General features: G+C 37.1%; 2 protein-coding genes across 9 annotated transcripts; one reads left to right on the forward strand and one right to left on the reverse strand.

The window, feature by feature from the left end:
- Nucleotides 1-20,076: 20,076 nt before the first annotated feature.
- Nucleotides 20,077-147,603, reverse strand: LOC131043495 (protein SIEL). Its single transcript, XM_057976709.2, has 8 exons — nucleotides 146,767-147,603; nucleotides 136,868-136,945; nucleotides 44,516-44,770; nucleotides 44,188-44,379; nucleotides 23,774-23,914; nucleotides 23,357-23,446; nucleotides 21,507-22,081; nucleotides 20,077-21,128 (listed from the first exon to the last, which is right to left on the reverse strand). The coding sequence occupies exons 1-8, from the start codon at nucleotides 147,505-147,507 to the stop codon at nucleotides 20,216-20,218; spliced, it is 2,985 nt and encodes a 994-aa protein (XP_057832692.1). The 5' UTR covers nucleotides 147,508-147,603; the 3' UTR covers nucleotides 20,077-20,215.
- Nucleotides 147,604-237,119: 89,516 nt separating this feature from the next.
- Nucleotides 237,120-246,495, forward strand: LOC131043497 (pentatricopeptide repeat-containing protein At1g71060, mitochondrial). Of its 8 annotated transcripts, none has more exons than XM_057976717.2 (6): nucleotides 237,120-237,359; nucleotides 238,132-238,467; nucleotides 238,650-240,219; nucleotides 240,352-240,582; nucleotides 240,730-241,050; nucleotides 246,354-246,495. In XM_057976717.2, the coding sequence occupies exons 2-4, from the start codon at nucleotides 238,414-238,416 to the stop codon at nucleotides 240,381-240,383; spliced, it is 1,656 nt and encodes a 551-aa protein (XP_057832700.1). In that variant the 5' UTR covers nucleotides 237,120-237,359; nucleotides 238,132-238,413; the 3' UTR covers nucleotides 240,384-240,582; nucleotides 240,730-241,050; nucleotides 246,354-246,495. The 8 variants fall into 8 exon arrangements, with proteins under 8 accessions (XP_057832700.1, XP_057832697.1, XP_057832698.1 ...); XM_057976714.2 differs by lacking the exon at nucleotides 246,354-246,495 and adding an exon at nucleotides 237,445-237,630 and having other exon boundaries at nucleotides 240,730-241,331; XM_057976715.2 differs by lacking the exon at nucleotides 246,354-246,495 and adding an exon at nucleotides 237,445-237,630 and having other exon boundaries at nucleotides 238,386-238,467; nucleotides 240,730-241,331.
- Nucleotides 246,496-288,358: the final 41,863 nt, after the last annotated feature.

The following is a 288,358-nucleotide window of genomic DNA, read 5'->3' on the forward strand; positions in this document are numbered from 1 at the left end:
TTAAGGTTAAGTTACAATTAAATTAGGGGAAACTATTGAGCTAGGGTTAAGGTTGGGTTAAGGTTAGTTTGCAATTTGGGTTAGGTTTTAGTAAAGGCTTAAATACTAAGGTTTAATTAAATTTAAGATTAGGGTTCAATTTATGTTAAAAAATAAATATACCATTTACAGGGTTAGGATTAAATTATGGTTAGAATTCAAATAAGGTAAGGTTCAAGATTAGGTTAGGGTTAGGGTTAAATAAGGGTTAAGGTTATGGTTAGGGTTGGACTTAAAGTGGAGTCAACATTCAATTAGAATTATGATTAGGGTTTAATTAGGGTTAAGTATAAGGTTAATATTATCTATTGAGTTATGATTATGGTTAAAGTTAGAATTGGATTTGGGGCTAAGGTTAGAATAAGAATTAGAGATATGATTAGGATTAGCATAGAATTATGGTTAAGGTTTGGGATAGGGTTTAATTAAAGTTAAATTTGAGGTTAAGAGTTATAGGAGGAATCTTTGAGTTAGGGTTAAATTATGATTATAGTTCCATTATCATTAGGGTTAGGGTTTAGTTAGGATTAGGATTTAAGTTTAATGAGGGTTATGATTAAGGTAAGGTTAGAGATCAATTAGAGGAAATTATCAAGTTAGGCTTAGGGTTTAATTAGGTAATTTTAAGGTTAGTTTTCAATTTGGGTTGGGGTTTACTAAGAGCTAAAATATTGGATTTTAATTATATTGAAGATTATAAATTTAATTACGATTAGGGTCAAGGTCAGTGTTAGTTTAAAATATGATTAGAGTGAAATCAAGGTTAGGGTTAGATTTTAACTAGAGATTAATTAGAGTTAATCTTAAAGTGATAAATTCTTCTTGATAAGATATCTTTCGGCGTATTTTACCTAAATTTTTTAAATATAGGTATACTAGTTATACCCAGAGGCATCTATAATAACATCAAAATGTTCGTAAACAAAAATTCAATTATGAAACAATTTGACATGCAAATGACCGGTAAATGCATGAAATATGTCAACTTTTGATTTTTGTGGAGATGTTATTTTATTACTCCAAATAAAATGGAACCCTCACCACTTGTCTCCAACTATATGAAACCGTTCCATTCAAATGATAGTGGAAGAGTGCCATACTAAGCAACTCTATTATTATCCATATTTGTTGAACTCTTGTTTACTAGTATATCTATATTTTAAAAATATAGATAAATTATGTTGAGAGATATCATATAATAGAAAGGAATCTGACGATTGCAGCAATATTATTAGTATACAAGAATTTCAAAAATATGGATAATAATAATGTTGCAATAATTAGATTCCCTTCTATTATAAGATATCTCTCAGCATAATTTACCTATATTTATGTCGAGAGGCATCTACAATGACATCAAAATGTTCATAAACAAAATTCTATTTTTGAAACAATTTGACATGCAAATGACGGATAAATGCGTGAAATTTTTTGCATGCAAGGACTTTAATGGATTTGTATTCTTGGTGTTTTAATATTTTAGGACATTTATTTTATAGATGATTCTCTTCTATTATAAGATATGTCGAGTTATTCATATTTTTCAAAATCTTGTATGCTACTAATATTGTTGCAATCGTCAGATTCCCTTCTATTATAGATATACTAGTTATTATGTGGAGAGGCATCTACAATGACATTAAAATGTTCGTAAACAAAAATCCATTTGTGAAACAATTTGACATGCAAATGACAAGTAAATGCATGAAATATGCCATGTTTTAGCTTTTGTGGAGGTGTTATTTTATTACTCCAAATAAAATAGAATTGTCGCCACTTGTCTCCAACTAGATTCACAGCTTTCTGCATGCAAAACTTTAATGGATTTGTATTCTTGGTGTTTATTATTTTAGAAAAACATTTATTTTACAGATGATTCTCTTCTATTATAAGATCTCTCAGCGTATTTTACATATATTTTTAAAATATAGGTATACTAGTTATGCTGAGAGGCATCTACAATGACATCAAAATGTCTGTAAACAAAAATTCAATTTTGAAACAATTTGACATGCAAATGACGGGTAAATGCATGAAATATAACCCTCGCCACTTGTCTCCAACTATATGAAACCATTACATTTACATTCCCTTCTATTATAAGATATCTCTCAGCATAATTTACGTATATTTTTTAAATATAGATATACTAATCTCTCAATGAAGTTCTTGTAAAATACTAAACACCAAGAATACAAATCCATTAAAGTCCATGTGAATCTAACTGGAGAGGGTTCTATTTTATTTGGAGTAATAAAATAACACCTCCACAAAAGCAATAGCTGAAAAACTGACAACACGTAGAAGTGTCAAACCAATACCAAAACGTTTCCTTTTCGCATCTGCCAAAACCAAACTCCAGACCACTTTACAGGATCAGCTCCAGCCAATAACCACGTGACACACCAGCCTCATAAGACCCTGGACCATTTGAACAAAGATACAACAAGGCTTACATGAAGATAAGAACAAGGAGATACACAACAATATGAAGCTGAAACACATACAGCTCAGCTCAGACTACCACTCAGGTAGCACAACAGCAAATTTTGAAACTGAGTAGCAGGCCGTTGACATCAATGACAGAAACAGTCAACAGGGCGATGGGATTGAATTGGTCAACTGGGATACATCATCTACTGAGGAACAGCAACAAGAAAAATGTGAAGTTGAGAGCAATTTATGACAGGAAAATGGGAGATAAGATATAAGCGAAACAGAAACCAATGTTGACACAGAGAGAATTAATATGGAGACAATGCATAGAAATGTGATGAACGCCCTGCACCAGTTGGAAATGACAGAATAGAAGGGTTGGAGGATGTAATTAACATAGAGTTCTCTACAGTCTCGGACTTTGAAGGTGATCATTATGTTGCTTATGTGAGAGGTCCTCAAAATAGAAACCAGCAAGACAAGTGCCAATAATGATTGTACAGGCCAAAGTGAATCGTATTACATCAGTAATGCACATGAGAATGAGCCATCATTGTCAGTTGTTCTTGAAAGTGAATCTGAAAGGAACATGACAATAGCCCATTTTGCTTTGAATGGTACTACAAGTCATGTTGACTATGTTGCTCAAATATTTGTTTAAGTTTGTAGGCTTCAGTAGATATTGTCGAATGTTGTTTTCTTTTGCAAATATAATATTCATCTGAGTAGCGTTTCTCATCTTTCTAGGGTAAGTGGATTTCAAGTCAAAAGTTAATCATTTGTTCATTAGTATATCAATAAGTGTATTGAGGCGTTGGTGGATTTTCTTTCATTAGCATATGCATTATTTTTTATTTGTTTCAAATTTTTTTTTTTTTTCATATTTCTTACATGGTTATGTGTAGAATTTTTTTCATATTTCTTACATGGTTATGTGTGAATGTTAGTAGTTTGTCTTTTCTAATTTCTAATCAAAGCATACTTTGAAAATTCAAAATTATATCTCTTTGAAATGACATATTTTGTTGTAGATTTTGTGTTTTTGAAGTTGCAGATCTGACATTTTCGCGTTTGCGCGTATTGGAATCACGTTTTGATTTTCTGTCGCGTCTGTGACCCCTGTAGTCGCATTTGCGTTCGACATTATTTTACTTTTTTTGCAGATTGCAGGGTCGCGCCTGTGTGCCTGAAACATGTATGTGCATCCTTTAATCGCGTATGTGTTCTAGATCCGCGTCTGTGTTGCCTAAGTGCTTCTGCGAGGGTTTTAGGCACGTTTGTGATCTTTAACCGCGTCTGTGTTAGGTTTAATCACGTATGTGATTCTAATTTTGCATTTTTTATTTTTGTTCCAATTTTAAGGCTTTAGTTCGTCATTGGGATTTCAGATTTTGTTTATTCGAGCTAACATCTTGTGATCTAGCTAACACATTGGTGAAGCTTGTCCTTGAAGCAACACATCTTGTCGAAGACCCCTTTTTCACAAAGTCTTTTGGATCTAAAATTTACCTAACTTGTGTGTTTGGAGGAGGGGTATTATTGCAAAACTACTAACAAATCTTTGTTGCATAATTTTGGCAAGAGTTTATTATCTTTATTCTCTGCCTTGTTTTCATAGATTATCAAACAATTCAATTGGTGCACTAAAATTGAACAAATGTCTTTTGTGTCTTGAGCAATAGGCTCTTTTTGCTTAATCCCTAGAGGGCCTGTCTCCCCGTGTGCTCATTAGGACTACTAGTGAGGAGAGAACGACCCAAGTGGTAGCGTGGAAAACCCACCTCTTCCGAACCACTATAAATAACTGTATCCATGGTGAAAGCCATGGGTAACGTGTGCTGATTAGTTCATACCGACATTATGTCTCCCCATAAACCCATTTGATCAAATGTATTTGATCAGTTGTAAGGCGTAACCCCTACCGGCTAGGGAGCCTTCTGTATTTACAGAGCTGAAAGTGCCGCATGTATGGCAACACGAACGGATGCCCTTACTAGCACCTTTTTGTTTTAGAAAGCCAAAATCCTTCTAGTTGTTGGGGCAGGAGGTCGGACCTCTGGAGCGGCCCACACACATACGATTCTTAGTAGAGATACAAAGTTCGCCACGGGGAGTTTTCGTGGGGACTGATGTTTGGCTTCCCCGGAGAAGTGAGTGCCGAGGGTGTGTCCAGTGGGGTCAAGCATCTAAGTATCCGCTCTGAATAGCGTAGCCTTGGGGCAAACCCCATGTGGGATCAACAACTATTGTCCTGGCCAACCATAAGAATTGTGCTTGTCTTCTTTTAAATTTTCAAACATTCAAGATCAAACATCAAAACATTGTGTCTTTTGTGTCTTCAAGTGTATGCAAAACACTTACTCGGCAATAACTCTTTTGACCCAAAATTTTAAAAAACTTGACAATTACTCGACAATTTTATCGAACGTTTAATATACATAAATGTTTTAAAATATTCTTCAGAAACACACATATTACTAAATTTGTTGAGCATATTACTTATTTCCATCATATATAAATCATAATTAGATTTTAAGACATACCATGACCAAAAACTAAGCTCAACTCCAAATGAGTTATATAATGCCACTTCCACTAGCCATGCCATATGTAGAAGTTGCCTCATCAAAAGAGCTTTTTGGCAAGTTGTATAATAATAACGTCTAAGTAGGCGTGCACTCAAGAGTTAAATCCCAATTCCTCGTTATCCCCTCATTGTAATCAAATTTTTTATTTGATAGATTTCAATAATTAATGGGGATTTGGGAGTGGAGACCCCAATGCGGATGGGAAGTGCCCCTCATGGGGGTTCGAGGGCAACAACTGTAGCAGGGTCAAGGAGCAACACCCCTTGTGTGGGGTTTGGGGGTAACACCCCCAACAGGTTCGAGGGGCAGCCCAACCCAAATTAACGCCTTTGAAACCTTTACCACCAAGGAAGATCATGTTTTTTAATTGCTAGAAAGAAAAATAAATTATATGAATTTGGAGGAGCTTTTAAAACAAAAACTCGTGATCTTTTGAATTTACTCGAGAGTTTTATAGGAAAAAATCGCTAAGAGTTTATCAAAAACTCGTCGGAGACTTTTTGGGATAGTAACTCTTTTAGCATTTTGACTCGGGAGTACTCACGATTCAAAAGAGTTTTTGGAGAGTTTTCCATCTATATATAGAGCTACATGAATTTAGTGCATTCTTAGAATCGTATACTTCTAATAAGGATTTTGTTAAAATTTATCAAAACTTCATTTACTAGTAAACTAGTTCAAGATTTCTAGTTATACAATGGACTCTTTTACGACCTTGGACACTTGTATAGTCCACATTAGGAAAAAAAAAATAGAAATTGATATGGGAGGCTCAATTAAGAAAATGTTGTTACATATTTTGAATCCAAGAAGAGTCTTCCAATGTTGAAAAATTACTTCTTTTGGCCACCCCTCAAGTCCTCAAGATAGAAACCAGCAAGACAAATGCCAATAATGATTGTACAGGCCAAAAAGAATTGTATTACATCAGTAATACACATGAGAATGAGCCATCATTGTCAGTTGTTCTTGAAACTGAATCTGAAAGGAACGTGACAATAGCCCATTTTGCTTTGAATGGTACTACAAGTCATGTTGACTATGTTGCTCAAATATTTGTTTGAGTTTGTAGGCTTCAGTAGATATTGTCGAATGTTGTTTTCTTTTGCAAACATAATATTCATCTGAGTAGTGTTTCTCATCTTTCTAGGGTAAGTGGATTTCAAGTCAAAAGTTAATCATTTGTTCATTAGTATATCAATAAGTGTATTGAGGCGTTGGTGGATTTTCTTTCATTAGCATGTGCATTATTTTTTATTTGTTTCAAATTCTTTTTTTTTTTCATATTTCTTACATGGTTATGTGTGAATGTTAGTAGTTTGTCTTTTCTAATTTCTAATCAAAGCATACTTTGAAAATTCAAAATTATATCTCTTTGAAATAACATATTTTGTTGCAGATTTTGTGTTTTTGAAGTTGCAGATCTGACATTTTTGCGTTTGCGCGTATTGGAATCACGTTTTGATTTTTTGTCGCGTCTGTGACCTCTGTAGTTGCGTTTGCATTCGACATTATTTTACTTTTTTTGCAGATTGCAAGGTCGCGCCTGTGTGCCTGAAACACGTATGTGCATCCTTTAATCGCGTCTGTGTTCTAGATCCACGTCTGTGTTTCCTAAGTGCGTCTGCGAGGGTTTTAGGCGTGTTTGTGATCTTTAACCGTGTCTGCGTTAGGTTTAATCGCGTCTGTGTTTCTAATTTTGCATTTTTTTATTTTTGTTCCAGTTTTAGGGCTTTAGTTCATCATTGGGATTTCAGATCTAGTTTATTTGAGCTAATATCTTGTGATCTAGCTAACAAATTGGTGAAGCTTGTCCTTGAAGCAACACATCTTGTCGAAGACCCCTTTTTCACAAAGTCTTTTGGATCTAAAATTTACCTAACTTGTGTGCTTGGAGGAGGGGTATTATTGCAAAACTACTAACAAATCTTTGTTGCATAATTTTGGCAAGAGTTTATTATTTTTATTCTCTGCCTTGTTTTCATAGATTATCAAACACTTCAATTGGTGCACTAAAATTGAACCAATGTCTTTTGTGTCTTGAGCAATAGGCTCTTTTTGCTTAATCCCTAAAGGGCCTGTCTCCCCGTGTGCTCATTAGGACTACTAGTGAGGAGAGAACGACCCAAGTGGTAGCGTGGAAAACCCACCTCTTCCGAACCACTATAAATAACTGTATCCATGGTGAAAGCCATGGGTAACATGTGCTGATTAGTTCATACCGACACTATGTCTCCCCATAAACCCGTTTGATCAAATTTATTTGATCAGTTGTAAGGCGTAACCCCTACCGGCTGGGGAGCCTTCTGTATTTACAGAGCTGAAAGTGCCGCATGTATGGCCACACGAATGGATGCCTTTACTAGCACCTTTTTGTTTTAGAAAGCCAAAATCCTTCTAGTTGTTGGGGCAGGAGGTCGGACCTCTGGAGCGGCCCACACACATACCGTTCTTAGTAGAGATACAAAGTTCGCCACAAGGAGTTTTCATGGGGACTGATGTTTGGCTGCCCCGGAGAAGTTAGTGCCAAGGGTGGATCTAGTGGGGTCAAGCATCTAAGTATCTGCTCTAAATAGTGTAGCCTCGGGGGAAACCCCATGTGGGATCAACAACTATTGTCACGGCCAACCATAAGAATTGTGCTTGTCTTTTTTTAAATATTCAAACATTCAAGATCAAACATCAAAACATTGTGTCTTTTGTGTCTTCAAGTGTATGCAAAACACTTACTCGACAATAACTCTTTTGACCCAAAATTTTAAAAAACTTGACAATAACTCGACAATTTTATCAAACATTTAATATACATAAATGTTTTAAAATATTCTTTAGAAACATACATATTACTAAATTTGTTGAGCATATTACTTATTTCCATCATATATAAATCATAATTAGAATTTGAGACATACCATGACCAAAAACTAATTTCAACTCTAAATGAGTTATATAATGTCACTTCCACTAGCCATGTCATATGTAGAAGTTGCCTCATCTAAAGAGATTTTTGGCACGTTGTTTAATAATAACATCTAAGAAGGCGTGCACTCAAGAGTTAAATCCCAATTCCTCGTTATCCCCTCGTTGTAATCAAATTTTTTATTTGATAGATTCCAATAACTAATGGGGATTTGGCAGTGGAGACCCCAATGCGAATGGGAAGTGCCCCTCATGGGGGTTCGGGGGCAACAACTGTAGTAGGGTCAAGGAGAAACACCCCTTGTGTGGGGTTTGGGGGCAACGCCTTCAACGGGTTCAAGGGGCAGCCCAACCCAAATTAACGCCTTTGAAACCTTTACCACCAAGGAAGATCATGTTTTTTAATTGCTAGAAAGAAAAATAAATTATATGAATTTTGAGGAGCTTGTAAAACAAAAAATCATGATCTTTTTTATTTACTCGATAGTTTTACAGGAAAAAAATCGCTAAGAGTTTATGAAAAACTCGTTGGAGAGTTTTTGGGCTAGTAACTCTTTTAGCATTTTGACTCAAAAGTACTCACGATTCAAAAGAGTTTTTGGAGAGTTTTTCATCTATATATAGAGCTACACAATTTCTTAGGATTAGCAAACTTCTGTATTCGAGGTTTGTACTTGATTTCTCACATGTGACATGGCCACTAAGCCAAGTTACAATAGGTGATGACAAAGCAAGATTCATCTTAATAGCTTCACAATAGAAAGCATTTGAAGAACTAAAATGTATACTATATTTTTTGTCAGCCATTGTACTACTAGATCTTCAACAACCAATCAAGACAAAGAATACAGTTGTATTTGAGTATCCAATTGGGGAAATTCTCACTCAAATGGTCCTCTAGCTACATGCCCCAATAATACATTCATTGCATCAACCAAAAATTAATAACTTCCCAACATATGATATTAAAGTCTTTATGTCATTTTTCAAGCATGTAAGCATTGGGAATATTATACATTAGGTAAGGAGAATGTGATCGACATAGATCACAACTTTCATTTTTTGCAAACACAACACAAGTTGTAACAAGAGAGACATCAAAAATATATTAAGCACAATGGAACAATCAAACTAGTTGTAAATTACCTAATTCATTTACGAATTCAAGCTCTTCTCTCTATTCTTGATGTTTTTGGACATGAATTTAGTGCATTCTTAGAATTGTATACTTCTAATAAGGATTTTGTGAAAATTTATCAAAACTTGATTTACTAGTAAACTAGTTCAAGATTTTTAGTTATGCAATGGACTCTTTTATGACCTTGGACACTTGTATAGTCCACATTAGGAAAAAAAAAAATAGAAATTGATATGGGAGGCTCAATTAAGAAAATGTTGTAACATATTTTGAAGTCAAGAAGAGTCTGCCAATGTTGAAAAATTACTTCTTTTGGCCACCCCTCAAGTCACATGTTAGTAAATGCATCATCATATATCTCATGTAGTTGACTAGTAAGTCATCGAAAACCTATGTGTATGCATACATTTGTTTGTTGTGAAGAAATCTTGTGAATCTATTTCCATGGACTTCCTCTCAAGATACTCTATAATCAAACTTGGTAATGATTTTTCAAAATGACAATTTTTCATTCCTTATAAGAAAACCATCACAAATCTAGAAATAACTCATCTATATTTTCAAAATGCATGGATTCACTTGGAAATCCCAAAATCTATCATTTCATATAGATTCATTAGGTTCTTGAGTAGTTTTTAGAATAAATACTTTGGCCTGTGTTAGATATAAGATTTAGCAACTCCACCACACTCCATCCCCAAATTCATGGACAAATAGAGGATCCTAATTGGATGATATTGATCTTCTCAAAATATACAATTCAAAGAAGTGGAACACTTGGGATTTTTTTCCTTTATTCAACACAATTACAATAGAGATCTATATAATTCTATACCACACAAACCTTTTTAGTTTTGCTTGTATTTTTGTTGTCACCCATTGATGTTGCTTATCATGTTTCTTTGTCGTCTATAACAACTCTAACTCAAAGAGAAGTTGACAAAGTTATTCAATTCATTGAACACATTCAACAAACTTCCCAAGTGAAGACCATTATGCAATAGGCTACTACAAATTATAAGAAAGGTCAAGACAAGTATAGGACACCACACACTCTCCAATTTGGTGACCAAATATAGCTGCATCTGCAAAAAGAGATATTATCAATACCTTACCACAAGCTTTGTCTACTTCAATATTAGCCTTATACAATCACCGAGCTTGTAGGAGATAATGCAATTGAGTTCATTCTACCACCTACCTTGGGTTACATTGACTTTTCAATGTGAAACTTGTAGCATCATAAATTGTAACCCTACACAATTTACACCACCTTTTGTACCCCTATTTTAGTGTGTCCTATCTTAGCTCTCTCCTAGGTCCATTTTTGTCCTTTTCACCTTCACTCTGATTTCATTTGTTTGCACGAAGAACTAAACCTATGCCTTGGACTATGCACCCTAATCTCTCACTTGCCTTTCCTATTTTTGGTGGACCATGGTGCCCAGTACATCTTGGTCCCAAGACCAAGGCGCTTGGGGCATCTTGTTCCTCCTTAAATAGGACCTAATTTAAATATGTCAATGCACTTTCTCATCCCAATGATTTAAGTTCTGAGTGTCTCAATTTCACCGTTGGAGGTCAACCTAATCGATAAATTACCTTGGGAACCCTATATAAGAGCATTCCTCCTATTCATTTTCATCTAAGACATCTATCACTTACACCCATCATTTGTGTTTCAACATCAAGAATCTTCAAGCATTCAAAGTAACATTCCATCCCAACATATTCTTCAAGCATTTCAACATCATGGACCAACAAATCTAAATCAATATTCATGCAAGCGTGTGTGTTTGATTAGGTCATGCATGTGTTCAATTCAAATTAAGGGTTATTTCCAAACTTGGGGTCTAATTTAGGTAAACTCCTATCAACAACACTATTTCCCTTCTTTCTTTATGTAGGTGATAGATCTAGGAGTCACAAACGAAGATTCCAACAAAGGAGATGATGACAATCAGTTTTGACTTTTGTAGAGGTGAAAATCAAAGGACCAAGTCGCCACGGGGGCTTCACTTTGTGAACTTGTGTTATATCGCATGTGTTCATGGCATACTAAAGAGTCCCCCTATTTTCAAAAAATATTGCCCTAAACTCTTTTTTTGTCACCCCCTCCCAATACATATCCTGAATTAAAAGCCCCCCTATTTTCACTAAATATTGCATTTTTTCATAGCTCGAATTAAAAACCCCCTATTTTCACCAATAGGCAATATATTGTACCCTCATTTTTGGGATATTAAACCCCCCAATATGAATGCACCTGATATAATATTGCCTAGCCAGTGAAGCCCCCATGCAAGTCACCCAATGCCACACGGCCCCCAAGGATTTCCAATAAACTTCTAGGAACATATTTTGAGCGACATCCTGATTCCAAAAGATTCATGTCTATCTACATTTGACATCAAGGACTAGGACGCCCAAAGCCACACAGTCCTACACTTTTGGGTCAAATTAGTTGTCACAAGTGCTTCTTTGTTTCTTCTACTCAAACTTAGTTTCGTGTCTGCATTCTATGTTTGAAACTTGTTGTTCTTGTTGTTTGATGTCAACTCTCTATCATTTACCCTAGATCTAGCATTCAAATACACTCAAATCAATTTCAACTAACAAAGGAAAAAGAGCTTGATCTGCATTCAATCCTTTTGCATTGGATCAATTAATTTTTTCCTTCCTTTAATATTTTGTTTGGAAAGTTAGGTCATTTCCTAGTTTACAAGACTTGACTTCTGACCCCTAATTTTCCATCCAATATATTTTGGTGAACTCGACGCTTTTACACATTTCTAATTTGGCATTTTTAGGTCTTATTATTCATAATGGAATTTGCAAAATCTAATTTGTTTTCTATTTCACATATGATTACACTATTTGCTAGCTATTTTTATCAAAATCATGTGTTGGATAATAGTTTCTTCCATTTCATGTTGCTTGCATTCTTTCATAGTACTTTCACATATTGCATAATAAGGGTTTCAACAATACTTCCTACTTATAAATCATTTTTCAAGGCTTTTATCCATGTTTCATGTTGTTATACAATAACATTTTTAAGAAGATTAATGCAATATGTGGATAATACCTTTGACAATCCTATAGATGACATTGAAAAGACTGGCACTTGTACCTCTCTTAAGGTATCTTTTGTTAATGAGGAAAGAATCAATACTCCTATCAATGATATCTCTAATGGAGGCAACATTGAAGAGCAACATTGAACCATCCTCTTCTCATAAAGATACTTTAGCACAAGGCGAGCAAGGTAAACATGTTCATCTTAATACAATCTCTCTAGATCCTCCTTATTCTCCTAGAGCTCATCTTAATTATCAACATATTTTGAGGCAAGATGATATTTTGCATTCTATCCATGACCTATCTCCTAATATAGCATTGAGCAAATATGAAGCCTTAGATGATATGAATAGTGATGATAGAAAGGACAATCTTCCTACAAAGGATATTCCTTCCTCATCTATTCATCCCTTTGGATATTCAACATGTCCTTACATAGAAAATTCCAAAGAAATTCATAACGTGAACCCTTCTCCTTCACAATTAAAAAACATCCTATGAGGTTGGCTATGACATTATTTCAAAAGAAGGCTATAGTGGACAAGGACTTTAAAAAATGGAACAAATAATTAATTAAAGTCCCTATAGATCCTCCTTCACAATGCACTAGAGAAGGTGTAGGATTTCCTCGTCCTTCCTTATCAATTCCCCTACTACAAGAACAAAATCATGATTTTCTTACTCAGTAAGACATAAAGCCCATCTCGAGCAATGACCGCTTGAAAATAACACAACGAATCTTTTGGAGATAAATTTGATAAAAATGTTGAATTCTCCTCTATAAACTTCAAAAATAGTCTCAAACAAGGTGATCGCAATAAATATTGTCTATATCATTGCACTCATTCTCATTCTCTTGCTAACTATAGAGTTTTCAAACAATTTATTCAAGATTTATATGATAGAGCTCATATTCATCTCACATCGGATCTCATGCTTTTTCTTGATATGAAAATAGTGCCTTAGCACCCCTGAAGAGCACACGATTATACTGAGAGGGGGGGGTGAATCAGTATAATGAAACATTTCAATTTAATATGATTAAGTTATTCAAGACAATTATGCACATAAATACAATAACAAAAGAATTTGAGTGGAAACCCAATGAGGGAGAAAACCACTAAAATGAATATTGTATATTTATATTTCTTTTACAATGTTTGTGAGCACCAACCCACTGGAAGCACCAACCTCCTAATTATGTTTTGTGAGCACCAACCCACTGGAAGCACCAACTACCAAATCTGAACTTTGTGAGCACCAACCCACTGGAAGCACCAACTACCAAATCTGAACTTTGTGAGCACCAACCCACTGGAAGCACCAACTCCCACTTTTGTGAGCACCAACCCACTTCACATATATCTGATTTTCACCTTTACAATGTTGATGTACCAACTGATGATGGATTATATTCTTCTCAAATTTCCTTTTTCAAACTGTTACAATGTTGATCATGAATCTGTCACAAAAACTGATTATAAACTCTTATAAATCTAAATGCTTCATAAGTCTGCTAAACTCTGCTTCATAAAGTCTTCACAAATATACTCATAGAATATTCACAAATCTGTACATGGAGTCTTCATAAATCTCCTTTATATCTGCATATACATATTCGTAAATTTTCCTGTGTATGATTGATCTTCACACGCACACTCTTGTGTTTGATTATATTTCCAAAATTACACACTCTATTCTGTTAGTAACTTATTATATTTCCAGCATCATACACCTTGCCAACGCTATGACACACGTATTCTTTCCACCCTCTATATTTTTCACCATAAATCTGAAATAGCATTCATACAATTGTCTTACTTAATCCGGTGCACATATTATATTTGATTGTCTTCTTCACACCGCACACCTGTAAGCAGCACTCTACACACATCCACCTTACACACTTAACATATTCTTCATACAGATATAGCGATATTCCTCCTTATAACATTATAAAAAATTCTCCTTTTTTATTTTTAGTCACACTTATTTTTCCAGCATATATATTTTCTCGCACACTTTCACAAGAGGTGTGAACTCTTTCCAAAGAGTGATCCTTATTCAAAACAAATTAAACTTTATTTAATATCCTCTAAAACAACTCGCACCTCTTCATACGTATTGTTGCCTTAACCGAATGGGTTGTCCTTTTAGAAGCTTGTTTATATTATTTAAATCGTTGCTTCTTATAATGGCTATTAAAATAACCAATACCTTTTCATTAAGCGTTGCCTCAATAGGATTTGTTAATGCTTTTAATTTTAAATTCAAATCACTGCTTTGTCTTTGCCTTTGAATAAGACAAAATAGATTTTGTCTTTTAGGAAAATACTTTTGCCTTTATTCACAAGATAAAGAGATCGTAGCTTTCTATTTTTACTTAATCGCACCTTTTACAATTTAACTTATTTCCAATTTCGTCTCATGTGCAATTTGTCTTATTCTTTCTTTGTCTTATTCATTTTTGTCTTGCGTTGAATTAAGTCACTAGACTCCTTGGCCATGTCAGCGTATCACTTGATGAGTCGGTTGTGTAAGACATATACACATGACTTGATTATTATCGAGTTTCTTCTAAACACGATTTTTATTATAGACGTATCTATAAAACAAATTTAAATTGCATTCTCCTTTACAAAAAAAATTTTTCTATTTCATACATGTTCGATGTAAGTTTGAATCAAATCATATCTTCTGTTTCTGCAAACTGCTGGGCATTCTGTATCCATTGTTTGAATACTCCTTCTGTAGATATCGATCATACATATAAGTTTATACACCAGTATGCATCATTGTTGTGTGAGTCCCTTCTTGATATGTTGTCGTTGATACAGATTGAGACTGTATTATAATCAAGCCATACACAAAAATACATAGTCACTGATACACAGTTTCTGAGAACATTGTGGCTTTATCACTGCACACAGTATAGATTCATTAAATAGCCTGATTGTTGCTGATAATAATCCTTTGTTTCTGCTGCATATTTATATCCTGAGAGGATGGCTGAACATACTATAAAGTATAAACTAATATGTAATGTACAACATACTTAATTTGATCATCATCAACCGGCATAATAATTCAAACTTGTATAAGTTAACAATCATCTAAGCATCATCCAATATGTTCATCATCCTCCAAATTCCTTTGACATCAATGACAATATTTCTATCACTCCCTTCGTCCTATTATGTTGCTCCTTACTATTTGATATTAGTAGCATACATTAGTGAGGGCTCTTTTCGTGGTGGTACAACTTCAGATACAATCATACTTAGACAACAACATAATAGTCTTTCTTCCTCGTCTTTGTGCTTGGGGGCCAAGAATAACATTTCAATCCTCTCTTTTTCCTTTCAAATGTTGCCTTTTCCTTCATTGAGTTGCATTTTTCATAACTTGAGGTCCTTTCTTACATAGAGTGGTCCTCCACGCAACTACATATATGTTGCTTGGTTGGACTTGTTCTTTGTTTGAGATGGTACATTTTCTTATGAACAATCTCTCCTCAACGAATGTGTGCAATCTTTTACTAAGAATCCACTTTTTCCTAGCAATGGGAAAGAGTGTATTCTTAGTTTCCTTCTCCTTCCAGAGATGTTATCTTTATTAAAGATCTCTTTTTTTGGAGGTAAATATCTTTATGTAAAGATCTTGTCCTCCAGGCATCCCTCAAAAGGATCTATTTACACTTGTTGCAAGATATCTCTTTTATAGCTATTTTTTCCTTTCTCATAAGAGTTATGCCTCTTTAGCTTGGAGTTATGTACATCGCTGCCTAAAGCATATCTCCTTGGTGATGAAGGTATGTATCCTTGTTTCTATCTTTTCCTTAAGACATCAACATAGGGCTATGTTGAAATCTTAAGAGGTGGGGCATACATCATGGTCTCCTTGCAACTTATGTTTGATTCAAGATGAGGATTTCTTTGCATACAATGCTTTGCTTGGTTATCCTTTTCAAATTCAAGTTGCATGATGCATTGCTTGGTTATCCTTTCTCAATTCAAGTTTGTGAATTTCCTTACGAACAATGTGTTTTATTTGGTTATCCATGTCTTGGACGAGATGTACATGCTCAAAACCAAACCAAAGTCTTAGACAGGATGTTTCATTCCCAAAACCAAACATTTTTTATTATATGTCTTAGATGGGGCATACATGATCGAAACCAGACCAATGTCTTAGACAAGATGTTTCATTCTCAAAACCAAACATTCTCTATTATGCGTCTTATATAGGTTGTTGCATGCTCGAAATTAGACCAAAAGTCTTAGATGAGGTGCTTCATTCCTAAAACCAAACAATGTCATAGCAGGATGAGTTGAGTTGACTAGCATAATGCAATTTGTTAGACCTTTTGACTCTTCCTTCCTACATGGTCACACAACATAACATAGCTTGTTGTCCCATGAGAATCCATGTTTTCGTGCATCACCTGGCATAACATAGCTTGCTAGCTCGTAGAATCCATGTTCCCTCTTTCGTTTTCCTCTCATGGATCACCTAGCATAACACAACTTGCTAGCCCATGGAAGCCATGCTTTTCCTTTTCTCTCCCCCATGAACCCATAACCATAGCATACCTTGCTAGTTGTTCAATCATGGTTCATCAATCTTGATGTGTCCTCTTACTCTTTCCATGTGACCATTTGTGCTCTTGCAATGGCATTCTGAGAATGATATTAGCGGTTGAGACACTTTGACTATCGAGGTCTCTTCAACTAGTTGACTTAGACTTTGTTTTTAGTATTAAGTTGTCTTTTATTTTTGTCTTGTGTGTCCTTGCATATGATTGTATGAGTTAAGATCCTAAGCTTGGGAGCTTGTTTCCTCGAATCTAGTGATGTCTTGTCTCTTTATGATCTTGCTCCTAGTTGCCTATCTCTCTCTATCTCTCTTTCTGCTACTTTATCGTGATTGTGCACATAAGCTCGTACTCCCTCTAAAGTAGGGGCTAGATGTAGCATCATAAATTGTAACCCTACACAATTTACACCACCTTTTGTGCCCCTGCTTTAGTGTGTCATATCTTAGTTCTCTCCCAAGTCCATTTTAGGTCTTTTCACCTTGAATCTAATGTCATTTGTCCGCACTAAGATCTAAACCCATGCCTTGAACTGTGCAACATGATCGGACCTAATTTAGATATGTTGGTGCACTTTCCTACCTTGATGATTTTGGTTCTCAGTGTCTGAATTTGACCATTGGAGGTCGGTCTAATTGGTAAATCACCTTGGGAACCCTATATAAGAACATTCCTCGTACTCATTTTCATCTAAGACGTATGTCACTTACACCCATCATTTGTGTGTCAACATCATGGAGCAGTAAATCTACATCAATTTTTATCCAAGCATGTGTGTTTGATTACGTCATTCATGTTCATGTTATGTCAAGTCATGTTATTGCATCAAGACTTGTGATCAAAAGAACATTGCATCATCATCCATTATCAATTGCAGCAGATATGAGGTATATCATCTAGCATTTACTTGATTATTTTCATTTCAAGTTCAATTCAATTTAAGGGTTAATTCCAAACCCAAGGTTTGACCTAGGCAAACCCCCTATCAACAACACTTTTTCCCTTCTTTCTATGTGTAGGCAACAAATTCAAGAGCCATAGAAGAAGATTTCGGCAAAGGATATGATGACGATCAATTCTAACTTTTGTAGAGGCAAAAATCGAAGGACCGAGTTACCCAGTGCCACACAAACTCAAGAGGTTCCTAGAAGATTCCGAACGACATCTTAATTCCAAAATATTCATGTTTGTCTGCATCTAAAATCAAGGACCAAAACGCCCTAAGCCACACAATCCTGCACTTTTGGGTTGAATTTGTTGTTGCAAGTACTTCTTTGTTTCTTCTGCTCAAACTTGGCTCTATGTCTGCATTTTGTGTCTATGACTTGTTGTTTTATGTCAACTCTCTATCATTCACCCTAGATCTAGCATTCAAATCAATTTCAACTAAACAAAGGATAAGAACTTGATCTACATTCAATCCTTTATGCATTGGACCAATAGAGTTCTTCCTTCCTTCAATGTTTTACTTGGAAAGTTAGGTCATTTCCTTGTTTACAAGATTTAACTTGTGAAACCCTAATTTTCCATCCAATGCAAAACTATTGCATCCATACTTTCCTCCTTTGTCAATTATTCAAATGCCATAAACACATCAACAAATAGAGATCAACTTGGAATGCAGTACACTAACAAAATTGGATCAAGTCATTGATGTCAAGGTCAAATGAACAAGGCAACAAGATGTCGCTATCTTCCAAGTTGTTAAAACAAATCAAGTTCTTTTCCGAGTAAAATGGTTCACAAAAGCTCAAGTTACAAGTAAATTTCCACTTCTTTTATTGTACCTACCTACAATGGGGACCAATGGTCTTCGAGGAGGATCAAGGCCACTCAATCAAATTGCAAATCTAGGGTGTTGAATTGCAAATTATGTGGTTTAATCAACAAGATCCTCATCCTAGTCAACACCCTTGGTCCAAACTACACACCATAAACCACATCAATAGTACTGCACAACTCAATCTATGTTGGAAATTGTGAGCAATTGTGACACTTGCAATGGAATGTGAACAATCACTTTCCAACTAATGTGTCACTTTCCTCTATTATATAAATATGCAGTCATTCTTTATAAGGTTAGATATTCCCAATAAAGAATATCCATAAGGAGATAGACAACTACTTTACCCTCACAAGTCATGTAAAAAACTAAGCACAAGACCATCTTGATGTTACAATTCTAATTGTTTGTTCTATATTTTTGTTGTTCAATTTTCTTTTCTTTTTTTCCCTTCTTTTCTTTGTGTTGATTCCATGTTTAGGATACTTTCCTGGTTGATATAAGTGGTGAAATCATATTCTTCGTGTGTGTATCGCATCCATTGTTAATAGTAGCTTATTGTGGATTCTGGTTTGTCATGGCCACATTTTACTTGAGCTATATGGCAGTCTCAATAAATTACATCACCATATCCCAGTATCAGATTTACATACACGTAATTGGGGTAAGAATTGTATTTAGCAATTAGCAACAAACCCATTTTAAGCACAATAAGTTTCTGATCTTAAAACGCAACATCCGTTACCTAAGAGCATTATAAAATTCATAATTGTTAACAATTTGAAAAAACTTATGGTAGTGGATCCCAACATATGAAAATGGTATGGACAAGTGATTGAAATTTTTTTTAAGGCCAAAATTGGCAATCGATCTAAATTTAATCATCAAACAACAATACACTGCTAGCCTAAATATTTCCATGCACAACACTAGTATGGGAATTTTCGTGTAGAATTGAAGATGACAAGCAATAGCAAAGTCGTATAAAGGCACACATTGTTACCTATTATCTGTGTTTAATCCAAGTGAAATGACAAAAAATTGTTGGAATGAAAAACAATGTAGACTAGGCAAATAGCACAAATTAAAGGTAGCTTGTTTCGAGTAAAATAGCATAAAACAAAAGTAACTGAGCCACAACATCTAGTAAGCGAATATCCCTATAAAAATGTTTTTCAATACTTGTATTAATGAACAAACCCAAAAAATCCATTACCCAATATCAAGAAAGGATTTACACTTAATTTTTATATTAATCTACGAATGATTTGCATGTTATTTCATACATGTATACACTGAATACGTACCAGGATTTGTGCAAATGCCAAAAATACATAAATAGCATACACTATTGGGGTATTTTTTCCTGATGACCAAAGAAAAGATATGGCTGTCAACAATATGTTACCATGATATTGTTCCATGATATAATTGTCAACTAATCAATTTTTCTCGTGAGGTTACCATTGTCATTGCAAAATCTTACAACTAGATATCATACACAGAATGAAAAATTAACTGATTTAGACAATGAAACAAATCTTTGTGCACAAGGAAGAGAAGAATGAAATCCATTATAAATGCATAGGCATTATTTTTGTTAAAGGACTAAAATTTCAAATATATGATTTTTCTTATTAAACAGATGCAACCAAATTAATTTTTTCCACATTGGATAGTAATAAAAGATCCCCTTTTGGACCAGCCTGACATGATAAGACTCTCTCATCATCCAAGGAGCACTCCATCATAACAGAAATTTCTAAGTAACATGAAGCAACTTTTACTGTGGAATAAAAAGGCAAAGTGATTGTGCCCTGTTTGGATCCATCAAGACCTTGAAATTCGCTGACATCTATGAGATCATACTGTATAGATTTGGCCAGAACCATTACCAACCAAATGCTGCACTCACTTGTTACATTATGCAATGTCATGTGCACTGTGATTCCAATAGGCAATCCGGGTACAAACCTAAAAGGTTGCTCATAGCAACTATTTGGAACAATTAAAACTGCTCTAATCTCTTCAAGTTCTTTTCCCAGGGGAATGGACTGTATGGAAAAGTGTTCAGGTAGTTCTTGAACAAATTTTAGAAAACATAATGATTTGACATTCTCATCAGAAAGTGATTTCTTGATTTTCCATAAAAAGGGTGAATGACTCAATCCATCTCCTTTATAGAGAAGCTCCGCACAACAAATTACAGATGTCAATCTTTTAAATACATAAGAAGATAAATTTACTCCTAATAAGGACAACCTCAAAATATAAATGAGGGCATTAAGCTCAAGTATGCGCAGCTCCTGTTCTTCAGATAACCCAAGAAAACAATTTCCCAATCTTTTTATTGTGTTCTCTATTTTTTTCAGAATGCACTGTGATGCATCTATTCCAGATGGAGATATTTGTTGGCAGCCTCTAGGACTCAAGTTGGCCCAAAGCTTAAATAAAAAATAAATGGAACGTATATAGAGAGAAGCAAAAGATATCACTGAGATAGGCTCTTCAAAATTTCTTTCAATCTTCCGCAATGCTTCTTTGCACTCACTGTTTTCCAATCAAACTGTGAGAATATACTTCAAGAAATTCCAGGCAAAAGAAACATACAAGACAAAGTAACAAAAAAATGAATTACAACGACCTATACCCCATCCACAAAATACTGCACTTATAATGTCGATTATATACCAACCCACCTGATATTAAGATGGGTGTGTACTCATTTATTAGGTTTACACCATCAAGTAAGCTTCGAGACATTCAAAAAGAATTAACAGTGATGCAAAGAAAAGGAATTAAATTGCATTCATGCACACAATAATATGCATAATACATGCTGCACCCGATAATTTGCCAATGCTTAAATCTGCAACTAATCTAATAAGTCAGAGCACACAAAAGAAAAGTTCAAGGGGAGATTCTCACCCCAAATTCTTGAGGACACCAATTAATCCCTTTTGCTTAAGCAAAGACCAGGCCCCAGAAACCGTCTTGAGAATATTTTCGGCTGAACATAGGATCTCACTTTGATATGAAGAATAAACTTTCCCTTTTGCCTTTTCAGACGCATCAGAGACATTTGTTGATGCTTCACAATTTAACAATTTGTTTGCAGATCCATCCTTCATATCTAAAGCCTTGATATTTGCTTCTGAATCACTTGTTTCACTTCCAAAGTTTTGATCACTTCTAAGGCCCATGGCATTGCCCTCTTCATCATTTGGAATTTTGGACAATGATGCAACCATCTCGTCACAATTGCTGTTTCCTGAGCTTCCTTGCTTATCATCTAATTGTGAATTTTTCACATTTGCACTTGTAGTTGATCCAAACAGAGTGAGAGGAAACTTGTAATGGAAATAGTTTGCATATGAAATCAACTTTTGAGGAATTTGAAAGGAGATTCCAACATTTGAGATTTGTGCTGCCAACATTAAAATCAACAACGCTGGCATATGAGGATGATCCAAACCTGATTCTCCATTTGAATAAGATGTTAACTGCAGTCATGGACCACATATCATTATTTGAAAGCCTCTTCTAATTATTAAACTGCAAATATCTATCTTAACATAAAGGTCCAAAACCACTGGCACCACTGATATTGCCTAAAAGTGAACTCATTATTGTTAATCATTCCTTCTCTCCGGACAGAACAGAAGCCCAAACAAAATTGAAACAACAGAAGATAGCATGAACACGGAAGCTGTGAACACAATTGGTTTCCAAATGTTCTATACTATTACTGAGATAATTTTTTCAACAAAAATTAGGGGTTATCAAATGCAATATATTGGAAGGCAGTGCAAGAAGGCTTATTGAAAGTTAAAATTCATTTTGTATATAGGGATATTAGATTACTTCATGTTTGACATTACTCTTAAGTCAATTATATTTTTATTTTAATCAACCTGGAATTTAATGTATCCAATTAGAATAGTTCAACCTTGGAGTTTAAGCTTAAAAAAAATTATATGGTTTTTCTAATATGTAAAACTATTAGTATTTGTGATGACTCAAAAAATTCAATACAAATTTTATCAACTATTTTGTTTATATTCTGGTTTCTGTGGGCTAATCATAGGCATAACCCAAACAGTAAATTTTAAAGAAGCAGATTGAAGACATTAGATAAAAGAAAGTTGCAATCAAAGTTGAGTTTGAAGAGCTTGTAGAATTGTGGTTTCAAGAAGAGCAAAAACTCTTTAGAACAATGATGAGGAAAATTTGGATGAAGTACTTGCAATTGGATCAAAAGACAAACATAGACAGTCACAGTAATAGAAAAATCAAAAAGAAGTTACAAGAGCTCGAGTCAAAAGGAAAGAAAGATGCATTTACACCATAAAATATAAGGAAAACAGAAGTTGTTTCTGTAAAAAGCCAAATCTTATAATGAAAGATGGCTCAACAGGAAACAATTGTTTTTGTTTCAATAATTGGACTTCTGATCCAGTTTCTTAACAATTCAAGCAAATTGGTCTTGTTTTAGATAATAATGTGAAATCCTGCCTAAAACACAAAGGGACCTAGAAATCTCTGATTTCAACTTTTTCCATCTGCATAGAGACCGGGAGAATGAGACAACAAAGCAAAGCTGAGAATAATAAAATATGTCCATTAAAAAGTGACCCAACAGAACACTGAATAATCTTACAAAAGCAAATGCTAAATTTCTGCATAAATTCTTTGGCTTGACAGAATATAGATGTGCTGTGGATTTTGCCTTGACAAATAATAGAACACTGAATAATCTTACAAAAGTAAATGCTAACCTTCTGAACAAATTCATTGCTGGAACAAACTACAAATGTGCTGTGCGTTTTGCCAATGTGATACATAACAGATATGATATCTTTCTCATCCTGCAATGATGAAATGTCACTTGTCAAAGATTATACAAGTTTGAAATCACATCATCCCTGATTTCTTACTCAAATAGCCGCATCCTGTGCAGGCTAAAATAGGAAATATGATCCATTTATCTGTCTCCATTACTCATGATAATACTCCAATATAAACTCTTGTACTAATTCATTATACTATAAAAAATTTCAACATGAATTCTTTTCCGATTCTAGTTTCGTAGCCTGTACTGCGAGTTAATCTTGTTCAAAGGCAGACATTTTGATTTATAAAGATGGGAACAACAGCTATCTTAGTAGAATAGAATATGAAGAAATAATAAAAACCTGTGGATGCTTGTCCAAATTTTCGATAAGGGCATTAAATGACATTTTAAACATTGATATGCTCGGTAATTTCATATGACCAAGAAGCCTCCTTGCTCCAGAACGTATATCAGCATTGATGTCTTCCAGCATACCAAGAAACTGCAAAAGCAGTATAGAAATTTAAATTGCATAAAATAAATAACATGGGGATTATTGCTCTTTCAAATTTGAAACTAAACAATCGCCATAAATGATTGAGATAAAATAAAACTGACCTTCACATAAGCTAGAATGAAAACAAAATAGCTGATGTCTTGCACACATGTAAACGTTTGAAAAAGATAGAATGTTAAGGTGGTTTGACTACAAAGTGTTTTTCAATTTAGATTGAAACCTCCAAGCTTCTAATTACTTAGATGCATGATTGCAAAGACCTATGTTTCAAGATAACATTGAATTGTCCCGGTATGAACACAGGCACAGAAGATTTATTAAAAGGAATCAGGTCCTTTGATTGTACAAAGCATTTCATGTAGAAAATATCTTTAAAATGAAAAGTAGGATAACCTAATCAGTAAAGTTGATGAATACATATTATAAAATCAGTCATATTTATCATATTTGACTTCTATTACAAATCCTATAAAAAGTTTGGCCCATATATATATGCCCGTGGAACATCAGAGTCAAAACTGAAGGTTTGTGTTTTTAACTTTTTTAATTCTGATCTTGTTCGGTTGTTTCCGCAACTCAAGTGATTTATTGCGTTTTAATTTAATTATTTCACTTAAGTTGCTTAATTTTATAAAATAATTTAAAAAGCAACCTAATGTGATAGCTCGTTGAAAAGGGAATTAAAAGTTCCAAATCGTCGATGCTTGAAAAAGGGACATTGCATATCAAATATAATTATTATTTCATAAAAAGGGTCTTTTGAAGCATAGAAAGGGTTATTTTATTAAAAAATGGATTTAAAAATATATCTTCTAGAAAGTTCGGCAGAACAAGTATAAAAGAGATTTAGAGAGCTCATTTGGCATGCAAATCATTTTATTTCCTCTTGTGCAACCCTTGTGGTTCTATGAAATTGAACTTGATTCATCTCAACCTTCTTGAGGATGAAAACCCTCTTGGAGAAGAATAGTCACAGTGGTGAAAGATCCTCCATGGTTAATACTATGTAATTCATTCAGAGTCACAGTTTGTGCAGGAAAAGTTTGCAGGTTGATTTACTTCAAAATCTACACTTGTGTGGAACGTTGGTAAATGTTGTTCAATTTACAATTCAATATGCAAGATGTATTCTAATTTTATTCTTTATATCTATGTATTATCTATCTCTATTATAATTCTGACTATCTTCTTTGTTTGGCAGGTAAGAGGAGTATTTATCGATTTCAATATCCTCTTCACAACTACCAAATGATATATATATATGAGAGGGGAGGATCAAGCAGTGCCTTGACCGGTCATGTCTTATGGACGTAACCGATCAAGACACTACTTGATCGCACCCCTTTGCATATGTTAACAACCGGTGTTTTAATTATTTACCAGCCCGATATTAATCGGGGTTCACGTAACATAATATACATGCCAATCGGTATTAACGGTGTTGTTTGGCGTGGCATGTTAACCGATAGTAATCGGTGTCTATGTTAACCGACACCGATCACTAACTAAAGGTTGTATATATTAAACGGTGCATACTATGCCACCCGATAGCAACTCGATAATCTTATTTCATTTGCTGGGAACACATCCGATATAGATCGGGATAGATGGTTAACTTGATAACTATCATTTATCACCAATGTGCCATGCCATAATATGATTATCGATATTGATATAAATGAGGAATGATTATCAAATAAAATAGCTTGAAGTTTTCTTATAGTATAATCGATGGGATAAATGATTGAATGAGAGACTTCATTTATCTCTCATTCAATCATTTATCTTACCGTAGCTACCATGCATTAACACTCCCCTTAGGTAGGTAAGATAAATGAGAGCAGTGTATCAAGCATCACAATTGAAATGATAGTTAGCATTCTTTACACAATCTAACTTTCTAGGAAATCATATCACCTAATCACATGATATGAAGTATCACCTAAACACGTGATACAAAAGTCCATCACATCAATCTTGTGATGATAGGATATCACCTTAGCAGGTGATATCAGTATTGCCTAAGCACGCAATACTTAAGGATAATCATATGAGAAAATATTCAATTCTCATCTTTATCCAAGTTGTGGTAGGTGCACTAACATTTCATATAAATGTTTTACCACAACACAATCATGGCTCATCCATGATACACCAGAGATCCAACATGATAACTGGTTTGGACATTATAAGATCGTCACCTTATAATGTCTCCATACAAGTGTTCATTATCTTGAGAGATCGTCACCTCTTAGATATGAACTCAGGGGATAAAAATCCAAAATGTCCTATCATGACAAAGAAGTTTACACATTAAACATCTTATTGATATGTAAATACAGATTACAAAGCAAATTACCTTTCTATCATAACTAAACCTTTTCTGAAGTGATCAACCTTCACCCTGGAAAGAGGTTTGGTCAGAATATTTGTCGTTTGATCTCCTGTACAAACATTTTCTAATTGAATTACATTTTTGTCTACCATATCTCGCACATAGTGGTATGGGATCTCAATATGCTTGGATCTGTCATGGAACATTGGGTTAACTGAAAGTTTTATGCAGCTCTGATTGTCATAGTGTATAATAGTGGGTTTCATAGGCTCTCCAAACAACCCCACAAGCAACTTTCTAAGCCAAACTGCCTCTCGAGCAGCCATAGAAGCTGCAATGTATTCTGCCTCGGTGGAGCTTTGTGCTACAGAGGACTGCTTCTTGCTGATCCAAGATATCATGGCTGAACCCAAACTGAAGCAACACCCTGAGGTGCTTTTTCTGTAAGTTACACTTCCAACCCAATCTGAATCTGTAAATCCATGTAGGTTTATGTCAACTTTCTCATATTTGAGACCAAGGTTTAGAGTACCTTGTAGGTATCTCATGATGTGCTTTACTGCAACCAGGTGTATCTCCTTAGGTTCACACATGAACTGACTTAAGGCATTAACTGCATAACATATATCTAGCCTTGTATTCACCAGGTACATCAGGGACCCAATCATCTGTCTGTATTGAGTAGAGTTAGTGGGTTGTGACTCTGCTGCTGCTTCTTTAAGTTTATGTAAATTGGTTTCCATAGGAGAGGTCATGGGCCTACAGTTTAGCATTCTGAATCTCTTCAATATATCCAAGCTATACTTTCCTTGGTTTAGTATAATGTTGTCAGAATTCTGCCAATCCTAGGAAGTAATGAAGGAGTCCTAAGTCCTTCATATCAAATTCTTTGGATAGATCTTTCTTGCATTGATCTATAAGACGATCATTTCATGTGATTAATAAGTCATCAACATATAAAATCAACATTAGCATATCACCTTTATTTCTTTTGTAGTAGAGATTAGGATCTGCATCATTTTTAGAAAAGCCTAGTCCTGAGAGATAGGTGTCAATTCTTTCATACCAGGCCCTGGGAGCCTGTTTAAGCCCATAGAGAGCTTTCTTGAGTCTACACACATGAGACTCTGCACCATAAATTTCAAACTCTTCAGGTTGCTCTAGATAGACTTCTTCTGAGATCTCACCATTTAGAAATGTTGTCTTAACATCCATCTGGTGTACCTTCCACCCCTTAGCTGCTGCAATGGCTAATACAGCTCTTACTGATGTATATCTGGCAACAGGTGCCAAAGTTTCTTCATAATCTATTCCTTCTCTTTGAGAGAACCCTCTAGCTACAAATCTAGCCTTGTGTTTTTCAATACTACCATCTACAGCATGTTTGATCTTAAAAAAGCCATTTAGATGAAACAACAGATTTCTTAGTTGGCCTAGGAACAATCTCCCAAACATCATTTTTCATAATGGACTGATACTCTTCAGACATGGCATCCTTCCATACTTGATGTTCAAGAGCCTCTGATACATTGTTTGGTTCGGCTTTAGAGAGAGCATTCATAAGGGCAACATAGCTAGTGAATTTGTTAGGCCTTTTGCTTTCCCTAAAGGTTCCTGGAGGAGCAACAAACTTCTAAGCTTCTACTACAGTTTTGGTGGCCCATAGTGGTTTTTTCTTGAGGTTTTCTCTAGGTGGACTTTGAGTTTCACTTATAGTTTCCTCAGGATTCTCCCTCTAAAGCTCAGGAGTAGGATCTCTATCTATGCTAGGGGTGGGGATATAGACTTCAGGGTTTAGAGAGCTTTTGTCATGTCCCCTCTTTAGCTCTGTCTAGCAGAGACATGTGAGTTAGCCTATTATGGAGTCTTGTAGGTTGGCAATGGTGGATAGAGACTCAGTCAGGATATTCAGTGTTTGGATTTGGTGTTTCTGGCAGTAGTAGACTAGTTTGGAGCAGTTCCTTGATTTTAGGAGGCAGTTCCTACATTTTAGGAGGCAGTTCCTACTTTTTAGGAGGTTGTGACAGCGTCCATGGTTGGGGTTCCATGAGACCATTCCTTGGTTTCAGTTTCAGGAGATTTGGGTGTGTTTCCTAGTTTCTAGGAGCATCCCTAGATTTTAGGGATGAGACTGCCAGTTGATCCATGATTTCCGACATCAATCACAGACAGGTGACAGGTTCCGTTTCAGACTTTTGGAGTCATTCGAGCATTCTGCAGCTATTTGGGTTATATTTTTAATATATTTAAATATTTCCTAAGTTAGCGTTTAATTAATTAAATAAGGCTATGTTTATAGCCATTTTAAAGCAATAAGGGGTTTTTGGTTTCATCTGGATGCATATGCCCATGTGTTATAGCTCGTTGGAAAGGTCTTGAACTTTTCTAAATGTTTCCCATTTGTCAGGGACCCTTTTGATGAACGGAATTCTTTTATATTAAAAAAGTGGCGTTTTCTCTATACTTGGCGACTAAAAATGAGAAATAAGACTTTATAAGCCTAAGCGCACTTTTCATACACTTTTAGGGTTCGAGCTAGAGTGAAGGAGTTATAAGGAGATGGTAACCTAATTATCAAGTATCTTTTACACATTTCATCTTTGATTTGGAGAATTTGCTCTGGAGAGCGATTCAGCATCTGGGACGAAAACCCCAGGATCTTGCCTGTCTGGGACGTAGCCCCCAGCACAGTGGTTATTTGGTTCTTGCATTCAGTTTTCAGTGCCTTAGAGTTGGTACGACATCTTTTCTGGAGGATTCAGTGAACAGAGTTAGGGTTCAGCGTGGAGATTGGGGTTTTTAGCTTGGCATCACCTAACAGCCGTACGGCTGTACTTTGCAGCCATTTCTATTCCCACGTGGAGCTATGTAAGAGCTTTGGATGTTTGTCGCAGCTTCCTTCTTGATTTCAGTATTCACTCTTCATTCAAGTTGGACTCATTGCTTATTGTAATCTTCCTGGAATTGTTTGGAATCACTATCTGGACAATTATTTGATTTAAATAAATCAGAAATCTGCTTGGTACGATTCTGATTTGGCTGTGTATGAACATTTATTTCCAGTACTCTTCTCATGTACTTGTTCTTCAATTATTACTTGCTGAAAAACTATTAAAAACACAAAAATAAACAAGCCTTCTGCAACTTCTGTCTATTCTCTAAAACCATCAAAGGAAACACAGGAAAATATAGTTTATTAATTTAAAAACTACAGCAGATCAGCAAGGGGATCCATCAGGGATCTTTCAGTGGTATCAGAGCCTGCATCCTGCCAGCCTGTAGGGTTTATGAGAAATTGTCACATCTGGGTACTGGATAAAAAGTTTTGATAATTCACTTCAGCATCTAGATACTGGATAAAAGGTTTTGATAATTCATATCAGCAACTGGGTAGTTGTCAGCCTACACATTTATGCTTACAGTTGACAGCTGGTAAGACAATACGCTGGCCAAAGTCCCAAAATTGTTGAGAACAAACTTTTATTTCGACCTCCGGGATCCGTTGGGATATCGGTTTAGTTACAGGTAAATACCATGGCTAGAACTAAAATTGGGCACTCAAAAGTTTCATCTTCTCCAGCACGTAAAAGTAGGATGCCTCCTGCCAAGATATTTAATGATAAAGTTATGAGCAGCTATCATCAGTATTGTTCTCTTCCTAAGATGATACGTGAGCTCCTTTCCTTCACACAATTTATGGGTGTACCCGGAGCAGACAAAGATAACTTGGTAGCTACAAGTTCAGATCAGTGGCAAAGAAGGAAAGAAGAATCAAGGGTGCAGGAATCAGGAATGGACAGAGAACTTTCATTTAGGGGTAATATACCTCTACATAAGAATGTTTTGGTGCCCTCAAGTTCCGATGAGTGGGACAAGAATTTATGTGATGGTTTTGTTAGACATGTGGATTCAACTCAAGGAGACATTAGGACAGCTTTGGATAATGAATTGTCCTCACCTTCCATGCAAGGGATTTCCCAAGAGGCAACTGATTTAGAGGTTAGCAATTCTGATTTTTATGACAGGAGTGAGGTACCTTTGCATCAGCTTGAGGTATCAATGTCTACACTTGTACAAGATGGTGCCAATGGGCTGTCACATGAAGGTATTCAAAATTCAGGTACCAATGATGCTTGGAATGTTAAGAACTCATATCATCATGATTCTGATTTTATAGATCAGACCTTAGAATCCAGCCCAGTATGTTCTCTTAGTAGCACTGGACCCCAAGATCGTGAGCCAGTGGGTTGTGCGGACACATGGGATGCAGAAGAGAGTGATGACAGTGCATTTTCAGCAGTATCATCATTGACGGATGTGGTGTTCTCAGAGGCACAGAGCAGCAATACTTTGGATGAGGTTGTATCCATGGCCGAGTGCATACACGATGTTGACTACAGAGAGGTACAGGATACAGATACAACTTCTTTCCACAATGTAGATTTTGAGTTTGTACAGGTACAGGAGAGCCAACATTCTCAGACTCCTCATCACCTGATTGGACAACTCAAGGTTGATGACAGGCGTATAGACACAGTTATTGAGCATTTCGATGTCGCTCGCCAGTTGTTGGCTACACATAGTTGGAGCACCCTCATGATTGATGAGCAGGGCAGCAATGATTTTTCCTTACCAAAGTTTCATGCTCTTTATGGAGCCATTGGGATATTGAAGCATGAGTATTTACAGTTAGTGGCTGACCGAGATTATCTCCTTCAAAGGGATTTTATTTGTTATGGTGCTTTGTTGAGGGAAGAGGAGGAAGTTGATATCCTCTCTCAGGAGCGTGAGGCGACTGTTGTTGCATGGGAGGATACCCAGCTGTCCCTTCAGGAAGGGAACTCCAGATTGGAGGAGCTTTCTGATAGATTGAGAGTGGCACAGACATCATCAGCGATAGATACAGTACAGTGTTCTAATGTGACACTACGAGATTCACCAGAGAGTTGTGATTTGACTCACGATATTACTCCATCATTGTTTTCACAGGCGACTAGCAGTTTATCAGTTGGTTGGGAGTATGATACCCCTGTTGACTTGTTTCCTTCTCTGGAAAGCAAATCTTCTTTTACACCTCTTACAGCTGACGAGGGAAACCAGTATGTTTCACCGCAGAGCCACAGTGCTCAGTTGAGGTGTATTATGGATTTTGGATCTCAAGCATATGAGTTGTCTTCGAATTCATGGTTTGAGAGCAGTTGGAGTGATGATGAGTTTGATGGACAAGATTATGACATAGAGCCATTGAGTGAGCCTACGAGAGTCCATTTAGATTACCTCGCAAGGAGTGCACTTCATTTCTCTTTTAGTCCGATTGTAGATGATTGGATGGCTCGCAGATGTGAGTTGGTTCGGGACTTATACTATCCGTGTTGCGATAGTGCTCTCCCATCTTCAGAGGATAGAGTTATTGATTGCAGGCACCTGATCCAGCAGTTTGGGATGGATTGTTTGCGGGATCAGCAAACAATCAACCGTTATGATGAGCAGCGACTGTCAGAGTTTTTCATCTCCTTGACACAGAGACTTCATCCAGGATCATGGGGGAAGGATGATGCATGGATTAGCAGGTGTGTTGTTGTGAATGGTTATCACAGGTGTGAGAGTTTCACAGTGGCTTGAGAGAGACACGGTATCGAGGATGCCTCTTACTATCATTGTCTCTTCATGACAGATGGATGTGGATTTAGTTTTATTTGGGATCCAGGTGTTGATTTATTTGATACAACATCTTATAGGGATTATAGTATGTTGCTCCAGATATTAAGATTATATGGCACTTATATCAGAGGAGAGCAGCAGGAGCAGTTTATGTCCTACAGGTGGTTTGTGTGGGATCATGGTATAGACATGTGTAATACCTTTCTTTCGTGGATCCTACATAGGTTGCTTCACTTCAGATGTATAGATGTAGTCGTGGGTGTACAGTGGTTGTTGATACTTGGACGATATGTTCGGAATTTCATGAGGATGGAGCTGGAGTTTACCCACTATCCATCTCAGTTTATCGAGCAAAGTGGGACGACAGTTGATCCACAGGTTGATTGTCATTAGATAGCTGACGTGGATGAGTTATGTGATGTTACTGCTAGTGAGTACTTTGAGCCAGTTGATGTGGCAGTTTCACCTGATTCTCTAGACAGGGTGATTGTTTCATTGCTGGTTGGTGATTACATATTTTTAGATGCCAGCCTGGACAGTGATGATTCTAGTCAGTATTATATATTGTCTAGTGAGTTGGCATTAGATCTTCCGGCACATCAGCAGCAGTGTGTGGCAGTTGTGTGTCACTTGTGTCAGATGGGGTCAGATCACAGAGGGTCTTCCATGGATTGGCATTCATTGGATATTATGACAGATGTTATGCATGTTGGTGATCACCGACACACTAGTGATCTTGGCATTTATGGATATTTGATCTATGGAGATGATATAGTTTTCCATTGCTCACTTGAGGTATTCAGCGGGAGCTATGCTTCGCTCTGGGACCCAGGCAGTGTTGATTTGACAGCACAGGTGCTTCAGTGTTTTGAGGAGCCATTCCAGACTGGGGTATTGCATGTTGTTGATATCAGAGATGAGCAGCAGTTACATGCAATGATTTGTTTACGTCTTATTTGGGATGGCGGAGGATCGGTGTTTCAGTTGCTTGTGGGCAAGCATCTCCGAGAGGGGAGGACTGCCATGTCCCCTCTTTAGCTCTGTCTAGTAGAGACATGTGAGTTAGCCTATTATGGAGACTTGTAGGTTGGCAATGGCGAATAGAGACTCAGTCAGGATATTCAGTGTTTGGATTTGGTGTTTCTGGCAGTAGTAGACCAGTTTGGAGCAATTCCTTGATTTTAGGAGGCAGTTCCTACATTTTAGAAGGCAGATCCTACTTTTAGGAGGTTGTGACAGCGTCAAGGGTTGGGGTTCCATGAGACCATTCCTTGGTTTTAGTTTCAGGAGATTTGGGTGTGTTTCCTAGTTTCTAGGAGCATCCCTAGATTTTAGGGATGAGACTGCCAGTTGATCCATGATTTCCGACATCAGTCACAGACAGGTGACAGGTTCTGTTTCAGACTTTTGGAGTCATTTGAGCCTTCTGCAACTATTTGGGTTATATTTTTAATATATTTAAATATTTCCTAAGTTAACGTTTAATTAATTAAATAAGGCTATGTTTATAGCCATTTTGGAGTAATAAGGGGTTTTTGGCATCATCTGGATGCATATGCTCATGTGTTATAGCTCGTTGGAAAGGTCTTGAACTTTTCTAAATGTTTCCCATTTGTCAGGGACCCTTTTGATGAACGGAATTCTTTTATATTAAAAAAGTGGCGTTTTCTCTATACTTGGCGACTAAAAATGAGAAATAAGACTTTATAAGCCTAAGCGCACTTTTCATACACTTTTAGGGTTCGAGCTAGAGGGAAGGAGTTATAAGGAGATGGTAACCTAATTATCAAGTATCTTTTACACATTTCATCTTTGATTTGGAGAATTTGCTCTGAAGAGCGATTCAGCATCTAGGACGAAAACCCTAGGGTCTTGCCTGTCTGGGACGTAGCCCCCAGCATAGTGGTTATTTGGTTCTTGCATTCAGTTTTCAATGCCTTAGAGTTGGTACGACATCTTTTCTGGAGGATTCAGTGAACAGAGTTAGGGTTCAGCATGGAGATTGGGGTTTTTAGCTTGGCATCACCTAACAGCCTGTTGACGTGTATTTTGTACACTATCAAACACAGAATAAAATACCTAAAGGTACCTTATCCTCTCTTGAGTAAAGCCTCTGATTGCTGAAGATATCGCGAAAAAGGATCAATCAGGATGACTCCAAGGTTCTTTGATGTAGGGTCTCTACGTGTGGATAAGCTCTCTGTGGTATGATGTGATTTGTTGTAATCACAAGGGGATAAGCTCCCTGTGGTATGATGCATATCAATGAAGAAGCGACAATTGAAGTTAAGCTTAAGCTGAATGATTCCAGTTGACTACACAAGGCAAGTCTGCAATCAACAAACTGCTAGTAGTATGGATATACGAATTCCACCATCAATCAAGCACATTTCTTCCACTCATCTAATAACATGAAATCAAATACGAGAAGTATAGAGACCATGCAAATTGTCGAATCGACCCATAAATTTCACCATTTCTTCAATGAAGTTACAAGTCTTTTACAACAACATCTTGGCAACAATCTTTGCCTTCTCTCTCTACTCTACTCTAATTGCTATTCTATCAACTAGCTAATCACCTTCTAACTACTCTCTATCTGTCTTCTAACTGCCTCCAACTATATTCTAACTCTTTCTAATTGCCTTTACAAAATGAAATGCCAGGGCTTATATAGTGCCCTCAATACAATTCGATGGCTTAGATCAATTCGAGATCAATGGCCAAGATTCAACAATGAAAACCCTAATTAGGGTTTTTTACAACCATTACATAACATTTAATGCTTGACCAATGATAAAATTGTATTGCTTGGACACATGTCCTCTCTAGAAAATTCCACCAATGGATAGCTGGGGTAGGTACATCGGAGTTTGTGCCACCTTCCATGAGTTAGGTACATTGAATCTGGAAATGCTGAGGTGGACCACACTGACTCGAGAAGTGATGACTAGGATGCCACCTCGTCTGACACTTGTAACTTGGTAGATATTCAACTTGATGTTGTTGAGAAGCTAGCTTTAATTAATTCATCTGGAACTATCTGCTTCTTCAACGAACCCTTGTTCTGACTTCTTGCGTCCTTGATGTGCAGGATGATTGATGTACCTCGCCTTGGAATACTAGATTGGAAAAGGTCGCCCTTATCTTGATGATGCTAGATCGAAGAAGGTCGTCCTTGTCGATGCTAGACTGGAGGTCGCCCTTGTCCTTGCTTGATCGTCCTTGATGAGAACCTGCCGACTTGTAGATCTTTCGAGCTTGAGAGTCGCCATCTTGATACCTACACAACATTTCACAATTAATAATATATCTTGAAGTGTAGAAATTAGGATTCAAAAGGAAGATTTAAGATTTTAATTAGGAAACTTCATGATAAATCTTGAGTTATCATTTCCTAATTAACCATGTAATACTTAGATTTTTCCAAAAAATGTCTAAAAAATCAAACCTTGAATAAGGGTGTCAAGATGATTTTGCCATACCTCCTCTTGAGAATTAACTCTAAGAAATGATGTAAAAATAGATGAATTTTGCTAGGCAAAGTGTAGATCAAAGCTCTCCCTTGGATAAAATGCACCTCCTTTAGCTTGGAAAAGAACTCCACCTTCCTCTTCAAAAATCTGGAAATTCGCCTTCAAATACCTTCAAAACATCTGGAATTTATCCTCCAATCTAGCAAGAAATACGCCTCTCCAATAGCCTTCAAGATGAATTTCGCCCTCCTTAGTCTCCACACTCGGTAGAAATTCGCTCCACTCCTCTGGATTTCGTTCCTCAGATTGCCCTCCAATTTCGCACTTAGGAAAGGATGATTGAATGATTTAAATTGTGAAAAAACACCTTCAATATATAGAGCGCTCACCTTCTACTTACCCATGAGGCCGACTTGATGAAAATAGGCCAAAAAATAAATAAAATTAAAAAGGAAAAGGCCGACTTAATAAAAATGATACCTCAAGCGTTCCCTTTTTTAATTTTAATTTAATAAGAATTAATTTCAAATGCCTCAATTAATAAAAAAAATCGATTTTCTAAGGCTCAAATTAATTATTAAATACCCATGCACCTTTATTAAATGCCAATTTAATTAAAAATTTTAAAATATTTCGAAGTTTATGATTTTGGCATTTCATGCGATTTGGAGGATATCAACGCTCAAATGTGGTGAAAAAATAATGAATGCCACTAACTTCGCCCTAGTCCCTTGGAGAGGGACAGCAGCGCCTTTTCACTTTTGTCCTCAATCCTTCATTTTTTAAATGCCAATTCACGTTGTGGGGCTAGCAATGATCCCTTTCGTCCCTTCAGTGCATGTTCAACTCGTTTTTTGTAAGGCAAAATTGATGTTCTAGAGATTTTCGCCCTGGTCCTTCAGTGAGGGACAGGAGCGCCTTTTGCATCCATTGTGCAAATTCTTGATCATATCAACCTCAAGGCATTTTAAACATCATTTCAAATTCGCGCCTTGGCTTAGATTTGTCCAAACTTGGCAAGAAGGACTGGATATTAGGTTTTTCGCCCTGGTCCCTTGGAGAGGGACAAGGGCGATTTTGCAAATCCAAGCTTATCTGTCCTTTCTTAGCCTTCCAAATTATATTCAATGGATAAATCATGTTTTCCTTGGTCTCCTCAAATCATAAAATTGTCTTGATCCTGCAAGAACAGTGCAAATTTGAAATTCAAGCTCCGGTCCTTCAGTGAGGGACAGGAGCGAGTTTTGTCTTCTAGGCCAAAATGCTTCACTTTTCACCATGAAATGTCTTGGCTAAGGAAGATATCATCTTGTTACACGCCATGAATAAGAGTTCAAGTCTAAGAAAGGTCTAAAAATGTGTATATAAAGAAAATCGCTCTGGTCCCTTGGTGAGGGACAGGAGCGCCTTTACCTTTGTAGACAAAAACTCCATCATTTCATTGTCAAGTCTGGATGCTCTATCATGCTCATTTCGTCCTTCACCATGCCTTTGATGTTCCAATTTGACCAAACAAGGTTAGGAATGACTCAAATAAACCTTTTCGCCCTGGACCCTTGGTGAGGGACAGGAGCGCTTCGCCTTGGACCCTTGGAGAGGGACAGGAGCGAAATTCGCTCTGGATCCTCAGTGAAGGACAGGAGCGAAATTTGACTTTTTGAACTCTCTATCAGGATAATTTTTATGGAATATAACATTTAAGTATAAGATAAGTTATATTCCATATATACTTTCAGGATGTTTGAGAGTGGTTTCAGACCTCCAGGAGTTATATTGCAAAATCTAGTTTTTTGAGGTTTTTCAGTTTCCAGACTTAGTCAAATTTCAGGATCAGGACTTTCAGACTTAGCCAAATTTCAGGATCAAGACTTCACTCTAGCAGGACCTACTATCCTATTGATCTCCCCGACAGCACTCAAAATGCAAAAGCCAACTAACAAAACCCTAAAAGACCTTAAAAAAAAAAAACCCTAAAAAGCAAAAAAAACAGGGGTCCCCATTTGCAATGGTGTGATGTGTGAAAACATCACAACACAGCCGTACGGCTGTACTTTGCAGCCATTTCTCTTCCCACGTGGAGCTATGTAAGAGCTTTGGATGTTTGCCGCAGCTTCCTTCTTGATTTCAGTATTCACTCTTCATTCAGGTTGGACTCATTGCTTATTGCAATCTTCCTGGAATTGTTTGGAATCACTATCTGGACAATTATTTGATTTAAATAAATCAGAAATCTGCTTGGTACGATTCTGATTTGGCTGTGTTTGAACATTTATTTCCAGTACTCTTTTCATGTACTTGTTCTTCAATTATTACTTGCTGAAAAACTATCAAAAACACAAAAATAAACAAACCTTCTGCAACTTCTGTCTATTCTCTAAAACCATCAAAGGAAACACAATATAGTTTATTAATTTAAAAACTACAGCAGATCAGCAAGGGGATCCATCAGGGATCTTTCAGCTTTGGGCTCTTTTGAAGGCTAAGTCTTCTTCAAAGATCACATCCTTGCTTAGTTCAATATTCTTTTGACCAGGTATATAGATCCTCTAAGCCTTGGAGGTTTCACTATATCCTACAAAGATTCCCTTTTTTCCCAAAAGGCTCTAGTTTTAATCTTTTCTCCTTAGATACATGAATATAGACAGGGCATCCAAATATCCTAAGGTGGCTAATATCAGGTTTTGATTTAGTAAAGACTTCCTCAAGGGTCTTATCTTCAAGATGAGAGTGGGGACATTTGTTTTGAATATATACAATAGTGCTAGTTGCTTCTGCCCAAAGATTGATATTTAGATTCTGATCAAGAATCATAGCTTTGGCAGCTTCAACTATTGTCCTGTTTTTCCTTTCAGCTATCCCATTTTGTTGGGGGTTATAAGGTATTGTTAACTCCCTCTTAATCCCTGAATTTTTACAAAACTCTTTCAATATTTCTAATGTGTATTCCCCCCCATTGTCAGTTCTTAGGGTTTTAATTTTATTTCCTAAGTAGTTCTTTGTTAGTGATTTGAATTCTTTAAACCTATTAAGGATCTCTTCTGATTCTTTACATTTCAGAAAGTAGATCCAAGTTTTCCTAGAGTAGTCATCAACAAATATTACATAATACAAAAATCCCCCCAATGAAGGCATGGACATAGGTCCACATACATCAGAATGAACTAACTCTAAAATTTTACTTGTTTTCCTAGTACTATTCTGAAAAGCACCCTTAGTATTTTTACCTAGGGCACATCCTGTGCATGCCCCTGAATGATATTGCTTTAACTTAGGTAGACCTGTGACAAGGTCTCCCATTGATGATAAAGCTCTAAAATTAAGGTGGCCTAGTCTTCTATGCCAGATTTCATTGGCATCTGTGGTCTCATGAATTAGGGCTAAGTTGGGCTCTGTACATAGCTCATACAAATAGCCTTGTCTTTGACCAATTGTTTTAGCTTTCTTGATGGATGAGTTCTTTGGCCAAGCCAATACTTTGTTGTCCATGAAGGTTACTCTGTATCCATTGTCCTCCAGTGCTGATATTGAGACTAGATTTCTCTTGATGACTGGAACATATAGCACTCCTCTAAGTTGTAATGATACACCCGACTTTAGTTTGATGGTGCAGGTTCCAACTCCTTTGACAGGCATTGTAGAGTCATCTCCGATAGTTACTTCCTCATCATTTTCCTCTTTCATTGAGTCTAGTACTTCTCTGAATCCTGTGATGTGTCTGGATGAGCCACTGTCAATCACCCAGGAGTACACTTTATTTGATGCTTGATTTGTGAGTGCTGAATAGAGCACATACTTCTCGGAGTCCTCTTCTCTTTTGGATTTTCCTGTTTTGGCAAATGTGGCCTGTTTAGCTCTTTCTGGACATTTGGCAACATAGTGCCCAAATTTGTCACATCTGTAACACTGAATCTGAGAGAGGTCCTTTTTGAAGGAGTTCTTGCCGTGACGACCTTTTCTCTTCCTGAATTGCTTCTGTCAGGTTCAGTCTCAGGTTCTTTAGTTTCAGTCTTTACAAATGATCCGACTTTATTTTCTTTTAGAATCATTTGAATTCTGAATTTCCATGCGGAGAAGTCATCACCTCCTCCGAGTTTGTCTTCAAATCTGATAGCGCTAGCCATTGTAAGGATTGAGATGTTGAATATATGCTTGATTTGAATTTTACGTAAAATTGAACAGCCTCAAGTTCGATTTAACTACAGCTCTGATACCATGTAAATGTTGTTCAATTTACAATTCAATATGCAAGATGTATTCTAATTTTATTCTTTATATCTATGTATTATCTATCTCTATTATAATTCTGACTATCTTCTTTGTTTGGCAGGTAAGAGGAGTATTTATCGATTTCAATATCCTCTTCACAAATACCAAATGATATATATATATGAGAGGGGAGGATCAAGCAGTGCCTTGACCGGTCATGTCTTATGGACATGACCGATCAAGACACTACTTGATCACATCCCTTTGCATATGTTAACAACCGGTGTTTTAATTATTTACCAGCCCGATATTAATCGGGGTTCACGTAACATAATATATATGCCAATCGGTATTAACGATGTTGTTTGGTGTGGCATATTAACCGATAGTAATTGGTGTCTAAGTTAACGGACACCAATCACTAACTAAAGGTTGTATATATTAAACGGTGCATACTATGCCACCCGATAGCAACTCGATAATCTTATTTCATTTGCTGGGAACACATCCGACATAGATAGGGATAGATGGTTAACCTGATAACTATCGTTTATCACCAATGTGCCATGCCATAATATGATTATCGATATTGATATAAATGAGGAATGATTATCAAATAAAATAGCTTGAAGTTTTCTTAATAGTATAATCGATAGGATAAATGATTGAATGAGAGACTTCATTTATCTCTCATTCAATCATTTATCTTACCATAGCTACCATGCATTAACAGTTGCCAGATGATGGATTGCTACAGCTAAAAGCATATATAAAAAGAACAATGTTGGAAACATGTGGAACGGTCATTTGTTATGGAGGTTTCTTTGGGGGGTGATTGTGTTGGTAAAAGCCATGATTTGAATGGTCGAGCTTGGCCACGCTGGTATTGCATGTTCTATGCCTTTTGAGAGGACATTGGAGGTGGAAAGGGTTGAGATGCAGCTGATAGGGCAGATTTTACTACATATGTGAGGTTGCAGCAGTCATAAAGGATGATATGTGGCAATTAGGGGGCAAACGAATCCATTTTTGAAGACTATAGTGAAGGCAAGATATGGATGCTATTATTGGTGGATTCTACAGGCAGATTTCTGAGTTTAGCATCTACAGATTTCATTTGTGAAGCTATAGCAATTAAACATTGTTGTTTAGAGAGGACTAAAGTTGTGTACTGGCAGATATACTCATAGTCTCATCTACAACACTCTTATTTCAAGCTACAGTAGCATATATTTGTGTGACAGCGGTTTAATATCACTGTGAGCCATTTTCTTTGGCATTGTAACACTGTTCTTGTAATCAGAACTTCGTAACAGCAAGCATATCAATTTAAAATCAATATAATGCTAGAGGTTGAGGTTAGATTGTCATTATCTATTAGATTCCTTTAGGCATGTATATGTTTGACAAAATAATATTTCATTTCCTTTGGCAATATTGTGCAAACCTAGTTGGAATACATTTCTATATGCTTGCTTAACTTTCTGAAAACAAGACACATTGAAATACGTTGAAACCAACAAAATACAGTGTTTGACAAAATGGCTGCATGATGGAAGATAGGAAACTTTGTGGCTGTTGGAAAAAAAAATTGGTTTCAATTTAGGGGGTGACTACAGCCACAATCCTTTCTAACTCCTCAGGTTCCCCTTATTACCATCAATTTCAAGAAATAAAGTGGCAGCAAATAATGCTAGGTCCCAAAGACTTCAAAGAATGAATTGATCCCTCATATGTTCTCACACCTCCTCTCCAAAGACTTGCCATTTGGTTTCTTTTGTGTACGGTCAACTGAATTATCAAAATTCATATATATTTGACTCCTTCAAATTTTCAATGTAGTCATTTGATTCATTTGAAAGTGACAGTCACTATATGAATCTAGTATGGCAATATATAACTCACCAATATAATATTCTGAATTGTTCTGAAATTCGCAAATTCTTGTAGAAATTCTGAATTGTTCTAGAAATCCATACCGAGTCATCAGGGTTAAAGATCCAGTGATTTATGGATCAGCCTTCTTCCCTTCTTCTGACTTTGATTACATATAAACATATATAAATCCAACTTTAGCCACCACCATATCTTCATTTAATCTATTTTTCACATGTCTTTCAAAGCTTTAACACATGAGATCCAAAAAATGGCTCTCCACCATTAAACTACTAAGTTACAAACATGAATTCAATTAAACACCACTTAGACAGTGCTCTAAGACGACCTTCTTTATGGCCTCCTTCAAGATCTAAATCTAAAAATGCATATCCTTGTGTTTCTCAGAGCAATCAATAGCTCTAAGAGAGTAGGAATCAATTGGCCATCTAACAACAATATTAATAAGCGGTCGAAATTGAATATCAATCCACCCATCCATGACAATGGAGCAACCTATCCTAATCCTGTTTGTCTCATGTTTTCCATTAGTAAGTTCACTTTGGAAAAACTATTTCTTGAGGGAGATATGCAATTTGTATTTTCCAAGGGAGTAAAAACAAATTAATCGTGTTTGTTTTCTTCAACAAGTCTTTCAAATATGGAGAGCGTGTTCAATGCTTTGAAAGACATGGGCATAAAAGAATTTGGCTACAAAATCATCAGCATCCTATAATTCAAGCAAATTCAAAAACCTTGCCACCATACTTTGCCCATCAATAGTAGTAGCCTTACTCTTCCCACTATCAAAACTCTCTCCTCTCGCATCCCTACTAGCAACAGATAACATTGGAATACTTCAGAATAAAAGCTGCAGATAAACCCTTTTATCTTTGCTCCACTCTGCTCAACCAGCCTACTGATTTCAACCCTCTTTGCCAAAGTTATATCCTTACAAACCCTCACCCAGTGTCCAAGATCATCTAATAAACAGTGCCCAACCTAGTTTTAACTCCCACTAAAATCAGTTTTGCATATGTGACAGCCAATGTTTACTCCCCCTGAATTTTTGGATTTAGTTTTTCCCAAAATGGTGAGATTAAGGGTTTTACAGAATAGAAAAATCCTTTTGCATACATATTGACAATCGTTCAAAGTCATGAAAAGGGATTTGGTGCAGCAGTGCTTGTATTTTCTGAAGAAACCCCAGCACTTGCTTCAACTTCATTCACACCATCGTTCATTTCATTAATCTCTATTTCATACATATCATTGCTTCTTATTTTGATTAAACTTCAAGACACTAAAATTTGTGACAGTAAACTGGGTGGGAAAAAGCAGCAGAAAACAATTCCTTAAGATGTTTGACAAAACCAAAAATATCTAAAAACAAATTAAAACTATTGAGTGCGACTTACCTTTCAATGAACCTAGATGTGGAAAGTGACTGAAAATCTTCTTTAGACCTCCCTTCTTGTTCACTCTTTTTCTCATCTTCTCAACTGCAAACATCGGAAATTGGTAGCCAGATATGACTTAGGGTAATGGGACTAGCGATTTATGTTTTCAGGGTTATAAAAGGAGTGGAGGAGGGCTTGTGCCCCTGCCCCACTTCCCCACCCCCCTATACTCACCACACTTTTTTAATTGTTTTTCTTAACAAACTGTTTTCCTTTTAGTTTATTTTTGACATTGAGAGCAATTGACCATTCCCAGAACAGTTGAGGGACATTTCAAACATCCCCAGCTGTCCTGGGGATGTACATAAGTCCTGCCCTTATGGACAGCATCCCAGGAAGGCATACCCAACTTCCCCAAAGACGGGAATAGCCAGGAAAATACCCCTACCATCTTGCTATCCCAGGACACCAATCAAGTATAACATGACTAATACAAAACTCAGGGCATTCAAATATTTGCACTTACTGTCAGGTAGAATTATCTATGACTGATTGGTTATTTTAAATGGCAAATCGATTTTCATTTTTCTATAATTGATAAAGCAAAAGAAGTGAGGCGAACATGCAATGCCCATGAAGAACACTGTTAATTATTTTGGGCATGCAGAATCTTATATCTACTCATTTGTTTTGATTTGAATTAAATATTACTTCACTCTTCAACTGAAACATACTGTTCAAATATAATACTTATTAATTAAGAAATTATAAGCACATCACAACTGATGCTCATAATGGTAGGTAAATAAATTCTACCTAACTTAATATATCTTTAATTTTAGTAAACAACTATTTGCTGTACTTCTCCACTAGCCTTTTTCTGAAATTGATTATATTTGACCATATTAAACAGATTAAAAAGGGAAGAAACCCCTGTAATATTCCCATCCAATAAGGGCGATACTGATTAAAGAGAAGGTTGACAATCAATATGAAAATCTTTTTTACTATATAAATACAAATGAACAAATAAAAGCTTTTACTTAATTCCCAGGGCAGAAATCAAAGAAAAGAAAGATTACAATAATGATGTCTCCATGTGGGACAATACATGACAAAATTAATTCCAAAATGCCAACGCTGGAGGCAAAAAACTTTCACTTTTGATTGAAGGTTCTGTCCAATAATTCAAATACCTAATGCAAATTTTACTAAGAAAATAAAAAAAATTTTAACTATCCTTCCATGTGACTTCAAGAAATTAATCGGGGTAAAAAGAGACTATAAAAGGAATATGACAAGTACCATATGCATGTGTTTTTCCTGCACTCTCAAGTGATCAAGCTGAGCCATGTGAAGCAAACCATGCAATGTATGCATGCGAACCTCAAGAGAATCATCATTCAGCATATCCATCAATAAATCCAGTGCACCATCAGCAAATTGCTTAGAGAAGCCACTAAGCCTTACCAAAGAATGAATGGTGGCCACACGAACCTACAAAGGCAAAGACAGATTTATTGTTTAACTTAGTGGATACCGTGTTGAGTATAAATGTGGCCTATGAAAACTATGTCTCCATCAAGAAGATCTGCGTGCAGATTTCTTGCAACAAATCTAAACCAATTATTACCTCAAAGAATTCATCCTCAACTCCATGAAGAAAAGCTCCAGCAGCACTAAGGGTGAGAAGATTAAATTCTTCACCACAGTCCAGCGGATCCTTGACATCTTGAATTCCACTAGTTAATTTCTTTGTTGCTTTCCCCAAAATCTTCTTACTAAGTGCTTGGAGCAACACATTCTCAGATAAAGGCCCCATTTCCCCGAGTGCTTCAAGTGCTTCACTTCTCACTCTCATATTCATATCCCTTGAGAGAGTGCACAGCTGCATTAGAAGTGTAAACATTTACACAATAAATCTTATAATGAAAAGTATTTGAGAATGCCTTGATATCAATAGAAACAAAACATCTGGCAATAGACAGCAAAATCACAAGAATTAGAAACTAAACGATGATTTTATGTCAATTAAATTCTAAAATACAAATCTTATGTCGGTAACATACACATTAATACGACATGAATTCAATCCAATCACATTTAATTTAAGGAAACGAGATTTTTCTGAAGAATAAAGTGATTCATAATTTATAAAAGGTTGAATGTCAACATGTCACATTTGTCAATCAAAACAAGAAACATTGCAAACTTCGTGACACCATTACAATGGATTCTATGTTGACATAACATGACATATATTGCCTTTGGCTTATCCGTCTTACAAATAGTAAAATAGAGAATATTTAATTTAGCACAATTCGAGGTCACATGTAAAGCAATTTTGCTCTAATAACTTTACCATATAGAAACTAGCATAGTTCAAGGACAGCATATGCATAGAACATAGGATGATGATAAGGCACTGAAGTTGTGGAAAGTTGGAAACAACTAGCAAGAACAAACTTCTTTTGATGGGAAAACCCTTTACGGTCATATCTCCCAAACATGAAAAACCAAAGTTACCGATTCAGGTACGGATACGGATACGGATACGGAATTGGGTACGGATTCACGAAATCAGCAAAAAAAAATTAAAAAATTCCACGGGTACGGGTACATCCGTATATATATATATATATATATATATATATATATATATATGTTCAAACATCAAAATTATATATGTGTGTGTGTTCAAACATCAAAATTATAAAATATAATTATATAATTTATAAACTATCACTACCATTATTGATTATTACAATAATACTTGTTACAATACATACAAATATGAAATATACAATCTGGCTTTCCATACATAAATCATGAATCATAAATCCATAATTGCCAATGCCAATAAATATTCATATATCGTAAATGTGATATCATATTCATAATTTGCAAAAAAGATAATATTCAAGTTTCAAAATGTGAAAATGTCATGACACTAATAATTCAAATTTCAAGCCATCTATAGGATATAAACTCCATATTCATCTTCATCTGAAGCATCCAACCCAAGCCCAAGGTCATCAAGTGGTCTTCACCTTCGAAGAAAAATGCAAAAACTTCAAAAACCTGGTTGTAGAGAAAAAAAACTTCAAAAATGCAAATGAAATGAGCTGAACTAATGTTTTGATGCATTTCAAGGGGCAAAATTAGGGTTTAGAGGTTTAAAAAAAGTGTTTTTTATTGTTTTTTGGAGCTTTATGACCCGTGGGCCTCGTTTTTGGGAACTATTGATGTGTTTTTTGTACACGACCAAACACAGAATAAAATACCTAAAGGTACCTTATCCTCTCTTGAACAAAGTTTCCCGAATGTTGAAGATATCGCAGAAGGATCAATCGAAGAAACTCCAAGGCTCTGTTATGTAGGTTCTCTACGTGTGGATAAGCTCTTTGCGGTACGATGTGATTTTGCTAGAATCACAAGGGGACTTACATTCGACAACCTGAACGTCTGATTTGCTTTGGATATTGCTGAAACGTGAGATTTTACTGGTCCTAGATTTTGGAAAAAAGGAAAAAGGAGAAGGGTTGAAACGAGATCTATTTCTAATACTAAGAATGTAAGAGCAATGAATGACCTTTGATGAAATTCTAACTAAGTCTTGCTTTGACATCCCAGGACCATCTCCACAAGGTTAGTGCGATCTTCTAAGGAAAGCTTTATGATGTTTAGATGACCGCTACAGGCATGGACACCATCAAGCTGATGCATATCAATGAAGAAGCGACAATTGAAGTTAAGCTTAATCTGAATGATTCCAGTTGACTACACAAGGCAATTCTGCAATCAACAAACTGCTAGTAGTATGGATATACAAATTTCACCATCGATCATACACATTTCTTCCACTCGTCTAATAACATGAAATCAAATTTGAGAAGTGTAGAGACCATGCAAATTGTTGAATCGACCGATAGAATTCACCATTTCTTCAATGAAGTTTACAAGTCCTTTACAACAACATCTTGGCAACAATCTTTGCCTTCTCTTTCTATTCTACTCTAACTATTTCCTACTCTCTGACTATTCACTACTATCTATTCTCTATTAACCCACTATTAACTCTTAGCTAACTATTCTCTATCAACCCACTATTAACCTTTACAAATGAGGAGCCAGGGCTTATATAGAGAAACCCTTTACAAATAGACAGCTCTGATTGATTTAGAATCAATGGCTAGGATTACAAGATAGAAACCCTAATTAGGGTTTGTTACAACAAACTTCCTTAGCCAATTAGAAAATTACATTTCGGGAGCGAGGACCAATAGGAAGCAGGGGTAGGTTCCTCGAAGTTTGTGTCGTCCCCGATGAGTCAAGTACATTGAATCTGGACATGCTGAGGTGGACCAATCCAACTGGAGGAATGATGACTAGGATGCCACCTTGTCTGACACTTGTAACTTGGTTGATGTTCAATTTGATGAAGCTGAGAAGCTAACTTTAATTAACTCTTCTGAAACTATCTGCTTCTTCAACGTACCCTGGTACCGACCTTGGTTGATTCTCCTCTGTCTTTGATGTGTTTGATGAATGGAGTACCTCTCCTTGACTCCCATGTGTCTGATGAAATTTCCTGATTTTCAAGTCATCCTTTTCCGGAAGTACACCTCCGCCTGGGAGTGTTGGCAAAGCCTTTCTTGGTCATCTTGTGATTCCTTAGTGTGGCGAAGTGAAGGGCTTTGGAGATAGCTGGCAATTCCTTGAACACCTTGAGTCTTCCAATGCTTCAAAGCACCTTGAGTCTTCCCTTTTGCCTGTAGAACGTCCTTGACAATGATGGACTGGAAGTGCTCGTCCTTGATGATGTTGGACTGGAAGAGGTCGTCCTTGATGATGCTGGACTAGTTTTCTCCATCTGCAAAATAAACCAAAAGGTGATTAAGTACATATGACATATTCATTTCAACAAAGCATTTTCACCTTAAATCATCAACAAGAAGACTTTAAAATAAAGTTTGTTCAAAATCCTTCCCAGAGACGGGCCCTATAAGAATTTTGCCCTCGACCCTTTGGAAGGGTCAGGAGCGAATTTTGCATTCCTGGCTCAAATTCTTCTCACTTTGTGACCATACTTGCTTAGATACATGTCCAAGGATGCCCTCATCCTCAACCAACACCAAGCTTGATGTAAATTTGGGGCAAAATAGAGGTTTTAAGAATTTCGCTCTGACCCTTTGGAAGGGTCAGGAGCGAAATTTGCATTTTAGGACAAAATCTATCATGTCTCTACTCCAAAATGCCTTCCAAGGCAAGCATATACTAGTCTTCTCTCCTCTAAAGCCTAGGAATCCACAACATGACCTTCGTCATGAGCAAATTAGGTGAGATTGAGGATTTCGCCCTAGACCCTTTGGAAGGGTTAGGAGCGAATTTCCTGATCTTGGACAAAATACTCACTTCTTTCACTCACAACCCCCTCTAAGGCATGCTTGAGGCAATCTTTTAAGCCCAGTCTACCTTGATCACTATCTTGGTCTAGCACAAATTTGAAGGAAAAAAGAGATTTTGTGAATTTCGCCCTGGACCCTTTGGAAGGGTCGGGAGCGAAACTCAAGTTTTAGGCTTGATCTTATACTTACTTTACCTCAATTCACTTTACAAGGCAAGAATACCTCACTCCACCTTCAACCATGCCATAGGCATTAAATTTTTAGCTTCACTCAAGGAGGAAAAGGGTGGTTTGAAGAATTTCGCTCTGGACCCATTGGAAGGGTCAAGAGCGAATTCATGATTTGCTTGTTTTCCTTCACCAAGGTCCATCTTTTTCACTTTCTATACTTGGACTCTCATCCTTGGATCCCTCTCCCATGCTTGCAACATTTTGCTTGACCTCAAAATGACTAGAAAAGAGAATTTCGCTAGAAATCATGGCCAGGGACGGGACCCATAATGGATTTCGCCCTGGACCCTTTGGAAGGGTCAGGAGCGAATTTCTTCCTCTAGCCCAAAATCATTATTTTTGGAGACAACAATCCATTCAAGGGCTTCTACCATCTTTGTCTAGTGTAGTATCCCTTGCTTATGTATGGAAGAATTGATGATTTTGATTCAAGGAATATTGTCCAACAAGTTACATACAATCTACAACTAAGCACTTTACTGATTTGCAAAGTATATAGGAAACATATATCAATTTAACTACCAAGGGAACAACTTAATTTTTCATCAATACTAGAATTGACATTATGTCAAATAGATGTCATACATGCTTCAGAAATATGGGAGTTTGAAGTATACAACTGTTGCAATTAATTTCTGATCACTATTTCAGACTTTCTAAGATAGACAATGACATTCATTGATACATGAACAAAGATGTAAGTTTGCAACTGATCTCTAAATCGAACCTTGACAAGATAGGATTCCAATTAAGCACACTTGAATTGGCTGAGTACCAATTCCGAAGAGCAACCCTTCAGAGGATCTTTCACCCCCTCAGTTATGCAATCACTTGGGAGGTATCGTTCCCAATGATTCAGCTGAATACTTGCAGACCTTCAAGCTCCACAAATGCTCAAGTAGATGCACTAGAGAAAATAAACTTGGATGCCAAATGAGAGACCCATGGGGTCTATTTATTCACTTTTTAGAATCTTCCTCTAGAAGCCTCTTAACTTTCTAGAAGTATCCATAATAGAATCTTCCTCTAGAAGCCTCTTAACTTTCTAGAAGTATCCATAACTTTCTAGAAGTATCCATAATAGAATCTTCCTCTAGAAGCCTCTTAACTTTCTAGAAGTATCCATAATATTCTTATAAAATCTCATTGCACTTTTTAGATAAAAAAGTAACTTTATAAAATAAAAAGTGCACCTCAATTTAAAAATATAACACCTTGGCCCCAAATAATAAAATATAATGTCTCCAAGAGCATAATGAGCCATCCATTCACCAAATAAACGCCAAAATGACTCTCTCACCACAACCATCTGCCTACGAGAGTCTGGAATAGGCAAATCCATGTAAAGTGTCATGTCATACTAAAGAGGGGACATGACAGTCCGCCCCTCCTGAAATTGCTTGGCCTCAAGCAATCTCAATGCAGGATGCTGCAGAATGGCTTCACCCTCCCAAGTAGCATCCTCAATAGGTAGATCCTTCCACTTAATCAGGTACTCTCTGATCACTCGCCTGCGAAGCTGCTTCTCTCTGCTATCCAAGATGGATTCTGGAACCAAGATCAACTTCCCCTCATCATCCAAGGGAGGTAATACTGCAGAAGGCACCACACTCTGACCCAACGCCTTCTTGAGGCGTGACACATGGAATACATTATGCACTCTGCTATTTGCGGGAAGCTCCAACTCATAAGCCACCTCACCAACCTTCCTGATAATCCTGAATGGTCCATAGTAACGTGGCTTGAGTTTCTCTGCACCACTCTTCTTGAGAGTGGACTGCCTGTATGGCTGCAACATGAGGTAAACCATATCATTCACCTCAAAACTGCGCTCAGTCCTCTTCTGGTTTGCATATTGTTTCTGCTGGTTCTGAGCTCTAGCAATATTGTCTCTAAGAGTCGCAACTATGTCCTTACTCTCCTGTAGTAACTCACCTGCACTAGGTACTCGACTGTCACCCAACACTAAATCCAAAAAACTGGGTGCCTCATAACCGTAAAGTGCCCTGAAGGGTGTCATCTGTATGGTCATGTGGTATGTAGTGTTGTAGCAATACTCACAGAGATATATCAATCTGATCCAAGCTCGCTGCTGAGCTGCCACATAATTCCTCAAATACCCTTCCACCCATTTGTTCACAATCTCCGTTTGACCATCGGTCTATGGGTGATAACTGGTGCTAAGTGTAAGCTCAGTGCCACACAACCAGAATACCTCCCGCCAGAAGTGACTCATGAAGCGGCTGTCCCTGTCACTCACAATGTTCTGAGGCAAACCATGTAATCTGAAAACCTCCCTGAAGAAGACCTTTGCCACCTGAGCTGCTGAGTACGTAGTAGTGATAGGGAAGAAGTGAGCATATTTTGTCAGCCTATCCACCACCACATAGATACAATCACGCCCCTGGACCTTGGGCAAGCCCGTGATAAAATCCATGGAGATGCACTCCCACTTCCTGTCAGGAATAGGAAGTGGCTGTAGGAGCCATGCTGGATAAGTGTGCTCTTGTTTGTTCTGCTGGCAAACAAGACACTCACGCACATACTGCAAAACATCAGCCTTAAGCCCCTTCCAAGTGAACCGCTCCCGAACTAACCTGTAAGTCTTGAAATACCCGGGATGGCCTGCTGTAGGTGAATCATGGAGTGCTCTCAAAATCAACCGCTTCACTTTCGATCCTGGGACTAAGTAAATTCTGTTCTTGTAAATGATCAAACCATCTACAAGAGTGTACTTGGTGTCAATCGCTGTCCCCTCCACTATATCAGACGCCCATGTGTCTTTGGCATATTCTGCTACAATCAAGTGTCGCCAATCCTCTGATATCTGAATCATAGAAGTGAGGTGTGGCCTACGAGATAAAGCATCTGCAACAACATTCTGTGTCCCCTTAACATATGTGATATCAAAATCATAGGCCTGTAACTTACTCACCCACTTCTGCTGACGATCATTCAGGTCCCGCTGTCCCAAAAAGTGCCTCAAACTGTTATGATCAGTTTTAATACAAAATTTGCTGCCCACAAGATACTGTCTGAATTTGGCCAAGGCATGCATGATTGCCAACATCTCCTTATCATAAATGCTAAATGATTGCTCAGGCCCCCTAAGTTTCCTACTCTCATAAGCAATAGGGTGCTTGTCCTGCATGAGTACAGCACCAACTCCCTCTCCCAATGCATCACATTGAAGCTCAAATGGCTTCGTAAAATCAGGTAGTGCTAGAACTGGGCATGAAGTCATTATCTCCTTGAATCTTGTGCCTCCGGAGTCCACACAAATGCCCCTTTCTTCAACAAAGCTGTCATAGGTGCTGCGTGCCGTGACTAGCCACTGACGAATCTGCGATAAAAACCACATAGACCAAGGAACCCCTCAACTGTGTAAGGTTCTCTGGTGGAGGCCAATCAACAATAGCGCGGATCTTTTCAGGATCCATCCGCACTCCATCCGCACTAATGCTGTGTCCTAAGTATAGAAGCTCAGTCATGCCTAAATCGCACTTGGACTCCTTAGCATACAAGGACTCCTTCTGCAATATGCTCAATACTGTCTCCAGATGCTCAAGATGTTCCTGCCATGATCTGCTGTATACCAAAATGTCATCAAAGAACACCAGTAGAAATTTCCTTAGTTGATGGTGAAAAACCTTGTTCATCGTGGACTGGAAAGTGGTAGGTGCATTAGTCAAACCAAAAGGCATGACTACAAACTCAAAATGCCCACAATGACATCTGAAAGCAGTTTTCTCAATGTCCTGCTCTCTCACTCTGATCTGATGATATCCTGATCTCAAATCAATCTTTGAGAAATAACAAGCCCCATGCAATTCATCTATCAACTCATCAATGCGTGGGATAGGATATCTGTTCTTAATGGTTCTCTTGTTTAACACCCTGTAATCAATACACATCCGAAGAGTACCATCCTTCTTTTTAACCAAAACAACAGAAGATGCAAAAGGTGACTTACTAGGTCGGATGTGTCCCATTGCTAGCAACTCCTTGATGGTCCTCTCGATCTCATCCTTGAGTCGCTTTGGGTGCCGGTATGGTGTGATCATGACAGGCTTAGCGCCTTCCTCCAGCTCGATAATGTGCTCAATGCCTCTGTCTGGTGGCCTGCCTGGTGGAATCTCGCTGAATACCTTCTCATACTTGATTCTCAATTTCTGAATATCCGGATGATATTCAGTCTTATGTTGCCCCTCCTGGGGAGGCATCAAGGTGCATATTGCCGCCCACTCTATATCATCATGCCTGGCTAATCTCTCCATCCGCCTAAATGAGATAGTCCTGATATCACCATTACGGATAGCCTTCAGCACGTGAGTCCTGCCATCCACCTCGAATCGTAGCTCCATATCCTTCAGTCTCAGGGTAACCTCCTCCAAAGAATGTAGCCATTGCATCCCAAGTACTATGTCCATGTCACCCATGTTGACCACATGGTAATCCGCCTTGAACTCATAGTTGTTCAGGCATAGGGGTAGATCACGCACCATCCTGTCACATCGAAGTGTATATCCATCAGCCACCTTAACTCTCAATCCCTCAAACTCCTCAGTGATGAGTCCACGTTTCTCCACAAAGCGTGCATCAATAAAATTATGCGTGGCACCTGTATCTAATAGTGTAATAACCTTCTGTCCAGCCAAGACACCTCTAAGTCTGAAAGATCCCTCTCTCTGAATACTAGATAGACATGCCTCTGGTTCCTCCTTCTGTTCAGCATTATCTACCTCCTGTTCTTGCTCTGCATCATCAGGATCATGGTATTGTGAGCTATCTGAGTCTGAGCCCTCGTAATAAGCCCACATCACCCTATTGGCCTTTCCCTTAGGCCTCATAGGATAGTCATGTCCAAACTCATAGGGACCCTTGCAAAAGAAGCATAACTTCTTCTTATGCAAGTCATTAAGTGTCTCCCTATCCAGAGGTGTAGCTGACTTGCCCTTTGTGTCATCAACCTTTTCCTTACCTTTGTTGAATCCCCCTCTATTATCTCTGAATGATGAAGAGCCCTTCGAACCAAACCTATTTGCTGGCGCTGCAAGTTCCATGCTACGAGCTTTCTTCATGGCTTCCTGTAATGTGAGAGGATCAAAGGCCTTAACCCACCCCTTGAGTGGTTCAGTCAACCCTTCTGTAAATAAAATGACTAGCCTCCGCTCTGAAATATCAGGTACCATTACTGCAAGCTTTTGGAAGTCATTAATAAACTGCTCTAAACCTCCTGTCTGTCTGAGTTGTGCTAATTCCCGGAAATACACCTCAGGATCCTTCTTATCAAACCTTTCTATCAGCTTATCCACGAACTCCTGGTAAGTGGTTACCTGATTGTGCTGCAACGTGATCATGTCGTGCATCCACCAATCATGAGCTGCCCCGTCCAGGTGTAAAGTGGCATACTTGAGTGCTTCGAATTCTGTCATAGTCTTCAAAGATAAAAAGGTATCCACTTTATGAATCCATGCCCGAGCAGTCATTTTCCCACTTCCATCAAATGTGGGTAATGTCAACTTGTTAGTGACCTGTTGCGATTCACTCTGTTTTTCCACCTGTTTCTGTCTGTTAGCCCTATAATTCAGATACCTATCAAAAGTCCACCCATTCTGTACATATCCTGGTAAATCTTCCCACTCTTGCCTTGCCAGTTTGAGCTCATCTCTAATATCTCTTTCCAAATCATTAGGTGTGGGTGGTGGTGTTTCCGGACGGAATGTAGGACGTGTGGGTCTATTTGTTGTGGTAGACCGTGTTCCCTATTCGTGTTGTGATCCTGCTATGCTCCTGTCATCACGGTCATCATTATGGTCATTTCTCCTATTCCCCCTAACCAAATGGCGCATCAAAGCTTCAATGTTCTGTAGGGTTCTATCCTGGGTTGTGGCCATTTGTTCCAAACGTTGCATAATCTCATCATCCCTCCTGTTTCTAGGTGGGCTTTGTGATTGCCTATCACCCATGTCCTTACCTGGTGTAAATAGAGCCCTGCTACCTCTGTTGTAAACTTGATTGTACGGTGACCGCATAAACCCTATCAGGCTGGCAGGAAACCGCTCTGATACCACTGTAGTATCCCTTGCTTATGTATGGAAGAATTGATGATTTTGATTCAAGGAATATTGTCCAACAAGTTACATACAATCTACAACTAAGCACTTTACTGATTTGCAAAGTATATAGGAAACATATATCAATTTAACTACCAAGGGAACAACTTAATTTTTCATCAATACTAGAATTGACATTATGTCAAATAGATGTCATACATGCTTCAGAAATATGAGAGTTTGAAGTATACAACTGTTGCAATTAATTTCTGATCACTATTTCAGACTTTCTAAGATAGACAATGACATTCATTGATACATGAACAAAGATGTAAGTTTGCAACTGATCTCTAAATCGAACCTTGACAAGATAGGATTCCAATTAAGCACACTTGAATTGGCTGAGTACCAATTCCGAAGAGCAACCCTTCAGAGGATCTTTCACCCCCTCAGTTATGCAATCACTTGGGAGGTATCGTTCCCAATGATTCAGCTGAATACTTGCAGACCTTCAAGCTCCACAAATGCTCAAGTAGATGCACTAGAGAAAATAAATTTGGATGCCAAATGAGAGACCCATGGGGTCTATTTATTCACTTTTTAGAATCTTCCTCTAGAAGCCTCTTAACTTTCTAGAAGTATCCATAATAGAATCTTCCTCTAGAAGCCTCTTAACTTTCTAGAAGTATCCATAACTTTCTAGAAGTATCCATAATAGAATCTTCCTCTAGAAGCCTCTTAACTTTCTAGAAGTATCCATAATATTCTTATAAAATCTCATTGCACTTTTTAGATAAAAAAGTAACTTTATAAAATAAAAAGTGCACCTCAATTTAAAAATATAACACCTTGGCCCCAAATAATAAAATATAATGTCTCCAAGAGCATAATGAGCCATCCATTCACCAAATAAACGCCAAAATGACTCTCTCACCACAACCATCTGCCTACGAGAGTCTGGAATAGGCAAATCCACGTAAAGTGTCATGTCATACTAAAGAGGGGACATGACATCTAGGCCTGGCTTGGCACAAATATGAAAGGAATAGGTAGATTTTAGAATTTCGCTCTGGACCCTTTGGAAGGGTCAAGAGCGAAATTCATGATTTGAGCTTATTTTCTCATTCTCTCAACTCTAATCCACCTCCAAGACCAAGGATACATCACCTCACTCCTATCTAGGCCATAAAAACCAAAAACTTAACTTGATTTGCAAGGAAAATAGGTGATCCTAGGAATTTCGCTCTGGACCCTTTGGAAGGGTCAAGAGCGAAATTCATGATTTGCTCAATTCCTTCATGTTCACGGATCACTAGCAACTCAAAGTTTTGCTCAAGGACGTCTCCAATCTTACCCCATCCTGACCCACACTTGACTTACAATAAAATTGAGAAAAAAGGGTGGTTTTGGGGAATTTCGCTCTGGACCCTCTGGAAGGGTCAAGAGCGAAATTCACACTCTAGGTTTGATATTTCATTTCTTGAACTCCAATCTACATTACCAAGCAAAAATACATCACTCCACTTCCATATATGCCATAGGAACCAAAGTTTTGACCTCATCCAAGGAGAAAATAGGTGCTTTGAAGAATTTCGCTCTGGACCCTTTGGAAGAGTCAGGAGCGAAATTCACAGTCTAGGACAAAATCCTTCACATTCTTACATCCCATCACTTCAAAACTAGAATGTTGGTCCAAACAAGGAAGGAAATGAGGTTTATGGGAAATTTCGCTCTGGACCCTCTGGAAGGGTCAGGAGCGAAATTTCATTCTTGGACAAAAATCCTTACTTTTCAATGCTTTCATTCACTTCTCAAGGCAAGAACACATCAATCCACCTTCCAACATGCCTTAGACTCCAACACTTAGCCAAAATTAGGAAGGAAATATGAGGATTTTCGCTCTGGACCCTCTGGAAGGGTCAGGAGCGAAAATCTTGATTTATCCAATTCTCTCTCAAACTTGATCAATCTCAAGGTCCTTTCAAACTCTATTCATCATTTTAGGCAAGATAGAAGGTCAGATGGAAGATTTCACTCTGGACCCTTTGGAAGGGTCAGGAGCGAAATTTCCATTCTAGGTTGATTTTCACCATTTCATCGCCTCAAACTTCTTTCAAAGGCTAGAACAGCTCAAGGTCACTGGAACCACGCCTTAGAAGTCCAAAACTCGGCCATAACAAGGAAGAAAATGGGTGTTTTCAAGAATTTCGCTCTAGGCCCTTTGGAAGGGTCAGGAGCGAAATTCCTTCTTTAGGCTAATTTCCATCATTTTGTAGTCTTAAACCTCCTCTCCAAGGCAAACATGCATCCAAGTCTCCCCAACTACGCCTCAAAAATCCAAAACTTGGCCATATGAAAGAGAAAAATAGAGGAAAAGGTGAATTTCGCTTTGGACCCTTTGGAAGGGTCAGGACCGAAATTCCCCTTTTGAGCTAATTTCTTACTTATTTTCTCCTCTTCATACCTTGGACAAACTTCATTAGGCCTCCTTCCATCACGATCACATGAATTTGCTCTTCAAGTTGACATCTAGCCCAAGAATTTGGTGAAAAATAGGGTTTTACATGAATTTCGCTCTAGACCCTTTGTAAGGGTCAGGAGCAAAATTCCTCCTTGAGCTCAAATCCTGGCTTCATTTTCACTTTTCTTCATTTACACAAGTGCTTTTACCTTCATTCAAACCTAGGAAACTATTAGCTCAGAGCTTGGGTCGAGGTGGAGTGTCTTGCAGAGAAATTCGCTCTGGACCCTTTGGAAGGGTCAGGAGCGAAATTCATTTTTGGGCTTAATTCACCTTCTTTTCCACTTGACTTTGCCTTAGTCTTGATCTTTGATTCATTTCCTTCCATGTCCTAGCCAAATTTGTCCAACTCAGACCTTTAGATATGATATTCACTCACCAAGCAAGACACAATTAGCAACAAGAGCAAAACCAGGCCCTAAGGAAGACTTTCAAAGAAACCTTAACCCGAAGCATCCACTGACTCACCTTTAGCTAAAACAGAGCCTGCTATCTTAGTGATCCCTCTGGCAACACTCATAATGCAAAGGCTAACAGACAAAACACTAAAAGACCTAGAAAAACAAACCCCAGAAAGCAAAAGGTAGGGGTCCCCATTTGCAATGGGACGATGTGTGAATACGTCACAACAGGAACCCATGGGCCTTGGTTCCCCTAGGTTCCCCGTGGATTCCTCCCAGGTCCTTCCCAGCTGGCTAGGTCCTGCGTGGTAGGACCCACAGAGGACCCAGCCACCTGGGAAGGACCTGGGAGGAATCCACCAGGAATCAAGCTCGAACCAGGACCCGAACAGAATCTAAATCAAGATCTAGGGCTTTTTGGGAAGAATTGATAACTTAGTAAAAAACTCTTACTAGGCAATAACTCTTTTGGCCCAAAATTTTTCAAAACTCAAGACTCGGTAAAAATTCAGGAAAAAATCGGCAAAAACTCAACAAATTTATCAAGCATTTGAAAGTATAGATTTCTTAAAATATTCTTGAAAAACACACATATACACTAAATTTGTAGAACATATTACTGATTTCCATCATATATAAATGAGCATTTGAGTTAAATACATATCATATACCAAAAAATAAGTGCAACCTCTAAATAAATTTAAGTTCAATACATATTATAGAGGATTTGTGTTCCTTGAATCTCCTTTCTGTAGAATTATAGTTCTCCTCTACTCGACATCTTCCACAAAATAAATACTTTGTTCAATAGCTGTCATTGGCATGTGCACACAAAGCCTTTCAATTTTTTCAACTCATGTCAAACACATTGATAAACGAATAAATCGATTTTCAGATCATCTCATGCGTAAAGTTATTTGAGAATTTCTCCCGATTTTTTGTGGTTTTTTCCAATAAATCACCCCTATTTTCTCAAAAGAACGCCAAAGAGTTTTTTGCAGATTAAATCGTGGCCATAAATGACTTGCAATAAATCGGGAGTTTAACGATTTTTTGCAGATTTTTTCATCTATGATATCTCCAATTGAAGAATTTTCAAAACTCTAGAAATATACTTGAAATCCTTTTTTCTAGTTGATCATGATTCTTAATAGAATCTGTGTTGATTTCATAAATGATGTTCTATTTTTGGGTCATCCTTGCTAACTGGAGAGAACATTTATAAAATATAAACCGGCATAGTTATATTTTCAGTTTTTTTTACTTATGAATATTTCTTGTAGTGATGAATTGATGACATTAATATATGCACTGTAGCATGTATGTAGCAAGGATTTTCAACCATGAAAATTTTATTAAAAAGAGACGTAATTACTAGCAAAAACAAATTTCATTTGATGGAGATTCTAGAGTCAGGAACCACAGATTTGTGCAATTCATGACACTAGCAGCCCAAACAGTAACTACAAGAAGGTGAAACAGTTCTTGTTTCAAAATGCTTATTTGATTAGTCGAAAGCCTTTGACAATCATTATACTTCTTTCTTTCAACTTTTCCTTCCCTTTGTTTTCTACATTATTGACATTTTTACCTCTTTCTTCGACAATTCCAATGGAAAAGAACTTTAAGAACCAGAAATTGCCACTGTTAAATCCCAATCTACTTGTTTGTCCAAAAGGTCTGGTATTCTCACTCTTTCACCCAACCGTGCTTTGTCTCACTTTTTGAACTTTCAAAAAATTGACAACCCCTACAAATTTTTACTCAAAATTTGTAGTTTTCTTCTTTAAGGCATGTTTTACGAGGCAAAAATACTCACATTTGTTAATGTCAAATCATCAATGGGTGTTTTTGCCATCGTAGTCCAAGTTTCAGTTGATTTTTGCTTTCATTTGCCTAGCTTTTTGTGCAATTTCAGGTTTTGAGTTCCTCACTACAAGTAGATTTTTGCTTTCATTTGCTTGGTTTTTTGTGCAATTTCAGGTTTTGAGTTCCTAACTACAAGGAGGAACTTTTTGTTGTCATTGCAAGTAAAGTCACTAAAAGTAGAAACTTTTTGCACTCACTGCAAGTAGGAACTTTTTGGTGCGATTGCAAGTAAGTTTCTTGTAACTTGCAATGGGGGTTCTAAGACCTGAATTGCAAGTAGGTCTCTTGTAACTTGCAATGAGGGTTCTAAGACTCGAATTGCAAGTAAGTTTCATGTAACTTGCAATGGGGGTTCCAAGACCCGATTGCAAGTATGAAGGTGCTCATCTTTCTATTGCAAGTTGTGATTACTTGCAATCGGGTTTCTAAGACCCAATTACAAGTCTTTCTATTGTCTTTGCAAGCATGTAACCCGATTTCCTTCATTGCAAGTATTCCTTCCAAGTTTGTTGCTTGCATTATTTGATTGCAAGTTGGTTCCTTTTGTGCAAGCATGTTCTTCAGATTCGATGCCTTCATATTTCACTTGCAATTAAGGTTTCAAGACCCGATTGCAAGCTTATATCCACATTGCTGTCTTGTTTCATTTCATACTTGCAATCGGGTTTCCAAGACCTGATTCCAAGGGGTTTCAATGCATGTAAGGACAGCAAACAAGAGCCAGTGCTTTCATATGTTGATGACAGCAGTAATGTAAAATGAAGAGAATACATTGTCATATGCATAGAGAGGGTCAAAATATCATGAACCATTAAGCAGAGAGGACTTGACAAATTAAGAAGTAATGCAGCAGATAAATGCATTGTTACGATGCATTGTAGCAGCGCTATGTGGTAAAAAGCAGTGATTTTCACTATCACAGTGGCCAACACAAAATGTTAATTATCTTCAAGTTCAGTGGTTGATCTTCATGAGGTCCCTATCATTACCATTCATGGTCAAATGATGCAAGTTGCTGCTCTTGGATAAATAAATTCACCGATGTCAAATACTTCAAGTGCCAGCATCTTGTAGCAGCATGAAGACCTCTTAGACAGAGGATGATGTAAATAAACTCGTGTCTCAGACACCTAGATTAGTTTCAATTATGCATTTGTAATTTCCCTTTTACAAATTACATGTAATGTCAAAAATTGTAATTGCAAGTAGTCACATTACTTGCATTCTTGTAACTTGTAATTTCATGTAAGCAAATTACAAGTCGAAAGACAGTAGGACTGTTATTTGGAATAAGTCATAGTTAGTTGTGCAAAAAGTCTCAGTTAGTTAGGCTTCTCCCACATTTTGCTCTCAACCCCTCTCCTATATATACACGAGGGTGCCCATTGTATTTTTATCTTTTTTAGCAAGCAAGAAAATTCTGCAGAAATTTGCAATCATGAGACTTTGTGCTTTATACTTGTAAACTGTTTTTCTCAAGTAATATCAAGAAGGTTTTGAGCTTCAAACTTTGTGTTGAAGGCATACCCTTATATCCATTGTGTTCTTATGTCATAGTGGCATATTTTCTGCGTTTGCTTGAGGTTGTAGCTAGATTGTTGAAACGAGCTTTAACCTGATTTCTTGCAGACGTTGTGCTGCAAATAGTGAGGGTTGAATTGGTACAGTTAAGTGTTAAAATCTAAGAAGAGTTGCAAGACTTTGTGCTTGTGGTTATTCCCATTTGAAGTAGTGCATTGTATTTGCAGACATTGTGCTATTATATGTTGTACGTTGTTATCATATTAATCATTCTAAAAGGTAGATAGGAAAACAGACAAGTGAAGACTTTGAGCTTTGTGTCTATATTCCCATCCCGGGGAAGTGACGGAAGACTTTGTGCTTTCATGGAAACTTCGCTTCCTTTTATATAAGCATCTTTGTAGTAGTAGTTTTCATAGGTTTTTGTATTTGTTACTCTAGTTGCAATTTCTTTTCTGAAAAAAAAAAAAAGAAAAAAGAATATCATCTTTTCTGAAGAAAGAGAAAAAGATGTCCTACCCAAGTTAAATTAGTGTTTAGTTTGTAATAGTAGGAAAGGGGGAGCCTTCCCTTAAATTATGAGAGTTTTTAACTCACATGCTATGGCTAAAACCACAATTTTGCACATCTTCCAGGTGTACAAAATTTTCAACCAACATTGTGCTTTCAAGAATGTATTGAATTTCAATGTAAGAAGTGTCTCGAACTTTACTGATTTATTTAAGAAAGGCTACAGCTCCAACTCCACACTGTCCAGCCCTCCTGGCCTTGTATTTGTGCAGCCCATAACAAGCCCAGCCCATGAACACAATATGTCTTCCAAACCAACACCTGCTATTCCCAATAGACCCTACTAGCAATATCAACAGCACTAAGCAAATCCACAAAGAATTTCCTTCCAAATCCTCCTTGATTAAATCAATGATACTCTATTCAGACTGGTGCCTAAAATGGAAGCGCAAGGTGCTGACATTGCTATGCTTTAGCAATGCATTTTAGTTATTCACACTTGCATCCAATGATGAAAGGACAATTAAATAATACTTCAGAACTGCATAAGACAACCAATGGAGTGCCTCTATTTGTGGAGGATCAATTATAATTTATAATTATAACTTATAATCCTTTACTCAACAGATTGGTGAGATTTAAATGCAAGTAAAAAATTGGAGAAATCTAGCTGAATGCCTTCAACAAATACTCATCAAAGGCCTCTAAAAGGTAACAGCTAGCCTAAACCATAGCAACCTGCACTTCCACAAAGAGACCATTCCAAAAGAAATAGATCTTAATAACCAACTCCTGTGCAATCAGCAGCTTAAAATCCTTAAGATGAAGCTGGAAATCTGTCCTTCTTCCCTGGAAAGGCTACCCCAACAGCCATAAAGTAAGGATCACTCACTCTAGCAGCTTACAATATTGAAACATCTCTTACAAATCTCTGCATTACAAAGTTTTTTTTTTAATGTTCTTTCAAGCAGATTTTCTTAAGTACTCCTTGCTAAATCAGCCTAATGGTTATTTGTAATATGTTCTTTCAAGCAGATTTTTTCTATTTATAGGCCTGTATCACTTGGCCTTTTCACCTTTTACAGGGTCGTAGGCACTTTTTATTTTATCTTTTATCAAAAAACATGTTTTGCTCTAGATTTTTCCTATTTTATGCACCTCTTTATAGTATCATATTCAAGAGTGATTGTGCACCAAAGTGATCAGCTCATGGAACCCTCACCCATGTGCTACACCCTCAAGATGAAGAGTAGTGAATTGAATGGCCTCAACCTTCATCATGGGTCTCAATGATAAAAATGTGTCCAATTTTTGTATCCAAGAAAGTGCACTACACTTATTTGATCATGTTAATTTGCTTGTTGTCTCATCTTAGCTCTATGACCACCCTTGTTTTTCTTCAAGCTCATAAAATTAGTGAGTGATATGGCCTTCTTAATTTCAGCTAGTAGGAGTCTATACTCCTCGTAATTGGCCACTATAGCAATGAAGTCTGGACTTTTGGCTCAACAACTACCTCTCCCCTACAAATGAAATTTGGTTGGAAAGGCCTCATAGTAAAACCTGCAACTATTCTCTAGGCATTTTGGTAAACGTTTGCCCTTGATGAGCTAACTCAATTATTGTGTGCCCTTGATATGTTGTTATTTTGCATATTTAAAACTAACTATACCATCATATTCATCCCTATTATTTTGACACATTACCTCCTTGTCTTTCTAAGATATCCATGTGTCCTGTTGTCTTGTAATAATTTTCAATTGATCGAAATCTTTCCTCCTTTCCCTTTGGTAAAATGTCAATTCCCTGTCAAATCCATGGATGAAATCAAGTCTAAAAACTTTCACAAGAATCTTTTTCCCATAGATAGCAAGAAAATTGTGTAAAATCCCCTACTAGGATATTTTATCCAAACCTGAGGTTATCACCATTTTAGCTTGACGGGCATTTTGTCAAACACTTTGCATTCAATATTCTCACCAACCAATTTTGACAATTTGCAAATTTCAAACTTTCTCTTCCTAGGTATTTTATAAAATAATTAACTGATAGTAAGAACGAAGCGGGCTCGTCCTTTCCCTGGTAAATGACCACTGGGTATTTTACTTGATTATTGACATCTTGATCCTTTTCTTCTCGTCTTCCTTGGACAAGTTCTTTCTTTAGTGAAGTCTGTGGGAGTTCATTTGTCAAAACCTCTTCCCGGAATATGTCCATGTCCCTGAGAACTTCTAGCATTAGCTCTCCTTGTTTTGAAACTTCAGACGATGTTTGGACCATTCCCACAAAATTAGGAGGTTGTTGTGGAGCATCAATTAGCATTTCTTGTTCGTCTTGAATAAAGTTTGTATTTGCTGGAGCATGGGGTACACTTATGTTCAGCATGTTTTGTGAAGTACTCCTTGGGGCAACAACTGCAGTCAAACTACCTAGGAGTGTGTTGGTGTCTGTTTTATCATCTACCAAACATTAGGATAGGATACCCGAAGGTATTCTATCCTCTCCTGAAAAATCACTACTGATTCCAAGGTCTATATGTGCAAACAAGCGACTTTAGTGGAATAGCTTCTTGGGTAGTGTATGCTGAAATTTTCAAGGGGGACTTACATTTGACAAGTATTCTTGAACTGCTGGACTTAGATGGATATAGCAATTTAGGCTCTTCTTTCTTTTTTTTTTGGGATTTTCTGGGATTTAGACTTTCAAAAGAAAGGGAAAAGAGATAGGGTTCAAGAAGGCTAATCTAATCCTACGAATTCTGGAGACGGTATCAACTAGATGCTTTCGAGAAACCAAACCTTGCTTCGCCACACTAGGGACAACTACACAAGGCCGGTGCAATCTTCAATGGGTTGTGCTTATGATCGAGATGTTGGGATGCAAAGGGGATGGGCTCAGACTAACTTTGCACGGTAGAATGGAAATCATCCATTTACCAAAAGTATGAGCGGAAATACACCATCAATTGATACTTATCAAATCCTTCATTCAAATTAATAAGAATGAAAGCAAATCTAAATTATTTCTAACTAAGTGTTGAGGCAATTGAAACCATGCAAATCATTCAAATAATAGAGATTACAAAGCAGCGCACATGCAATATATTACCTGGAAATGACCTTAAGCAACAATACATCAAAAAACCTCACCCTTTTCAAATGAGAGGAGGCAACCTTATATAGTTTCTCAAAAATAAATGAATGGTCGAGATCAAACAATGATCAAGGGCCAAGATTGAAAGTCCTAAACCCTAATTAGGGTTTCCCGAAATACTATCAGTTCAAGCAAATGAAAGAGTGACAAGTGGCGCAGCTACTAATTTTACTGAGGTGAGTGGCCACTTTCCTCTTTCAGAGATTCAACGTATCTGGACACCACAAGCTTGACCTCCTCCATGGTGACACTTGGCAAACCGCCAATCTAGAAGTCGATGAGATCCACATCGTCGGCGCATGTGGCAAGGATGCCTTCCCACTCCACTGCTTGGGTGAGGAAGTTGTCATCGATGGAGAGGAAGTTTGCAATCTTCGAAAGATCGCCTTTGTTAATCATCCCTGAATCTCGGAAGAAGCTTGTCTAAATCCTGGCTCTCAAGTTCTCTGCTTGTAAATGCTTCTCCCTTAGGCTTTCCTTCTGCCAGATCTCTGATGCCACACGGAATACCTTGCCCAGGATCTCTCTAACCCTTGCCTTTGTCTCAAAACACTTGGTCTTGGATTTCTTCAGAACCTCAATCCGAGTGACCAAAGCATAGTACCACATGCCGAAGTCGTACCTGTCTCCTGTCTGTATGATGTCTGCATATCCACTAAGCTCTTCTTTGACATACCTCGGATAACCTTCAGGTGAGGGAGTATTTCATTCTGAATTTCATCCACTTCTTCCCAATTGGATGATAGATCCTGGATACGATCAATCAACAAAGAAGTTGCCTCATGTGCTGATACTAAGTTTTCTACCAGGGTGTCAGCACATATCACAGCGTCTGAAATCCACTCCTTTTCTTGAGTGTATGATCCCTTCATCTCATCATACTCCTTCATTGATCCTTGCTGAAGAGGCTGTGGTGGAGTAGCTGGGACCTCATGGTTGAGTGGGCTGGTAAGATGGAGAACATACTTCCTCCACTACTGGTTCTCTTCTTCCACTTTCTTCCTCTTTTCTTTCTCATGAGCCAGCCTCATCTTTAGAACGTTACAGGAGTCGTCAAAATATTGGATCTCCTAGTCCTGGGTAGGCTTACCCATCTCTATGGTGGTAATCTTGTAGTCATCTGCGGTGACATTGTCCCTAGTCTTCCCTTCTTTGGGCACTGCTATATGGACTGTCCTGAATCCGGCATTGTCTCTCTGAATCAGGGAAAACTTCCTCGCTGGTTTGGGCAGTTTAGCTATAGCGGGTTCATTCGCCTTCTCCAGGAATGTTGCGGTAACCTCCTCGGTTGAGGGGACATCCTTGGGAACCTTGGCCTTTATCCTTGCTCTCAGCCAATCAGGAATGGTTGATTGTTCTACAGTGTTCTGATCAAACTCATCATCTGCTTCTCCTAGGTTCGCTAGTATGCCATCCAAGAAGATTGTAGGGGCTTCATCCTGCCCCCTGTCTGGAGTTCGGAAGACCTTCTCCACCACTTCCTCAACTAGCTGGGAAAGCACTCTTACTTCATCATCACTCACATAGATGTTCATCTCTTGTTCCCCAATTGTACTCTGATCAGGCGCAATGGAAGCAGCACTGAGGATGGAGTGACTTTCGCTGGATTCTCTTCTCTCAACTACAGCCCTTTTTCCTGTGCACTTTGTGGAGCTTCCACCCAACTCCTTTCTCTTTCGAGATCCAACACTTTCTGGATTCCGAGCATCACCGGCGGAGGTACAAAGGTGGACGGTCAGAGTATCATCTACTCCCATTAATTCATAAGTTAGAACCACACCTTTGGCCTTCAACTGTTTTGTCTTTTCAGACGCCCACCACCTTGAATACTCAACCACCGACCTCATGAGGTTTGCTAGATCTGATTTTTCTCCCTCTGTCCAATCTATCAAGACTAAAGGTTCATTCTTCATCTTCTCAAAACCCGGCTGCTGAAGTTCTAGGCTTTCTTCTACCTGATCGGCAACTTTGAATATTTCCGTTGCTCTAACCATACTTAAAGGAATTCTTGACCAGAACCTCTTCCAGATCTCGAAACTATCGGCTGCATTAGCCCAGTAGTCTTCCAGATCCAGTCTGTGCTCAAACGTTGTCCCTTTGATCTTCTTTATCCTATGGAATGGATCGAAATCCTTTCTTGCCTTGTATTGGTAGAAGGGATACCAGGCCAGTTCTTTCTCAGCGGTAGCTGGAGCCTGTGATGATGGACATGTTTCCAGCCCATTACCAATTGTAAGTGAGGATGTCCCTGCCTTCTTCTGCTTATCCTTTTGAATCACTATATACTCCTCCAATTGTCTCACAACCTCGAGCAACACCACTCGATTGGTAGGGTAAGCTGGAAGCTTGTATGGAGGACCAGAGAATCCCTGAATTCGGAGGTAAGTGAACTTTGGATATTGGATGTACCAACACCCGAACTGACTGATGAAGTCCATAGACTCTTGAGAGAGCCTCTAGTGCAGGCCACCTTGAAGGGTCCAGGTAATGTGCATCAGGAAGGCATCATTCACCCTTTTGAAATGGAACTTCTCCTCCATATGGAGCTGGGGATAGCAATCATATACCGGAAATTGGTTCTCCTTGTTCCCAACTTCTCCTCTACAAGTGAGACCTTTGTACCTGTAGGTCCTGGCTAAAGAATAGAACAAGAAAGAACTCATGAAGAAAGTCCTATTCGCCTCCAGATTCCTTAGCTGGCTGTCTAGGTTGTCGCTGATCATACGAGCCCAGTCTATCATTTTTACTCCATTGATTATTTCATTAATGAAATAATACATCCATGGTTCGAATGGAGCTCCCTGAGGATTTCCTATTATTCTATTGAGCAAGACAATCATGTCCCCAATGTCCTCCTTGAAGTATGCTCGCACTAGGCTCTTTCTCTGGAGTTTGGAGGCGCCCTTCCTCGGCTTGTCTAGCCAAGAATGATTAACTATGGCATCATATTCTTCCAGGTGATCATGGTACAGACTATCAGCTTCGTCCTTGGTCATATATACTGTGTTGTGGTACTCAGGGATCCTGAAGGCCTCTCTGATGGCCTCATCGCTGAAATTCGCCAACACTCTTCCATCAGGTGCAACAATATCCTTACTGATGGGGTTGTAGTGTTTGGCACATTCAACTACTAGTTCATTGCACTACATGGTGGGGAGGAAGCCGGCAACGTGCATGATACCACTCTTCATCATTTTTCGCGCAATGGTGGTAGGCACAAGGTTGTTCAAACCAAACATTCGCTTCTTAAACTCCCTCAAATTGATGTGTCCGAGGTTGGTGTCGCTGATGTTCTTCCACTTGGAAGTCATCCTCGACTTTGGAGGAGCATCTTTATCTACCTGGAACTTCATGGTGCTTAAGACCTGCAGATGAATGATGAAAACTTTAAGTTAGAAAAATTCTGCAAAATTTCGAAAAAAATAACGGGGCCGCGAAATGACTTGAGTGTTGGAAAATTTTCCATTTTTCACTCTCATACTTAGCCACAAAAATTGAATTTTCACCTCCAAACCTTCAGCCTTGAGGTCGATTGAAGTCACCGTCAAGTGTCAAAACTTAAAAAAAATTCATACTTAGCCAAAAAAAATGATTTTCTTTCTCCAAAATTTTCGAAAAAATCATTTATTAAATTCTGGAAAATATTCAGAAAATTCACAATTTTAATTTCACCTCTGACTTGGATAGGAGTAAGGCTAGACTTTTCTCCAAGATATTGAGAAAATTCAAAAAAGATGCCTTTCTCCAGAAATCTGTAAGCCTTCTGCCAAAAATATTATCCCACTTCCAGCAATATCTAGAATTTCCTCCAGATGATCTTCAAACTGACATACTTTACTAAGCTCTCCTTAGTAATTTTGAACTTCTTGGTGTAATAATGAATTTGATAATGAAGTATTTGTAGACAAGGTTTAAGCAAAACCCCTAAAATCATCCAACTCATACTTCTAATTCTAAAAAAAAACTTTCCATTTTGATTTAAGTTTGAAGATATTCATTAATCCTCCAATATTCCCTTTCAAAAAAACTTTCCATTTTGAATTAATATCTCAATAACTTTTTAATATTCTCTCAATATTCTCAAAAAAAACTTTCCATTTTGGATTTATTTTGAGGATTTCTTTTTTTATTTAGATATTTCTTCATTTTGGATTTAATTTTGAAATCTCTGGGGATTTTGTGACATCATGTTGACTTTGTTTGACCTTCCATGTGTAGGTTGATTTTTTGAATTTTATTTCCATCTTTTTCAAATTTTGGCGGACTTTGCCAACCTCTCCAAGGTATGGCGGACTTTGGCTAGAACTCCTTCACCTTGGGCAGACTTTGGAGACCTCTCCTCAGGACCCTCCTAGCCTATGGCGGACTTTAGGCATCTCTTCTAGCCTATTGCGGACTTTAGGCATCTCTTCTAGCCTATGGCGGACTTTGGATGTTGCTCCCAAGGCATGGCGGACTTTGGTGTTGACTCCTCCTTGGGCGAACTTTAGGCAAGGCTCTCCACATTGGGCGGACTTTGGTGGTCTCTCGTCTTGGGCGGACTTTGGAGACACCTCCTCGTGGCTCTCTATTAAAGTGAAAATTTGACTAAGGCATTGGGGCGGACTTTGACCCTTGCTCCCACATGACCTCCATCAAGTTGGGGCGGACTTTAGCCTTAGCACCTTCATGGTCTCCTTCCTCCTTGGGCGGACTTCAACCTTAGCACCCATGTGACCTCTCCAACCTTGGGCAGACTTCAACCTTAGCCCCTTCATGGCTTCTTAAGCTTTGGCAGACTTTGGCTTGGCCTCTTTATGGCTCTCTATTAAAGTGAAAATTTGACTAAGGCATTGGGGCGGACTTTGACCCTTGCTCCCACATGACCTCCATCAAGGTGGGGCGGACTTTAGCCTTAGCACCTTCATGGTCTCCTTCCTCCTTGGGCGGACTTCAACCTTAGCACCCATGTGACCTCTCCAACCTTGGGCGGACTTCAACCTTAGCCCCTTCATGGCTTCTTAAGCTTTGGCGGACTTTGGCTTGGCCTCTTCATGGCCCCTTCAACCCATGGCGGACTTTAACCTTAGCACCCACATGACCTCCATTATGCAGGGCGGACTTGGAGCTTGGCACCCACGTAGCCTCTTCATCCTTGGGCGGACTTCAACCCTTGCTCCTCCATGACCTTCTTAGGTGGGGCGGACTTTAACCCTTGCTCCTCCATGGTCTCTTAGGTGGGGCGGACTTTAGAGTGGGCACCCATGTGACCTCCCTAAGGCATGGCGGACTTTGATGAGAGCACCCACACAGCCTCCTAAGGCATGGCGGACTTCATGCAAGGCTCCTTCATGGCCTCTTCAACCTTCGTGATGGGGTTTTAACCTGCAGAAACACTTCAAAACCCTTGTTAGCCAGACTTAGAAGAATTTTCAAAGAAATTTCAAAATTTCACAGTTTAATCTAATTTAACCGGATTAACTTGAAATTTGAAATCCGTGCTTAGGTGGATCATCTGAAAAAGCAAAAAGCCTAAAATCTGGGGATTCAGCTTTTTAGATCAAAACTTGGAATTTTCGGGTTCCAGTCGAAGCTGGTCAGTAGTACAAGTGTAAACCTTAGGTTTGCATCCTGAAAAAGCAAAAAGCCCAAAATCTAGGGATTTAGCTTTTTTAGGTCAAAACTTGGAATTTTTGAGTTCCGGTCGAAGCGGGTCAGTGGTGCAAGTGTAAACCCTAGGTTTGCATCCCGAAAAAGCAAAAAGCCTAAAATCTAGGGATTTAGCTTTTTTAGGTCAAAACTTGGAATTTTTGAGTTCCGGTCGAAGCGGGTCAGTGGTGCAAGTGTAAACCCTAGGTTCCCATTCCAAAAAAGCAAAAAGCAGACATCCCTAAAAAATAGGGAAAACTTTCTAAAAATAGCCATACCGAGGATTGGGCTAAAAATGCCAAAAACGAAACTTCCTAAAAAATAGGAAAAAGCAAAAAAGCAAACTTTCTAAAAATAGAAAGTTGTCCAAATTCGTCCAAATCAATTGCGATCTTCGTCCTTTGTCCTCTCTAAGCACTCTGGTGGTGTTCACACTTCGGAATCACATAACTTGCAAAAAACTAACTTTCAATCGTCAGGGCCTGAAATGTTATGAACTGGACAAGGCTTGGTGAAACTGCAGCAAAAGGTCACAGGATACTAACAAAATCCTAGAAAGCAACAAAAGAGAGGGTCCCCATTTGCAATGGGGCAATGTGTGAAAAAAGGTCACAACAGAGTGTTTCTCGAATCTCGAGAATTCTCATTAGCTCGATCAGGGGTAAGCAGACCTTTATCTTTTTAAATTCTTCCAACATGTATGAACTTAATCTTTTCAACTCTTCTCTGGGGCGATCTTTCGTCTGTGTTTGTGATTGCTCCACTTGAGGGGTTGCTTGTCACCTTTGTTCCACTTGTGGTACAGTAGCTTGTCTCGTCCCATTTGATTGGACATTTTGTTGGCAATGTTCAGGTGAGTCTCTAGGAAGAGATGGCACATTAGTAGCATTTGGATTTGGTGGAGTCTGAAAATTATTCGGAGGAATGGACGTGGTTAAGGGCTCATTTTGGCGAGTATTCCTCTGAGTTTACGGACATCTATTGAAATACTTGCACTTCTCTGGTTCCTTCTACCAATACACTGTTAGACAATGCAGGGAAACTATAACCATTAATTTTAGATGATTGATTTGATGGGATATGAGTTTCTGATCCAGCTTGGTATTGTGGTGCCTCCACTGGGCCATTTGAGGATGCAGGTGGGAATCTTTGGTTAGGCTAGTACGATACGTACTCTTGGGACGAAAACTTAACATTTTCAAGGACAAGGGCCTGGTCATATCTTGGTGCGGGGACCAATTCATATCCTATCACTTGAGGATCTTTTGCTTCTGAATTCCTCTTCTCACTCCTAAAAATATTTGTTGCTACTTGGAATTCATGGCAATGTAATTCAGAATGCTGATCAGTATTGTGCAATCTACACCATCTCAATAATGCTGCTTTGGCTAGGAACACCTTGTCTGCGGGACGATTGTCAGCAACAGGTTGATTATCTAAGGGAGACGACACAGTACCGTTGTTAGGTCCAGTATTCCATGTTTTCCTCTGGAATGCTTGATTGTTGTTGCGCAAACCTTGATTATTTCCTTGACAATTAGGATTATTCCCTTGATTACCTCCTTGGTATCTGGAAGAACCTTGACCTTGGTAATTCCCTTGATGTGACTAATAGTTTCTTTGCATACTTTGTATTTGATTATTCTGACTTCTCAAATACGTGACCTCAGCTGACAGTTTCTTGACCTGGTCAATCAATTCTTTCATTTCATCCTTCTCTTCTTGGGTTCGAACTAAGGTCATTGCATTTTGAAGATACACTGGTTGTGGCGGTGGTGCTTGAGAAATAGGTCCTCCAGGGTGAAGAACTAATTGATTATTTGGGGTGGGAACCGGATTCATCACAGGTGTATGCTGAGCCTATGCTCGATTGATATCTTGAACTTGGTTATGAATAGTTGGATTTCCCAAATAGTTGAGTGGTCTTGAAGCAAAACCTACTCCTAGATCATTGCTGATTGTAACTGCTGCAGTATATGCTTCCTTTAAATTGTTTGGGGCCGGATTCTTTGACTTTACAAACATTGAGGTGAGGCGATCCAAAGCTGCATGATAAACTTGTTGTGTCGCGGCATTGTCCAAGTTGTAAGGATCTTGCAACCTGGTGTAGGCCTTGTAGAATCCATTGTTGAACGTGCTAATTGGTTCATGCTCTTGTCTCTTCACTTCCATGAATTGTCTATATAAATCTGTTGGAGAAATTGGCGCCCTGAATTTTTCTAAGAAAGCATTCTTCATTTGTTGCCAATTGCGAATAGAGTCAGCTGGCAAGTGGATATACCAATAAGAGGCTTCTTCATCAAAAGTATACAAGAACAGCCTGCAAGCAACATCTTCTTCTTGGATATCTCTATTCTGAAAGAGATCTTCAAATATTTTGATATGTTCATCCGCAGTGCGGCTTAGATCACTAGTATGAAACTTGGAACAAAATTGTTCTGGGTTCTTAGGCATGTCATGGTAAACATTAAAGGTCATAGGCGATGCATTAGTTGGACACCATGCCATTGGAACATTTGTCTAATGAACTCTTGTTTGAATCTACTGAGTAACCGGTGATGGGACTACTAGAGCTGTGTGAACTTGAGTTTCTTGAACCGAGGCTCCTAGAACTAGGATTTCCTAGGTAACTCTTGGGATTGAAACTTTCAGGGCTGGTGTTTGGAACAAACTGATGGATTTTCTTCTACACTTGATGCAACTATTCTTTTCCTTTGCTTGGCTCTGGTAGAAGACTCTAATTCTACAAACTCTTTGGATGAGCTTGGAGTTGATCGCAGAACTCTCCAAAATTTGTCTAGTGAGAAAGAATTAATGCAATCCAGCGTGACTTTCCTTAATTTTGTTGAGGGTTTGCAAGTGTTGGCTGAGGTTGTGCGGTAGCTAGTTGAGGTGCTTGAGCGGGAGCTAGCTGAGGTGCTTGCTCTCTTTGTAGACAGAGTTCTCTTCGAATATTAGCCTCAATGCGTAATGTTATTTCTTCTTCTTCCTCAAGAATAAAGCACATTCGATGCCCGCCAAGAGTGTTTCTTTTTACTTTCCACGCTAGATTGTACAATTCTGTAACGACGTTTTCTTGCTCGTCGTAGAAACCCAAGTTTGGTTGTAGTACAGGTTCAAGATCTCTACTTGGTTCAGGAGGAGTGATTGGAAGCACCATTTTGCATCATGTTAACAGAACTCGGATTTATTGGGGATCGGTAGGTGTTGATTGATTGACTGGTTCAAGAGCTTGTCGTTGTATATCTTCAAGAATTTGTCATTGAAGAGCCATGAATCTCTGTTCCTCCAAATCTCTTTCAATTGCCGTGTCAACTTGTTGACCCTTTCCTTCCTCCTGAGCAATAACCTGACTCACTTGTCTGAATTTAGTATAATCTGTCTGAGACTTCCAAGCAAGTGAACGTAATTGAGAAATAATGTCCGTTTGTCCTGGCTCTGGTTGTTCAAATGGTAGATCAAAAGGAAACTCATGTGACAACACCATACTGCATCATGTCTACTACCTCAACTTGTGAGCAATTCGTTGTTGTTTCTCGGCCCTCCTTCTAGAGCCAATTTATGTTGGTGTATGTTTTATCATTCACCCAACATTAGAATAAAATATCAAGGACACTCTACCCTCTCTTGAACATAATCACTACGTGTGCCAAGATTGCAAAGAAAGACCACACAACGACTCCAAGGTTTATATGTTTAACGGGCGACTTTAGAAGGGGGACTTACGCTCAACCAAAATAGAAGGTGGACTTACGCTCAACTGATATTGATCACAAGTTAGGACTTAGACGAATATAACAATGAATGCTCTCTTTTTTTTGGATTTTCAGTTTTGGACTTCAAAAAAGGATAAAAAGGATGAGGGTTTAGAAGTTCTAAGCTACTCCTAAGAACTCGAGAGACGGTAAAGGTTAGGTGAAACCAATCAACGATACTTTGTTTCGCCACACCACGGACAATGAGACAAAGTAGGTGCAATCTTCTAAGGTTGTGCTTGAGATTTTTAGACTACCAACGATACCATCCAACGAACAATATTCAACCAAAGTAGAAGTTAAGCATCCACGATATAAGCTCAGACTAACTTTACACATTGAATAAAAATCATCTATTCAAAGAAAGTATGAGCAATAGTTTCACCAACCTATACTATCAAATCCTTCATCCATTTAACAACTTTGAAAGAAAATTTACACTAAACAAAACTATTCTATGTTGAAGAAAGATATGCAACAATGCAACCATATGATAATAATAAGGCTTCAAAGCAAACTACAAATGCACTTGTATTATTAAAATAGTTCTAAGCAACAATTTCATAAATCTCTCCACAACAATGAAATGAGAGAATGAAAGTTTATATAGAGTTTCTAAAAACAAATGGAAGGCCGAGATCGATATAAGATCAACGACTGAGATTAAGACAACACAACCCTAGATAGAGTTTCCCAAAATAAAACCAAAGACAAATGCATGTTAGACAAGTGGCGTGAGGAGCTATCTTTTAGGAAGGCACATCCTTATCCTCTTGAGTGGCAATATGTTCAATGAACCTAGACACGATCAGGCCAACCTATTCCATGGTGACATGTGGCAGCATATTGATCCTGTATTCCCATCCGTCCAAGTCGTCTGCACAAGCTGCAAATGCAATCTCCCATTCCAACTCCTGTCTTTGGAAGGCATCCCGGATGGACAAGAAATTCAATGCCTTAGTCAAATTCTGCTTCAAGACTGGTCCGGTGATGGCAAAGAAAATTTCCTGAGTTCTATGTTTGAGATTTTCCGACTGCATATCATTTTCTCGGATGGTCTCCTTCTCAAGTACATTTGCAGCTACAAGGAAGATTTTATTCGGAATCTCTCTTATCTATTCCTCAGCTCTGATACCATCAACCTTCACTTTTTCCAGGACTTCACTTCGTGCAACCAATGCCCAATGCCATCCGTTGAAATCATATGCAGATCTTGCTGCAATTATCTTTCCATCAATCAATTCTTGTTTAGGAATCCCTTTCAATACTCTAAGGCATGGGATAATTCTATCCTAAACATCCTGAAGGTCAACCCATGCTTCTACCATGCTCGCAATTCTGGAGAGTAAAGAGGTTTGCCTGTATGTTAGGATCATTTTGTCCACAAATGTGGCTACTTATTCTCTTTTGCTTGCCATCCATTCTTTAGTCTCTCTTGCCGTCACTTTTTCTTCTTCAAAATTTTCATTTACTTCTTGCGAGAAATTCAAAAGTGGAGGAGCTGCTGGATTACCTTGGTTCAGTGGCTTAGTCAAGTGCTAAATGTATTCCTTCAGGCACTCAATTTCCTTTTTGTATTCTCTCTTCTTTCCTACCTCTTTGTCCAGTCTTGCCTTCATGGAAGCAACTAAATTGTCTAAGTCTTCCACCTCTTGACCCTTTGTAGTTGGTCTTAGGTCAAAAGTGGTAATTTCATACTCCTGATGAGTAATATCTTCTCTTGACTTGTCCACTTTTGGTACAGCAATCTGAACTATGCGGCAGCCTGTCTCATCTCTCTAGATTGTGGAAAACTTCCTGGCAGGCTTCTTTGCAGCGATCTTCCCTAATTTGACAAGGAAATCTGTTGTGTCATCTTCTTCCTGGACTACTTCCATAGGTACCTTTATCTTCAATCTTTCCTTCAACCAATCAGGAATCGTAGGTTGTTCAATCCCTTCCTCTTCCTGATTACTCTCTTCACATGGAATATCCTAAGCTCCTCGAAGAGCGGAAATCATTCCCTCTTGAAATTCATCGAATATCCATTTCATTATCTGATTCTAATATCTCTGTATCTTGAGGAGATGGTGGTTCTTCCTCCTGCTGGATTGACATCACATTTCCCTAATGGATTGGAGAAGGAAATTCTACTAATGGCTAATCCTCAATAGTCAATATATCATTCACATTTCTGGATGCTGCAGAATGGGATGGCTCTGATCTTCACTTCTTTTGAACAAGCTGCTCATTAACAACCTTCTTTCCTTCTGTCGTCGAAGAGCCTTCAATTGCTTCCTTTTCCGAGAGTTGATACTTTCAATTGGCTCAACATTTTGGGATGCTTCTGCATTCGAAGAATATGACTCCATTTCGCTTATCAATTTATAAGAGTCAAATTTCTTTGCCTTAGCACTTGGACTTGCTGATCAACCCACCACTGTGAATATTTGACAACTGGCCGCATCAAGGTGGCTAGATCTGCGAGCTCTGGTTCTGACCATCGTACAGGAGGAAGAGGCCAATTCTCATCAAAGCGCGGTTGAACATATTCTCCATCATCCTCTAATTGATCCGGCACACGGAAGAGCTCAGTTGCTCTGATCAAGCTTACTGACAATCTAGACCATAGTGTTTTCCCGATGTCATACTCGTCTGCAGCATTCGCCCAAAAATCTTCCAAACCAACCCTATGTCTGTATTTTTCTCCATTCACCGATCCAATATGATTATGAGGATCGAAATCAGCCCCAGATCAGTAAAGTGTGGATGGATACCACTTCATTTCCAACCTGGCACCTTCAGCTCCCTGCGCTATAAGACTCCAACATATTTCCAATGAAAAATGGAAAGGAAATGGCTGCTTTCTGCTTGGTTCTTTGGAAGCCTTGATACGTTTCCAATTGCCTCAAAACTTCTAGCAAGATCATTCTATTAGTAGGATAGATTGGAAGTTGATACGGACATCCGGTAAATCCCTAGACTCTTATGTATGTGAATCTTGGAAACTGGATAAACCAGGATCCATACTTTCTTATCAAGCTCTTGGCTTCTAGAGTGAGCCTCTGATGGGTTCCTCCTTGCAATGTTCTGGTGATATACATCAAGAACGCATAATTTACCTGCTTGAAGTAAGCCTTCTCGGTAAGCTATAGCTGCAGATAGTAGTCATAGGACTTAAATTCATTTTCACCATTGCCTATTATGCCTTTGCAAATCAATCCACTGTATATGTAGTTTCTTGCCAACAGATAGACAATGTACGAGCTCATGTAAAAGGACTTCATCCTTTCCAAATGCTTTAGTTGCTCATTTAGGTTGTCACTGATAATCCTAGACCAATTGAACATTTTGACTCCAGAGGTGATCTCGTCAATAAAATAATACATCCATGTTTTGAATGGCGCACCCTAAGGGCTGCCCATTACTCTATTCAGCAGTAAAATGATATCACCATATTCCTCCTTGAAGTCCGTGCAAAGCAATTTCTTTGATACTTTCTTGAGGATGAGCCTTGGCTCCTCTAACCATGACTTATTGACATTTGTCGCGTAGAGCTCAAGATGGTCTTCATAGAGTCCCCTGGTTTCTTCTCTAGTTTTATAGGAAGTCCGGTTGTAATTTGGTATCCCAAATGCTTCCTGGATGGCTAACTCTCCAAGATGAGCCAATACTCTTCCATCTGGTGCAACAATTTCTCTCTCTTGGGCATTGTAGTGCATGGCACATTCAACCATAAGCTCAGCACATTCCATAGCTAGTGGAAATCCAGCTGCTTGGACAATGCCATTTCTCATCAACCGGCGAGCAATAGGTGTTGGCAAAAATCCATCTTGCCCATACATTCTCCTCTTGAAATCTTTGAAGTCCACGTGCCCGAGATTGGTGTCTTTAATGTTTTTCCATTTGGAATTAATTTTTTATTCAGGTTGCACTCCTTTACTAGCAAACTTCATCTAGGCTTTCCTTGAAGGTCCTCCTTTAGTTGTCATCAACCTACGATAAACATGAAAAATTTAACATTACTTTTCAAGAAAATTTAAAGTTTTATCTCTGATTTTTGGACCTTTTGCTTGAAAATTCCACTTTCAGCCTGTCAAAAAGCTAAATTTCTGTGAAAAAAATCAGAATGAAAATGGATGAATTTGGCTAAACACTTAGCAGATTTCGTGAAATAAATGATTAAGACGGAAGAAGAACGAAAGAAATCAGTCAAAAATATGAATTTTTTGAACTTCTAGAATTTACTTTTGACTGATTTTGGTGAAAATCTGCCTTCAACTCAAAAAATTTTGTCTTCAACTCAGAAAAATCACCTTATTTTCTTGAAATTATGTCCTTCAACTCAGAAATTTTACTTTATTCTTTGTCTTCCACTTTAAAAATTCTTCCTTGAGAGAGAGAAAACTCCTTTGCAATCGAACTTCAATCTTCAAACTTGATAATGAATTGAAAGTGACAAGTTGAATAGATATAGAGTTGAAGAGTTTGAATTTTAGAAACTTCATGTTTTCTTGTTTTTTCGTTTTTTTTTGTTTTTTTTATTGCCTCCAAAATGGAAAGTTTCTATTCCTCACTCATGGTGCCATCCTTAGCCAAAATATCCTTCTTTGAATGAGTTGGCGAGGAATCTTCTAGACTCTTCTCTCGAGTTCAATAATTTTCTAAGTGAGTTTTTCGAAAAAATTTCTCTCTGAGAAAATAATTCAAGTGTTGGATTGACTTATCAACCTCCAAACTTGTTTGACCCTTCGTCAAAGGTGGATTTCATGTGCTTGATGCCATGTTTATCTATTTCTCTAGCCATTTCTTCCCTTCTTCATGGCGAATTCGGTCTTCTTTATGCCATACTCTACCTAGGCAGACTTCATTGATTGCATGCCATTCTTGTTTATAGCTAGGTGGACTTTAACACTTCTTGGACATTCTTTTCAAGTGCTAGGCGGACTTCATGAGCCTTTGGACATTGCTCCAAGGTTGGGTGGACTTTAACATTGCTTTGCCAAGCTTCACTTGGTCATGGCGGACTTTAGCCTTGGCTTGCCATATATACCTTTGGCAGGGCGAATTTCATGGATGTTGTGCCACTTTTTCTTTGACCCTTAGGCGGATTTGAACATTTGCAAGCCAAATTCATCAAGTGTTGGGCGGAGTTCAACCCTTTTGTGCCATGGCAGACTTCAAGAATCATGTGCCATTTTTGCCTTTGGCATGGTGGACTTGATACCTTGTTTGCATATGCTAGGGCAGACTTGATGATTTGTTATGTCCTCTTGCGTCCTTCCTTGCACAGTCTACAATTGACCTTGCCCTTGGTACAGACACTTAACAGACTTTCTTGCCATTATGCATGTTTATCTGGAACATTTGGAACAAACCCTTGCCTAGAGATTTCACCTTGCTTTTTACACTTGGAGACACAAAATTTTGATTTTGAAGACATGACCCGAGGGATCCAATCCTAGGTCAACTTTCAAAAAAACTGAAAAAAGAAAAAAGCAGGCCAAAAAAACTACTTCCCGGATTGGTCCCAAAGTGCCAAAAATCAAAAAAGCAGAATTCCTCAAAAATAGGATGGTGTCAAAATTGACCCTAAGCAATTGCGATCTTCGTCCTTCAGGCCTTGAGTGCTTTGGTGGTGTCCAGACACAATTTTGAGCATGAATTCCCCATTTGACTCGGATGATTTCTCAAAAACCATAACTCCAAACTATCAAAGAAATGGATTTATGAAATTGCAAAGCTAAGAGAAAACCCTAAAAAGCAAACAATTGGGGGTACCCATTTGCAATGGGGCGATGTGTGAAATAGGTCACAACACGTCCCTCCATTAGGAATCTGACCACAGGCTCAAAACTCCAAAAGAGAAAATAAACAATATTCAAAATGAATGCCTTTTGTCTCCTCAGCCTCCTTTTATAACCTTTTGCAAAACTTCCCAAATAATAAACATAAAATCACTCCAAAATATTAATATCATTTTCCTCATGAAAGTGACTTTCTATTTTTATTGATTTTTATTTTGGCACAAGGAAAAATCACTTAATTAAAATAAAATATTCAACTATTAATTATAATTAATTAAATACAAGTTGCCCAAAAATATTAATTTAGACAACTTATTTTAACTAATTTATTTATTTTATCTTTGCATGCCGGGGCCAAAAATGGGAACATAACAATTTGCTATCATACCACTGAAATTCCTTAAAAAAATTCATGATTCCCAAAAATTATTTTCCTTTTGTATTTTCGACAAACTGATTTTTTTATTTTTTTTCCAATTTTAAATAACAAGCATTGTCCACACTTTTTTATTTGAATAAATAATTCATAATGTATAAATAACCACTTAACTAAATTCAAACAATATATTATAATGAGAATTCAAAGCACCTGATATTGCTGAACTGGAGATTGTGTGCTAGCCCAAAAACACAATTAAAGTTTCTCTGCAACTGAATTGGCTGGTGGCTAGCTGACTAGTGGAAAGATAGCAAAAACCATCACTAAAAATATATCCTTTAAGCCCAGTGATGCACATTACAAAGGCCTTTTTATTGTTTTGTTGGCATACAGCCAGTCCCCCTCCACGTCACCTCTTAAACAACAACTAATTACTTCTTTTCTAATAGCAACAGATTTATTTGGAGTTGTTCTCAATCTAGATTTAAGCCAGATGGAGGAATATTACTGGCAACGAACAAGGAAGACCAAATAAGCTGAATACAACCCTTCAAGCCAACATACAAACAAGGCGTGGTTGCAAAGGAGGCATGGAAGCTGCTGCAAATCACATGCCAGCTGAAATAGACCAGCCGCCCTATTGAAACCCCCAATATGCATGCTTAATCTTCAAGTCAAGAAGATGTGTCTTCTACCTCTGACAATCTCTGTGCAATCCTGGATAAATCCACTGTCAACTCCTACTGAGGGCTACGTCCCAGCAAGCTCAGACCTGGGGTTTGCATCCCAGACCAAAATCACTCTTCTAGAGCAATTCCCAAATTCGCAAGTTTCAAAATGATCAAAGATGCTATCAATTAGGTTTTCATCTCCTTATAACACCTTTCCCTTTGCAAGTTGAACCCTAAAGAATAATAAAGCTTGTACTTTATAATTAAAGTGACACTTTCCCAATTATGGCATCAAACTATAGAAAAATATCACTTTATTGCAAATAAATAGCTTCAAGCATCCAAAAAGACTCTGGGAGGTGAGAATCATGTAGCAAAGTTCAAGACCTTTCCATTGAGCTATAACACATAGGCATATCAAACCAGATGAAGCCAAAAACCCCTTATTACTCCGAAATGGCTATATACATAGCCTTATTTTAATTTATTTAATCGCTAACTTAGGAAATATTTAAATATATTAAAATATTTCCATAGATCCAATAATAGCCCAAAATAACCAACCAAACATGAATCTGACTTTGTCACCTATCTATGACTGATGCCGGACAAGATGGGCCAACTGGCAGTCCCATCCCTAAAATCTAGGGATACTCCTAGAAACTAGAAAACACACCCAATCTTCCTGAAACTGAAACCATGGTATGGTCCCGTGGAACCTCAAATATGGAAACTGCCACAACCTCCTAAAAAGTTGAATTGTGTTTTCCAAATATTTTAATTTTTTTATGTTTTTTCCAGCCAACCCTAAAAAGTAATTAAAAATTACTAATTTTTTAATTTTATTTTCACAATTCATATTTTTTCCTTTACAATTATTTGTTATCTTTTAGGTAATTAATATTTCTTTAAATTGAATATTCAATATTTTCACTTTATGATTTTTATTTGTTCTTTTTCCCAATGCAATAATTATAATTGTCCCTTTTTTGGACACTTAGTAAAACTTTATTATATTATTCCCCTGCAAATCTTCCCTCCAACCTACTGTGAATAAAGGTAGGTTTCAGGTTCTCCAATTCAACTTACTTCATAAAAGGGGACATTACAAGGTATGACACCAATCTACTAGTGAAACAGTGATTCTATAGTTCTCCTATGCTCCAAATGTATATGCTGGTCATCAAACAAAGCCAATTGTTTTGCCCATATGGAATTTCCATATTGTATCAATTTGTAAACTAAATGTTAGTTGTTTCTCATTCATCAACCAAAATTTAAGCATAAAACTTGTCACTTGTAATCCATTTTTGAGTCCTTGATGCAGGTAGTTGTGGGGCTTAAGAATGGAGTTTTTCAAGCACAACAAATGAAGCAAGAACATAAATTGAGATACAAGGAAAGGCAATGAAGTGTCAAGGCATAGGAACAGTCATTGAGGTTTCTAATACACAACTTATTAAAAAAGGGTACTTAAGGCAATTTCAAATCAACAAAAGGTACAGAAGTGATTTAGAGCACACCAAAGATGGAGAATTTCATGCATAGGTGGAGGTTGAAAACACTCAAAGATATCTTTCAAGTGCCCACATCTGAGCCAATGATAAGAAATATCACTTTAGAGTAAATTTCAAGTGAAATAAGAGCTTCACATATCAAGATACGTGCTTTTTTGGGTTAAAAAATACTACCAAGTTAAAAACTGCACTTGTGTCACTTAAGTAAAAAGTGAAAGGCTATAGCAAGTCAACTTCAAATTATAACATAGAGCAAACTTTTTCACGTAACTGACAATGTCAAATTCAACTTTATGGACAAAAGTAACTTAGGTAAAATTTCAAACATGAAAAAAGTGCAATGAGGCCTCAAAAGGGATGCCTCATTCACTTAAAAGTGAAATTTCAAACATGAAAAAGTGCTTATATTACAATGTCAAATTAAGATTAGAACAAATTTGAATGTAAAAATCACTTAGTTGACCAAGAAAGCACTTTTTTTTACCATCAAATTAGAACCAAAAAATGACAGTGACAAATGAGTGGCTGGGCGTCTAATGGAAGACTTGATTGTCACTTTGTCAAGTTCAAAACAAAACACATGCAAATTAATGCTTGAGCATAATTCTAAAGGAGTTGTTGTCACTTTGTTATTTTCAAAAAATGTCAAAAGTACATTGGTGTCCTTGGGTGTATGTAATATGCTGCCCTGATTTGCCTTGAGTTTTTTTGCTTTTAGCAATGCTTTTGAATGATAAATAAAGTGCAGATAATAAAGATACTTGCAGCAAACAAACAACTCAAAAAATTGACAATATTCAGAAATACATAAGGCTGAAAATTCCACATTTAATTTCTGATCTGAATATACAATATTTCTCCAAAGTAAGAACAGCCCAGTTCATAAAATAGCATTACATATGTATTGCCAACATACCCACAAAATGCAACAATGAAATGGCTTGAGCTGTTCATAAAATATTAAAATATGCAAACTGGCATTGTAGAAATGGATGCCAAACTTCATGAAACCCTCCCAAGGCTGTGTGATGGATAGAAATGGCTGAGAACACTCCAAATGCCACCCAAGGAGTTACCAAACCAGCTACAAACCCTAGCGCCCTCCTCCTCCAACAAACACATCCCTACTTGAATGGTACATCCAGCCTTAGAAGGTATGGCCAGCAGAAATCGGACCAAAAGATATGCAATAAACTCGGAAAATTCTCTTAACCAGTTCTGATTAATAAGAAAAACAGGTTTTCAAGACCCAAAACCTTTAACAAAGGAGATTAAGAAGTATCATCATAGAGTATCCAGACCAAAAAAAACTGCTTACAAAACGACTGGCAAAAAGGCCAGTAAACAGAAAGGACAGCAAAAGATAGAAACAGCAAAACAACAGAAACTAGGAAAACACTGCACAGTTAAAGAGTCTTCAGGAGGTCCTCCGCCATAATCACCAAATGGTCATAGGCTAAGTCACCACGTTCGGCCGAATTTCAACCTTGAAGTTCGAAATTCGCCGAACTTGAAATATTCTACAAAAACCTTAAAAAATTCGATTAAATTCGATTAAATTCAAATAAAAAATTAGGGTAACAGAAAACCATTTTTTTATCTTGCGTTTTAGGGTTTCGTCGAACGGGTTTCCATTGCTATTGTAGTCACGGGAGTTGCCAGACACGGGAGTTGCCAATCGCGGGAATTGCCAATCGCAGGAGTTGGCAGTCGCGGCCCACGGGAGTCGCCATTGCTACCCGACATTGCCGACCACCATGGAAGTTGCAGTCACGACCCACGGGAGTCGCCCGACCTGCACGGGTAGGCTTCTGCTTATCCTCTTTTTAAAAAAAAATAATTTAGTTTTAATAATTAAATACTATTAAACAATAGTATAATTAATATTTTTTAGGTTTATTATTATATTATATAATATTATAAAATACACATAATTGATGATACACATTCATATATTTATAATGTTTGTATTGTTATTGAATATTATTATTATAAAATTTATAATTTTATATTATATATATATATTTTTTTTATTTTTTTTTTTTAGGTTTAATAATATATTAATATTATTATTATTTTATACAATATGATTTTACAAAATACACATAATACACATTTATTTATTTATAATATTTATTTATAATGTTTTTTTATAAATTTATTACATATGGCGAATTTAATTCGAATTTTATACATTTCGAATTTTTTCCACATCGAACTTCATTCGAATTTCAAAGCTGTCGAACTTCGAATTCGAATTCGAACCTGGTGACTTAGGTCATAGGTGGCCGCAATAGCATTGAGATCATCCAGGTCCTTATTAGGCTTCTTCTCCTTCTTTTTACTTTTGGTTCTTGTTTTGGGTCCTTGAACATCTCCTGTACCTTCAATGTCAGGGTCAATTTCCAGGATGTCCTTCTCCTCATCCAATTTGCTGATGAGAGTTTTGATATTACCAGCAGAGACCTTCAGAATGTTTAAGCTTTGCTCTGCGATACTTTTGAGACATTCCTCAATTTTAGTGATTTTACTGACAGTTCCTGACATAGTTTGATCCATAGCATTAGCATTCGCTTTCCTCTCCAGCAAGTCTTTCTCGATTTGCTCGAATCTGAGGTTGAAGGAGTCTCTTATATTTTCAGCTTTAGCAACTGTATTTGTCAAATCCTCCATATAATCTGCCATAGTCTTCCCTTCACCAATGTTGATAGTTTTCAGAATCTAGATTATGTGGCTGAGTTTCTTGTTGTCATCCACAGCTTTCTTGTAACTGGTGATTAACCATTCCATGGTGTCCATAAAACCTTTCAAACCCTCAAAAGGAGGGTTTGAGGGGGGATCTATCTTACCGAAGTTGTCTTGTTCCTTATTTGGGGTGTCACCAACAGTAGCTTTATCTTCAGCCCTATGAACTTCTCCAGTGGTCACCTCCTCCAAGTTCTGATCAACATCCGAAATCTTTTTCTGTTTATGTTCCTCTAGCTCCTTCACACTCATCCTTTCTCTTTTGTTTGTTTCTGGTCTGAGTATAGGCTTTGGTTTTCTTTTTCAAAGAACCCTGGGGTTTCTCCTTCTCTGAATTTTCAGAAACCTCGGAGGAGGAGGAGGAGGAGGAGGAGGAGGAGCTTATCTGGAGAATTTTGCCTTTAGATTTCTTGCCCTTTGAGGAGGAAGGCCTAGTTTTCAAATGTTTCCTCTTCTTGCCTACTTGAACTTCCGAGTCATCCGTTCTCTCCTCAGAATCGCATGTTGGATCACTGTCAGAACCCTCATCCAAAGAAAAAACAGAGTCCGACCCATCCCCCTCAAACTCAGAAATAAAGGGTTGCGGGCAGGCTATTTGGTTAGCCTTGAGGTGGTCATAAATAAGAACCATTAAGCCTTGATGCATGGCAATGTCACCATAGGGTTCTCTTTATAGGCCTTAATGGTGGCATTCATAGAACATAACAGAAAATATGGAATGTTAACCTTCTCGTCATGCCTAAAATGATTCATCAAAACAAAATGGTAGTCGTATACTTTAGTGAATCTACCATCCAAAGTAATATAGCGCATAATAACAAAAAGGACCTCCCTCCATGGTTTGATAAAAAGCCCTAGGGGGATAGTAAGTTTTACTTAGCTTCACCAGGCGTTTTTTCTCCTTTTCAGTTTCCAGATATCTTTCAATGGCCTCCTTGCTCGCTTTTCTGTCTCTGTAGTAGTTGCTTCCTTCCCTTCGGAGTCCCGTGGCCTAGGCAATAAGGTCTTCATCTATGACAACAGACTGGTCTCCCATCTTCAAAGTGCCCTTTCTCCAGCTTTTACAAAAGAAATTGGTGATTGTAGCGTCCCGTCCATGGAGCCTCTCCATAAATTTTGAAAACCCTCCCTTCTACAGAATGCTCCAGACCGCCTCCTTTTCCTTCCATTCCTTAGAGCTGCTAGGTTCGTAGCGGCACCTGTTTTTGCCCATGTTTTGGCTATTCAGAGCTGAATGTCGAAACTTGCAGAGAGCTTTAGACAGAGAGTTTCTCGGAGCTACCAGATTTACCCAGAAAGCGTGGGAAGTGATAGATTGAGTGTTATAATAGATGGTGCTGACAATATTATAATTGCTTGAAGTACTCCTTTTAATTTGTTTCATTATTGTTTTGTACATTAATGATCTTTGGGGTGCTATTGTATCGGTCCTTAAAAATGATTAATCTGACATCCTCTAGGAGGCCTTGTTCTCCCTTCCAAGTAATCATTTTGTCTTGATTGACCGCCGCATCGGCTGCCCAGTCAGCGGAACCATTGGCGTCACAGTAAATATGAGATATGTAACTTTTCTCAAAAGTGTTAATGAGGTCTCTAGCGGCCTTTATAATGTTATTAATAGACCATGAGATCTTAGAGGTCCCCTTAAGGCATTTGATGATGTTGTTAGAGTCCCCTTCAATCCATATATAGGGGCAATTCCATCTTTTTGCGAGGAGAATACCTTGGAGTGCTGCCATTGCTTCTGCCTTGTGGTTTGTTTGGCTTCTTATTGGAACAGCAACCATTTCTTTACATATACCTTTGTCATCTCTAAGAATAGCTCCACATCCCGCAGGGCCCGGATTACCTTTTGCAGCACCATGAAAATTGACTTTGAACCAACCATGAGGGGGAGTTTGTCATCTTGCTTCTAATCTTTTGTTTTGCTTAGGGTTAGAACTGCCAGCATACTTCAAATTCCAAGAACTTAAAATGTGAGATTCCAATGGGTTGGTCGAAAAGCAGGGACCCCCAATGATCCCAATATTCTCCACAATCGCCCATTGTATTTCCTGGAACACAATATCCTGAGTAAGAGAAGTGTCCCTAAAAATACAGTTGTTTCCTTCTTTCCACAATCCCCACAAAATGTGAGGGAGAGATAGCTGCCACAGAGATCTCAAAAAGGAGTTAGACCAATGGTAATTCCAGGAGTAGAACAACTCACTGATAGTGTTAGGAAACACCCAATCAATGCAAAAACTCTTAAGAAATCTTTCCCAGATAGAAGCAGAATAGGAACAGTGGATAGCCAGATGGTCCACTGACTCTTCCTCCTTAAGACACGGAGCACATCTATTAGGAAAGGCAAATCATCTACCCTTGAGGTTATCTAAGGTCAAGAATTTGTTTTGAAGAATAGTCCAATAAAAAAAGTTGATTTTGGGGGTCAGACCCTTTAACCAGGCTTTAGACCAAAAAGGATTATCAGAAGGGACGGGGGAGAGAACACCATACATTGAAGAGACAATGATATTACCTTTGGGTTCATATTTCCAAATGAGGGAATCTTCCTCTTTATTCAACCAGGCCGAAGACAGATGATTTTTGAGCTTGATAAAGCTTGGGTGAATACTTTCTATGTTCTGCCATTTATTACCAGTCCAATGCCCTTCAACTAAAGGACCAAAAGTTCTAAATTCTAATACATGAGGAGGCATAAGGGGCCCATTCTGGGAAATCAGTCAAAGGTTTATCAAAAAGCCAGGGGTCTTCCCAAAAATTAACTTTCCTACCATTCCCTACTTTCCAAGTAACCCCTTTAGCAATGCTATCTCTGCACTTCGAAGCATGATTCCAAATATGGGATCCATTAATGCTGATTTCAGAATTGATAAAAGATGAAAGAGAGGAGGACAGAAGAGAATACTTACTTCGCCAGATTTTACACCATTCACTCTCTGAGTGAAACATTCTCCAAACCTGTTTAGACAAGAGAGCTTCATTTAAGATCTGGATTCTTCTCAGGCCTAGACCACCTTTACTTTTCGGTCTGCATTCCTGATCCCAAGCCACAAGAGACATTCTTTTCTTATCCTCAACCCCTGACCATAGAAATTTTCTTTGAATTTTCTCAATTGCATCAGCATACTTGACTGGAATTCTGAAAAGGCTTAGGGCATAGATAGGTATGCTTTGAAGAGAAGCTTTAAGAAGTTGAAGCTTTCCAGCCTGACTTAAAAGGGCTCCTTTCCAACCAGCTAGCTTTTTATGAAACTTGTCCACTAGAGAGCTCCAAAAAGAATCAGGAGGTGCAATGGCCAAGGGGAGGCCAAGATAAGTGGCAGGAAGATCAGCAATCCGACATTCCAGGATTCTACTGGTTCTATGTTGTCTTCTCTCTAGAGTGTTGATGAAAAAAACTTCGCTTTTGACCCAATTAATGAGCTGACCAGATGCAGAGGCAAACTTACAAAGAGTGTCCTTCAGGGTTTTAGCTTCTGAGATACCTGACTCCCCCATGACAATGGTATCATCCACAAACTGTTGGTGAGAACAGATAAGATCAGTTGAAGAAGGTTGGAGTCCCTTAAATGATCCTCGCATAACCATGTTTTCCATAGACCTACCAAAACATTTAGCCATAATAATGAAGAGGATAGGGGAAATGGGATCCCCTTGCCTCAATCCTCTAGACGCTTGGAAAAAGGGGGAAGGGGAACCATTGACAAGAACAGCAAAAGAGGCTGAGGTAATAAGCTGACTGAAGAGGTCAACACATTTGGTGGAAAAACCATAAGCCACAAGAATCTTCACAAGAAAAGACCAATCAACCCGGTCATAGGCCTTAGAGAGATTAAGCTTGAGGATGAGACCATGTTTCTTTGCCCTAACAAGAGAATGAATATTCTCATGGACATAATAATAGAGTCGAGAATTTGTCTTCCTGGGACAAAACCATTTTGCTGATGATTAATCAAAGAAGGAAGGACAATCAAGATTCTGGTGGTAAGAACCTTGGAGATAATCTTATAAAAAGAATTGCATAAGCTGACTGGTCTGAACTTGTCCATGGAGTTAGCACCTTGGGTTTTAGGAATGAGTACAATGAAAGTGCCATTAATTTCTTTCAAAATTCTTCTAGCCCCAAAAAATTCCTTGACCCCGTTGGAAACATCTTTCCCTACAATGTCCCAGAAATCTTGAAAAAAGAACATTGGGAAGCCATCTGGACCGGGGGCTTTGTTACCATCAAAAGAAAAAATAGCATTTTTGATTTCCAAGATCGAAGGAACAGAAGAAAGGGAGGCATTCATCTGCTCATCAATGAGACAAGGAATATTTTGAAGAAAAGAAGATTGAGCATCAGCATCCAACCTGTGATCCCTACTCAGAAGTTCCGAAAAGTACCTTTTGGCCTCATTCCTTATCTCTTCCTCCTTGACCAATTCCCCATTGTCCACTGCCAATTTTGTAATCCTATTTGCCGATTTTATGTTTGATCGTCGACATATGAAAAAATCTTGTATTCCTATCTCCTTCCTTTAGCCAAATGCATCTTGATCTCTACTTCCAAAAAGTTTCCTCTTTAGCAATGATTTCATGGTATTTTTTAAGGGTCTCATTTTCTTTAGCTATAGACACAGTACTGAAACCATCCTTTTGAATTTGGTCCTGTATTTTCTTAAGGTCATCCTGGACTTTACCTTTGGCCTCAAAAATGTTCCCAAAGCTGGATTTATTCCAGAGTCTTATATTGTCCTTGACACTTTTAAGTTTCCTTACAACTTTGTACATAGCAGTTCCCTCTACTTGGATACTCCACCATTTCTGAATATTACGATTCATGTTAGGGTGATGAGTCCACATTTTTTCAAATCTGAAAGGAAAATGTCTTCTTCTATTAATTGGGTCAGCAATGAAGGTGATGGGAAAATGATCTAACCCAACCCGGATGTGGACAGACAGGGAGCAGAAGTAATGTTTGTACAATTCATCAGAAATAAGAGCCCTGTCAAGGCGGACTTGGATAAGATCATTACCAATTCTCCTATTAGTCCAAGTGTAATTGCATCCCTATATCTCCACATCGTTGAGAGCCTGAATATTGATGAAGTCCATAAGGGCCAACCTACTTTCCAACTGAGAAGGGCTTCCACCAATTTTTTCCTCCTCTCTCAAAGGAGTATTAAAGTCTCCCATGACCAGCCAGCTAAGATTCTTGAAGTTGTCCCTAGTTTCTATAAGTTCTTTCCAGAAGGAGTTTCTAGCTTTCAAGGTGTTGGGTGCATAAATGTTGGTGAGGACCCATGAAGTTCCATCTTTTAAATGCTCAAATCTAATGCAGGAGAAATTATTTTCTTGAATAAGAACATGGCCTTTGACACTATTAAGATTCCAAATGGTAGCTATACCTCCCGAATCACCTTCCGAGCTACCACCACTAATATTCCCATTTTTAAAAAACTTCAAAGATTCAACTTTTTCTCTACTCATTTTAGTCTCTTGAATTAGAAAAACATCAGGCTTACTATCCCTTATCATATTCCTAATGATATCGTGTTTATGAGGATTATTAAGTCCCCTAATATTCCAAGAGATAATCTTCATAGTTACTTACCGATTCCTAACTCCTTAAGAGTCTTTTGAGTCCCATCTGCAATGTTCTTACTGGCCTCCTTGTCTCTGACTTAAAGGTTAGAAGGTCGACCTGGGGAAGAGGAGATATACCCAACATCTACTTGAGCTATTCTACTGGATTTCCTTAGTTGATATGCCCAGGGAGTGGATCCTTTCTTGTTCCTGTATTTTGGTATTTTCCAGTCAGCTTCTTTCTCGAGAACCGCTTCCGGATTACTGAGGATTCTGGATATTTCATCTTCATTGCCCCAATTAGGGAATCTAGAATCATGTGAAGCACTATTTACTGGTTTTGAGTTTTGATCTGAGTCCGAAAGGTTCATACCCAGTATTGCACATTTTTGGGCTTCTTGCATTTCAGAGCTTATCATTAGCGGGGAAGAGTCAGTCGTCTCTTCTTGGGAGCCAGAGATCTCCCCTTCCTCAGGTTGTTCTTCTTTCTTTTGCATTTCCTTATCAACATAACTATCAGCGATGACCACTTCAGCTGTGTCTTTTGAAGATTCAGTTTGTTCTTTCAATTCCTCTATTCGGATCTGCTCTGTCACAGGGTTGTTAACTTTGGTTGACTCAGTTCTCAATACTTCCTGGGTTGGGGGATTGAAGACAGAGGTTGAGGATACCACTTCCTTATTTTGCCCTAAGGGTTCAAAACAGTTGTTGTCAGTAAAGTCAGCTTCCTTATTTTCTGAATTCTTAACTTGCCATACCTTTTTATCTAGTACCTTTTTACTCTCAATCGGGGGTTTAGTCTACTTGAGCTCTCCTTTAGGCTTGATAGGACAAGATTTTGCCCAGTGACCTACTTTCTTGCAATGGAAGCAGGCAAAGGGGATAGATTCATATTCTATTAGTTGTTTCCATGTCCCCAACTTTGACACTATATGTATCTGTTCCGGCATGTCTGCATCATGGGCTATCCCTACACAAAACCTAGCATGAGTGAGTCTCCTTTTTGAAGCTGTGACTAGGTCTATAGAGAGGAGTTCGCCAAAGGAGCTTGCTATTCCTGAGAAGATGCTTTCTGCCCAATATTCAAGAGGCAGACCTGGTAACTTTACCCAAACTGGAACTTGTGCCAGAAGAGAATCATTCATGTTCAGATTCGGATGCCATTTCCGAAGAACCAAGGTTGTCTTTCCTACCATCCAAGGACTACCACAAAGTATCCTTAATTTATCTTCTTCACACGAGAAGGTAAAAGACAGGAGGCCTTTAGGCAAAGCCGAGATTTCAACGTTACCCTTCAGAGCCCATTTCCGTTTGACATAAGACCTTACAACTTCAATGTTTGGATGCGAACCCATAAATTTGCCTACCAGGGAGTTCGACATACTGTTTATATTATGATCCAAAACCAGATCAAGGATAGAGATAGCGAACTTTCCACCGGTTGGATCAGAAATATTCTTGACAGGAGGTAAAGAGGATTTACCAGATGGTTTTGTTCCAAAAAGGGATGACCATTTTCTAGATTCTTTTTCGTTCTCCAAGGTCTCTTCACGTGGGCTGGCCCCCCCACTGGACCCCTCCCCCAAAAACCCAGAACCCACTTTCTTCTCTGGCAGAGTACCATCAATCTACAGAATGTCAACGGCCTTTGGAATGTCCGGAGGCTTGTCCTTCTCTCCCATAGGACCAGCTCCTTCGTTCTGGCGGCTCCCACCATTGGAACCAGAGTTCCCGCATTTCAGAGAATTTGAATTTTGAATTCTCCCATTGCCGCTTCCTACTCCTCCCAGCTGCATGTTGTTTGGTAACAGTTACTATGAACAATGTCTGAAGATATGAAGCTCTGAGTACTAAAGAAGAACATATCAAAACACCATTAAAGCCCAGTTGTGACCTTTGTGTGAAATCACCAAGATATTCTCCAAATTGCGTCTTTCAACAACGTAGAGAATGTTGCCTATAAGAAATTTCATCCTCACAAACCCTAAGAAGAGCAATCTCCTCAATATCAAATATCAAATCCCGCATATTACAAATGAACTCCCAATCTCCTTTTTATAGCCTCCAAAAGGGGGTCAACCTATTCTATTTTGCATTTTAAAACATTAAAATAAAACCACCATCTTTATAAAGTGGCGCCCATGTCTCCAAAAGGACCCTTTAAATAATTGGCACTTTACTTTAATATTGACGCCCCAAATAGTCTATTATTTAATATATATACTAAATAGAGAAATTGACAATTGGCTCAGTCAGTGCCAGAAATTGACTTACCAAAAATAGTATGGGAAAACTCATCCAAAATCAATTCAAAAAAAAAAGTCACACAATATAACCGCTAGAGCTCAAATAAACATCTAATACTGCCAACCTGCTGGATAAACTATCTCCAAAGTTCCCTAATCCTAACTCATTAGCCTACGGGAGCCAAATTGAATAGGCTAATTGTCCACCATACTAAAAAAAATGAGGAAGGAGACATTACAATGTACATCTACACCTTCTAATGTCAACTTGCCAATTAAAAAATAGAAGACAACATGCCTTCTAAGTGCCTTCGGCATGCCTAAAAAGGTTCAAATGTCACAAAGCGGGATGAAAATATAAGTGAAGAGAAGAAAGCACACCTTCATATGTCGTAATCAAGGTTTCTTCTTCGGATCTTCATGGGAGATTACACAATCTCTTCTTGGCCAATGACAACAAATTACTCTAGCTCCATCAATGTTGCCCAAAGGTCAACATCTATCTTTGTCACACACAAGATTTATGTACAAAATAATGGATTGCACTAGTTTATGAGGAAAAAGCATAATAAAGTCATCAAGGTTGATCGTCAAAGCTTCAAGGCTTCATAAAAGGATCTGTCATGGACATAAGGGTTTTGTCAAAATCATTGTCGGAGCCATGGGTTATCTTGGCTAATTTTAGTCCAAGCTATTTAAAGCTCATGCTATTTCTAGCTATCACTGTTTTAGAAGATAATCATATTCTAATATATCTCTTTTTAGAAATCTTTTTCTAGATCAATAATTTTTCGATGACCTTCTAGACGGCCTGTTCTTGGTGGATAACTATCCTTATTAAATACCTATTTGAAGATTTACTAATTTAGGATTTGGAATTTTTGAACAAAATTGTATAGAAAATTTTCCTTGTGTGCAATCAATAAATTCAAAGCTTCGAAATTTTAATTTGTTTTTTAATTATTTCTCATGCAAAACTTTGTAAACACTTATAAATAAGTGCCATTTGCATATAGAATTTCTTGGTTGAATTTGCAAACTTTGTATCGCATGTTTCTATATGGATGGCAATTGTTGCTTAGTACTCAATTTCTTAATTTTGTTTACTAAATTCTGCTTCATTTGTTCAAACTAACTCAATGCTTATGCTGTACTCACATTTCTTGGTCTTTGCTTTTAGCGAAAAGAAAAAGCAATTATTAGGTGTTATTGGTTGCTTGCTTTAAGTGAAAAGACATGATAATCTCTCATCTTTAGCAAAAGTATTGATAAGTTTTGTGCACTTGCCTAAGAACTTAAAGATACGCAATTACTTTAGTTTTCTTTTGCGATGTATATTCAAATCTTGAGGGTTAAAGTGTACATACTGTAGAAAGCTAAAAGTCATGTTCTTAGGTTTTATGGTTTTTGTTTTCTTTTTGGTTACTAGGTTCTTCCCCTTCCAATTTGAAGAGAGATTTATCCAAAGACACTATACCGTTTTGTGTTGTGCCAAAAGGTGAAAATTAAAATATTAATAGAACCAACAATCTCTAAAATGCTCAATGCTCCAAAGAGATCAACACATGCCAAGGTCATTAAGATCCATGTATAAAGCTTACCATAAGAATCCATGGGGACAAAATAAGATGCTAACCTAAAGAATCCAAAGATGCTTGCCATAAGAAGCCAAAGGTGTTGGCAACAAGGAGCCACAATCAAATAAGATGGTCATCCTCAAGAATTCAAAGATGCTTGCTATAAGAAGCCTAAGGTACTCACCACATCTAGCCATAGATACCCAACCACAAAGAACTGAATGTGCTCAACAAGGAGACAAATCTAAAGCACCACATCAAGAATAATGACATCACACAAGTCATCAATAGTGTTGGTCTAAAAGCCGCAAGTTAATTTCCAAGAATCAAATTCCACTACAAAAAATGGAATCTACGTAGTCTGCTCGCCAAAAAGAAAAAGATGAAATCAGCATTATATGTCAAGGATTATAACCCAAGACTATAAAAATTCAATCTCCACAAGAAAAGCTGATATCAACATAACATACCCAACAAAATTCATCAATGCCTTGAGCGTAATCCAAGAAGGCACTCTAATATAATTGTGCCTCGTTAGATTCCTTAACTTTGGGTCCATGAGCACCAATTTATGTGGCGGTCTTTGGGTAGAGTTGTAGTGGACTTGCTTTACATGCACCATTTATATACCTTGGGTTCAAAATTATAGGGCCTACCTTATGGTATGGTATATCTAATTGAGACCTACCATTGTTTAGCAGGAGGCCGAACATGAAATAACTGCCAAAGGTGTAATAGGAGGCCAACATTGTGATAATTGATACACGTCATACCACCATATTCTATGACTTTACTATTGCATGTCAGTGTGTAAGCTTTGTGACGTAATGATAATGGAGCATCAATAGATTTATATGTCACATCTAATCTCAATAGTCTTAGAAAGGGTTAAGTAGATTTTTTGAGGATAAAGGAACCTGCTTTGACAATAGTGCAAACGAAAATGTTGTACAATCAAATAAAATGATACAAACTTCATTCAAGCAATAAAAAACACAATACATATTCAACAAGATATAAATATTGGGATATACGTCCCCAATATACCAGCCTTCACCAATATCTAGTAAAATTTAACAATTGTGACAGCCAATTGCTGTAACGACAAATGTATTGCATCATAAGTTTTTCTGTTGTTAAGCTGTTGTACCTAATTTTGCCAGAACAGCATGCCTATGTACTTCACTAGTGTAAAAGAATGAATTCAACCCCTAACTTGCATGATCCAAATGACTTATATTTTCCATAGACAAAGCACAAAGGCAAATACCTTGTCTATACCAACTCATTCTTTTAAAAGCTTTTTCTGCATATTGTGTGGACATAAAGAAAATGATTTCTATACATACTAAACTCATCCTAGCAATTCGCAGTTATTGCTAGCTACCAAAAATGGTAATTGACCCCTAAGTATTGTCCCGCTTTGTTGTTAGAATTTTAATTTGTTATATTCAAGACAACTCAAACCAGAACAATGTGTGAGGAAATCCTAGCTTCAAATTTGCAAGTGAATTTCCTTAACTAATCTACTACTAATATCAAAAACAAATAAACTAGATTGCTACTTATACATACTGTACAATTTACCTTCTGGGGGGTTTGCATGTAAACAAAATGTTGAAAACAATCAAGGCTATGCAAAGTTAACCATGAATCTTCTTTATCGTTATCTTGACAAACTCTCATACCTACACTACAATAATCTAACTTCTCAACTTGAATAACAGCTTCTGCAAAATAAGTCGAGCACAAACTCTCATTACAATTTAAGTGCTCGAGACAACTTGCCATGTCCCCTCCTTGATCATTACATATAGCATAATGAAACACTTACTATTATTAATTAATATGATAATTATTAACGAATGATTATTTATAATTATTAAATATGTATTTATTTGTTAAAATATTATTATTTAATTAATATTTAATAATATTCTTTAATCAAATAAATGAAATCAGAAATTGATAAAGTATTCTAAAATACCAACTATCGTCACCTTAGATTAAGTCAGCAATGTAATCAAAACCAGACAGCTTTGACTTAGTCAAGGAGACAAACAATGATTGATATCTAATCGATTAATACTAAGAGTCGTGATTTAGTGTGTCCTCTAAATATAGCTACAATTCGTTTGTGATTAATTATTCTCTAAAGGTTGCAATTAGGGGATAGATATGTTTTGATCAGTTGTGCCTATTTGAAAAGTGGTATCCCTGAGAAAATGAGAATATATTAAAGGAGATTGAAACATCCTTTGGAGGGAGCATCGAACATCTTTTATTTTCCTGCTCATCCTTTGTGAATTCGATTATCCTAAGAAAACTGTTCAGGAAAAATGAACTAGCAAAAAACTCTCTATTCAATAACTGAGAGAATGTTACAATATATAGAAATGCCAAAACACTGTAGAAATTAATGATATTACCTACCTCTATCTACCTAATACTGTAGATACATTAATGAAATCTAACATCCTAAGTTGACCATTAACAATATAAGAAATTATTATTCTAACACCCTCCCTTAATGGTCAATCTATCAAAAACACCAAGTTGCCCCCTGAATTTTACAAATTTATCCGGACTCAGAGACTTGGTGAGAATATCCGCAGTCTAATCCGTTGTCGGAACATACTGCAACTGAACTAATCCATCTTCTACCATCTTGCGGATCTAATGACAATGAAGCTCGACATGCTTGGTACGTTCATGGAAGACTAGATTTTTGGCCAGTTTGAGCACCCCTTGATTATCAGTATACAAGGGAGAAGGACCTATCTGTGGCATCTGCATGTCAGAGAGCATCCTTCAAAGCCAAACTGCCTCACATGCGGCCTTGACTGTTCCCCGTTATTTGGCTCCAGTCGAGGAAAGAGCCACGGCCTGTTGCTTCTTGCTGCTCCAAGTGACGGCACTAGTACCCAAACTAAATACGTACCCAAAAGTGGATTTTTTGTCATCCACTGATCCTGCCCAATCAGAGTCAGTATATCCAATAAGCTTTGGATTGTTGCAGTACTCGCTTCACTGCAATCCAATGATCAGCTTTTGGGGCTGTCATGAAGCGAGAGATGTAGCTGACAGCAAAACTGATGTTAGGTCTAGTGGCAGTGAGATAGATGAGGCTGCCTACTAGTTGCGTGAATTTGGTTTCATCTACTGCAGGTGAATCAGACTTGGCTGATAACTTCAGCCCTTTCTCCATAGGTGTGGAAGCAAGTTTACAATCCTGCATTCGAAACTTGTCAAGCAAATTGCAAGCATACTTGCACTGTGAAATAAAGATATTTTCATCAGTTTGCCACACTTTGACACCTAAGCAATAATGGAGAAGCCCCAAATCTACCATGTCAAAAGCTTGGCACAAGTGTTGTTTGATGGTTGTAATCAAATGTGTTGAATTACCAGTAATGATCAAATCATCCACGTAGACAACAAGAAAAAGGATATCATCACCAGAGAGTTTGACATACAGATTAGTGTCAGAGGGACTGCGCTAAAAACCATGTTCAACAAAATACTGATCAATCTTGAAATACCAAGCCCGAGGGGCTTGCTTCAGGCCATATAGGGCTTTTATCAATCTGCAAACCTGAGGTTCCTTACTAGGAACCTTGAAGCCAGGAGGTTGAGTCATATAAACTTCTTCTTGCACTCTTAACATCCATCTGGTGAAGCTTCCATCTAAACTGAGCTGCAATGGCGAGAAGAAGACGAATGGTACTCATCTTGGCAGTAGGAGCAAAAGTCTCCTAGTAGTCAATGCCCTCCCGCTGTGTAAAACCCCAAGCAACCAGTTTGGCCTTGTACTTATCCAAAGTACCATCTGCATGATACTTGACTTTGTAAACCCATTTACAACTGATAGGTTTCTTCCCAATAGGCAAATCAGAAAGAACCCGAGTGTTATTCTTCAGAAGACTATGGTATTCTATCTCCATAGCCTTTTCCCACTCAGGAATGCCTTTAGCCTCGGAATATGTCTGGGGCTCGTGGATGCAATGGATGTTGGCCATAAGTGCAAGGTTGACTATATTTTGCTGCTTTCTCTTGCTGTGAGCCGATCTGCCCTCAATAAGCTCATCATCGTGAAGATCTCCTATAGTCTTGGCCCACCATTTAGGCCTGAGGGTAGAAGTACCAACATCTGGCATTGGAGGAACAACATCCCCTAGAGTTTCCGAAACAAAGTCATCTGGATACAAATCATGTGACAAATTCAGGTGGTGCTGGATCAGTAGATTCCTCATCTTCAGAGTCAGAATGCTCTAAAGCCCTCCCATCATGGGAACCAAGAGAAAGACGAACACCAACATCAGAAGTCTTGATAGACGGAGTCGCAAGACTAGGAGTAGTATAAGGCATAAATGGACCAGTAATCTCATCAACCACAACATCACGACTGAAAATGAGATGATCTGTCTCCACATCAATCAACCTGTAGGCCTTGTGGTTGTCGTTGTAACCAGTAAACATAAGTGTTTGGCTCTTTGAATCTAGCTTAGCACGCATAGCATCTGGAATCCATACATGAGCTGTAGAACCGAAGACATTCAAATGGCCCACTTTAGGCTTGCGTCCTGATCAGGCTTCTTCAGGAGTCATCTTATTAACGGCATGTGTAGGTGACCGATTTAGCAGATAGACTGCAGTGTAAACTGCTTCAACCCAGTATTTCTTAGTAACATTTCTATGTTCTATCATAGAACGAGCCATTTCAGTAATGGTGCAATTTCTACGTTTAACTACACCATTCTGCTGAGGGGTGTATGGTGTGGTGAGCTGACGCTTAATGCCATGTGTAGCACAAAATGTAGAGAAGTCATTCGAACAAAACTCCCCCCCATTATCTACCTTAGAGTGACAATCTGAGAATTGGATTCTTTCTCAACTAAGGCCTTAAACTGCTGAAATGTACTAAACATATCTGATTTATTTTTCAGAAAATACACCCACATTTTACGACTAAAATCGTCAACAAATAATAAGTACCTGCAACTAGTAACAGATGGAGTGTTCATTGGCCCACATACATTAGCGTGAACCAATTGAATGACATTGGAGGCTCGCCAAGAATCACCATCCGAGAATGGTGTTCGATGTTGCTTCCCAGCTTGACAGGCTCCACAAACTCCATGATTTTGAGGTTGGATCTCAGGTAGACCAGTAACCAAACCCTCCCAATATAACTGAGAGAGATAGTGCACGTTTAAGTGCCCATAACGCTGATGCCAAAGTGTTATGATGGATGTACTCCGAGCAACCAGAGCGTGCTCCTGAGAATCGCCGAAATCAGCACGTCTATACAAACCATGATCTTCAAGTCCCATAGCAATTGTAGTACGAGTCTCCCTATCAACGATGTTGCAGATGGACAAACTGAAGACAACATCTGATTGAGGAGAATGCCTCATGATCTGACTGACGGAGAGGAGATTATGTTCCATGCCTGGAACATAGTAGACATCAAGAAAAAGTAAATTTCTACCTCCTGAGTGAATCTGGAGAGTGCCCTTACCAGCAACTGTGTACTCTTCTCCTCCGAAGATTACTGAATCCTAGAATGGTTCAAATTTCGTGAACCAATCACGATGATGAGTAAAATGCCGCGAAGCTCTTGAATCAATATACCAGGTAGAAGAGTGTACTTGATCCGCTATTCTCTTGGCCATAAAAGCATAGAAAGCAAATTCTTTTTGCTTGGAGTGTTCGGCGACATTTGCTTTCTGTTGAGACCCTCCCTGCTTCTTTTGTTCAGAAGCCAATCCAATTTGACACTCAGCCTTCATGTGACCAAACTTATGACAATAATTGCACTGAACATTCTTCTTCTTCTTCTTGTCCTGAGAGGAACCAAAGCCTTTCGGCTGAGAAGACTAAGCCTTCCCTTTGTTCTTCGCAGAAGATTTGGCAGAGAACGCTTGCTTGGTGGAGGTGGAACTGAAACTGCTTCCAAATTGTTGGCGCCATCGATCTTGCTATAAAAACTTGTTACAAAGATCGGAAAACTTCAAATCAACTTCAGTGGAAGTGATATTCAACGTTTCAATGAAATGCTCATAAGATTTGGGCAAACTTTTTAGTGTGATGACGACCATGTCCTCTTCCTCCATTGTACGACCAATAGCCTCATGTTGGTCACAGATGTCCTTGATCTTGGTCAAGTGATCCTGCAGGTGTCCTCTCGTCCATCATAATCGAAAAGAGCATGTTCTTCAAAAAGAATGCTCGGCTCTTTTCATAGGTTTCATGAAGACTCTTCAGATGATCCCATATCTCCTTCACTGTTTTCTCGAACGGTACCTAAGCTAGCTTCTCATCGGTAACAAAGAGTTTAATGAGCATGACAGCTTCGCGGTTGCGCTCATCCCATTTGTCCTGATCTTTTCCGGCAGTGGTTGGACGTTGAGACATGACTAGAATTGCATCAAAACATCGATACTCAAAAATTGTTAACAAGTGCTGCTTCCAGGTATTGTAGTTGCGGCCGTTGAATTTCTAGCTGCTTTCGAGCATTATATTCGTCAGAGATGCCATCACGTACCCCGAGGTCGAACTGGTGAAGACACAAATGCACGAAAACCAGAAGATGAAAACAGAGGGTTTTTAGAAACAAATTTGCAAGACGGATTATGAGGCAGAAACTGAAACCCTTGCACGATTTTCGAGGCAGAAAAAAATTTGAAAGACCCAAAAAAATTTGACAACGACGCAGTTGAGGTTTGGAAAAACCCACCAAGACTCCGTAATTGAAATAAAAGTTCAACTTAATCGGAGGGTTCAAAACCCTAGTCGAAACTAACAGAAACCCTAGGCGAAAAAATCTGCAGACCCAGAAAAAATTAATGGCCGCTAGAAATAAACTGAGGGTTTTAAAAGAAAACCCTAGTCGCAAAAATTTTCTACAAGGCTGTTGTCGTGAATATTGTTGTCGTCGTCGCAAAAAATACACAGTTCAAAAAAAATCTGCAGTAGGCGCGAAATGGCGCCATTGAAAAACCCCAAAACGCGGAGCGATTTTACAGTTGTAAAATCGCACTGTAAAATCGCGCAAAAGAAATGGGTCGTCACAGGAAAGAGACAGAATCGTGCGGAAAAATACGTGATGTTAACAGAAGGCAAGCACCACAAACAAAAACGGCAGCAAATGAAAACGCAAGCATTGTCGCAAAAAAATATTCGTGCAAAAACCACGTCACACGGAGCAAAAGAAAACTTCGCGTTGGAAAAAAAACGGAACCACTCAGCCCATGATTTTCAGACAGACTGTCGCCGAGAGGGAAAAAAAACTCACAGATAATGAGAAGGAAATTAATCCCGACGTGGGTAGCCACGCGATTTTTATTTTTTTTAAACTGAAAAAACCTCATGTGAAATTGAAAATCGCAGATTACAAATTTTTTGTTTTAAATTTGCCCAAGATTTTCTTTAGGGCTCTGATACCATGTTCAGGAAAAATGAACTGGTAAAACACTCTCTATTCATTAACTGAGAGAATGTTACAATATATAGAAATGACAAAACACTGCAGAAATTAATGATATTACCTACCTCTATCTACCTTATAATGTAGATACATTAATGAAATCTAACAACCTAAGTTGACCATTAACAATATAAGAAATTATTATTCTAACACAAACAGCCATTATACAAGTGAAGACAATGATTCTAAGCAAAAGACCGATACGATGGACTCAGCATGAGATCCATGTGTGAGTAGCAATTTATGTATGCAGTCACAAGTACAAGCAGTGATCCATATATGAAGTGATGCAACGTGCAAGTCTAAAACACGTCATCAGATTCAAATTAAAGTGTGGCAATTTTATCAAGGGGACTTCATTAACAACTCATATTGAAAGTAATGTTAGTGATCCATGTAAAACAGCAAGTCATATGTAAATGTTAGCAAGTTAATGGGAGTGATAAATAAAGACCCATATTAAGTAATAAACTAATGGTATTTGATTGCAACGGCTATCATTTTGGAAGGGGCGAACTAAAGGTGTGATCAAGACAATGTGCGATTTGGCAAAAGGTCCGATTATTCAAACAAACAAAACATCGATTCATATCAGTAAAAAGGTGTTTTTAATTATGACTAAGACATTACAAAAGAGTAGCGATTGTCTAAAAGGTACGATTGGGGATTAGTACTTGAGTGAAGCGCTCCTCATAATAAACAGATTTGTTCACAATAATAATTACAGTGTTACAAGGAGAGGTGCGATCAAGGGGTAAGATTTGTGATGTTTCTAAAAAATGTTTTTATAAAGAGGTATGTCTCTTCATATAAGCATGAAGGCAGATATAAGATTAGAGGGAGAATGGAGGTATGGGGATAGGCAGTAGAATAAATCAGATAATATATATAAAATCTATACACCAGACTGATAACTAATCTATAAGAAGATCATATGTAGCAACAATTTATAACATTGAGGCATACATGTCAAGTGTACAAACCAGAGGAAGCTATCAAGATAAGCTCTATCTTCCAAACTAGTCTTAGAATCTTAAGTTAAATATTATAATGAATAGTATTCAATTTTGGTAAAATTATATTTATTAATATATTATAACTCTCACTTTAAGTTAGAATTGTTTTAGAATCATTATCTCAAGACTAAATTAGGTAAATCCCAAAAGGGGATATTACAATTGGGCAAGATTTAGTGTCCTCCCAAAAGGGGACATTACAAGTGGTATCAAAGCATGTTCCTGCCCACCTGGGGGAAATAGGCTGCCAACCGGGATTAAAGGAGAGGCAAGCAATGATAGGTACGTATGGGGGTAATTTTCTGAGTTAGTATTAAATATAACAGCAGTAATTTATATATATTAAAATAGTATTTGTATAATAGGTTTTGTCAGGGTAAGCGTGATGTCACTTCGAGTCACCCCGTGGGCTAGGGTTTCTTCTTCCCCTGGTCGAGAGGCCCGAAGCTGGGCGTTTGTAGCGAAGGGGGGTAGGTTTCATTCCCAACTAGGTGTGGAGTCATCAGGAGGATCTCCCGCGGCTCTAAACCAAGATCGATTCGTTGCTCGGGATGAAGGGTTTCGTCAGGATTTTGGTTTTCATTCCCGCTCTCGGCCCATTCCAGAGAATGCTCGATGGGTGGGGGGAAGTGAAAGGCGAGAGTTGGTTCAGAGGGATTACCGTCAACCGTCAGGAGGTGTGTCTCATAGCACGGGTAACCCGGCCCTTGCTGCTACAACTTTGGTTCCACGGCCAAATCCGCTTATGTTATTCTGTCGGAGGAGGTTGAGAAGGAAGTTGAGCATAATGAAGTGGTTTTTTCAAAGTTAGGGATTATTGGGCGCTTTATAGGTAGATGGTTGAGTCTTGTTGAGTTGCACAAATGGATCTCAGTTAATTGGGAACCCTTGGTGGAGGATTATGTGCAGATTTACCCACATGCTCGTGGCTTTTTCGTTGTGGTTTTCCAAAGTGTGGCAGATAGAAACAAAGTCCTCGGCGGTGGTCAATGGAGTTGGGAGGACAAACACATGTTGATGCTGAAATCGTGGCATCCGGCTTTCAACCCTGAATCGGAGTCCTTCAATCAGACTCCTCTCTTTGGATCAGACTTCCAAACCTTCCAATGCAGTATTGATTTGACTCCTATTTTGAAGCTGTCGAGAACTCCTTAGGTACATTTTTAATGGCTGATGATGGCTCTTTAAATTTGTTGCATACCACTTTCACTCGTTTGTTGGTTGTGGTGGATGTTTCCATGGGCCTCCCTTCTGAAATTTCTATTACATCCTCCAAAGGGAGCTGGCTTCAATCTGTGGATTATGAAGGGATTCCTTTCAGATGTAGGAGATATTTTAAGACTGGGCATTGTTGTGACCTAATCACACATCACCCCAGCCCAGATAGGGACCCCCTAGCTTTTGCCCCTTTTGGTCGTTTGGTCTTCTTTTTTTATGTGTTTTGGTGGCAATCTCTTCAATCTCTCCGCTTTGCGGATGTTCGGGGGTCAGTTAGAGTCGATCTGCTTCTCTGTCGAGCGAGTTCTATGAAGTCTAGGGCTTGTTTTGTCCCTTTTTAGGGTTTTTGCCTTCTGTCCTAGATTTTAGGGGTTTTCGTTAGGGTTTTGGGAAAACTGAACATACAACTGGAATCAGGACCCTTCAAGGAACCTCCCAGTAAAATTTGAGCCCAAAAGGAGCAACTTTCTATTTTTAGAAAGTCCCTATTTTTTAGGGATTTTTCGAGTCCCGGAATGTCGTCATTTTGTCAAAAATCAAACTTACTATCTTTATTAATTTCTATTTTTAGTAAGTTTCTATTTATAGTAAGTCATTCTTGCACTCTGTCTAGGGATCTAACGCTAACACCTTGAAGGTTTCTATTTTTGGAAAGTCAATACTGGCAGGGTCAGCCAGACAAGGCGACGAGGATCAGACGTTTGCAGATATTTCTAATTCCGGAGAATCAAATAGCAGACAGAGAAAGCTAGATATTGATCAAATGCTGGAAGCCTATGCCTAAAATGGAAAGCTCAGAAATTCACCAAGGTTCAGAAAGTCACTCCAGAATTGCAAAGGGGTCAAATTGTCCTAAGTCTAGAAAATCAAACTATGAATTCCAAGAATTCCTTGCCCTAGTGGAAACAGCACCCAGGTATGCAGTTGGGCGCCAAAATGGAAGAGGCAAGGACAAGTGGAAAATTCCATGAATCCATGGCAAAGTGAAAACAGCGCCCAGGTATGCAATTAGGCGCCAAAATGGAAGAGGCAAGGACAAGTGGGAAATTCCATGAATCCATGGCAAAGTGAAAACAGCGCCCAGGTATGCAATTGGGCGCCAAAATGGAAGAGGCAAGGACAAGTGGAAAATTCCATGAATCCATGGCAAAGTGAAAACAGCGCCCAAGTATGCAATTGGGCACCAAATTGAGGAAGACAAGGATAGATGAAAAAATTTCATGAATCCTCCACATACTGAAAATTCTGCCCAAGGGAGTGATTGGGTGCCAAAATGGTATACCCATGGAAGGTGTGAAAAATGAAAAAAATTCCAAGGCACAGTGAATTCAACGCCCAAGCTAAAAAGTTGAAATTTTGCCCCCAAGGCATGGAATCCAAGGAGTCAAGGAGGAATAAAAAGCAAAATTCCCCTCGAGCAAATTTTTGAATTTGCTATTTTTAGACACCGAATCTCGACGGAGTGTGGAAAATTTTATAGATTCAGAATCAGGGTGAAATTCTCCATCCAATGAACCTGACTCCTAAATTTTAGGAGGATCCCTAAAAAATAGGGATGTTGAAAAGAGACATGGAAATTCCTTCAAAAGCAGGAGACGATAAGTTAGAATGGAATCAAGCAAATCCTGAGAGAATCCTTCGAATTCCCTCCAAAAATGGAAAGAATGAAAATCAACGAGTTGGCGAAGAGAATCTTCCAAGTATGACGCATGACTTGGAGCATTTAGGGAAAATTCTAAATTTGAACTCATTCGCATGGGAAGTTGCCTTTGCATGGCGTAGTGATTGGGGAAAGTATGACGCATCATGAATGCAATTGCTAAATTAATGCCTCTTAAGAATTCTATATAAGTTTGGAAAGGCATTTCATTTCTCACGTGCAAGATTCAGGAAAGAAGAAGTGGAGAAGTGAAGAATAGTCATACTTAGTCTTTTTTTTTTTTATCATTTCCAAGGTGCTTCTAGGATGGCGGAATCAAGCAAGGCAGCCACTATCTCCAAGCAAGCATTGATCAAGGCAGAAATGAAAAGTTTTCTCCCTCATTCTCGGTTAAATTCAAGATGGGATGAAATCAGCGATACTAATCTAGGCACATTCAACCTGGCTGCATTCAAGATCCGAATGTTCGGAACAGCAGGGCACAATCCATCCCCGACAACTGTCAGAATTGTGAAAAGTGGAATTGTTGCGGCAGCTGGTTTTCCTCCTACTATTCAATGCCCAGACCTAGTCTTGGAATGTGCAACACGTTACAATCTGGAGCAAAAAACAATCTCAACGCCAGATGGCAAGCTGCTGGCAACATTGACTCCGGAGTCAATTGGTGAGGCTTTCGGAATTCCTTCACATTATTCCATGACGTACAAGACCAGCAGCGGAGCTCAGGCAGTATATGAAGCAGGTCCTACCAGGTGTGCTGATTTGATTAATAAATAGTGGTTGCTGAAGCCTAGAGTGCACATTTCCAAGATGCCCAAAACTCTCACCATCTTCGAGTTCAAGCAGGAGTATGTAGACTTGATAAAAATGCTAAGCAGAGTAATGGGATGCCCACATTCTGTGAACTTTGAGGCCTGGATGTTCTTCTACATAGGCGAGATCATGAATTCAAATACATTGATCGACTGGGCTAGATTGATCAGTCACTACTTGCATGAGTAGTTGAAGAGCTTAAAAGAGAAAAGATCCCAGTCCTTTTTTATGAGCTCCTACCTGTTCTATATGCTTGCGCAAAGAGTAGGATTTGATGGGCTGTCAGCAAGACGAATCATGGGTTGTGGACCAGCTCAATTAAAAGTACATGAATTTTATCCCCAACTGCATCTCCACAATATTGATTCTTACAGGTTAGCGAATGACACCTTCACCATGTACTTGACGCGGCTCATGCAAAAGAAGTTGCACATAAGGATGTCACCGCAAGCAAGTGCCTTGGTCCGAAGGTATGGAGCTGCGTTCTTACAATTCTCTAAATTCACCTACATCAAGACGCAAGGATTCTCCTTCCAGTCATACAAGTTGCCCAGATATCCATCAGACAAGCTTGTATTGGTAGAGCTCATGAGGCAGTTAACGGCCTAATGATCAGCTGCAGAAGAAGAAGAAGAAGCAATCAATTGAATTTCTAGTTGTTCTTGGTAACTTCATGGAAATATGCCCAGGCCTGGAAGCCGCTGAAAGTGCAGAAGGGGAATTGGCGTCTTATCGCCTGCCATTTTATACATCCAGGACCCAATATGATCCTTACAGCCAAATTAGGAAGGTTGTTGGCATCAAATTCATACACAAGTTTCACTTGGAGGATTACTGGGCAAGTGTCAAGGATGACCTTGAGGTCCGGAGAAGAATGCATTCCAGATTGCCCCTCGACACCATCAGGATAAGTGAAATATATCAGGTGCCAAATCAGGTGGAGGAAGATGCAGATTTGATACAACCTGAATTCAAGAAGGTAAAGGATCAACCTATTCAGTTGCCGGATTAGTCAGAGCTCGAGATAGATGATTTGAATATCCTAGCTAGACCAGTGCTGAAATTCACTAAGCACCGGATTGACAGGCAGATAAGAAAGTTGGTGGAAGAAAATGTTCATCTAACATACCAGCTCCCACAGTGAGGCAACTGAAAGCTCTTCACAGGTTCAGGCAGGAAGGGAAGCCCGGATGAATAAAGGGAAAAATGCCCCAAAGAGACCAAGGACAACAAAGAAGAAGGACATCCAGCAAGAAATCCCACAGGAGGTTCAACAGGAAGCCTAGCAAGGAGAACCTCCACAAAAGAGAGCAAGGACAGAAAGAGAGCATTCACCAGTTAGTTCCTCGAGCATGCGGGAAGTAGAGATGTTTCCACATTCCACAGGTCCACTTCTAGGGAGTGTTCCAGCACCCGATATACTCAGCATCAATGCTTCACAAGGACACTGTCGACCGAGAAGTCAGAGGCAAGAAAGTCCCCTGCACCAGGAAGAAGCTCGCCAGGATAGCTTCGTGGAGGCTATCCTTGGTGAAATGGAAGAAGAATCTCAGGAACAGGAGCATGTGGAAGATCATAGCCACTCCATTCCCGCTCCAAACTGGTTGATAGGCAGGTTGGGGAATGAAGCAGAAGGAGAAACCAATCCTGCTCAGGAGTTGGAAGAATTATTGAAGAGGATGGATCGGCCAACGGAAAGAAAGGCTCCCCAGAAGTTCTCCAAGGTTGTCAGGGAAGAATCTAGATGTCGGACCTTGCACATTGTTGAGCCTGCAATGGATAAAGATAGAAGTGAGATCAGGCAGGAGGATTACGTCATCTAATAGATTGATCTCGGCCATGCTTCCACAGGTCAGGTAATGGGAGACTTTGAAGAATCTTCCTTGGCCATGAAGGACAAATTGTTGAAATCTAAGGCGAAATGTAAGCGGCTGAGGGAAGAAAATAGAATCTTATGTGAATACGTCAGGACTTTCAAAAGACCCCTCAAGGAGGCAGGTCCTTCATTCACTCCTTCTCCCTCCCTTCCCAAGGAAGTGGTTGATGATGCAGAGCTCATTAGAGCAATGGCACAAAATTCTCGAGAATGGGTAGAGGACGTTTATGCTGAGGTAGGAAAATTCATTGAGGATCTAGCTCAGCTTCATTCGAAGCTCGTGGCCCTCCTAAACAGATTGGAGACAGCAGAAGGATTATGGGAGGATGTAGACATTTACCAAGACTTAAACATTCCACGACTCAGGGCTCTAACGAAGACTCCGAGGCAAACTCTGGTGGACGGGAAAGTGATCCAAGAAAATGAAGCTTATGACTTTCCCCGATGGTTCTACGCCATCTGCTCAGGAAAGAACATCTTTGACAAATTCAGCGTTGACTCTGTCACCTTGAAGGAGTCTATCAGAGGGGTACGGGAGGACATCCTTAGTGCAATAGAAGCATTGTTTGCGAAGAAACTCAATGACGGAGGAATAACGGTGAACTCCCTGAAATCTCAGTTGCACGATTTCTTCTTCGTAGGTTCATTCCTGTTGTGACCTTTTCACACATCGCCCCATTGCAAATGGGGACCCATGTTTTTTGCTCATTTTTTGCTCGTTTTCGCTTTGCTTTTTAGGGTTTTGGTTTGAATCCAGTCGGTTTTGAGAGCTTTTTGAATTTCCTTTTCTAGAATGCAAATTTTGAATGCAATGAATTCGCCAGAATGGTCTAATTTTCAATTGGAATGTTGATGCAGAGCTTAAATTTGACTAAGTGTTGAAGATGAAATGTGAATTTTTGTCCAATTGAATATTTTTGACCAAATTTTGACATTTTTGATTTTTGATCCTAGGCATTTCAAATGATTTGTTTTCGCCTTGTGAAGTGTTAAAATGTGTAAAATCATGTTATTTTGGCCTGTAGGAGCAAAATCGCTCCTGTCCCTCAGTGAAGGACGGGAGCTCGTTTTCAAATATTTTACTATTCCTGCAGGGTCAAGATGAATTACGAATTGGAAATGATGGAGAAAGGCGAGATCTTTCCATTGAATATAAATTGAAGATTTTCATGAGCACAGAAATGCCTCCAGGGGAAAAATCGCTCCTGTCCCTCAGTGAAGGACCGGAGCTACAAATCCAATTTTGCTTTGTCCTTGCAAGATTTTAACGTCTTGACGATGTGAAAAGGTCCAAAGAGGTATATTTTATCAAATGAATATAACTTGAAGTGCTGTCGGGGAGATCAACAGGGTAGCAGGTCCGGCTTGAGTAAGGTCCTGATCCTGAAATTTGGCTAAGTCTGGAATGCCCTGATCCTGAAATTTGACTAAGTCTGGAAACTGAAAAAACCTCCAAAAACTAGATTTTGCAATATAACTCCTGGAGGTCTGAAACCACTCTCAAACATCCTGAAAGTATATATGGAATATAACTTAAAGTATAAGAATATACTTAAATGTTATATTCCATAAAAGTTATCCTGATAGAGAGTGCGAAAAGTCAAATTTCGCTCCCGTCCTTCACTAAGGATCCAGAGCGAATTTCGCTCCTGTCCCTCACTGGAGGACCAAGGCGATGCGCTCCTGTCCCTCACCAAGGGACCAGAGCGAAATTCTTCATAAGGTACGATCTGGGCAAAGATCAAGCAAATTTTATGTTCGAAGGCAAGAAAGGAGGTCAATCGAACCCGTTGAAGACAAATTGAAGATTATCAAACGTCAACAAAGGACCAAAATGCTTAAGTTCGCTCCTGTCCCTCAGGAAGGGACCAGAGCGATTTTTGTTGTAGATGATTTTCTCGCCAAATTTCAACCGATCTCAAGGCATGAATGAATGAAAGGAGGCATTGCGAATCCGTTGAATATAATTTTCGAAGATGACAAAGTGAGATGGAGCCTACAAGAGCAAGATCGCTCCTGTCCCTCTCCAAGGGACCAGGGCGATATGATAAGTATGATGCCGTTCCTCCAAGTTCAGGACCTTCCAAGACAATGAACAAGGAGGCAAAGGACGTTTCAAGGCATTCTCAATCGAACGCAAGCATCAAGGTCGTCACATTGAAGGGATTTGCACTCTAAGACCCAGGATCGCTCCTGTCCCTCAGGAAGGGACCAGAGCGATATTTCCATTAAGGCATCGATTTCAAAAGACAAGCAAGTGTTAAGCTACCAAGAGGATCGAAAGGACGTCATTACACGCATTGAAGATAATTGCAAGTTGATAAAAACAAGAACAAGCTCACAATGTTGAACTTCGCTCCTGTCCCTCAGGAAGGGACCAGAGCGATATTGAGTGTATTGATCAATTCATGCAAAATTACGTTGAGTCAAAGTTTTTTCAAGGTCACACGAGGTTCAAGACATCTTTTTAAAGTGATATTCAAGGGTTTTTAACGTCCAAATGTTATTAATCAAGCTAAGGAGTCTATATCGCTCCTGTCCTTTGGACAAGGACCAAGGCGATTATTGCAAAAACACTCATACTCCTTCAAAGGCAAGTCAAGGCGAGGATGGACGAGGTAAAAAGACATTATTTCGAAGACGATAAACGATGAACCATGGTCAAATGTTACCAACTTGAGCTCAAAATGGAGAAAAGACATGGATCGCTCCTGTCCCTCTCCAAGGGACAAGGGCGATGATCCTTATAACATCCAAACACCTCATGAAAGCAAGTGGGACGTGCGTGGAATGGACAAGCAATGATATTATTCGCCTTACAATGGAAGTTCGAAGGTCAAAGATACAAGATGAACGTGAAGACATGGAGATCGCTCCTGTCCCTCTCCAAGGGACAAGGGCGATGTTAGGCAAAACACATGATATTCTTTGAAAATCACGTTAAGACAAAGACGCACAAGGTTTTAAATGGCATTTGGAAGATGATACAAGGAAAGGATCGTATCAAAATGGAGAATTTCAAGCGAAAACCTTAGGATCGCTCCTGTCCCTCTCCAAGGGACCAGGGCGATAATGGTCATGAGATGCACTTGTTCGCACAAGAAAGAAATTCAAGCTTGAAGGACCCAAGGAAAATGGCAAATTCAACGTAGAAATGAAGACCTTGGACGTAAAAAATGCAAGAATTATGATCAAATTGATGGATCGCTCCTGTCCCCCAGTCAGGGACCAGGGTGATGAGGTACATATCTTCTCACTTTTTCATTTTGGCGCTTAAAACACATTTTTTAAATTTATTTAAATGCTAACAAAATCGATATTTTATTAAAAATAGCATTTAAATATTGCGCTTAATGTTAATTAATTATTTTGCCTTGTAAAAATCGAATTTGTCAATTTAAATGATAAAGGCATTTAATTAATTATTTATTAATTAATAAAAATCAAGAGGAGCGCTTAGATAGGGAGGTCGGCCTTTATTATTTAATTAAAAATCGTTTAAAATTGCTTTATTTCACAAAAGTCGGCCTTAGGGTGAATGATGAGAGGCGCTTATATAAGGGAGGTGAAAGATTTTTATTTTCACATTATCATTTTTATCATCTCAAGTGCGATTTAAGGAAGACAAAGGGAGAAGTGCGAAGTTGTGTTCAAGGAGGTGCGAATTTATATCCAAAGGAAGGCGTTAGTACTATCCAAGGAAGTGCGAACTTGTCCAAGGCATTGGAGATCACGTCAAGAACATATCAAAGATGGCGAAATTGCTACCTTGAAGAGGAGATCACGTCCAAGACTTGAAGGGTGGCGAAGTTGATAAGAGGAACGTTCTTTTGAAGATCACATCAAGACTATCGAATTTTGATTTTTGCCTAGGCAAATTCCTCATTTTGCATTCTAGAGTTAGCTCTCTAGTGAGGTATGGCGATATGGATTTATTGTTTTGATTTTGATTGTTAATCGTCATAGCTTAGATTTTGAAATTTTGAAATTTTGAATTCCTAGCTCAAGAGTCGTTTTTAGGAAATGATTAATAAAGGACTTATCATTAAGTTTCCTAAAAAATTGCTCTCTAATTTATGTTATGTATTGCAAAATCATGTTACTAATTTTGAAATGTTGTGTAGGCATCAAATGGAGATCTCATCAAGGAAAATCAAGCCGGATCAAGGACGGTCTTCGCCAGGACGGTCTTCGCCAGGACGATCAAGCCAAGACATGGGCGACCTCTTTCAATCCAGTGTTCCAAGGCGAGGTACATCATCTTCCTGCACATCAAGGACGCAAGGAGTTAGAACAAGGGCTCGTTGAAGAAGCAAAATAGTTCCAGATGAATTAATTAAAGCAAGCTTCTCAACAACATCAAGTTGAATATCTACCAAGTTCCAAGTGTCAAATGAGGTGGCGTCCTAGTCATCATTTCTCCAATCAGTGAAGTCCATCTCAGCATGTCCAGATTCAATGTACTTAACTCATGGAAGGTGGCACAAACTCCGATGTACCTACCCCGGCTATCCATTGGTCGATTTTTCTAAAAGGGACATGTGTCCAAGCAATACAATTTTATCATTGGTCAAACATTGAATGTTATGTAATGGTTGTAACAAACCCTAATTAGGGTTTTCATTGTAAAATCTTGGCCATTGATCTTGAATTGATCTAAACCATCAAATTGTATTGTGGGCACTATATAAGCCCAGACATTTCATTTTGTAAAGGTTAATTAGCAATTGTTAGAGATAGTTTGTAAATAGTTAGAATAGTTAGAGAATAGTTGGAAGCAATTAGAGTAGAATAGGAGGACAAGGCAAGAAATTGTTGCCATTGATTGTAAACAAACTCCATTTTCATTGAAGTAATGGTGAAATATGTCGTTTTCTTGCAATTTGCATGGTTTCTTGTTGAAGTCTTCAATCCTAGATGGTAAATGATTAGATGAATGGAGGAAATGCGATTGATTGATGGTGGAATTCGTACATCCATACTACTAGCAGTTTGTTGATTGCAGACTTGCCTTGTGTAGTCAACTGGAATCGTTCAACTTAAGCTCAATTTCAATTTGTCGCCTCTTCATTGATATGCATCAACTTGGATGGTGTCTATGCCTGCGGTGATGATTTGAACATCATAAAGCTTCCCTTAGAAGATCGCACTAGCCTTGTGTAGATGTTCCATTGATGTCAAAACAAGACCTAGTTAGAGTTTCATCAAAAATCAAGTCATTGCTCCTACATTCTTAGTATTAGGATTAGATCCTCTCTTCGCCCTTCCTTTTTCATTTTTTCAAATCTAAGTTAGTAAGAGCCTGTGTCCAGCAAAGCAGATCGGAAGTTCAATCATCACATGTAAGTCCCCTTGTGATTCCAGCAAATCACATCATACCACGAAGAGCTTATCCACATGTAGAGACCCTACCAAAAGGAACCTTGGAGTCATCCTAACTGATCCTTCATGCGAATCTTCAGCAGTTAGAGGCTTTATTCAAGAGAGGATAAGATACCCTTAGGTATTTTATTCTATGTATGATGGTGTACAAAATACACGTCAACAATTCCCTAAGGAACATTTTGCAAATGTTTCTTCATTCTCCGGTATAATGAAGAAGACGCAGGAAGTCATGGCAGATTGGGAAAGATTTTTTTCCAAGAGCGAGGAAGAAATTGCCTTGATGGAGTTTAACATTGAAAATGTGCCAAGTGTCTCCATCGGAGAATTGGAGGTTGTCGTCGGCAAATTCATTGCATATGCCATAAATGAATGAGATAATCATCGTCCATTTTTGGACAAAAGTTTTTTGACTGAATAGTAGTGGCGTACTTATTGTTGAAGGATTGTTGACTAGGCGTGGGTCCAGTCAATGCATGTCACCATCAGATAAGGAATCTTCTTGCATGTCGCCTTCTCATTATGGTTTTATGACAAATTCTCCGTGCATGTCGCCGTCACTAGGAGAATGATGGACATTTATGATGGTGTCGGTTATATTCTGAGCATAATCAACATCATGGGGCACATTTAATGTGCTAGTGGGCGCTATTTTAGGCTCTTTAAATTAATTGTACATGGGCATAATGGGTTATTAATTGTTGATTCCCACCTTGTTGCACCTTGAGTGGGGAATCTTTAGGGCAAACCCTAATTAGGGTTTTGCATGTAATCATGGCTTGAGGCCTATATAAGGGGGTGACCCCCTCATTTGTAAGGGAGGAGAGATTATTGTCTGAGATTGTTGCATCAGGATTGTGAAGTAGCCAAAAAAATGCATTGTTCAATTTGATGGTGTATTCTTGTTCTACTTTGGCAATTTGCATGGTCTTGCTCTCTTCAATTAGATTAGATTTGCTTATGAGTTGTTAGAAGAACTGGATTTGATAGGAGAACTTGTTGCAGAATCCGAGCTCATACTTTTGGTGTGCAGCTGATTGTTGTATGTCGTGCAAAGTTAGCCCGAGCCTGTTGATGTGTATGCGTTTAACTTTGGTCATCAGTAGAGATTGTCCGATCCGATCGTCTGTATTGATGATCTGAAAAGCCTCCACGCACCCTTTGAAGATTGCACCGCCTTCGTGTAGTTGTGCTTTGCTGGCGAAATGAAGGGTGGTTTGATTTTGCATAAGCAATCCCATCTCCTGTTCTTAGGATTAAATTAGCCATAGCCGAGTTTTTTCTCTACCCTACTCCTATTTACTTTCTGCATAATTGAAAACCCAAAAGATTCAAAACCAAAACTTTCATTGCAAATCATCCGTACAAAAATCCTTGAGCTTACATAAGTCTTCTCCAATTGAACACGCGTAAGGCCCCTTGGGTTATCAGCAAACCCATCAAACATCTGAGTCACGTCCACGCACTGAAGGAACCTTGGAATTAGCCATTTGAACTTTAAGAAATCCTAGCATATGAACTAATCTTGATCAAGAGAGGATAAGGTGACCGTTGGTGACTTTATTCTATGTTAGACGCTGTCATAAAAAACACGTCAACAGGCATAATGTTGATTCTTGCACTAGGCTTGGAGTGAAGCGTACAGCGTCTTGGTGGAAAGAGGTTACTCCACATTTTAATACGGTGGATAAGGAAGTAGGAGATCCTTCTCCCCTCCATATTGTGGGGGTTCTTTCCAGTGATAAGGGTTTGGACCCAACTAATATTATGCGAAGGGCAGTCGGAGGTTTGGGTTGTGCAAAAAATGGAGGCTCTCATTTGGGTGGCAGCTCTATACAGGCCGGTTATGTGTCCGGTCAGAAGTTGGTGGGTGAAGTTGTGTCTGAACTAAGGATGGAGGGTGGGTCTGGTTCTCAAGGAGATCGTGTTGTAGGTTTTGGGGATGAGTACCATGCAATTCAGAAAGTGGAGTATGCTGGGGTCCATAATTTGAAGTTACTGGAGAATGCTCAAGCGGATGGATGGATTGAGGTGAAACGGAAGAAAGGTAAGAAGGGTTTGGTTGGGAGTGTCTGTATTGCCCCTTTGCTAGAGGGTGGAGGTGTTCCTGGGGAGGTGACTCCCTAATTGTACCCACCACTGGTTCGGGCCAGTTTCAATCCTGGATCTATTAATAAAATAATCTTATTACCGACCAAAAAAAAAATAGTATTTGTATATCATTAAACTTCTATGTACAATCATAATTAAATTAGTGACATCAATACAATATATTGGATGGGCAAATAACATACAATTGTTCAAACAGTCTTAAGGCTACATTACTGTTAGACATTATGCATATATATATATATATATATATATATATATGTTAATAAATCCATAAATGAATTAGAAAATCAAATTCAGTTTGCACAAATTGTTATAAATTTATAATACTGTGAAATCATATAATGATAATAATATAAGGATTAGCTCAGTGATTGACAAATAATGATTAAAGCTGATATAAAACAGAACTAACAGAAAGCATTGATACCAATATACAATAAATCAGGGAGAAGTGTTGATAGGGCTCCCTGTAAATATAAATCAGGGGGAACTGCTGATAGGGCACCTTGTAAATATAAATCAAGGAGAACTGCTGATAGGGCACCCTATAATAAATTAGGGAGAACTGTTGTATAGGGCACCCTACAAGACTACATTGGTAGGGGGAACTGCTGTTTAAGGCACCCTACATGATAATGTTGAGTAGAGGGAACTGTTGAACAAGACACCCTACATGATTATTTTCCACTATCATAATTTATGTTTCTGTTTTTGATATTGCTACATGAGTCTCTCTTTATGTTATAACTGCTTATATAATCATTCCCTAGTGCAAATTGTAGTATTTTCTTACTCTATTTTGCAGGTTTGACTACAGCAGAAGTTGAGGTACTTTCTCTTAGTCCCTACACTGAGATCCGAAACATCATAACTAGGATATTTTAAGGTCATTTTATTAAGACGTGTTTGATGTGTATTCATTGCCTTATGCCTGACATATGTACTTCATGCCTTACGTGCATTTATGATTCATGACTTGTAGCTATCCAATGAGCATTCGTTTCATATGCTTTAAAAATATTTGTATACTTTGAATGAATGCTCAGATATTTGTATGTATCTTTCATGTCCTAAATGCTTTATGTGTATTCATATAGGTGTTTCACACCCTGTGTGTATTCATATAGGTGTTTCACACCCTATGTGTGTTCATATGTATGATTATGTCATAAGTGTTTTCATGTGTATGACCTAGGCCATATGTATATTCATTCCTTATATATGTTTCATGATCTACATGTGTATGAATGCCCACGTATATGCCTAATGTCTTGCTAGTATATATGTGCCTTACATGTATAATTTATACTTCATGTGTTTTCATGTGAATGCTACTTGCCTTAAGTATATTCATGTGTATTCTCTATGCCTTATGTGTATACTTTATGTTATATGTGTGTACTCATTGCCTTAAATGTATACTTTGTGCTTTAAGTGTATTCACGTGCCTTGTGTATGTTTCTCTTAGATGTTTCATGTATATTTGCAGACATTTATGTGTTTAATATATGCCTGATGTGTCTCCAACATGATTGCTCCATTACATATGTCTTGTATGAATACTTATGAGATTGCTCATTGTTGTCATGCTTTCAGCATGATTATATCATGTACCCTCCCTAATGTATGCTTCTACTCTTTGCTTATATACTACGCGTATTCATGTTTGATATGATTTCAGCATGTATGCCTTGTGTCTTTATGTGTGCCTCATAACTGATGTGCCTTCAGCATGTTCACTCCATGAATACCTTTCTCATGTATGCCTTGTACCCTACATGTATATGTGTATTGCTTCAGGCCTTACATGTCTTATGTGCATACTTCATGCCTCGGTGTATTGGTATATTACTTTGTGCTTTACATGAATGCTCCCTCTACGCTCTAATGCCTCATGCATACTACTCCATGTTTACATGTGTGCTACTTCATACTTAGTGTATACTTCATGTTTTTTCTTGCACTACATGTCTGATATGTATTTAAGTGTATTGCTTCATGCTTACTTATCTTCCATGTATTTATTGCTTCATACCTGACATGTACACTTCATGCCTTGCGTGCATATATATGTTTGCATGCCTTATTCATGCCTTAAGTGTATTCTTGTGGATGATTCACATATATTTCCATATATGATTCATATGTGTGCTTATGTATGTATTTCATGCTTTGTATGCTCTATGACTTAAGTGAATTCATGTGTGAACTTCATGTTACTGAACTTAAAAGTGTATACTCCATACTTTATGTACTACATGCGTTGCACATGTATGTTGCATGCCTTAATTACACTCACTTATATTACACATATGCTTCACGCTTTGTGTATATTCATGTGTATACTCCATGATTTACGTAGATGCTTCTTACCTTATATACTCTGGATTCACGCCTAATGTGTATTTGTATGTATGACTCATGTCTTATATATTCATGTGTATTACATGTATTCAGGGTTTCATGCCTCATGACCTTACATGTATGGTGTGTATACTTCATGTATGCTTTGTGTCTTGTATTATATTAGGGGATGACTCAGTTTAAGAAAAAATGTCAATTGCTTGAGGTCAAGCAATTTCGGGAAAGGGTGGATTGTCATGTCCCCTCCTTGATCATTATATATAGCATAATGAAACACTTATTATTATTAATTAATATGATAATTATTAACAGATGATTATTTGAAATTATTAAATATTTATTTATTTATTCAAATATTATTATTTAATCATATAAATGAAATCAGAAATTGATAAAGACTTCTAAAATACCAAGTATTGCCATCTTAGATTAAGTCAGCAATGTAATCAAAACCAGTCAAATTTGACTTAGTCAAGGAGGCAAACAATGATTGATATCTAATCAATTAATACTAAGAGTCGCGATTTAGTGTCTCCTCTAAATATAGCCACAATTCGTTTGTGATTAATTATTCTCTAAAGGTTGCAATTAGGGGAGAGATGTTTTCGATCGGTTGTGCCTACTTGAAAAGTGGTATCCCTGAGAAAATGAGAATATATTAGAGATTGAAACATCATTTGGAGGGAGCATCGAACATCTTTTATTTTCCTACTCATCCTCTGTGAATTTGATTATCCTGAGCAAACAGCCGTTCAACAAGTGAAGACAATGATTATAAGCCAAAGACCGATATGGTGGACTCACCATGAGATCCATGTGTGAGTAGCGATTCATGTATGCAGTCACTAGTACAAGCAGCGATCCATGTATGAAGTGATGCAACGTGCAAGTCTAAAACACGTCATCAAATTCAAATTAAAGTGTGGCAATTTTATCAATGGGACTTCATTAACAACTCATATTGAAAGTAATGTTAGCGATCCATGTAAAACAACAAGTCATATGTTAAGGTTAGCAAGTTAATGGCAGTGATAAATAAAGACCCATATTAAGTAATAAACTAATGGTATTTGATTGCAACGGCTATCATTTTGGAAGGGGTGAACTAAAGGTGTGATCAAGACAATGTGCGATTTGGCAAAAGGTCCGATTATTCAAACAAACAAAACATCGATTCATATCAGTAAAAAGGTGTTTTTAATTATGACTAAGACATTACAAAAGAGTAGTGATTATCTAAAAATTACAATCGGGGATTAGTACTTGAGTGAAGCACTACTCATAATAAAACAGATTTGTTCACAATAATAATTACAGTGTTACATGGAGAGGTGCGATCAAGGGGTGAGATTTGTGATGTTTCAAAAACATGTTTTTATAAAGAGGTATGTCTCTTCATATAAGCATGAAGGCAGATATAAGATCAAAAGGAGAATGGGGGTATAAGGATAGGCAGTAGAATGAATCAAATAATATATATAAATCTATACACCAGACTGAAGACTAATCCATAAGAAGATCATATGTAGCAACAATTTATAACATTGAGGCATATATGTCAAGTATACAAATCAGAGGAAGCTATCAAGATAAGCTCTATCTTCCAAACTAGTCTTAGAATCTTAAGTTAAATATTATAATGAATAGTAATCAATTTTGATAGAATTATATTTATTAATATATTATACTCTCACTTTAAGTTATAATTGTTATCTATAACTGTAAAGTGGAAAATTGAACCCTAGTGACTCCCCACCTAGGAGAGAGAAAGGAAGTCACTACGATGATTTTCGCTTGGAGGAACTTTACACTCAAAAGAGGGGCTTGAATCCACTAGATCCAAATCCAAGCGAAACAAGGGTGTGAATTCCAAGTGGATTGCAAGGGTTGAAGTGTGATTTGCCCTCTTTTGTAAATGGGAAAGTTGACTTGTTGACTATGTAGGAAAGAGAGATAAAATGAGTGAAATGAGGAGCTACCGGTTCTGGATCGCGCTGTAACTTTGGATTTGAGATATTTAGACTGATACAGATCTGCCCTACAAATTTGGAGAAAAGTCGTCGGGACCATGTTGAAAGTGCACACGGTTCTCCGAAAAATCCGCAAAACGAAAAGGGTTTTTCCGCCTCTATAAATGGAGTCCAAATCTGAAAATACAACTGTGCACCTGCAACCTACACACAGAAAAGAAGGGAAGAAGGGTTGTGGATAGGGGTTTGCCTCAGTCAAACCTCGGTTGAGGAATCAACCTTCAATGAAAGAAAGTAATTGCAAATGCTTGAATATAAACAATGGAAATGTATACCTTATAGATCTACAATTTGTTGATGATGATTGCTTTCCTTCTTGAATGAAATCACAAGTGTTGCATGAAATGGCATGTAACATGACAAAACCCTAACACACAAATGCTTGCAAATGAATGTTGTAATGTTGCTCCAAGGGATGAATGAAGAAAACTTGAATGCTTGAATGCTTGATGATAATAATGAAGACCTTGAATTCCTATATTGTGTTCCAATATCCCCCTGTTGTTGTCGAATGAGGGAATTGAATCTCCTTTTATACATGCCTAGAGGATTAATTTTCATCCACTAAAGGTTGACAAAGAAGAATGCAAACCCCAAAGAACAAATTATGCAAAAGGGACCGAGCAGACCCATCTTAGGGCCACCCTAAGAGGTGGGGACAGGGGCGCCACGCCCCTGTCCTGCCCTATCTTGGGACCCGGACAGGGTCCTGAGACTATCTCAAGGCTCAAATAGGAAGGGTTCATGGGGCAAGATGTAGAGAGAGATCTCAGTTTGGGAAAGAAGATGTTGTCGCTAAGGTGAAGGCCTCAAATGTGGTTAAAATTGCTAGGGTTGCAGTTTTATGACACTACAGTAACATGCAACAACCTATGCAAATTTGAAATAACAACTTTTACATCTTTGTAGCAGAAAAGAAGGGAAAAACATGCAACTTTTTTTTAAACAACATTGAATTGAAACTTGAATTGAACGGAGATCTATGCTATGAGCAAAATAATTGATACAAATGAAAAGTTTAACAATTCAAATTAAATATATAGAGAGATTTAGAAGATACATTTTTCAAATGCCAAAACTATGATCTTTCGAAACTTTACCAATAGACCATTGGGAAGGGAAAGTATCATCAAGGTGTTTTTCCGCCCAACCACGGACTCACTAGTCCCCCGTGCCATATCCGATTGGATTGGCCTGACCCTTTGCAAGGAGGAAACGGAAAGTCTAACTCATGCCATCTAAACTGGTGGATAATCTTAAACATATCCCTAGTCGGTCATACACCATAGGCTACCCCTAACTAGCATGACCTCTGACTAGGTTGTGTATTTGGATTAACAAACTGGTTGACGTTAATTCAAGAAGTTATTGTTCATAACATTACTCGGTCGAATTTAAATTCCCGAAGGTGTTCAAGTCATTATGTTTGTCTCTATGCTAACTGCATTCTGACTCTATGAGGCTCATTGGCTATCATATATGTTTGGACCCAAGTTTCCCATGTTGGTCAACAAACTCGAGATGACTTATACTCTTATAATGTAACCTTTATTTGACAAAACCCTCGATTAATTTCATACAGAGTTCATACTTGTGTCCTTGAGCTCGCAACTTGCTCTCTCGCAAGTACAAGGATGAATCCAAGCTTAAGGAACATGTAGAATTCACCGTCCTTTTAATGAACCAATGTTCTGTACAAATTTACCAGTCTTAAGTACAACAGTTGAATAGTTCATATTTCACACAGTCTCGATGTTGTTTACAGAAGAGAAGAATCCCATACTTGGCCTTTATTAACCGGTATCTATCATTAAGTTGCAAATGATTAACATATGATGCCCTTTTTCACACGTGAATATTACATGAAATATCAAATAGTCAATAGTTCTCCATAGTCTGGCATGTTTGATTGTATCGGCCGGTACTCTACCTCATCCTGAGGTTAAAGGCCTTATTTTATTTTAGACGTAAATTGTTCCCTTCTAGTTTTATTGTAGCATGGTTAAAACCAATAAACTTACCTTAGTACGGAAAAGATGAGATAGACAACAGGCTGATATCTCCCTCATCAGCATTAGCTTCTATGCTCTATATGTATTATGATCATTTGTGCTGCTATTGTACCATCCAGTGAAACTATATATTTTTATATGAATGCCAAACTACATTAGGAAGTAATGAAGCTATGTATTTCTATACATATGACTATTTGCATCAAGAAGCGCTATAAGCTCCCTTGTCTATCAAATCTTTTTGCACTATGGTAAGTTTACTAAATGTCTAAGTGCACCTGTAGTATTTATTATGCCCAACTGCATTAATGAGTACTGAAATACTACTCTTGCGTGTCGTTTCTTACCAAATTGAAGATAAATTAACCATCTTGACAAATGCTCTAGTATGAGCACCTCCTAGGCCCAAAAGTTTTCAAACAGCTGCATTCACAGTTAAGTGTGAAATCAAAGTTCCACCCTTCGTGGCTGCAACTTAAAGTTCTAGGGCATAGGTCTAGAAACAAGTGAATTTTAACTTGTAGTTAACCATATTTGTACTCACATAGAGACTCATGTCTCATAATAGTGTTACATGCTTTAGTTAGCAATACTAATTCTCATATGAGGTTTTTGTTTTAACCTTCTCATAAATCATTGCATTAGGTATTAGAGACTACAACTAATTCCCTAGATTAGGAAAGGTAAATGGCTTAAGAGCCGCCAGCTGCCCATATAACCTTTAAGTTTTGAATGAACATCATGCATCACATGACTCTGCTGTCATTGAAATGTTGAAGTGTATTTTTTTTTATAAATCAAATACTAGCTGCATTACAGGTACTGTTGTTCTACTCTTACCCATTTTCTTTTCTAAGCTAGGGTTTTAGTTTTCTACACATGCTAGTGAAGGTTAATCTCAGTTTGAATAATCAGCCTCACTGCTGTATTATTTTCAGATTTGGTTAATTCTGAGACAGCTTAAAATAAGAAGGTGAATTCTTCATAGTACAAGTTTATCTGGTATGCATACCCTGAAATCTAAGTGGTAATTTCCTACATATCCTTACAGCTATACCCACCATCATTTCTAGGTTATAATCCACACCCATTTACATATATTTGTATATAAATAGTAAATACATGTGTGTGTGTGAATATGTAATTATATGATTAAATTGTAGCTTAACCCTGTTGCTGGATAATTTTTCCCAACCATTTAAGAACTATGATCTGCCATACTGTGAATGAAGAGTCATGCTGTGAATGCACAGCCATGCTGTGTATGCACAGCCATACTGTGAACTCACAGCCATGCTGTGTGTTTATATCGTGTGCATATATATTTCTTAATGTCAACCAGAAAGAAGACACAGCTGTACATTTCATAGCACTATAGATGTAAGCTTTTCCTACCTCTAGTAAACACAAATCACAGCCATACCATACAGTGAGAACATTTCCCTATTGTTCATAAAATCATACACAGCCATACTACATAATGAACAGTGGGGTTTATTCTTCATAACCACCAAACATTATCCAGTATGCTGTGGTAAATTCCTCAAACAAATTGCCATTAGTAATTGCTTACTACGTATACATCAAGTGCATGCATTTCTTTGTCTCTAAAAATTAAACTTACAGCCATACTTGGTATAGCTTTAGAAATTTACTTCTATCATTCTGCCATATGCTTAATGCAGTCATACTGAATTTTAAACAATTTCTTTCAACCCTTTTCCTTTCAGAAATCAAACTCAAGAAAAGAATGTTTGCACAAAACCTTTTTAGGCTTGGGTATAAGCTACATAACCTGATAAAAGTGGAGAAGTTAAGACTTGAAGGGGGATCTCTGTGTTGTTCCTTAACTTCTGAAAACCTCCTGAGCCTTTACCAGCAGAACTAACCCCAATAAGGTTACAGCACTTAATGAAGGAAATCGTTAGCAAATACATAGCTCAAAATATTTCTCAAACCCTTTTCCATAATGCCCATCACCCAGCCAAAACATGCCATATATCTCTCGAAAAATGAGAGGCGGATTCCCCATTTCCTTTCATCTCCTTTGCTTTCACCTGAATCTCATTCCCATTCCCACGCCAATACCATGCCTATTTCTTCACAGGAAAAATAAAAATTCGTCATGCCAAAAGCCTTCTTGCCTATCGAATCTTCTTAGAAGAATCGCCTTCCCAAAACATTTCGGCTTCATTCATTCCAAAAGAATGAATCTCCCAAAAAAAATGAAAAACGTGTCCATGTATTCGACTTGCCACTACGGTGGTTCCCCACAAAAAAAAACCTTTTCCTCCAGAATGCCTGATAATGTTTGTGTTTTAAACATTATTTTTCATTTATATTCCTCCATTCAATAAATGGCTTAATGTCTTTGCCCTCATATTAAGTCTTAATAAATTAAAACAAAATAAGCTTTCAAATTAAGCTTTTATTCATATTAATAAAAGTATAAATATTATAATCTCAATTTAATTTAATTAAAAAGGATCGACGGGAGCGGAGGTATGCGAAGATTTCAAGGTTTTCCCCAATATGGCAATGGCAAAAGTTTCAGAAAACAAGGGTTTAGGCAAGACTATCAGTATCGCGGACCTAGGGGAGGATATGGAAGAGGTTTTAGGGGCAATATGGATTCAAATATTCCCCCTCGGGCCGAAACAAATAGCATTGAATCAATCATGAATATTGATTTGCCTGTGGAAATCGAAGAGGACATCGCCTTGTGGAGGGAGATGGCGATTATCGGGAGATTTATTGGTGCCAGGATCACCAGAATGCAAACTAGGGATTGGATTAGAGAAAACTGGAGCCAAGATGTTGTCTTGAAGTTCATCCCGAAAGGTTTCTTCATTGCGGTTTTTAGAGAGGAAACGGTTAGAAATAAGATTTTGAACCAACAAAATTGGGTCTTTGGTGTGGCGCATCTGTATCTACAACCGTGGCAACCTAATTTTGATCCTGTTTCACTTGCAATGTATAAGGAGCCTATATGGATTCGTCTGTATAATCTACCGATGGAGTATTGGGGTGATTCTAGTTTGGAATGTATTGGAAGATCGTTAGGTACGTTGTTGGTAGTGGATGAAGAAATCATTGAAAATGATTCCTACCTGTACGCTAGGATCAAGATTGTAGCGGTCAAAAAAGTTCCCTCCTTCATATATCTCAAGGCTGATGAGAGAAGTTGGAAGCAACAGGTAGAAGTTGAACATCCCTCTCCATGTCGTGACCGAAGTGTATTTAAGGATCAAGTTGCAGAGGATTGCTCTAGTTTTGGTAAATCGGCCAAGAAGTGGATTCAGAAAGAGGGAGATCGTAAATCGGTTACAAAAACCGTTTCTCCAGAGCAGGAGATCCAACAGAAGCCTGCTTCGCCAAGGCTGTCTAAGTGTGTAGGGACTTCGAGAGAATGTTCTGGAACAAATAGAAGTATGGAAAAGGGTGTCAAGAATAATCCACAATTGAAGGAGTCCCCTCCACAAAAGAAAGGATGTTCTGACACAGAAATTGAATACGATAGGGATTCTGATGAAGACTTTATGCAGGCTAATGTGTTGGACAACCTCGACCAGAGATGCATTAGCCAATCTGCTAATATATTGCTAGGTAAGGCCAAGGGGAATCGAGGGAGAAGATCAAATAAGCAGACAAGAGAAGCCAGAGCCAACGAGAAAGGCATCATCAATGTTATAGAATTCATGAAAAAAGCCAAGGGAGTCGGGGCCTCCCTTGGTGAGAGATGAAGATTACCACTTGGAATGTCAGGGGCCTCTCGGCCCCTGACAAGAAACGCTTGGTAAAAAGAGCGTTACGTAGAATAGAGAGTAACATTGTATTATTTCAAGAAACTAAATTATGTATGGACAAAGCTCTCAGTTTTCTTCATTCCTGCACTAAATGGGAAGGTTTTTTTCAAGAAGCCAGAGGCTCTGCAGGGGGACTAGGAGTCCTGTGGAACCCGCATAACATAAAGGTGACAGACTTCCAAAGATCAGAATATTGGTTGTTTGGAGTGGTTCATAGCTTGAAGGAAAATATGGTTTTTCCACTGGTCAATGTATATGGTCCGATAAAGACGGAAGAGAAAGCGAAGGTTTGGAAGGACATTTCCATCAAGATTGGCTCTCTTAACAATGATAGAGTCATTATAGCGGGGGACTTTAATGCTCTGCTTGATCTGGAGGAAAAGATAGGAGGTTTGAAAATACCAACAAAGTCATGGAGGATTTTAGGGATTTCGTGACGTTGAATCATTTGTTTGACGTCATTCCAAAGAATGGAAGATATACTTGGTACAATAGGAGAGAGAACTTTGCAAGAATCTCGGAAAGGTTGGACAGATTTCTGGTAGGTCCCTTTTGGTTGGATTCCACTATCAACCTTGACTCTTGTATTCTTCCTTTATCTTTGTCAAATCATTTCCCGGTTCAATTAAGCTTTTAGGAAGCCAATAAGATTTCCAGAGGGAGTTTTAGGTTTCGAGGTATGTGGTGGAAAGATAAGGAGTTTTTGCCAAACGTGGAATCTTGGTGGAAGGATAGTGATATTTTTTCAAGCACTCCAAGTTATTGCTTTGTAAAAAGGTTGAAGATGGTTAAGAAGAAAATAAAAGAATGGAACAAGGTCTCTTTCAAGAATATATTTGCAGAAAAGATTAGAGTGGAAGCAGAGCTAGATAACCTTAATAAAAATGTTATCTTAGCAGGAATGTCCAACGACGAATTTACCAAAGAGAAACAACTAAAAAGCGAATTGGCGGAACTCTTGCTCAGAGAGGAAGTCTTTTGGCGGGAAAAATCGAGAGAGTGTTGGATCAAAGAAGGGAATTTGAACTCATAATTCTTCCATGCTTCTGTCAAGGTCAACAGAGCTAACAGTCGTATTAGCCGTATTCAGGACGGCTTCAGGGCATGGCAAGACGAGGTAGAGGTTATTGAAGACATAGCAGTGAATCATTTCAAAACTTTGCTGGGGGACTGCCTCAAGAATTCCTCTCAGCTTTCTTCCTCCATGCTAGACGTCATCAATAGAGTGGTTACGACGGAAGACAATGATCAGCTGATGCTCCCCTTCTCAATGCAGGAGATTAAAAAGGCCACATTCGATAACCATCCTTTCAAAGCACCTGGGCCCGATGGTGTCACATCGGAATTTTTCCAAAAATGTTGGGGATTCATGGGCGATGATATCTTCAAGGTGGCAGAAGAATTCAGAAGGAAAGGGAAGTTTGTCAGAGAAATGAACAGCATGGTTATTGTCTTGATTCCTAAAAAGCAAGATTGTTCGTCCATGACGGACTATCGTCCGATCTCTCTATGCAATACTTTGTACAAAATTGTGTCTAAGGCGTTAGTAAACAGATTAAAGCCGTTGCTTAATATAATTATCTCAGAGGAACAACATGGTTTCATTCCCGAGAGAGAAATTGTCGACAGCATCATCATGGCGGGGGAGACCATCCACTCTATGCTTTCAGATAAGAAACAAGGTATGATTGTTAAACTAGATGTCAACAAGGCGTATGACAAAATCCGGTGGCCCTTTTTGCTTGATGTTCTCCTTCGTTTTGGTTTCGATAGAGGCTGGGTGAAATGTATTGAGCATTGTGTGTCTTCAGTGAATTTCTCCGTTCTTGTAAATGGTTCGATCTGTGGTTTTTTCCAGGCTACTAATGGGTTAAGACAAGGTGATCCCCTATCTCCCTTTTTATTTGTTTTAATGGCAGATGTGTTGGGGAGAAACATCAAAAAGCAGGTTAGTCTGGGTCTCTGGAGAGGGATCTCCATCCATGAAAATATGGAGCCTATCTCGAACTCACAATTTGCAGATGATACCATTCTCTTCGGGGAGGCTACGGTTAGGGAGGCAATAACTATCAGAAAGGTGCTTGATTGTTTTGAGTCAAATTCGGGCCAAAATATGAACAAGAACAAATCAATGGTGTTCTTTTTAAACACCAGCAAAAGACTCCGTTCTAGAATATCAGAAATTCTGGAGTTTGAGCCGGGTGAATTCCCCATAACTTATCTTGGCGTCCCTCTCTTCGCTGGAAGAGTTGACAACAAGTTGTGGGAAGCAGTTATCAATAGATGCCAGCTCAAAGCGGCCTCCTGGAAAAACAGATGGCTTTCTCAAGCCGGGAGAATTCAAATGATTAAGTCAATTTTATCAGCGATACCCACTTATTACATGTCATGCTACAAGTTATCAGGTAGAGCCTCCTCATCTCTTGACGGTTTGCTTAAGAAATTCCTGTGGGAAGGTTCCAAGGAGGACAGGAAGATTCCTTTGATTAATTGGGACACTGCATGTATGATCAAGGAAGAAGGTGGGGCAGGCTTAAGAAAGATGAATTTGCAAAATCTGGCTTTAGGCGCTAAGCTAGCGTGGAAAATGTATAAATTCCCCAAGAAACTTTGGTGCAAAATATTGGTGGCTAAATATTTAGATTCAAATTCCCCTGACAGAATCCTCACGATGGCCAATTCAGTCCGAGGGTCTCCTTTTTGGAGGTTCATTTGGGAGAGCCGCAAGCTCATCACAGAGCACCTAGCTTGGAAGATTGGCAATGGCAAAAGAGCGAGGTTTTGGCGTGATTCTTGGAATGGGGACAAGCCATTAGCAGATCTATTCGAAGACAAAGACTGGGTGAACCAGATTGAATCATCTATAGGCCCGTGGGTGGCAGATTATTTTCAAACACTACCCAATTCTTCCTCCTCTCTGTCGTGGAGGAGTGTGGGGGATTGGCATCAAATCAATCACAGTCGGCTCTCAAATATCCTTCAGAGCAAAAAGGTGTTTCCCACAGACGAGGAAGACAGCTTGCTTTGGAGTGCATCCAAATCGGGCGATTATAGAGTCAATCTTGGATACGAGCTTCAGAGGAAGAGAGAGAGGAATAGTGATTGGCCCTCGATCTTGTGTTGGCGTAAGTGGACTTTACCGAAAGCGGGGGCTTTCCTATGGATTGCTATTCATGGCAGGATCCTTACTGGTAGCAGATTGAAATCGATCGGGATTTCGGGGCCAAATTGGTGTATCATGTGCAAACAGGAGGAGGAATCGGCCAATCATCTTCTCTATTGGTGCCCATACACTAGTGATTGTTGGGATTGGCTCCTAGAAATGTTGCAGTGCTTCATTGTCAAAAATCAAACTTTAAAGGATTTTCTCATTTCCTGGCCGATTAAAGGGAGACACTCTAAATGGGGAATGCTCTAGTTGGTTTGTCCCTCTCTGTTGGTCTGGCATGTTTGGAAGGAACGCAACAGAAGGATTTTCAAGGAAGAAGCATTGGAAGTGCAGTTCCTAAAGGCAAAAATTAAAGGTGCAATAGAGGAATTTGTAAACGGAAGAATCCAAGTGAAGAATTATAAATTCCTTTCGAAGTGGGACTTCGAAATGGAGAAACTTTGGACTTTTAAGCAGAGTGGTGATCATAGATTAAATGAAAGAAAAGAAAAAAGAAAAAATGCTAAGTGGCAGGCCCCGCCATCAGGGTGGATGAAATTAAACTTCAATGGTGCAAGTAGGGGGAATCTGGGTCGGAGTGGTCTGGGAGCTATCATCAGAAACAAAGTTGGTGAGGTGGTGCGTGCCATATCGAGTCCTGTAGGAGTAGCTACCAACAATGTGGCAGAGATATCCGCACTGGAGGCAGGGCTTCGGTGGTGTGTTAATAATGGGATTGTCAAACTCATAATTGAAGGAGACTCTCAGGTCATCCTTAATGGAGTGATCAATTCCATATTCCAAAACTGGCGGTTGTAGAGCTGGATCCCGAGGATTCATTTGCTTTTGAATTCTCTAGGTGATTACCATATTCAACATATGTTTCGAGAAGGCAACAAAGCAACAGACTATCTGGCGAACATGGGGATTGAGGAGGATCTTGCCAGAGATTTTGGCAAGGACGACATGATGCCGATTGGACTTAAGGAGATCATATCCTTTGATTTGCTTTCAATCCCGAAGTCTAAAATTGGATAAGTTTAGCAGCTATCGACGGCGATAGGCAGAGGGTGACGGAATCCCATATTGGAGTTCTCTCGTGTGCGAGGAAATCACGTGGCCAGTTTCGCTTACTTTTTACACCAGGAAGTATGCTTGGGAACAAGGCGACTGACAGTTAGATTGTCCCAAGCTTTATAGATTTGGGTGTCGTTGACGCTCGGGCAAAGGGGAGGTCTATTTATGGACACATATTCGGCCTTGTTTTAGCATAAGGGATAATGGCAAAGCATTTAGGCATTGTCTGTAAGTGCAGCAAGGTGGTTGGTTTGGAGGAATCGCTCGAGGAGCAGGTAGAGCGACTTTTCAAAAAAGCCAATGAACAAGAGAAAGAGACCGTGGTTGACATTCTTGGACCCGATTACTGGTCTAGGGTCATGTCCACGACGGAAGGCTGATGGAAGACTTGTTCCAACCGATCATTCAGGTGTTGGGCCATGCTCTGTCGGCAAATAGCATTTTGCGCAGGACGGTGGAGGAAGGGATTTACTTGGAGGTGATGAGAGCTTTGGATGGGATTGTCTCCATTCCCGCAGATGGGTGTATGCTGGGATACTTCAATCTGCAGGCAGTAGGGAAGAAGAAGAAGATGCATAAGGCTTGGTCCATTTTCAAGGCTAGCATAATGAAGGAAAACAGTATGGATAGGTTTGCAGCCTTCCTTCAGGAAAATGATAATCTCTTTCCAGAAGGAGTAGGAGATAGGCTGGTGGTCATAGGTAATGGGATCAAGTATCTTTATAACTGATCCCCTATGGATGTTAGTATAAGGAGTGGCATCTCCTTCACCCTTTGTAAAGTATTTCTCTTGGAAATATAATGGGTACTACCCCCTAGGTAGAACTTGCTTAAAAAAAAAAAAAGTATAAATATTTGGTGTTTGAAAATTACATTGAACTTGCACCCATTTATAAATTTTATAAAAGACAATATTAGAGGATTGGTCAGAATATTTAATATCGATATAATACGATAAAAGACGTGAATTGATATTTATTTTATACATATATATTATATTAATATAAACATGTATAAATTATATTAAAGCATGAGCGATAAAATGATTAAATTCCATAATTAAAATAAATAATAATAAATTAACTTGGAATCCAATCTACGACTTAGAGTCGTGAAACCCTAAAACCCTTATACAGACAAAATCAGGGTTACTTGACGCGACAGATTGACGAAAGACATGGTCAACATGAGACGACCTGACTCACTTACGGTTAGGGTTTCCAGATGGCATGAGTTCTCTTTCATTTACCTCCCAACTTGATGATACTTTCCCTCCCTTCTCAGAGGACAATGAACTCCTGCACACACTTGGCCAGTTCAAACAATTAGCCAGAAATCTTGTCATAACTTTAACATTTCAAAAATCTTGTCAACAAAAGTAAAACATCTTAAATGTCATCATGTTAAATATCAAAACTTTAATTTAAAAGTTGTGAGTCGTCATTTCATTGTATTGAGCACAAATACCATCTAGGGCATCATCACTCAGTTATAACATGAAACACCTAGGGCGCGATTAACATCGTGTAAATATTGCATAATACAACTAGGGCACAAACAACATGGCATAATGTAGCATTAAAAAAAAGACAAATAGGGCACAAGTGGGATGTAACATTATCTCAAGACTAAATTAGGTAAATCCCAAAAGGGGATATTACAATTGGGCAAGATTTAGTGTCCTCCCAAAAGGGGACATTACACAACTATTTAGAAGTTCTCTAAGAGAAGCTTTAAAGGAAAATAATGTCTTTAAACCTACATTTAAAGCTACCCTAAACTCTATCAATTGCAAAGATAAAACGAAACACTACAACTTGCCCAAAATAGACTCTTCTTCTACTTTAAATCTGCTTTTTCCTTGTCATGTACCAATTAGAAAAAAGTGGTGTTATGATTCTTTTTTTTCTTTAAAACACTAAAACTTGGCATTGATCCTGAAGTTGGGCGATTAATTCTTCTTGGTTGTACTTTTGGTAGCAACACCCAGGATAAAGTGCAACTCCTTATGTTCTCAAATTATATTTGAGCTTGGGCAAAATTTCAGGATATGATTGTCAACTTTGCTTGACTTTGAAGGGGCATTGCCATGCGAGAAGTGTGACATCTTTATATTTTAAACTAACATTTCCTAATTACAACTTTAATCACGCTTTGCCATTTGAAATGTGATTCTACAGTAGTGTTACCACTGATAAAGTGTGACTTCCACTTAGCTGAACTAGACTTCCCTCTTGTTGCACTTTTCCTCTAGCTTGGTCATTTAAGTCGTTCTTTCATGCTAGCACAACCACAAAATGAGTTTGACTTTCATACTTATTGCATTTTTTATACCATGTTTGCCATCTAAATCACCATTTTATATGAGCATTACCACCAATAAAACACGACCTTCACTTAAGGGAGTTAAGTTATATTGCTGGTTGTGCTTTCACCTAATGGTAACCACTTGAATCGTAATTTATCCTTGGCATTGCCACTATGATTGCCCTTTTGCACTAGCTTTGCCCTAGTAAAAGTGTGCTAAATTATTATATCTGGTTTGGGCAAAGTTCACTTAATAATTTTCCATTTCAGGCACTATTTCATGTTGTCATTGATAGAGCCAAAGACTTGGCGCAGTTTCCTTGGGCCTTCACCTCCTCTACCATGATTTTATCCACTACCACCTTTAAAGGGCGCTCTTTATCATGTTACTTAACTTTCAATTCATGGCAGAACTTTGACTTATTTAAGCCACTAAAAAGTGCACTCTTTGGCACTTAGCCTTTATTTCTTCCTTTGATGGAGGTTTGAAGTGCTCTTACCACTTTCTATAAGCATGAAATTATTAGAATAATATCTTTCTCTTTGTGTTATTAATGGTCATTTAAGTTATTTCTAACTTCGTCTCTAGTTAACAATTGTTTCTTTTAGAAACATCGTCTTTGTAACTCTATTTAAAGGAGCTTTGTCTCCTTGACTAATTGAACAACATCGATTCTTTGAAATCCATATGCTTTTGCATCTATATTATGGTATCAGAGCAAAAATAATTTTTGAGATTTTTAGTTATTCTAAAAAAATTTCGAAAGGAATTTTTAAGGAAAAATTTCGAAAGTTTTTCGAAGTGGTTTGCTTCCAGTTCGTGGATTTTTTGCTGCAAATCGCGTCGTATGTTTTTTCCCTCGATCTGCGTCTATTCTCCACGTATTTTTGCTCGATCTGGTTCATTCATGGCCGCCTAGGGTTTCTGCAATTTTCGACTAGGGTTTTGACCCTTTAGTTCAATTCGAAATTTTATTCTGGCTGCAGATAATTGGTGAGTTTTTCGAGACCTCAACTGGGTCGTTGTCATATTTTTATGGGTGCATTGTTTTCTGTGCCTCGATTTTTGAGCCGTTGGATCTACATTCTGATTTCAGATTCTTGGTGGGTTTTTCGAGAGTTTTTTTGGGTTGGTCTCATTTTTTTGGGTGTCTCGTTTTCTGTGCCTCGAATTTTATGCCAACAAATTTGCCTTGGAATTTGTGCCTGTACTTGTCTCAGTGCATTGAACTTCGTACCTCGGGTTTTGTGCATTCAGCATCTTCTCAGTACCGTGTTTTTCGTGCCTCGAAAAGCATGAAGATGGCTTATGTGCATCAATGTTTGTTTTAGTTTTTAATATTTTTTTACCTGAAAAAAATTCTGATGGGTTTTAATATTTATTTCCCTTAAAAAAACTGTGGGTTTTAATAATTTTGTCCTCAAAAATTATCTGTGGGTTTTTAAATATTTTTTGTCCCTGAAAAAAATCATGGGAGGGTTTATGATTTTTTCCTCAAAAATTGTACTTTGTTGCAGTCTGTTTTTAGTCGCACCTGGAGTTGTTGTGCGAACATCTACACTAGTCTCTTGTTTGCAGTCTATTTTCGAGCATCTTGCTCATCTACAATAGTTTGGAGGGTTTGCCGATTTTTTCCTCAAAATCATGACAGTTGTTCTTGGTGTGTCTCTAGTTACAGGGAGGGACAGTCTCCAACATCAAGTTGTATGGTTGGTGGCAGACTCATCTCAAGTGGCAGAGTTAATGGCAGGCTCTTGTCGTCTGTTGCAGCGTGTTCTAAGAAGAAGGGGGCAACCTTCTCTATTATTTCTCTTGGTAGTTAGAACGATGACCATTAAGGGGGGGTACTTGAATAATATCTTTCTCTTTGTGTTATTAATGGTCATTTAAGTTGTTTCTAACTTCACCTCTAGTTAACGATTGTTTCTTTTAGAAACATCGTCTTTGTAACTCTATTTAAAGGAGCTTTGTCTCCTTGATTAATTGAACAACATCGATTCTTTGAAATCCATATGCTTTTGCATCTGTATTAGAAATCCAATGCCCTTGCCTGTGTTTTGTTCTTGCCCATGTTCTGTTCTCTTTTTTCTTGTCATCAGCTGCCATGTGTTGATAATGCTACTTTAAGAAGATGCTCACATAGCTCCATCTGCCAACCTTGATGACCTCGGACTTCACCTAGCAATCTTTGTCAGCTCATTCTACTGCTAGGGCTATCATCAACCAAGGTAACTTTTACATCCTTCACTTTGGAATAACTCAAGCACGGACAACCTGCAACACTTGTTAGATGAAAAAACTAGACTGAAACAACGCCATGTTGCAACTTTACAAAGCATAAATTTGATTAATATGACAAGAAAGACCTCGTTTGAGTCTACATATCTGACTGTAGGCAAAGATTAGTAGGACTACCAACACAAGTAACAACACGCTTCTGTTTCCAATATATGGAATAAAAGGAACCTCATTGCGTACCCAAAAATGGTGGAAAATGGACCAGAAACTCATTTAGCCAGTTTCAAGTTGGGAAATGTTTGTTTTGGCTGCATAATGCAGAATAAAAAAGATCTTTATTGAATTTTTCAATTGGTTTTTTAACCGGAGTCAAAAAGATACTGTAGGTTATAAACACCTTAAAAGAGCCTTATTTGACTCAATAAGTTTCATATATTGTATGACAGTTTCTACATTTTTGTAGCATACACTGTTGACCTACCATGCTCAGTATTTTGTTTGCAACCTGTATTTTTATGTGTCATTGTCTATGATAATGTTGATTCTTAATTAATAAGATTTGCTCATCATTTTATGCTTGTGATTCATACATAAATAAATACTTATTATAACACAGAAATTTTAAAATTTAAGATTATTATTTTTTATATTCCAGATCGCTTACAAATATTTTGCTCATACGAGCATCACCTTGAGACCATTACATGACACTAATATTTGATCATATCGAGCAACCACAACCATGACACTAATACTAGCTCATTTCGAGCAACCACACTAGAATCAACCTGTGGAAGACCAAGAGTCACAAATTAGAATCCACTTATTAGAAACCACAATTAGCTCATTTCGAGCAACCACACAAGAATCAACCTATGGAAGACCAAGAGCCTCAAATTAGAATCCACTTGTTAGAAACCAACTGTGGAAGACTAAGAATCACAACTTTGAATTCCATATTAGATGTCCCTTTGGGATTTGAACTTTGATCTCCACAATGACAACTCAATGCTTTAACCAATAGAACACAACCCCTTGGACAAAATTTAAGATTATTATTGTAAAGTTGTATTTACAATAATATCCATCTGGGTATAGTACTGTCACAAATCGTTACTGTGTGACAGAGGTAGAAGGCCGAGAGACTTACACATGCAAACTTGCTGACTGTAAGTCCAAGGTTGCCACAAATACAAATGATATGGTCAACTGTCATTAAGTGTCGTATGATCAGCATGCCACTGATAGATTTACAGTTTTAGCATTGCTTGCCAACTTCCAAATACCTCTGCTTTCACAGATACACATGAGGTTGCATTTTGTCAATCTAGATTCTAAATGGTAAATTGTGTTTCCTCAATCAAAGACCTCAAACTCAAGACATCTAATGGAGAACAGACAATTCTATGTGTAGAACAAGAAAAGAGTTAGCAAGTAAAATGGTCAATGTCAAAATGGGGTAAGAAAAGATGAAGAATAATTAGCAACGTATCAACTCTCAAGGATTTTATCATTTCCCCAACTATAAGCAAAATTGACCAGGCTTTGTTATAGAATAGCTCCAGTGGAAATGAGGCAGCAATCTCATGTAATTGTGCTATTGGAAAGAAAGACAGAGAGACATAGAGTTTGTTATTTTTTAATTTGCTTTCTAATTACACCTGACTATTTTAGAACAGATACATACAGCTGGTGCCATGCAAATGCTTGATACTTGCATATTTCTGTCCTACTGATTTACTTAAAACATTTTTGTGCAATAATATTATTTCAAATTCAATTTCTATCTCAAAAATGCATAATATTGCTTGCTGTTTCCTTGCAGATAGAATGCAAGTCAAGAAATACAAACCGCTTTAGAAAAGGGAAAGTTATTGGCAAACCTTTACCTGTAGAAATGCCTGATTTATTTGGGTAGTAGTATGTATCTCCTCTATTTTGTGTGACACCACCACATACTCATGAACCTGCCATTTAAAAAGAGAAATAGAAAACATTACATAACATCATCTAAAGCAAAGGACAGTTCATTAATCCTAGGCTTCTCCTATTATGAATAATGAATAACTTTACTAGCGACTCCCGGCAATCTTACAAATTAAGCATCATGTCTCTGATACCAATATTATGTTCCTAAATCTGGAAAATGACAATAAACATAATTACAAAGAGACTACAGTATAAACACAAACAAGCATTACATCCCTATCCCCACATTCGCGCCCACTATATTTGGTGATGACATTTATATCTGTTATAATCATACCCTTATCCAATTACTTGCATATTTTAATTTTAATGGCATCCCCATCCCCGTACAAGTATGCATATCCCCACATCTCCAGGTAACTAAAATAAATAAAATTGAAGAGATGTGGGTGCCAACTCCACACAATCCAAGAACATTATGAGTGCTGCACCTATCCATGAACTGTTCTTCCACGTGCTCTTGCTGAATATTTTCCTATCCCAAGAACATGCTTTCAGTTGTGGCTTGAACACCTTTTAAAACTCAATCAGGCTTAAATGAAAACTAAACTAACTGCAAAACTGATGAATGGAAAATTGATCAGTAATTGATATTATAGCTAATAACTGCATGAGGACAGACTGTACATAAAATTGCATAGCGAATATATTCCTGGAATGTATTTCAGCAAAATTGATTAATTTTTCCATATTGATTTATCCTACCATAATTATATAGGAAACAGCATCAAAAGTTTTCTTGTGTTTCTATACGTCTCTTACAGGCATTCCTTTTTAAATGGGAAACCTTTTATACAGGTTTCTTACATATATCACAAACACTACGCCGGGTTTTCCTTGAGTGCTGACATATGGTTGACAAAAGCTGAAATTACTGAAGAAATATACTAATAGACTTGTAATTTTCTATTTTTTACATTTAAAATTACAAAATTTGTAGAAAAAAAAAAACTTATCGAATCTCAAAGAGGTGATAATACAAAAGGTAACAATAATAAGGCTTAGTATGTTTTACATGCGTTGAAGTTTTGATTGAAAATATCATCTCTGAGGACCCCATCCTATGCTTTTCAAATAATAGCATTCCCTTCCCAATCTATATCTCCCATCTCTAGGTGATTATGGTTTAAAATGTAATTATTTAATTGTTTATATCATGATGGCAAATATCAAATATAATTAACCTCACTTTCATTGACATCTATTCCAATATTTTAAAATGCAATTTTTTTAGTTGTTAAGCATTATAGTATTTTATATTCTTTAAAGTTGCCTGTCCATTTTATTAAAAAAAAATCTAAATTTAAATTTTATATCTCTAAGTCGCCATTCCCAACAATTTTTGAAAATGGCATATCAGGACCAATCCCCAGCCCCCATATTATCTGGAATCCAAATCTCATCAAGATTGAAGAAATTTCTCGATCACGGTCATGGCAAGTGTATAAGGTTTACTCTTTTGGAATCAATTGTGACTTCTTTCTGATTAATGTGTATGGACCCATGAGAGGTAAGCCTTAGATGGATACCTGGAATCAAATTTCGATCATTCTAAGTAATCTTTCCCAGGAATTGGTGGTGCTTGGGGGAGATTTTAATGCTATTCTAGAATCTAGTGATAAGATAGGATGAAGGGTGGGTATCACGGCATCCCAATTGAGCTTTCAAAATTTCATTTCTAATAATGGATTACGAAAAGTTAAGACCAATGAAGGTTCCTATACTTGGTCGAATAGGAGGATTGGCAGAGACCATATTGTTGAGAAGTTGGATAGATATTTTCTGGGAGGTAACTGGGCTGCTAAACCTCTTTTGTTCGAAGCCAAGGTTTTACCCTTAGCAGGATCTGATCATTTTCCCATTGAGATTCTCATTTGTTTAGATTGTGCTCCAATTCGGTGTCCATTTAAATTTGAGAAAATGTGGTTAAGGGACCCTACTCTGAAAGAGTTTGTTGCATCAACATGGAGTGTGATGAACCCTTGCTGGTTCAAATCTTCAACCTGCTATAATTTGTAGATCTTCTTGTAATTTTTAATTATTAAGATGGTCTTTCAAAAATAGACAGAAGTTGCAGAAGAGGGTTTCTTTAATTTGCAACACATATTGAATAATACATGAATTTAATCAACTGAAACAATGAATTGGAGAATTTAGAAGCATACCTGTAGGTCCTTAACCAATTTATTGAAAAGAAAGAATAAATCAGCAACTTACAAAGTTTTGATTTTTATTCTGGAACAATTCAGATCTGCTCTTATTTAAATACTAAGACACCCAAATAGTGGAAGATGGTGCCAATTAATGAGCAAGCTGTATGTTTGGGAAAAGAAGCCTCCAAACCACAGAAGAATCAACAACAAAACAGTAAATAGGAAAACCCTACAACAAATCTGCCTTGTAAGAAGCCAAATCTGCCCCAATTCAATTCAATTTGACTTCTGAATGAAGCTAACCAAGCTGCAACAATTCGATTGATCTTTCACAATCTCAAAGCTACTGAATTCTAAAGAATGCACGCTCTCCAAAACAGGTCCAAACCCTAGCCGCCATAGCCAAGTGCTTAGAAGAAAATGTCAAATGCTCAATATCAAGAATGAGGTTTAATTTCCATCTTGGCTGTCTAAATACCCAAAAGGTGCGATTTTTGGCAATTAGGGATTTAAAAATAATAACTTGCTTTTAGGGTTCCCAACTTAACCCTAAAAGCCACGCCTAGCTTAGGAGATAATAAATCTTCACTTAAAAAAATTTAAGTGATGCACTTTATGATTTTATATTAATATTTCATTAAAATATTAATTGTCTGTGGAACCACTAAAAAATTCATATCTCGCTCATTATTGCTTGGAAACTGAATCTGTCAAAAGCTAGGGTCACAGTTCGCCATGCCAATGAAAATAGGACCATGTCTATTTTTAGCAATTTTTCCCTAAAAAATAGGAAATCCTCATAAAGTGTCAGAAACTAATGAAACGAAGACCAGAACTTAACTCAACACTGAACTAGAACAAATAGACAGACCACTCCTCAAGATACTGCATTACTGACTCCTTTATCCATACTCTGTTAGCCTACAAGGGTCCAAAAATAAGCTAACTCCTCAATCCCAAGTCCCTGACTAGAATGGGGACATTACATGGAGGGAGGCTCCTGTGAGGCCAGGGTCGGAAGCCTTCAGATTTTTCAAAAAACTTCAGTACCTCAAAGGTAAATTAAAGGAATGGAACAGAATTAAGTTTGAGAACATCTTTGATAACAGAATCAGGGTTGAAGCGGAGTTAAAGGACCCGAAGTACTCGATCTTAAATCATGGAATGACAATGGAGGCTTTTAATAAGGAGAAGACCTTAAAATTAAAATTCAATGAAATATTAGCAAGGGAAGAAGTCTACTGGAAGCAAAAATCAAGAGAAGGATGGTTAAAGGAAGGTGACAAGAACACAAAATTTTTCCATAATTCAGTCAAAGTTAGAAGATCTTGGAATAAGGTGACGAGTATTAAGAACAGAAATAATGTGGTCTTAAATGACTTGGATGAGATTAAAAAAGAAGCAGTGAATTTCTTCATTGAGTTGTTATCAAAGAACCTGGACTTAGACTCCCAACATCAGGAAACTCTTCTAAAGAACATTCCAAAAATAATTTCAGACAACCAGAATCAGTTCTTGTGCAAGCCTGTCTCTATGGAAGAAGTCAAACAAGCTGTATTTTCAATGGGGGGTGATAAGGCTCCGAGTCCAGATGGTTTCCCTGCCCTGTTTTATCAACAATTCTAGGACATTGTGGGTCGGGAAATATGGCAAGTGGTGGAAGAAGCGAGAGTAAGTCTAAAAGTGGAGAAAGAACTAAATTGCACATTCCTTACATTAATTCCTAAAGTGGAGAAGCCTTCCTCTTTCGGGGATTTTAGGCCAATTGCTCTCTGCAATGTGATATACAAGGTAATTACCAAAGTCATTATGTGTCGATTGAAGCCTTTGCTCAAATTCATAGTGTCAGAAGAGCAAAATGGATTTGTTCTTGGGAGGTCAATTGTGGAAGGCATAATTATAGCGCATGAAGCTATTCATTCAATCAGGCAAGCAAAAGTGGATCGAATGCTTATCAAATTAGATATCACGAAAGCATATGACATGGTGGATAGGGAATTTTTGTTCCGTGTCCTAGAAAAGTTTGGGTTTTCATCCTCTTGGATTAACTGGGTGAAAGCTTGCATAGATGGACCCTAGTTCTCAATTCTTGTTAATGGCAGCCCTCAAGGATATTTTCAAGCTTCTAGGGGATTAAGACAGGGAGATCCGATCTCCCCTTTTCTTTTTATAATTATGGCGGAAGCCCTAGGACGATATATTCAATAGTTAAAAAGTGAGAATAAATGGAAGGGTGTCCGGATTGCTGAGGGTGTGGACACAATAACACACCAGCAGTTTGCAAATGATACAATTATCTTTGGAGACTCTTCCTTAAAAGAGGCCCGCACTATAAAAAGAACCCTGGATATTTTTTGTAATGCTTCTGGGCAACAAGTAAACTAGAGAAAATCTGATATTTTCTTTTTTAACACGGATCTTAGAAAACAACGAGAAATTATCAAAATTTTGGGTGTGAAAGTTGGCACCCTCCCTGGGAGATTTCTAGGAACGCCTTTGTTTGGGGGGCCCAATAGGACCCATTTGTGGCAAAGATTATTTGATTGTTGTGTTTATATGTTAGAGGGTTGGAAAAGTAAATGGCTCACTTCTGCGGGTAGACTTCTACTTTTAAAATCAATCCTGTCAGCAATTCTGATATACTCCATGATGTGTTTTAAAGTTACAATCAAGGTCTCTAGCAGTATTAATCAATTGATGCGAAAATTCTTCTCGAATGGGAAAGAGGACCAGGACAAAATTCCCTTGGTTGCTTGGGATAAAGTATGTCAACCCCAACAAGCGGGAGGGGCTGGTCTAAGAAAGTGGACATCTTTAAATGAAGCTTTGGGAGCGAAATTGGTCTAGCAGATGTATGCAAAACCAGATCAGAAATGGGTTCAAATTCTAAAACATAAATATCTGGAATCATTAGAGACAGAAAGGATTTTTACTATGCAAGAACCTCCTAGAGGCTCTGCAATATGGAATTTCCTACTATCTTGTAGGAAACTGATAACAGATCATATAACATGGCAAGTGGGGAATGGGGAGAAAGCTAAAGTTTGGACAGACTTTTGGGATGATCGTCCAGCTCTCAAGTTGAGGGAAAATATAGAAAGCATCAAACAAATTACTAAGGATTACTGGGGGATAGCATTAAAAGATTATGTAAAGGTAGAGCGATCCAATGGAATTGAGATTTGGCAGTGGAAAAATATGGAGGAGCTGCCTCTATCTCCTCAGCAGAAGAAATATTTAAAACTATTCTGGAAGAATACTCCCCAATTCTCACTTCAAAGGAAGATTCCATTAAGTGGTGTGGGTCAAAATCAGGTGCATACTTAGTTAAAATTGGATACAATCTTATTGAGAATGCAAATCTACAAATGAAGTGGCCTATCAGACTCTGTTGGAGTTCTAAGTGTCTCCCAAAAGTCTTCACTTGGCTGGTCTTAAAAAGGAGGATCTTGACAGGAGATAGGATGGTGCGCCTGGGTTTCAATGGGCCTTTTCAAGGTGTCATGTGCAAAAAACATGAGGAATCCTTAGGTCATCTTCTATTAAATTGTGATGTGGCTCACGGAGTGTGGAGATTTGTCTTGAATAAATTAGGATGGTCAGTACCTCTTCCAGATAAGATTACTGACCTCCTTCGAAGTTGGTTTGAAGAAAAGGGCAAATCAGTTCTCTCGAGTGTATGGACAATCTCACCCTCTACAGTAATTTGGGAATTGTGGAAGGAAAGGAACAAGCGGATATTTCAAGACAAGTGGGAAGGTTTAGACAGACTGTGTGGGAGAATTGAACGGGCAATTTCTGAAATTGTCTCATCGGCAACGCATAATCACAATTTTGTGAAGCACCCATACAGTTTGACAGATAGTTTAATTTTGGCTAGGTGGCCTCTTATCTTGCTCAAACCCGTTCATGGGTTCCCTAGGGTTAATCCAACTAACGACCGTCTAGATAGAGAGACAATTAAATGGTCAAAACCAGAGAAGGGATGGCTGAAAATAAATTTTGACGGAGCTTCAAAAGGTAATCCAAGAATCTCAAGAGCAAGATGTGTGGCTTGTGATGAAGAAGGAAAGGTTCTGTGTAAAGGGGCTAGAAGACTTCAAGACAGCACGAATAACGAGGCGGAAATCCAAGTGGCTTTACTTGCAGTTGATTTAGCAGCTAATCTGAAGGTGTCGAATTTACATTTAGAAGGTGATTCCCAAATTGTGGTCCACGCTCTGGTTAAAGGACACACCCCGTGCTGGAAATTAGACAAGTATATAAAGATAATAAGTGAAAAAATCACGTTGTTTAAGAATTATTGCATCTCACACATGAAAAGAGAGGGAAACACTCTTGCAGATGAGCTGTCAAACGAAGCGTGTGGCCTCGAGCCAGGGGAGGTGAGGTGGCGGAACGACAGAAACAAAATTGTTGAATGGAGTTAAGATGTACTACCAAGTTGGTACGACATTAAATTCAAATCCCTTGTCAGAAGCTGGTTTTTTCCTGCGCAAGTGTGTGTTAATGAGCAGTTATTGCGATATGCTCTAAAATGGCGGCGATGGTGGAGAGATATGCATTCAATGCCAATTTCATAATGCCTGCACGGATTATGAATAGACCTGGCGAGTTGATGAAACCAGTTTTGAATCTGGTTTTATCAGAAACCTCTGTTTTTCTTCTGCAAGCTCAGATATGGAAGCTAATTTCACCTTGGAGTCTTCCAAACTGATGTCGGCATTTCGTGGTCCTGTTCCGCCAAAGAAACTCGAGAGGATGTTTCTCGCTAAAGACCCGCTACTTATAAAAGCGGTTCAGTTGGTTTTAGGTGAAGAGGTGGCTGTCATTGGTCATCGCTACAGATGCAGAGCGGACATCTATTCGTTGCTCTTGGCATGGGGGTTAGAACTGGGACACATAGTGGATGAGGTGCGAAAGGTGATGCAGAGACTAATCCCAGGGGAATATCTGTTAAACCTGGAATCTTTGCTGGGGTGGGCGGTGCAGGGATGGGGATTTGATCTTGCAGAAGGTATCCCGGAGGCAAATGAGGAAATGAAGGAGCGCCACTCGCGCATTCAGTTTCTTCGACGGCGTGAGGAAGTTAAAATGCGGTTTAAGGATGATACGCAAAGAGGGTGGGAAGGGCTTTTAATCTTCATCCAGATCATGGACATAGAAGATGTGATCAGACAGGAGGGTGGCGGGAGAGCGGCGGAGACTGCGAGCCCTATGAGGAGAATAACAAGGAGACTATCTGCAGAACAAGCTAAACAGGCGGGAGATTATGCAGATGATGGAGGGGATGGCAGGGTTTTTTCTCCGAGCCGACGAGGTGCAGCGAGCATGAAGGTAGGACGAAGAAGGAGGCGACAACATGTCGAAAGTGGAGACCCTCGTCGTAATTGGATGACTGGTGAATCGAGTGTCTTGACTGTAAGAGGCGTCAAGGAGGAACCATGAATAGCTCACTACAGGCACGGTACCCATAGGTGCCAATTATCTCTGTTTTTTTTATCAGTTAATTTCACAGTTGAACTTTAATTTTCAGTTTGAAAAGCCTATTTTTAACAGGCAAGATGTAATAAGTTTTTTCGCACTCTTAAGTTTGGGGAGGGGATGGATGGGTGCTAGTTACTGGTTTTGAATTCCAGTTTTTGGGAGGGTGGTGATGGCAGTCATGTCTTGTTTTGGGAGAATTTTGATAGTTCATTATCTTTGAAGCTGTAATACTTTAAGTTTAATTAAATAAAAATATATATTTTACCGATCAAAAAAAAAAAAAAATTTGAAAAACAATGGTATAGCCCATTTCCATGATGAGTTTTCCCACATTGAAATTCCAACGTAAGTTTGGTTTTTATGCTATGCAATGTTGCTGTAATCTGATTTCTTTCCATAATTTCCATTTAATTTCATTACTGACATCGAGTGCCTTTGATGTCATGTCTTCCTCTATCCATCAGTTTCTTTTTGTGCTTAGATATTTTTGGAAATTTTGCTGTAACTGCCATTGGTGGTTGCTGTAGTGAGAAAGTCAGGAGCTCTTCATTTTTAGAGTATCAGTCTTGTCTATTAGGGGGTGCATTGCCGGGATAAAACAGGATAGTTTTAGTGTCTGGGCTGTGATAGCCATTGAAGATAATTTTTGCTGTAATCAAGCTCGGAAAGAAGTGTTTGTCCAATTTGTTATGAATTCTGCTTCTACTGTAGTGAATTCTTATCAATTGCAAAGCATTCAGTTTCCTACACCTTTTGAGCATATTTCTTGAAGTCCTGCAGCAGTATTTTGTTTTCGTTTATTAGTTAAGCATAAGTTCTATATTGATGAATTACAATTGAAATATTTAAGGTAATTGCAGATCAGAAATCAGGCACATTAACGAGCATTGTATTTGCACGCCTCCTCAACCGGGATCAACTTAACTAGGAATATTTATTCATTCAGATGATAGATGATATGAACAGAATTATAAATGATATAATAACCAATATTAATAAATGATCGTAAGGAAACCGGAGTGAAGTAGTTATACAAGTAGAGAATCACATATATGATGCATAAATCAAAGGAAAAGTCATTACACAGATGCCTTTAGACTAGCATCATTGACCTATATTGGCCAGGGGATTGTGCTGCAATGCGTGACCCAGGTTCAAATTCCCCTCACGCACAAAGGAGGCCCGTGGCTTTGGTCAATATAAGGTACAGCTGTGATGTAAGAATATGAAAACATATTAAGGCGATCCGTGTTCACAAATCTTGAGAATAGGAGCCCTACGTGGTCTCCTCCATATATTTTTTGCAACCCCATGGGCTGATCTGAAACTTAATGTTTTGTATATCAGTTTTTAACTCTCTTTAATAAAAAAAAAAAAAAAATCTTGAGAATGCATTTGAAGGTGACTGTGGTACAAGAATTATGAATACATTTGAAGGCGACCCTGTTTACTTATCTTGAGAATGTAGTCCAAGCTTAACTGTCAACGCCTGAGAAAGCAATCCATACGCTCACTCGAGATTAGCTAAGAGAAAAAAAAAAAATGTAACTGGACTCAACTATTAGCTATAATTAAATTGTTGATTCCTGTGTTAAATTGTCAATTTCTAAATCATCCACTAATGGCCTGCAAATTGTAAATTATATTAAAATCCAATGCAGTGCAAAAAGGTTAAATGGATGCTCAAAATTTGAACTCTAAAGTAGACTAAAACCAAAATGATCTACGAATTCCAAGTTATATGACAAAAGAATTACTGCAATGCAGTGCAAAAAGGTTAAACAGATGCTCAAAATTTGAACTCTAAAGTAGACTAAAACCAAAATGATCTACGAATTCCAAGTTATATGACAAAAGAATTGCTGCAAAAATAATAAAATAAGGCCAGGCCCGAGTTCTAGAGTGGATCCTAATTACACAACCTTGCATATCGCAAATTATTTTAAAAACAAGTGCATCGCAATAGGAACAGAGAAAAGCCGAAAACCTGAATTCTAAAGAAGTTCTTAAATCAATATCATTAATTTTTTCAATTGCGGGCTTCGAGGACTGTCATATTGTTTTACTTCCATTGATCAAAGAAATACCCCATCAGGAATTCAAATTTATCATTGTCGACCCCAACCCAGTATCATATTTAAAAGCCAAGAAACTCTCACCACTTTAATAGCAGACAACCTTACGAGCTCATCCTTGTCCTGAAGAAGGGCAGTAGCACGCTTATAGCACCCCTTGCTCAACTTATAACCCTTCTTGTGCAAACGCACCAAGCCATCCAAAGCAGCCTTCCTCACAGAAGGAAACGGGTCCTTCGTAAGACCCTCAAATATCTCTAAAACAATGCCATTTTCATCATTTTTGCTTTCGGATGTAACAGCCAACAGAGCCAACAACTTAACTCTCAGGTTTGTCTTATTAGTACACAGCAGCTTCAAGGCCAAAACCCTCTCCAATTCCTTGAAGGAACCGGTCTCCTCTGCAATACTAATCAGGGAACTGACAATTTGGGTGGTCACGAAATCATCAAAAAACTGATGGGCTTCTAAGTATTTGTGGAGAATTTCTACTATAGAGAAAGTGGTATTTTTATCCTTTGAAATATGTTTGTGAACTGCAATGTCTGCCAGCAGTTTCAGGATATGTTGCGCCAGCTGAGGATCGTTTTCTTGCCATAGTTGATGCTGAAGAATTGGTTTGATGTTTTGAGCGAGCGTGAGAGGAGGTGCATAGTTTAAATGGGCACTGATGAATTTAATGGTTTTCAATCTTACAGATATTTCTGGGTCTGCAATGTGAGGAATTTGATAAGATAAGCGTGTATCGAAAGATTGCCTGCGTTTTGCGTTTACTCGTTCTTCTTGTTGCTCTACAAATACAGATGATTTGCGCTTGTGAAGCATCGTTGTTCTTCCAATCCATCAATTCATCACGAACAAGGATGAACGACTTTGGAAGTTTTAAATCCTTCGCAAACAGTATTTCGCTTTGAAAATATTGTTTTTACATTTTTACTGAATTTCTTTATCGTTGTTTATGATTATTTTTGTTTCTAATTTTTAATTTGATTTGATTTGTTAACCTCTATCCTCCATATTTATGGATTTACTCATGCAAACAATGGGATAACATTGATTTGGTATTTTTGTTGTATTCATCAAAGTCATTTTAAGTGTGTTCGATCAATTGAACTACAATTTCTTGATCATAAATTTTTATTTTTTATTAATTTTTTTAAATATAAAATTAATTAAGTTTTTCTAAATTGATTTAAAATTGATATTTTTCTAAATTTTTATTTTCATAAATATAAGTGATTTATAGCATTCTATTGGTTTGTTCAATTTAACTAGAGTCTAAATCTTTGATGAATTTTTTTCAAAATTTCTACACCCAATCAAATGTCATCAAGCAAAAAATTAAATTAACTTCTAATATTTTTATGTATATACATCATGTGCAACTTACATTGCAATAAATCAATCTAATGTCATCAAGCAAAAATTAAAGTGCATTATAATATTTTTATATATTATATTGTGGGCAATCAAAATAATTAACTTTTTTGTAATGGTCTATGTATTTTATCACAAGAAAGCAAAAAATGATGTGCATGTTATTTAGAAGCTAGCTTATCGAATTATTATTGTGTGGTGAGGTGATAACATTAATGTTTTTATTTATATTGTATGTGTTGCAATGTGCAACATGTTGGTACTAATGAATGCAAAATGCAAGGGCATGTAGCGTGGGTAAGGTTATAAGCAAACGATAAATTTTGAAAAGATGGATTTAATTCAATCTCTATGGTTGTACTTGTTGGTGATCTAAGTCGTAAGTCTCAAATCCCTAAGGATTCATAAGAAGAATATCACAAACCTATGTTTAGGTTGGACAACATAGGACCAATTATTAAGGTGGGCAAGACTTCCTTCACTTATAGTTTTGCAAGATCAAGGGGGGTTTCTCTAATTTGTAGCATCAAAATATCACCACAACAACTAAATGTCAATCTTGTTACAAATCATACATGTTGCATAGTGCACCTCTACTTTGGTTTTCACTTTGTGCCTATATGTTGGTTTTCCAAACTCAAGGTCAAACACCTTATTACAGCATATAATCATTAATCATCAATGAATGTGTTTTATGATAACCCCTTATGATGCTAGATATATTTAGACATGGAAGTTGGAACACAATAGAAGAGACCAAATTAAAAAGATGTTGGGAAATTGTTGGAAATAAATATCGAGGAGATTCAATGCTTAGATTATACCCAATGAAATTTGTCATTTTATCCAAATATGAAAATTAAGTTGACTTAATATGGAAAACCATTGAGATATTCATCTTCTTTGTTATGCCAAAAAATACTACTTTAACATGCTTAATAAACCTATCTTATATGAACATTAAAAATTAAGGAAATAAACATTAATTCACCATGAGATAGCAGCAATAAGGAAGTAAAAATCAACAACACAAGAAGAACATCTCACAATACAAGATTGACATGGAGAAACCCTTTCAAGAAAAAAATCCACCAAGAAGAGAGGTCAATGCTTATATTACCTTCATGAAACAAAGATTATATACAATATTTCCTTCCTTCTCCTCTTCAACCCTCAATCCAACAACATCTATGTACATGAATGAACTCCCATCATGCCTCTATCCCAATTCATCAGTATAGAGACTTATGGAGCCCAAAATGCTAATATAGAATATTATCATGGGCCAAAACAAGGTTCCAAAATACCATTGTAAAAATCCATATGAACCCTCATCTCAGAATCATGCATGTAGCCCAAAATAGCCACTTACAGTTGACATAAGGCATCTCACCAAAGTAGACCAACAGCAGTCATCTATCATAAATGAACTCATAGTGACTTATGATAACCTATGACATTTGCCATGGCCGTCATGCATGCACCTACAACACCTTACATGTGTCCAACAACCTAAGATTAAAGAAGATTCCAAATGGAATGCCTATATATTTTGTCCTCTTCCCAAAGTCCAAATGGTGAAGGTAACTTCACCTTTACATGAGATCCTTTAAAGTTTTTGGTGATACAATTTCATCTCTTATGGGTAATTTACACATAACATTAGGAAATATAATTAATACAAGGGTTTAAAAGTTGATGTCACCTAAAATCTAACAACAAATGTGTATATTGAATTTGTATTGAGTGTGTTTAGGATGATAGGGAGAAGGAATTAGTAACAAACCTAGGTCTTTATCCAATTGGGTAGCATAGTCTCTAAGATCGTACAAAAACATGTAATAATGAAAACCAAAGTGATACCTAAATCAAGCTATCAAAAAAGGCCAAACCTATCAAAATCCACACAAACTAAGCTCTACACGTACAATCAAAAATATCATAGACATGGAATGTTAAATGAGTCTACTTAGTAATACATTGATAGACCTAAGAATATCTCTTATTATCATGGAAAGACGATATACATAAACTTTGTAAGGTTTTCAGGGTTATTTGGCTAACCAAGTAGTCACAAATGAACACAATACCAATTGATACACTCAACTAAGGTGGATTCTACCATTAATCATTCAATATGCAAAGGTTACAAGTACTTATATTACAAGTTTGGGATGAACCCAAATCATGACAATAACAAAAATATAGTACTCATAAATAACCCTCAAGTTCCACTATGTGATTCTTTCTCTCTACTATGCTCCTCTCTGATCCAATGTCATCCCATGTCTTTCAAAAATGAAAATGAAGGTCTTAAACCAAATTATAGGTCATGCAAGATAGGAAATGTGCAAAACCATAGGAAAACTATAAAGTCTACACCCTCAATGACTATAGGGAGTGCTCATTCTATCATGTCATGTTTTTTATCATTTTGGTACTTGAAAACCACCTCAATCATGCCTTCATGTACCCATAAAGCATGGGGAACCATCTTCCATTTTGTTTACAAAATGTCTAGTCATCAATGGCAATTCAAGAAAGAAGGGAGAGTAGGTGGACAAGTAAACATAGTGTCACTATATTTTGTGCTCAAATGCCATTTTTTTAAATGCATTTAATAATAATGGGTTTTCACCTTGTTGAACACTATTTTTTAAAAAGAAAAAATATAATAAAAATGAAAAAATAATACTATATGTTTCCATAAGCATGAAGACTAATGGATATTTCGGCCAGTAAGCTGTGTCGAGCACTGCAGGAGAGGTTTCATCGAAAGAGCGTTTTCATCGACACAGGGCATATAAAGCGCTAAGCAAAGGTGTTTCGGCAAGAAGTTACCTTCGATGAACGCAAGAAACCGCTCATCGATACCCCATGTTTCATCGAAAAGGCGAAAAGGCAAAAGGTGATTTCGAAGAAATGTCGTTACCGAGGAAACTCAAGAGACATTCATCGAAATGCAAGTTTCATCGATGAACGTGGCGTCGAACAAAAGAAAAGTTGTTTCATCGATAAAAAGGATATCGATGAAAAAGGAGATATCGATGAACACTCATAAGCCTTCATCGAAGAAAGAAACTCATCGAAAGTATGGCATCGATGAAACTCGCGAGCAACTTGTCGAAAAGGGAGACTATCGATGAAAAAGTAATTTCGATGAGTCTTAAAAGCGGCTTCTCGACGTAAGTTTTTCACCGAAACAGTATTATCGAAGAAAATGAGCTTTCGATGGAAGATTCAAACACTTGGCCGAAGGCAAGGGTTTCATCGATAATTTGAAACGCGCGCACTTTGAGCGGACTGTACTTCCCGCGAAGGAATTAAAGGCCCAGTTGAAAAGTGTCACATCTGCAATTAAATTTAAAACACTTGAGTAGCCGTTACAGATGCAGAACATTAACTATACACAAGTTGCCCATTCAATTACAGTTAAGCTGAGTGAATTTTCGTAAGAATCAGATCGATGCTAAGAGATTGAAAGCTGTGAAGAACTTGCAGAGATTTGCAAACGATAACCAGAAGTGTTGAGCATTTTACCAAGTAAGTATTGTCTCTCTTATTTACTGTAACTATGGAACCTTCGTCTTCTTCTTCTAAAAAGAGTAGGAAAGGAAAAGAGTTAAACCCTGAAGAGAAGCCCAAGAGGCAGAAGAAAGAAGGGAGAGCTTTGACTCAGGACTTATTAGACCAGTGTCCATCGTCTAGTGTAAGGTCCAAAAAGATTAAAAGTGAAGAAGAAGGATTAGAGGACAAATTTGAAAATCTAGGAGACATTTGGACTGAGATAAGAGGGCATGAGTTATTTTTGTTTGGTTACAAAAGAAGGGATGCACCCGAACCCATTAGTAATCTGTGGAAGAGGAACTTAGGCAAGTTAGTAGTTCCAAATGTATTTGTAGACGTAGAATTAATGAAAGCACTGGTAAATTGCTACAACCCGAGAACTAAAACCACATGTGATTACAGAGGGAATACATTAGTAGTAATCAACAAGCAGACTATTGATATGGTTTTTGATCTAGACTGGGAAGTCGAGGAAAGCATCGATATGAAGAAACTCTCACAGGAATTCTTTAGTCTGGAAAATATCTACAGGACTTGGAGGCTACCTGTTCACAGGCCAAAAGTGGGTGGGTCATTTGTTCAGTTTGGCAAAAGTGACAAGGTGCCATTTGATGTCAACCACTTCCATCCATATTTCAAATATACGTATTATACTGCAGCCCAAGTACTAGGCATAGAGGCTCATCCACTCATGGATGTTGGGATTATGGTTTTGTGTGCTGATATTCAATCAAGAGACCCTAGGTCATTTGATTTTGCTACTTATGTTGCGGATACCTTGAATCATGGGCTGGAAAAAATGAAAGGAGACCTTGTGAATGTTCACTTTTCATTATACTCCATGTTAATGCATATTCTTCTTTATTGTGGACAAGAAATTAACTTCTGGCCAGATGAGTTCAGCATCAGGTCCTATGATAAGAATGGTCTGAAGAAGCCAGTTCAGTTGTGGGTATCAGCATGGGACCAGAGGTTTATGAACAACCAATATTGGCATTTTCAAGAATACTTTGTGAAACCTCTCAGTGCAGCTTTTGGACAACGCAGGGATTATACTTTGTCCCCTGAAATTAAGAGGTTCCTCAGGCCAAAGGATTTCTCTCCAGAATCACAGATTGAACACAATTGGGGTGATTGGTATTGCCATGATAATCACACGGAGATAAGGGTATTTGGATATGAAGGGCAACCACACATGCTTCCAATTACGGTGCCAGACAGAGTGGCTAGCTTGGAGATTATAAGGCAATTGTCTATTGCCAGTGCTAAACATTTAACTGATTTTGGTAAACAATCTATTGTTCCAGGTCTATTAGTTTTCTCTGATTTTATTGTCAAAAGTTCAAAGAGTTATCATTTATTACAGAATAAATTAAATTACTATGGCATGACTCTGGGTGAGCCTAGGGAGAATTTTGATCCCGAAGGATATATAAAAGCTGCCAGAGCCTCACAGAAACTCAAAGCTGGGATACATATGGCCAAAATGCCAGACGACCTAATTAAGAACCTTGAGCGAGAGGAGGCCAAAGTTTTGAAAGGAAAGAGTGAGTTAGTCTGGGAGGCCTACAAATGGAAAAGGGCAAGGGGAATGATAGATGGAGACCTAATTGGAAATCTCCAAGATCCTCTGGAGGTAGCTAAAAGGCTGCTTCAACATGAAGCTGAAATTATGCACAGAATTCCTTCACAATTCCTTCGCTTCATTAATACTGAAAGAGACAGTCAGCCCCTAGCTCACATGTCACCAAAATCAACCGCCAGTAGTCTCCCACCTGATTCTCCTCGAGAGGATTATCCTCCTGGTTTCGAAACAGAAATGAACATGGACACAGGAGAAATCAACATCAAAGATGTTGTTGACATAAGAATGATTGAGCATGAGGACTTCATTGCTGATGATGGATTCGCCTCCTCTAGGGAATTCCTCTCATTTCTATATCAATACAAAGGGGCTCATGTCAAACGAAGCATGGCTGGAAAACCAGAGGAAGAACAGATGAAGAGATTACAGGATGAAATTGATGTCCTCATGAAAGATATGACTCCTGAAAAAGGGAGGAAATTATTAAAAGAGGCCGGTGTGATCATCTTCTCTGGTTGGGATATCAACTCAGCACTCTTATTTGATGGTTTTTTGAAAAAGCAAGATTTGAATCAGCAGGTACTGCCCCAGGAGGTAGATAAACTGTTCCTAGGCTCTGGATATGATCCAGACAAAAAGGCTCTCCTACAGTGGGCACTATATCCAAAAGGGAAGAGGCCAATCATTGTGGATATAGAAGAAACCTTTGGGCACCTCATGGTTCATCAGGTTGGAAAGACCGATCCTAGGGTCACTGCGAAGCTCAACCTGGATGTTGCAAGATTAAACTTGGACCAGACAGAGTTTCTGGTCAGAGAAAACATTACATACAAGGGATTATATGAAAAATCCAAGGAGGAAAACCAGAAGCTGCAAGCAAAGGTATTGCAATTAGAAACGGGGACTCCTATCAGCGAATACACCTCATACCCTGCAGGACGCAGCTTGGATGACGTCTCTGATGCCCTGTACTGGAAATATCAGGCAGAGAAGGCCAATAAACGCGCAGACAATATCCAGCAAAACATGGACAAATTGGTCAATGACATCATAGGACATCGGTTTAACACCATGCTCTTACAGGTTGAACCATATTGGATAGTTTACAATGGAACCATAAAAGCGCTAACAGAGCATGAGCGGTTAAGAGCACGATTGCAGGGGGTGCTAAGCAATGACAAGCAATGACGATTCCATGACGCCAGAAGAAAAGGCTGAGGGTAACGCGTATATGGATAATCATGTCAAACTCGAAGATATGCTGAGAAGAGATCTAAAAGAATTAGATGATGAAAGACCCGTTGGAATGCCTTCCGTCTACAAGGAAGGAGAGGTAATAACCTTGGAGGATTTGCGAAAGGAGCTTGTCAGCGTCAAGGATTGGGCCTTGTCAGAAATTGATCGGAGTAAGGATATGGCCCCTACCGTAAACCAGATGATATTCAAGTACCTGACGCTAGGGGATGAATTAAAAAAGCAAACGCCTCGAATCAGAACATTCAAAGACGATGATTACATTCATCATTTGGGACTTTTGAATCTCTTTTTACTTAAGTTTAGAAACACTCGAGTTGACGACTAATATTTTGAAAAGTCGTGTCTCTTCATGAAAAGCTTGCGTCCTCATATATATATGAGAATGTTTTTTGTAATGTAAAGGAGAGATGATGAGATTAGGATTAGGAGCGAAAGAACGACAGCCTGTAAGTCTTTGTGTACGAACTTCAATGGAATACAAATCTTGATCAATTGTTTCCCTGCATATGTGTTGTAGATTATTTCATTTTCTTTTGGCAATCGTCTGTGATATTATCTGATAAAGATAGGGTTATTCATATTCTTAAGATCAAATCTATGCTTTATGTTATAATGTTGTAACAAAGGTTTTGCTTGCGGATTGTAATTGTTCCCTGCAAAGCTTAATTGACTGGTCCCTTAAGGGTAGGGTTAAATTCACTCAATCAGCACATAATATAAGCATTCATTTGGTTTTGAAAGAAATAGTAACTGACAGGTTCATAAGGGATGAGTTAAAAAACTGTCTCACAGATTCACAATATAAGTCCTGAAGAAAATTGTAATGACTCTGTAACCCATGCAATAAAGAAGGCACTGGCTTAAATCTCAAGTTATACTCATCGTTTATTTTCACAATTAGTTATTTTGACAGCTATAGGAGTAATTAAGAAACACAAAACGAAATAACAATCTTGAACTCGTCTGCAATATCTCCATTCAAGGAACTCATGCCATTTCAAGATCAGGAGATATCAGAATAGGATAACATATCTGCTATAAAAAGCACTGTTTATTGGAGACATTCAGTGAATAGGTATACCCGCCTAGGTCCTGCAGAGCCTAAAGAGAGAGAGTTAGTAACTAATAGGTTCACTCTATAAGTTGGCCAAGTCAATTGGAGGGTTTGATCATAGGAGTTGGCATTGCCTTAGAACCCATCCAATCTGTTGATTTGAGACCCAACACACCTCTTGTTTTCACCTCTTGATTTAGACTAGGATCTATTATATAATCACCACCTTATAATAATTCAATAAGCCAAGCTTAAGCGTACAACATATTATTAGTGCCAAACTTTTTGTATCGTGTGTATCTATCTTCATTCCATAATATACTATGTGAATGGTGATATTCCATGTCTTGTTAGTAACCTCCGCTAAAACTAAGATCCCTTCATCCTTTCGTCAAAGAATTCAATAGAAAGAAGAACTGTGCAAGGGTTTATGGTAGGTTTCAAAACCATCCAAATCACTCAACATTCATTAAAAAAAACATGCTACCCTTTATCACTTGTTGGAGGCTTCATTGGTTCTTGAAAATTTTCAACTCTTTCCTTTAATTATAGAACCACATAGATGCCAACAACAAAAAATGCTTGTGTGATGGTTTGAAAATAGGCCTCAACCTATGACATTGGCTATAACCACTTAAAATTATTGTCATTCAACCAAAACAACACACTTTACATTATTTAAGAGTTATAAAAATCCTATCAAGATCCAACATAGGTTTTATAACCCAAAAAACTACTAACATGGTCCTTTTGAAAACTCTCTCCTTCACAATCAATAAAGTTATAAAAAGCTTGTTGAGCTCCAACTCGGTTAGGAAAACCTTGTCGAGAGATGAAAGAAGTTTTAGAACCTTCTCAAATAATTGAGACACAAATTTGAAAGCTTTTCTTGTGAAAACTAAAAGGTTGGGAAGGTAACATTGAGCCCCAACAAGGTTATGAAATCATTATCGAGAGCCGGTATAGGTTTAACAACCTTAATAATGTGCCAACAACTAAGACACAAAGTTTTATTTAAAATAAGGAACAAGCTATAAAAGTAACGTTGGGCATCAACAAGGCTATGAAAACCTTCTCGACTTTCAACACTGGGTTTAGAACCCCTTATATGATGCAAGAACATTCAAGCTCACAAGCATTCTTGCATCACCCAAAACAAAATTATTTTTCATGTTCATGTTTTTGCATTTTTGGTGTAGGTTGGCTCTTCAAGAGCATATTTTGGATTTTCTAATGATAAAATATTTGTTTTATCAATACTTGGCTTCCATTTCAAATGTCAAAGAAAAACAAGGAGATTAATAAGGTTTTAAGAGTATTATATTATACAAATTCAAAGTTTCAAGGAGATTAATAAGGTTTTAAGAGTATTATATTATATTTTGAAAATCAATCAATATTTTTAATTTATATGCCCATGGAAGTTTCCATAAATAAATTAAGCTTTAGTATTTCATTCTTGTCCTATTCTTCCAATTCGGGTACCTAAATAAAAGGGAAAAAGTAGTGATTTTGAGAGAATAATTAAAGACTCCAATTTATTAAAGAGCGCAACTTTGTTCTTATTTTTATTCATTTTTAAAAGCTATTTACAATAGCAAGTCAATGGATATAGTTTAGCAAGGTTTTGGAATCATTTAATGAGGAATCTCAAGCAAATAGAGAGAAATTTCAAAAGACAATTGGAGGGAAGTGAAATGGCAGATTTGGGTGTCTCTTTTTTATTCATCACAAGGGTTCTAATCTCTATAATATGTAGCCTTTACCAGTGTTTAAAGGTAACAATAAATAACAACGAGATTAGAGAGAGAACTTGCAAGTTGCTCAAGAGAATTGGATAGGGGAGAGTGCAGGCAATTAGCTTGCCAATAGGAGAAAGATAGGTTAAGAAAAAGAAGAGTTTTGCAAGTATGATGGAGGTGTTCAAAGCAACCATAAGATTTGTAGACTGAATAAAACCATCAAAATTCAAATGAGGACTAAAGCCAAGAAGGTGTAAAGGCTTGAAGCTTTCAAGACTTGTAGGCATGAAGTGCTTATAATCATTGTATTTTTTTTTAATTTTATGTCTTATTGAACGAATATATATATATGAAGGTTGAAATAAAGATAAGAGTGCTCTTTGTTTTGCCCATTAAGGGGCCTTCATGGGATAATATATCATCTAACAAGGACAAGAATATTTATTGGATAAACCCAGAGGTTGGATGGGTCAAAATTAATTTTGATGGAGCATCAAAAGGAAATCTCAGGCCTTTAGGGGCAAATTGTGTGTCTTGAGATTGGTTGGGGAATATTTTGGCATTAGAGCCCAAAAGCTTAAGGACAAAACCAACAAAAAAGCGGAGGTCAAAGCAACATTGCTTGTCATAAACCTAGCAAGAAAATTATCAATTTCAAAACTACATTTGGAAGGGGTCTTGAAAATAATTGTTAATGCGATAATAAATGGAGATTCACAAATGTGGAAAATCAATAAATATATTAAAATAATTAAAGTCAATTTAACTCTTTTTGGTGATTTCAAAATTTCTCACACTTATAGGAGTGGAAACGGGTTAGCGAACATTTTATCGAAATGGGAAACTGCATTTAATACTGGTAATTATTGTAAAGTATTGGAGGATCTTCAATGAGTCAGTATTGATGGCGAGTTGGTACAATCTATAGGTGAGTGATAGATTTTCCTAGTGAATGGATATAGTGGGAAATTTAAGACATTCGAAGTGTGTGAAGGGCATTATTTGGAGAAGGTGTCAGAGGTGGTTATTAATGTATATTTGTTTGAAGGAGCTAATAGTGTCCAAGTGAAAACCAAAGAAATAATGGAGGTGAATTTTAGTATGTGAACGAAGAAGAGTAAAATCATCTTCTTGGGAAAGATTAAAAATGAGAGGTTGAAGAAATCTTTCTCCATTGATCACCCCGAGTGCCTATAGATGATTAAAATATTGTTAGAGGAGTCCATGGCCTCAAAGTGCAAATATAGAACAAATGTTGATACCATGTCCATGGTCCTAACATAGTGTCGGGAACTAGTGAGAAAAGTTGATGCTTGGTGGTTAATGAATGTTGTGTGAGATGAAAATGGTGCAATGGAATGGAGACTTTTATTATAGTTTCAATTCCTAAAGAGGTCTTTAAAGCTAGAGGGAGAGATTGGCTCCATGTCATTAAATTCATTCCACCAATGAGGTCATTTTTGTTGTGGAGTGTTGCAGAACATAAGGAAAGCATGAGAGCCTAAGCACTAGAAAGATGGAGCCATCTTAAGTATTATCTGCAAGAGTGAGAAGTGAAGCTACAGACGAAGACAAGGCCAATGTAGGAATAGAGCCCGAAGAAATGGAAATTCAACAAGAATGACTACTAGAAGGAGCAATAAGCGAGAAAAGCATAAGTTTTTTTGATAAATCACTATTAATATTAGCCTTTTTATAAATGTTGTTGTATATCTTCTATATTTTATTCTACATGGCTACAAGCCTCTTCTCACTGTAGGTTTTAAGTATTTTTTGTATATTCGATGGGTAGTTAAGGGACACTATTAGTAGCTGGAGATGCATATTTTTTGTAAAAATGAGGAATTTAAGGGGACTATAGATATATATGTGAAAATCAATGGTAAAAGGCCACATTATCTATTTTTTGTATTAACTTTTGAGAATTAATACAAGACTATGCAAGGCTTTCTTGCCTTTACTAATTTTTTTAAAAAAAGAGTACTCTTTGTTTGATTTATCTTGTTTTGTAATAACTTTAAGATATATTTTTAGTATTTGTTTTATCATTTCCTAATAATTTGTCATATTTTGTGATCTTTTTTCCTTCCTTTGATTGTGAGAGATTTGGGGCTCATTAAGGATATGATTGAGCAAGTTGTATCCTTTGTGAAGATGAATGATGAAATTGTAACTCCCCATTGCAAATTCATTTAGGGTTTGTGCCATCATAGACATCTCCAAGTCAAGGCCTTCTTTTCAGATTATTTCAATGCAATAAGCTAAGGCATAAGATTGCAGCGTGCTCTTCCTCTAGGTTTGATGCTCCTAGGAAGTTCAATCTTAAAAAGAGGGTTAAAAAGCTAGGCAATCCTGATCTTGACTTTATTTGGCAAAATCATGGGAAATTTCAGGTTGTAAATGAGGATCCAAGCACATATTTTATGGTTTCTAATTTTGTGGTCTCCCCTAAAGATTCAACCCATTCATACCCTTGCCATTCCCTCATTGTGCCTCCCTCTATTTGCAAATTGAAGACCCTCGTGATCTCAATCAATCAAATGAGGCTATTGGTATTGGTTTTGACTCCAAGGGCTCTTACCCCTTTATGGATGATTTGGATGATGAGTTTATTGATTTTTGTGACTTTGATGATGTGGTGGATCCTATGTATAATTGCAAATCTAAAGCTGAGAAACTTCGTATCAAAGGTTATGATGCAATTGATGATGGTTCCCAATGGATCATGGAGGCCCTCCTCACTAGGAGTAGGAGAAAGGGGGTAGCCAAAAAGGCTACTTGAGATGCTCTGACATGTTTTGTTTTTTTTAATTCTTTGTATTGCAGTAGTGTGTTTCCATTGTCTTTTCTGCTTTGAGTGCTCTTTTTTGCATTTTGAGTTCTTATTAAGTTTCTACACCAAAATACTATTATTTGTGTTCCTCATTATGGGTCTTAAGCAATCTTTATTCTTTTGTTTGTTAATATATTGAGAGTGGGACCTTTTCCCATAAATTACTGACAAAAAAATATATATAGTCAAAACAAAATGGACGTAAAAAAGTATTATATCAAAAAATTCAATCCCACAAGTGATCATGACGAAAAATCCTACAACAAGATCAAATATCAAATGGAAAGAAAAAATGCTAATAGTTTAATTGAGAACTAGTTCTCATCACCTCAAGTGTAAAATTAGGTAAATAGTTGATACCTAAAGAAGAATGGGAAAAGAGAATATGCCTATTTTGCAAAATGAGAGTGGTAAAGACAGAGCAACATTTTGTCATGAAATGTACACCATATAGTGACCAAGTATGAGGACATTTTAAATATGAACTTAAGCACTTAAATTAAATAAACAAAGTTGGACAAAACAACAAACCTATTGATCAAAATTCATTGTCGAAAGACAATTCTAAAGAGGAGGTTGCAAACTGTTAAGACTTTAGTCACCTATTATGAATGTGTGTGCTATTCTTGAGTCTCATTAATTCCTTTGACATTATTTAAATATTTGATTACATTGAGAAGCGTATTGCACTCACATATGGATGTTGAAACATTCATAAATAAAAACTAGCTTTTAATTTGACATGCTTGTGAGTGTCAATGAAATTAAATTAAATAACTAAAATTAAATTAAATAATTTAAATTAAGTGCAGGCCATAATTATCTCATTTTCCATAATAAATTAAATAAAATAAAAGCTAATTTAAATTTAAAAATTATTTAAAAATTAAAAAATTAAATTAAATAACTTAAATTAAACAAAATAAAATAAAATAAGGGGATGTCCTCGCAACGCAAAGGTATGTTGCGATCCCTGTTGATAGGGAGGTTTCATGTTTGAGCCTTGTAGGTAATGTGCATGCTAAATGAGAAAGCCTGCTTGTTTCAGTACGTTCGGTGGTCCCCCTTGGTGATTGGTACCCACGATGTAGTTGGTGTTGATGCCTCATTGTTCATAGTCCACGCAACACAAATCCTCGTCCTACAGTCCCTCTTGTGCCAAGAAATATCGATGATTCATGATGCCCCCCTGCCAGTTTAAGGAGTGACAAAGCCTACGTTGGAGAGATAAGGAGAATTGTAATGGAGTGATAAGGAGATGTTTGGAGAGATAAGGCGTATGGAGTGATAAGGAGAATTGATATAACAAATATATGTAAGAGTGGCATTCAAATCATCAAGGAGGTGTTAATACCTTATCATGTAATCCCTCAAGGAGGGGGTCCCCCATTGTGACCCCCACTGGTTCGTAGCTCCAGTTAAAAGCATTCTTAATAAAAAATAAAAAATTACAACATTATCGGTCAAAAATAAATGACTCAAATTAAATTAAATTAATTAACTTAAATGAATTAAATTAAATAATGCAATAGAATTAAAGCTAATTAAAATTTAAGAATAAAATTAAAGCTAATTAAAATTTAAGAATTGTTTAAGAATTAGGAAATTGAATAAAATAATTTAAATTAAATTAAGCTAATTAAAATTTAAAAAAATGGGAGTGGTTCTTAGCTCCAAGAAAAAGCTAAAAAATGTCGCTTCGACTGTGACTTATCAAAAATAAATTAATTAATTAATTTAAATTAAATAACTTAAATAAAATAAAATAAATTAGATTAAATTAAATAATGTAAATAAAATTGAAAAATTAGATTAAATTAAATAAAAATTAATGGCGAGAACAAGAGCAAGCCACGATGAAAGAAAAATTGAAAGGGGGATCGAGATTTCTACAACAGAAGACAATGGTGGGATAAGGAGGAAGAAGCCGAATTTCAAAGAAAATTCGCCAATAATATTGGGAAATATCATATCTCTCAATGGGTTTTTGAACAAGGAAGATGGGTTGACAAGTACAATGATAATCTAGAGAGGTGAAATCGACCTTGATAGACAACAAACCCTAGGGTTTCCAGAACAAATGAAAGTAAACAATGGGATTATCATAGTTTTTGATCGCTCAATAGGATGGAAAGAAAAGGTCTACCTTGGTTGTGAAAAAGTTCATGGAAAACATAGGAATAATGGAAGATATCATTACTATCACCAAAGGAATGATAATATTTCTACAACATTACCAAACAATAGCTTCATTAAAAATAGAAAAGGGTGGGTCAAAAAACCTAACATATCAAAGGCAGACAATTCGAAGGATTAGAGAAACCACAAACAAGAAAACCCTAAAACAGATCAAAAAGGAGGAAAATTGAAGATGACAAAAAAACTTTGAAAGATCAAGAGAATTCCCTTACAAAAGTCATTAAAACATGTAGGGATAATCTCACAAATATTGCATTTTTTGCAAAATGGGGAGGAGGATCTCTGGAGAAAGGGCATTTGGTAGATTGGTGTCAAAAACACTGGAAGGCAGAAATCTCATCAAACCATTGATTAATGATTACTTCTTTATCGAATTTCAAAATTCAAAGGAAAAAGAAGAGGTCTAGCAGGGAAGGCCATATTTTCTAAAGGGAACAAAACTACATCTGATCAATTGGTGCCCCAATTTCAATATAAGAATTCATTCCATTGAATCATACAAAGTCTAGGTTCGTATGTATAGCTTCCCGTCGGAATACTGGAATCAAGACATTCTCCAAGATGTATGTAAAGAAATAGGGGCTTTGAAGTCAACTGATCCTATACTGTAGGATAGAACATGGGGATCATATGTTAGGGTTTGCATTAATATCAGTGTGAATCATAATATCCCTAAGTTCCTATACATATATAGAGATGGAAGATCCTAGATTCAAATAGTAGAAAGAGAAGATCAAATTTTCTTACGCCCTAGATGTTAATCCAAAGAACATATTGGGTTAAAATGCAACATAATAGAACCAAACAAGGGAAATGTAGACCAAAATATGAATCTAAAAAGAGAGGGAAACACTAATACAAACCCTAGTGCAAAACCTCAAGAATTTGGGGATCCAATTGCTGAGGAATGTGAAGAATTGGAAAGAAATAGTATGAAGGAGGAGGCTTGCTTACTCACTAGCCCAGATGTTAAAAAACTAATAGATATTTGGAATGATGTCAACTACAATAGTAACAACAAGCAAATCACAATAGAGGAGGTGTTCAGAATTCAGGAAGAGGTAGAACCAAAAGAGGATTTGATAGCACCCAATCCTGTTAATTAAATTTATCAGGAAGTAATTCAAACCCTGGGGAACAGAGGTGCATAAGTTGATAAGGAGAATGAACATCGGGGAGAATCTGCCTTTAATGGGGAAACTCCTCAAAAAGAAGATTGTAATCAAATTGCATTGAGCCCTCAACAATAGGAGGAAATCACAAAAGAAAATGAAGAAGATGCTAATGAGGTGACCTTGGAGAGGAAGGATTGAATATTAATTACTGATTTGAGGAAGAGAAAATTGGATAATTAGAAGAAAGAAGTTTGGAATAATATGAGTCAAAAATAAATAAATAAACAAATTGTGAAGAGAAGAAGTCCAGGGGAAGAAAGTTTAACAAAACAAAATTAGTAATGGCGAGGATTACAAAAGGTCGGAGAAAATTAAGAAGCGGAAGGAAGATAGCCCATCTCGAGGAGGCATGAGGCTCATTATGTGGAATGTCAGGGATTTAAACGCCCCTAGCAAATGGAGTAACATAAAGTGCCAAATTGATAACAACAATTTAGATGTGATCCTAATACAAGAAACCAAATGGAGCATGGAGGAACGTAATATAAAGATGAAATTATGGAGGAAATGGGAAGGTTCCTTTGTGGAATCAGTAGGTGCTTCTAGAGGACTGCGAACACTCTGGAATCCTTTGACAACCAAATGTATTATTACAGTAAAAAATCAAAATTGGATGGCAGCATTTTGCAGGTGTCTAAAACAAAACAAGAAGGTTACGAAAGTAAATATATACGATCCTACTCCTATCATTGCTAAAATTGAGGTGTGGCAAGAAATAACTATATGGTTGAGCAATTTTAAGGAGGACAGAATCATAATTAAATGCAACCTTGGATAATTCTGAAAAACAAGGAGGAATACAACATATCTCTAGAATATAATTGGACTTTCAAAAATTTGTTGATGATAATAATTGATTCAAAAATTTGTTGATGATAATAATTGATGCAATGAAAATGGGGATTATTGGAAAATCAATATGAGTTCATCTAAATAACATGCTCAACCATAAACACAATAAACTCAAACCCTTTCAAAACATATCAAGAAATATTAGTTAAACCAGAAGCTCACTAAGAAATGAACAAAACAAAATGAACTTCCTTGTGATGCTCCCTATGTCATGGCTCTTCCTTGTCCTCCTCCTCTCCAAGATCCTATCGCTATTTGACGTATGCCCTCAGTTTGAGCACTTAGCACAAAAGGGATGTCAAATGGAGGATGAGAGATGGTTGATTGTGTGAAGTCTTGAATGAGGATGCAAATGAAGTATTGGAGGCTAAATAGAAATTCCAACTACTGGAAGAACTAAAGCATAATACAAAGGGCTTCCTACAAAACACTCAAATTCTAAGTAACAATGATAATGCATGGATAACTCTTTTGTGTGTGTGTGTGTGTGTGCGTGCGCGCATGCGTGTGTGCCACAACAATGAAGGATTGAGCTCTATTTATAGAGAACATGGGCAAATGAAGGGTTGAGATGGATTTATCTTATCAAGGGCTAGGATTGAATGATCATCAATCCATGTGACACTTTCAAACCAATCCTATGTTGACAAGTGTCAACATAAGAAGGTTTGAGAGGAGAGAGAATAGACATTGAATGCCTAAGGAGGCATGAAGGTTGCCCTAGGGGGGTTGGTTGGGGTTGAGTTAATGGATAATCCTTTTATCCAAGGGACAAACTCTTGCAAGGGTTAAAGGATAACTATGGTCAAAGCAATGAATGCTTGAAGAGATCCATGAGTTAAATGGATGGTTAAGTTAGAGAGAAAGTCTCTAACCAAGGGTTGATTTTAAGTTTATCATTAATGGTTATTGAAGACTTTAGAGGTTAACTTGTTGAAGACATAAAGCCTTTAATGGTTTATGAAGACTTTGGAGGATTTTGAGAAGTGACCCTTTTCTTAAGGAATGTGCAAATGTTTAAGGGGTAATTAGGCAAATAGGGAGTGATTAGAATAATCTAGAAGGGGTTTAGGCATGCAAGTGAATTTTGTAGGAGAATGCAAGTGGGAATATTTTTAGGATTTAATTAAAAAAAATTGATGTATTTCAATTATTGGTTACAACTTGCATTTAGATAGATATTTAAATATATTTTGATTTATTTAAATGTGAAGAGGGTATTTAGTTAAATGTGAAAATGAGATTTAATCAAATAAATATGATTTATTTAATTAAAAATTAGAATATGGTTTAAATGAATGAAATCAAATAAATTGAATAATTTATTTAATTAATAGGAGAAGAGGGTTAGGGTGAATTAATTAAATATTAATTTAATTAATTGTTGAATGATGGTTAAATAATCAAATAAATGCTAAGTATTCATTTAATTAAGTGGACAGATTTGTGTGTCTACATTTGTCCCTCTTTGAGACGGTGTGGTTTATCGCATCATTTCAAAGAAAATAAGTGAGAATGGTACATGCCCTAGCATGCACTAGGTTGGTAGTTAGGTATGCCCCCTCCAGAGATTGGATGAAATTGCAAAAATTTAGGCGATCTCACAAAATGTTTGAAAAAATTAGGTATGGTAGAATGAAGGATTTTGGAATTAATGAGGGTGAATGGTGAGCAATAAAGAATAATGGGAACCCAATAAGTACCCTTAGGTCATGCAGGAGATATGATGCAAAGGTGGTATTGTGGTGCATTTGATTGATGTTGTTCAATTGATCAATATCGCTTTGGACAGTTTGGTGCAACTAAGTGAATTGCCTCGAGTTTAGTCAAAGAATGACAGTTGATGTCAGTTGTCGCCTGGATAGGATAAATTCTGAGTAAGTGAATCAAATTGACATGTGGAGACTTAGACAATTCATGTAATTGCCTGATGAAGTCAAGGTATCCCAGCCAAATTACTCGATGAGACTTAGACAATTGATGTAATTGTCTATGTTGATTGTGTTTGATTGGTTGACCAATTGACAGTTGGGTTTAAAAGGCAGACACGGTAACTTTCTTTTCTTACCGAGATGACCTACATGCAACCTCAATTTAGAGTACTTGGCTTGATCAGTTTTGATGGGAAACGATGTAGGGTATGCAATTATGAGGATGACCTGGATATGGAGAGTGAGGGGGGGAGCCAATGTTAGATAAAAGGTATGGAGGACCTAGTACCCATTCCTATGGAAGAGGATCAAAATAGAGTATCCATTGTCGTGACTATGTATGAATGATATGTGGCAATATGAATTTATGGATGGATGAAATGCAATGATAGGATATGTTCAGATGGAATGAAATGGATGGATCTTGTGCTTTTCATAGTGTTTTCTTTCATCATTGGGCATGGTAGTAGTGATCTTGGTCGAGGTATCAGAAACCAAGGTCGAGCATTCCACCTGTAAACAAACATCGCAGACAAGGATAAATTCCCCTCCATTCTAGTTCATAGACACATGGTCGAGGTATACGAACTGTAGTCAATAAGCCATAGTGATCCATGACTTTTTGTTTTTGCATAGGATCTCATAGCTTAGTGAACTTCCCACGTAGACACCATTAGTATATGCCACAGAACTTCATTGGAACAATTTGTAGATAGAAAACAAAGATAAGAAAAAGATATCAGAAACCATCCTAGCCACTCTAATCACTTATGGATATTCTGGACCAACATAGGAACCTGATATAAAAAGCAGCAATCTAACCAAATGCCTATTATCCAAACATAATATTCTTGTCAGAGAGATATGTCATCATGTCTTTTTTTTTAAGGAAGAATGCATCCTTATTTAAGACGGTTTCATGTGTGTGTTGCTCAAATGTTTGTTTATTTGTTGATCTGATAGTTGGTCATCTTGTAGGTAGCTCAAATGTTGTGTTGCATTTGGCTCGATGTTTATGTACAATGAAAAAGTGTATTGTAATGTTTTTGATTGATTTTGATGTTTTCTAATGTTTTTGGGTGTTTGATTTTGACTTTTTATGAAGGTTTTTGGTATTTTTGAGATTCTATGAATGTTTTTAGATTATTTCGGGATATTTTCCACATGAGTAACTCAGTGAATCACCAATATTGAGAATCCACTCCCATCATATAGTAAAAAGTCACCCCCAGTTAGGTGTCAGTGTGAAAGTATGATGCGAGATATATGAGGCAATAACCTCAATTACAAATCAATAACAAGCCATGGTAGATATGATGTATGAGTGGATGCAATGGATTTGATTGCAACAAGTCCGAATGACAATGGAGCTACAACCTTTACGAATGACGTTTGTTTTCCAGGTATTCACCATCATACTTATCCAAGGCGCCACCGAAGTGGTTTTCACTGTTTGGATGAATGAATTTTTTTGTACTTTTTTCAGGACTGTTTCTGTTTTTTTTTTGGTCTTTTCTAATATTTGATGATCCTAATGCTCTACACACCTTATGTATGAAACTTTTTGAGATGCATGTTGTTGATTAGATCTGCTAGTGGTTCCCCTTTTGAAGTTGCTAATTGATATGCCCCGAACCCGAAGACTACAATGATGACATATGGACCTAGCCAATTGTTCTCTATTGGGTTGATTGCAAGGATTTTCTCCAAGAACAAGATCTCCTACCTCAAATGTGTGAGGTTTGACCTTGTGATTGTAGCTTCTGCTCATACATTGTTGATATTCTTGTAGGTGATTGTAGGCAGCTTGTCGCTTCTCATCAAGCAGTTCCAAGTCTTGAAGACATGAGACCTAGTATTATTCATCATCGATTAAGCTAAGTAAGGAGACTCGTAGGGATGGTAATTCAACCTTAATAGGTAGGATAGCTTCTGCTCCATAAACAAGTGAGTATGGAATTGTGCCTATAGGGGTTTGAATGCTAGTTCGATATGCCCATAGTGTTGGATTCAGACAAATGTGCCAATCACGACTGGCATCATTGACTGTCTTCTTGAGGATCCTCAATATGCTATTGTTTGAGGCTTCTTCTTGACCATTTCCTTGTGGGTAATATGGGGTGGAGAAACAGTGTTGGATATGAAACTTCTCATAGAGTTCCTAGACATTCTAATTTTTGAAAGGAAGCTCGTTATCTGTGATGATGGACATGGGTACACCATACCAACAGATGATATAGTTTAAGATAAATGAAGCTATATGTTTGCTAGTTACTTGGGTAAGTGGAACAACTTCAATCCACTCGGTGAAGTGTTATGTGGCGGTAATGATGAAGTTATCACCATTGGATGAAGATGGATGGATTTTACCCATGAGGTCAAGTCCCCACTGATAAGAGGGCCATGGTGTTGCGATGGGTTGTAGTTCTTGCACTGGTACATGTATCAGATCTCCATGAACTTGGCACTTTTTGTACTTTCTGACAAAGTAGTAGGAGTCTTTTTCAATGGAGAGTCAATAGTTTCCTACTCTCACAATATTTTTAGCTAATTAAGGGCCACTTGAATGAGCCCCACAGATACCTTCATGTACTTCTTCTATAGTTATGGTCACCTCGCCTTGCTCTAAACATTGGAGGAGAGTATCGTCAAGACCTCATTGGTATAGTGTTTTGGCAATGATGGTGTAACGAGCGGATTGGTGTATGAATGTTTTGTGTTGGTTGTTTGATTGGTTAGGTGGAAGGATTTGATCGCATAGCTAATCGTAAAACTCACCATACCATGGGCAATTAGGACCGATGAGTTGACATACCATCTCTAATTTTGAGATATTATAATCGGGGGTCCAAAGTTGTTCTACTAAGAACTCATTGTGTGTTGAATTTTGTGGAAGATTGAGGAGAGAGGCTATTGTAGCCATTGCATCTGCAGCTCTATTATGATCTCGAGGAATCTACTCAAAAGATATAGTTGTGAATAATTCTTTGAAGTTATCAACCATTTTCTTGTAAGGTATGAGCTTATCATCCTTAGTTTGGTATTCATCATTGACATGTCAAATGAACAGTTGTGAATCGCCATAGACCTGTAGCTCCTTTAAGTTCCATTGTATGACCAATCTCAGTCCGGTGATCAAAGCTTCATACTCTGCTATGTTATTCATGAATGGGAATGTGAACCTGTATGAATTGGGAATGCTATCACCTTGAGGGGTGATACAAAGAATGCCAGCTCTTGAACCGTGCCTAGTATATGATCCATCAAAATATAGCTTCCATTATTGTGCTGGCATGACTATGATTATTTCTTCATCTAAAAAATTTGAGATAAGAGAATGGTCTCCTATGAGTGGTTCTTCGACCAACTGATCTGCAATGACTTGCCCTTTGATTACTTTTATGTCCACATATTCTATGTCGAATTCACTGAGGAGCATAACCCACTTTTCCAAACAGCCTGTTAGTGTTGCTTTACTGAGTAGGTACTTGAGTAGATCTATCTTGGCAATGAGTTGTATCTTATGTATTAGCAGGTAATGCCTCAATTTGGTTGTTTCTAAAATCACTACTAAGCGGGCTCATTCAATAGGGATATAATTGAGTTCATACCCCGCTAGTGCCCTCGAGATGTAGTACACTGCACATTCTCTTCCTTTGGTATTATGGTGTGCTAGTAATACTCCCAAGGCTGTAGTTGTAGCTAATATTTACAATAATAATGGCCTATCTGGAGATGGTGGTGATAACAATGGTGGCATCATCAGGTAATCCTTAAGTTGTTGGAATGCTTGCTGGCAGTTATCTTCCCATTTGAAATGGACATTCTTATGTAGTAGATGTGTGAAGGGATGACATTTGTCATCCAATTGTGCAATGAACCAATGTATTGATTGTAGCCTCCCTTGTAATGTCCTCAACTAACTGATGTTCTTAGGAGGTGGTATCTTCATGATTGTTTTGACTTTTGAAGGGTCAACCTCAATTCCTTTATTTGAGACAATTTATCCTAGGAGCTTCCCAAAGGTTACTCCAAAAACACTTCTTTGGATTGATAAGTGCATTATATTGTTCTAGTCCAGTGAAGATTTTGTCCAGTACTACGAGGTTACCCTCTCTTGTTACTAATTTAGCTAGTAAATCATCCACATAGTATTCCATTAGTGTATGCATCATGTCATGGAAGATGGTAGTCATTTCCCTTTGATATGTAGCTCCTACATTTTTTAGACCAAGTGGCATCACATTCTAACAGTATGTTGTTATTTGTGAGGAACCGGTTATTACTGAGAGGGGGGGTGAATCAGTAATAACAATAAACTTTAAAGCTTTAACAACCACCACAAACATCTTTCAAAATATCTCATAAGCAGTACCGGTAACAAGTGAAATAATCAAATTTATCAAAATTCTCATTTAAGTGTTCGTCAACATGCATGAAATAGAAAGATATCAACTCAACACATAAGAAATCAAGCAACACATGAAAACCAATATTTTCCCATGGAAACCCAAATGGGAAAAACCACAGTAGGAATCGGTACCCACAAGAATTTTGCACTATTTCGGAATGCACCCTGTTAGGAGCCTAGCCCAATTAGGAGCTTACAAATTTTCTCAGTTAGGAGAAGACCCTATTATAAGTCCCTCGGTTAAGGGATTTACCTCAACCCTGTTAGGAGATTTACTCTATTAGGAGTAACCTTGTGAAAGGATTTAGAACCCAAGCTAATGAGTCACCCGATTAAGGGATTTATACAATCAGGCATGTCGGGACCTACCCGGTTAAGGGATTTTGAGTATATTGTAACTGTTAGGGAACAACAAATGAATTATCTGAACAATAGCACTCTTCCTTGTACAGATCATTTCCTACTCCAATATGCTTCTCTCTTGGGGACACACACACTAGTTTGGCCACACACTCTTCTTTTGATTACCGACACAGTAAATTATCTCAGACACCCTAAATAGACTTTACAACCTAGCCGGTTACAAAACCCTAAGATTTACATCATAGATCGTCACAAATATTTACAACTCATTATAGATCATCATATGGATCATTACAATTAATTACAAATCAATTACAGTCGTTGAATGATCACCGCACCTCGATCTGATACACTTTCAAACCCTTAGCTCATTCTACTACGCACTTCGCACATTCCCAAGAAATTCGCTCTTTGATCGCGCCAAAACATCATTCAAACACTTCACACGGTTTCAGCCACATCATCACCAACTTATAAACATAATGTAATACACTGTCGAACTCAAAATCATAACCGGTTATGAGATTTGAATACCGATTCTTAAACCCTACTAAAACCCTACAAAAATACATCAATCAATAACAAACATGACTTCCGGTAGCCAAAAGATGATGTCGTTCCGGTCATAACCTTATTACAATGTTACCAAAATATTTTCCAAACCGCAACACCAAATTCTTCATCAATCTCAAGATCCAATTACTTAAGCATAACACAGTTTCACATTTACCAGTTAAAGTCCTATTTGCCATTTTAACTGTCAAATCCATTTCATAGCTTTCCTGTCAATCATAGACGACTTAGATTACATGATAGAACAATATAACCATAGTTGCCATCAATGACAACACAAACTAGTCATCAAGTCATCGAACAACATTTCAACTATATCATCACCAACAATCCTTATACTGGTTCATCAATATCATCAACAGTTAGGCCAATATGCCAACAATCTCCCCCTTTTTCATTGATGGCAACACTAAAAAACCTCATCATGTTGAACTAAACTAATATGTTCTGTACTTGCTCATCCTTCTCAACATCTCCTCTTCTACTGGTTATCTTCTTCTTCTCATGGTTGATCTTCAGCTAATTCTTCTCCCCCTTTGACAACAATGCCAAAGGCACAAATACCTCTGTTGTCTTCATCTTTGCTTATCTCATCATAGCTACCCCCCCCCCTGAGGAATAGCCCACTTCACATCAATCCAAAACTGAAAGATAGTCAATGAATTCACCGGATTGATGCATCACTAGCATCTTAGTTGATCTTGTGCAGGGGTACAACCCCTAATCTACCTCTGAGATATTCAAAGGTTGTCTTAGGTAAAGGTTTAGTGAATATATCTGCTAATTGCTCTTTGCTAGACACATACTCCATTTGTACTTTCTTCTCCTATACTCTTTCCCTTAGAAAGTGATACTTCAACTCAATGTGCTTTATTCTTGCATGTAACACAAGATTTTTTGAAATATTAATAGCACTAGTGTTATCACAATGAATGGTTATTGGTTCAGACATGTCTTCCTTAAAATCTTCCAAAATATGTCTCATCCATGTAGCCTGAGTACAATTCATTGATGTTGACACATATTCTACTTCAGTTGTAGATTGTGAAATACAAGATTATTTCTTGCTTATCCAGGACACAAATCTTTCTCCTAAAAAGAAAGCTCCACCGGTTGTGCTTTTCCGATCATCAACATTTCCAGCCCAGTCTGCATCTATGAAAACTTTTACAGAAAAATTATCATTGTAAGGAGACCATAAACCATAACCAGTTGTTCCTTTCAAATACTTGAATATCCTTTTTATCTCTACCATGTGTGTCTCCTTAGGATCTTTATGAAAACTTGCAACCAATCCAACAACATGTGCAATATCCGGTCTACTGTGAACAACACAATGCAACTTTCTAGTCATAGACCTATATTCTTTCTCATCAACATACGGTGAATCATCTTGTTTTTACAATTTACCACATGTCACCATCGGAGTACCAACCGGTTTACAATCTTCCATGCCAAAAGTCTTCAAGACTTCTTTAACATACTTAGTTTGACAGATAAATATTCCATTCTCCAGTTGTTGAATCTATAAACCAATAAAGAATTTTGTCTCACTGATAAGAGACATCTCAAATTCTTTCTTCATTTCATTAGCCAAAAACATACACATGTCATCATTTCTACCAAATATTATATCATCAACAAAAACTTCAACAAGTAACATTTTGTCTCCTTCAGTCTTCAAATATATGTTACTGTCTTCACTGCTTCTCCGGAATCCTATCTTGATCAGATGTGCATGCAATCTTTCAAACCATGCTTTGGGAGCTTGCTTCAATCCATATAGCGCCTTGTGTAGTTTGCAACCCATATTTTCATCTTCACTCAATGCAAAACCATCTGGTTGTTCTATATATACTTCTTCTTCCAAGATACCATTCAGAAAAGTTGATTTAACGTCCATATGACATACCTTAAATCCTTTAAAAGCAACAAAGACAAGCAACATTCTACACCTTCAAGTCTTTCCACCGGTGCAAAGGTTTCACCATAGTCTTCAGCTTCTTCTTGTGCATACCTTTTGCAAACTAACCTCGCCTTGTTTCTAACAACTTCACCATCCTCATTAAGTTTGTTTCTGAATACCCATTTTGTCCCAATAACATTTTTGTCTTCCAGTCTAGGAACAAGAGACCATGTGTTATTCTTCTCAATCCTGTCAAGTTATTCATTCATTGCATTCAACCAGTTTTCATCTTTCAAAGCTTCTCTAACATTCTTCGGCTCAGTAGTTGAAATCAGACAAGAATTCTCTCTTATTTTCCTTCTTGTCTGCACACCAGCATTCTTGTCACCTATAATCTGGTCTTCTGAATGATTTAGCTTTACATATCTTGGGATTATTGTTTCCAGTGCAATGCTTTCTTCTTCATGCTCATCATCTTCTTCATTGCTTACCAGTTGAGCTCCTATTTTTGCATTGTTCTGCTCATCTTCCTTCTACACTTCCGGTTCAATATACACAAGTTTTTCTTTATGATCAGCAGGCTCAGATTTGCTGGACTCATTGGGTTTGTCTGAAAATTCATCAATTTTAATATTAACACTCTCAACAATTTTCTTTGTCCTTTTATTATAACATTTGAATGCTTTCCTCTTGGTAGAATATCCAAGAAATATTCCTTCATCACTCTTCGCATCAAACTTTCCAGTAAAATCATCTCTCTTAATAAAACATCTACTACCAAAAACCTTAAAGTAGCCGACAGTAGGAATCTCACCATGCCCAAGTTCATAAGGTGTTTTATCATTACCTTTCTTCACAAGAACCTAGTTCAAAGTATAAACAACAATGCTAATTGCTTCTCTCCAAAACATTTTTAGAACATCTCCTTGTATCAACATTGTTCTAGCAGCTTCCACTTTTGTTCTGTTTCTCCTCTCTGCAATGCCATTCTGCCGTGGAGTCCTAGGTGTTGAAATTTGTCTCTTTATTCCATGTTCTTCATAATACCTGGTAAACTCATCAGAAGTAAATTCTCCACCCCGGTCAGATCTTAAGAACTTTAGATTCTTGTCGGTTTCCTTTTCAACTAGGGCTTTAAAGATCTTGAATTTGTTGAAAGCCTCTGATTTCTCCTTCAAGAAAGTTACCCACATCATCCTTGAAAAATCATCAGTGAAAATCATAAAATACTTATCACCATAATAACTTATAGTCCTCATAGGACCGCATAGATCAGTATGCACTAAATCAAGAATATGCTCTGAAGAAAAAGATTTTCTCTTAAAAGATGTTGAAGTCATCTTACCCATCTGACAATATTTGCATAACACATTATCTAGTTTAACAAGTTGGGGCATACCTCTCACCATACTTGATTTGGTGACCTTTATCAAATTATCAAAGTTGACATGACAAAACCTTTTGTGCCACAACCAGCTATCTTCAATTTTAGCCATCAAACAACTATTCACATTAGCATTCAGATGAAAAATATTACCTCTAGTCTGTTTACTAGTAGCAATCAAATCTGCATTGCATCCCATGATCTTGCACACTCATTTTTTAAACTCAAGGTGATATCCTTTTATCCTTTAGTTGCCCAACACTCAGCAAGTTATGTTTTAAGCCTTTAACCAAATAAACATCATCTACATTACTCTTACCATTTAGTGAAATAGATCCTTTACCTTTTACCATGCAGGGTGAGTTATTACCAAATCTTACCACATCGCCATCAAACTCTTCAAGGGATATGAAATTGTTCTTATCACCGGTCATGTGATGTGATCAACCACTATCTATTATCCACCCATCACTAGAGTCAAACTGAGATACCAAGGCCTTTTCATCACTCAGATCTTCGTTCACAGCAACAAAGACAATCTCCTCGTTGTCCTCATCTTCAGATTCCTCATCTGTGACACCTTCATCAACTGCAACATAGCATTGTTTCTTCCATTTTCCTTTATATTTCCTAAACTTCTCCTTACTATCACTATTAGGGCAATTTGCAACAATATGTCCAATCTTATTGCAAAGAGAAACACTTGAGAGGTAGTTTACCTTTATATTTACCAGTGCCTCTTGGAAGTCTCTTAGCCAAAATAGCTTCAAACTCCATCACACGGTCTTCATCATCATTGTCTCCTTTGCTACTGCCATGACTAGATCTGTAGTCATAATTGTGACATACATCTTTCCCATTTCTCATAGGTGTACCAGTTACAGATGCTTTAAAATCTGATTCAGATGTCTTAGTTATATTGTTATGAAAACTATTTAATTCAAATGCAATCAGTTTACCAATAAGACAATCAATAGTGACTTTATCAGTACTTACTGACCTTAACTCTTGAATAGCAGAAACTCTTATAGCATAGGCAGGTAAAAGAGTTCTTAACATCTTACTTACAACAGTGTCATCTTCAATCTTTCCTCCAGCACTTTTAATACCACTGACAACCTCTTCAATCCTTTGTCCATACTGAGCTATATTTTCACCTTCTACCATTCTCATATCATCAAATTTACCTCTAAGACTATCTTCCTTAGCTTTTTGAACATGTTTGTCACCACCATAGATTAGTTCTAATTTCTCCCAAACTTCAGATGTAGTTTCTAATCCATGTACATCATTGTATTCAATATCAAACAGTGCACTTACAATGGCTTCCATGCTTGATTGTTTTCCTGTTGCTCCTTAAGCTGATTTGGAGTTAGAGGACCGGTAGGGGGTACATATTTAGTAGTAACATGTTGCCAAAACTGAGAACCCATACCTTTGATATAAATCTTCATCCTATCTTTCCATATTGTGTAGTTGTCCTTAGTAAACTTCAGACCCTTCTTCTTCATCATTTTCCTGCGGATATTTTCCTCAAGCGGTTAAGCTTTTGCACACAAAGGACCAATGCTCTGATGCCAATTGTTATTTGTGAGGAACCAATTATTACTGAGAGGGGGGGTGAATCGGTAATAACAATCAACTTAAAAAATTTAACAACCACCACAAACTTCTTTCAAAACAACTCATAAACAATACCGGTAACAACTGAAATCATACACCTAATCAGATTTATGAAACTGCTCATTTAAGTGTTCATCAACATGCATGCAATAGAAAGATATCAACTCAACACATAAGAAATCAATCATCACATGAACACCAGGACTTTCACGTGGAAACCCAAATGGGAAAAACTATGGTGGGAATTGGTACCCACAAGATTTTTGCACTCTTTTGGAATGCACCCTGTTAGGAGCCTAGCCCGGTTAGAAGCTTACAAATATGCCCGGTTAGGAGCAGACCTTGTTATGAGTCCCCCAATTAAGGGATTTACCTCAGCCCTATTAGGAGCTTTACTCTATTAGGAGTAACCTTGTGAAAGGATTTAGAACCCAAGCTAATTTGTCACCTAGTTAAGGGGTTTATACAATCAGGTATGTCAGGACCTACCCAGTTAAGAGATTTTGAGTATGTTGCAATTGTTAGGGAACAATAGATGAATGATCTAAAAAAGAGCACTCTTGCTTGTATAGATCCTTTTCTGCTCCAATTTGCTTCTCTCTTGCAGACACACACTCTTCTTTTGATCACCGACACAGTAAATCATCACAAACTTACCCTAAATAGACTTTACAACTTAGTCGGTTTCAAAACCCTAAGATTTACATCATATATCGTCATATATCTTTACAACTCATTACAGATCATCATATGGATCATTACAATCAATTATAAATCAATTGCATTTCTTGAATGATCACCGCACCTCAATCTGATACACTTTCAAAACCTTAGCTCATTCTATTAAGCACTTTGCACATTACCAAGAAATTCACTCTTTGATCGCACCAAAATATAATTCAAACACTTCACACGGTTTCAACCATATCATCACCAACTTACAAACATAATGTAAGACACCACCGAACTCAAAATCATCACCGGTTATGAGAATTAAACACCGGTTCTTAAAACATACACAAACCATACAGAAAATACATCAGTCAATCACAAACATGACTTCCAGTAGCCAAAACGGTTCTGGTCATAACCTCATTACAATGTTACCAACACATATTCCAAACTGCAACACCAAATTCTTCATCAATCTCAAGATCCAATTACTTAGACGATGAGGGCTTATTGGCTTAGTATAACACAGTTTCACATTTGCCAGTTAAAATCCTATTTGCTAGTTTAACTGTCAAATCCATTCCATAGCTTTTTGGTCAATTGTATATGACTTAGATAACATGATAGAACAATATAACCATAGTTACCATCAATGACAACACAAACCGATCATCAAGTCATCAAACAACATCTCAACTATATCATCACCAACAGTCCTTATACGATTCATCAATATCATCAATATTTATGCCAATATGCCAACATATGTACCCCATGGGTATGTAAAAGTTGTTTTGTGTTGATCCTCTAGAGCAATGTTGATCTAGTTGTATCTTGAAAATCCATCCATGAGTGATAGCATTGCATGTCGTGTTGTGAGGTCCACGATCATATCAATGTTTGGAAGAGGGAAGTCGTCCTTACGACATGCTTTGTTGAGATCTCTAAAATTCGTATAGATACAGATGCCCCCAGTTGGTTTTGCCACTGGCACAATGTTGGAGATCCATTCTGCATAATCGATGGGTCTTATGAAACTAACATCTAATAGTTTCTTGAGTTTTGCTTTTACTAATAATGCAATATGTGGATGCATCTTTCAGAGCTTTTGTTTGACTGGTTTTGCTCCTTCTGCTGTTGTCAAATAATGCATTACGAGCTCTAGATCTAGTCCTGGCATATCTGCATATGACCATGCAAAATTGATTTGTCATTTTTGAAATAACTATAAAATCAGGATCTTCAACTGGAGTCTGTGATTCTGCTAGATGTATTATGTGTGGATTTTTCGGTGCCCCCAAATTGACTTCCTTTATGTTTTTAATAAGAATGGACAATCTCTCTTGATTTGTCCTAAAGGGGAGAACATCAAACCTTCAATCTTCAGGTACCTCAAAGAGGTTTTCACCCTTGGATGTGTCCTTTGCTTTTACTCTTTTGGTCTCCAAAAGTATCATATTGTCATTTTCATTTGAGGATCTTGTTTTGATTGCAATATTTTTGCGACTGAAAGGTTTGGCATTCTCTCCAAAGCAAGTCACACTGCTAAGTTCAAAAGTGAATCCAACCTTGTGATCCCCACTTGGTATGCTAGCCTGCAATTCAAGAAAGTCTATGATTGTGTTATCATTTTGGAAAGTGTCAGGGTGTGGGGGATCTTGTTGGTCCCAATCAATGAGTTTAGGGTGAATAATTGGCATGGCTTCATCAATGAGATTGAGGTCATAGGATGCGTCAGTTAGGGTAAGTATGGAGGAATCAAGGTCATCGTCAGTACTATCCTCTTTGTAATCGGGCTCAAGAGGTGACCTATCTGTTCTTGAAGTATCTTCAGTATCTGAATCCTAAAAGGTCTTTGATCCATGGATCTTCGTCAGATCTTTTATCTTCTAAAGAATCCTTGTCAGAATCATGTAAAGAACCCCATTCATATTCATTTGAATCGGTCTCAGAATCACTTGGTAGAACTCTATCATTGTATGTTATAGGGATGTCGACTGATGTGAAATGTTTGTCGATAGCTATTGTAGGGGTTTTATTTGACAAGATTGTTAATGTTGCTTGGGTGTCTAAACCAGACACAAGTTTTATCCCCAAAGTGATGGGTTGGAGTGCAACATAACTCTTTTGCCAACTCGTTGTATGTGTGGACTTCAATTGAGAAGTGTTTTTGTGACTTGGATTTGTAGGTTGATCTACAATAGACACTATCTTGCTTCTGGAAGGGATGAATTTGGAAGTGGTTTACTTTTGTTTGCTTGGAATCCTAAGCTTAGAAGAGCCTCCTGAACCGGGTTTGAATCCGAGTCCAGTTTTATCTCATGATTGTAACAACGGTTGCAATGGCTCTTGTACACCTTGTTTGTGTGATCTTAATGCACTATGGGCATCATAGACCATATTTTGCATTAGGGTAAAACCTTTACCATAGTTCTATGTAGGGATATTGATTTGTTGTCTAGTTGTATCAGAAGGGTCTTTGTAGATCCATCTTGCCAAGTCTTCATCAATAGTTTCCTATTCTTGTGATCTGCCTAGGTTAAATCCATCAAGTGTATTAGTGTTGGCTGCAACAAGTGGCTTGAGTGACATTTGTGGTTTTCCATGAGTCCTAGGTGAAAGGAGTAGTTGGCCAACACAGAAAAGCTGACTAATATTATACTCTTATTGACCTTCATTTTTAGCTTTTCCTATTTGGGTGTAGGAATTGGTGAACTAGTGAAAGAAGTTGGGTGGATAAAGGATATTGATGCAATGGCTTCTCTATTGTTGGGTACTATGATATTTGGTTGATGTCTTATATTGTTGCAAAAGGCAAATGGGTTGGCATCACCAAATATAGTAATCTCTACTCCATTATGTGGAAACTTGATGCATTGATGGTAAGTGGATGGTACTGCTTGCATGACATGAATCCATGGTCTGCCTAATAGGAGATTATATGGAAGAGGAAGGTCTAGGACTTGGCAAACCACATTCTTCATCATAGGTCCTACCCGTACAACTAGAGTTACACACCCTTAAGAGGAGTGTTCTACATCATCATAGGCCTTGATGGTGATCCACTTTTTGGAATCTACTGCATCTTCTACATATCCCAATGTTGTGATTAACTATAGTGCACAAATGTTAAGGCCAGCTCCATTTTCAATCAAGAATCGCTTGATTTTATGTTTGTGTATGAATCCTTCAATGTGGAGAGGGGCATTATGTGGTTGTTGAAAGGATGCATCATCATTCTCAATGAATGTGAGACATGGTGATGATTTGAGACTTTAAACCATGGCTTGAAATTGATTTGTATTGAGGTTGGATGGAACTGACGCTTCTTGGAGAGCTTGGTCCAAGATGGCTTTATGTGAGGGTGATAGGCGCAAAAGCTCTAGTATGGAAATGAGTGTCGGCATCTTATCCAATTGGTCCACAAGACTATATTATTTGGGCACGTATGTCACTCTTGATGGTGCTCCTTATATATTTACTTGCTATGATGAGTAACAATGTTGCATGTGGGATATTTACCTTTGATTATAATGTTCGCAACTTGTTCATTAGCATCAGAAAGGTTGTTGACGGTATAGGTATATGGTGTGCGGGTATAATTCATCGTGTTATCTTGGCTCTTACCTTGATGGGAGGGACCTCCTTTCTCATAGGATGGGAGTGGATTCTTGAACATGGTATGATCTCTATTGAAACTCTTTAGATTATGTCCATCCACTTCTATGTAACCTCGATCAATGACATCTTGAACAATATCTTTTAACCGATGGCAGTTGTTTGTTTTGTGTCATTTTCCCTTGTGAAACTCACAATATTTATTATCTCTCCACCATGAAGGTTCAACCTATGGTTCATAGTTGGATGTTTTAGGCAATGTGATGAGATCGGAAGATATGAGTTGTTGTAATATCTTTTCAAGAGGTTCTCCCAAGGGTGTGTACGTTCAATTGGGTTTGTAGGTAGGGTACTCATTTTTAGGTGCCTCTTGTTGTGTGTTGGGAGTTTGATTGCCTTGATTGTTTTGGGGATTACCTTGTTTGGTATTGGGGTTGTTACGATTATTTGCTTGTCCCGCAATTTTGACTATAAGTTGAGTGATTTTGATAGTTCTTGCATCTACAACACCATCGTTAACAATGTTTTTGTTCTTGGCCCAAAATTTGGGTGTCTCACTGTTGTAGGCTAGTCGTGGACCATCCTTGTTGTCTTTGTATATTTTGACAAGTCCCTTTTTGATAAGGGCTTTCTCGATCTTAAGCCCCTGGGCTATCACATCTGTGAAAGTGTCTGAACATTTGATGTCTAATTAGAATTCCATCTCTTTATTTAAGTTCAAAATAAAAATTTCAACTAATTGTTCCTCCGGAATGGGGAAGGAATGTCTACTATAAAGGTGTCTCCATCATTGTAATAATGTTGAGAATAACTCCCCATTGTTTTATTTTGCATTGCATAGATCAACCATGGAGACATCACATTCTATGTTGTGTGTATGATGCGTGATAAATTTTTGGACTAGGTTCTCAAATATTCTTATTCCGCTAGGCAAGCGTGAAAACCATTGCATGGCTGATCCACCTAAACTTTAGGGAAAAGGTACATTAAATATGTTTCATCATATGCCACCTCTAAGCATGTGGAGTAAAATTCTCGCACATGGTCCCTGGGATCTCCTTTTCCTTTGTATTCGTCAAATTTTGGTGTTTTGAAATTGTGTGGGAAAGGAGGCATGGTCATGTTCCTATCAAATGGATAGGGACATATATCTTCAAGAGCATATTGCTTTTGTGACCTTCTTGAATTTACTTGTCGGGAGAGGTATTGTATCTGTTGTCTCAACATATTCATTTTTGTGGGAGGAGGCAGAACATTCCCTTGTTGATAGTTATCGTCATAGTTGTGGGTATCCCTCACCCTCCTGTCATCTTGATTCATTTCTCGTCGATGGCTATGTTGGGCTTGTTATGATGGTTCCCTAAGTTGTGATATGTCAAAGTCTATAGGGAGTTTTTCTCCCTCTTGAGAAAGTCTTAGGAAATGGGTGTCAGCATTTCCCTTGATAATTTCCTCAAAGAGTCTATTAAATATGGGATTGCTAGTTGCTTCTTTTATTTGCGCTTGTGTAGGAGTGTCTAGGTTTCCTCTTCCGAGAAAGGGGTTAATGTCATCTTCCTCTTCTTCTCATATCTCATTTTAAGTTTGTCTCTAATTTTGAGATCTAGTCCTAGCCATGTTTGAAGTGCGCATTCGTGGAAGTGGTAGTGATGTGGGTGCAAAGTGGGTGGTTGATCCCCTTTTTTTAGTTCCAAGATGACGTGATGATGATGATGAGTTTGAAGTGGTTTGTGGATGTTTGATCTCCTTCACGAAAGGTTGGGTATCAAGAAAGTTCTCTTTAGAATTGTTTGTTTGTTGTTTCAACAATTGAGAGATGAGTTGTAGCAAGGTATGTGCTTACATACCACAATCTACCTAGTAATGAGAGGTTGCACTCATGAACTAGTTTTAACTTACTTGTGATGCTTAGTAATGTCCTTTAGGATGATTGATCCTAGATGTAGAGACACACTAGAGAGTATTTTTCTTGATGTGATTAGTAATCTCCTGAAAGATCTAAGGAAAAACCTCATGTATTGATAGTTCAATGGAATTTTTTATGTTTTGAAATGAGCGTAAAACCTTGGAACATCAACTAGGTGACTATGACTTTTGATTATTGATGTTGAAATGATGAAGATGAAATATGTGTGAATTTGAAGATAACTTAAGAAGATGAAATATGTAAGATGTGTGATTTGGAAATTATTTAAATTTGATGAGTGATGAATTTAAGAAGATGTGAAACCTTTAGAATAGGTGATTGTGAATTGGATAAGTGATTTGGAAATTAAATATGTTTTAGAAATGATGATGAAATGTGGAAGATATGTGAATTTGAAGTGTGATTATGGAAGATGGTCTGATTTGAAATATTGATGAGATATGTAAGATAAAGATATGATTATGAAAAAATGACTTTGGAAAATAAAATATGGAAGATGTGTGATTATGGTTTTATGAAAGATGGAAGATTTTAGAAATGATTTTGAATTTAATCAGTGATGAAATATAGAGATGTTTGGATGACTTGATTTTGAAATATGGAAGATGCGTGATTTATGAAAGGGAAAATTTTTAGAAATGATATTTAATTTGACGAGTGAAGATGAAATATAGAGATGTTTGGATAAATTGATTTTGAAATATGGAAGATGTGAGATTTATGAAAGATAAAAGATTTTTAGAAAAGGATCTATAAATATGATGAATGAAGATGAAATATAGAGATGTGTGAATAACTTGATTTTGAAATATGGAAGATGTGTGATTTACGAAAGATGGAAGATTTTTAGAAAAAGGACCTATGAAAGATGTGTGAATTTGAAGCAATAAGGAAGATGTGGTAATTTGAAGTATGGTTTTGAATTTTTATAAGATGAATTATAGAAGACTTATGAAATATAAAAAATTAGAGAATGACTTAAGAAGATGAAATATGGAAGAGGTAACCTTTGAATCTCTAATAGGTGGTTGCAGGTTGTGGAATGTATGATGGTTGAATGCATTGATTATGAATGTGTCTATATGATAAAGCTCTTCTTTCAAAGAAAGCTTGTGATGTGAGGGGTTCTAATTCAAAATCGTCGGTGAAACCATAACTAAAATCACAATAGCGATGGATGAAGATGTGATGCTTTCACAACAACTTGAAGTTTTTGTACAAGAAACTTCTTCTCTTTTGGATTTTCTTTTCACTTTGTTTCTTTTTGGTTTGTCGATAAATTGATTTCATGGTGTATTTGAGAGATTCCCAAACATGAAGCATTGATTGATTTTTAAAGAATGTTGTTTTGGTTGTTTAGATCATCACGGGGATGCAACTTGTTTCAAATGTTTGATGATCTCTTTGACAAGAAGACACGGTAAGCACACAAGCACGTATAAACATTTCTTTTCTTTTGATAATTGTTGATGTATGTTTAGGATCTTTTCAAAACTAATCCAGGATATTTTCAAATCCCCTTTTGTTTTCATAGGTTTTGAACAAACGAAAGACAAATCAAATAGACTCTACTATTGTCAAAAGGTCATTCTTAATATCAATAGCCCACACTTGATACTCCATCAACTCAAACAACCCTGTCACACCCTAAAGTGCGCTATTTTTTTTACTTTGCCCAAAATTTGAACCAAAGAGAATTGCTCCCCAATTGGATCATTTTCTTGGGAAATATATGGCGAGTATCTCGGGGGCAGATTATTCCCCACCCTTTCATTATGATATTGCAAATGTTTGGCTAACTGACTCATTTTGGATTTTATGCCTAAGGTTCGTAGAAAGGGTTCTGTTTGGTCTTCAATGATAAACTCCTTCGGGAGGCTTCCCAACCTTTAGAAAAAAGGCTTTACATATCTCAAGGATATTGGGGAAGGCTAACCAATAAGAAAAACCGTTGGACGTGATTTTGATCACATCCATATTTGATTATAGTGGGTTGGATTACTTGGTGTTTGTCGTTCCCCACCGGTGCAGGAGCACTCTTCCAAGCTCTTCCTCCTTCTTTTTCTTGTTGGTGCTATGCTTCTTCATGAAGCCATTGTACATACAATAAGAGCCATGTGCTCATTGGTCCTAATTAGGGTCCTAGTGGTGATCTTAGGGGTCATAAGTCAAGATTGTGATTTTCTTGAAAATAGAGGGTATGTGTGTCCATGTGGTGTTTAGGGGTCCTTCATAGCATGGTGGTGTCCTTAGGTTGGCCCAATGTAGGTCTAGGAGTCAAGAAAAGCAACATTGGGAAAGTTGCTCAAAAGTTGCATGACAACTTTTAAAAGTTGTCAAGCAACTTTTCCACCATGAGGCCAAAATTCTTAGTTTGGCATGGACAACCCTAGTATGGGCACACAGACCAAGGAGAGGGTAGTATAAGTATTTCCAAACCCTAAGTTAATGGGTTGGATGTCAGACATTGTACGGCCCAAGCAAAGTGACCTGACTGAGACTGCAAACTTGTTACCAGTCAGTTTGGATGAAGCAACCGAGCAAGTTAATGGATTGATTTGTGTGCAAAACTATGTGGAATGTCTTGTATGGTGTGTTAACTTTCATTGTGAGCATTTAGAATAGGTTTTGATTTGCAAGTGAGGTGTGTTTGTAAATACTTTGTAAACTGTCTTTTCTCTGTCCAGTTTTGGACTGGTTTGTGTAAATGGATGCATAACTCCATTCCCCATTGTGGAACCACCATGAAACCATGGGGAATGAGAGTGAAGACCTTGTACCATATTCCAATGCAAGAAAGGCCCTTGGAAATGCAAGGAGGCCATACAAAGACCCACTTCCAAGCGAGACTGAACAGTGCCTGGCTAGGAAAGGTCAAGTTGCAGAGGTCTTGAAGAGCAAGGTTGGTCAGAGGAGAGTGCACCCTTTGGAGGAGGTGCAAAGGAGTGTGTGAAGCACCACTGGTGTGAAGGAGGAGCCTCCACCAATCCAAACAAGGTGGCTAAAACTTAAAACATACATTGTGACCCAGACAGACCATAAAAACCCTCACAAAACCCTTAAAAACCCCAAAATTCGCCCAAGGCATTGTACGGCCACTTGGAGGCCCAAAACCAGAGAAATCCTTGAGCCCTTGCCAAATGAATGGTAGTCAATTTTGGGAGTTTGGGTAGTTTTTGCATCGTTTGTGAGAGGGAGCCCTAAAGGACCGAGTAGGAGGCCTAATTGGTCCTAATCCTTGTAGCCCTATTTTGTAGGCAAAACACAAAATAGTGAAATCGGTAAGGGGTTGGAGTCTTGAAACCTTTTGGGGGCACATGAAAGGGTGGAAAAACTATAAAATAGACCTGACCTGTCCTTGCTAAGACCTTGGAAGGTGTGGAACAAGCCTAGCCCTTATTAGCCATAGTAAGGGGATTTGAGTCTCATGAGTAGGTGAGACCTTAGGAGCAGCATTGCAACTCATTGGTGGGTGGATTGGGCAAGGTCAGGGGATTCCTCAAGCAAGGGAAGTCCTAGAGACCCTAGGGTGTGAAGAGAACACCAGGTGATCCAAGGGAAGGATCCAAGAGCATAGACTAGGCTAGTCTATCCCAAACCCCATCCCATCACCCACTTAGGTCATTCCCCTCTCACCGGTCTTATGGGATTCTCAGGAGGGCATGCCTACTAAAGGAGTTATCCTAATTGCAACAAAGGAAAATAAACAAAGAGTGAGTCCAACTTTTTGATCACCCAATTAAGGGGAGAGCATATGTTTATCACTTTACAAGCACAATAGACAAATGTTCACTTAATCCTTCATCACAAAATGTGAGTTCATTTTAAAACCAGATTGCAATATGTGAGTTTGTAGTTGTCAATCATTCATGAGGATTATTTTTATGCCAACATTGTAAAATGAGTTGTTCTTTTTAACGTTTGTAAGAAAGCATAAAATCGCTAACGTCGTTTGCTTGAAATGAAGAATGAAAAGTGTCATGTTCTTTTTACCACTTTCAAAATAAAAGTGTGAGCTCAATCTCAAAATGACAAGTTGATTGTTTGTTTTAAACCAAGATTGCAAAGTGATTGTTAGTTTTAAACCAAACGGTTGTGCCAAAATAAGACAATGGGAATGTTCATTTTTAACCGATATCGCAAAATGTATGTTCGTTTTAGGCCATCATGGGATAGTGAGTGTTTGTTTTAAACCATTGCTACACAAAATAAAATTTTCCTATCCTAGGATCGGTCAATTTACACCATTAAAATGAGTGTTAAAAGATTACAAATTTGAAAGTCTTCGAAACCTGCAAGCGCAATTTGTTAGAAAGATGCTCCTTGATGTCCTTCACAAGACATAAACCCAAGATTAGTCTCTAAAGTTTTTTAAAAAAATTGATATAACTACACAAAGTAACAAAGTAACAAACATTAATCTAACAAACTAATCTAATCACATTGACCAAAATTAGACCTAATTAACAAACAAATTTAAATTTGATTAAAAAAATCTAAATAAAAGAACAAAACTAACTAACATACTAAAATTTAAAAACTAATTTAAAAAATAAAATTTAAAAACTAATTAAAAACTAACTAATTAAAAGAAACTAATCAAAACCTAACTAATTAAAAACTATTCTAAAATAGAAAAGCAAGGTAACAGAAATACTTTTTTAGCCCCCCCACGTGGGCTTTGAAAGAGGTGTCCATTTTTTTTCAAGAATTTTGGAGGATATTTCTAAAATGGATTTGTTGAAAAGGCTTTAGAAATCTTTCAGGTAAAAGCAAGGTGCAGGCGCTATTTGTTGAGAAGGTTTTTAGAAACTTTCAAGTGAATGCAGATTTTGACTAGTATAAATACAAATTCCATGATTTTTTTTAACAACATTCTTCCTTTCTGTGTCGTAATAGAAACTTTGACCAAGGTATGAACAATTATCAAATAAAAATAAGATGGAAAAATGATGCGGGTTATTGCCAAAATGAAAGATTCATGAATAAGGTGTTGCACATAAGAGCTTAGTTGAGGAAGCTTTAACAATATTTTCCTTGTCTACACCTTACTTGTTTGACAAAATGCTTGTGAAAGATATTTTCTATCAGCACCATAATCACAGAGATTTCATGAAATAGATCTATGGACTGGTTTTCCAACAACTCTAAACCATTTAATATTAATAAAGCTCAATTCTTTTATTTATTTTTTTTGAATGAGTTGCCTGGCTAAAAATAATGAGATTTTTTTTTAAAGTAGAATATAGATTGTGTGGTACAACAACAAAAAAAAATTTCAAATGGCAACGTTTAACAGATAATACAACAAATTTACAAATGGTTGTTATGCCACGTATGAGTCGCTATTGCACCCTACACAATAAAGGTATTATGGTTGCTCAACAATTTCTAAGATTAAATCCATGATTTATGACAGTGTTAGCATATAATCTAGATTAACCACTGTATATGGTGAAAAGTGATGATGATAAACTATTGTAAAACTATAAAGATCCAACCACAAACAATCTAGGTCCTACAATGAAACGTTCACCAATACCAATAGAGATACCTAAGATCATGCAAATAAATAATAACAAAACAAGATATACATTCACATGTCTAGTAGGGTTTGGATCTTCATTGTCTCCTATCTCCATTGACCTTGTTTGATATATTTGCTCTCAGATTTTATGTGTACACAAGAGCTCAACAAAGAACGGATTGTGGTTGATAGATTGATCGCGAGAAGGCTTAATTGAAGCAGTTGCTTAGATGCATTGATTAGGGTTGAAAAGGAAGAGGGAATCCTCTTATATAGAGAACACTATAAGAAATGGAGGGATAAGACTAAAAGGTGAAGAGGATAAATGGTCGGCTGAGATTAAAAGGTAGGTAGAAGAAATAATAAAATGATAAAGGGGGTAGGTAAGACAAGAATTAAGAGATGAATAACATGTGTCATGGGTAGAAAAGGTTGATGAATTAATTAAACAAATAAAGATTTATTTAACTAATAGAGAAAGTGGGATCAATTAAATAAATAAAATATTTATTTAATCTAGAAAAAAGACAATTTAAATAAATAAAAGTATTTATTTAAATGAGGAAAGACTTAGAAGAGGATTAATGAATTAAATAAATAAATAAATAATTTATTTAATTAATAGAAGACTTAGGATAAAATAATTAAATAAATAAAATATTTATTTAATTAAAGGGGACAATTTTAGGTGTCTACATTTTGCCCTTCTTTGATACAATGTAGCTTCTCGCGTTGGCTCAAAGAAGATAAGATAAACTGATACAAAGTTGCCCCATGATGGGAATGATATGCCCCCTTGAGAGATTGGTTGAAAATGTTTGAAAAGATCACAGACAAGCTCTTGATAAGAAAGAAAGGCTAGAAAGGACTGACAAGATAGGGTGACAAGGTCAAGCAAAAAAAAGACCGACTCAAGAGGAATCAACAAAATCATGTCTATGTCTTAAGAGGCCAAAATTGATAGTTTTTTGATGAATATATGCTATCAATTGGATAAGTTGCAGAGAGGATTCACTCAAACAAGTGCCCTAGGGAAGACAAACTGAAAACAAGGCTAGAATTGACAATTTTGTGATAAACATACATTGCCAATTGGATAAGTTGTTGAGAGGATTCACTCAAACAAGTGCCCTAAATATGTAGGTTTGCTAAGTTGAATATAGGATAAGTTGTCGAATAGATAAAATCCGGTGAGTGCTCTAGCAGAATAGGATATAGTGCAATGTGAAAAACATATACACTAGGATGCAACACCATGTGATAGACATAAGCACTAGGATAGAGCCTGATGAGCAACATGTGATGGACATAGATACCACTAGGCTAGGATAAGATAAGATGAGAAACACTATGTGATGAACATGAGTACCACTAGGATTGACACAATTGATTTGATTGGATGCGGGAGTACTTACCCCACATTGAGTCTAGAGAGAGATTCCCTGTGACACAACAGTTACAAATAGATTTGACTGTTGAGGACCACGTTGTGATCAAGGCAATGGAATTGAGACACATTATGTATATGCCTGAGATTTGGGCATACACAAGACTGTTAACTGCTTTGGTGAAAAGATGGTCCTGCGGGGTCTGCAGGAGGGGAGAAATGAGATGATCTAGGGGCTGGTCCTTTAGGAGCTTAGATTCCTTCGAGGCCAGCTATCTCCGAGGGAGGTTCCTCATCAGAGCTCTCTTGGATCCAATTTTTTATCAGTTTTTGTATGATGATGTAGACACCTTTGGGTGGTTTTGTAGCCATGTGAAATATTTTGACATCGTTGTATCGTGACACTTATATTATTTTTTTGATATATATGAGATGATCCAGCTTTGCGGCAGCTATATGCATGTGTTCCTATGTGATGTTTCTATATGCTTTTATGATTATGTGATGCAATGCTTATTATCTATATGATAAAGCATGTTACATATTTTATTATGATATTATGATGCTTACGATGCTTAATGCGATGGATATTACATGATGGAATGCAATATATTTTTGTTCTTTTATGTTTTATAAAACAATGATTACGTGATGCAATGCTTATTATCTATATGATAATGCATGTTAAATATTTTATTATGATACTATGATGCTTACGATGCTTAATGCGGTGGATATGTACATGATGGAATGCAATATATTTTTGTTCTTTAATGTTTTATATGTTTTATATGAGAATGCAAATGCTAATCAATGATATATGCAAGATGTGATGTGATTGTAATATCTATATGTATGCATGAAATGCTAATATGTGGTAATGCAGATGTAAACTACATAAAATGCAGATATTTTTGGCATGTCATTATACTCAATCATGTGATAGCGGGCTACACAGACTCATGGAGGACAATGGAGGTCAATCGAGAAAGGGGAATGGAAGGTAGAAGATATGGAAGTGAAAGAGCTTCTTGTGCTATTATCATCATTGAGCTTTATTATGACAAATAGGTTATGACAATCGAGGTATAGGTTCGACCCAGAAAGTCATTGTACTCGTTTGCATGGACACCAGACAGTCACAAACAAGGAATGCCCCAATTCACACTAGACTCACAATGTCCTCATATCTGTGGACAAGTCATAGCATTACTAAGAGACAATCCACATACAACAAAATAATAGGTGAACATGTCCCATCCTTGCCTTTCTAGTCAAAGACATCCTGGAGATATAATCTCTAGTCAGAGACATCCCAAAAAAGCTAAAAGACATGTCACCAAAAGATAAAATCAAAAGAAAACCAAGATTTGACACCAACACATAATGAAATCTTCAAGTTATTTGTGTTTCTTGCCACATATGTTAATATGTTTGATTTGGTCACAATGTTGTCATCCTGATAAAAGATAGATCATGTTGAAAACCATGTTGCTGCCAAAGTCTGCTGAAAGATTAGATTTGTTGAAAGCCCACTATTGCTTGTGTCTCATTTGAAACTAACTGAATCCATGAAACTAATACTTTATTGTGCAGAAGATCGAAACTTTATTGCAGATTGGCAATGCAAAGGGCTTTTTATTGTGGATTACATGCAAAAAGGAGGAACAAAAAGACAATGCTCTTCAAAACATGCGATACTCAGGGTATCACTTCCATCACTAGATTTAGGATTTTGCCCCAGTTGCAGATTGGACTTGATTTATTATGGAAGGAAAGGGTGAAAAGAGAGGTTTTTAATGAGCGACTAACCAATCTTAAGTAGATCGATAACAAGCCATGATGGGAATGGGTAAATTTATTATGGATGGATAGACTGTGAGTGTGTGCAAAGTGAAAGGACAAGATTGAGTCTTGAAGGAGGGAGGAGAAATGTCTCTATAGATGGCGACAGTAACCTAGTTTTCACCATGGTACTTGCCCAGGGCACCACCGAAGTTGTTTTCACCATTGGACGGATTTATTTCTTTTTACTTTTTTTTTTTTTTTAAATAAAAATAAAAATTGTGTCACAAGGTGCCTATTTGCCAGGTTTTCACCAAGTAACGAATTTTCTTTTATGATTTTTATTTTTATTTTTGAATTAGGATATTCTGTAGACCTATGTGTAAAACCTACGAAGGTGCATGTTGCTGATAGGATCTCCCAAAAGTTCTCCATCTGGTGTTGAAAATTGATATGCACCTGATCCATAGACTGTTATGATGATGTAAGGACCAAGCCAATTGGGCTCAAAATTTCCTTTCTTCTCTCTGTCTTGATGATTTTTAGGATTTTCTCTGAGAACTAAGTCACTCACCTCAAATGTGTGAGGCTTTACCTTATAACTGTAGCTGTGTCATTCCTTGATTGAATGATATGTTGCTCCCTAGATTGTCTTCCTTGATGAAGTAACTAAGGTAGAATTACTAATGTGTGAATTGCGTAGGCCCATATGCATGTCACCTAAAGAAGTCTGGGCATCCCTGACAACAAAGTCCTTCAAGGAATTTCTATTAAAGGTCCACTAATGCGATGTATTGCCAAAAGGGAATGGATGTGTGGAACAAGTGGATGAGGAATGGAGGCTTATGATTGCGAAAAGAAGTGAAAGTAGGATAGCATGATGGAGACTTAAGATCAACAAGTATTCTTTTTGACTTGAAATATTAGAACTTTTGCCCCTAGTTATTTTGATATTAGGGGAGATCAACTCTTGTTCTTTTTTCTTCATAGAATTTCTATCCTTTACTTTGATTTTTGCAGAGTCCAATAGCTTTTGATTTTGATTTGGACTAAAGGACTTTTCTTTATTTTTGACTTTTAGATTTTTCTTTTCAATGCTTGATTTTTGATCCCCAATTAGTAAGGGCTTTTGTGATTCTTGTTGATCCAAGTCTATGAGAGGAGTGAAAATGGAATGAGTGGATGAAATGGTAAGTCTATATGAGTTCTCAAGAGAGTTGCTGATATATTCAACAAATTCTCTGTTGGAACCACTCTTAGGACTGTTGATATCAAGAGTTGCTTGCACCACTAGAGGAGATTTCTGCATTCAGACTTAGTAGCCACAACACTAGGTTCACACCCAATTCCTTAGCATTGCAAATTGTTTGTAGGTTGTTCCTGTCGACTAAATATCTTAGGAGATAGTGGGAATTGATCAACATGAAATATATACTCACCACATCATATGTCTTTAACCTTGAATTTTTCTTTGAGCTCTGCTTGTTTTGATGTAGAAGGTTTTAATAATTCGAGATCCACATATGCTGATGATGGAGTTGTTTCTCCATTGATTGGGATTATTATTTTTGATCTTGGTCACAAATTATTACAATATATAAATGGATTTGGATCACCTTTTATTGTTACTTCAACTCCATTGTGAGGGAACTTGATACATTGATGATACGTTGATGGTACTGCTCTCATCTCATGAATCCATGGACATCCCAAAAGTATATTATATGTGAGCTCTAAATCAAGGACTTGACATACCCCATCCTTCATAGCTAGACCAACTCTAAGAGGTAAGGTGATTGTGCCCTTGGATGAGCGCTCTTCTTCATCATATGTCTTAATGGTGATTACATCTGTAGAATCCATAACCTTTTCAGAATATCCCAATTGCTTAATAATATTCAATGTACAAATGTTCAGACCTGCTCCTCCATCTATCACAAATCGTTTTATTCAGTTTTTTTGGAGAAAAGCTTCGATGTAGAGAGGTGAATTATGAGGCTAGGTTACGAATGCATCATCGCCTTCTATGAATGTAAGGCTATGCAAAATGGAAAGGTATCCCACAATGGCTTGAAACTAGTCCACATTTAGATTATTGGGTACAAAAGTTTCTCTTAATACTTAAATATCAAGGATGGCCTTATGTGAAGGGGATACACATAAAAGCTCAAGGATGGAAATGAGAGTGGGTTTTCCCTAGCTAATCTACAAGTTCATATTCATTCTTGGTGGGTGATGAGGCTGTGGTATTGGATGTAAGGCCTTGCAAGGTGACTTTACCTCGGTAGGTTGTGATATTACATTTGAAGGTTTCATCTTTAGAGGATGAGAAAGATGGTCCAATGCCTTTTAAAAAAACTTTACTCCTTTGGGTAGAACCTTCGGGATTTTTGTCTCTATGATAATGGTTGAAACACGATTGTCCATTGAAATGTGATTAATAGTAGAACCACAATCATAGGGCATCTTAGTATAATTAGCTTGATTATCTGTATTTTTTGCTTTTCCTTTGTCATGTTTAGGAAATGGCTCCTTGAACATCGCATTCTCTTCATTTGAGGTGTGACCATCAACTTCTATGTCATCTATGTCAATGAGATCCTGTATGATATTATTCAATATGTGATAATTGCTAGTTAAATGCCCTTTACTCTTGTGATATTCGCAATATTCATCATCATTCCACCAATTTGGTTTTACTTTCGGCTCATATGGTGGATTATCTGGTAGTGTTATGAGCTTGTTTTCCACTAACTTCTTGAATGTTGTTTCAATTAGTTCTCCCAATAGAGTGTACTTTCTTCGGGGTTTTGAATTCCTTTGATTATTCACTTGATTGTTCGTATTAGAAGAACTTGCACCGGAGAAAGTTATCTTAGGTTTCACAAAATTTGCACCTACTACCCCATCATTGACTGTGTTCTTATTCTTGTTCCAAAAGTGGGGTTTGTCTTTCCCATTTGATTCCTCTTTGTTCTCTTTGAATATGTTAATGACACCTTGTTCGATAAGGACTTTTTCTATTGCCATTCCTTTCTCAATGACCTCTTTGAAGGTAGACAAACAAGCTTTTCTGAGCTCATATCCAATATCCTTGTTGACATTTTGAGTGAAAATTTCTACCATTTGTTTTTGTGGGATATCACAAGAGCATCGACTAGCAAGACCTCTCCATCCCTGTAAAAATGAAGAGAAAGATTCCACATTTTTTTGCTTAGTCTTGCACAAGGTAACTTTACTGATACATCTGTTTCAATGTTATATGAGAAGTGTTGTATGAAAGCCTCTGCTAAATCACCCCATGACTTAATTCCAGTTGGAAGTTGGGAGAACCATTCCATTGCTTGTTCACCTAAGCTTTGTGGAAATAATCTCATCAAGTATGTTTCTTCTCCTGCTACCTCAATGCAAGCTATGAAAAATAGTCTTATGTGTGCCTTAGGGTCCCCTTTGCCTTTGTACTTATCAAATTTTGGTGTCACAAAATGTGGAGAGAATGGAGGCATTGGAATACTTCTATAAAATGGGTAAGGACATATGTCCTTCATTGTATATTGTTGCTTTGGTGTATTCATGTCCACCATTTTCTTTTGCAAATCCTTGATTTGTTGTTGCAAGTCATTCTTGGGTGGTGTCTTTACTCTTTGAGCTAGTCCCATGCATGAGCCATCGAGTGGAGGAGGAGGGATATAATGCATGTATGGATGGTATTGATCATAGATGTGTTCATATAGAGGATGAACATAGGTATATCTTGTATATGGACCACTTGGTATGGTGTTGTAATGAGGAGCACTAGGTCTAGGTCGATACATGTCATGACCATGAAGATGGGAGGTATCATAAGAGTGATCTTGAGTATTGCCCCCAAATCTGACGCGGGGTCTCCTCATGTCATGATTTTTAATATTTGCTTGAGTGTAATTGTATGCATTGGTATGATCTTAGACATCATCATGAGCATGTGTGGTGGTAGTTCTTCTCCATGGGAAAGGACGACTATGGGATTGTTCATGAGAGTTCCTAGTAAAATTAGAATGAGAATGAGTGTATGTGTTTGGATTTTCAGGTTTTTGAAATAGGGAGGAAGGTGACTCAATCACAAGACACTCTCTCCTATCACCACCATTATTGGGCCTCCTAAGCTTTGTATTAGCTAGATTTTCTTGATTTGGATCATCCTCCAAAATTTGTGACATATCAAAATCATGGGGTAATCTTGTTCCACTTTGTGCCATAACTTGTAGGAAATATTGTCTATCCCTCTTCATGATTTATTGAGCCAATTTATTAAAATAGGGATCTACGATAATTTCCTCAACTTCTACAAAATCCACATATGCATTGTCATTATCATTATCATTTCCATTGTTGTTCTCATTGTTGCCATTGTCATGGTCTGGTATATTACTATGATTATCAAATGGATTGTAAAATTCATCTCCATCAAACTCATAAGTACTCACATTTAAAGACCTTAAAGATTCTTTGACTTCCCTTCTGGACCTTTGTGAACGGGTTTCAACCATGGACTAAAGTCTTGACCAAAATGAAAGGTAGTATGAAAATGCAAAGACTATGGAAGACAAAGAGGTGTATTAAGTGTAGATGAATCTAATGTAAACTTGCAATGTCCAAGAGTGTAATACCAAAGTATGTATGTTTTTAGAGTAAGGTGTGGTTTCCAAATAGATGATGGATCTCTTGATAAGGTAAGTTGACCTTGACTCAAGAAGAGAAAATGAGACCCTAAGATGATAGATCTTGATATGGGAATCACCTAGTGTTGTGTTGTAGTATGTTTGCAAAGTTTGATGAGGACAAGCAAAGTAACCTTTTACTCAAATTTGGAAAATATGTATGAGGGAAATACAAGTGAAGGAAAATGATTGATTATGTGTGACCCAGACAGGTTGACTGAAGAATGAAGCCCTATAGGAAGCAGCCTTAGAAGCTCTTTGAATCTGAAAACTTAAGTCCTTTTTCTCTTGACAAATCTTTTGCAATTTCTTAGTTCCAAACACAGGCACAATTTAAGTAAACCTAGACGTGATTTTGAAAATGTTTTGGACTCCTGCCCAATTGTGAAGTTGTTGAATGTGACCAAATATCAATGTTTTGACTTTTAGCGACAAGAAAACACAACAAACAATGAAAGCACAATGTCTGAAGGTGTTTGTTTGATTTAAAATAAAAACATGCAAGCACAAATCCTAAGGCTGGCCTTTAAAATAGTTTTTGGATCTCACTTGGTTTCCCAACTACGCTTATTTAAAGTGGATATTTATATACTTGACCCCACTAGCTCCACTCCATGACACTCACTTCTCTGGGGCAACCAAACAACAGTCCCCACAAAAACTTCCCATGGTGAACTTTGTATCTCTACTAAGAATCGTAAGAATGTGAGATGACATTAGAGGTCTGACCTCTTGTACCAACAACTAGAAGGTTTTTGGCTACTAACACAAAAAGGTGTCTAGTAAGGGCATTCATTCAGGTGGCTATAATCAACAGCGGTTACGCTCCGTTAAATGGAAGGCCTCCCAACCTATAGAGGTTGCACTCTATAGGGTTTATAGGGAGTCATAACGTCGTTATAGCAGCATGTAACACCAATTGCTTGCAAATTTCATCATAAACATTTTTATTTACAGTGGCTTGGAAGAGCTTGGCTCTAGCCCATTACCACTTGGGTCGTTCTCTCTCACTTGGCCTTATGGGCTACTCGGGAGGTAGACCCTCTAAAAGGTAAAACAAAACGAGCCTATTGCTCAAGACACAAAAGACACTTGTTAATTTTAGAGCACCAATTGAAGTGTTTTGCTACACTAAAAAAGACAAAGCAAGCAATTTCAAAATCAAATCTATGCCAAAGGTCCTGGACCAAACTTGTTAGTAGTAGTGAAATAATACCTCTCCTGCAAGCACACAAGTTAGGTATTTTTTTAGAAATCCCAAATGACTGTGAAATAAGGGCCTTCGACAATACGATTTTTCCATGATTTCTTTTGCATCAAAATTAAATTCATAAAGCACAGACCACCTGTAGAATTTCAAGACATTTCCAAAAATGTAAGAAAATCCAAAAATAATGCTAATTTGCTCCCAAAATTAATTTTTTGTGAAAATTAATAAAAAAATCAAACTTAATCCAAAAAATCTGAATTTTGTACTGGAAACTCCTAATACCATTCCCAACCTGCAAAAAAAATTCTTGCAAAAAGTCCAAGCAGTTTGTGAGATATGATCAAATCATTGCAAAACCTTAATTTTAAAGATCTGATTTTTCACAAATTATTTTGCACCCAAATTAAAATCACAAAAAACAAAACCCATGTAGAAATCTGAGAAATTTCTAGAAATGTAAGAAAATTCACTAATTTTCTCCAAAAATTCACTAATTTTCTCCAAAAATTAATTTTTTATGAAAAAACATAAAATATTTGAATTATGGACTGAACACTCCTGATAATGTCCCCAACCTGCAAAACAAATTTGATGCAAAAATTCCAAGCCATTTGTGAGATTTGATCAGATCATTGCAAAACCCTAATTTTTAAAGATCTGTTTTTCATGAATTATTTTGCACCCAAATTAAAATCACAAAAAATAAACCCCCTTAGAATTCTGAGAACTTTCCAGAAATGTAAGAAAATTCAAAAAATTCGGTAATTTGCTTCCAAAATTATTTTTTTAATGAAAAATAATAAAAAAATTCAAATATGATCCAAAAAATCTGAATTATGGACTGAACACTCCTGATACTGTCCCCAGCCTCCAAAAAAAATTGATGTAAAAGTTCCAAGCCGTTTGTGAGATTTAATCAAAGTTGTCCAAAATGTTAATCTTGTGTCCAAAACCCTAGCTGCACAAGGTTATTCTCCAAATTATTTTACAAAACAACAATATATGATTAAAAAAGATCTAACAAAAATCCATGTCCCACCAGACATATCAAAATGTATACGGTGAAAAGTGATGACAATAAACTATTGTAAGACCATAAAAATCCAACCACAAACAATCTAGGTCCTATAATGAAACATTCACCAATACCAATAGAGATACCTAGGATCATGCGAATAAACAATAACAAAACAAGATATACCATTCACATGTCTAGTAGGGTTTCAATCTCCATTGATCTTGTTTGATATATTTTCTCTCATATTTTATGTGTGCACAAGAGCTCAACAAATAACGGATTGTGGTTGATAGCTTGATTGGAAGAAGGTTTAATTGAAGTAGTTGTTTAGATGCATTGATTAGGTAATTGGATGCATTGACTAGGGTTGAAAATAAAGAGGGCATCATCTTATATAGAGAACATTGTAAGAAATGGAGGGATAAAATTAAAAAGTGAAGAGGATAAATGCTTGGCTAGGATTAAAGGGTAGGTAGAAGAAATAATAAAATGATAAAAGGGGTAAGTAAGAGAAGAATTAAGAGATGAATGACATGTGTCGTGGGTGGAAAATGCTAATGAATTAATTAAGTAAATAAAGATTTATTTAATTAACAGAGAAAGTGGGATCGATTAAATAGATAAAATATTTATTTAAATTAGGAAAAGGACAATTTAAATAAATAAAAGTATTTATTTAAATGAGGAAAGGCTTAGAAGAGGATTAATGAATTAATTAAATAAATAAGAATTTATTTAATTAATAGAAGACTTAGGATAAAATAATTAAATAAATAAAATATTTATTTAATTAAAGTGGACAATTTTAGGTGTCTACAACCACAACATCAAAGTTAGAAGCTTCAAGGTACATGTAACTAGGCGTGTCAAAACAGTGCTAATAAAAATTTACGTTGGGTTCACCAAATGACGCAATGAAAATGGGGATTAGTGGAAAACCAATATGAGTTCATCTAAACAACATGCTCAACCATAAACACAATGAACTCAAACCCTTTCAAAACATATCAATAAATATTAGTTAAACAAGAAGCTAGCTAGGAAATGAACAAAACAAAATGAACTTCCTTGTGATGCTCCCTACGTTATGGCTCTTCCTTGTCCTCCTCCTCTCCAAGATCCTATCGCTATTTGATGTATGCCCTCAATTTGAGCACTTAGCACAAAAGGGATGTCAAATTGGGGATGAGAGATGGTTGATCGTGTCAAGTGTTGAATGAGGATGCAAATGAAGTTTTGGAGGCTAAATAGTAATTCCAACTAGTGGAAGAACTAAAACATAATACAAAGGGCTTCCTACAAAACACTCAAATTCTAAGTAACAATGATAATGCATGGATAACTCTTTTGTGTGTGTGTGTGTGTGCGTGCACGCGCGCATGCGTGTGTGCCACAACAATGAAGGATTGAGCTCTATTTATAGAGAAAATGGGCAAATTAAGGGTTGAGATGGATTTATCTTATCAAGGGCGAGGATTGAATGATCATCAATCCATGTGACACTTTCAAACCAATCCTATGTTGACAAGTGTCAACATAAGAAGGTTTGAGAGGAGAGAGAAGATACATTGAATGCCTAAGGAGACATGAAGGTTACCCTAGGGGGTTTGGTTAGGGTTGAGTTAATGGATAATCCTTTTATCCAAGGGACAAACTCTTGTGCAAGGGTTAAAGGATAACTATGGTCAAAGCATTGAATGCTTGAAGAGACCCGTGAGTTAAATGGATAGTTTAGTTAGAGAGAAAGTCTCTAACCAAGGGTTGATTTTAAGTTTATCATTAATGGTTATTGAAGACTTTAGAGGTTAACTTGTTGAAGACATAAAGCCTTTAATGGTTTATGGAGACTTTGGACGATTTTGAGAAGTGGCCATTTTCTTAAGGAATGTGAAAATGTTAAGGGGTAATTAGGCAAATAGGAAGTGATTAGAAGAATCTAGAAGGGGTTTAGGCATGCAAGTGGATTTTGTAGGAGAATGCAAGTGGGGAGATTTTTAGGATTTAATTAAAATAAAATTGATTTATTTCAATTATTGGTTGCAACTTGCATTTAGATAGATATTTAAAAAAATATTGATTTATTTAAATGTGAAGAGGGTATTTAATTAAATGTGAAAAGGAGATTTAATCAAATAAATATGATTTATTTAATTAAAAGTCAAAATATAGTTTAAATGAATTGAATTAAATAAATTCAATAATTTATTTAATTAATAGGAGAAGAGGGTTAGGGTGATTTAATTAAATATTAATTTAATAAATTATTGAATGAAGGTTAAATAATCAAATAAGTGCTAAGTATTCATTTAATTAAGTGGACATATTTGGGTGTCTACAATAGGCTTAAAGAGATTCAAACTAAAAATGGGAAATATACTTAGACTAACAGGAGGAAAGGTTTCACCAATATTGTAGAGAAGCTAGACAAATTCTTCATTGGAGGAAAGTAGGAGAATGTTATAGACTCGTATGATGTTGAAATACTGCCATGTAATGGTTCAGATCATTTCCCAATACAACTGCAGGTTAACCAAGCAGATAAAAAAGGGGGATGTCCTTTAAGATTTGAAAATATGTGGCTAAGGGATCCTAAGATCTTTGACTGTGTAGGAGTCTGGTGGTCTGAACCAATATTCAGAAATCACTCATTCTTATTCAAACCCAATAAGAAGTTCAATTATTGTTATCCTCATTTTTAGCGTTACCAAAAAATGAGGGTACCCCACAAATTTTGGCTGATTTGTGGTTTTTCCTGCTCTATGGTTCGCTTTACGAGACATTTTTGTCCTCATAAGCATGTTTTTCCCATGTTTTACACTTGTTCACTTTTATGTGAAGTCTAGGTGCAAATCAGGTTTACAAACCTGATTTAGGTTCATAGACCCGATTTACACCTCTTTTGGCTCTTTTCACCTTTAAGGTGCAATTTGGGTTCATAGACCCGATTTACACTTCATAGGTACAAATTGTGTTTATAAACCCGAATCGCACTCATTTATTGCACTTTGAGTTATTTGTGGCTCATTGGAAGAATTGGTTTAGGAGTCTTTTACCTTGGTTGTTAATACTTATTTATCTCTTTTTACCCTCATTTTAATATTTGCCAAGTTGATTCCATGGTTTGAGGGAGAAGAATTTGATCATACATTTCGGGTATGTATCCATTGTTCCCTCTTGCTAGGGTTTTACACCCTTTTTGTTTTTCTTTATTTTTATTTTCGTTTGCATTTCACTGGTTTTTATTACCAGATTTTTCATTTGGATCATATTATCTTAAACGATTTTGATTATTTCATTTTGATCTTCCTTTTTGGTGTCATGACGAGGCCATAGTCCTGATACGCACCACTGAGTGGTCTGTGGTGGGTTTGCGACCTCACCACAACCTCACCTTTCTTTCGTGTTATATTGAATGTTATTGATTGCATTATGGTTTGGCAGGGTTGTCATCCCGTCACACACCACAATGTGGTGTGTGGTGGTTCACTAACCCCAACTACACATTGTTCCCTTGCATTTCATTGAGGTATTGGCGGGGCCATAGGCCTGCCATACACCACAATATGGTCTTGGCGGGTCTACGACCTCGTCCAACACATGGTTTATCTATAATTTTTGTAGTGACCATAAATGGTGTTTGGCGGGGCTATAGGCCTGCCATACACCATTGTAAAGTGGAAAATTTGGGTCTAGCAAATTCACCACATGGAAGGGGGAAATCACTAAGCCAATTTTCACTTAGAGGACTTTACATTCAAAAGAGGGGATGAATCCACTAGATCCAATCCTAAATGACACAAGGACTAAATACTAAGTATATTGATTGTGTTTGGAATGTGTTTGACCCTCTTTTGTAAGTTGAATAAGTAAAGTTCTGAAATTGAAGACAAAACAAGCGAAAATAGTGAGCTACAGATTCAGGATTTCGTCGTGCACCTGGCAGCTTCATCCTCCCTCCCATCCTACTCGCAACTATAATGGGTCTGAGAAGTATGAAATGATTCAGAGCTACTCTACAAAATCTACCAAAAGTAGCAGAGACCGTGTGTTCTGACCAGGATGCCCACCCTCTTGGTCATCTGAACTTTTTGCGCATCGTAAAAGGGTTTTTCCATCTCTCCAAATAAAGTTTAATTCCAGAGGTACAACTGTGCACCTATTTCCTACACATAGAAAGAATGAGAAAGGGGTTGGGAATAGGGGTTTGCCTAAGTCAAACCTTGGTTTGGAATCAACCTTGAATGAAATACTGCAAATGCTTGAAATAAATGATGGAAAGGTATACCTTCAGATGTACAATAGATGATGATGATGATGCTTTGCTTCTTGAATGCAATCACATATATTGTATGAAATGGCATAAACATGGCAAAACCCTGACACACACACACACACACATGCTTGCAAATGAATGAAGTAATGTTGCTCCAATGGATAGATGAAGAATATGCAACCTTGAAGAATGCTTGATGATGAATCCTTGAACGCTTGAGATCTAATTCCGCTTTCATGAATGTATATCCAATTGAGGGGAAAGACCTCCTTAGACACCTGCATGTCGTCAAACATTTAATTTTTCGACATAGGCCAACATGAGGAATCAATTCCTACTCAAATTTGAGATATGGCCTAAGGGCCAAAATAAGTCCCAATAGGGAGCAGGACGGTGGTGCCCCAGTCCTGATGAGGACCAGGGCATGGTGCCCTGGTTAGGATACCCCAAATTGGGTCAATAATAAGGGGCCCCAACATAGTGCAAGATGAAAACATGAAGTTTATTGTATGGGGGAGGCATAAATAGGTCTCGATTAAGCGTAGGGATGAGATCGCTAAGGTGAGGGCACCAAATGCGGTCAAAATTGCAAAGGGGTGCAATTTTTGGATGCTATAACCATAAACAATGTATGGTGGGTCTATGACCCCGCCCGACACCATGTTCTTATATGTTATGGTGTATAGTGGGTTTCTAAACCTACTCTCCACCATTTCTTTTGATCTTCCTTTTTGGTGTTTGGTGGGTCTATGAACCCAACCGACACCTTTTTGCCCTGATATTTTTGATGTGTAATTTTTGTTTATAAACCCGAATTACACCTATTTTTGTTTTTTCTAAATGTAATTAGAACTTTGAAAACCCTAATTACATCTTTTTCACCCATTCTTTTGTAAATAATTTTTTTGAATTTATTTATTCAAAATCCATTTATTACACACACATTAATGGTTATTTTTCATCCAATTTACCATGGAGATATTAATTTGTCGAAAAGGGGTTTTTGGAAAACCTTATTGTTGCAAATGCATTATTTTTAGAATTTGTTCAAGTCATATGAACAAAAGTGAATTGATCCAATATATATATATATATATATTAAACAGTACATCTTCATCCAGATTATTTCCTCAAACCACCCAAAAAATCCCCACAAAAAACTGCAAACCACCCATCAAAACAACATCCATAAACCAATAGTCTGCACAAACCCTACCCCACATCTACAGTATGAGAATGACATATACATAATGCCAGACAAAAATTGGCATAAACTATTCAAACTAAATGTTCAGATTTTCAAAACAAAAAAAAAAAAAAAAAAAAAATGGCACCAAGAGGTACCCTGGCCTGCAACATCATTATCTCTCTTTCTTCACCGCCTCTACATCTGATGAGCTCGCCGCACCTCCAACCTTGTTCACTTCACCAATTGGTCTGTTAGCCCATGACATATTTTGGTTGGCCATTTCCGCAAATAGGCACTTGGTTATTGGTCACCTCCTTTGTTCCTCCTCCACCACCCTAGCTTCCTCCTTCACCTGCCTAACAATCTCCTCCAATTCCATGATTTGAATGTACATTATCAAGCCCTCCTAACCTCTCCTCACATCATCCTGAAATCTTGCTTTTACTTCTTCTCGGTGTCTCAGAAAAGGAATTCACAAATGCCTACCTCTAAGCTCAGCATGCTCCTCCGAGATGCCTTCTGAAACATTAAAGCCCCATCCCGGGACCGACCACTCTACCAGAGATTCTATATTGAGAAAATAATCTCTTGGCACTATTGTCGTCATCACTTTTCTCGCCTCCACACAGGAATAACCAAATTTGAGTCCCCACGCCATAATTAAGGCGTAGATATCCACCCTTGTTCTGTATCTATGTCTGATAACAACCACCTCCTCACCAAGGACTAGTTGAACAACCCTCAAGAATAGGGGGTCCTTCAGAATAAACATTTTTGCAGTCATTTTGCAGTAATCGGACCCCAAAAAGCAAGCATGAGTTTAGTTGTTTTGAGTATGAAATTGGTTTCCATATCGCACTCCCCACAAAACCGCCTAACTTTGCATAAAGACCACTAAAACCACCACCAAAATCGCTCGACTACCGCAATGAATGAGAAAAATATCCCATTTTAACAATAATGAAGCTCTCCCAACTCCTGCCTCCAATGCAAAGGAATTTGGTATTAATTGCCCATTATACTCGAGCCAGCCTAGGCACACGAACAGAGAGAAAAGAAACATTTTTCGCACATTTCAAGTATCAAAAGTTATTGTACTTAGCAGATTATCTTAACTCCATTGAATGCTACTGTCATTTTCATCCCACCACCTCACCTCTCCCTTAGCTAGATCACATGCCACATTGGACAATCCGTCAGCATTGACATTTCCACTTCTCCTTACATGAGAGATGCAAAAATCTTGAAAAGATTTTAATTTTGAACAAATTAATGTGACAAACTTATTTAATCTCGAACTCGGGGTTACTCCTTTCACGATTGCGTTAACCACAACTTGAGAATCTCCCTCTGAATGGACTTTCAAAACCTTCATGTTTACTGCCAAATTAGTTGCTAACAAAGCTGCTTGCTCCTCTGCCTCATTATTAGTTCCATCTTGCAGTCTTTTTGCTTTTTTAAAAAGAATCTTCCCTTCATCATCGCAAGCCACACATCCCACTGTAGAAGTACCCAGGTTACCCCTAGAAGCCCCGTTAAAGTTGATCTTAACCCATCCTCACTCAGGTTTTGACCAAATCTCCTCTTTGTTTCCAAAGTTCTTATAAACAAGATTTACCCTTGGAAACCCATGAACGGGTCAATTGATCCAATATATTATTATAATGTTGATGATTTTTTTTCTCTCGGTATTATTATTATATCAATAACAGAGGTTTTTCCAAACAAAAAATGAATGAAATTCAAGAAGCAGGACCCACATCCAGTTTTTCCACCTTCTTCAATTACATCTAATATTGATCACATTAGAGACACTGAGATGGGTCATGTTCATCTGGAAGAAGTTCATAAAAGAATCAAGAAACCACCTTCATATCATGACATGAAAGCTATTATCAATAGCGACATCCACTTAGTAGCATCTTTTCTCATGTCGGCTCAGAATCGTGAATTTGTAATGGCAGTGGCAAATCATTTTGATCCAAATAGCATAAATGTGAAGGATGAATCTGGGAAGAAATTGATCAAGCTTGATGAATAATTCTTTGATTCAGTCTTCAAGTATCCCAGTATTGAGAAGTATATTGATATTACAATGGAGACAGTTATAACCTACTTAGATAGAAATTCAAATAAGTGTAGGCGTAATATGAATGACAATTGGCTTAAAACCCCGAGAAATACTATTGCAAGATAGCCGGAGACTCTTCCCAGTAGTGACTTCAGTGAAGAGGTCAATGATTTGATAACTCTTTTAAGTAGAATTAAAGGACTTCCTACTTCTAATACTTTCTATAAATGAATGTATTGGTATTTTCATGTGATTAGACAAAATAGGGAGAAGATATTTTGGGGAAAACAGATCAGTGATGCCATCTGTGACTAGCTCACCAAGGTTCCTCATACACTTAAGTTCTATATGACTTCTTACTTGGTATATATTGCAGCTTCAATGAGACATTTTCCTAGATTGTCTACTACTGGCGATAGGAGGCAAATTGAGGTACACAAATATTATTCCTAGTTGGTTCTTCAAGAAAGTCGTAATCATTTTCAAGGAGTGAATGATTCTTTCTTTGGTTATTATATGGCTAGGTTGAATAAGAACTTGTGTAACAAGAGAGTTTCTGATCACACATGGGAAGTAGTGAATCAATATGGATGCATGTTCCTTCAGTTTCCAACCTTTACTATATCAGGGTTGGATGTTTCAATGGCGAGCCCTTCATGCTTCCTAGATACCCTTCTGATAAGATTGTATTGATGGAGATAGCTCGTCAGATGAATGTTGTGCATGAGGCCCAAATAGGTTCTCATAAGACACGCTTGAAATTTTCTCTTTCAATTGGAAGGTATTCTATCAATTCCATATTTAAAGTGAAGGCAATGGAAGAAGAAATGAGAAGAGCTACCATGAGGTTCTTTAAAGCCAAAAAAGACTTTGATTACAGAGGAATGAGAAACAAAGTGAAGAAGGTGTATACACGTGTGCATCGAATTGAAGATGTTTGGGCTGATTGTAGGTCAGAGCATGATGTGAGAAAACTTGATTATTGTTGGCTGACACTTGAATAGATTGAGGAATTTGGTCTTGTCGATGTTCCTAAAGGTTTGGAGGAAGATGGTGATATATTGGATCCAATGTATGAGAAGAACAAGGTTTCTTCTACTCCTTTGCCTCTCATTTAGTGGTCGCAAAAGGAGTGCACTTCCATCAAAGCGCGTTTTCAGAGTATTCTTATGAATACTAATATTTGGTTATCTTTGCATGGTGTTCCTTTAAAACCTTTCTCTTCTACTTTTGATGATGACACTGTTGACCCAATGGGAAAGAGATCGGAGATTAGAACAAAGAGCAAATAGGATCTTGCTACTATGGCAAAGGCTCCTAAGTTGAAATTTACAGTTGGGTCTAAAAAAGGTAAAATTCAAGGAGAACCTTTGAGTTATAATGTTCAGGAAATATCAAAGTTAGAGGTATCAAATGAACAAGAGGAGGATGATCATCCTAATGAAGAGTTAATTCACGGATAGGAGGATGAGCAACAACGAAATGAATTGGATGTGTAGACACATAAAAATTTCCATTAAAATGTCTTCTTAATTAATTTAAATTTTTCCAGCATCATCAAGTGGATCCATTAATTTATATTCATTTCTCACTATTCCATTATTCTCCATTATACTATTCATTATATTAATATTCATGTCCATATCATTATTCCATTAAATCAATAATATATTTATTATTCTATTAATTCCATTTAATTATATAATCCATTAATAACATTATTATTTACTAAATCCATTTTTTTTAATCAATTTCCTAAATCCCTCTCATATCCACATCATCCCTTATTTATCGTATTTCAGCTCTATCTATTACATTCACTTAATGCATGTGGGACAAACACCTCCAAGCTAATATTTTATCCCACATTCACTCCAATATTGGATCCATCCATGGGGACATCTATAAATACCTCTCATTTCTAAGCCTGGCAAGTTAATCCATTGTTTGCATCTTTTGAGATCTTTCATGCATTCTTGCATTTTTCTTTCTTGATCAATCTCACATATTTTGTGTATCTTACATTTATCTTGCATAGCTTCAAATCATTCTTCAAATCTCCATTCACCATAGCCTCTTGTACACAGTGCTTTGAGAGAAAAATCTTAAAAACACAAGATCTTGGTTGATAGGAGGGCAATGAAGGCAAATTCCCATTAATGCATGTGTGTGTGTTTTGTTTATTTTTTCTTTTCATGTGTGATTCTCTTGTAGGGATTTCATTGTTTGATTTTGAATCAACTGTATCTTCTCTCATAAGATCTCAGGCTTGATTTTTCTCATCTACAGGATGTAGAAGAGATGCCATGAGCAAAAGAATCCTTACTCCAGGTATCTTTTTCTCCATCTATGTTACAAGTTCTTGTTTCTACTTCTAAGCTTAAGCCTCCAGTGCTCACACATATTTCCCCTTCAAGTTTTATTCATGTATCTTCCACTAGTGATATGAGTCTTCTCTAGATACACCTCGTGATAAGATTGAGAATGAATTTTCTGATTTTTCCTCATTGACTAAAGTATCTGCAACCATGATGGATGATTTTGATAATTTCATGAATGAAGCAATCCCTAGATCCAATGAACCATCCCTTGAGAATCTTCCCCATGTTATTATCGTGACCTCTTCTATAGTAATCACCATCGTTCGGGATTCTATCAATCCCTCTCAGGAGATGGTAGTCAGTGAGGATGATGATGCGGCTTTACCTCCTTGGTTAATGTCAAATGCACCTAAAATAAAGAAACAAGTTGTTTCTCTTGAAGATTTTGATTTCAACCAGCTTGTTCTTGTGAAGTCCAAGATGATCAAGAAAGCCAAAAATTTGTCGAAAGTAAAAGTTGATAAGAATAAGAATAAGTATGTTGAGATTGCGATTCCTCCTCAAGATTCTATCATTAGTCAGGTCCAGGAATCATATTATACCATTCAAAGGAATGACCTGGGTAAGAAAACTCATGATTATGTGGCACAAGATGCTCAATCCATCTTAGAGGCTTTAGTTTCCAGTTATAATGAGGATAAGGTTAAGAAAGATCACCCTAAGGCACGAATTGAGCAACTCAACTCAATTCTTATCAAAGTGACCAAGTCTTCAGAAGTTGTTGAACCAGTGACAACTTCTTTGGATGACCAAGTTGTTAAGAGAGCTGAGAAGGCCACATCAAGAAGTAGAGCCCTAAGAGAATGGATGGATTGAATGCTAAGCCAAGGTACATGGCTCCTGAGTTAAACTTGCACCATTGTCAACAACCTTGATGTTGTAAGGATAGCAGTGGACAATACCATAGGAATTTTTTCCCAGGAACTTGAAACACAAGAAAAGGATTTTGAAGCCTAGTTGAATTTTGAAGATTATGATCCTGGTGATCTCATCCAAAATCGTGTTATTCCTTCATGATGCGTGTACATCGAGCATCGAGAATCTTTGGAGCACCGTTGAATGTTCGTAAGCTTCTATTTAAGGATATGAGGAAGACACAAAAGGAATGTGTTGATAAGAAAACAAAGATTGTTGCCAAAATCATTGAAATCCCATGCGCTTTCCTTGAAAAAAATGCAAAGGTGCTCAATGAAGATGAAATCATCAAAAATTTTAGCTTACTCTTGATTGCTGAGGTTGATAGGGAAGACTTCTCTTTGTCCTCCATTGATAAATTACTTGATCTTCAATTAATTTTGGATTTTATTGATTTACTTCTAAAGAAACATAAGTGTTGTACTGAGTTAGAAGATTCTATCACAAGGGTCAAAGTCATCACCAACAACACCTTGGGACCTGGTAGAATTCAAATGAAGAATGTTTTATAGAAGATTGAGGAATTATAGAAGCTAGATTCAACTCAAGTGAATGACACTTAGTCATTTATGTGTTTTTCTAGTGGCATTTTATTATGTCTATTGACACCTCAGGTGTCATTTTGTAACTACACATATGCATCTGCTGAGTGCACATGTCCTAAGTCAAATCGAACTCTTCATTTGCCTTAGTCATAGAATTAGTTATACTTTCTTATTTTGATGCTACACCCCTCTACTATATATATGAGGGTTATTAGTGTAATAAGGATCTTTTTCCATCTTTGTTTATGCAACAAAACTCTGCCAAAGTGAAAAGCAAATTGAGACTTGGTGTTCATTTTGTAAATTTGTAATTTAATCAAGAAAGAGAGAAGCTTGGGATTCAAACTTTGTTTTGGGTTCATTATTTTATATAATATGAATGTTCTTATGTCATTGGTGTTGTATGTTCTTGAATGATTAAAACTGGATATAGTCTTGGTGTTAAAATTGAAATGTATTTTGAGTCTTTACAAGTAATCTTTGAGTTACTTTGAAGTTTCGAGAATTGGAAATTGGTTAAGGGGAGAATTGCTTCAAGTCTTTGAGATTTTACAAATTATCTCTAAAAATTATATTTAGAAGATAGAAAGTAGAGTCTTTGTGCTATACGAACTATCTGGTTAGAGTAGAATATCTTTCGATATATTCATGAGTCTTTGAGCTGACAATATATTTGGGATACAATGGTTGATAGGAATTTTGTCACATTGAAAGAATCTTTGTGTTCCTAAGTGTGCTATCTCTCATCCCTGTCATTTTCAGAAAAAAAAAAAAAAAAAAAAAGGGAAGTAATGGAAAACTTTGTTCTTTCATGAACACTTTACTTCCTAAGTAAATTAGTTAATATTACTGCAAGTTTTAAGTCATTTAGAGAAGGAATCTGTTATGAAAAGAGAATAAGATATATGGTTTTGAAAGAAGAAGACTAAGTTGTTATTGTACCTTGGATTAGTGTAAAGTTAGCAGGTAGGAAAAATAGAAAGCGATTGTCGTAGAAAGGGGGAGCCTTCCCTTATAATTAGGAGGGGTTATATCTTGCCTTCTGAGAGATATCATCCTATGTGCTGTGGTGAAACACACATTTTGTGAACCTTCATCAGTTTACAAAATTTTCACCCAATAGTTGAAAATCAAATTGAGACTTGGTGTTCCTTTTGTAAATTTGCAATTTAATCAAGAAAGAGAGAAGCTTGGCATTCAAACTTTGTTTTGAGTTCAATATTTTATATGATATGAATGTTCTTATGTCATTGGTGTCATATGTTCTTGAATGATTAAAATTGGATAAAGTCTTGATGTTAAAAATTGAAAAAGTACTTTGAATCTTTACAAGTACTCTTTGAGTTACTTTGAAGTTTAGAAAATTGGAAATTGGTTAAGGGGATAATTTCTTTAAGACTTTGAGCTTTTACAAATTATCTTTAAAAATTATATTTGGAATATAGAAAGTAAAGTCTTTTTGCTATACAAACTATCTGGTTAGAGTAGAATTTCTTTCGGTATATTTGTGAGTCATTGAGCTGATAGTATATTTGGGTTACGGTGGTTGATAGGAATTTTGGTACATTGAAAGAATCTTTGTGTTCCTAAGTGTGCTAACTCCCGTCCCCAAGTCATTTAAAAAAAAAATTAAAAAATTTAAAAAAATTTAAAAAAAAATGTGTAGTAACGAAAGACTTTGTTATTTCATGGACACTTTACTTCCTAGGTAAATTAGTTAATATTACTACAAGTTTTAAGTCATTTAGAGAAGGAATCTATTTTGAAAAGAAAATTAGATATAACTAGTTCTTAAAGAAGATGACTAAGTTGTTATTGTACCTTGGATTAGTATAAAGTTAGCAAGTAGGAAAAATAGAAAGCAATTGCAGTAAAAAGGGGGAGCTTTCCCTTATAATTAGGAGGGTTATGTCTTGCCTTCTGAGAGATATCATCATGTGTGCTGTCATGAAACACACATTTTGTGAACCTTCATCAATATACAAAATTTTTACCCAATAATTATATCAAGCATGAGTTGAAAGAATGGAACAAAGCACAATTCAAAAATATCTTTGGAGAATATGAAAGGATAGAAATTGAATTGAGATTATTGAATAAAACAATAATTACAAGAGGAATGAGAGAATAAGAATATGAAAAAGAAAAATGTCTTAGAACATAACAAGTAGAAATTGCAGCTAGGGAGGAATGTTATTGGAGACAAAAATCTACAGAACTTTAGCTCAGGGAAGGGGACAAAACACAAATTTCTTTCACAACTCAGCCTCAAACAATAGAGTTAAAAAAAGAATAGTGCAGATAGAGAAATGAGATAGAGCTAAAATGCAAACTATTGAAGAATTCAGTCAAGAAGCCATCAAATATATTCAAAATATTCTTAACAGAGAGGCTCCAATCCATGAAGATGAAAGAAACAAATTATTAGACAATATTCCATCTATTTTCAAGGAGGACGATAACAAGGAGTTGTTCAAAGAAGTCTCTCTGGAAGAAGTTAAACATGCAGTCTTTTATTTTGGGAGTAGATACTGGCCAAAGTCTGGATGGTTTCACAACAAAAAATTTCCAATTATTTTGGGAAATAATAAAGGAGGATTTGCATAAAGTGATGGAAAAATCCAATAGGAAAAAGACAATGTTGGGCGCCTTCAATCACACATTTCTAAAGTCCTCATTCGCAAGAAAAAGGAAGTCTAGAATATGGGAGATTTTAGACCTATTACTCTTTGCAATACAATCTTTAAAGTAGTAACTAAGATCATTGTGAACAAGCTCAAAAAAGTGTTAGATGATGTTATATCAGAGGAACGAAGTGGGTTTTTACCAGGTAGATCAATAGAAGAGGGCATCATTAATGCTCATGAAACCATTCATACAACTAGGAAAGCTAGACTCGCCAACATGATCATCAAACTGAACATCTAAAAGCTTATGATATGGTAGATAGGTATTTTCTCCTCAAAGTTTTAAGCAAATTTAGATTTGATGATAATTGGATCAATTGGGTAGGAAGTTGCATTTTAAACCCCAAATTCTCGGTACTAGCTAATGGGAAGGCTCAAGGATTCTTCAATTCATCTAGAGGAATAAGGTAAGGTGATCCTTTGTCTCCTTTCCTCTTCATAATCATGGCAGAGGCTTTGGGCAGGATTATTACTGTAGTCACATAAATCTGTCTACTTAATTAAATGAATATTTAGTATTTAATTGATTAATTAACCATCAATCAATAATTAATTAAATTAATATTTAATTAATTCATCTTAACCCTCTTCTCCTATTAATTAAATAAATTATTCAGTTTATTTGATTTAATTCACTTAACCAAATTCAGACCATTAATTAAATAAATAAATCATATTTGTTTAATTAAATCTTCTCTCATATTTAAATAAATTAATATTTATTTAAAACCCCCAAAATCCCATCTCTCACATTTAAATAAATTAACATTTATTTAAATCATCTTTATCCTCCACCCACTTGCATTTTCCTACAAATGCAAGTTGCACAACTATTTTAAATAAATTATTTATTTAAAATCCTATTTATCCTCACCCACTTGAAACCTTTAATGGTTTCCCTTAAAGTCTTCAAACTTAATGGCTTCCTTCTAGAATCTTCTCAAGCCTTTAATGGTTTCCCTTAAAGTATTCAAACTCAATGGCTTCCTTCTAGAGTCTTCTCAAGCCTTTAATGGTTTCCCTTAAAGTCTTCAAACTCAATGGCTTCCTTCTATAGTCTTCTTAAGCCTTTAATGGTTTCCCTCAAAGTCTTCAAACTTAATGGCTTCCCTCAAAGTCTTCTTGAGACTTTAATGGTTTCCCTTAAAATCTTCAAACTTAATGGCTTCCTTCTAGAGTCTTTTTAAGCCTTTAAAGATTTCCCTTAAATTCTTCAAGCATTTAATGCTTTATCTTCCTTTTTCTCATTTAAATAAATTAATATTTATTTGAAATGCAAATTACACCATTTAATTGAAATGAATGATTTTATTTCAATTGAAAATCCCAAAATTCCTCCCACTTGCATTCTCCTACAAAATCCACTTGCATGCCTAAATCCCTTCTAGATTCTTCTAACCCTTCCTAATTAACCTGATCCATCCCCTAAATATTGTCACATTCTTAAATAAAAGGAAGTCACTTCTAAAAAACCTCCAAAGTCTTCAATAACCATTAAAGGCTTTATGTCTTCAAATGGTTAACCTCTAAAGTCTTCCAAACCATTAAAGGCTCTTACACAACCATTTATGGTTAACTCACCTTTTACCTTTGGTTAGAGACTTTCCTCTAACTTAACCATCCTTTTGACTCATGGGTCTCTTCAAAGCATTTATTTCTTTGACTAAGGTAACCATTTAACCCTTGCACATTCATATATCCCTTGGATAAAAGGAATATCCATTAAACTAACCCTAACCCAACCCCCTAGGGTAACCATCATGTCCCCTCAAGCATTTAGTGCTCCTTATCTCTCCTCTCAAGCCTCCTCATGGTGACACTTGTCAACATGAGATTGGGTTGAAAGTCTCACATGGATTGAATATCTTTCAATCCTAACCCTTGTTAAGATTGCTCAATCTTAACCCTTCATTTCCCCATTTCTTCTATAAATAAAACCCTTCTCCTCAAGCAAAGAAGGAAGCATTAGAGTATTGTTGTTATACTAGTATTAGCATAGAGCTTTTTCATAGCATCACTATCTACACTTGCATAACATTTGTTTATCATTTTCAACCATCTTGAATCTCCATATGGCATCCATGGCTAGTGCTAAAAGCTGCTAGCTACACTCATGTGGAACTTGGAGAGGAGAGGAACAAGGGAGGAACAACTATGAGCATCTTGATTAGCATTTGGAGGAGTATAGTCTATCTATTCTATATTTGTATGTTTTCTATTTCATGCTTAACATCTCTCTTGATATGCATGTTTAGGATAATTTTTTGTTGCTAACACTAACGTTTATTTCTTGTGCTCTTGTGTGTGTTGCCATCAAACAGATTTTCTAATCCTTTTTGCAGAGCATCAATTACCAAAGCTAGGAATGATGGATTGTGGAAAGGTATTTGAACCACTATGGATGTTGAACCAATAACTCATCAACAATTTGTTGATGATACCATAATTTTTGAAGATGCCTCGAGGAGTGAGGCTAGGAACATCAAGAAGTTATTGGAGGACTACGGTAAAGCTTCAGAACAAAGTAGTAACTAGAAAAAAAATAAAAAATAAAATATATATATATATATATATTCTTTTTAAATGTCCAACCAAGAGATTAGAAGGAGACATATCTCGAATTCTTGAGCTAAGAGTGGCAAATTTACCAAGAATATTTCTAGGAATGCCATTGTTTGCCATAATTAATAAGAAGGATTGTTGGGATAAACTCATTAAAAGTTAAAGCGGAAAAATGAAATCTTGGAAAGGTAAATGGCTCACATTAGCAGGTATAATTTTAATGATCAAAGCAGCCCTATCATCCATCCCTATTTATTCAATGTCATGCATGAAGATCCTTGGGTCGCTGGAGGATATTATTATACAAATCATGAGGCAATTTTTTTGGAATGGATCTAATGATACACAAAAAATCCCTCTAATTTCTTGGGATAAAATATGCAAACCTTAGGATGATGGAGGGGCAGGGGTGAAGCGACTTCAGATAATGAATATGGCTATGGGAGCCAATCTAGTATGGATTATGTATAAGGATAAGCACAAATGGGTTAAAATCCTCAGGAAAAAATATTTAGATTCAAATGATCCCAATAGAATAATTACAACAAGGAATCGTCCCAAAGGCCTAGCTATTTGGAATTTCATATTGGACAGTCAGAAAATTATAACAAAGGATGTTATTTGGGATGTTAGAAATGGTCAATCAACATCCTTCTGGGGTGATTCATGGAAAGGGTTTGCAACCCTTAAACTTACCCCCAATTTAGAGGAGATAAGGGAGGGATCTATTAGGAAATGGGGCACCAAAATTCACAATTACAAGGAGATGTATGTGGAAAATGGGGTGGCCAAATGGAAGTGGAAATATTTATTGGATTTAAATGCCCCTCGGGAGCAGAAGGAGAGATTGGCAGTAATTCTTAAGGACAAAGTCTTTGCCCTATCAGAAGCGGAAGATACAATTAGATGGTGTGCATCCAAGGTCAAGATTGGCTACAAACTAAAGGAGGCTATCATTGAGGATGAACAATGACCAAAAGAATTATTATGGGGTAAGTATTATCTACCCAAAGTGGGGGTATTCTCATGATTGGCAATACAAAATAAAATTCTCGTGTAGGATAAACTCAATAAAATTGGGATTTGTGGGCCAAGTAGATGCCTCTTATGTGAAAAACATGAAGAATCTGCTAACCATCTTCTATTCACTTGCTAGTTCTCATAAAGATGTTGAAAGCACTTCACTTAAAAGTTAAACTTTATCAGGCCCTATCCATAAACACTGAAAGAATTGTTCATCCTATGACCAAAGTATCATTTCAAAGGGATTTTCAGTAGTATCTAGCAATGTCTTCCTTCATCCATCATATGGGGGTTATGGAACGAAAAAAAAGAGTTTTCAAAGAAGCAGCTTTTCCTTTTAATGTTTTCATTCAAAAAATAGAAGCAAGCATAATAGAATTAGTAAATACAACTGGCAAGTGTATGCTAGGAATGTGAATTAGTCAGCTAAAAATATCTAACATACCAATGAAACATTATATCAAGGAATTTAATCAATTAAACAAATAAAGAAAACACTTCCTCAATGGTGTCTCATTGTCCTCTATCTCCAAGGACCTTGGTTGTATGTTGATAGGCTCTCAGCGGCAACATGAACCTCTAAGATGACAACCTGAAGAATGAGTAGCTACGATGCAATTCTAAGATCTACATGACTTTTCTATGATATGATCAAGATTAATGCAATACTAAATGCAAGTGAAAACTACTATGAAAGATTAAAATGCTAGATCAAAATGCAATGGATGCCTTGAATTCAAAATGACAACATAAGTGTGAAATATTATGGATAATTTCATGGATGAAGAAGAGGGGCATTTATAGATTTTCCAAGACATGAGCCTAGGTGGTAGAAAGCAACGGTTTGGATTCAATCTAGAGATATGGATGGTTGGAGATGAAGAGGATAGAGAGAAGAGGGGATCTTTCTCCCTTTAGGAAAGCAAAATGCCAAGATGGAGAAAAATGGAGACAAGGCCAAGTGTCCTTGGTTTGTTGAAATTGTCACGCGTCTCTTGGATTTTTGAGGATAATTGGTTAATTAAATATTTACAAATGTTTAATTTGTGAGGTATATGCTGATGTGGCCGACTAGGACAAATGGGTTAGATGATGAGGTGGAGGGTGGTTTTAGATTAGGAGCCATGTGACTTAATTTGAATTAAAAATTCAAATTAAAAGGGAGGGGAATAATTAAATTTGTTCATTTAATTAATAAATGAAGAAATTGATTTATGACAAGAAGAATTTTAGAAAAGTGAACTATATAAATAAATTATTCAATTTATTTATAAGTAGAAGAATTAAATATTATTATTTAAATAACTTGTATTTAATTAATTCTCTCTAGGCCAATTTTAGGTGTATAAAACTGGAAATTACCTCTTAAAAAAAGTATTTATACCAATAGGGATGGAGAATTAATGAAGCAATTTCCCGATCTTACAGTACCAATCCTACAGGGAAGGGAGGAATTCAAACAAAACATCAAAGCTGGGAGAAATATGGTTTGGATCACCCTTGAAGAGGGTTAGGTCAAAATTAATTTTGACGGAGCAACCAAAGATAATCTTGGGCCAATTGAAATTGGAGTTATTGTGAGAAATAAAGATGGAGAAACTCTGAAAGAAATATCGAAATACATTGGCGGGCCAACTAACAATGAAGCTGAATTTAGAGTTGTGCTAAGAGGAGTGGAGATTGGCAAGGAATTGAGCTTCAAAAAATCCCATTTTTAGGGAGATTCACTTATCACAGTGAATGCCATTAGAAAAGGATAAGTGCCGAACCATAACTTAAATAAGTGGCTGGTTGCGATTAAAAAATCTTTACTAAATACTTTCAAGAATTTATGGTTAGCCATACTTATAGAGAAGGAAACAATCATGCAGATGAACTAGCCAAAAAAGTTGTAGATGAACAGGTGGGATAAAATTTATTATCAACAAAATAGTAGTTGGGTGATTTGGCAATACTGGCTCCTACATCAAAATGACAAATGAGACATGATGTTAGCATAATAATGTTTTTTAACCTTGTCACAAAATCATATGTTGAGTTTCTGGATATCTAAGTGTTAAACAAAGGAAGAATATTAAAACAAGTGTTCACTCAAGGTGGCACGTTTGGAAGGGGGAAGGACAAATACTTGCACGATCTAAATAGATCATACTCTAATTCGTATCTGACAGAGGCATGTGATATTAATGACTTTAAGTATGAGAAATCTCATTCAGAACAAATAGTCATCTTTTCCTAAAAAGACATCACTCAATAATAATGAGAGCATTCATTATTCCAAGTGGTGATTGGCTTTAAAAGACAGGCAAGGGTTGGCAAAATTCACTCATTTTTCTGCATCTGAGAATAGAACAAAAGGCGGGAGGGAGAATGGACACACCAATCCTTTTGGAGTCTACAAAGAGACAGAGGGCCTTTTAGGAGATTTTAATAGATAGGCGTCTGTTAGTCATGATGCACTCCAAGCAACCATTGGTCTTGCATGCGGTTAAGAAAGTTTTGGGGAAGGAGTTTTTGAAGGCCCATCGTTGCTACAGAGTAAACTCAGATGCAACAGCCATGTTTTTTGCCATGATAATTTATAAGGGGGTGAGTAAGGCAAGGGCCAAGAAATTATGTCAAATGATTTTTCTGCATGCTTATCTTAGATAAACTGATGCTGCATTGGAGAACATTGATGATAATTTGCTAATTCCTAAGCCGCAAAACTACTACATGAGTTTGGGAAATAGGATGGAGGTTAAAAAGGAACCCATTGTCATGCCTTCAGAGCCTATAATGTTGGAGGATAGTTGGAATGAGAAGATGAGGAGCATAAATTTCCTCGTGAAGGTGACCATAATGAGTTTGAGGACTCCTAAAGCTTGGGTGAAACACTATATGAAGGGGGGAATGCTTTGTAGGAGGAGGAATTGTTGAAGGAGACACTACAAAAGCTTGAATAGGGGGATGAGTGGGGCCTAGGTCGGGGGGAGGAATGGAGACTATATGATTTCAAGAATATGGAGAAAATAGAGGATACAAAGGTGCATGTAGATTATGGATCAGACTGCTTGTTATTGCTAGAGCCATAGCAACAAGGAGGATGGAGACCATGGAGAATGAAGAGGAAGAAGATTCAACTTATGAGGAAGTCAATTGAATCTCTATTATGTTTTGGGTATGGGTAACACAATTACTATATGCAGATGTAGGTTAATAGAGCTCAATTTTGTTATACCGTGCTTATTATGTCATCTATTTGGTGTTTAGTTTGTAATAGAGTAAAAGCCCATTTTGTATAATAGGGCCTCGAATATCTCTCTTATCAATATACCTAATAGAAACAATATATGGATTTGGTTAGGCTGGTAGGATGACATGGGAAATGATAGGTGTTTTCAGGGGATAATATTGAAGATATCTCCCTTAGATATAAATAATAAATATGTTACTTTTTTAATATCAATATAAAGGGTATTGCTCCATAAGCAGCTATTTATTGATCAAAAAGAAAAAAATAAAAATTAAATAAGTAAAATAAAATTATACTAAATAACTTAAATATTTTTAATATAACAACTTTTCATTTTATTTCTCAATTTCCTCACCATACATTAGTAGTTTACAACTTATTTACTATTTAAACTACTTTTAAAAGACTCGTGATGTAAAACTTTTATTTTCAATGGTGCCATTTATGGGCAATTGTATGAGTTGGACTAATGTTTAAAAAAAAAAAAAAAAACTATTGCTTCCCATCCCACATGATTGATGGGAGAGAAATGCAAACATATGCATGGATAGAATGACACTTGCACAACACCAAAATGAAGAGAATTGGAGGCAAACTATGCATGCTTGAGTCACTATTATTGAATCATATGGGTACAAAACTCCAATATCTTTAAAAATAAATTTAATTAGCTTGTAGTTATAATAACTCTTCTCCATAGATTTGAATGCATGAATTCATTGTATGTTTAGAACAATTTGTCTATGCTTTGTTTAGAACAACAAAGTCTTTGTATTCTTATGTATATATACACTGCTTATAAGGTGAATACTATTGAGCTTACTTTGAATAAATAGTCTTATGGGATATTCAACTGCATATAAAAAATTGTACTTTGGTTGTAAGTATATTATTGCTTTCATGGTTTATTCTTTGCATTTCCTATGCATGGTGTGTGTGGTGAATATTTTTCTCTTGGTTGGTGAGTTATGTATCCATATTTTGCACATATGTTTATTAAATGATCACGAAATTATCATGTACTATGTTATTCATTTGACATATTTATTATCATTTATGTAGATGAAATATTCTTGATATTACACTCAGAAGACAATATAATTTGTGCAGAAGCTTGAGGCAAATGACTTGCCAGGGTATTGCGGTTTGTTTATCAACATATTGATTATGCCAAGAGGCATATTTCACTCATATAATGGATTGAATAATGTTTTTTTATTTTTATTTTTTGGATTAAGGAAAAAGTGGGTTTTGAAGGGGCCACAAAACCCTTTACAATCAAAACTTAAACAGCTAAAATAGCAAAAGCGACGAGAAACAGAAAAGAACAGAACCACAAAATACCATCGGAAAACCAGAGAAAACCCAAAAAAGCCCCAGTAAGCCAGCAGACCTTCCAGAATTCAGATTTTTTCCAAGGCTTTTGCCAGGGTGTTGCTAATTTCATGCAGCTCTTTGATGTTGTCTTTGAGGGTAGGGGGATCCTTTGTGGAAGCAACCACAACTTTCTTGATATTGGCCCTGGTTCTCTTCGCAATACCGCCCATCGAAGTAGCATGACCGCTTCCAGTCTGGATGGTCTCATCATCCAGGTCAAGATCCACGACCGGATTCGGAGTGCAGGAATGATCAAAGACCTTGGTGATGTCCTCCAGGTTTTTAGTGATGACAGAGAGGATACTTGGGATAACGCCCATCAGATTTTTCATCGCTTCTTTTCCCTCTTCCAACGATTTTACCTTATTCTCCATTTCCTGCTTCCATTTAATCTGCTCTCTGTTTTCATCCTCCCTCTTCTCATCCGAGTTTATTCCCTTTTTTTCCAGGTTTTTCAGGATCTCATAGGTCCATCTATCGTAATCCATTCTCACCTCAGAGAGTTTCTTGAGCTTATCCAAGATAAGCCCTTTACCAGCACATTCCTTATCCTCGCTATCCTTGTCCTTAGTCAGGTCCTTCTTAGAATCTTTGTTCATTTCCTTCCTCGAAATTCACTTCAATTTCCGCATTATCCTTGAGATCCACTTCTTCCATCAGGTGGTTGTTGTCCTTACCAGGGCATTCACTGAGGATAGGGCTTTCATGACAAGGCTCATTATCCCCGCTTTCTTCCTCATTACCCAGCTCCTCATCTTTCCAACTATCTTCACCATTGGAGTTGTCCGTCTCCATTCCGTTGCTTTCCTTAACTATTTCCTTTGTTTCCAACCCAGGAACACTTTTCCTTTTTTTGCTGGAGGATGCCTTCTCCTTGCTGGTTTCTCCCTCTTCCATCTTTCTCTTGCCCGAAGAGGCGGAAATCCTCTTATTTTCCAGCAGGGCGAGGGTTTTGCAGTGCTCATAGATGAGCAGCAAAAGGCCACAATGGTGAATCGGGCTGGAAGGGTTATTCCATTGTTTATTGAGGGACCTGGAGAGGGACCGAAAAAGGTAGTAGGGCAGGGATACCCTTTTGTCGCATCTGAAATGGTTTAAGAGCACAAAGTGGTAGGTGTGGGCCCTGGAGAAATGGCCTTCAACCGTGATGTATTCCATAATTGCATTCAGAACCCAGCCCCACAACTTCTTGATGTTTGCAGCTTCGTAGTAGCCCCCAGTGGCTTTGTCGATTTTAACCCTCTCTTTCTCTTTTCGCAGGAACAGATTGACCGCGTTGTTGGAGACTTTAAGGTCTCGAAAGAAATTAAGCCCAGAGTGGGGCATGCCGGTCACAATGGATATGAGCCCAGCGTCTAGCTTAAACTTAACTCCATAAATTTTAAAAGAGCCATTAGACCAGTTTTCAGAAATCTTAGAAACAACTAGGTTAACCCTACCTTTGTCATAGTCCATAAGCTTCTCCATGAAGCTGGTGAGAGAGCCCTTCTCCAATTTCGCCCAGACTTTTGGCATCGCTTTCCAAGTCAACGCCTTGATGGATTGAATCTAGTTTAGCTAGAGTTGAGCTTTATTTAGCTACTCATGCTTGCACTTTAGTTCTCCTATATTTATCTTTGTTCTTTCTTTATAAGCACTTCATTGTACAATTATAATTCATTATGTAATTTTGTATTCTTTTCTTTTGAGTAATATAGCATTCATTTGTGCATTCTCTTTTGTGGAAGGTGTTTTTTTTTGTTTGATATTGTAGGTGCCTGTGTTGCAAAATTTAGCATGGTATCAGAGCACGGATTCGGCAAGCCCGTTCTCAAGTTTTGAGGGTTTCTTTGCTCAGAAGTGTTACAGAGTCTTAGATTCACTTTTTTGTGGATTTGGAAGTGAAACAATTTTTTGTCAATTTTGGAGCAAAACAAGCATCACCATCATGTTTATAGTGTTGAAAAATCCTAAGATCAATTTTTGTTTCGTCAAAATCCAAGCAATTGAAATTTGGGGTCAAATTCGCTGAGGGCACACTTTTTAAGGCAAATTACGGGGGTAGTTGAAAATTTGCTTAGTTTGGGGCAAAGCGGACATCACTATCGTGCTCAAGAGGCTCGAGAATCTTAAAATCTCTTGTCAATTTGTCGAAATTGAAGATCGGAGAATCTTTTGCCAAATTTTTTTGAAAAGTTTCCATTTTTGACAGGTTTCCATTTTCGGCAAACTTCCATTTTCAAAAAAAAACTATTTTTGACAAGTTTCTATTTTGGGAACTTTCTATTTTTAGAAAATTTATGTTATTGAAAACTTGTTATTTTTAGAAACTTTCTATTTTCAAAAAGTTGCTATTCTTGGAAATTTTTTATTTGTGGGGTCCCTTCAAGCTTTCCAAGCCCTAGAAAGTACTCTTCAGTGTTTTGCTCATAACTTCGTCATACGGAGTTGAAATCAGGCAAATAAGATATTGTTGGAAAGCTGGTTCAAAGGGCTATCTGATTTTACAAGTGGTTTGATTAGATTATAGACCATTTTTTCATTAGGTCTCCAAATTCAGCCTTTAGTTCCATGCTTATGACGCCATAACTTGAGAAACCAGACTCCATTTTTTGAATTTCACACATCATCGGAAAGCTCTTTGTGTCCTCTATCCAGATCCACTATTAGATTTTATATATTTTGCCCTAAGTAAATTTATTTAAGTCTTTTTTGTGTTTTTACTTCATGGCTAATTACTTGGACTTTGTGGCTTCTGGGAACTTTCAGTTTGCAGTGGATGGCTTGTCTTGGATTTTCCTACATGTATTTGCAACATTTTTCCCTATTCGGGCATTTTGAGCATCTTTTTTACGTACTTCTTTGGTTGTAGACGCATTGAGATAAAGTGTCACTCTTGTTTATGGTTTCTGGGGATTTTGCATATTTTGTTGTTCCTAATTTTGTACATGAATTGTATTATAAAGTTCCATGGGGGTTGTCTTGTACCTTTTGTTTTGCCATCACATCTTTTTTTAGTGAGTGTCCCTCCATGAAAACATTGAATCCCAATGATTATTGGCCCATGCATACGTGCATTAGTTGCATGCCCTTTTTCAGTTGCAAGTACTTTCTTAAGCATGTTCAGATTCCCCTTCATGCACTTCATAGTGACACACAGTTTTAGTGGACCTTCTATGCCTCTCCCTTATCAACAGTATGGGGTGGTTTCTACTATTGGTGCTAATGCTTCCTTGGTTTCATCTTTGAGGTGACCTTCCATATTCTTTTGATCAGTGTTCTTCAAACTATTGGCACTTGTATTTTCGACTAGTAGTTTTCTCTTGCATGGTTGAGTAGTGTCGTTGGGATCACTTGTGCAGATTCATGTGCCATCTGTATCTTTGAATACTAGTTGTTTTGCCTTTTTTTCCATCTAATTGTTTGAGTAGTGTCGTCGAGGGCATTTATGCAAATTGTTGTCTTCTCGATCTTGATCGTCATCTTGGTTTCAAAGGAGGTTCTTCAATTAGTGCTATAGAAGTTATCATTCAACAATTATTTGCAGCTTCTTTGTGCTTCGAGGATGTTCTTCATGTTCTTATTCTTTTGGGAGATTGATCTGGAGGCTTCTTAGTGCTTCATTCCTTTTGTAGTAGTTCATTTCTTTTCCATGCATTGCGTCTCTTGCTTTTGGAGAGGGTTTTTTTCCCACCTGGTTTTTCTCCTTTTCTCCACTTAGAGAGACTTCATTGCTTTGTACATGGGTACCTAATCAAGCCTTTTGTTTCCAGGACCCATTTATGCATGTTCATGCATTTAGCGTTTTTCTACTCACCCTAGGTTTCACTTAAGGGGGGTGTTAGAGCATATTTAGCTATTAGTTGTTTTTTTACAAGTAGTTATGCTTTTTGCTTAAGTTCACTTAGGAGTGTTTTTTATAGTTGTGCACCTGGTTTAGCTTTATGCATCTAGTTTACCTAGATTTGAGCTTTATTTAGCTTCTCATGCTTGCACTTTAGTTATCCTAAATTTAGCTTTGTGCTTTCTTTATAAGCACCTCGTTGTACAATTGTAATTCTATATTCTTTGCTTTTGAGTAATATAGCATTCATTTGTGCAACTCTTGTTTATGGAAGGTGTTTTGCTTGTTGTTTGATCTGGTAGGTGCCTGTGTTGCAAAATTCAACAAATAATGTCCATCAATAAAAATTCCCTTGATTAAAATTGACGTCTATCTACAATTACTATTACTTTTCCTTTTAATTTTTTAGTTTTAGTAATACAAGTTTTCCATGATAAGTTTGAAAGTTTGTTAGTTTCCAATTGCTCTCATTATATTGCTTCTATAATGCAAATGATTGCCTTGAATTGAATTAAATTGAATCAAATTAAATTTCCATGCGGCAGACGAGGGTTTAAAGAAGAAAATTGCATGTAGCTTGGGATGATTTTAATTGTAGGATTTTCCTACTTGGTGGGTGTGGGACATGGCTCCCTCTCCCATGTGACCTTGATTAGATGGAAGATCCATTTGAGTTGATCTTCAGGTTGATAAATATTGATTTGAGTCCCCAAGATTTGGTTCATTACTAATAGGGAATTATGGACAATTTTTTAAGAGAAATTATCCATTTTTTGAGCAAAAATATTAGAAATTTTAGGGTTGAAAAAATTCAAAGACCAATGGGGTCAGTGAGCGTTTAATATCCTTGATTTAGGCATCCTTAACACCTTCATTCTCCTATTGTTGGAGTTTTCAAACCTGCTACATCTTGGTCGTCAATGATATTCTAAGAAAAAAGTATGTGTTTGAATTATGATTCTTGGACTGCATTGTGTAAGGTTATTCATAAATTAAATCTGCTATAAATTATTTGTAATTTTTAAGCATTACTTTGTAATTTATACCTGATAGCACATTTCAATATTTATGATTTAGTTATTAGATATAACACATTTGCTAAAACCCTTGCAAAATTGAACTCATAAATTGCAAATATAATTTTTTTATTGCAAATCTACAAAAATATAAATGAATTTAGGAGATTTGCAGTTTCCTTCTAATGATAATCAAATTTGACAAAGTTGTTAATCTTGCTCACTACTCACTCTTAAACACTGTTGGAGTTATCTTGTATTAGCTAATAATTATTTATTTAATTATTAGTCTATTAAACTCTACGCTTAAGCTAAACTTAGGCATTTAATAAATATTGTAGGTATTTAATAATTATTCTAATTATTAAATACGCATTATCCCTTTAGGGTTTCTTTAGGGTTGCTATTATCCTTTTATAAGGACTGTATTGTACTTGTTAATTAAATTGATTCTCTTTTTGAATGATAATTTTCTACTTCAGAGCATTTTTGCTTTTTTGCTTTATGTGCCTCCATTCTTCTCTTGTGACAGGTATTTGCATGCAGGTGTTCTTGGGATCTTTGAAGTTGTATTTTCTCAACTTCTTCATGGTATCAGAGCCTACATCTGTTGCTGCTTGTTCCTAATTTTTTAGAAGATTTTTTGGATGAGGGTTTCAAGTTTTTTCAGAGTTTTTTATTGGACATGGGGTAGTTGTTTTGTTTCTGATCATTTTGGGCTCAAACGAACCTCACCATTGAGCTCAGAACGTCCCAAAACCCCCATTTCCATATAAACTTTGTCAAATTTTGACAAATTTGGGTTCTGAAATTTTTTTCTTTGGTTTTGCCTTTTTTGGCACGAATTTTGAGAAATTCGTTAAAAAATCATTAAAAAAAAATTCAGAGCAGTTTGGTCTGAAAAAGACCTCACCCTTGGTTTCCAAAGGGCATTTCTAGTCATTTTGATATATAATTTGACCTATTTCGGTGACAAGGGCATCTGGGCCATGATTTTTTCATTGGCACATTTTACGAGGCCGAAAAATCCGTATGGCTATACCTGCAAATGCGTCAGAAAATTTTTGTCAAAAAAATAATAATAATAATAATTTTTTTTAACCCTTTTTATGCCCTAAAAGAGGGGTTTTTTCTTTTGGCCATATCTTGGGCATACAGAGTCGTTTTTTCGAAAATGAATAGGCGTCGAAAAGCTAGTTCTGAGCCGGATCTCGTGTTGTTGGAATTTTTTTCCCATTTTTTTGTTTGACTATGTTTTTTTCTATTCAAAGTGGGGTCTCTTTTTTTCACTTCGGGAGCTGTAGAATGAGCATTCGAACTCAATTTTTTGAAAATTTTATATTTTTGGAAAGCGTGTGCTGTGTACTTTCCAGCAATATGGGTTTTATTTCCAGATTCTACTCCAGGAATATTTTCTTTAGTTTCTTTTTCTTTTTCAGCACTTTGGTAGATATCTTAGTTGTTTCATGTCCTGTGATCTCTTCTCTGAGTAAGATGTCTCGATTTTGGTTCTTCTTTCTGTTTCCAGTCTTATTATCATTGTAGCATTTCATTTATGCAAACGCACTGAAATAAAGTGCCATCATGCATTGTTTATTTGAGATCTTGCACATCTTGTGCCTTATTGTACATGAGGAGGTTGATGTTTGCCATCTACCTTTGTCCAGTGAGTGTTCCTTCCACGACATTCGCCTCATGTTGTGTGTCAAGTGAGTGTTTCTTCCACGACACTATGTACTTTCTCTGCACTTTCGATGTTCCTGGTTCTTCGTCATGTAGTTCTTGTTGGCCGTTCTTTTCAGTGTACCTCTCCCTCTCCCTTTTCAACATTATAGGGAGGTTTGTCCTATTGGTTCTAATGCTTCCTTGGTTCGATTGATCAGCTCTTTAGGCTTTGGTGTCTCATGCCATCTGTATCGTCGAGTTCAATTGTTTGTCTTTGTTTGCCATCTGATTCGAGTAGTGTCATTTGAGGGCACTCATGCAGATTACAGTCTTCTCCACCTGGTCATGTTCTATTTCAGTGGAGGTTCTTCAGATCAACAGTTACTCTTCGATAGTGTTTGCAGCTATTTCCTACTTCAGTGGTGTTCTTCTTGCTTTTCCATCTCTTTTTGGAGTAGAATTTTTTCCCACGTGGTTTTCTCTATTTCTCCATTTCATAGAGATTTGGTTGTGATTGGGTACCTCATCAAGCCTTGTTGCCGGGACCCAAATTTGCCTTCAACGTGTAGTTGAATTTTTTGTTTCATGCATTTAGTTTTTTAGCTACTCCCTAAGTTCATCTTAAGGGGGGGTGTTAGAGTTATCTTGTATTAGCTAATAATTGTTTATTTAATTATTAGTCTATTAAACTCTACGCTTAAGCTAAACTTAGGCATGTAATAAATATTGTAGGTATTTAATAGTTATTCTAATTATTAAATACACATTATCCCTTTAGGGTTTCTTTAGGGTTGCTATTATCCTTTTATAAGGATTGTATTGTACTTGTTAATTAAATTGATTCCCTTTCTGAATGATAATTTTCTACTTCAGAGCATTTATGCTTTTTTGCTTTATGTGCCTCCATTCTTCTCTTGTGACAGGTATTTGCATGCAGGCGTTCTTGGGATCTTTGAAGTTGTAATTTCTCAACTTCTTCAAACACCTCCAAGTAAATGTGATTAAAAAATAGATTGAAAAATGAAAATACCAGTTTTCTCTTTTTGTTTTCCAAATTTTTTATATTTTTTCTTAATAACTATTGCATTTCATTAATATATCAAGTTACCTTTACAACTATAAGTTTTAGTCAAAAAAGCAAGAAAAAATATATTTTTCCAAGACCATATGGTATGATTTAAATTATGTAAGACTATGAACATATAAACCAATTTAGTAAGTAAAAAATTAAACTAATGCATCTCATTAGCACCTCTCACAAAAAAGTTATATTTAATCATTAACTTCAAATTAAAAAATTATTTTTCAATTTATTTATTTATTATTTTTTTGCTAGGTAATGTGCAACAAAGCTGCAGAAGGTTTGTATATTAATATTAAACAAAAAATACAAAAAAGAGTAAGGGAACCAAACCCTACTGAAAGGAGCCCCGACTAGGCTTTCCCCAAAACATTTCCCCATACCACTAGAAACTACTAATTTCTAATAAGAAATCCTACTCAAAATTACCTTGTCTCGGGGATACATTGCATATCCCAAGCTATATTTCTACCCATACAATATCATGTCTATATTAGATGTCTATAACTTAGAACATAAAGAAAGGACAATTATATGTATACTTGAAATAGAAATTCCACACCATGAGATGGTCTTGTCTGAATGCATCTCATTTGAAAGCCATAGTCTTCCCCTTGGTATAGGTTGTGGACATTGATGGTTCACATGCTTGACCTTGGCCAAGCACTCCCACCTCAACCACAACTGGGGGCTCTTCTTTAATCTCCACTTTGAACTCTAGTGCTTCATCATCACTGTCCAGACCCTCAAGACGCTTATATTTATTAATCTAATCTCTACCCTCATTCATTTTCAAACCCAAGAGTTTTTGCAAAAACTCCAAGGTCCTTTAGATGTCTGGGATTCTCAATGTGAAAGTCTCATGATCCCAAATTGTGAGCATTGGGCATTTGGGAACCAATTTTCCATCCCTGTTGATGAAGAAGTAAACATCTAGACATCGAATCCTCAGTCTCTCATCAATATTTGCCACAACTATATCTAACTCCCCCAAAGGTTCCTTGAATGTTTTTTTGCAAAGACTTTTCGCTTGTTCCTTTGACTCTCTGACCATGAGGATTGTTGCCAGAAAGCTCTTGTAATGTTTGTGTTAACGTGGGACCTATGGTCAGTGTTAATGAATCTATCACCCACAATCCTCTTAACAATGTGCATTATTAGACTATTATGATACTCTATAATCATTTTGAGCCTACCCTCTTTACCACCTCTTATCTGCTATCAATCTAATTGGGGAATCCATGAGCTCTAAACACTGAAAAATGATCTAACACCAAATCCAAGAAGAAGGCAGTGATTGAAAACTTATGAATTGTTGTGTCTTGTGATGGTTTCACTTATAGAGTTTTCACCTTTCCTTCTAAATTTTTGAGAAGGGTAATCATGTCCACCCCATCCTTTATGCGAAATTTGTTGTCCTCGCCACCTTAATTCATGAATGTGCTTATAGCCAAATCGTGTGAAATCAAGTCATATCTCCTACTTTGATGCCACAATTGTCCTTTCATTCTAATTGTCGACTGTTATGGATACCGCCATTCTTACTTCTGGTTATTCTCTGGTCTAACTCCTCCAAATTTAGATATCTAGGCTCTAGGGAATGAAAATCTTGTTAATGTTTATTTTGCTGGATTTCCAATGATTGCACTATGATGTTTGAAAAATACTCCCAAACATGATGCTAGATTAGCTTTTGATGTCAATCTTTATGAGGGCTAATTAAGGTGGGGGCTACAACTTAGGCCCAATGGAATCGTATTCCATCCCATCAATGACCAAGTTGGTAAGCTTGACCAACTCCTTGTTAAATTCTCTATATATGTGATTAATGGTGAATGCTTAAAACAATTAAAGAATTTCTAAGGCTTTTCCCACCAAGGCCCCAAGCTACGAGTTTGGCATTTCCCCTTTTCTGATTGTATGAACAACTAGGGTAGAGTCCCCTTTAATCTCTAACTTAATGATATTTAGAACCTTGTAGAAAAGTAACCCTAGGATGAGAGTTATAAATTCAACAACATTATTGGTTCCCACCTCAAGTAGCAAATCTAATATGCTAATTTTATCACCATCCCTGAACTTGACAATCCACCCTGCTCTAGATGGTCCAAGTTTGCCTTTGGCTGCCTCATCAAAATTCAACTCGAACCATCCTCATGTTGGAGACCTCCATTTGACTTGCTCTCTCACCTTTTATGTGTCTAATCCGCCCTCTCCCACAAAAAGAGGGACCTTAAGCCCAACCCATCTCAATCTCATATGCCCATCCCAATCTGAGAATTTACCCTTCTTTGGATGAGTAGCCATTTTGTTGTTGGATATTTCCACAATAACAACATCTAGTTTATTAAGGAAGAATTCTAACTCCATTGTTTTGTCTTCAAATATTCTCCTATTCCTTTCTTTCCAAAGTTCCCATGACAGGATGGATGGGCAAGTAATCCATAAAATTTCAAGCAACCCCATTCCACTGCTGATAGGTCCTCCTTTGAATAGACACGTGATATCATTAGGCAATGTTGTCACCCAATCCAATTTGGCACTTAACCATCTGTAACAAGTATGAGAATAAGGACAACCAAATAACAAATGATCCATTGATTTCTTTTCACTTTTGCATGGGATGCATCTCGAAGGACCCTTATAACTCATTCTCTTAAATCTCTTTGCTCTCAATATCTTCTTTTGTATTGTTGCCCAGGCAAAGATCCTTGCTTTGGGTAGACAATATTTAATCCAATAGAGCTGAGTTGGAATCTCCTTATCCCCATACTGTTCATCCTTTGCCAATATTTTGTATCCATCTTTTGTGTTAAACTATCTTGACATAGCTAAAGCCCAGATCAACTTATCCTTTCCTTGTCTAAAGGTTACTCTTCTATTAATAATCTCTTCTTTTAACATCTTCGTCTCTCTACTCGGCAAGGGGAGATTTGAAAAGTCCTTCCACTTCCATCCTGTTGTTGGGTTATTATCAAAGATAATTAGACAATCTTTGAGATACCTGCCCCATTTATCTATCAAATAGTCACGTGTGTGCCCAATCTGTAGCATGTTGTCTAGACTTGAGTATCCCCTCATGAATCTTCCTAGAAGAATCAAGCACATCCCAAGTTAAGTGACTTGTGATTATTGGTCTGTGCAACTCAACAAGAAATTCCATGCTCTAGAGCCTCTGGGGGATTTCCAACCCTCAAAATACCTATTGGGTCATTGTCATTCAAGTATTTATCTCTCAAGATCTTTACCCATTTCAAATTTGGTTCCTTGTACATTCTCCAAACCAGTTTGGCCCCTAAGGCGTTATTTTGCCAAGCATGATTTCTCAATCCCACTCCTCTTGTCTCCTTTGATCTGCATAATTTATCCCAAGATATAATTTCCACCTTGTCTTTCTCTACATTGCATTACCAAAAGAATTTTCTCATTTTCTGACTTAAGAAGTTCTTCACTCCAGTAGTGAGAGCAAGATAGGAGAGTAAGTAAATTAGGATGGAATAAACAATTACCTTCAACATCACTATCCGCCCAACCCACAAAATCCACTTTCCTTTCCACGAGGATAATTTTTTCTCCGCCTTAATCTTCAAAGGGTCCCACAACTTGGTGTTTCTTAGACCTTTATCTATGGGCAACAATGGATACGTGGAGTGCAATTGACCTCTCTTGAAGTCCAATATCCTAAGTAACTCCAGTTCTTTTCTCTAAGAGACAAAGAAGAAGACTTTAGATTTTTCCCCACTAATCTCTTTCCCTAATGCAAGTGAATAATGTCACAAGATCCTTTTAAAATGCTTGGCCTCCTTTTTATTTGCTAACCTGAATAACATTGTGTCATTTGCAAACTATTGATGTTTAATAGAGTCCATCTGCCCTGCCACTTGTAAGTCCATGATTTGCCCACTCATTTGAGCCTGCTTTATAACCCTCCCCAAGGCTTTTGCCATAATGATAAACAAAAAAGGGGATAGGGGGTCTCCCTATCTCAACCTCCTCGAGGACTCAAAGAAGCCTTTCAGATTCCCATTGACTAGAACCGAGTATCTTGGGGTGGAAATGCAAGTGTAAATATAGTCAACCTATTTCTTGTTAAATCCAAAATCTTCCAAAACCTTGCATGATAACCTCCAATGAACTTTATTGTATGCCTTCCTAATGTCTAGTTTGATGAGCATTCCAGGCATCTTATTACACTGTAAAGAGTGAATTGCCTCCTGTGCTATAACAAACCCATCCAAAATGGACTTACCTCGGACAAAACTAGTATGTTCCTTTGAGATGATTTGAGATAAAATCTTCTTCATCCGATTTGCCATCACTTTAGCCAAGACTGTGTAAATCGTATTGCATAGTGAAATCAATCTAAAGGTCCCAGGACCGATAGCTTTTTATTTCTTTGGTATTAGGGCAATGAATGTATTATTGAGTTCTTTGAGTAAACTTCCCGAATTTGTAGCCACTTCTAATGCCTCTACTAGTTCTTGTCCTATAGCCTCCCAAAATTTGTGAAAGAACCCAATAGGGAATCTATCCAACCCTGTGGCTTTATCTGCATGCATTTGTTTCACTGCAATCTCTACTTCTTCCCTCGATATTCTTACATTGATTGCTTTGTTCTTATCTTCTTGTATTAGCTTAGGAATTAGCTCCAATATGCCTCTTCGCTCTCCAAGATTGGAACCTTCATAGTTGTTAAATAACTACTCAAATAAGATCACATTAGTCGTAGCTATCTCCTTGGGGTCTTCAATGAGGGATCCATCCTCCTTGAGTTTTGAAATTCTATTCCGTTCCCTCCTTTGCTTAGTGGAAATATGAAAGTACTTAGTATTTTTGTCTCCATCAACCAACCATATTTCTTTTGACTTTTGGTGCCAATATGTTTCTTCCTTGGCCAAGATGTCCTCATAGTCTTTCATTAACTCTTTTTCTTTCAAATTTTGTTAGCCATGACCAACTCATTCAAATTCTTCAATTATTCTTCTATGATTTTTATTGTATGAAATAAATCCTTAAAATGCTTCTTGTTCCATGAAACAAGTCTATGTTTCACTCGCCTCAACCTTGTCACAAAATAGTATAACTTTGGCCCTTCCACCTCCACTTCCTACCACCATTCTTTAATCAAATCCATAAAGTTTTCTTCTTTCATCCACATATTTTCAAATTTAAAAGGGGGTTGAACAAGCTTCTCATTTCCCTTGATTTAGAGCTGGATGGAATAATGTTTTGAACTAGAGCATGAGAGAATGGAGCCATCCAAAGTGAAAGGCAAAACCACTAGGTTCCCTTTGAAGAAAAAACTATCTAACTTTTATACTATTTTGTTGAATCCAAGTCTTTTGTTATTCCATGAGAAACTGCCATTTCCTAACTTTGTTTTCAATAATTTATTTCTAGCTACCCACTCACTAAAATTTATTTGGGACTAATTAGTCTTGGATATCCCCCCTCTCTTTTTTTCAGCTCCTCCCAAAGCTCCCTTTTATTAATCTAGTTATTTGGCTCGTACACATCAACTAGCTGAAATTGCAACCTTGAACAAAGCATCTGACATTGCCTCCAATCCAGTTTTTACTAATGCCCGTAATCTCAAATTCCACCATTGTGCTATCCCATAATATTGCCAGCCTGCCAAAGTCCCCTTTCGCTTGTTCTTCAACTGCTTTCCAATTCTTGAATGGTTTAATGAATTTTTCTACTTCTTTCCTAGCTAACTTGGTTTCTTTCACCATTATCACCTTAGTCTCAGTCAGGCTAATTTTGCACTTGACCAAGCGCCTCTTGTTAGGGGCATTCAAGCCCCTAACATTCTAAGATATTAACATCATGGCCCTTGGGCGAGGGGATTGCCCTTCCCTAGTCTCATTAGTTTTGTGATTTTTTTCTGATCCTTAGCCTTACTTGCTCTAGCAACGAGTTCTTGCATGTTTTTCCTACCAATTTTTTTGCTAGAGTTTGTTCCACAATTCGATTTAGTTTTTCTTGAGGGAAATTGTTTTATTCCCAACTCAGTGGCTCCTATTTGGACAACTCCCTTCTCTTTAGAAGGTCTTGCCATCTTGCCAAGAATTTCCAAATCTAAGTCTTCCAACTCTTTGTAACCTTTTGTTATGAGCACTTTAATGAGGGTTTGCTTTTCTAATTTTGAGTTCAAGTCCAGGGGAGGGGTTATGTCTTGAGGATTTGATAGGCCCAAATATTCACATATGGATGCAATATCTATCATATCTATCTTTACTTCACCAATTTCTTCATCATCTCTTCAAGACTTTGTGATATTAGCTACCTATGAATTTTCATTGCTCATTCCTATCGCCTCTATTTGATGAGTCTCTATCACTTGTGTTTGTTCCTTAGTGGACCCCCAAAAAGAACCAATTGATTCTATTGTCGACCTTGCCTTATCCAACCCTTGCCTATCATTTATATTATCCTCTCCTTGTTATTATTCTTCCTCTATATCCTCCTATCTTATTTCTCTTTCCTCTTATTGAGAGGGGTCTCCTACCCTCATCTAGGCTTCTCTTGAGGTTTTTTCCAATGCTTTCCCCTTGCTTTTGCCTGAGTTATGCTTTTTAAAGGTAGCTATTTGATCTTGCTATTTAAGTCTATTTACAATGTTAGAGTATCTTCTAACAACCGAATCAACTATTTTTGTTGCACATGAGTCTCATTTATCTCTATCTGCAGTTTTTACATAACTTCAAACTCTTTTTGCTTGCAATCGTCACTATCTTGTGATAACTCCTTGGGTCCTCTGAGGCTCTATCCCTCTTTACCATCATTCTCCAAATCCCACACTTCTTGAGCTTTCACAGGTTGGATACTGTTATCTGTGCAAACTCATATCTTTAGAGAATTTTCCCTTTCACCTATCTCTTTGTCTAGATGGGTTTTAGATCCACCATCCCTGGCTTCAAACAATGGTGCTTTACCTTTATCATCTTGCAACCTCCCATTTCTTGTGCTATCATTATGCACCTAAGCTCACAACCATCAGTTTTTGCCTTAAAAGACAACAACTAGGTTTCTTGGCTTCCAACTCCTCTATTTTTTGAGTCCACCTGTCGAAGTCTGATACTATTTATAGTTCTTTATAGACCCCTAAGTCTGTGTCAATTTCTACATATATTTGATGTATCCCCCATCTTGCCATTTAAGAAATCCTCTTCAACCCACAAGAAATATCCTATGACATCTCATATGTTAACTAAGGTTTCTACATTTTAGAATTATGTCGAAAGCCCCACCAAATTGATCCACAAATTAGGGTTTTTTTAAAGTTATATTTTACAGGGTTAAAGTTAGGAGTCTAGTTAATCCTACGAAAGATGGAACCCTTAAAAAAGATTGGTTTCCCATACAATTTTTATTTTTAGGTTTATGTCTATGCACTCAATTAAGAAAAAGTCATTTTGAAGGGGTCAAATACTTATCTATCCTACACATGTGTTCCTCCACCAATCTTTGATCTCAAAGTTGTCTCCTCCTCCAGTGCCATACCATTTGACCAACAACACTTTGCCCTTGAGCCTAAACACATTTGCAGTTATAGTGTTTGGCAATCCATTACAAATAGCTTATTGCACGACCTATTCCTTGGCCTCATCTTGTCTGCCTCATTGGAGTCCTACTACTATGGCCACCCCTTGCCTAAACCCTTCCTTTGATTCCGTCTAATTTTTTGATTCGATTGATTCTTCTTAGGGCCCAACTCCCTCCTAAATCCATTCACTAATTGAAAGGGGGTTCTAGAGGCTTCTTCCATTATTAGATGACTTTGTCTATCCCTGCCATTGTTGATCCCTTCATACATTTGTTTCCTAGGGATTTGATCTGGTTTATTCCACCAGCCCCCTTGATGTCCCCCTTCTATCCCCTCTTGTCTCGATGGAGTGAGCTTGTTGGCCTACTAACTTAGATGAGTTTTCTTTCTCCTCTAGATTTCCTATCCCCTTCCTCAACCAATTTGTGCTATCTTCCTTCCTAGCCACTCTATTTTTGAATCACTATTTGTTGGAGATGTCGGCTCCAACCTTAGTATCTTCCCATATATGACCATACCCTACTCTTATGTGTCCATTCATATTGAGGAAATCTGCTATTTGCCCTTGATGCCTCCGATTCGTTGCTCTAGAAGGTCTCCAAGCATAATATCCATTGTTGCCATCTTTGCTATCGCTCCACCTCTGGTTGGCCTTTAAGTATTATCTACCCATTGTCCATTTTCATAGATCCACTATGGGATGTGTACATTTTGGATCTTTGGGGTTATGCTCCTCTTGAATTCTGTACTTCTTTGATTTCCCCCCATTTCTTTCCTCCAAGATCCCTTACTTTCCTGCGCTCTTCCTCTACCCTCTTTCGCTCTTCCTCTACCCACTTTTGCTCTTCTTTAGCCTTCCTATGCTCTTTCTCAACATTTTTTTCATTCTCTTTGCCGCTGTTGCCATTTTTAAATTCTAAATTTATTATAAATTAAATTTAAATAATTTTTTTTTTAGTTACCCAGGGTCTCCCCACGACTCAGCGCAACGACACTGGTTTCCCATTATGGGGCGAGCTGAGGCAAGACTAGTCCCTGGAGATGAGCTAAGCAACCTGTCAGCTAAGCCCATCGGTTGAATCCAAGCTTCAAAGTCGAACCCGAGCCCAATGGGGAGCAAACCCACGGTCCAAGCCAACTCTGCTACCTGTCCGGGCTAAATTTAAATAATTATTATAATAAGTAATTTTAAGACTTATATTTAATAATTAATTTGAATTTAATTTATTTTATATTTATGAATATTAAATATTTTAAAATTTGATATTACATAATTGTTTTAAAAAAATAGTTCATTAAAATCTTTATTTCATTCATTCATTAATGTAGCCGCCTTCTAACACGGTGATTTCTCAATGAAACCAAGCCAATGCATTCTCTTTCTATAGTCTTAAATAGGAGAGAGAGAGGTAGAGATTGAAAATATGTTTTACAATCGCCAATCGCCACCCGTGGCGATAGCAGGACCAGCTTTAAAAAAACAGTCCCAGTTAAAACAATCGCCAAAAATATGTGAGCATTAGCTATTACTACCTGCGAGAATGAAACTCATATTCTGGCAAATTAATCTCCGAATCATAGTGTGCTGCATCATCGGCTCTGTTACCAGGTGTGTAGACAGATCTTCTAAATTAAACACCATTTTTCATGAACTTTCAGTAGTTTCAAAAACTTTGTGGGTTACCTCCTATTAGGGCAAAAAACTTGTGTGCCACTTTTAATGACGGGAAAAAAATGCGGGTCACTTTTGTAACGATCTTAGAAGGCCAAACGTTAATGCAAGGCATCCACTTCCTCATTTTTTCAAGATTTTTGTCGAAAAAGGAAGGTTGTTGAAGGGATCACGTTTTAATGATTTCCAAGGGCGCAAAAACAATAATGTATAAATCTATCCACTCTATATTATTTTTCTTGATTTTAGGGAGAAACATGAGGATATTGGATGAGTATTATTCTTTTATCAGATTATTTGCTGCCCAATTCATCTTGTTATGAGTATTAGTTTTTTATCAGATTCTTTACTACTCAATTCATCTTGTTGCGAGGAAAGTAAAGATTTAGGGTTTAGGATACAGGGTTAAAGTATGAAGATTTCATATAGTTTTCATTTCCCTTGGGCTGTTTTAAATATCATAAACAGAATATTTATTAGATCTAATATTCATTTTGTAAGAATATGTTGCGAAAAAGTATATCGAGTGATTTATGTCAAATGGTGTAAGACTCATTTTGTTCTTGAATAATCACATTTCTATGATTAGAGAAGATGGAAAACAAAAACTGCAGTCATTCTTGAGTCTCTTATTGGTGTTATCGTAAATTTTGTACCGAAATTTTTTATTGGGGTCAACTAAAGAAATGGAATGTATCATCAATCTCAGGACATCTTTCATATCCTGCGAAAATTTACCAGCAACACGCACCCGGCATTGTACATGGGGAGTATTTGTCTTTAACATTAGGAGAATGGTCAGTAGGGCTTGAATCCGTGGCTTTATAATGGCCATAACTCTGTCTTGCCGCTAGCCCATAGCCTGCTGAATCTATTGGTGCTGTTTGGTTATCTTGTTTTTCTTTTTCTTCTTTAAGATGCGGTGTGATTGGTAACCATGATAATATGATCTGTGCATAGCAGAGCAGGCCATTGACATGGCCATGGACAGATGAACGTCAGGAATAGGCTCCTTCAGAGGACCATGGTGGAATGTCTATGGCAGGTGAGGAAATATTTATATTCATGACTGCACTGTTTTACCCTTGTTCTCATTTGTCTTTTTAATTAGATGTCTTGAAGTAGGCTTCTCTTTTGCGTAAGTCCCTTGAAATTGTTCCTTATGTTTTCTAGAGTTTCGCATTGCATTGACAGTTGCTATTTTTCCGCGATTGTTTCCTGCTTCAGGCACCTGTTTTGTCAGTTCTTCCCTCATCAGCTGTTTTGTGGGATTCATTGGTTCAATTCTCTGTAAGGGTATTTTCAGGTTTTGCAGCAAACAGACTTGGAGATAGAGAGGCCCATGTGAGACAAGACACAAAGGATAGGGGCAATTGTTCTGTTTCTTCAAATAAATTTTTTGAGAATTCTCATTGCTCTCGTGAAACTCTCTTGGATGTTAAATATGATAGACTGAATCTAAAGGACCTGTCTCAAGATTTCCTTGCTCAAATAGACAGCCTTCGCACAGTATTTAAGGATGATGACATTCCTGTTCCCATCTTGGAGGCAATTGCTCAAAGAAAAGGTAATTCTTTCACAGCAGATTTAGTTGTACACATTCTAAGATCGGTTGGCAATGATTGGGAGTCAGCTCATAGGGTTTTTCAATGGATTGGGCAGCAGCATCGGTATAGACACTCTCTAGAAAGCTTGGATTTGATGATTCATATTTTGGGCAAAGCACATCAATATCAGGCCATGTGGGAGTTGTTTGAAGATATAAAAAATGAGGCCTTTTGGAGCAGACTTAAAACCTTGGAACTCATCATTCAGAGCCATATGAAAGCTGGAAGGTTGAAAGATTTAGTGGATGCTTTTGAGAGGATGAAAGACTTTGACCAACGAAGTGGTACAGCAGCTTTCAACACCCTTGTTCGAATTCTCTGCTATGAAAAGCGTGTTGAGGATTGCCAATTAATATTTGAGAGATTGAAAAATACATATTCACCCAATGAGAAAACTTTTAGTATTCTCATCCATGGATGGTGTGAGGTAAATAGGCCAGCAGATGCATTCAGAATACTGGAACAGATGAACCAGGAAGGTGTTCAGCCAACATTGGGGGCATACACATCCCTTATTGAGTCACTTTGTGCAAAAGGCAGGAAGGACATGGCAAAAATGTTATTTAATCAGATAAAAAGTAGCATTCTTAGTAATATTAAAGAATCAAAAGATGTAAATAAAACATCAGGGAACATTTCTACATTGAATGAACTAACCCCAGCTCTTGATTTTGCGGCATACAATTGCTTGATTACTTGCCTCTGTATGCTAGGTGAAGTAGACGATGCATGTGAGGTCTTGGAGAGAATGGTTAGACAGGGTTTCACTCCATATGCAAAGACATACAGCTGTGTTTTTGAACAGCTTTGCAAAAAAAGAAAGTCTAAAGAAGCCTTTGAACTGTATAATAGGGTTTCTGGAACTGTCTTTTTCCCGAGCCTTAAGGTTCATGACAGTTTGCTTGACATGTTTTTATCTACTGGGAATGTGGATATGGCATTTCATATTTGGAATGATATGCAAGAAAAGGGTTATAATTGTGGACGTCAGAGTTACAGTGTGCTAATAGATGGTCTTTGTTATAATGGTCTACTTATAGAAGCTTTTGAGCATTTTGTGAAAATGCTAGAGAAGGGAATTGTTCCACGCTATCAAACCTATAGGATTTTACGTTCTGGTTTTCTAAAAATTCGCAACATGGAAAAGTTTAATGAGCTCGAAGAGACAATAAAGCAACTTGATAAACTAGGTACTTTTTGTTTCAAATTGCATTTTTATATAATGATAAATTGGCTTGAAGGTTCTTGTGCTCATTGTATTAGGTCAATGTTTGGGATGTATGTTTGTTGCATTTTAATTGCTGACCAAACTTCTTACCCAGGTATACAGCTAGTAATTCACAGGAAACAATGACACAAAGTGATTAGAAGTTAATAACAGTCAGGGAAAATGGATTCTGATTTGAATAATAACTAATCAGTTATTATCATTATCGCTGAGCTGTGGAAAGCAGCTAGCAAATGTGGTCCTCTGCTTAGTCTTTTAAAAGTGCCGTTGGGACCTGCATGACAGAAAGCTAAATTGAAAGTATCAAAGCAACACCACTTCTTGGGTATGCTATACTAACCTTTTGCAATGGAATGTTGCAGTGTTTCCATAGCTTAAATGACATTTCAGAGTGATAGCATATCAATTTACTTGAGGTTGCTTTTTAATACCAAAATTTCCAACTTTAAGGGTTCGCAGGTGATGTGGGCAGGTTCCATCACAAGACACGACAAAAGATCCTAGACTCAATTTTCATCAATACCTGTTGTGTACACGTGCTTCTCTGTGCCATTGAGTCTTGCTGTGCCTTGGAGAAAAGTCAACAATATTCTTTGTGATTCTGTATTTTAAGAAACTGCTACATTGAGGTTTTGTAGATCAACAGAAGACCTTCTTGCTCTATCTGAGATGCAAGACTTGGATGTTGAAGAGGCCCTGAGAGTGCTTGAGAATAATCACTAACAATGATTAGCAAATGGAGACATGCCTGGTTTTGATTTCTGAGTGTAACATGTACTGACACGCCTCTGAGGTAGCTTTCCTGCACACTATCTGAAGTTAGAAAAACACAGAATTATATTCAGAGCTACTAAAAGGAAGCAATTCTAAGAATCTGGCCTCTTCCTGTAACTGGGAGATATTTATTATTGTTCATTGTTTTCATATTTTAATGTACTAAGCGCTAATCAAAATCACTTATTATTTGTCCTGATAAAAATATCCAGATTTCCACTGCTCTTCCAGTAACGGAAGATTATTACAGCTTGACTATATGCTGAGCAGATGTATCAATAAAGCTCTCCATTCGTCAAATTAACAGATTCATTGTATGATTTCCTAAATTAGAATTGCATCCTTCTTACCTTGTATTAGTTTGTTATAATAATTTAATAGAAAGTTTGCAGTTTGTATCAACTCCTGATATTTAAAACAATGAAGCTTCACAGATCTTATGGACTCTTGATTATCAATAGAATTCTTTTTCAAAATGATTTTGTCCTGGTCTATTATCTTCCCATGCCTTATTATTTATTACTCATCAGTGATAGCCGCAGCTTACCTACAATCATTTTGTAGACCTGGCTCAACAAGATCCATTTTTTGTCTCAATATCTGCTCATCCTAGGTATAGATAATTTTCCAGCCAATTTGATCTCAATTTTGTGCCATCACCTCAGATATGTATCTTTCACTTAACACAAATTTTCCATGTTATTACTTAAGATGTCCCCTCAAAGGTCATATTCCCAATGCTAATATTGTCTTGGTTTTTTTATCTTCTTGCTTTGAGCAGTTGCATATTGAAAGGGAAAAATAGAAAAGCATGCATATGAGATATTTATGGACCCAAATTACTTATAAGTTATATAAAATACAAGTTTCAAGATGTAAAGAAAAAAAGAAAAAGCAAGTAACAAGATTGAAATGAGAAGATATTAATTTTGGAAGGAAATTTTTTCAGGTGTGTGCCTCCAATTGTTAAAAGCAAACCAATGTCAAACATGTCTCTTATCCATGAAAGCAGATCTATAATAAGAGTTTGGGTTGAGATGAAAATGATATTCTGAAAATGGTGGAAAGAGAAAGTAAGAGAGCTGAAGTCTAGAAAAGGATGGGCAAGCTTGAGCAACTTTGGTGACTCTGGACCATGTACTAAAAATTGATAAGCTATTTTTTTTAATTGGCAAGTTTGAACAACTTTACTGACTCTAGACCATAGAAACGAGACTCGGACTTGGTGTCGACTCAGTGAGGGTGACTCGGGACTTGGCAAAAAAACACAGCACAGACTTGACAAGTGAAAAACGTAAGAAATTTAGAGATTTTAAAGGATTTAAAACTCGTTTCATGCACCCTTTATTAAATAAACCTTAAAGACACAATAACATAATCAAATAGAAGTTAATTTGGTCACAAACCCAAGTGTATGTTGATCACATAGTTATAAACACAAATTATAGTTGAAGGAAATGGCACACTTAAATATATAAATATTGCCAAATGTATAAATTTATGGAATATGAAATCCATGATATCAAATGTTCCAAACAAATATCAAAACAATAACTAGAAGTCTGTGGCTTAGAGGTGAAAAATAAATTGAATGAATGATTCAATAATCGGATAATCTATTCAACAATATACAAGCGTATATAAAGAGATTACAAGGACGACGTTCTAAATTAAGAACAAGTCGTTTAAAGTGAACTACTAGAAAGCTAAACGCTAAATAAAGCTTAAAAGCTAATTAACTAAAAGAAAAAGCTAAATGCTAAATAAAGCTTAAAAGCTAATTAACTAAAAAGCTAAATGACCCATTAAACAAGGAACTAAATATAGGTGACTAAAATGTAATTAAATATTCTAATAAGAGGAGCTTGCATCCCTCTTACGAAGGCAACTAAGGTGGGTCCCACTAACTAGTGGGGGTTTGGGAGTAGAGACACTAATGGGTTTGAGGAGTAACAATGATAAGCTGCACAAGGTGTGTTAGATGTGAGAAAAACTGAACAATAGAAGTGGGGGCCCCCAATTTTTTTTTAGAGAAAAAGAGAAAAGAGAGAGTGAAGAGAGCAAGATGATCTTTGTATTGGGCGAAATGATGCTTTTAGGGACATTTTAGGGTTTTTGGATGCAAAAATTGTCAAAATTGTCTGTTTTTGTTATTTTTTGAGATTTAATTTTTTTTTTTTGGAGTCTGGCTGAGTCTTGGAGATGGGACTCGATTGGACTCGACAAATCCGCGAGACACAGTGAGTCTCATCTAGGCTCGGCCGAGGCAGAGTCCGAGTCCCTAGGACTTGCCAAGGGTGACTTGACTTGGGACTCGCTGAGTTCAGGCGAGTCTGGGTGAGTCTTGGAACATGTACTGAAAAATGATGAGCTATTTGTTTAATTGGCAAGATTAGGGATAAAGAAAAATTGCACACTAAAGGGTCAGATAGTTTGTTTAAATATCTCTTTAAAAGTAAAGCAGCGAGATAGTTGAGGGCATGCCATAGTGATTGAAGTGTTTATCTTTACCAAATAAGAAAGAGGAGTGCACAACCTGTTCATCTAGTGATGTCAGTGGTCTAATTTTCATTTGGTGGGGCTGCCAAAATGGGAAGTGATCTAAGATTGTTATGTGTGTTAAACAGTGTTGATTCATTCTGCTGGGGATGTTGCTATAACAATAAAAGTTTGAATAAAATTATTGACGTTATACTGCTTTTGAAGAAGCAGAAGATTTTCTCATATTCTGTGGGAAGAAATGGGTAGATGGTAGGATTAACAGAGGAAGACAAGAAAGGATCAGGCTGAAACAACTTGACCTTATAATATGCATTAAATCAAGGAAACCCCAGAAAGTTGAACATGGAACAAACATTTGAGGCAACCAATTGTTCTGCAAATATCTGTTCTGTAATACTTTTGATTTGTAATTTTGAACTGAATTATTCAGTAGAATGGAGAATGTAGGGGGTTCTAGTCTCAATTGAAAGAAAACCATTGTAGTGTCATTTGAGCATCATATTGTACTTCTGCAGGAAGAAAAAGAAGGAATAAAGAAAGGTCTTCTGAGTACCTTAATAGTCCATGTGGAGTAAATTATTGATGATGGTGAACAATATAGACAAGGATTTCAAATATACTGCCCCAAGAATCTTGTAAAGCTTTATTAAGACAGAATTAATGACAAAGCAGATTGAAATAACAGTTTGGAATCCTCTGGATTTTAAATAAAAAAATAAATTAATTGTGAGTTAATCTAGAAAGGGCAGAAACTACAAAGATGGTATAGCAATATCCTGGGAATTGGAGTGTACAAGCAATTTTTAAATCTGGAAGACAACATTCACATAAAGTTGAGTCCAGGATAACAGGTTTGGTTTTGGAACAGAAAGGTCGACAGATCTAGTCATTGGTTACAAGTATAACTTAGAAGTTTACTCAACAGAGTTTAAGAGGAGCAAAGCAAGAAAATAAGGGGAAAAAGAAATATTAGTTAATCTAGAAAGGGCAGAAACTACAAAGATGGTATAGCATTATCCTGGGAATTGGAGTGTACAAGCAATTTTTAAATCTGGAAGATAAGATTCACATAAAGTTGAGTCCAGGATAACAGGTTTGGTTTTGGAACAGAAAGGTTGACAGATCTAGTCATTGGTTACAAGTATAACTTAGAAAATAAGGGAAAAAAGAAATAAATGTACTTTTACACATAATATAGATTTAAACACAGCGCAAAATTGTTTGATATTAGGAGAAGGGAGAGTTTGATATATTGTGAATGGTTTGTTGAGCACTGTGGGAGGATAAATTATACACTTAAAAGTTAAAAAGGGGCAGATCTTAGGGATTCCTTCTTTATTACTCACAGTCATCATGAAAAAGGGAAGATCACATTTTAAGTTGCAATAAAAAGTTTTCTAATAAAAAAATTGAGTCAATTGTTTCATTTTTGCAAGGCAGATTGTGTTAAACAAACCCTAAATTGTTTCTCTAATATAATGGGACATTACAGTTTATGTGAAATATTTAGCAAAATAAATGCACGGAAACAGTTATGCCTGATAATATCTCTCCTCAGTCAAATCACATTTATTGTTCACATACCATCAGTCAAATTTAACCCCAGAAAGTTTGTGTTAAATAGAACAATCAGAATGTCTTACCTCATGTAAAAAAGTCAATTATCTTGCCATGGAAACAAAAGTTAATGCATGGTTTGAAATTTCAGATTTCTTGAAAATTCCAGATGTGTAAGTTTTTTTTTCTCTGTACTTCCTATCCTACAATATCCAGAATAACCTGCTCATATATATAATGAAGGAAAAATTGAAATTTAGTAGGTGTTTGTCATTGTTTTGTATTTGTTATGTGGTAATCTGATTTCTTAACCAGATATAGAAGAGTCTTTGGTTTATCCAATCCTGTTCTAGAGTATTACACTTCTTAATGAATATGTACTGATAATGTATTTGCAGGTCATTGCAGACAATATATGAGATTTTGTCTGTCCATATAGCCAATTTTTTGTTTAGTGTTGTTCCAAAAGAAACTGCTTATAACCTAATTAATTATATAACTAGCTATTAAGGGTTGCTATCAACAGTCACGGCCATTTTTACCTTGTAGGTAGATGACTTGTTGGACTTATCCTTGATCTTTTTTATAAAATATCATTCTACCCTTCATATTCACCGCCCAGAATACATATTTTAATTTTTATTATATATATTTTTCAGTAATGTAGTACATACATATTTACTGACATATCTAGTAGATATGTGACAAAAATATGAAAACACCATTCCTAATTTTGACTCCAGGTTGTATATATGTTGACTTTGCTTGGAATTTTAATTTCATCAAACACAAGTTTCAGCCTTCTATGTATCCAACGACCATTATGGAAATCTAGATCACCCAAGATTTCGATGATCTGATAGTATGCACCATTCATTTTTCAATTAGGTAAGAGTATCAGCATTTTTCATGGGATGTATAATGACAGACCTCTTAGGCATATATGACAAACCAAAAACTGGGCTTAGAGGTGCATTTTGTGCATTATCAGTAGTGTTGTGTAGTTTCATTATAAACTTATGTGCCGCTTAGTCCTTGGATCTGAATGACTTAATAAATTAGACATGACTGGTTCCCAGAACAAGTGATCCTTCCATACACTTTTAGCCACATTATCTTGCTTGCTTGATAGATTATATCTAAATTCTAAGGTATTTATAAAACGAAATGCCAGCATATAATAGTTTTTTTAGTAGAATAACTTGTGTACGTTATACATTTTTGTGTTGGTATTTTTATGTATATTTGTCAATGTTAATATAGGTAAGGCATCTTGATATGGTGGAGTGGCCACCTACTATTTCAACTGGAAGACGTGCTTGACATATTACCTCCTTTCAAGTTGTCCTTAAGGTTTGTCTGCTGGTCAATTTTGCTTGCTAATGTAATGAAGTAGTTGAAATTCATAATATAATGATGATCAAGATTCTTCTGGGTTTTAATGCAGGAGAGTGAGTTTTGTTCTCGAAAACTTATTGTGATTTGGTTTCTTTGCATCATGCTGTTTTTGTTTGTCATCACATACGTCTCCTTTTTAATATATTTGAGTGTGTTTCTCTTTGGACATTTTAGTTTTCTTATGCACAGTCTTGTTATTCTTTTTGTTTCTTCGAAATGCACATTTAACTGTAAAAATGGGCCATGTATCACACTATGCTCTTTTTCTTCATATGCCCTTTTTCTTCATTTCCTCAAACTACTCACAGATTCTCTTCTTGCAAGGTGTCTTAAGTTTTCTCTACATTATTCTTATGAAATGATTTGTCCTCTTCATTGCCATTTGATGTTTCTTCCCTGAATTAAGCCTTGTATCTACTAACAACTCCTATACGTGCAATATATGTTCTCACACATACCATATGGTACATTTGGTAAACACATCGCACTAGTGCATGACGCTTTATTCACCTCTTTCTCTTGCCCCTCACTTTAATGACCTGTGTCACTAGATAGCTTAACTGTTAACTCTCACTCCAATTGAAGCCATCACAGGCTTGCTATTGTCCATACTAAAGAGCTTGAGAATATCTTCTATACATTTCCTCAGACTGATGTATGCCATCCTATTTTTTTCTCTCATCTTATCTCTATGACCAAGGAATAATGTACTTACCCCAAGTTCTTAATATTGATTTTCCTAGACAATTCAGACTTCTTGATATTTACAAGTTATTTCTTATTTGTTAACAATATGTTATCCTCAACATGTAGAACCAAAATTATGAAGCTTTGTCATAATTCGTTGAAATAAATATAGTTGTCAGATGTATTTCTCCTAAAATATTGTATGAAAATAATGTTGTCAAATTATTGGTATGATTACCTAGGCAGTTACTTCAATTTACTAAAGGACCTCTTGAGTGTCGTGTCCCCTTTTTCAGGTGAAGTTAATTAGGAGCGCCTTAGCCTATTATTTTATTTCCCATAGGCTATTGGGAAATAAAATAATAGGCTAAGGTGCTCCTAATTAATAATTTAAGTTGATAGGCAAGAGAAATAATTTAATAATTTAAGTTGTCCTGAAATAACTTATGTTATAATCATAGAAAACATCTTATATTTTATTATTGAATAGTTATAAAGTGTCGATAGGACCAGGGTCTATAAGTTTAACTAAAAGGACTTCTTAGACACTTTAAAATGAAGTTTTTAAGGGAAATGACTTAAGAGAAAATAATATTGTAATTCGCTCAAGTGCACATTCAAGGATGAGTTGAAATATTGAAGAGGGTTATTGTAATGTTCCAATTTTGAGTAATATTGATTTGTGAACTTGTAGCTAGTTTCTGAGTGTGTTGGGAAGAACTCCAAATTTCTTGGAGTGTCCAAGGCTGATCACCAGTGACTTCGATTTTTGGCAATGAGCTTATTAGCCCTGGTGAGTCTAGTGATGATTTCAGAATCAATTTCTGACTTTTTGTGTGGTAGCCAAACTTTTTGGAGGAGCAGTCTATTTTTAGTGAGTCACGTAGTTGGCTCTGATCATCATCCCAAATCTTTAGGATCACGTTGGTATGAGCAGATTTTGATTCTGATACAATTTTTATGCTTTCCCCAACTTGGGTGAGCTATTGAGTTATTAATTAATATTTTATTAATGTTGTCTAACATTGAGAAATAATAAATGGACAACTTTGTGTAATAGCTTGTTTTAAAGGTGAGAAAATGTGTACTATGATGGACACCCAGGCTTGGGGCTTTTTGCTCATGAAAAATAATATTAATTCACCTATAAGATCCTTTTGAGGGTAAAAAAGGAATTATTATAATTTGGAATTGGTTTTTTCTCTTTGGTAAAGTTATAAAATATTACAAGGAGCTTGAGGGCTCGTTATAAGGGAGAATCATGAATTTGATGAGTTCTATTGATGGTGTTTTTACGCATTATGCAACACAAAATAAAATACTAAGTATTCTATCCGCTCTTGAACAAAGACTCCCAAATGCTAAGCTGTGTGATCAAGTGGGATGACACCAAGGTTCCCAAATGTTAGGTCTTGACGTGCTCTTGGATAGACTCAGTTGTATCTGATGCGATATTGCTGGTTTCACAAGGTGGACTTATGTTGAATGCTGAATGTGCTTGAACTACTTGAATGCTTTGAATATCGTTGGAACATGGGATTAATTTGAGTAAACAATGGAAAAAGGATAAGGGTTGAGGAAGCTATTCTACTCCTACGAATGTGAGAACAATGGACAATCTTTGATGAAATTACAACTAAGTCTTGCTTCGACATGCAACGAACATCTCCACAAGGCTAGTGCAATCTCCTAATGATAGCTTTACCACCACAAGCATAGACACCATCAAATTGATGCATATCAATGAAGAAGCGATAATTGAAGTTAAGCTTTAGCTTAATGATTCTAGTTGACTACACAAGGAACTTTACCATTGACAAGGTGTTAGTAGTATGGACATATGAATTTCACCTTTGATCATACACAAAGTCTTCCTTTCATCTAATTATCAACATTTTACATTAAGATCCAACAAGAAACCATGCAAGTGTAGAAAAATCAACACATTTTACCATGAAAAGGAAGTTTATTTACAACTTTGGCAACGATTTTTGCCTTCTCTTCCCATTCTACTCTAGCTGCTAACTGTTCTTGAACTACTATTATTTTCCGTCTTTTCGCTATTAACTTTACAAATGAAGAAGTGAGGCCTTATATAGTGCTCTCATTACAATTCAGTGGCTCAGATTGATCCATGATCAATGGCCAAGATCGATAGATAGAAACCCTAATTATGGCTTGTTGAACCCATTGCAAAGCATTTAATGCTTAACCAATGACAAAGTTACAATAGATGGGACACATGTCCTCTCTTGAAAATTCAACCAATAGATAGTGGTGGTAGGTACATCAAACTTTGTGCCCATGTGGCAGTTATCTTCTTCATAGGATGAGTTAGTTCATTGAATCTGGATGCCTTATCTTGAAATGATGTGATTGGTTAAATGATGACTAGGCGCCACCTCAGCTTGCTCGATCGTTGTAACTCATCACAAGTATGTGAATGAATGATGCATATCTCTTGATACTCAACATCTCAAGCTCTTGATGCGATGAAGACTTTGCTCAAGTTGACCCTCTAACTTTGATTAACTCTTCTGAAATTGTCTCCTGTCTTGATCACTTGCATTTTGGAGTTTCCATTTGGCTTTATTGACAATGATTCTTGGGTTTTCGAAGGAAATTCAAGATTGTGAAAATTCTTCTATCCTCGAGCACTTGATGTTGATAGTTGCTCCTCACGCTGATTGCATGCATCAAACCTTGTTTTGCCTATGTCTGATCCTCATCGTGTCCCTCTTTGATGAGAGCTTGCTTTGCTCTATCTTGCACCTGTGAGAGTTGGCTAAGTTAGTTTTATGAAATGACAATTGATTTGCAAACAAAGCCTAATTGCCTAGGGCAATGAATTCCAACTTCAAAATGATAAATCAAAACCCAAGCTGGATCTCTGAAACTTGATCATGCTTACTTAATGTAAGTTTTTTATAAAAAGATCCAAGAAAATGTATTAGAGCAAGGCATCCCAAAACAAAATCTTGTGAAAGTAAGGCATAATAAATTGAATCAGTTGTAAGAATAGGCTTGGTATTCATAAGAATGACGCAATAAGCCTTATACTAAACATTGCAAACTTGCTCTAAAGTAAACTGATTTCTGCACTTTATCAAATAACCTCAAAACATTGAATGTGTCTTTGATATCAGTCTACAATCCCTATCAGATTGTTGATGTAGATCTGATAACCTTTTCCAACTCAATGCTTGCACCAATTGCGTTCTCTGCAATGTCAAAACGGCCACCTTATAAAGTAATTCAATGTGACATCAAATATAACAAAACTTAATCGCTGTTCCTTAAAAAGAACTCAGAGACACAGTCGCTTGTGAAGGAGTTTGAATCTGCCACCTCTAAATGAAGTTGCAATAGCTCAGTACTTAGGGCGATTTATTGAGTTGAATTCGCTGGCCTGAATTTGCCACTGCAAATGAAATCACTGCATATACAATCAGAATGGTGTATATTGGTAGCGCTGATTGGCAATCAAGGTTGCATTGCTGGATGATGGATCTGCCAATAAGTCCAAATTCACTGCGCTTAGTAATGACTTCTAATCAGTGCAAGATGATTCACTGATCAGAATGGCTCCCTTGTCAAACTCATAGTCGTAAGTCGCTACATCTCCAAAATCGCATAAGATCATAATTCTCCAAGTCTCATTGCTTCATATGTAAACAAGAATGATGATATTGCTGTTTGTCCAAATTGATGATGAAGCTAATTGATTGAAACACAGCCAGAGAAAGATGATTTTCGCTGTGTTTGCAAAAGGTAAGAACGTCTTGATCAAAAACCTGATGAGAACCAGATTGCTGTCCTCACAATACGCTGCTGAAGTTTAATTGCTGAATGCAAAGGTGAAAATTGATTTCTATTGATAAAATGAAATGATCAATTTGAAGCTTTTAGAAATCGATAGCTCATCACAAGGTGTTAGCAACTTGCATTAAATTGATTGCAATTAAAAAATTGTGACCTTCATTGCCTTTCATTTAATGGCTTACATTGATTCGCAAGCATGGGTGACTCTTATTGTATTGTCTTGTGACTCTTATGGCTGATGAGAGTGGAAGGGGGGTGCGAGAATAATGGAAGGGGGGGTGCAAAAACACTGGAAGCCTAGATCATTTTTATGCCTTAGCCTATTTTTTCACATCAGAGGTAACTCAACTTGATAAGTTCTTGACCGACTATACTTCTTCAAATGAAAGGCAAATAGAAAAAAGACTCCAAACCAACTAAGAAGGTAGAAAAAAGTGGGGGTCCTCATTTGCAATGGGGCTATGTGTGAAAACGCCGCAACAAGTTCTTCCAAATCTTCTTAAGGATGGAAACCCTCTTGGAGTTACTGGTTTCGGGGATGAAACCCCCCATAGCTAGTTTTGGTAATTCCATCGAAGGATTACGGTTGTGCCCATAGCCTGTATTTCCAGATCAAAACAGTCAATTCAAAAGACCATGGGATCCAGGTGTTATGTCACCAAATTACAAAGATGAACAAGCAATTGATGATTCTTTGTTGGTGTATAGGTCTGTCCTAAATTCAACTCACAAATTTTCCAAAAGGAATGATATAAGGGAAGATGATATTGAAAATCATTCTTTTGAAGTTTGAAAATTTGTTGCATGATTTTGATTTTGATCAAAGGCTTAGAGAAATACAGGCTTTGAGGAATCAATTGATGATCACTGAAGAAAAGATTGTGCAAACTTTAACTAGATTTGATAGCGCACACAACTTCATTGAAGAACTCCTTTACAAAGCTCAAGTTGAAGAAAAACAGAGGGATATTAATGATGAAGTCAATTCTGCAGGTCTGCATACTATCAAAGAAGCATTGGAGGTAATAAAATCTGACTATTTGCAATTGCTTTCAGATAGGGATCATGCTATTGAGTTTGCATATGAGACCTTGGATGCATACCAAGAGAAGGAGAAAAAGGTTGATGAGCTCAATCTAGAGCCAAGTCTAACTCATTTTTCACTATTCAAAGCTGAAAGTCAGTCAACTGTTGCAGCCATGCCCAGGGAGCAAGAAGCTGGCACAAGGACTATGGAGGTCAAGCAATTGATTGAAGGAATTGATGAGCTCCAAAAGAACTCTAATTTGGAGTCAAGTTATTCTTGGAGTCATGAAGAAGACTACAGATAGGAAGAAAATATGAAAAATGACTTCAATATTTCTAGTACCATGGTGGTTCAATCGATTGATAGCACTTGGGAAGTGCATGAAGAGTGTAAATTGATAGAGCTAGAGAAGAGATTCTCTCATGATGGTATTTTTTTTTTACTTTGGATAGTAATGATTTGGTGATAAACTTAGCATTTATAAAATCACCACAAAGAGATGAGAACTGTCATGAATTTAAGGTTGGTTGTTTGGAAAGCATTCTTCTTAGAGATGATGTCTTAAGCACTTTCAGGAGATCTCTAGGAGAAGTTCTCATGAATACCAGCGTAGCGCAGCATAAGCATGGTGAAGCTATTTCATTGACAAGTTTTTATACAAAGTGGTCACCAACAAAGTATGTTGGAGATTATTGATAATGAAAGGTTGATGATTCAATGATGATTATAGATAAAAATTTCAATCTTAGAACTGATGTTAACATTCCAATCGTTCATCCCATGATTTCATTGGTAAACTTACAGTTGGAATCACAAGTTCTCTTAATCAAGGAATAGAGCAATTTTCATTTGGAAACCATTTGGGCTGATTTTTTAACCTTTACAGAAGGGATTCTTGTCAAAACAATGCTGTCATTCCCTATTTTGGTAAGAAAGTTTCAAATTTGCAGCTGCCATTCCATTCTCAAGTTGCTGATTTTGATGAAATCAGATTAAAAATGTCATTTTCAGATTTGAACAGCAGTAAGATTGGTCATTTTAAGGGTATTGGATTATGGGAGGATGTAGGTAAGTGTCTTCAGCTGAAGCAAATGGTTACTCCAGCCAACACAATCTTGTTTGGGCTGAATAAAGAGGTGAGTTATGATTGTCATAAATTGTTTTCAACTTGCACCAATACTTATGTGGGTCATCAATTGTTCTCAAACGGAATGGTTTGTTTTTAAGTTTCCTTCATCTTCTTTTTGCTACATACATATAGGCGTCACACCTAAACATCTTGACATGTGCCATTGATGGCTACCCTCAAATCCTGCTTCTTTGGGGAGTCTCAGATGACCTATTCATCAAGAAAAAGTTTATGGCCATAGCCTGAATTAAGAAAACCCTATTCGATTCTACATCTGTTCTTGTACTGCTGCTTGACATTTCTAACAAGTTAAAAAAAAATAAATTTCATAGACTTCAAACTAAAATAAAACATAAGCCACCTTTACTTTACGAAATTAGGAGAAGCAGCACAAATTATTAAGTAATAGACATCAGTTTTATAAAATAAGACTATCAGACCTAAGTAGCCACCATCCAATATAGAGAGAACTAGTCAGACTCTCTGGCCTTTCTATCAGTTACTCTCCTCAAATTAGAGGTATTTTCAGCTTCATTCTCTACGTGATTAAATGTCTAATGTTATGCCAAGACTGACTTGTATTATAGCATATGAAGTGGTCCACAATCTATTTCCCAATCTTTGTAGCCTTTTTATTGTTGACATCCATTGATTTGGCTTTGCATCCATATTTTTAAACAAATTTAGAGCTGTTGGGGTTACTTTGATGAGTTCCAGTATATTTTTTAACCTCTTCTATCTCATCATCATTTTCAAAATTTGGCTACCATTCTGAATATTTGATGTCATCCTTTTTTGAGTTTAGGATTCCATTATTCATCAGTTTGAAGAATTCATCCTTAGAGATTTTTAGTAACATTGTAACCAGTGGAGTACCCAACAGAGGAGGTGACTTCACAGCTTAAGTTAGCCAGTCTTCTTTTACCTTGAAACAACTCATTATTCCTTGCTCTTCAAATAAACCATAAAACCTTAGTGGACTAGATAGGCAAAGTTTACATAACTTATTGCTAAGGCCTTTTACAAACCCAAACATAATATCATGCCAAGACAAGACATTCTTCGCAGCACACAACATAATAATTAAGAGAGAAATTGTAAACTCTTCTAGTAAAAGGGTTGTTGATCCACGAAATGGATTGTCAATGCTGGGCCATTGAAGTCATCATCAAGGGACCATTCGGGTCATAGTTGGAGGTCAACGATCAAGATGAATGTGGAGGTTTGTCATGTTTTCAGTGGTTTGCTAAGGCCTTTTACAAACCCAAACATAATATCATGCCAAGACAAGACATTCTTCGCAGCACACAACATAATAATTAAGAGAGAAATTGTAAACTTTTCTAGTAAAAGGGTTGTTGATCCACGAAATGGATTGTCAATGCTGGACCATTGGAGTCATCATCAAGGGACCATTCGGGTCATAGTTGGAAGTCAACGATCAAGATGAATGTGGAGGTTTGTCATGTTTTCAGTGGTTGGGAGTACAGAGTAGTTGGTTTAAGGTAGGTGAAGGTGCAATGGGTGGTTTGGAACATCTTGAGGACGCCAAAACTAGAATGCTGCATTCCAGCTGTTGAACATGTTTCTCATTGACGAATTTGCCCCTTTTACCAGAAGGTGTGTTTTGATTGCCTGGGAGATGAGTAATCGCTACTGACAAATTCATGTTCTTGGTGTGTGAGCAATACAGAATGCAAATAGCATGAAGTTCAAGTGCTTCATTTGGGTGACACTTGATGTTTCACTGGCCACAGGCAATAAATTGCACTCTTGTTGGTGCGTTACCCCACTTTGAAAGGGTTTTCCAGCTGAACTTGGTGCTGTGTATCTAATTTATATGTGTGTTTTACTTCTGCTTCAAGTTCTTTAGCATAGTAATTGTGATTGGTATTTTGAATTGGTGGACTGGTTAATTGTTTTGTTCAATTGCAAGTTGGTTTGTTCAGTGAAGGAGCTAGTAATCTGTAAATTGGTGAGAGACTTGAAGCACATCTTTGGCACTTATGGATTGGTTGTCAAGAAAAAGATGTATATACAACTCATCAACATTACAGAAAGAACAAACAGCAATGAATTGGCCAGAGGCACAAATAAAAGAATCAACATTAAACTTTTACAAAAAAAACATCCATCTAAAATTAACTTTTTTTTTGGCTGAATTTTTGGAGAGCACATGAAAGTGCGTCTTTTTCTCCATTCAATTTCAGACAGGGTTATATTCCATTTATTATTCAGAAAAGTAAAAAACTCCTCAGTAGTGGCAAGCAAGTCATATATATCACTACTAGAAATATTAGTAAGTGAAGTAACATTAGGAAGATTATTGACAACTCTTAAGACAATAGAGAAGGTTATCTTTTGCGATTTAGAAATTGGGTGCATTCTTTATTTCCTTTTAGGATACCAGCTGACCATTCATGAAAAGATCCCCTAAATTTTGAATATTTTTGGCAAACCACTCTTAAAGAACACGGTTGAATCAATGTCAATAACTTGTTTTTATACTGCAAACTCCATCATATTGACCTAAAGCTATGTACACTATCATCCCTTTTAGTAATAGTTTCCCAACTAACAACCTTATGGCTACCTCCCAAGCTCTCTGTATATTGCAAAAAATAACTGACCCTGTGGGTTTCACTAGAATTTTTCTGAAAATGAGACCATGGTTGAAGCCCCTTCCATGATTTTTTGTTTTTAGGAATAAAACAACTTTGCAAATATTGTTCCTAATCAAGATTTTTTGAGTTTCATCACCCTTAGGATTCATTATCCATTTGAAAGCAAGAGAAATGCCACTGGTCTTCAAATTTCTAAGGCCCATTCCTTCAAGCTTTGTTGGGAGGCAACGCCAACTTCAATCAACAACATACCTCTTTTTACCATGCTTACCTTCAGACCATAAGAAATCTCTTATCATCTTGTGCAGCTTATCAACTTGTTAGCTTCCAAATGCCATGCCGAAGCATAATACAGACTACAAGAGAAGAACTTTTGGCAACTTTGGAATCTTCCAGCAATAGACAGAAGATGGCCTTGCCATTTAGCAAATTTTCCTCAATTTTGTGAACCACCCAACCCCACATTTTTTTAGTAGGATACAACGAAAAGGAATTCCTAGGTGGACCTCAACTGTTTATTTGGGCCCTTCAAGCCCATCTAATTTTACTAAACAATGGGGGAGGAGATTTAGACCAATTGACAACTATAGATTTCTGTCTTGATAGCTTGGATCCAAATGCCATACAGTACAAATCCATTGTTTTCAACATAACCAAGAAATTCACCTCCTCAATGTAGGGGAAAATGGATGCGTCATCCAAAAATTGAATATCAACAAGTTAAGAACCATTAGAAGTCCAAAAGCACTTTTCCCAAGTTGATATTGGAGGGCTTTGGTAGCTTTAACAAACATAGATGGGGTAACAGGGTATGCTTGCCTAAGGGCAAAAGGAGCTGAAGTGCCACTTATATCATCCCAAGTAGTGTTCAAAACTGAAATCTGATAGCTATAGACACAGATAAAAGAACTTAAGAAAGCTTATAAGAACAAGAACACAGCAAATTATCCTGGGAAAACCCTCCACCTGAGGGTGAAAAACCTAGCCACACCAAAATAGATTTTATTGAAGTTCAAAATAGGTACAAATCTGTCACACTTAGAAGACAGTCATTTTTATAATGATCAACAGTGCTATAAATAAAAGATGACTGTCAGAAAGAATAACCGTTTACAAAATAATGTGAAAATGACAATAGAACGAATCAGTACACCTCAAAGAACACAGCTGAATATAGATAATCTTCCCTGAAGATTATAGAGACAGTCACAGCATCCAACTCATGAAGTTTTAATAAAGAGATCATCAAGACGGAATGTCAATCATACTCTAGATAACCCTCGGCAAAAGAATATATAGCACACACTAAGACCCGCATGAAGGAGAATATGGAAAGTGGAAAGCCAATCATCACCGACAAAGACTATTAGCTGGAGACTTCAGCGGAGGAAAGGAAATGTTTGTCCAGCTAGAGTCGGTGACGGCTAGAGTAAGATGAAACCGAAACTCATAACAACTATTTAAGAGGAAAACCGAAAGCACATGAAGAACTCGACAGGCATGATATCTGCTGAAGTTACTAACTTTAACAAGTAGAAGTGTCCTTGAATAGGGTTTCGACAAGTCTATAGATTTGTCTTTGAAGCCTAATGTTTGTAACACCAAAATAATGAAAGGCCATTCAATTCTGTCATAAGCTTTTTTAAAATCTCGCTGCACTATAGAAGCATCTGATCTAGATGTTTTGGTCTATTTTAAACCTTCCCAACTAGTTAAAAAGGTTTTCAAGAATGTGGATGCCTTAAGAAATCCTCTTTAGGACAAAGAAACTACTTCTGACAATTTTTATTAATTTGACGACAACTTTAGCAAGCATTATATGACGCATCAAGGAGAGTGTTGGGTCTGCAATTTTTCACAAGAACCATCCTTCGGTAACAACTTAATCACACCTTTATTTATTTTAAGATCCAAGGTTCCAACATGAATTGCTTCTTTATAGCTTCCCGTTTTACCTGAACTGAAAGTGGTTGCTTTAATGTGATCTTTGCAAGTTTATAGCTTAGCAATATCGAGGACATAGCATAACAGATATTGAATTTGTATGTGTTAAAGAAAGATAGCATGTTACAGTGGAGAATAAACTCAATGTATTTTCTATTAGCTAATAGAGGATTTTCTAATACATTTAAGTTTTGAAGATGGAAAGTTACTAGCCCCTGAGATAATCTCCTTTGAGAAGTAGGCGGCTAGCTATTATAACTCAAGCATTCAAACTTAACACTATTACAACGTCCTCCTTGACTAGCTGCTCCCTTTATTACCCTTCATTGGCTGATTGAAAAGTAGGACAGTCATATAAGAGTCCCTCAAGCATCCAAGGACCTTTCAGAAAGTGTTACTGCCCCTTTTAATTCTTCCAGAATCTCTAATGAGCTGAGTGGCAAATGAAAAGTCCAATACAAGCTCTGCACTCTTAAAAAAACTGTGACCTCCTTTTAAAATCCTTTCAAACACTCCACACACTTGCAGCTATACGTCTCTCCCAAAAAGCTGGGTCAACCAATTTAAGATTCCTACTTGCATTCAAATTCTTCTAAAGCCTAGCGTATGACTTCCAAGATGGTGTCGCTTCACTTTTAAGCCTTCAAATGTTTCCAAAAAGACTATGTCAATCAAATTGGGGAGTCATAATAATAGTAAAACTCTCCCAAAAGGTTGTGGCGACTTCAGCTTTTTTTTTCACGTCTTTTTCTGTACCTCCACAACATCCTTAATACTCACAAAAGGTGCTGCAACTGATGTTATGGTCTTAAAAAAAACCTCAAAGCTTGGCATCTCCTTTCTTTCGGTTTCCATGCCCTCTAAAGTCTTCCAACACCTCCTTAAATTTCAATGCCACCTCATGCAAGATGGTTGGTAAACAAACTGAGCTCTCACAAGTAATATTTATTGCAACACTTCATTCCTTATGACATTTTCTTTTAGGAAATGTCCAACATTGAAAGCATAAGAAATTAATATAGTATGACCAACATAGAGAAAATTAACCTTGCAAATTTGTTCTTTGCCTGCAGAACTTTGAATAAATTTGTAAATTGCAAAATCTCAGACTGCACAAACCTTCAGCACAACTATAAATCCTACGTGAATCCACCATACATTGATCAGGGAGAATTCCTTCCCCGGAATCAATCTTCTCTATAGGGTTTTCATCCTAGGGCTGAAGGAAACTGCTTAATTCCCCAGCTAGTGTTTCAAGAAAACATCAAATGGCAAGAATATCTAGAATATGGAAAAGTCTCCTCACAAATATCTTTTTAAAACCCCTTTTAAGGATCTTTCTAGACATTATATATTTTTTAAACCATTTAATAACTTCTAGAAAATTCATATTTTGTCTCCTTATAAAGTGGCTTTTATTTTAGTTTATTTGTTGAACCATACGAGGCAATTTATAATTAAAATAAATATATTTCCGTGCAACCACCAAATTGCGGAAAATAGGCCAATTATGAATTTCATCTACGCCAACATAACCTTAAGTTTGCAGGTTATTGATTTTAATGAAGATTGGCACTGTTTAGAAACAGTAGACTTATCGAAGGAATGTGGAGAGCTCCTAGAATGTTGAAACTGCATCCAGAAAGTACCATCATGTGCCTCGCCTTGATTTCTTGAATTCATTGCTAGTGCTGGAATTCCATCCCCAAAATGGTGGCACTCTCCTAGAAAATTGGAGTTTCCAAAGATTTTTGAAATGCTGTAGAAATGGGACATTACAATTCCAAGCAATGCATCAACAATTCATTCTCTACGCCTTTATAGAACTCGATAGGTGGGCCATCAATACTAAGATACTTGTCCTTCTTGAAAGCTTTTATAACAATGATAGCTTCATCTAAGTTGATGTCTTTTTCGAGATCCTTAACATCTTCATCAACTAGCTTTTTTGGTATAATGTCCATGCAAAGAATTTCTAGCCTCCCCAACTCTATCATTAATCCCATTAGGATGTGAATAAGCTTTTATAGGAGGATAAAGATCAAATTTCTCATTGTCATCAGACAGACTGCCATGTACACTGATAGGATCAATTCGTTTTCTATTAAATTTAGCTTTGAGCAGATAAAAAAATAATCTTAACCTTTATCTCTACTCTTGATTGAATTCATTTTAGATCTTGTTTTAAGGCCTTGAGAAACATATTTCTGATGACATCTCCATCCGTGTTCCACATTGTTTGTTTGCTCTGGCAACTTCAAATTTGAGGGTCTAATTGCAGTTTCTTGTCAATTATAAGTAAGTTTTCTCCAAATGTTTTTGCCCAATATTTTCTGGTTATGGCGTCAGTTTTCTGGTTTTCGTGTAGTTCTTAGTTTCTTGCTAGGCATCAATGCACAAATTCCATCTTCGCAGAAAAAACAGCGTTCAAAAGTCATGATAATCTCCCTAATCATCTTTTCCCCATTCACACAATTGCTATCATTTAATAGATAAGGAAGGGCTCAGTTTGAACATTTCTTCATCATGATATTGCTATCAGGATCCAACTGTGTAGCTTTTGAGTCAAACTCATTGATCCATGTTTCATGAGTAGTGGTTCACAAGAACCCATCTCTCATGAGAATGAATGGTACACATCACTCATTGCATCTAGGTGCTGCTCACAGAGGTGAAACATTGGGCATTCCTGGGAGGTCACCCATCCCAGTACTACTCCAACTCGAGCGTGCTTAACCATGGAGTTTCCTCTATGGTTAAGCCCACTTAGCTTGCAAACATGGGTCAATGAGTTTTACTAAAAAGCTACACAGTTGAATCCTGATAGCAATATCATAATTTCACTTGCTGTGGAAAATATCTCCTACTTATCATTTCTTCCTTCTTTTTAATATTTCTGCCCTCATCCACTATTTGCCATGCACCTTAATGTCAACATTAATTTCAATTGGATGGTGATTAAACAAGATGAAACGATTACTAGACACATCATTTTTATTTTTATTTTTCTGAGCACAAGAGTCTGAAAAAAATCTGTTCAAATAGAATTTACCCAGCCTAGGGTAATAGCCTTTTATTTCCACTTTACACCATGTAAAGGAATTTTTTTGCCATCTGTTTTGTAGCCTTCTAGTGGGTGTCTTAGGTTAAGAATCCTTTTCATATTTGACCAAGAAAAATGCTCTTTGCTGTTTCACCCAAATTTCTGAATTTGCATTTATTTTCTTTGCTTAAAACCATGTTGAAGTCACCTTCCAAATAAATGGGATGGAAGGTAAGTTGGTAGCCAACCACTTCAAGAGGTCAGATCTCTCCTTATAATCATTAGGAGCATAGAGAAAGCAAATTCCAAATTTAAGGCGATGTTTATCAGTTACTACTTAGACAACTCTTATTACATATGGTAAATGCCCAAACTAAATTACAGAAGATGCCTAAACATTTGAAAGAAGAATGACAAACCCTCTTTACCTCTAGCATAGTTAGTAACAAATTTAGTAGCCCTTTCCAAATGTAAGAATACAATCTAGACGAACAGAAACTTACTTAACCTCTTGGACCCTCAAACAGTCATCTTGAAGATGGACTGAAGATATTTTATAAAATTATTACTTAGCTACAATAGAAGTTGAATTGTCATCTTGAAGATGGACTGAACAGTCATTTTGCGTTGTAAATATATACTTTATAGAGTCCATTTGATTCTATTGAATATTGAATAGAATTGAGCTTTGTTCTTTCGTTGTCAATTTATTTCATAGTCCGTTTCCTAGTTTGGCATTTGTAACAGGTCTGCAACAAAATATTTTTTACTACATTTTTCTTTTTCAATCCTTCAAATCTTGCTATTTGAAGCCCTTTTCCCTGCATTCCTTATACTGAATATTTTTAGTGATATTCACAAGGTGCAAAAAGTTTGTACCAGGTCATGAGATGGGTGATGAATAAAGTTGCAGCGTAAGTGCTCTCAGTCTACAAGTATCAAATCCTTAAAGGTGTATAGTGATTTTTTTTCGGAAGTTTTTCATATTTGAGTGAATTTTTGCAGTAAAATTTAAAAAACTCATTGATAGGGGAAGAGCACCAGTCGTGGATAGTGCTCCAATAACCAATCACTCACTGTGTACCCAACCTCCCAATTACTATTTTTAAAGGAGCCAAAAAAATGCTAATGAAAAGCTCATTAATAAGTTTGACATGTAGCAATAGCCTATCACTTTTTAGCTTTTTTGATCCATAATTGGCTCATTTGTGCACAAATACTGGAACATTTTTCCACAAGCACTGGAAATAATAATCGATCACACAATGTGCCTTGTTACTACCCGAAAGCCAAAACCTTAGCTATAAGCAATTAAGTTGCATATAGAGAACATTTTTTTTTGTCAAAATCTGATGTACTATTTGCGATTTGTGGGTGCACGAAGTTAGCTATAACCACTTTTGGTATGCTTCCTCTTGCATACATGGTACAATTTTAATTAGGAAGAAAACTTGGTTAGAATGGTTTATACAAAATGAAAAATCTTTGTATTGTTGATGATTTATGGTATGACATTTGTAATAGTAATCAACGGCCTGGTGAAAATTCTTCCAATTTCAGATGCTATAGGCTGGGCTATATTGAATTATTTCTAAGAATTATGTCAACATATGAATTATTTCTATTTTTTTTTTTTGCATGAGATGGTCAGTTGTACACCTATTTCAAATTTGGGTGAGGCTAGGAGATCTCTTATTCTTGGAGATTGTGTGGAGATAGTTACTCTTTGATGAGGTTTCAACATGAAGACCAAGGAGCCTATACATGATGGACATGAGTTCAACGTGAACCTATAGAGGAGACTCTTCTAGGTGCGAGTCCATGGTGGCTTGTGTATCTTGGAGGAGCATTCTCATTCCCCATCCTTGGTCCTCTTGGTGGTAGATCTTGTAATAGGTATTGCCCACCATGTTTTCAAATGCATTTTGTTTCGTACTTTATTTTCTTATGGCAATGCGTTGTTAACTAGGGATATTGGTTTTGTAGGGCTTATTTGAGGATTGTTTGGCATAGTTGTTTGTTACTTTGTCTTTTTGTGGGAATGATTTTTGAGCTTATTTGAGGTGTGGAGAGGATTGTTTCGGGCTTATTCCCTATGTTTTGGAAATGAATGTTTTTGTTTGATATTTTTTTAGTTTGAGAGGCTTACATTTTGGTTGGTTGGACGTTGATAACGCTTTTCTACTTTTGGGTTTTGTCAAGGAGATCATACTTATTGTAGCTTGAGCATTTAGAGATGTTTGTAGAAGGACAAGATACATTTTTTGATTTGTAGCTTCTCTATTTGTCCACGTGTTGCTTCCTAAATGTTCATGTTTACATGACATGAGATTTGAGGTTTGTGGTCAAGTATTGTGATCACTATGTTTGTGGTCATGTGTTGTTATTGTACTTAATTGTTTTTAGTGACAACGTGGAGGCTCTTTTGTCTCTTTCTTTTTTTAAAGTGTGGATAACTTGGGAGAGCTATGGAGACTAGTGTGTCGATAGTTATGTTGTAACAGGTTTGCATATCTTTTGTGGATTTTCCTTGGTACTACATGACACTGATTACGCCTATGCGAGTATTATTGGTGGATATTTGGATCACTTGATCATTTTTCATACGACATTACCCACGCATCAAAAGTTCTAGGATAGTGGATTTGTGATTGTGGATTGGGTTGAATATTTTGATGGCATGAGGTTTACCTTATATGATGTTTATAATTTGGTTTTGATTTATGCTTAGTGGATTTGTTAGCAACTAGTTGTTGTTGCTATTCTAGCTATGGTGATTATTTGTTAATAGCTACTTAGGCATATTTGTTACCATTGAATTTAACATTTGTGATTTGATATCAATTTGGTATTGGCTTTATGCTTCTACGTTATAGTTAATTTGGCATCTCTTTGGATTGGTTCTTATCTTTTGTGCATTGGCATGGACGATGGGCGAGTTCTTGTTTGAGATGATGGTCACCTTGGTTATTGTTGTGGGTATCTTGATGCAACAAATGGCACACTTGGATATTTGATGGTACATATTGGCTATAAGTAATGTTCCCCCAATGTTTGAGTTTACTCTTTACTTATGCAATTTATACAAGTAGGAGAATGTTGGAAATTGTGTTCACCTTGTGTATTGTTGTAATGTAAAAAATAATATTATTTGTGGTACACCTAGGGAATTTAGGGATGTGTGCATCACATGGGTTAAACATTCTTGTGGCCTCTTTTATGTTGTAACATTGGGATAAATATTTAACGTGGGTTGTACATTAGGAAAATATTTAATAATGGAAAAACATAGTTTCAAAAAGTATGAGGGGGGGAGGGGCGGGGGACATGGTTAAGTAGGCTCATGGTATTAGACACATGGTTTATGTAAAACCACTTGGTGGTATTATGCAAACTTATTTCTATGAACCTCAACATAACCTTTAGCTTGTTGGATAAGGTTGATTAAACATCTTTTATGGGTTGCACATGTGAGGAGAGAAAGCATGGATCGAGCATGGGTTGTTTAATTGGAGTGCAACTAGAGAGCTTGTCATTTCAAACGTATTTATGGAGACTTTGCAAGTATATTGTAAAGATAATACATTGTGGATGCTTTTGGAGGTCGGTTTGTTTTTCTCTCACAAGGGTTTTATTAGGGTACATCTTTTGTTATCTTGAAGGTATGTTTGTCTATTCTTTTCCATTGTGGATTTTGTTTGCATGTTTTTGTCTTCATGGGGTTGCTTAGAAATAGTTCATTATGGCTGCAAGTTTCCTTTCAAGGGTTAAGAGTATGCTTAGTGGGGATTAATGAGAAGAAGCATTTGGCATGGCTTGTTACTTGGCTACTGGGTCTTCCATATGGAGATGATTCCCATGGAAGATTAGATGGAAAAATGGTCCTCATTACAAAATTTTCACATTTTTGGTTGAGGCATATCATTATGTGCTTGAGAAAAGGTGATCAAAATTAGAAAACAAGTTATTTTAGTTCATAAGCTATTGTATTGGTGTAGAAGGTACAAGCTTTGAGATTTTTTGGAGAGATTTTTGAAGACTAAGTGTTGTAGTATTATCCTACAATGTTACAACCAGAAGAGGATGGTAAGAAATATGTGGTTCAATTACTACTAAAGAATGACTAAGTTGAACAAAAAACTCTTAAAAAACATGAGGTGGAAAGCACAAATAGTTCAGAGTTCAGACACTTTCGAAGAGGATGTAAAACTTCCACCCCAATTCTTGATGAAATCCACTTTGCATAGACAACAATTAGACAAGCAAACTTCTCTTGATTGGAGATATATTTTTTCTTTGATTACCAATACATATGAGCCTAGAATTGTGAAGGAGGTTATAGGTATGGATGATTGTGAATCTTGGAGTGTAGTCATGGATTGGACTTGATTGTGCTAAAAGCGAACCTCAATTGTGTAAAACTTATTTTGAAACAAAATAGTGTCCTTTTAGTTTCAATAAGATTCTTCTAGTGTCTAAGAGAATGCTCCAAAATTAGCAACAATAAAAATAAGAGCAAAATGTTCATGTTTTGAACATGAGAGGATTAATAAAAGTTGTATTGATCAAACTAAGGAGGATTTAGTTGTTCATGAATGGTTTTAGAGGCTTAGACAATCATGTTTTAGTAAGGGAGCAAAGAGCAACTTGCATCCATAGTAAACCATTTTACTTAATAATCTTTCTAATATCATTTTAGGTAGCAAGGCATTTGCCACTACCATGTTTGTGTTTTGCCTTAGGGGTTTTCAAGGTAAATTCTTAAGTTTTTGATACTCTTTGAATAAGTACCTCATTTATTTTAGCAAGTAGTAAGGTTAAGCTAATTTTATGAATTTTGAGAATGTATGGGTCATTATGGTATTAGAGTGTTTTGACTTTGTGCAATTTGTGAAAGGGCATGTATGATAGTGACAATAGCATAGAAAACCCAAATGGAGGAATAAAACGTACAAATAGTTGCATTGGAAAGCAACATGAAAGGTGTGAAGAGAATTGATAGTAGTAAGCATGTGTCAAGCACACACAATTTTGGCTAAGAACAAACCGCTTTAAGTGAATTGGTAAAAGTTCTATCTAAGAAGTGGAGGTGGTGTGAAAATCAAGGATCTCTTAGATAGAGCCTTTCAACGAGAATAAGAGTAAAGAACCAAAACCATTTAAAGTAGAATCAAAGTTTGAAATAAAAACTTTGTATGGACAAATAATGTGGAAACATTGGATTCATGGATTAAACAATTCGAAGTGTATTTTAGTGTGCATAAAGTTAATGGGGCACAAAAGAATAGCCCTTGCACATCTAAAAATTTAAGGTAGTGCTCTTGTATGGTGTGAGAATTATGTACTTGATTGTGAGGAAAAAATAAAGCCAATTGCAAGTAGTTGTGAAGGATTAAAAGATTTAATTTTTAAGATTTTTTATGGCCTTAAAACTAATAAAAAAAAAAGTGGATGTATCTCAAAATTGAAGATGGGCATGGATTTGGGGTGCACAACACTAGAGTTTAGAAGACAAGTCATGTTAGTGGGCATGGACTTGGAGTGGTTCACATTTATAGAGTTTCGAAGACAAGCCATGTTAGTGGGCATGGACTTGGAGTGCTCCACACTCGTACGAGAAAGAGCAGTCACCACCAAGTTACAAGTTATGAATATTGATTGTGTCCAAGCATATTATGTGGAAAGGAAATAAAATCTACATAGTACGTTAGTGGGCATAGAGTGCTCCATAGGAGGAGGTGGGGCAATTTTGTTCTCACTCAAAGTCTTGTTAACCTTTGGTGGAACAAAAGACTTCTCTAATAAGGCAAATGTGCTACATAAGTATCATGAAAAGTTTAAAATAAATGTATACATATAATTTCGTGAACAGTAAAATGAATTTGAGGAAATATTAAAAACATTAACAGGTTGGAAACAAGAAATAAAATTGCTATGTAAAACTTCATTTGTGTGGCTTTGGGTCAAATCCATAGGGGGTCAAATATGTGTTTATAGGATTAAACTTGTATGTGTAGAAGTGAGCCTTGATTGTGCAAAATATAGTTCAAAACAAGGATCCTTTCCACTTCCAGTTTTGAGAAGATTATTCCATGGCCTAGGAGAATGCTCCAAAAGCAATAACAATTATGTATAGGAGTGGTAGGTATGTGTTTTGATCATGGGGGGATTAATTTAAGTTGTATTTATCAAAGTAACTAAGCAAGGAGTAGTTTGCATCCATAGCAAATCATTGTACTTGCTAATGTTAGATGCTCATACAATTGTGTATGACATTAAATAAGCAAGGAGCAATTTGAATCCATATCAAATCATTGTACTTGGTAATTTTCCTAATGGTATTTTGGGTAGTAGTACATTTACCACTATTATAGCTAGTTTTCCCTCTTTGAGGGGTTTTGGTGTAAATTCTTGAGTTAGTTGTTGATTCATATAAATTTAAATATTATCTTCCTATTTTTTCTCTACAATTCCATCTCTTTAAATATTTCATTTGTTTAGCAATACTTCGCACTGTCAATTTAAGGATTATAGATATAATGTATTAGATTCTAATGAACAATACTTCATATTTTTAGCACTTCTTAATGTATTGATCTTCTTGCTAGCTTGCCTTCACATTATGGTATAAAGTTCTTAAATAATAAAGACTTCACTTTCTTTGAAGAAAATATATCCATGCCTTGAAGAATTCACCAATGAAAACATTTAAATATCATGAACAACCAATTTAGAAATAATTTTGGATAATGATAATTTTAACTTGTTGAATAAATTGACTATGTAAGAGCAAAATATTATTTAGTCCAGGAACACAATTGACGCTCGATATTTTTCTAACATATTTCCAAATTACAATCAAACAATGTCTTTGCCAATTACCTAATGATAGGTATTGTCTCTTATTACAACTTTGTTTCATATAGTCCACAAACCATTTCTTGTCAGAGTTGTGGAATGAGGCTTCCATATCTATTATTAGCTAGATTTTTTATTTCCTTAAAGATATTGAACGTGCATCAATGAGTGCCAGAGGAACATTTTCTTCTCATAGCTAGAGACCAATTTTGTTGATATTTTTTCTTAGTTTGGGGTCTGAACTTTACATGATTTCTTAAGTGCCCTTTTAGGTGGCTCTTTCAAAATGATAATATTAGTCATTTTTTCCTTTACTTCCTAATCTCCATCTAGAATTGGATGTACTCTTACCTCAGGGACTGTCATTTTCCTTTTCTTTTGTGAAGTCTTTGCTAATCAAGAGTTCTGATTGTTCTCTTTTCTCAAATGTTATTTCCTCATTTCCTTTTGCAACCACTAGAGCCTTCACCAATTACCCTAAAGATGACACTTTTTCATTTTATAATAGTTTTCGATCTAGGTGACATTTCTTTGGAAACTTGAGTCCGTAGAAAGCTCATATTGCCAACAACATTGTGGTATCACTTATTTTCTAGAACTATATTGTTTTAACTAATTTCTAAGTCTTTGAAGTCTATACATAATTAAATTTCGATGGGCATAAATTTCTTGATGGGGCAAAACTAATTTTCAAGGGCGCATTTTGGCTATTTGTTTTCCCTGTTTTTGGTTAAGGGATTTTTTTTTGTTGTTGTGTGTTTGTTCTCGGCCTTGTTGGAGCTCGACGCTTTCAGGTTTTCTTTGTTCTTAAATGGGCTAGTGCTACTATTCTTTTGGTTCAACTTTGTGTGGTTCCTATGGAGGTGGAGTATTCTCTTATTGACGTGTGGATTTCTCTTGTGGCTATGGATTGAGGTGGTGGTATCCTGTATGGAGGTGGTGACTTGCCTTGTTGGGAGGTTGGAAGTGATTCTATGAGGGCTTCTCTTGTCTTTGGTTGCTTGGAAGTGGGCTTAGATCGTGCATGGCTCTTCTTCGTAGCGGTTTCTTCCTTTGCTATTCCTATTGAGGTGAGATCCTCTTCTATTTAGGTGGAGAGGGGCTTTCCAGGAGAGGTTTGGACTTGTTGGTTGGAGACCTTTGGTAACTGTTGTAGGATGATTTTGGGAGCCATTATAAAACTCAATGTGAAGGTTTGGAGAGCATATCAAAACCCTGTATTCTTCTTCACGCTCTTGGTGGTTTGGGACGCTCAAGTTTTTTCGATTTAGTTTACTATGTAATAACTTTAGGTTATTGGAAGTGAAGGTTATGGGAGCATTGTTAAAACCCATTCTGAAGGTTAAGGTAGACTAGGAAAACCCTTTGCTCATGAGTGTTTGAGTAGTTTGGCATGATGGCTTCGACCCCTTTGTTTCGATAGCCTGATTTTTATTGCCTTGTTTGTTCTGGTTGGTTTTGGTTTGGCTACTGGTTGCCTTTGTTTCATCTTGTGGCAGTGTTTTGTTAGTGGGTTCTGGTTACCTGAAAAATTGATTTTTTTAGTTCCCTTTAAAACCTATAGTTTGGGGTTTTGGGTCCTCAAAAATTGTTTTTGCCTTAATCAAAAAGATTTTCCCTAGTTATCAAAATTTAACAAACATTTATTGAACACATGAAAATATCGCTAGGATTTCAAATTTGTAATTCAAATTGAGATTTAGATAGCCCATTTTCTTAAAACATAAGTGTCTACGAGAGTTATAAACGAATGATTTTGTCATCCAACCTTGAAACATTTTTTGAATACTTCCTTGTATATGGGGGGCAAGTTTTAATCTATTTTTAAGGGTGTGTAAGTCTCAATTTAAGTGCTTGTTTGTATGTCTCAAGCATGGATTTAAAAATTGATTTGCTAACTCCACATAATTTCCGCACATAAAAACTCTATGTACAACAATTTCTTCAATAAATGCAATTCACTAGGGAGTATAAACAATTTTTTTATTGGAACAAGTTAGATGAGGCAATGAGCATTATTGGTCTCCTTGAATCCAATAATTTGCAATTTTATCCTGTCAATTATACAACTCGCAAGCAAATGTGGGACAAATTTAACGACTTATTTGGTGTAGTTGGTGGATTTAAAAATACTTCAATTCATTGTTGAATCAACCGCATTGTCTCTTGATACCTTTCCTTCTATTGAAGATTTCTTGTCAATTTTAAGTCACTATTTTCTCAACTTCAATGTTGTGGTAAAACAAAATCAAATAAAGAACGTATCTTTCTTGTTTTGTCAAAGCTCAAAGGTCCTTATTAGGTCTTTGCTTCTACCTTCTAGTCTACCATGGATGCTTTTGAAACAACATTTGCAATGCATACTTTTGAACAATTTTTCGATAGACTCATGAGAACAATCTCCATGGATTTTATGACCTCTTCAAAACGTCAAGCACTAATGTTTCAATCATCTAAGGGAACGGGTAGTAAGTCTTCAAAACAATCTTAGGTAGAATCTGCTTGAAGAAGTAAGAAGTCTTCTAAGTAGACAAACAAATTAATTGACACATAAGTCACATCCTCTTTTAGACAAGTAATAATACTTTAATGCCAAAGAGGGAAAGTAGAGGACCATACACTTTTTTTGGATTACAAAATCATGACATCAAGTTTTGTCATCAACGGATTGCAACTTTGAAAAAAGTCATGAAGAAACACATTGATATTCCCAAACCTAGTAAGGGACATGCACTTGTAGCTATAGGTTTGGACTCATCCTTAGACAATTGGATAGTTGACTTAGGGACCTCCCATCACTTGATTCATTCACATGATCACCTTGAGACTCTTTTTGATAGCACTACTTCTCAGAATTTTGTGGGTAACTCTTCATAGATTTCAATTTTGGGGTCATGTATAGTACAATTGACATATTGTTGCATTGATGATGTTCTCAATCATCTAGAGATTTCAAGTAATATTTTCTCAATCTACCAAATTTGTCATACTAGGGATGACTGTTAGAAATTAACCAAGACCACAAAGCATGAATTAATAACTTTCCAAGAGTGACAAAAAAAGAGCACAATAATATGTCTATCATATACAATTGAAGAGTGTATAATACAATAATCAATCTTGTATATATAAGCAAGGATATGGAGGTGAAAAAATAGGAGTGAAAGTTTGACTACCCCCATAGGTTCAACACTTGTGAGCTCACTTGACAAGTGTGTGAGCAAGTGGCAAGTATGTGTGCAATGGGTGTCTCAACTAACGAGGACACGCCTCAACCATATGAAGTGAGATAAATTAATGAAAAACCCTAAGTAAACTTAAGCTAGGTGTCAATAGGCTACAAACTAGAAAGGTGATTAGCTTATTGGTTTGACAATGAGTTTATTTATACTACCATCCCCACTTAAGTGCAACTTAGGGAGTAATGTATGCATGATGATGAGTCCCAATGACTAGGCCATGTTAGTTATTGTTGATGTGTTTTTTAGACACCTTTAACATAGAATAAAATACCAAAGTTTATTACCCTCTGTTGATCAAGATCACCTCAAATGCTAAATATATGATCAACCAAGATGACTCCAAGGTTCCTAATGTCAATTCTTGATGTGTGGGTAACTGAATGGTTGATGCAACTTTTTGTTTTCACAAAGCGACTTACACAAATGTTCTAATTCTCAAGCTCATGCTTTCATGAATGGAAGTAGGTTTGCCATGGTTTTCAAATGACTTATGATTTTGCAAGATGAGCCCTTGATCTATCTCTAACAAAGATTTAAATAAAATGCAAAAGCAAAGGGTTTAGGAGTTCTATTCTAATCCTAGAATGCAAGAGACAACAAATGACTAGATGAAATTCATGTAGGCTTAGTTTTGTCATACTATGAACAACTCCACACAAGCTTAGTGCAATCTTCTAAGGTAATCGAAAGATATTCAGATTCACACTTACAACACTAACACCATCCATTCAATCAATATCAATTTGCAAGTAAAAATCGAAGTAAAGCTTAGATTAAATTACAGTTGACCAAACAAGGAAAATTTACAATCATCAAATAGCTAGTGGTATGGATAAAACAAATTTCGTATAGATTCATTCAACTAAAACACTTCAAATAAATTCTAAACTAAACTGGAGGTTAGAGAACAACGTAATGCTTCAAAATGTCATAAAATTACCAAGTTGAATGATTGAATTCAATTTTGGTAGCATATAAGCGACAATTCTCAAAGCTCTCTCTCTTACAAATGAGAGAAGGGGTTTATATAGGGTTTGAAATAGAAGTGAAGGGCCAAGATCATGCGAACACAACCCTAATTAGGATTTACGTCAAACAATGAAATCTTATCCATATCACAAAACTTGAGGAATGAGATCCAATGAGATGACGCCTAGTTTTCAAGCAAGTTGTCCTCTAGAAGATTCCTTCCTCCATTCCTCTCTCTAGCTGTATATTCAACGAATCTGGACATAACTGAATTGAGGTCCTCCATTGTGACGGAAAACCATCTAGTTGCAATTCAATGACATCCAAGGCATCTGAGCAAGCATAAAAAAATGTTTTCCCAATTCGGTATAGGCTTTTGCAAGTTGCTGATGTGAATCATGAGTGAAACCAAATTGTTCAGTTGATTCTTGTTGATGGACTCCAACTCTTTGAAGTAAACAAACTTCATCTTTTCTTTCAATCCTTCCACATTCAAAATGCTAGAAGTGTGGACATCTTGTCCTAATAATTCTTACAATCGATGCGAGGATCTTCGATTGTATCTCTTGGATTCGATCCTTCCATCTCCACTCACTCATCTCTTGCATGATCAAATATTGACTTCCTCATGGCCAAATAACAATACCATACATGGAAATCATAAACATTTCCCTCCCGAATAACTCCCTCCCGGATCAATGTAGATGTAGGAATCTGCCTCAACACCTTAAGGCGAGGAATAGTCTTGTCTTGCACTAGTTGGAACTCCTCCCATACTCCTTCCAAGGATTGTATCATGCTTATGAGCAACATTGTTGTATCATAGACTTGGACGAATTGGAGTAGGAAGTCATTTGTTTGCTTTGAAATATCTTCTATCCATCTTCCAACCTCCTTGTATGTATTCCTCTTTGCCTCATGATCATTAGGTGAAACAAATGTAGGATCTTCACACCTTAGTGGATTCAACCCTTAAATATACTCCTTGCGTCTCTCATTTTCCATTTCTAGCATTTCCTTCTCTTCAACTCTGTTCAATCATGCCTCAATTGCCTTGATGAAATCATTTAGCTCTTGAAACTCTTGCTGCTTAGTGGATGGCCCGATATCAATTGTGGTAACTTGATAATCCATAGGAGTAATCACATCTCTAGGCTTATCAATAATTGGGACAACCACTTGCATAATGCGTGCTCCTGAATCATCTCTAGTAATCTTGGAGAACTTGTTTGCCTTCTTCTTTTCTTTAGCTTTACCAATTTGAGCTAAGAAGTCATCTATATCTTCAATGGGTTGTGCCTTTATAACTTTCTTTTTCTCCATACTACTCATCAACCAATCAAGAATTGTAGTAAATTCCATCCCATCTTCGAGTTGATGATGATCATCAAGTCCTATCAAGGCTTAAATAACCTCATCCGTTTCTCTCTTCTTACTTGAATCTACCACATCATCACCCAAATGGACCTCAAGCTGAATGGTAGGAGATCTTGGTTGGTGTTCTTTGTCTTTGTGTGGCGCTGATTGTGCTGATGCATGTTCATCTTGATTCTTTGGTAGGATCTTTGTATTAGAGCCTTGATCAGATTCATTGTCTTCTCCTGGCATATCATTTTCTTGGATAAATGAAGAGCTCATGGTAGATTCAGAAGTTCTAGACTTGTGCATCTTGTGTTTGGACTCTTGACTAACAATCTTCTTACCTTTGGTTTGTGTTCCTCAAGGCATACCTTTTCTTCATTTAGAGAGGACTCCTCACTCTTCATTCTCTCATAGGTCAAGATGGTATGCTACCTCCTTAGCTCGTTTATCTGTTTGTCTACCCATTCTTTGGAGCAATTATTCACTTCTCTCATTAAAATATTGAAATCTACAATATCAGGCTGCGACCGATTAGATGATGGAACTGACTTGTCCTTCTCCTTCACATATTGAGGATGATTATGATTCCCATCATCCTTCACTTGATTAGGAATCAAGAAGAAGTTACACTTCCTCATGAAGTCCATTGACATCCGAGACCACATCTTTCTCCCAACTTTGAGCTCATATGTAAGATTCGTCCAATAGTCCTCAATGTCAATCTTGTGTGTAAACTTTTCTCCTTTAGCTATTGAGATTGTTTGAAATGGATGAAAATGGTTCATTGCCTTGTATATTCTAAGATGGAAGAATTCGAGCTCTTCATTAATTGTCTTTGCTGCTGCTACGATGGGGCATATACCTTGCCTATGCTTCCCCTTTTGAATGCAATCAAACTTTGATAGTTGCCTCACTACCTCAAGTAACACCATCTTGTCGGTCCGATACCTAGGAAGATTGTATGGTTTGGAAGTAAGGCATGGAACTGAATATACTATGATTTGTACTTCTCTATCAGTGACATTGCCTCCTTGGACAACCTCTTATGTAATTCACCTTGTACCATGTGATGTACATGGTGAAGGTATCATTCAGTCTTCTATATTGTTCTTTCTCATGTAGGTGGAATTGTGTATAACATTCATACACCTTGTATTGTTCAATTTTTTTTCCAACTTCGCCCTTGCACACTAGTTGCTTGTATACGATGTGCCTTGGTAGTATATAGACTAGGTAAGAAGTCATGTAGAAAGACTTTGTTCTCTCCAAACTTCTCAACTTGATGTCTAGGTTGTCACTTATAATCTTAGCCTAATTGATCATTGCTGTTCCATCTGATATTTTCCTCAATGGAATAGAACATCCACATTTCGATTAAAGCTACTTGAGGTGCTCCCATAATCCCGTCAAGTAAAAATATTAGGTCACTATACTCCTCTTTGAAGTCTAAACATAGGAGTCACTTGGGTAACTTGGAATGGTGGTGCCTTGTCTCAAGGACCCAGTCATTATTGATGAGCGTCATACATGCTTCAAATCCTTTCTCAAACATAGCTTGGGCACCCTCCTTAGTTCTTACTTGCATGTCTTCGTGGCTAGGAATTCCAAATGCTTCTCTTACTGACTCCTTGACGAGGTACACAAGCACCAATCTCTTGGGTGTTCAGATTGTTCTTGATTGTGGATCATTGTGGCTTCCACACTTAACCATAAGCTCATTGCAGTGTATAGCTGGTGGGGAACCAGCTGCATGGTAAATTCCACTCTTCATGATGTTGACTGCCAAGGGAAAGGGTAGCTGGTTCTTCGTTCCATACATCCTCCACTTCATCCTCTTCCTATCCAGGTATTTGTTGCTAGTACCTCCAACTTTCTTCAACTTGGAAGATATCTGTGACTCCGAATAGTATCCTTCAAGCACATTCTTCAACCGAGTCTTCCTTGCAGCTATCCCTGCCTTTGACATGGTACCTGTACGATAGTAGAAGTCAATTAATTTTTCCAGAATTAACCTAAGTTTTGATTTTGAGTGATTTTTCAGATTCATTAGCTTTTCTAAAATAAAAAATTCAACATTATGCAACATAAATTGTGGAAAACATGAGGATCTTAATCAAAATCTAGAGATTTTCCCATCAAGAAACCTGATTTTCAGAATTAGGATAGGTTTGATTTTGATGCTTAAGTCTAAATACGCCCTTGAAAAACTCAAAAATGGGTCATAATGCAATCACCTCTCAAAATCGTGTTTCAATGATCTTATTCATGGCACAATCCATATGTGTAAAGCGACCTGCCCTTGCTTGGCTGGAAAGGACACATTTCTAGCATAAACAATGGTTGGGAATAACGTTGTGTGTGTTGAATGGCATCTGGCAATGTTGTCTCAGGTCTGATAATGGTATCTTCAACCAATAATGGTGCCTCCTATGATGTTGCAAACACCTCTAATGGTGGCATACTCAATGCCTTGGGCACAAAATTGCACCCTCCTAGCTATAGCGATTTTCAATTTTCCTTCTTCGAACCCTCTAAGCGTTGAATCAATCACTTAATGATATTTTAATGTTCGCTAGCCTGGGTTTATAGTCTACTTTTCACCTTTAACTTTCATCACACAATGAATGTGGGATAAAAAACACATTGATCAACCAGGTGGAATATTGCCATTTATTGGGACAATTAAATTTTAACTTTATTTTTTCCTTTGTTTGTCCACCAAATACAAGGGTGGAAAATCGATCCCCATTGGGACTTTTGGGTCCCCAAAATTTTGCCACTTACGATCTGAAAATTATTTTTATCATTAATTCACTTTGCTTTACATATTTTCTCCCAAGTGGAAATTCATCTTGCATCAGGATTGTTTGTCCTTTCAAAATCGTCATGAAATTTAGTCCAATAACTCTTGGTGGAAAATCGATCGTCATCTAGACATTTAAATTCATTCAAATCTTTGAAAATTAACCTCAAGTGGAAATTCAATTTCCATTTGGACACTTTGTTCATGTTGTTTTTGCATTACTTAATCATTTTCCCCTCAAGTGGAGAATTGAACCCCATTAGGACACTTAACTTTCACTTTACCTTGGTCATTTTACCATTAAGTGAAAATACATCGGTCATCGAAACTCAGTTTCCTTATACATTTTCACTCTTGTAGGTCTAGTGAAAAAATGATCTGCATCGAGGCTCAGTTTGTCCTTTGTTTTGTCTCGAGTGGAAATTCTTTAGTCATCGAGACTTTCCACAATATCACTTGTAAACTTAGTCTTGGAGTGAAAATTTGACCTCCATCAGGGCTTTCATGATCCTTAACATTAAATTGAAACCTTCATGGTCAAAATGGAGAGGAAAAACGACCTCCATCAGGGCTCTGCCCATTTTCAACTTTATTTCTGAGTGGAAAAATGCCTACTATTGGGACTTTGTGTTTTATGAGTTAATTGCTTGGTGTAAAAACGTTTTCCATCGGGACTAAGTTGATTTTCACAATTTAAAAGTCCATCAATTTTCGCAATGGAAATTCAATTTCCATCAAGACTTTTGACATTTTCTCAAGGTTTGAAGGGTGGAAAATAGAGTCCATCGGGATTTGTGCATTTTTGACTTATTTTACTTCTTAGGAGTGGAAACACGACTTCTATAGGGACTTTTAACACTTTCGCACAAAATTCACATCAACATGCAACATTTTCATCATTTTTCACTCACATTTGAAGGCAAGTTGCAACTTCAACACTTGAAAAATAAATTGACGTTTAGGATCATTTTAACATTCAAACATCTTTTCAACATGTTGATCCTAATGATCTCAAAACTTAAAGATTTGACATTGTTTGCACCGTGAAGTCTTGGAAAGATGACCATATCCAAGGACGAGACTCAAACATTGAAAGCTCAAATTGTCACTCGACTGCCAAAACCCTAAACTAATAAAACTGAAAAAGCAAGAAAGAAAGGGTACCTGTTTGCAATGGGGTAATGTGTGCAAGGGTCACAATACTTGTACAAATTTCTCAAAAAGTGGAGAAAAGTAGAATACCCAGTGGGAACAAACCTCCTCTCCAAAAGAGAAATGGTGCAAATGCAATGAAATGTACAAGTGTGAAGAAGAGAAGTGACAAAATGATTCATGATGACCCCCCAAGGACTACCTTTAACACAAGTACCATGATTGTTCTCCCCATGCGAGAGAAAGAAGAGAAGGTTATTTGATGCTTCTAGAAAGTGAGACATGTGATAAATTAGTGAGACTATATGACGGTTCTATAGGTGCTGGAACTAGAGGCTCAGGTAAGGGAATGCCATGATTGAGAAGAATTTTCTCCATTTCTTAAACTTTACGATGTATGCATTCTTCTTTGATGCACACTTTCTTTCCACAATATCCACATTTGATTTTCCTTTTATTAGGAGGATGGCAAAGAATAATCAAATGTAAGGGATTTAATGTGAGAGAGATAATCAAATGAACCAACAAACTCAAAAATAGAAACACCAAAATTACCCCCATGATTACATAGCCCCCCAATTTTGGCACTCTATAACTTAGCAAAATTTATAATGCAAATAGGTCTAATTCATGGGAAATGAAAAAAACTTAACGAATTACAAAAAATGGTACTCAATTTCGAGCTATTGATCAAAAATGTTTTTAAACAAACAAGTTCCCAAAAAATTGACCTATTTTTGCACTAATAATGGAAAAATGACAATAATATGAGAGTGGATAGTTGTCTAACCAGTTGTAGGAATCAATATAGAAAGAGCTTCACAACAATTATTCACAATAAACGTAAGAACTTGCTATTTGAAGAAAAAGGAAAAGTCCCCCCCTTTACAAGCACTCAATGTAAGTTTGAAGGTTTAAAAAAATGCTAAATCAAGGCACTAGTGGTTATCATTAACTATCATAATTACAAAAGTTGCAAGATGTTAAAAGAAAATGGTTAATAATTACAGTAAAAATCTACTTAAAGACTAATTGTAACTACCATGTGTGGAGATTTTTTTTGGGTTTGTTGTACATGTGAAGAAAATGAGTAAATATGCTTATAATTGTTGCAATATGATATTGATATGTGTCTCGATATTATTCTATTGCAAATTGATGATGATTGAGTCTGTTTGCCAAGGTTTAGTTTTCTTTCCAAGTGGACAATTGAAAGGCTGAAACTCTTATCTAAGCAGTGCACAAACTCTACTTTTATAGAATAAAATAATTATTTTGGATTTGTTATACCCACCTTTACAAAATTACCATACAATGACAACCATATGTATGGGCAAGTGATGGGGAGCCCAAGTTAATGATGCCGATTCTACATGGGAATTAATTGTGGCCACAAATTTCTGCAGAAGAGATCAAAATACGACCTTCTGCAATGGACAAATTCTCTATTATCTTCCAAAAATGATAGACAAGGAAAGGGAAAACCGTCATTCCACTATTTTTTTTCAACTTTTTAGTGTAAAACATGTAGGAAATCAACAAATTGAAAAAAAAATAAAATGATCAAATTTGAGAAAATGAAAGGTATTTTTCATTTCACGAGCCTTCTAGATGCAATGATGGTGTCCTTTTGGCTTCAAGATGCTCTAATAATAGTGCTATGTGTAGAAATCACAATACATGAAAAAAAGGTGCTCTCATGACTTTGATACCATGTTGGAAATTAGCCAAGATCAAAAAACACAAATTGATAACCTTCTATAAGTAAGCAAAAAAAGAGTACAATAGCATGTCTGTCATATGCAAATGAAGAGTTTATAATACTAGTGGGCATGTCCATTGAAGGGTACCAATAGAACAAGGTTGTGGTGAATGTCAGAGCTACTGCACAGGAACCCCAATTCAATAGGGTCTTCACCAAACTAAATGATTCCTATTTGAGCATAATGCAAAGGTTATTGAAAGACAATCTCATAACCCTTCCAGAGATTAGACCTTTGCCTGATAATAGGCGATACCGTCATTGGTATTATGGTTCAAATTTTTTGCCAATATCACCGTGTGCTTGGTCATGATACTGAGAGATGCTATCATCTTAGATAAATAGTCATGTCATCTTAGACACATATTCCAAGACCACATCGACAGTCGAGCTATAAAGGTCGGTGATAAAAAGTATAAATCTAACAAGTCTGTTGATAAAACAATTAGTGAGTTGTAGATATACATAGATCCGTTCCCTCTGCATTTGCCTAACTTTATCTCTTCATCAGATTCAATACCGAATATGGCTCTTATATTAATATGGTTACTATCACTCCATTCTCGCCTCCTAACTAGAAGGTGCAAGAATCTGATATTTCATTCACCCTTCTAGATGCCCCATATTATGGAGACCCCGCTCCTTTCTACATCCCTCCAAAACTCAATGGTCAAATTGTTACAGGTGTGATGGTTGACCCTTTGTGCAGAGTCGATGTCATCACAGAGGAAACCTTGTTTGTCAATGGATGGCATAAGCCGAGATATAATGAGTGTCGTGCAACTTTGAGAATGCATAATGTTCTATCTCTTTCTCCTTTGGGTAGTGTCACCTTGATGATCCTTGTGGGACCTAAGGCCACGTCTCTATATTTGTGATCATTCCGGAATCTGACCTTTTTCGAGTTAAACTAGGTATTCCCTGGTTGATTGCTATAGATGCGACCAAGTGCCTAAAGTTTCCTCATGAGGGTTTGGTGCATGTCGTCAAGGATATTGGATATCGACCCTGGGTAGCCCGTGAGGATTTTTCGTTGGATCATTTTTGTCCTGCTCTAATGGGGCCCATGCTTCCCTGTAGTGACTTGATGTACCGAGCATATTACCAATACAAAATGGGGGAGTCAACCCCTATATCAGTTCAACCTAGCTATTGGTTGCCTGTTTTTGCATCTACATTTGCTTTGTCTATTCTTTTGTTGGAGCAGGTAGTGCCTTATGCCCCTTCATCGTCGGGGGTTGTGGTTGAACCCGTTTCTCCAAATATACCTTCTCGTCTGCCCAGGATTACACAACCTCCAATGGCGTCTTCTATTCCTTTGATTACACCTGGGACAAACAAGGGCACCCACGTTGTCAAATTTTGTGGCACACTATCTCTTCGATCTCTCGATCATGGTTGATATCCATCAACCTTGTCGGTATGAGAATGGGAAGTATTCCTCTCATGCTCATTCGTCATCGCTTGCTCCTACTTGACAACCCATGTCAGCACCTTTTATTCCTCCAACTGCTCCTTGAGGGAAGCGAGGTAGGGCATCTGTTGCTATGAATGTAATACCTATCTCAGATTGCACCTCTTATTCCATTGGTTGGGCCTTCTCTTGTCCTCGACAAGGTTTCAGAGGCCTCTCCTATGGAGCATGATGCTCTTGATTCTTCTTGAGATTCGACTCTTGGTCCTCTTCTTCATTGCAATCAACACGCCATGGCTCGGGAATGTGATGCTTCTTTGTAGTGTAGCGGTGCGCTTTCGACACCTATTCCTGTCGCATAAGATCCCGTCTCTTTGGATATTCCAATTTTTACATCACCTTTGGTGTTGTTGCTAGTTGCTTCAGGGCCTATTGATGAACCTCCTCCCAAACGGTGCAGGTCTTCTTTGCTCTTTCCTTGGAGCTGCCCCTTATCACCTTGGTGCCAGATGTCCCTTCGTTGTCTCAACATTTGGACATGTTGCACACACAGGTGGTGTCTAGTGTAGCTTTGTCTAATTGTCCTATTTCACAACTGCTTCTTCATTGGAGCTTTCCCGGTGTGCTCAGACTTGCTATGGTTGATTGGCGGCCTGTGCCTCCTGCACAACCTAAATGCAAGTTTGAGTAGGGCCCCATTCTAGAGTTTCGTAGGCACAAATCAACTCAGGTATGCTCCTCACCTATCTCTTTGTTTGCTTTAGTGCTTGTTTTTGTGCCTATTTCTGTTTGTGTTGTGAAGAAGGCCCTACCTCCTCCCGAGTTTATCACTGCCTCTCTTGTCGAGGTTAGCAATCCAACTCTTGCTTCGCCTCGTCAGATCAAGAGTTAACTGCTTCCTCTACGAAGGCATGCTTGTTCGACTCTTTAGTGGATATCCCGATGTTGTCTACGATTTTCACGTTGTTGACTCTTGCGTCTTCTGAGATCTTGGAGGCAGATGTTGCTACAACCTCGTCCCTTGCCCTCGCTGCTGGTGCGGTTCCTAGTGCTACCCTTGCAATTGTTTTGCTTCGGTCTCACACTCCTTCCCCATATGATCAAGATTGGGAGGATGATCACCTGATCGTTGAGGGGTTCTAGGGCACTATCTTCCTTTATATTGTAGCATAGTGTGTGTGCATGATCATGTTACCTTGTGCTTGCTTTACATGTTTGTTCCCTCCCAGATGACCTAGGTTACTCTGTAGGTGCTTGGAAATGAGAGGTTGACTATCTTTATCTGTTGTGCTCTTCGAGAGTTCCCGAGTTACTCCATAGGTGCTTAGATACAAGATCTATTTTCTATCATAAAATATTCTTATATTTGTTATCTACTTCTTCCATCTTTCATATATTGGTGTTTGACATTTGGGGACGATGCAAAGCGTTGGGGGCATTTAGGCCTTCTTCCATGTTGACCCAAATTTTTATTTTCTCTTTGTCTTCACGTGCTCTTCTTCAGATCCGAGAACTTTGGCATTATGATGAAGCACCCATCTATAGTTATATTACATATTTTATCCTACTACTATGGGTTATGACACCAAACAATTAGATCTTGTTGTGCTCTTGCATTTTTTGTTGATGTCGTGGATCATATGTGTCATCTGTCGAAGATGACATTCCACGAAAACATCTAGCTATGTTGACGTACCACAACATTTCTTCTCCTTAGAATGACATGCCTTTCATGCATACCATTCTAAGGGGTGGCTATCATATCTACATAATCTATATTTGGCATTTGTATTTGTTTAGCTTCGTATTCTTGCTTGCCCTGGTGGGGGCCAAACCACTCGATCTATTTTTATCTTGTTGCCTTTAGTAGGGGCCAATCCATTGATTATCAAATAATCTACGATTGTCCAATTGCATGACTATCTAGCATTTTTCTATTCATGTCGACTAAATTTCGCTCAAACGCATGACTATCTAACATTTTGCCATTCATGCTGATGAAGTCTTGCCCTATCGTATGACTACCTAGCATAACACAACTTGCTACCCATACTAGCGAAATCTTGCAAATTGTTGTTGTATTGTATGGCTATCTGGCATAACACAACTTGCTACCCATACCAAATCTCTTTTATCATGGCAACTGCTATTCCACATATCTTGTAATAGGAGTTTTCCTCCATTATGTGGAGGTTGTTTCTATTACACTATCTTATCTATTCAATGTCTAATCACTTTTTCACCTAACACGTGGGTCTGTGGTCGACATGTTTGTCGTGAAATAGCTTAGCAAAATATAACTCTATATTAAGTTCATCTAGCTAGGGGCAACTTTGTTTGATCATCAAATGTTGATTCCTCTTCATGAATCTTGATATCATCTCTCTAGTTTAGCTTCACATTTCTCAATAAAGATATGCTCGCTAAAATGGTGGCAAAATGTAACATTGAAAATTGCACCCTGTGTAATTCCACGTCACATAAGCATCTTCACTAGAAGCTGATCGGGAACATTTATTGCTTGTTTGTCCTTTTGTCCACATGGATTGCCTTGTTAGCTTAGAGCTTGTCTTTTATCAAGGACGTTGACCAATTGACCTATGGACTCTAGCGCACCGTGGAGATGTCCACGCACCGTGCAAGCATCTTGGTGTATCTATCAATCTACAGGTGGTCATTTGAGTGTTACCCTACACTTCAAAGAGTTTGTAATGCCTCTATGTACAACCACGAACGTCAGGATTCCTTTCAGTGGCTATATCTCATGCATTTTAGTAATTTGAATGGGTTCTCGATCATTTTGAGAAGTAACTTGAGCTCGTGGCATCCATTATCTTTGTATTACACATTTTTCCAGAATTTGAAGACCACCATTGTTGCAGCTTTTTGGAGAACTTGTTGTACCATCTTGACAAGTGTTGGAGGGGAGTTCATTCTCTTTCTTAATTCATTTGCATATTTATAATATCTCATTTCAACTTTTCTATTGTCTTAATTGTCCATTTCTTATCTTTATCATTTTATTTCCTACTGTTGCTATTATGTGGGTTGTTTGTGGAGGTGGAAACACCAAAACAAGGGTCTAATTGAGACAGACCTCTAAACATAACCCCCAACATTTTCTTTTCTTATTCGTGTGCAGGTTCGTGCTTTAGAGGAAAAATATCTATCTTGCAGGAGGTTTCAATCATGGACCGATTGTAAGCTTCCTCTACCTTTCCTCACTTAGTTTTAGTGTCACCCATTGTATATTACTTAGCTTAGCCTATTATGACATCACCTGCTTAGTATTATAGTCGTATCTGTCAGTTTCGTATGGTCTTTGTACTTTGTCTGTACAAGATGACAACGTGCCACACTGGTTTCCTAGCACACTCATCCCCAAAACAAAGACTTAGTAGGGTCGTCCGGGAGCTTTGTTTGTTGCTTATTTATCTTATTTTGTACTTAGCATCCTCCGACTCACCTTTAGCGCCAATTTAAGTGAAGTAGAGTGAAGGTAGGTTTGTTCCTTGAGGTTCATCACGTTGAGGGTAACAAATCCTATCCTCTACACATATATAGGTAGGAATGAGGAGGTGAGAAGATAGGAGTGAAACTCTGAATATCCCTCCAAAGGTGCGATGCTTTTGAGCTCAATTGACAAGTGTGTGAGCAAGTGGCAAGTATGCAAGCAATAGGTGTCTCAAGTGATGAGGACATATGTCTCAACCATATGAAGTGAGACAAAATAATGGAAAATCCCAAGTAAACTTAAGCTAGGTGTGAATAGGTCACTAACTAGAAAGGTGATTACCTAACTAGTTTGATAATGACTGTATTTACACTAATAATGGGAAGATAGTTTTCTCCACATGATGTAGTTATCTTTACATAACAATGTTTCTTGCCTTTGGAAAACATCATGGAGAACCTCATCATGTCCTTTTTTTCAAAATTAGATGGACTGTTTGGTCAAGGAGTTATCGAAGTTTTGGGATTGGAGTTGTTGTCTAACCGATGCCAAGGACCTATAGAAGGTCAAGGATCAAGGTTGCCCCTCGATGCATGTTACGACATGTCAAAGGTTGGGGATTGGGGTTGTTGCCTGATGCATACCAAGGAGCTATTAGAGGTCAAGGATCAAGGTTGCTGCTTGACGAATGCCAAGGAGCTATTGTGGATCAGGGTTCATAAATAACACTCGACCTATGCCATGTTAGAAGGAATGAGGAACTCTAAACCTTCAACAGGAAAATCTATGTAATGTCCCTATTTTTACACCTATAATGTGGAAAATTGATTTAGGGTCTGCAACATAGAAGGGAGAAACCACTAAATCAATTTCACTTTGGACCATTACATTCAAAAGAGAAAGGGAATCTACTAGATTCAATCAAAAATCAGATAATGATTGTATACTAAATGGATTGAATTAATTTTGGGTTTCCTCTTTTGTAAGTTGAAATGTTGAAATTAGGTAAAGTGCTAAAAAATGAAGTTAAAAGCATGTAAAAAGTAAGCCACAGATGCAAGATAGAGCTGGGCACCTGGAATTGAGCAATGTAAGTTGAGTTAGACCTGACCCTCACAAACGATCTTAAAAAGCCGTTACCATGACACGACACCACGGTCCTCCAAACTTTCCATGCATCGAAAAGTGTTGATTCGTCTCCGTGAATGAAGCTTATTTTGAAGAGTACGACTCCTTACCTATTTCCTGCACATAGAAAGAAGGGGGAAAAGGATGGGAATAGGGGTTTGCCTAAGCCAAACCCCTATTTAGGAATTAACGTTGAATTGAATATTGCAAATACTTGAAATAAATGATGGAAAGGTATATCTTAGATTTGCAATGAATTATAATGATGGTTTGCTTGTTGAATATAATCACATATGTTGTACAAAATGGCATGAACATGACAAAACCCTAACACACACACATGCTTGCAAATGAATGATGTAAAGTTGCTCCACAATTGATGGATGAAGGATATGTAGCCTTGAAGAGCTCTAGAAATGCTTGATGATGAATACTTCAATGCTTGAACGCTTGATTGTTTGAAGGCAGTGCTCCCAATTCTGCCATCTATCCAAAATGAAAGGTGGAGACCTCCTTATATACTTTCCCCATCGTCAATTATGTTAATTTTTTGACATAGGCAGACATAGGGAAAGGTTTCCCACTCAAATTCAAGATAGGACCTAGGGTTTAAAGTGGGCCCCAATTAGGGAGGACCATGCTGTGGCGCCATGTTCTTGGTGAGGACCAAGGCACCTGTTGGCATTTGACTGAACCGATAAAGACTGTTGGTGATATGATTGATTGGTGAATGTGATGAAGAGATTGAGATTCATGTTTGATGACTAAGTCTTGTGTTGTCATTGATGGCACCAATGTTTTTGTAGTCATCTAAGTCTTGGAAGCCAACCGGCAAGGTATAATCGGTACAAAAGACAATTAACAAAGAACCTGTAATTAGGATTTCGATCGGTAATAGGAATGAAGTTGCATTCATGCAATCAGTACAGGCGATTCATAAAGAGTTGGATGATGCGGTTTTAATGTAATGATGAAGACAGGTATTTGGAGCTATGTTCATGACCACATTGGCAGATTCAACCGGACAAGCGAGATTTGATGTACAGAGCAGGCATTCTGATGAATACTTAACCGGTAGTGATAAAGTCAGTTAAATTGGTAAATCGACACAGGTTTTGTTTTATTTTTGGTTTGTTATGTTAGTGGCCGACATAAGTTCAGCGTGCAATGTTAGTTTGTCTAGATTCATTGAATGTAGAAAATTGTTCAAAATTGTTAGCTGACCAAGTTGATGTCTTAATAAAGTGTGATGAGTTAGGAATGCATGTATGAGATCGAAGGTGAATATTGAGATTTTGATTGTGTGGTAATTAGTGAAGCTCTGTATTGATGTGTTGGTGAAGTTTTGAGGATCTAAAGCTGATCTTATCAGACACATAGGTGTTACATGAAGATCATTTGAACTGTTGTTATCCTAACAGTTACAACAGTAAAATCCGCTAACCGGGTAGGTCCTGACAGACCTTAATTTGTAAATCCCCTAACAAGGTAGCTCTATATTAGAGTCTTAAATCCTCTTGTGAGGTTGATCCAAATAGGTCAAAGCTCCTATCAAGGCTCATCATTTAAATCCCTTAATCGGGTGACTCCTAACCAGATTTGCTCCTAACATGGCATATTTGTAAGACCTTAACCGATCAAGATTTCTATTCTGCAGATAGTAAACTCATGAGATATGTGCTTAACAAAATTCATGACCAATTTATGTGACTCGACCGACCACATAAGATTTCTAAGGAAGCTATTCATGTAGTCACCAGATTTTGTGCCATTGGTGAGGTTCCTGTACTCAGATTCATTCCTAAGTATGATGTAGAAAATTTAAGTGGATTTAAATGGGATGGAAGAGAAATGACGGTGAATAATATCAATGATCCGACAGTAAAGTATGCTTGTATGGTGATTGGTTACTGGATCTATTACTCTAGCAGGATGAACAACATCCCTACTGCTGCTATCCACACTGCCCACTAGATGATAAAAGAGGATGTTGATTATGACTTGTCGGAGGCATTGAGGAGTCAATTGACGTTGAACCTAGAATCCCTCCAGAAGGATATGAGGTTAAGGTTCAAATTTGGTCAATTAATTATTGGTTTATTCTTTTACTTTTAGAATTATTTCCCCAGTATTGGTGATATCCATTGGAATAGATGGCACTCCAACATTGGTGCAAATGAAGAACAATATTAGAATGTTGGGTAATGGTTTTGACAAGATTGCATGGGGATATTTTAAAGATTTTCAAAAGAAAATGCATGCAAGTGAAAGGATACCGACAGAGGTTGTCAACCAGTATGAAAACACAATTTGCTTTATGGTTGATACAGATATTTGCATGATGGAGGTAGCTGTGCCTCAGACTACATGGGTTATGCCCATGGGATATGAAGTGGACAAGGATCTTTTGATTGCATATGCCGATCATTTCCTTGCCCAACCAGTAGATACAACAACAAAATGTTTTGGCACTTACAAGGAGAAATACCTCAAGTTTATTCAAAACTCAACAGACCGGTAATTGCAAAGAAAGTTAGAAAAGAAGTTGAAGCATTTGCAAAGCAAGCATGATTCACAAAGGAAGCCATTGCTGAAGCAAGAGCAAAGCATGCTGCTCAACAGGCTGGGACATCAAGTGCACCAACTGGTACCGCCATTGGTGTAAAGACAAGAGCTGGAAAGGAGAAAGCTGCAGAGAAAGAAAAACCAACAGCTGTTAAGAAGGAGAAACCAATAGCAAGAAAGAAGGAGAAACCATCAAAGATTCAATTGTATAGAAAAGGTAAGATTGTTGAACCACTTGTTGCACCGGTTATGACTGGTAAAGGAAAAAGAAACAAGCACAAAAACTTGTAAGATGCTGATGAAGAAGAGACTAAGTCCGAAGGAGAAAAGAAAGCCCTAAGGGCTAGTGACAAAAGGTCTAAGGGTGTTGGTACTTCAACTGTGAAATATTCAAAGAAACCGGTGACCAAGCTAACACCTCTTGAAAATCTAATAATCATTAAAGAGTATGGTTTATTGACTGGTGTGAAGAAACTGTATGATAAGTTTAGTGAAGATGAACAAAGGCAGATTGAGGATGCAATTGTTTACATGATGAATAAATACAAGGTCCTTATTGAATTGCAAGGGCAAATTCCAAATTCATTGTATAATATAATTGATGCTAGATGACAGGAAACCATGAAACAAGATAGAGAATACATTTGAATTTATTCTGAAAAACTTGGAACCTGAAGCTACTAAGGAGGAGATAGATGAAATTCTTGCTAAGGCAAAGTCATCTTTTAGGTCAAAGAAAAGGTTGACAAGAATGTTAATTGGTGAGACCCAATCAGTCCATGAGGAGACTAAACAAATTTTGAAGAAGGTACTAGGTCTGATTCCGGATGAAGAGGAAGAAGTTAAGGAATATGAACCAGAGAGTTTTGAGGTTGAAGATATTCT

The sequence above is a fragment of the Cryptomeria japonica genome, chromosome 4 (assembly GCF_030272615.1).
Source record: "Cryptomeria japonica chromosome 4, Sugi_1.0, whole genome shotgun sequence".
In the NCBI taxonomy this organism is placed as follows: domain Eukaryota; kingdom Viridiplantae; phylum Streptophyta; class Pinopsida; order Cupressales; family Cupressaceae; genus Cryptomeria; species Cryptomeria japonica.

What these genes read in the sequence shown, in the direction of transcription:
- LOC131043495 (XM_057976709.2), bottom strand. Translation starts at nt 147,507, where the DNA reads ATGCTTCACAAGCGCAAATCATCTGTATTTGTAGAGCAACAAGAAGAA. An exon ending in GGTTGTCTGCTATTAAAGTG is followed by an intron (nt 136,946 to 146,766) that starts GTGAGAGTTTCT and finishes TTTAAATGGCAG; the next exon opens with GTTCATGAGTATGTGGTGGT. An exon ending in AGGAAAAACACATGCATATG is followed by an intron (nt 23,915 to 44,187) that starts GTACTTGTCATA and finishes CTGCTTTTGCAG; the next exon opens with TTTCTTGGTATGCTGGAAGA.
- LOC131043497 (XM_057976717.2), top strand. Translation starts at nt 238,414, where the DNA reads ATGAACGTCAGGAATAGGCTCCTTCAGAGGACCATGGTGGAATGTCTA. An exon ending in TGGTGGAATGTCTATGGCAG is followed by an intron (nt 238,468 to 238,649) that starts GTGAGGAAATAT and finishes TTCCTGCTTCAG; the next exon opens with GCACCTGTTTTGTCAGTTCT. An exon ending in AAAGCAACTTGATAAACTAG is followed by an intron (nt 240,220 to 240,351) that starts GTACTTTTTGTT and finishes CTTCTTACCCAG; the next exon opens with GTATACAGCTAGTAATTCAC.